The sequence below is a fragment of the Ornithorhynchus anatinus genome, chromosome 4 (genome assembly GCF_004115215.2).
Source record: "Ornithorhynchus anatinus isolate Pmale09 chromosome 4, mOrnAna1.pri.v4, whole genome shotgun sequence".
NCBI lineage: Eukaryota > Metazoa > Chordata > Mammalia > Monotremata > Ornithorhynchidae > Ornithorhynchus > Ornithorhynchus anatinus.
Genome location: NC_041731.1, coordinates 78364528 through 78606331, shown reverse-complemented (window position 1 = coordinate 78606331; position 241804 = coordinate 78364528). Strand labels below are relative to the sequence as shown.

General features: G+C 47.7%; 2 protein-coding genes and 1 non-coding gene across 4 annotated transcripts; 1 reads left to right on the top strand and 2 right to left on the bottom strand.

Moving 5' to 3' along the window:
- Window positions 1-10158: 10158 nt before the first annotated feature.
- Window positions 10159-32531, top strand: LOC114811240 (complement factor H-related protein 1-like). The gene is made up of 10 exons (XM_029063459.1): window positions 10159-10433; window positions 12780-12953; window positions 18661-18849; window positions 20961-21152; window positions 23644-23844; window positions 25862-26050; window positions 27175-27357; window positions 29982-30173; window positions 30932-31171; window positions 32140-32531. Coding segments are annotated over exons 1-10 (1617 nt in total). The 5' UTR covers window positions 10159-10378; the 3' UTR covers window positions 32142-32531.
- LOC114811406 lies at window positions 16136-16273 on the bottom strand. The gene has a single exon (XR_003759110.1). It is a non-coding gene; the product is annotated as a small nucleolar RNA SNORA7 (small nucleolar RNA).
- A 6601-nt stretch (window positions 32532-39132) lies between the features above and the next one.
- COL14A1 (collagen type XIV alpha 1 chain) lies at window positions 39133-230091 on the bottom strand. Of its 2 annotated transcripts, none has more exons than XM_029063526.2 (48): window positions 229943-230091; window positions 215940-216063; window positions 202877-202993; window positions 196262-196405; window positions 195697-195789; window positions 185850-186005; window positions 183541-183660; window positions 179511-179675; window positions 174775-174936; window positions 171617-171768; window positions 169638-169767; window positions 168953-169098; window positions 166010-166139; window positions 164435-164574; window positions 159942-160068; window positions 157066-157205; window positions 156016-156148; window positions 147143-147211; window positions 145807-145946; window positions 138251-138380; window positions 135436-135558; window positions 133534-133683; window positions 132074-132190; window positions 123800-123946; window positions 121320-121391; window positions 115364-115503; window positions 113878-114001; window positions 111423-111566; window positions 110289-110453; window positions 109445-109483; window positions 109134-109272; window positions 105310-105452; window positions 104171-104280; window positions 97301-97459; window positions 85542-85619; window positions 84581-84667; window positions 80345-80398; window positions 76792-76887; window positions 75713-75766; window positions 74468-74521; window positions 68999-69052; window positions 68133-68204; window positions 60916-60951; window positions 60187-60253; window positions 58356-58544; window positions 47363-47440; window positions 45577-45732; window positions 39133-39755 (listed from the first exon to the last, which is right to left on the bottom strand). In XM_029063526.2, the coding sequence occupies exons 2-48, from the start codon at window positions 216028-216030 to the stop codon at window positions 39724-39726; spliced, it is 5364 nt and encodes a 1787-aa protein (XP_028919359.1). In that variant the 5' UTR covers window positions 216031-216063; window positions 229943-230091; the 3' UTR covers window positions 39133-39723. The 2 variants fall into 2 exon arrangements, with proteins under 2 accessions (XP_028919359.1, XP_028919358.1); XM_029063525.2 differs by lacking the exon at window positions 229943-230091 and adding an exon at window positions 225680-225758.
- Window positions 230092-241804: the final 11713 nt, after the last annotated feature.

Sequence of the window (241804 nt, the reverse complement as noted above, 5' to 3'; positions counted from 1 at the left end):
CTTTAAATGATTGGTTGAGAATTTGGATGCCGCCTTTTGGTATATTGTTGTACTGACAGATGGAGTTTAGAACATGTCAACCAATAGTCAGGCCAAAACATGATTGCGGTTATCTTGATCAAGTCTTGTTTAAGGATGATAGAGTGTGTGAGATGCCCTTGTTTAGACGTTGAGTGCAAACCATAATGAGGAGAATCATGGCCCAGGGAAAAGAGCACGGGCCTGAGCTAGTCCCGGCTCCGCCACCTACTTGCTTTGTGACAGGTCACTTAACTTCTCTGTGCCTCAGTTTTCTCCTCTGTAAACTGGGGATTCAATCCCTGTTCTCGGTTAGATTGTGAGCTCCGCCTGGCAGTCGGTTACCTTCTATCTACCCAGCACTTAGTAAAGTTTTTTCCCAGTAGTAAGTGCTTAACAAATACCACGATTATTGTCATCATCATCGTCATTATTATCTTTCACTTAATTGAGAAGCGGAGGATGGTAGTGACAATTACAAGCTGATTCTTGGCACATTCACCCAACAAAAGTAGCCACAGCTATTTAGCTTTCCAATCCTGTGGTGTCTAGTGACTTACTACCACTTTCTACTCTTGAATTGGCATATCTCATGATTATCAGCTTGCCAGCTTTGGAGGTCAAAATGACTTTAAAACTATCTGCTCTTTTCTCCCGTTCTTTTTATTTCTCCCAAAATAACCTTCTACCTTGATTTCTGTTCCGTTGCTCATACTGTTTCCCCAACTGAAATCTTTCCCTCCCCACAACAGACAGACAATAGCTCTCCCCACAATCAAATCCTTTCTTAAATCCCACCTCCCCCAACGAGCTTTCCCTGATCAATTTTCCGGCATCCCGAACTGTATCGTGCCTTAGATCAGCTCTAGCACTTATGAATTTATATGCATTCTCCTTAGCATTCGTGTATAAGGCCCCTTTATTTATTTTGGATCTCCCTGCTTGTATTTATCTATATGTCTGTCTCCCTTTTGGGAGTGTAAATTCCTTGTGGGCAGGGATTGTGTCACTTGGTTATTCTGTATTTGTCATTTGCCTAGTGCAGTGTTCTGAACCAAGTAGGTTCTCAAAAAAAATATGTAAAGTCTAGAGGGAGAGAAATACATTAAAATGCAATACATGTAGGAGAAACAGTAGGTGTAAAGATATGTACATAAGTGCTGGAATTGACTTTAAACTCCTTTTGGGCTGAGACCATATTTGTTTATTGTTACATCATACTGTCCCAAGCATTTAGTACAGTGCCCTGTACATAGTAAGCACATGATAAATGCGAATGACTGACTCACCAGCTGATTTTTTTGTGGTATTTAAGCGCTTATTTTGTGTCAAGCACTGTTCTAAGCCCTGGGGTAGATGCAAATCAATCAGACTGGATACAGTCCCCAAGGCTCATAGTCTAAATTGGAAAGAGAACAGCCTATACGTCTTCAGAAATGTTTAGATATGTTTAATTTTAGACTCTAAAATTATATACTTTCTTCTCCCATTCTTTTTTTTTTCCTCTCAAGATAAAGTTTTAGCTGTACCTTGTTCTCTGTCCCCTTATCCCACCTCCTCCAACAAGCTTTCCCTGATTATTTCCCCAGCATCCTGAGCCATAAGATAATAGTATTCGTTAAGCGCTTATAATGTGCCGAGCACTGTTCTTAGCGCTAGGGTAGATACAGGATAATCATATTGTCCCACGTGGGGCTCACAGTCTTCATCCCCATTTTACAGATGAGGTAACTGAGGCACAGAGAAGTTAAGGGACTTGCCCAAAGTCACACAGCTGAGAGGTGGAGGAGCTGGGATTAGAACCCACGACCTCTGACTCCTAAGCCCGTGCTCTTTCCACTAAGCCACGCTGCTTCTATGATTCACACCTTCGATTCACTCTAGCACTTGTGTATTTTTAGCCACTCTCCTTAACATTCATGCATATGTGGCCTTTCAATTTATTTATTTTTGATCTCTTTATTTGTAAATATTTTTATGTTTGTCTCCCCTTTCTAGAGTGTAAATTTCTAGAGTGTAAATTCCTTGTGGGCAGGGATTGTGTCATTTGATTATTCTGTACTTCCCAACTATCTAGTACAAAGCTCCACACCAAGTAGGTCCTCAAAAAATACTGCTAATAGTAGTGGTATTTCATTCAATAGTATTTACCGAGTGCTTACTCTGTGCAGAGCACTGTACTAAGCGCTTGGAGTGGACAATTCGGCAACAGATAGAGACAATCCCTGCCCAATGATGGGCTCCCAGTCTAATCGACTGTGTTTAGTCTGGTATTTGTTAAGTGCTTACTATGTGACAGGCACTGTTCTAAGCACTGGGGTAGAGACAATATATTCGGGTTAGACACAGTCCCAGTGCCACATAATAATAATGTTATACTATGTGCAGAGCACTGTTCTAAGCGCTGGGGTAGATACAGGGTAATCAGGTTGTCCCACGTGAGGCTCACAGTTAATCCCCATTTTCCTAATGAGGTAACTGAGGCACAGAGAAGTTAAGTGACTTGCCCTCAGTCACACAGCTGACAAGTGGCAGAGCGGGGAGTCGAACCCATGACCTCTGGCTCCGAAGCCCGGGCTCTTTCCACTGAGCCACGCTGCTTCCCCAAGGGTTCAGAGTCTTAATCCTCATTTTACAGATGAGGGAAATGAGACACGGAGAAGTTAAATTCACCAGGCTCTTCAGCAGACAAGTGGCAGAATTGGGATTAGAACCCAGGTCCTTCTGCCTCCCAGTCCCATGGTCTATCCACTACACCACACTGCTTCTCACAGTATTACTCCTGCTACTCCTACATTAAAGAACTTTTATTGCCTTTCATGGATATTTTCCACTCTTGGGATTTTACTTAAAGATGGTTACAACACACTTTGGCTTTCGAGGCAGGCTTAGGGACGTCAGTCAATCACTTTAATCTCAGGGTAGATTTGGGAAACCAGAGACAAAGGATGACCTGACTGCAGATCTGGTCCTTTAGTGGTGTCGTTCTAAGGGGTGGCATCCTCTCCAATCCATCATTCAATCGATCAATCGTATTTATTTAGCACTTACTGTGTGCAGAACACTGTTCTAAGCACTTGGGAGAGTAAAAGTAACTTGGGAGAGTAGAAGCAGCGTGGTCTAGTGGAAAGAGCACAGGCTTGGGAGTCGGAGGTCGTGGGTTCTAATCCCGGCTCCGCCAGTCGTCTGCTTTGGGACTTTGGGCAAGTCGCTTTACTTCTCGGTGCCTCAGTTATCTCATCAATGGGGCTGAAGACCGTGAGCCCCATGTGGGACAACCTGATAACCTTGTATCTACCAGTGCTTAGAACAGTGATTGGCACATAGTAAGCGCTTCACAAATACGATCATTATTATAATTACAACACAGCAATAAAACACATTCCCTTCCCACAACGACTTTACAGCCTAGAGATAAGCTTGCAGTCTAGAGATCTCCAGAGGATGATATCCCCTGCATCTCCCTCTGTGAAATGTATTTCCTCAGGTCATCTGTTTTTTCTCAACGAGGGGACGAAATTAATGTGTCTGAACAGCTCGAGAATAACAAGCACCTTCCATTAGACTAGACTGGAAGCTACTCGTGGGTGGGGATCATGTCTAGCACCTCTATGGTATTGAACTTTCCCAAGTGCTTAGGATAGTGCTCTGCACATAGTAAGTGTTCAATAAATACCACTGATTGATTGATCCATGGTGGGGGTGATTACTGTTACCATGAGTAGCAATATGGCCTAATGGAAAGATCACAGGCCTGGAAAGCAGAGGACCTGGGTTCTAAGCCCAACTGGGCCAATTTTTTTTCTATTTGTTAAAGTGCTTATAACGTGCCAGACACTGTAGGGAGCACTGGGATAGATTCATTCATTCATTCATTCAATAGTATTTATTGAGCGCTTACTATGTGCAGAGCACTGTACTAAGCGCTTGGAATGGACAATCCGGCAACAGATAGAGACGATCCCTGCCAATTGACGGGCTTACGGTCTAATCGGGAGAGACAGACAAAAACAACAGCAGTGAATAGAATCAAGGGGATGTACATCTCATTAAAACAATGACAATAAATAGAATGAAGGGGATGTACATCTCCTTAACAAAATAAATAGGGTAATGAAAATATATATAAATGAGCGGACGAGCACAGTGCTGAGGGGAGGGGAACGGAGAGGGGGAGAAGCAGAGGGAAAAATGGGGGAAAAGGGGGCTGAGTTGAGAGGAGTTGAAGAGGGGGGCAGAGAGGCAGCAGAGGGAGCAGAGGGAAAAGGGGAAGCTCAGTCTGGGAAGGCCTCTTGGAGGAGGTGAGAGCCAATCGGGTTCGACACAGTTCACATTCCAAGTGGGACTCACAATCTTAATCCCCATTTTACAGATGAGGTAACTGAGGCACAGAGAAGTTAAGTAACTTGCCCAAGGTCACATCAGATGAGTGGTGAAGCCCGGATTAGTCCTTCTGACTCCCAGGCCCATACTCTATCTACTAGGCCATGTTGTTTCTCACTTGCTTGCTGTGTGACCTTGGGTAAATCACTTGCCTGTGCCTCAACTGTAAAATGGGGATTAAGTTCCTGTTCTTCCTCCTTTTTTGACTAGGAGTCCCATGGGACTCACAGTCTTAATCTCCATTTGGCAGATGAGGTAACTGAGGCATACAGAAGTGAAGTGACTTGCTCAAGGTCACCCAGGAGACAAGTGGCACAGCTGAGATTAGAACCCATATCTTTCCGACTTCCAGGCCCATGATCTATCCTCTGGGCCACACTGCTCTCGTTATGCTACTTCTGTGACAACTAGAGAAGACACATCCAGTTCCATGAGCAATTTCACCGGGAAAGATTATCCAAAATCCAGTCTTGGAATGTGGTCAGCCACCAACGATGAAAAGACGCTCACGGCAAAAATGTCCGTCAGGACTTGTGAGGAGAACAGATGATAGAAGGATACCCAGGTAACTGCTGTTGGGTGAACAGAACGAGACCACACGCAATGGAAGGCAGAATAAAGATTCATTTATTCATTCAATCACATTTATTGAGTGCTTACTGAGTGCAGAGCACATACGAATAATAATGTTGGTATTTGTTAAGCGCTTACTATGTGCAGAGCACTGTTCTAAGCGCTGGGGTGGATACAGGGTAATCAGGTTGTCCCATGTGAGGCTCACAGTTAATCCCCATTTTACAGATGAGGTAACTGAGGCACAGAGAAGTTAAGAAGCGCTTGGGAGAGCAAAATTCAACAATAAACGGACACATTCCTGAGGCTTAGCTTCAAATAGTGCAATAGAGTAATGGATCACTGGGGCACCCTGCTCAGACATGCCAGCCTCGTGGGCAGGAATCGGGATTGAGGGTTGTTCTCCTTCAGCGAAGTTTTCATGAAGATCAAGATAGAGATTGGTGGGAAACCAGAGACAGGCCCTGTCTTTTATTTGTTTATTTTAATGGTATTTATTAAGCCTTTACTATGTCCCAGGCACTGTACCGAGTACCGGGGTAGATACAAGCTAATCAGGTTGGACACAGTTCAGGTCATTCATTCATTCATTCATTCATTCATTCAATAGTATTTATTGAGCGCTTACTATGTGCAGAGCACTGTACTAAGCGCTTGGGATGAACAAGTCGGCAACAGATAGAGACGGTCCCTGCTGTTTGACGGGCTTACGGTCTAATCGGGGGAGACGGACGGACAAGAACAATGGCAATAAACAGAGTCAGGGGGAAGAACATCTCGTAAAAACCGATGGCAACTAAATAGAATCGAGGTGATGTACAATTCATTAACAAAATAAATAGGGTAACGAAAATATATACAGTTGAGCGGACAAGTACAGTGCCGTGGGGATGGGAAGGGAGAGGGGGAGGAGCAGAGGGAAAAGGGGAAAATGAGGGTTTAGCTGCGGAGAGGTAAAGGGGGGGTGGCAGAGGGAGTAGAGGGAGAAGAGGAGCTCAGTCTGGGAAGGCCTCTTGGAGGAGGTGAGTTTTAAGTAGGGTTTTGAAGAGGGGAAGAGAATCAGTTTGGCGGAGGTGAGGAGGGAGGGCGTTCCGGGACCGCGGGAGGACGCGGCCCGGGGGTCGACGGCGGGATGGGCGAGACCGAGGGACGGTGAGGAGGCGGTGAAGAGGTGACGGTGAAGAGCCACGCTGCTTCTCTAACTTAAATACCAACACTATTCTTTCGTGCCCGGAGTGCAGAGAGGAGATTCAGTTGATCCTTTCGGCCACACGTGCAAATGTGGGTAAGATCTCACCTGCAGTAAACCATCTTCAAAATGAAACGATCCATCAGTCAATCAATCAATTGTATTTATTGAGGGCTTACCATGTGCAGAGCACTGTACTAAGCGACTGAGTACAATAGTCATTCATTCAATAGTATTTATTGAGCGCTTACTATGTGCAGAGCACTGTACTAAGCGCTCGGAAAGTACAAATCGGTAACAGATAGAGACAGTCCCTGCCCTTTGACGGGCTTACGGTCTAATCGGGGGAGACGGACAGACGAGAACAACAGCAATAACAGGCATATTCCCTTCCCACAATGAGCCGACAGCCTAGAGGGGGAGACAGACATCAATATAAACACACACCCACAAATTTTATTACCCTTCCCTTCCAAATAACAATGTGATCACTCTCAAAAGTTCGATCTCTCTGCTGGGAGGTAGTGGGTCCTGGTGGGAAGCACATGTGGCTGGGAGCCAGGAGATCTGGTTTCTAATCCTGCCTCTGCCACTTATCTCTTGGGTGACCTTGGACAAGTCGCTTAAATCTCTTCAGGCTTCATTTCGGAAATGGATTTTAAATACCTGTTCTCCCTTCCTTTTGAAATGCGAGCTCCATATGAGCCAGGGACTGAATCCAGATGATTATCTCTTAACGACCCTAGCACTTGGCATAATGCTCCGAAGCGTTTAGTACTTTCATCATCATCACCATTATATTAAGGCAGGTAAGCAAATTTTATATAAAAATAGGTTTATTATGCATTCTGCTCTTCACTACATATCTAGAATTCACTCTTTCCTCTCCACCCAAACTGCTACGACGCTGTTTCATCATTTCCCACCTTGGCTACTGCACCAACCTCCTCGCTGACCTCCCTGCCTCCTGTTTCGGCTCTTTTTTCAGTCCATATTTCATTTAGTTGCATGGATCATTTTTCTGAATATGCGCTCAGTTCATAACTCCCCACACCTCAAAAATCTCCAGTGGTTACCCATCCACCTCCACACCAAACAGAAACTCCTTACCACAGGCTTTAAAGGAAGTAAGTCAGCTCTCTCCCTTCTACCTCACCTCACTGTTCTCCTACTCCAACCCAGTCCACACAATCTACTCCTCTAACTCCAACCTACTTTCTGTACCTCGATTTCATCTATCCCACCACCAACTCTTTGTTCAACTCTGTTATAATAATAATAATGTTGGTATTTGTTAAGCGCTTACTATGTGCAGAGCACTGTTCTAAGCGCTGGGGTAGACACAGGGGAATTGTCCCTCGTGGGGCTCACAGTCTTAATCCCCATTTCACAGATGAGGTAACTGAGGCCCAGAGAAGTTAAGTGACTTGCCCACAGTCCCACAGCTAAGTGGCAAAGCCAGGATTCGAAAGCATGACCTCTGACTCCAAAGCCCGTGCTCTTTCCACTGAGCCACGCTGCTTCTGCACTAAGCACTTGGAATGGACAAATCGGCAACAGATAGAGACAGTCCCTGCCCTTTGACGCGCTTACGGTCTAATCGGGGGAGACGGGCAGACAAGAATAATGGCAATAAATAGAGTCAAGGGGAAGAACATCTCGTGAAAAAAATAGCAAATAAATAGAATCAGGGTGATGTACATCTCATTAAACAAAATAAATAAGGTGATGAAGACATATACAGTTGAGTGGACGAGTACACGAGTACACGAGTGGGACGGGAGAGGGGGAGGGGAGGGAAAGGGGGGAGAAGAGGGTTTAGCTGCGGAGAGGTAAAGGGGGTGTAGAGGGAGCAGAGGGAAAAAAGCAGAAAGCTCAGTGTGGGAAGGCCTCTTGGAGGAGGTGAGCTTTATGTAGGGTTTTGAAGAGGGGAAGAGAATGAGTTTGGCGGAGGTGAGGAGGGAGGGCGTTCCGGGACCGCTGGAGGACGTGACCCAGGGGTCGACGGCGGGATAGGCGAGACCGGGGGACGGCGAGGAGGTGGGCGGCGGAGGAGCGGAGCGTGTGGGGTGGGCGGTGGAAAGAGAGAAGGGAGGAGAGGTAGGAAGGGGCAAAGTGATGTAGAGCCTTGAAGCCTAGAGTGAGGAGTTTTTGTTTCGAGCGGAGGTCGATAGGCTACCACTGGAAGTTTTTAAGAAGGGGAGTGACATGCCCAGTGTGTTTCTGCAGGACTGGAGGTTTTTAAGAAGGGGAGTGACATGCCCAGAGCGTTTCTGCAGGAAGATGAGCCGGTCAGCGGAGTGAAGAATAGACTCGAGCGGAGCGAGAGAGGAGGAAGGGAGATGAGAGAGAAGGCTGACACGGTAGTCTAGCCGGGATATAACGAGAGCCCGTAGCAGTAAGGTAGCCGTTTGGGTGGAGAGGAAAGGGCGGATCTTGGCGATACTGTAAAGGTGAAACCGGCAGGTCTAGGTAACGGATACGATGCGTGGGGTGAACGAGAGAGACGAGTCAAAAATGACACCGAGGTTGTGGCCCGAGAGACGGGAAGGATGGTCGTACCGTCCAGATAAGGAAGTCTGGGAGAGGACCGGTCTTGGGAGGGAAGATGAGGAGCTCAGTTTTGATCATGTTGAGTTTTAGATGGCGGGCAGACATCCAGGTGGAGACATCCCGGAGGCAGGAGGAGATATGAGCCTGGAGGGAGGGGGAGAGGACAGGGGCGGAGATGTAGATCTGCGTGTCATCTGTGTAGAGATGGTAGTCAAAGCCGTGAGTGCGAATGAGTTCATCGAGGGAGTGAGTGTAAATGGAGAACAGAAGAGGGCCAAGAACTGATCCCTGAGGAACTCCAACAGTTAAAGGATGGGAGGGGGAGGAGACGCCTGCGAAGGAGACCGAGAATGAACTGCCAGAGAGATAAGAGGAGAACCAGGAGAGGATGGAGTCCGTGAGGCCAAGGTGAGATAAGGTGAGATTTAGCTTTCGCCATCTGTTAACTTGTCTCCTCCATCACAACTTCAGCTCTTCAGGGAATGGATCCCTTTGGCCTAGCTGTAATAATAATAATAATAATGTTGGTATTTGTTTAGTACTTAATAAGTGCAGAGCACTGTTCTAAGCGCTGGGGTAGATACAGAGTAATCAGGTTGCCCCAAGTGAGGCTCCCAGTTAATCCCCATTTTACAGATGAGGTAATTGAGGCCCAGAGAAATGAAGTGACTTGCCCACAGTCACCCAGCTGACAAGTGGCAGATTCGAACCCATGACCTCTGACTCCCAAGCCCGGGCTCTTTCCACTGAGCCACTCTGCTTCTCTGGTACCCACAGAGTAGCTTTGGGCTCAAACTCCCATCAGGAACAAGAATAGAACCCAAAACGGGGTAGAGTGGAATGGCATTTCTAACGTGGTGACATGATCTCTAGACTGTAAGCTCACCGTGGGCAGGGAATATGCCGGCTATATTGTTTTATTGTACTCTCCCAAGCGCTTAGTACAGTGGTCTGCACACGGTCAGCACTCAATAAATATGATTGAATGAATATGAGCTCTGCCTTCTTGGAGTTTACAATTTAGCAGAGGAGACGGATACTAGAATAAATAGTTACTACCGGAAACAAGGAGTAAGTCATTTACTTCTTCGTACCTCTGTTTCCTCGTGATGAAACAGTTGATAATTTGGAGACGCCAGAGTTGACTTCAAATACAAATCCTAGGAATTATTTCCCAAGTACTTGACACTTTCAGTACAAACTGAGGGTTGACATTCATCTTGCCACTGGAGCGAGTGAGACTAAATTCTCCAGGGGGCAGGGAGGGACCTGGGGTGGGTGGCTGCGGTTTGGGAAAGGGATGGAATCATGTGAGTGAGAGAAAGGGCGGAGCAAGGGGAGGCGGTGTCATTTTAGGAGAGTAATCCAACCCCTTGGCTTTGAGGTTGATAGAGTTAGAATGCCCAGGCAACCTCACAAGTCAACAAGGTTGTCATGCAAATTACAACTCTGTGGCAACACTCTCGAAAAATACCATTTGGAGCATTCCATTGCTGATCTCTGCTGCCTTAAGAAATCGAGCAAAAGCTTTGACGGTGTTGGAGTGAGGTCCAACTCCTGGCTCGGAAAGGAATTCTTTTGCAAAAGTAAATAGACGGGAGAGCTGAGGTGGAAATAGAACTATTAAATATCCTGGTTCACCTTTGCTTGTCCAATAGAGAGATGAGACGTTTTCTGTTTTCACTCCTGTGGTGTTTCTCTGGCTTTGCAGGAAAAGGTAAGAATACATTTTTCGGGGCTGTTAATCTGTTTGAATGGGGTGACGGCTGAGAATAGATCACCGTAGATGATCCAACTAACTTCAGTTTATTTTTAAATTTCACAATTGATTTTTGCTCTCAAACAGTTAATGAGAATGTGCCTCCCTGAGTACCCTCTGCTAGATTTAGGGAGAAGAAAGTTTGAGGTAAATAGCTGCCCGGGATCCATGGACCACCTTTTTTAGTCTTTCTTTCCTCTCACACGCACACTTGGTAAGCCGGTCTTGTATTCCAGTCCTCCCGATTGCATTACGCCGCCACCTCCGTCTCCGTCAGACTAGAACTTTACTGCAATCGTGAGGGCCCCTGTGGGACTCAGTGCCTGTGTGAAATCCCCGCAAAACACAGTTGGAAGAAGATGCAAAATTTGGAAGGAGGCATGAGCTTGGTGATAAGACCCTGCATCTCCGGCTCAAACCTGCGTTTTTATTCTCCGCGCGCCGGTTTTCTCGCCAAACATGCTCAGACTTTCCAGAGAGATCGTTTTTAAGTCTACCATCATCAGGCAGAGGGGTGGTGCTTTTCGGCCTCGTCTGGCATTAGGTTGGGTTGGCAGGACGGAGCCCTTGGCCTGCCAGGGAGGAGGTGGTGGCAGAAGGGGTGGCTCGGCCACCCCGTCGTCGCTAGCTGAGCTGGATTCGTTCACTCATTCGATCATATTTATTGAGCGCTTACTGTGTGCAGAGCACCGGATCTGCTAGGCTGGGGAGAAGGGACTTCCGGACAGCCAGAAATGCCTCCTGCTGTTGTGAGGGTTCTATTCCACATCTAAAAAGGCCAGATTTGGTGGGAGCAGGACACTGGGTTTATTTCTTGGCCACCCTAATTCACAGTTGCCTGTAATTCATTCAATAGTATTTATTGAGCGCTTACTATGTGCAGAGCACTGTACTAAGCGCTTGGAATGTACAAATCGGTAACAGAGACAGTCCCTGCCCTGTGACGGGCTTACAGTCTATGAACTGTGTTACTTCTTGAGGGCTTAGTGCAGAACACTGAACTAAGAGCTTGAGAGAGTACAGTCTCAAGTACACGGGAAGCAGCGTGGCTCGGTGGAAAGAGCCTGGGCTTCGGAGTCAGAGGTCATGGGTTCGACTCCCGGCTCTGCCACTTGTCAGCTGTGTGACCGTGGGCAAGTCACTTCACTTCTCTGTGCCTCAATTACCTCATCCGTAAAATGTGGATTAACTGTGAGCCTCACGTGGGACGACCTGATTACCCTGTATCTCCCCCAGCGCTTAGAACAGTGCTCGGCACGTAGTAAGCGCTTAACAAATACCAACGTTATTATTACAGTCTAACAGTGAACAGACACATACCCTGCCCACAGCAGCTACCTGGGTGAGTGAGTGAGTGACTGTGAACCCGTCAAACGGCAGGGACTGTTTCTATCTGTTGCCGACTTGTTCATTCCAAGCGCTTAGTACAGTGCTCTGCACATAGTAAGCGCTCAATAAATACTACTGAATGAATGAATGAGGCATAAGAACTGGAATCGAGCAGTAGAAGCTAGGGGAAACAGAACTCCCCCATTTTTCTCTCTGTCTGTCTCTCTGCCTCAGTGTGCCTCTCTAAGTTCAACCTTTCCCACACAACTTTTTCCCCTTTCCTTTTTCTCCTCTCACTGTTCCACCCCTTTACAGTTCTATCTTAGAGCATCCAACACCCAAGATGACAAGGTGAGCCCATTCCAACCCCAAACTTGTTGCTTTTGTAGTTCTGGGACCTATTTGATAGAATAAATGTACTTTACAGTACTCTAGAGAAGCAGCAGGGCTTAGTGGAAAGAGCCTGGGCTTGGGACTCAGAGGTCATGAGTTCGAATCCCAGCTCTGCCACTTGTCAGCTGTGTGACTGTGGGCAAGTCACTTAACCTCTCTGTGCCTCAGTTCCCTCATCTGTAAAATGGGGATTAACTGTGAGCCTCAAGTGCGACAACCTGATGACCCTGTATCTCCCCCAGCACTTAGAACAGTGCTCTGCACATAGTAAGCGCTTAACAAATAGGTCATGGGTTCTAACCCCGGCTCCGCCACTTGTCTGCTGTGTGTCTTTAGACAAGCCACTTCACTCTTTTGTGCCTCGGTTACCCCATCTGTAAAATGGGGATTGAGACTGTGAGCCCCATGTGGGGCAGGCACTGTGTCGAACCCGATTTGCTGGTATTCATCCCAGCACTTAGAACAGTGTCTGGCACCAAGTAGCGCTAAACGAATACCACAATTATTATTATTCGTGGTAGTAATAAATTGGATTTGAAATTTTTAATGGAACTCAATAACAGCAGAATGTTTTTTTTTAAGGCGTTTCAGAATGTGTGGATCCACCTGAGATAGACTTTGGAGAGATCATAAGTGATTCGGAGCACAAATATGGCGATAAAGTGCAATATGGATGTGACCTGGCCTATACCTTGTCTGGTTCAGAGTGGATTACCTGCACTGGAAGCAAGTGGACACCACCCCCAAAATGCTTAGGTAAAATGACATTTTTTTCATGGACTGCAACTCCCAGGTTTTGATCCCATTAATTCATTCGATCTTATTTATTGAGCATTTACTCTGGGCAGTGCACTGTACTAAGTAATGATATTTCATTCATTCATTCAATAGTATTTATTGAGTGCTTACTATGTGCAGAGCACTGTACTAGGCGCTTGGAATGTACAATTCAGCAACAGATAGAGACAATCCCTGCCCAACAACGGGCTCACAGTCTAATCGGGGAAGACAGATGGACAAAAACAATAATAGTAAATAGAATCAAGGGGATGTACATCTCATTAAAACAGTAGCAATAAATAGAATCAAGGGGATGGACACCTCATTAAAACAATAGCAATAAATAGAATCAAGGGGATGCACATCTCATTAAAACAGTAGCAATAAATAGAATCCAGGGGATGTACACCTCATTAAAACAATAGCAATAAATATTGGTATTTGTTAAGCACTTACTATATGCCAAGCACTGTTCTAAGCACTGGGGTGGATCCAGGGTAATCAGGTTGTCCCACATAAAACTCACACTTTTAATCCCATTTTACAGATGAGGGAACTGAGGCACAGAGAAGTTAAGTGACTTGCCTAAGGTCACACAGCAGACGAGTGTCGGAGCTGGGATTAGAACCCATGTCCTCTGACTCCCAAGCCTGGGCTCTTTCCATTAAGCCACACTGCATCTCTGTGTTAAGTGCTTGGGAGAGTAGAGTAGAACAATAAACAGACACATTCTCTGATAATAAAATACACAGAGAATTCCATATTAAATCTCAGATGTCAGAGTGCAAACTAAAAGTGACTTAGTGCTGGGGGAAAATGATTGTTGAGTTGGTAGAAACTCAGAGAGTGGAAACTTTATTGTTTAGGGGGATGTGTCGATTGGGCCCTACTTAGCGCAGTGATAATAACAACTATGGTATTTGTTAAGCGCTTACTCTGTTCCAGGCACTGTACTAAGCGCTGGGGTGGGTGCAAGCAAATCACGTTGGACACAGTACTTGTACCCTCTGGGGCTCACAGCCTCAATTCCCATTTTACAGATGAGGGAACTGAGGTCCAGAGACAGGAAAGTGACTTGATCAAAGTGACAAGCACAGGAAATGGCAGAGGCCACATTAAAGGTTGATTTTCTCGTGAATAAAGGGAGGAAGGGGTGTATTAGAGAGCAAGAGACTGACTCAAAATGGACTCTTCTCTCCCCCTTCAGTAGTTCCCGCCCATCCCGCCCCTCTTGATGCGGTCATTTGGGACCTTCTGGGAGGCGACTGTCTTTCAGCCAACAGGGAGAAATGCTCCACCCCTGGGCAGAGCTGAGCTCTCTTCCAGGTTCAGCTGGGGAAGGGTTTGTTTATGGTATTTTTAAGGGCTTGCTACACGCCAGGGACTGTACTAAGCGCTGGGATATATACAATCTACTCAAGGTGGATCCAGTCCCAGCCCCACTTGGGACTCGAAGTCTTAATCCCTGTTTATAGATGAGCTAAATGAGGCATAGAGAAGTGAAGTGACTTACCCAAGGTCACACAGCAGACAGATGGCAGAGCCAGGATTAGAACCCAGGTCCTCTAACTCCCAGGTCTGCACTCTTCCCACTGGGCCACGGTGCGTCTCTCTAGGTCACATTACTTCTCAGCGTGGCTAGAAGGGTGTGGTAGGCCTGCGTCCTGTTCCTGAAATCCAGTCAGGATGATCGGCATGACCTAATTCATTTCTCTCAAACCGAGACATACTTGGGGTAAAAGGGGAATTTGTTTGGGAGCAGAATCCGTGAGTCTAAACAGACTTTATCCATGTTCCTGCCAAGCAGGGTCTCAGTTTGTGCCTGGTAGAACCACAGGGCATGATAATCAGTCCTCCAGTTAAGCTGGCCACCTAAGCCTCCAAGAACTCTAAGAGGAGCAGCGAGGCCTAGTGGAAGGAGCACGGGCCTGGGATTTGGAGGTTCTGGGTTCTAATCCTTCCTCTGAGAGTTGCCTTCCTCAAGTCACTTAACTTCTCCGTGCCTCAGGTTCCTCATCCGTAAAATAGCGTTTCAGTGCCTGGTGGAAAGAGCACGGGCCTGGGGTTTGGAGGTTCTGGGTTCTAATCCTTGCTCTGAGAGTTGCCTTCCTCAAGCCACTGAAATTCTCTGTGCCTCAGGTTCCTCATCCATAAAATGGGGATTCAGTGCCTAGTGGAAAGAGCACGGGCCTGGAGTTAGGAGGTTCTGGGTTCTAATCCTTGCTCTGAGAGTTGCCTTCCTCAAGTCACTGAAATTCTCTGTGCCTCAGGTTCCTCATCCGTAAAATGGGGATTCAGTGCCTGGTGGAAAGAGCACGGGTCTGGGGTTCGCAGGTTCTGGGTTGTAATCTTTGCTCTGAGAGTTGCCTTCCTCAAGTCATTTAACTTCTCCGTGCCTCAGGTTCCTCATCTGTAAAATGGGGATTCAGTGCCTGGTGGAAAGAGCACGGGCCTGGGGTTCGGAGGTTCTGGGTTCTAATCTTTTTTCTGAGAGTTGCCTTCCTCAAGTCACTTAACTTCTCCGTGCCTCAGGTTCCTCATCCGTAAAATGGGGATTCAGTGCCTGGTGGAAAGAGCACGGGCCTGGGGTTCGGAGGTCTGGGTTCTAATCCTTGCTCTGAGTTGCCTTCCTCAAGTCACTTAACTTCTCCGTGCCTCAGGTTCCTCATCTGTAAAATGGGGATTCAGTGCCTAGTGGAAAGAGCACGGGCCTGGGAGTCAGAGGGCCAGGGTTCTCATCCCTGCTCCGCCACATGCCTGCTGTGTGACCTTGGCAAGTCACGTAACTTCTCAGGGCCTCGGCTACCTCATCTGTAAAATGGGGGTTAAGACCGTGAGACCCCTGTGGAACAGGTTCTGTGTCCAACCTGATTACCTCGTCTCTACCCCAGTGCTTAGAATGGTGCTTGGCACATAGTAAGCGCTTAACAAGTCTTGTCTTATGCTGTCGAGTCGTTTCCGACCCTTAGCAACTCCATGGACGCATCTCTCCCAGAAATGCCCCACTTCCATCTGCAATTGTTCTGGTAATGGATCCATAGACTTTTCTTGGTAAAAATCCGTAAGCGGTTTACCGTTGCCTCCTTCCGCGCAGTCAACTTGAGTCTCCGCCCTCGATTCTCTCCCATGCTGTTGCTGCCCAGCACAGGTGAGTTTTGACTTACAGCAGTTGGCCTTCCACTCGCTAGCCACTGGCCAAGCTAGGAATGGAATGCGTAGGCCTCTGCCTGACTCTCCCTCCCATAGCCGAGACTGGTAAAGTATTGGAAACTCACCAGGTCCGATCCTGAGAAGTGAAATTTGATCCAGTGTGGCAGAAAAACTTCCCTGGATTTTAGCAAGGTAGTTTGTCGTGTCTCAGCGTATTCCATACTGTCTGGGTAGGTGAATGGGTCACCACTACGACAGCCCTAATTGCCAAGCGGGCAACCCGGGGGAGACAGGCTGGAGAGGCTGGGGTGGATCTCTTTTAGGGGCACCACCCCTCTGGTTACTTGGAAGAACAGCCACAGATCAATCAGTCGATCAGTGTATTTATTGAGCTTCCCCTTTTCCCTCTGCTCCCTCTGCTCCCTCTCTGCCCCCCCTTCACCTCCCCTCAGCTAAGCCCTCTTTTCCCTCCTTTCCCTCTGCTCTCCCCCACTCCCTTCTCCTCCCCTCAGCACTGTGCTCGTCCGCTCAACTGTATGTATCTTCATTACCCTATTTATTGTGTTAATGAGATGTACATCACCTTGATTCTATTTATTGCTATTGTTTTTGTCCGTCTGTCTCCCCCGATTGGACCGTGACCCCGTCAAAGGGCAGGGACTCTCTCTATCTGTTGCCGATTTGTACATTCCAAGTGCTTAGTCCAGTGCTCTGCACATAGTAAGCACTCAATAAATACTATTGAATGAATTGAGTGCCGACTGTGTGCAGAGCACTGGACTAAGCACTTGGGAGAGTGCAGTACAACAAACCGAGTTGGTAGACATGTTCCCTGCCCACCCCCAGCTAACAGTCAAGAGGACGAGAAGACCTGAGGGCCGGTTTCCGGGGCCACCCCCACTTTCCTGCAGAAATGGGACTTCTGGCTTTTGGGGACATGTTTCTATAAAGAGGTTGAGAGGCTTGGGAATTTCTTTTCCAGCTCCAGGAACCCCTACCTAAATTATCTGTAGCATTAAGTTTAAAGTATTTAAATGTCTTTGTCTCCCTGTAGACTGTTAGCTTCTTGTGGGCAGTGATCACGTCTACCAACTCGGTTGTATGGTGCTTTCCCCAGCTCTCTGTACATATCAGTGAGCTCTCCAGAAATGCCACTGATTTCTTTAAAAATGTTTATTGTTAAGAGCTTACTATGTGCCAGGGACTGTTCTAAGTGCTGGGTTAGATACAAGCAAATCAGGATGGGCACAGTCCCTGCCCCAAATAAGGCTCACAGTCTTAATCCCCATTTTAGAGCTGAGGTAGCTGAGTTATAGGGACGTGAATTGATTTGCCTAAGGTCACGCGGCAGACAAGTGGTGGAGCTGGGATTAGAACCCAAGTTTGATTGATTGATTGATCGATTCTAATAGTTGTCTTGTGGGCAGGGAGCATGTCTACCAACTCTTTTCAATCAGTGACATTTACTGTGTGCAGAACACTATACTAAGTGCTTAGGTGAGTACAACAGAATTATTCATTCAATAGTATTTATTGTGCGCTTACTATGTGCAGAGCACTGTAGTAAGCGCTTGGAATGTACAATTCGGCAACAGATAGAGACAGTCCTTGTTCATTGACGGGCTCACAGGCTAATCGGGGGAGACAGACGAAGAAAAACAAGGCAACTTAATCACAATAAATAGAATCAAGGGGGTGTACACCTCATTAACAAAATAAATAGGGTAATAAAATGAGCAGATGTGTTCCCTGTCTACGGTGTACTCTCCCAAAGACTTACCACAGTGCTCTGAACATTATAAGGGCTCAATAAATAGGATTGGTTGATTGATTTCAGTTCATCTATTTATTTGTGTTTCTGACTCAGGAAAGAAACAAGTCAGTCCACAAAACTGATGGAATACACACTGGATGAAGGGTGCTGTGACTCTCCTGAATGTGGAGATTCACAAAGGAATACCTGCTCCATCAGTTGCTTGCTTTGTGACCTTGGGCAAGTCACTTAACTTCTCTGGGCTTCAGTTTCCTCACCTGAAAAATAGGGATTAAGTACCTGTTCCCCTTCCTACATAAACTGTGAGCCCTGTGTTAGGACAGGGACTGTGTCCAATCTAATTATCTTGTATCTACCCCTGTGCTTAATACAGTGCCTGGCACATAGTAAGGACTTAACACCTATAAATCGATCAATCCTGTTTATTGAGTGATTGCTATGTGCAGGGCGCTGTACTAAACCCTTGGGGGAGGATAATATAACAATATAACAGACATATTCCTCGCCCACAACGAGTTTACAGCCTAGAGGAGGAGACAGACATTAACATAAATAGATATGTACATAAGTGCTGAGGGGCTGGGGTGGGCAGTGAATATATTTTTCAAAAGTGAATTTAAAAAAAAAGAGAAAAAAGCAAGACATGGACTGGCTGGGAATTTGGAGTTGCAAGGTAGAAGCAATATGATTTGGCTTATGCTTTCTAATTTCTGCATTTTTCATTTTAAATTGATCTGTAAGAATGCTCTTTTTCTCTAGCCCCTTGTAGAATCACAAAGCAGGAGCTGGATGAGAGAAAACTACTTTTGTCCAATAACCGAAGTCGCACTGTATCAGTTCCTCACGGTGAAAGCCTGAAATTCAGATGCAAGCAAACATATACAATAAAACAGCCTTTGATCGGGATGTGTGTTGATGGACACATGGATTTCCCATTATGTATCCTCGGTAAGTAGTTTTTCAATCAATCAATCAACTATTGCGCACTTAAGGTGTGAGAGCGCTTAGGAGAGTACGATACAACAGAGCTGAAAGACACATTCCCTGCCCACTAGAAGCTTACAAACTAGGGAAGAGCTCACTTCAGATCTCAAATGATTTTCGTTTTTCATTTGCAAAAGAGAGATCCCAAAATGCAAGAGACTAGAGGAAGAAAGCAGTAAAGGAAATAAGGAAAACTTTCAAGGCAGTAAAATCTTTGAAGATTGACATTATTGGATTAGAGGAGAGTAGCCTGTGATGAAGCTGGAAGCCAGGGGTGGCATGTAATAATAATAATAATAGTAATGTAATAATAGTAATAGTAATTCATTAAGCACTTACTATGTGACAGACACTGTACTAAGCACTAGGGTAGATACAAGGCAATCAGGTTGGACATAGTCCCTGTCCCACATTGGACTCTCAGGCTTAATCCCCATTTTGCAGATGAGATACCTGAGGTACAGAGAAGTGAAGTGACTTGCTCAAGGTCACACAGACGACGCATGACAGAGCTGGGATTAAAACCCAGGTTCTTCTGACTCCCAGGCCTGGGCTCTATCCACTAGGCCATGCTGCTTCTAGATACAGTCATTCCCATGACTCTAGCAGTGACTCCCTTTGTGAAAGTGGTGGACAGATTTTACTGTTGCCGAACTGTATATTCCAAGCGCTTAGTACAGTGCTCTGCACATAGTAAGCACTCAATAAATGCTATTGAATGAATGAACTTATTAGCCAGTAAAGCTGCCTCCTTGTTTTAAGAAATAGTCTTGTTGTTCAACGTAGAGTTTGCCAAGGCGACGGACACAGACTGCAATATAGATATATTTTACTATGGCTCGTCAACTTTGGAAACACTTTCCATACCTCCTCCCCCTCTCAGTGAGTTTCATGGATACTTGGTGTCTCCTATGGACCAGATGTCGTCTAAAATCATGTCCCCCCCCCGGCTCTGGAAATTGCTGAAATAAACTCTCATTTGGGATCAGGGGAGGAGGGTAGGGGAAGCCAACATTATTCATGCATAAAAATTAGATCTTAACCACATATTTCAGAATCTCCGGCCTGAGGGACTGGTGGAAAAAGGATACCCCCATCCCTGGTGCTGTTGCAGGCTTTGGGAGGTTCTAAGTGAGCAAGGATGCCCACAAGAATTCCACTGCTAAAAGAAACTCAGGTTTCTGGCACATCAGATTCCATGGGCCGGGTTAAGAGCACCATGGGAAGCTTTGGGAAAAGCCACTTCTTTTTTCCCATATTTGATTCTAGCATCTAGATAAAATGTCATAACTCATTCATTTTGTTTGATTTTATTTAGCAAGAGGAGAGCACTGTGGTCCTGCTCCTGGTATTCTAAATGGAGACATTCTTTCTTTAAATGAAGAGGTGTTCCCTGCTGGGGCCTTTGTAGAGTACAGATGCCAAAAGTCGTATACTTTGGATGGTGGAAACAGGTCTTTCTGTTCTGACGGACAATGGACGGCAGCGCCCAAGTGTTTAAGGAAACTAATTTATCTGGGAAGCAATTCTGTCGAGCACCGGTGTGGTAGTCTCACAACAGGGATTTAAGTCCCCTCCAAGAAGCTCCTGCCATGGTGAGGAAGAGGCCTCCATGAGCATTTTTGCCTCTTCCCACCTGTACGCTCACTCTCTGGTTCTGCACGTGCTTTCTCCACCTCAGTGCTTTTTTTGGACCACCATTGGCCAGTGGGGTCACTAGAATTGGTGGGAAGGAAGGAAGCAGTGGAGGAAAAGAGGAAGAAGGAGATTCGAGTGGGCAGAAGACAATTACTGTGGGTTTCCTTGTTGACCCTCGACAACTCATGGTCTATGCAGATCACTCGCAAGGTTAGTTAGAAGGTACTCAAGAAGATTGAGTTGTGGTTTAGAGATGAAAGACGGTGGGAAATTTTTCTCTATCCTTTTTTCTGGTAAGGCTGTGTTGGAATGAAGAATCTTTCTTTCAAAAATTGATCCTTAAATTCAGATTTCCTTAAACCAACAGAGACTTTTATAACTGTAACCTGTGCCTCTCTAGAAGGATAAAATGAGTAAACATTGAATTCTGCTTTCAGGACCCTGTTTTTTCACAGAAGAAGACTTGGCAACCAGGAACATGGTGATGGCAACTGGGTCACGTGTACCTCAATACATACAAGTTGGTGCCTCCTTTGAAATCATGTGTAAATCAGGATATATTCTTGAATCCGAATGGAATTTTGTGGTACAATGCAAAAAAGACCAAACTGTTTATCCTAAATGCATCGGTAGGTACTTCCTTTGTCTTTCAGGTAGGCGGGCGCTGGTAAACAGCTCCTATACTAATTTGGGAATCGTGGCAGAGGGGCTGGGGGGTGAGCCGGCTTGAGGCCAGCTGAGGGATTCTCGATTTGCTAAACTTCGTTTGATCATTCTGTGGATGTCCGCGGAAGCCCTTCTTTGATCGGTCTCCACCCTGTTGAAGAGGTTGATTTTGGGCTCTCTCACAGGGGTCTCTTCTGATTGGTTCTTGGAGAGGGATGATGATGATGATAATTATAATAGTACTTGATGAGTGCTGAGCACTCTTCTAAGCACTGGAGTAGGTAACAAGTTAATCAGGTTGGACACAGTCCCTGTCCCTTGAGGCTCACAATCAGTCAGTCAAACGTATTTATTGAGCACTTACTCTGTTCAGAGCATTGTAATAAGCTCTTGGCAGAGTACAATATAACAATATAACAGACACAGTCCCTGCCCACAATGAGCTTAGTGTCTACAAGCTTAGAGTCTACACTCTAAGTAGGAGGGAGCAGGATTGAGTCCCCATTTGACATGAGGGAACTAAGGCCCAGAGATGTTAAGTGACTTGCCCAAGGTTACACAGCAGACACGTGGCAGTGCCAAAGTTAGAACCCAGGTCCTCTGACTCCGAGGCCCATGCGCTTTCCACTAGGCCATGATGCTGTCCCTTTCCCTTTTCCATCCCAAATACCCATAAACCTGCACTCTCTGGCCTCCTCCCGCTCACCCCACCACGAGTGAGTATAGAGGAAACAGTGGGAGTCGCTAAAGCTTCAGCTGTGTCAGCCAGTCCTTGCAGCATCCAAAGTTCATGATTCAGTCTGGTCTCAGTTTCAGGAAAGATCTGGCTGTGTAGCCTGTAGCCAAATCAGGGATGATTTGAGCCACTCTTATAGTCCCAGCCCAGCCTGGATTTGCTGTGTGACTGTGGACAAGATACTTGATCTGTCTCTACCCCAGTTTTTCTACATGTACGATGAGGTCACTAGTTGCCCCTTCCTCGCTCACACGTTCATTAAATTGTGGTATTCATTCAGCACTTCCTATGTGACGATCACTGGACTAATCCGTGGGATAGATACAATACAATCAGAATGGACCGAGTCTCACATGGGGCTCACAGTCTAAGTGGGAAGAAGAGCAGGAAATGAATCCCTATTTTACAGGTGACAAAATAGAGTTACAGAGAAGTTAGGTGGCTTGCCCAAGATCACACAGCAGACGAGTGGTGGAGCCAGGGTTTGAAACCGTGTCCTCTGAATCCCATTTCTGTGCTGTTTTCAATACACCTTTTGCTTCTCTAACATGCATCTCACATTTTATAAAGATGTACACTCCTCCTCTAGATTATATGTTCCTTCTGGGTAGGGAATGTGTCAAACAACTCTGTTGTACTCCCCAAGCGCTTAGTACAGTGTTCTGTATTCAGTAAATGGTCAAAAATACCATTGATTGATCAACAAGAATATTTTTTGAGCAGTGAACTAAGTGAACTAAGTTCTTGTGAGAGAACACCCTGTTCTTGAGTCATTATATACCTAATAATAATAATAATAATGTTGGTATTTGTTAAGCGCTTACTATGTGCCGAGCACTGTTCTAAGCGCTGGGGTAGACACAAGGGAATCAGGTTGTCCCACGTGGGGCTCACAGTCTTAATCCCCATTTTACAGATGAGGGAACTGAGGCACAGAGAAGTTAAGTGACTTACCCACAGTCACACAGCCGACAAGTGGCAGAGCTGGGATTCGAACTCATGAGCCCTGACTCCAAAGCCCGTGCTCTTTCCACTGAGCCATGCTGCTTCAGACCTAAGACATGATTCTAGATGGTAGCATTTGCAATCTATTGATCTATTCATCAATCTCCCCAAAATATCCCCCTTACCTTCATCTTTTGATTCATTCATTCAATGGTATTTATTGAACGCTTACTGTGTGCAGAGCACTTTACTAAGCGCTTGGAAAGTACAATATGGCAAGATAGAGACAATCCCTTCCCAACAACGGGCTCACAGTCTAGAAGGGGAGAGACTGACAACAAAACAAAACAAGTAGACAGGCATCAATAGCATCAAAATAAATAGAATATTTCTTTTTTATTCTCTAGGTTTATAATGATTATGGTATTTGTTAAGTGCTTTGTATGTGCCAGGTATTGTACTAAGCCCTTGGGTGAATAAAAAGAAATCGAGTTGGACACAGTCCCTGCTTTATGTGGAGCTCACAGTCTCAATCCCCATTTTACAGATGAGGTAACCTAGGCACAGATAAGTGAAGTGACTTGCCCAAGGTCATAGAGCAGACCAGTGGAGGATCTGGGATTAGAACCCATGACCTTCTGACTCCCAGGCCCAAGCTCTATCCACTATCCCATGCTGCTTCTCAGTCTATGCAATCTGTATAACTTTCTAGTCATTTGTTAAAACTCTTTTGGATTTTGAATTCTTTTGCATTCTTAATTTTATTTTTACAGAACTTTGCGTATTATCAGATGCCAAAATGGAGGAAAACAACATACAATTATTCTGGGCCACTTCCATCAGGCATGTGTTTAGTCATTTAGCTGTTCTTGATTTCGTATGTAGAAGCGGCTATACGGCAGATCCTAATTCGTCGCCTTTCCAAGTCCGGTGTTTAAAAGGAAAAATGCAATATCCCAAATGTGCTACTTCAGGTAAGTGTCCTTAGGAGAGTCTGGGGCTTTGGTGGTTTATCGGGAAAGCTCCCCTTGCCCACCCTCCATACCCATGCTCCCTTTCCCTCTGCCCCTCCTCCCCTCCCCATTCCCCTACTCCTTCCCTCGGCTCTACCCCCTTCCCCTCTCCACAGCACTTGTGTATATTTGTATATATTATATATTGCTCTATTTTATTAATGATGTGTATATATCTATTTTTGATGGTATTGATGCCTGATTACTTGTTTTGTTTTGCTGTCGGTCTCCCCGTTTCAGACTTTGAGCCCATTGTTGGGCAGGGATTGTCTCTATCTGTTGCCGAATTGTACATTCCAAGCGCTTAGCACAGTGGTCTGCACACAGTAAGAGCTCAGTAAATATGACTGAATGAATACGCTCTCCATCCCCATGCTCCAAGTGGAAAAGGCTTCCATTCTTGCCCCTGGATCCTCACCACTGTTAGCGAATACGTTAATCAATGGTATTTATTAAGCACTTACTGGGAGTGAAGCTTGAGAGTACAATAAAGTAGGTGTTGTTTCTGCCCTCAAGAAGCTTATGATCTCCAATACCTTCCAAGATAGACTAATCGACTGAGCAGAATTTGAGACTAATCTTAAGCACCGTTTGGAAGTGGCAGTCAAGGCCAAGGGTTGGTTCTACCCAGCCACATCTGGAAGCAGAATTTTATGTTTGTAATGTCTGGGATCTGACTAGTAAGGGCCACTGCTTTTCAAGCTGTGACGTACATAATGTTGGGGACATTTTTAAAGCATAAAATGACACATGGCCACCTGTCGTGTGAAGAGAGCCATCTTTCTATGGATAATTCCACCTGAGGGCAATCACTACTGGACATATCCTCTTGACATAAGGGCTGAGAAGGAAGCTGGGAAACAGCTGAAGGGAAACTCCGGTGTGTGGTAACATGGCAGGTGGCATTGGTCACTTGAGACATGGACCCATTACTCCCTGTCCTGCCCTACGTCCTCTCAACTGTGTCTTTTGGCTGGTGGAATGTGGAGGAGGCCAGCGTTCCCCCAAAACAGGTGTGACACACACACATCACCTGTTGCGTTCCGTGCCAAAGGGACTTTGTCTGAACAGAGTTGCAGTTTCATGCACAAACTCACCTCAGTAGCCTGGTCCACCCAGACTAGCAAAGCCGTTTTATCAATCAATGGCATTTACTGAGCGCTTACTCTGTGCAGAGCCCAGGACTAAGCACTAAGAAGAGTGCAGTATAACAGTGTTGGTAGACACATTCCCTGCCGACAGTGAGCTCACAGTCTAGAGGGGGAGACGGATATGAATATAAATCATTTATGGGTATTTACACAAGTGTGGTGGGGTGAAAGGGCACAGTTCCAAGATGTATAGATGATGCAGAAAGGAGAGGAGTAGGGGAAGAGAGGACTTAACCGGGGAAGGCCTCTTAGAGGATCTGTGACCTTAGGTTTTGAAGAGTGTTAGTCCGGCGTATAGGGAGGAGGAGGGAATTCAAGGCCAGAGAGAGGAAAAGGGTTGGTGGTGGGAAAGATTAGATTTGCTAATCTATTTATTCATTTATATTAATGTCTGTCTCCCCATCTGGACTGTGAGCTTATTGTGGGCAGGGAATGTATCTATTTACTGTTATATTACACTCTTTCAAGTGCTTAGTACAGTGCTCTGCACACCATAAATGTGACTGAAGGAATGAATGTAGGCACAGTGAACACGCAGACTCTAGAAGAGTGAAGTATGCAGACTGGGTTGTAGTAGTAGATCAGTGCGTGGCTTAGTGGAAAGAGCACGGGCTTGGGAGTCAGAGGACATGGGTTCTAATCCCAGCTCCGCCACTTGTCTGCTGGGTGACCTCAGGCAAGCCACTTGACTTCTCTGTGCCTCGGTTATCTCATCGGTAAAATGGGGATCAAGACTGAGAGTTGGAACACAGTGCTTAGAACAGTTGCTTTATCATTTCTAAATTTATCATTTTGAATCGATGTGTAAGAATGAACTTTTTCTCCAGTCTCATGTCGAATCACAGAGCGAGACCTGAATGTTGGAAGACTACTTTTAACCAATAACCAAAGTCTCCCTCTAGCAATTCCTCATGGTGGAAACCTGGAATTCAGATGCGAACAGAACTACACCCTTATACAGCCTTCAGTCAGAAAGTGCGTTAATGGAACCATGGACTTCCCCTTATGTGTCTTCAGTAAGTGTGATTTTTCATTTTCTCTTTCAAGAGAGTCAAGGGGGACTTTGAAGTTTGGTATTACTGGGTTAGTTGGGATTTCTCCTTAACTACTGACAAGAAGTGGCTGAGAATAGAAACTGAGCTGTCATATTCCCTCTCCGGAGCCACCTTCTGATGTTCCCAAACCCCAAGTGTTTCCTCTGGGGACAAAAGTCAGAGCAGGAGTTCGTGGGATGACATTAGAGACAGTGGCGGCACATGGACACAGTCAGTCCCATGGCTCGAGCAGTTCCTTCCTGTGTGCAAAGAGAAGAGAGATTTTACTTCTTAGCAAGCAAGAACTACCTCCTCGCTTTTAGAAACATTCTTACCGATTAACAGGGTCGTTGACACACTGAACTGCACATCCTGTGCTTTGCGGTGCCTCCTCGTTATTGAAATTGTTTCCATATTGGCCGTCGCCCTGCAAAATGTGTAAACACTTGGTGTCCTGCAAGGATTGGCTCTCATCTTAAAGAGTAGGTGTTGTCTGTTGTTTGTGGATTGCTTGAAACAAACTTTCAATTGGAAAAAGGCAAACATCTATCATGCTTGAAAGTGAGATATTCTCCACATCATCATCATCATCAGTGGTATTTACTGAGTGCACTTACTGTGTGCAGAGCACTGTGCTAAGCACTTGGGAGAGTATAATACAACAATCAATCATATCTATTGAGCACTCGTGTGCAGAGCACTGTACTAAACGCTTGGGAGAGAACACTATAACTGAATTGATAGACACGTTCCCTTCTAATAAGTTCACAGTCTAAAGACAAGCTTACAGTCGAGAGGTGAGAGTTGGTAGACACATTCCCCTACCCACAACGAGCTTATACATTTTTCACAGTCTGGTCTGTGGGAATGGTGGAAGAGGATTCCCTTTGCCTTACTGAGGGCTTTGGAAAATCCTAAATGGGCAAAAATACCCAGAAGAATTCTATTATTGAAAGAAACTCTTCCAGGCTCATGGATTTAAGTGAGTTAAAAGTGCCCTATTCCTCGGGAAACTTTAGGAAAGCCATTTCTTTTTTACTGAGTTTGATTCTACTAGCATCTAGGTAAAATGTCATAACACATTAATCTTCTTTGCTCTTATTTAGCAAGTGGAAAGAATTGTAGTACTGCTCCCGGAATTCCAAATGGAGATATTGTTTCTTTAAATAAAGCGGCGTACCCAGCTGGAGCCTTTGTAGAGTACAGATGCCAAAATTTATATACGCTGGATGGTCTAAACAAGTCTTTCTGTTCTGATGGACGATGGACAGCTGCACCCAAGTGTTTAAGTAAGAAAACTAATTTATCTGGGAAGGAATTCTGTCGAGCACCGGTGTGGTAGTCTCACAAGATGGACATTAAATCCCCTCCAGAAGCTCCTGATTTAGTGGGATCTATGAAGGAAGATGTCTCTATGAGCATTTTTGCCTTTTCCCACCTGCACACTCACACTTTAGTTCTGCACATGCTCTCTCCATCTCAAGTACATTTTTAGGGCCCCTCGCCGCTTCCATCTCCGATATGGCACCAAATTTTTCAGGGAGTTGTCAGGAGGGGAAATCCGGAGCCGAAAGAGATAGTAGGGGAAAAGCATCTGCTTTTTCTTATTTTTTTCTCATTTTTCATATTTTCATGTGGGCAGATTATCTCAGAGTGGAGCAAAGTGTGTGGGCTGGGTTGTAGTAGGAAATCAGAGAGGTCAAGTAAGGAGGGGGGAAGGTGATTGAGTGCTTTAAAGCTAATGGTAAAGAGTTTCTGTTTAATGGTAATGAGGTGCTTGGGCAACCACTGGAGGTTCTTGTGGAGTGGGGAAACGTGAACTGAATGTTTTTGTAGAAAAATGATCCAGGCAGCAGCGTGAAGTGTGGACTGGAGTGGGGAGAGACAGGAGGCAGGGAGGTCGGCAAGGAGGCTGATGCAGTAATCAAGGCGGGATAGGATAGGATGAGAAGCAGTGTGGCTCAGTGGAAAGAGCACGGGCTTTGGAGTCAGAGGTCATGAGTTCGAATCTCAGCTCTGCCACTTGTCAGCTGTGTGACTGTGGGCAAGTCGCTTAACTTCTCTGTGCCTCAGTTACCTCATCTGTAAAATGGGGATTAAGACTGTGAGCCCCACGTGGGACAATCTGATTCCCCTGTGTCTACCCCAGCGCTTAGAACAGTGCTCTGCACATAGTAAGCACTTAACAAATACCAACATTATTATTATTATAAGTGCTTGAATTAACATGATAACAGGTGGAATGGAGAGGAAAGGGTAGATTTTAGTGATGTTGTGAATACTGAACTGATAGGATTTGGTGACGGATTGAATGAGAGATGAGTCAAGGATAATGCCAAGGTTATGAGCTTGTCAGATGGGGAGGATGGTGGTGCTGCCTATAGTGATAGGAAGTTTGAGAGTTTGAGGTGTTGGCTACAGAGAAGGAGAGAGATCAGGGCTGGAGATGAAGATTGGGGAATAATCTGCATAAAGATGGTAGTTGAAGCCATGGGAGAGAAATATGGTCTAGTGGACAGAGCACGGGCCTGGGAGTCAGAAGGGCATGGGTTCTAATCCTGGTGTCCGCTGTGTGACACCAGGTCACTTCACTTCTCTGTGCCTCAGTGCCCTCATCTGTAAAATGGGGATTAAGACTGTGAGTCCCATGGGGGACAGGGACTGTGTCCAACCCAATTATCTTGTATCTACCCCCAGCACGTACAACAGTGTCTACAACATAGTGAGCACTAAACAAATACCATAGATATTATTATTAGACTAGTTGTCCTAGGGAGTGGGTGTAGATGGAGAAGAAAAGGGGAACCAGAATTTAACCTTGAGGGATTCTAACAGTTAGGGAGTGGAAGGCAGAGGAAGAGCCAATGAAAGAAACCGAAAATATAATGTACTCTCCCAAGCATTTAGTACAGTGCTATGCACACAGTAAGCACTCAATAAATACGATTGATTGATTGACTGATAGAGCAAATGGCCAAAGAGATAGGAGGAGAACCAGGAGAGATCAATGTCGATAATGTTTCCAGGAGAAAGGGGATGGTTGCCAGTTTTGAACGAAGCTGAGAGATTGAAGAGGATTAGGATGGAGTAGAGGCCTTTGGATTTGGCAAGGAGGACGTCACTCGTAACCTTTAAGAGGGCAGTTTCTGTGGAGTGAAGGGGGTGGAAACCAGATTGGAAGGGTTCAAGGAAAGAATTGGAGGAGAGGAAGTAGAGACAGTGGGTGTAAACAACTAGTTCAAAGAGTTTGGAGAGGAAAGGTAGGAGGGAGATGGGGCTATAACTGGAAGGAGTTGTGGAGTCAAGGAAAGGATTTTTTTAGGATGGGGATACATGAGCAGGTATGAAAGCAGTGAGGATTCCCATCTTTGGAGAATGAACAGTTGAACATGGTGATCAGGGAGGGGAAAAGAGAGGGGGAACGCGTTTTGATAAGGAGCTAAGGGATGGGGTCAGAGGCCTAGGCAGAGGTCGTGGATTTTAGGAAAAGCGGGGAGATCTTTCTTGGACTATGAGCGCTATGCCCCACAAAGGGAGCTCAGTCTAAGAAAGAGTTATTGTCTAGAAATGAAAGGTAACAGGAAGCTGTGGGCTCTGGCCTTCTAACAAGGCTGTATAAAGTTGGAAAGAAGTATCTTTCAAGAATAAGTCAAAGATTCCTAAGTTTAACCTTCTTTAAACTGCAATGCAAACTTCCATAGCATGTAGCATGCCACCCTAAAACCATAAAATAATTAAACATTGATTTCCATTTTCAGGGCCGTGTTGCTGTTTTTTAACACAGGAAAGCTTGCATCCTTAGACAAAGATCCTTAAATTCAGACTTCCTAAGACTACAGTACAGACTTTCATAACACGTAACCTGTACCACCCGAGAAGGATAAAACAATTAAACACCGGATTCTGTTTTCAGGGCCTTGTTTCTTCACGGAGGAACTCTTGGCAAAATGGAACATGACAGTAGCAACTGGGTCACGTGTACCTCGATACATAAAAATTGGTGCCTCCTTCAGAATCAAATGTAACTCAGGTTACGTACTTGAATCCCACTCTAATGATATGATACAGTGCAAAAGGGACCAGATTATTTATCCTAAGTGCACAGGTATGTGTTTCATTTGTCCAACTAGTCTTTCACATAGGTGGGTGCCGGAAGGCTACTAACGGGAAGAATGTTGGGTGGATAGCAGAAAGCCCTGTGTCTGTGCCCCGCGTTTCTCATCGATTACATCCATAATGAGACAGTGTAGGAGAAGAAGCATGGCCTTGGGAATCAGGGAACCTGATCTCAAATCTGAGCTCTGCCACTTGCCTGCCGTGTGACCTCGGGCAAACCATTTAACTCCTCTGTGCCTTCCGTTTCCTTATCTGTAAAATTGGGATAAAATCCCTCTTCTCCCTCCCCCTTAGGCTGTGACCCCCATGGGGGACCGAGACTGTATCCCACCCCCTTATCTTTGATCTACCAGGTGCTTAGTACAGTGCTTGTCAAATAGTAAGTGTTTAACAAATACCGCCACTTATTGTTACTCCTATTGAAGGAGCAGAAGAACTTGGTGATAAAGTCAGTAAAAACCTTGAGTTGCCAAGAACAGAGGAAATTGAAGGCATATTTCTCAATTGAACTGTCAATGCAAGTTTAGCATTTCTTTCATTAGATGATTTGATTTAGAGTTTTCATTTCTACAAGGCTAACTTTTCTGAAAACATCAGCTAAAGCAAAAAGTAATTTTCTACATGATTTGCCTTAGATTTTCTCTTTTAGAAACATTCAAGCCTTATAACTGCCTCAGTTAACTCTGAACAGTGTGGTGGCTATATTTGGGATGAAATATCTAATGGGAAATCCAATTTTTTTTCCAGAGAAATGTGTGCTCAATTCAACAAAAATGGAGATGAATAATTTACAGAGGTCACAGACATTTTTCCAGAATGTAAGGAGGCCATTGAGATTTTTCCAGAAGTTACTTCCCATTTATTTAGTTAATTCAAATTTTTTTGAATTTGAATGTAAAAGAGGCTATACGAAAGACCCTGTATCTTCTCCGTTCAAAGTGAGATGCTTGGATGGAACAATAGAATACCCCAAGTGCATTGCATTATGTGAGTATCCCTGGGCTGTACAAAATTATGGTGAATTAATCTTTATGGGGGTATTTCTGAATTTGTTGTCTGAAGTTGTACTGGGCGAAATGTGGACAGGAACTCTCTTTTCTGTGGCTGTCTACAGGGGTGATCGTCTAGGGATGACTTTGCCGAGAAAGACCAAGCCCCAACAGGGCTCTGATGCCTAGCAATAAAAGATCTCTTGTCTATCAACTCTTTTATATTATACTCTCCCAATCAATCAGTGAGCATTTACTATGTGCAGAACAATGCATTAAGCACTTGGGAGAGTTCAGTACAGTAGAATTAGCAGACAAGCTCCCTGCCCATAACAGGCATACAGTCTAGAGGAGGAGACTGATATTAATATGAATAAATAATTTATAACATATAATTTAAAGGTAAAATATGTAAGTACTGGGGGCTGGAGTGAATAACAAATATATCCCAAACTCTTAGTACAGTGTTCTGTACACAATAAGATCTCAATAAATACGATTGATTGATTCGGTTTTTGTGGAGAGTGAAAAAGCACGAGGCGGGGCCCATCACACATGTCCATCCATTTAAGTTAGCCCAAATATGGGTGGGATTTTGGTGGTGACCTCCCCTTTCACTGACTTTCTGCCCATGCTCACACTACCCAAGGACCAAAAGGGGCAGGCCAAAAGGGGTAAGTTAAAGGATCTTTGATCCCAAAGAATTCCGGGATAGATCCCCCTCAAAATTTGAGATGCTTCAGTTCACTCTTTTACAATTATATAGCCTTCCTCTTGTATGAGCTGTGGATGAAAATTGCTTTCTTACACCTTAAATCTCCCTCCACTACTAACACAGATCCAATTTAAGACTAATATTGTTGCTCAATTTTGTACTATCTTTTGGGATATATTTATAATGAAGTGAAATCTCTAAAGTGTAGTGACTGATGGGGTGCTAATTAAATTACCTTCTTGCTTTTGCAGAGTTACGCACAACGACTCCAGAAAAATATGAAGAAAAATATACAGTTGACATAATCTTCTCATAGTAAGCGCTTAACAAATACCACGGTTAAAAAAAGAAAATGCTTTCCAGGCCTGTAACCGATTTGGATTTGAATGTAAAAGTAGTTAGACGAATGTTTCAGGTGTTCTATTCATCAGTAGAATTTACTGAGCACCTACTGCGTGCCAAGCTCTGTACTAAGCACTTGGGAACGATTTGAGGTTGAGGAGCTTACAATCCAGTGGGGTGATAGATGTTAAAAAATAATTTATAAATTGGAGCCACAAAGAGACTGAAAATTTAGTTGTATGAATAGATGATATGGAGGAAAGTGCTGTGACATTTTCGTAAGTGCTGAGGTGATGGAAAAGTGTTGAGTGCTCATTGGTATGCTATGATCTAAGGAGAATACAAGTTTCTTGGAGAAGGTGGGATTTCAGAAGGACTTTAAAGTTGGGGACAATTCAATTCCATTAAAGGAGGGGAGGATTTGAAGTTCAAGGCAGGAGAGTAAGAAGAAGAGATCTGAGATGGGAGAGTCAGGCAAAAGGCATAGTGAGGAGATGAGCTTGCAAGGAACTAGCAGAGCAAGGTGATGGAGCGTCTTAAAGTTAACGGTCAGGAAATTCTGCTTGATGGGGAGAGAAATGGGGAACCAGGGAAGGTTTTGAGGTGTGTGCTGATCTAAATCAGCAAAGTGAAGTTTGGACTGGATCAGAGATTTATTAATCAATCCATCAAACATATTTACTGAGTGCTTACTGTGTGCAGAGAACTGTACTATGTGCTTGGGAGAGTACAATGTAACAGAGTTCGTAGACACATTCCCTGTCTACAATGAGCTTACAGTCTGGAGGGGGAGACAGACATGAATATCAATAAATTACAGGTATATACATAAGTGCTGTAAAAGAGAGGTAGGAAAACCAAGGAAGAGGCTGATCCAGAAATCTAGCTGGGCTAGTAACAGCCCTGTACTAGGGTGGAGGCAGAAAGGGAGTCGGCAGAACCAGAAAGATTGTGGAGGAAAAAATGACAAACTGGCTATGCAAGCTGAAGGGGAGGCAAGAATCAAGGATAATAACAGAATCGTGGGCTTCGGAGCCAGGGAAGTGGGTGGTGCCGAATGTAATGGGCAAGTTAAGTGGAGGGACGGATTTGGGAGGGAAGTTGAGGAGTTACTCTTCAGATGGAATGTATTTAAGGGGGCGGCAGGATCTCCACTTGGAAATGTCCCAAAGACAAGAAGAAATGCAGGATTGCAGAGGAGATGGAAAGTGGGGCTTGAAAAGGTGGACTGGGGAAATATCTTCCCAGAGGTGGTTGCTGAATCATGTCAGCAGATGAGCTTCTCGAGGGGTCAGACGTAAAGGAAGAGGATTAGCGGTAGCCCTCTACTTAAAATACTTCACTTTCTGACCCTCCAGCACTTAGGTTTCTAAATTGATTCCCTGTTTCGTCATTCCGAGTCGGTTTAGACTTTTTACCGTCACCTCTCTTGCATCACTAGATTCAGTTGGAATTCTTAAAACGGCATCCTTTTCGGGATCCAGCTTGAGTACCATTGAGATACATGCCCATGCCTCCCCTAGCCTAAAAAAACCCTCCCTTGACCCCTTAGTTTTTGCCCCATCTCCCTCCTACCATCCTTCTCCAAATTCTTTGAGACAGTTGTCTACTTTTGCCGTCTCCATTTCCTCTCCTCCAACTCTCTTTTTGATCCACTCCAATCTGACTTCCACCCTCTTCACTCCCCACAAACTACACTCTCTAAGGTCACCAATGACCTACTTGCCGAATTCAGTGGTCACTACTCCATCCTAATTCTCCTTGAACGCTCAGCTACCTTTGACACTATGGACCACTCCCTTCTAATCTTGGTTTAACCGACATTGTCCGCACCTGGCTTTCCTCCTAACTCTCCGGCCACTTATCCTCCATCTCTTTTGCAGGCTCCTCCTCTGCATCCCTCTCCCTAACTGTGAGAGTCCCTCAAGGCTCTGGATCCCCACTCCCTTGAAGGACTCATTTGCTCTCAAATCTCCAGCCCTGATCTCTCTCCCTCTCTGCAGTCTTGCATTTCCTCCTGCCTTCAGGACATCTCTACTCGCTTGTCCTGCCTACACCTCGAACTTAACGTGTTCAGAGCAAAACTCCTCATCTTCCCACCCCCAACCCTGTCCTCCCCGCGACTTTACCGTCACTGTAGACAGCACCACCTTCCTCCCTGTCGCACCTGCCCATAACCTTGGCAATATCCTTGACTCATCTCTCTCATTCAACCCACATATTCAATCTGTCATGAAATCCTGGCATTTCAACCTTCACAACATCACTAAATTTCACCCTTTCCTCTCCATCCAAGCTACCACATTAATCCAAGTGCTTATCCTATCCCGCCTTGACTACTGTATCAGCCCCCTCGATACCTTCCCTAGCTTCTATCCCTTCCCATTCCAGTCCATACTTCACTCTGCTACCCAGATCAGTTTTCTAAAACTAAATTCATCCATGATACCACACTTCTCAAGAACCTCCGGTGGTTGCCCATCCACCTTCTCATAAACGGAGAAGCGGCGTGGCTTAGTGGAAACAGCACGGGTCTGAGGGTCTGGATTTTAATCCCAGCTCCACAACCTTTCTGCTGTATGAACTTCAGCAAGTCGCTTAACTTCTCTGTGCCTCAGTTGCTTCATCTGTCAAATGGGCTTCAAGACAGTGCATCCCATGTGGGACAGGGACTGTGACCAACCCGATTTTCTTGTATCTACACAGCACTTAGTACAATTCCGAGCACATAGTGTTTAACACATACCATTAAACAAAACAAACAAAAAATTCCTTTAATAGCTTTAAAGCACTCGGTCACTTTAGCTCCTTCTTATCTCATCTCAGTGACATCTTACTACAACCCAGTACACTCTCTTTTCTGCCAACCTACTCACTGTACCTAGATTTCACCCGTCTCAAAGCTGATCCCTCACCCAATTCTTGCCTCTGCCCTGGAACTTTCTCTCCCTTCATATTCTACAGACCATCAGTATCCCCATCTTTAAAGCCTTACTGAAGGCACATGTCCTCTAGAAGTCCTTCCCCAATTAAGTCCTCATCTTCTGTAGCCTCTCTCCCTGTCGTTTCATCCTCGGCACATGGATTTCCCCTCGACCCACGGATTTCCATCCTCCTCAGCCCCACGGCACTTATGTTCATAATCAGAATTTATTCAATTATATTCATGTCTGCCTCCCCCTCTAGGCTGTAACCCCCTTCCGATCAGGGAGCGTGTTAAACAACTCTGTTGTGTTGCATTCTCCCAAGCACTTAGTATAGTAGTTTAGCACACAGTAAGCGCTCAATAAATTCTATTGATTGACGGGACATCCTACTCATGGTTACACCAGCCATTTTCGAGCACAACTCAGTGAGATATTAGGAATTGCCATTGGGTGTCAGCAGAGGGTAAATGCTAGAAAACCTACACATTTGCTGCAAAATGAACGTAGAATGGAAAATGGATTCAAAGACAAAGTGGTAAAGAAATGAGGACTTTCACTGGCACAGTTGTAACAATAATCCATTCTGGTACTGTACCTGGAAAAACAGACTCACAGTGCCTCAGTCTCGTGTTTCTTGGGGCAGACCTTGTGCCTGCCTCCTCCGTCTGGCCCGGAGCCTTCCGCCCCCCTTTTTATCGGAGGGAGTCGCAGCTCTTCTCGTCTTCAAAGTCAGTCAGATGTATTTACTGAGCGCTTACTGTGAGCAGAGCACTGTACCAAACGGTTGGGAGAGTCTGATATAACAATAAACAGAAACACTCCCGGTCCACAAGGAGACTACAGTCTAGAGGATGAGCCCATAGCCTGGAGGAAGCCCTAACCAGGGCTGTCTCTCTTCCAGGAGGCCTTCCCTGATTTGTCCCTCAATTCCCCCATTCATCCTCCCGTCTGTGTTGCCCCTGCCTTTGATATTCACTCCATACCGAGTGCATACAGCACATACACGCATTTCCACCTGTAACTTATTTGATTCCTACCTCCCGCTCTAATCTTAAACCCATTTTGGGCAGGGATTATGTCTACCCACTCTACTGTATTGTATTTTCCCAAGTACTTAGTACAGTGCTCTGCACACAGTGAGCACTCATGTCTCTGCATTTCTCACAAGGCGAAACTGTTTGGCCTAGTGGATAGAGCATGGGCTCGGCAGTCAGAAAATCTGGGTGGTAATCCCAGCTCCTCCACTTGTCTGCTGTATGACCATGGGAAAGTCACTTAACTTCTCTGTGCCTCAGTTACCTCATCTATAAGATGGGGCTTAAGACGGTGAACCCCCTATGGGACATGGAATGTGTCCAACCGGATTGTCTTGTATCTACCCTAGTGCCTGGCGCGTGGTAAGTGCTTAACGAGTACCATAAAAAATTCCAAAACAAAACTAAAAAACCCCGCAAAAAACCCCTCCAATGTTGGCCAATTCCTCTCCACATCAAGCAGAAACTCCTGACCACTTGCTTTAAGAAATTCAATCTGCTCTCTTCCTCCTATTTAAACTTGCTCTTCTCCAATTCCACTCCAGCTCCCTCACTTTGCTCTTCTCAAACCAAACTATTCACTGTGCCCATCTTTTCTCTCTCTTGCTCATGCTCTCCTTCTCAGCTGGAACGCCTTCCCCTCCAGTGTACCACCGCTCTCCCCATCTTCAAAACCTCCTGAAATCCACTTCCTCTAGGAGGCTTTTGTCGATTAATCCCTCCTCTCTCCACTCTGTTCCTACCCTATCAGTTCAGCCCTTACTACCACCTGTAAGCTGTAAGATCCTCTAGACTTCAAGCTCCTGTGGGCAAGGAACATGTCTACCAACTCCATACCCTCCCAATCTCTTAGTGAAGTGCTCTGCATACAGTAAGTGCTCAATAAAGAGAAACAGCATGGTGGAGTGGATAGAGCACAGATCTGGGAGTCAGAAGGTCATGGGTTCTAATACCAGCTCCACAACTTATCTGCTGTGTAACCTTGAGCAAGTCAGTTTACTTCTCTGTGCCTCAGTTACCTCATCTGTACAATGGGGATTGAGACTGTGAGTCCCACGTTGGACAGGGGCTGTGTCCCATCCAATTTGCTTGTATCCACCCCAGTACGTAGTACAGTGCCTGGCACATAGAAAGCACTTAACCAAAACCATTATTATTATTATCATTACTATACCACTAATTGATTGATTCAGCACTTCTGCTAAGCACTTGGGTATTCACATAAGCACTTAGTACAGTGCTTTGCACACAGTAAGCATTCAATAAATATGAATAAATGAATCCCTTAACCTACATAACTCCAAAGCATATATATATATACACACGCACATATATATATATATATACTCACTTGTCTTATGCCATCGAGTCATCTCCAACCCATAGCAATGCCATGGACACGTCTCTCCCAGAGTGACCCACCTCCATCTGCAGTCATTCTGGTAGTGTAACTATAGAGTTTTCTTGGTAAAAATTCAGAAAAATTCAAAGGTTTACCATTGCCTCCTTCCGTACAGTCAACTTGAGTCTCCACCCTCGACTCTCTCCCGTGCCGCTGCTGCCCAGCACGGGTGAGTTTTGCCTTATAGCAGATTGCCTTCCACTCTTTGCCCAAGATAGGAATGGAATGGGTAGGCCTCTGCTCGACTTTCCCTCCTGTTGTCGAGACTGGTGGAGTACCGGAAACTCTCCAGGTGAGACCCTGAGAGGGGATATATAAACGCACGCACATACATATATATGTATATATGTTCTTTAAAATTGCTTGCTTGCGTCCCCTTACCTGTAATTTAGTACCTCTCTCCTTTGCTAGAGCGCAAGATCCTTGAGAGAAGGAATTGTGTCTTAAATCTACGGCACTCTCCCAAGTACTTAGTACAGTGCTCTACACAGAGCAGATGCTCAATCCATACTATTGCTCGCAGAATAGAAAGATCTATATCTCTGCATTTAGGACAGTGTGCTTCAGACAGTAGATGGTCAACACAAACCACTGCTTGCTTGAGAGTTCCAATTCAGCTGTAGAATCCCCAACCCCCGAGGGAGGACCCTGCCCAAGAACATACCTGTTCTGGTTCCCGCCTCCCCGAGGCTCTCCTCGGTTGTTGGCGGGGAGCCCTCTCCAGGGTGGGGTCTCTCGTGCCCCTCGGAAGCCGGACCTCCGTGCTCCCCGAAAGGCCGATCCAGGTGAACGGGCCAGGATCCCACAGAGAGCATCCTCCAAGGACCCGCACTGAGACCCGTCCGCCATGGAGCGAAAAGCCAAGAGGCGAGTCGCTCTTCAGCGTCGGCGCGGCCGGTAGGGAGTGAGCGCTCCTTGGTCTTGCTCTTTCTCCCAATGCTTGAGCCTGGGAGCATTTTCCCAGCTGGCGGGTGGGGCCGCCCGGACAGAGGACGATTTACCAACTCCCGGGACATTTGAACAGCCGAGAACAACCTCCCACTCCAAGAGTCCTGTGGGAGACACCGGACGAGTCTCTCGAGGTGCTGATCACTCTGCACTTCCTTCCACCAGCTTCCTCACCAACTGCCCGATTCCCGGGCTTCTTGGTTCCTTGGCATCCATTCGGCCGAGGGCAGGGGGGAGCTCCGGTTTGATTAACTGCTCGATGGACCGTGCAGACTGTAAGCTTCTTGTGGGCAGGGGGTCCCATTTACCGACTCACTTGTATTGTACTCTCCCAAGCTTAGTACAGTGCTCTGCACACAGGAAGCGCTCAATAAATATCACCGATTGCTTAACTGATTGATCCCTGTCCTCTAGCTCTCGGGGCCATAGACACGGGTCGGGTAGGTAACAATTGCACCGAGGGGCTGCCTCGATGGGCTTGATCTCCAGGCCCACCCTTCACCCACCGCCCGCAGCGAGTGTCTCCACACAGCGAGTACGAGAGGAGTTGAGCAGGAAATCAAAACAGACGTTGAGATACCCGAGTCAAACATCTTTGAAAAATATCATACCTTTTATTTCCAAAAAGGTCCATGAGAATTTTCAGCAGAATTACAAAAGCAATAAAGGCTGGACTGTTTTTTGGTTGTTTTTTTTTTTTTTTTTTTTTTACAAAGACCCAAAATGTAACCGGATGAGCCGAGTTAGAGGACACCCATCAGCGGGTCCAGCCCGGCCCGCCAACGCCACTCTCGTGAGCGGGACAGGAAGGATGGCAGAATCCAGCATCACCACAGGGCCTCGGGAGGATTGTGGGGAGGAGGGGAGGAGGGACGGGTGACCTGTTTCAGCTTCTTGGAAAGACTCTGCTCCCGTTTCTTTCCTCGGCCGGGATCCGCCCGTGACATACTGGCCAATTTCAAGATTCCCATTACTTTGTTTGAAATCACGGCGGAGGGCCAGGGGGTGGTTGGGGGAAGGGGAGGCGGCGGCACGCTGAATCACAAACAAAGCGAGGGGTGGCGGGAAGCGGTCGGTGATGGTGGTGTTGGGGTCTTTGGTGGAGAGTGCGGAAGGGTGGTGGTGGGAGGGGGGTGGTTCCAGAGCCCGGGCCCGACGAGTCTGGAGGGAAGGTCCTGCCCTTCAGTGCTCGTAGCCGTTGTAGGGGATGAGGTCTTCCGACAGCGGCAAGGGGAGGGGACAGACGCACGGGGAGAAGAGCACACATCAGTCAAAGACAGATTAAACCCGACTTCTCACGCCCCACCAATCACCCAACTCTTTGTACGGGTGAACTTTCGCCCCTCTGTGCTGTGTGGAGGACAGCTGCTGGGCTGCAGCAGGCAGGAGAGGAGAGAGACTCAGAGGTGGATACTCCTCCTCCCCCGTGGCCAGCACACCTCCAACCTCTGCAGCCAGCCTGGTTCCTGGGCTCGAAGAGCCGGTATTACAACGCTGCCTGTCAGGGTCTGATTCCTAACAGCGACGCTCCGCAAAGGAACCTTGGAAAACGGGCCCCGGTCCCAGCCCTGGACCCAGCCGCGGCAGGAGCCCGTCCAGCCTGAAGAAGGAAGGGGTGGGTGACCTCAACTTCGTCTCTCCGTCCGTCCCTCTGGCTGCTCGTGGCTGGCGGGAGTGACATCTGTGTCTCCGTGGGAGTGTGTCAACTGCTTGAGGGTCTAAAGTATGTGTGTTTCATGTGGCGGCGGGGGCGGTGAAGTATATCGAGTATCTAAAGTGAGTGTGTGAGTGGAGTGTGCGTGCGTGTGTTTCATGTGGTGGGGAGGTGAAGTATATCGAGAATCTAAAGTGTGTGTGTGAGTGGAGTGTGCGTGCGTGTGTTTCATGTGGTGGGGAGGTGAAGTATATCAAGTATCTAAAGTGTGTCTGTGAGTGGAGTGTGCGTACGTGTGTTTCATGTGGTGGGGAGGTGAAGTATATCGAGTATCTAAAGTGTGTGTGTGAGTGGAGTGTGCGTACGTGTGTTTCATGTGGTGGGGAGGTGAAGTATATCGGGTATCTAAAGTGTGTCTGTGAGTGAAGTGCGCGTACGTGTGTTTCATGTGGTGGGGAGGTGAAGTATATCGAGTATCTAAAGTGTGTCTGTGAGTGGAGTGTGCGTGCGTGTGTTTCATGTGGTGGGGAGGTGAAGTATATCGAGTATCTAAAGTGTGTCTGTGAGTGGAGTGTGCGTGTGTGTGTTTCATGTGGTGGGGAGGTGAAGTATATCGAGTATCTAAAGTGTGTGTATGAGTGGAGTGTGCGTGAAGTGAGGGTGAGTCTGTGAAACTGTATGTATGAGTGTATGACGTATGGGTGTGTAATAGGGGAAGAGTTTGTGCTGTGAACAAATGAGTGTGATGTGTGTGCGTTTGAAATGTATGGGTGAAGTGTTTGCGTTTCAGGTGTATATGAGCGTGTTCTGTATGTGTGTGATTGTGTTCCAGGTGTGTGTGTAGTCCATATGTTTTCCGTGTATATGTGTTCCAATCAGAGAAGCAGCATGGCTCAGTGGAAAGAGCACGGGCTTGGGAGTCAGAGGTCATGGGTTCGAATCCCAGCTCTGGCACCTGTCAGCTGTGTGACTATGGGCAAGTCAGTTCACTCTCTGTGCCTCAGTTACCTCATCTATAAAATGGAGATTAAGACTGTGAGCCTCATGTGGGACAACCCGATTACCCTGTATCTACCCCAGAGCTTAGAACAGTGCTCGGCACATAGTAAGCGCTTAACAAATACCAACATTATTATTATCATCATTATTATTATTATGTGCATATTCTGGGCATGTGTTGGGCGTATGTGTGAGGGTGTTCTGTGTTTTACTGCATTCTGTGTGTGGGTAACTGCGTGTGAGTGTGTGTTCCTTGTGTGTGTGAAGGATATGTGTTTTGTAGGTTCCAGGCGTGTATGCGTGTGTGTGTGTGGCGGGGGGAGGGGAACTGGGTGTGTAAATGGATAAACTCTGGGTTTGCGTGATTATGCGCCACCTGAGTGGATTTGTAAAGTGTCTGTATTCCATGTGTCTGAGTTTATGAAGCGGATGTGTGTGAAATAGATGCAAGAACCCATGTGTGTTTCGTGGGTTCAGTGTGTGAGAAGTGTGAGTATTCCATCCGTATATTCTAGTGTGAAGTGTGTGTGGGTGTGTAGTGTGTCTCTGGATAAAACACATAGGCGACTGTATATGTTTTGTGCCTGTGTGACTGTGAAGTGTATGACACTATAAGTTTTGTGTCTGTGAAAAGACAGAAGGTGAATGTGAGTCCATGTGAGCAAGGGGTGTTTGAAAAGGTCTATGTGGTGGTGTGACTGTGAGAAGGTTTTGGGAGGGGTGGGTTGGGTGTCTGCCACAATCTCTCTCCCTTTCCCATCTTTCCCCCCTAGGTAACTTGGAGCAATAATAATAACAATCATTATAATCATCATCATCATTATCAGAGGTGTTCGTGAAGTGCCTATCGTGAGCCAAGAAGGAGACTAAACGCTAGAGCAGATAAGCAAACAAAACAATCAAGCCGGGCACAATAATAATAATAATCTTGGTATTTGTTAAGCGCTTACTATGTGCAGAGCACTGTTCTAAGCGCTGGGGAAGATACAGCGTAATCAGGATGTCCCAGGTCCCTATCCCACATTGGGGTTCACGCTTGAAGTAGGAGGGAGAACAAGAATTGAAACTCTCTTTCACAGATGAGGAAGCTGAGGCCTAGAGAAGTTAAGTGACTTGTCCAGGGTCACACAGCAGGCAAGTGGCAGCACGGGGATTAGAACCGCGTCCTCTGGCACCCGGGCCTGTGCTCTATCCACTAAGCCACACTGCTTCTCTGCCCTGCCATCACCTCTGTGAAGCTCCCGCCTTCTAACACTTTATCTGTAAAACAGGAGCAGAGCTAGCTTGTCTCACTTGTGTTCTGGCAACAACGGCGACAGTGTATTACTGTTAATCGATGAGACTGTAAGTCCATCAGTGGGCAGGGATTGTCTCTATCTGTTGCCGAACTGTACATTCCAAGCGCTTAGTACAGTGCCCTGCACATGTACTCCTCTCTCTCCCCGCTCCAGTCTATTCTTCACTCCGCTGCCCGGCTCATCTTCCTGCAGAAACGCTCTGGGCCTGTCACTCCCCTTCTTAAAAACCTCCTGCGGTTGCCTATCGACCTCCGCGCGAAACAAAAACTTCTCACTCTAGGCTTCAAGGCTGTCCATCCCCTTGCCCCCTCCTACTTCTCCTCCCTTGTCTCTTTCCACCGCCCACCCCGCACGCTCCGCTCCTCTGCCTCCCACCTCCTCGCCGTCCCCCGTTCTCGCCTATCCCGCCGTCAACCCCTAGGCCACGTCCTCCCGCGGTCCCGGAACGCCCTCTCTCCTCACTTCCGCCAAACTAATTCTCTTCCCCTCTTCAAAACCCTACTTAGAGCTCACCTCCTCCAAGAGGCCTTGCCAGACTGAGCGTCCCCTTCTCCCTCTGCTCCCTCTACACCCCCTTCACCTCTCCGCAGCTAAACCCTCTTCTTCCCCCTCTCCCTCTGCTCCTCCCCTTCTCCCGACCCATCCCCTCGGCACTGTACCCGTCCGCTCAACTGTATATATCTTCATTACCCTATTTATTTTGTTAATGAGATGTACATCGCCCGGATTCTATTTATTTGCTATTGTTTTAATGAGATGTTCTTCCCCCAGATATTCTTCAGTCCGCTGCCCGGCTCATCTTCCTGCAGAAACGCTCTGGGCCTGTCACTCCCCTTCTTAAACACCTCCAGGGGTTGCCTATCGACCTCCGCTCCAAACAAAAACTCCTCACTCTAGGCTCTGAGGCTCCACATCCCCTTGCCCCTTCCTCCCTCTCCTCCCTTCTCTCTTTCTACCGCCCACCCCGCACGCTCCGCTCCTCCGCCGCCCGCCTCCTCGCCGTCCCTCGGTCTCGCCCGTCCCGCCGTCGACCCCCGGGCCGCGTCCTCCCGCGGTCCCGGAACGCCCTCCCTCCTCACCTCCGCCAAACTGATTCTCTTCCCCTCTTCGAAACCCTACTTAAAACTCACCTCCTCCAAGAGGCCTTCCCAGACTGAGCTCCCCTTCTCCCTCTATTCCCTCTACCGCCCCCCCTCACCTCTCCGCAGCTTAACCCTCTTTTCCCCCCCTTTCCCTCTGCTCCTCCCCCTCTCCCTTGCCATCCCCTCGGCACTGTACTCGTCCGCTCAGCTGTATATATTTTCATTACCCTATTTATTTTGTTAATGAAATGTACATCGCCTCGATTCTATTTAGTCGCCATCGTTTTTATGAGACGTTCTTCCCCTCGACTCTATTTATCGCCATCGTTCTCGTCCGTCCGTCTCCCCCGATTAGACCGTGAGCCCGTCAAAGGGCAGGGACCGTCTCTATCTGTTGCCGACTTGTTCATTCCAAGCGCTTAGTACAGTGCTCTGCACATAGTAAGCGCTCAATAAATACTATTGAATGAATATTTATTGCCATTGTTCTTGTCTGTCTCCCCCAATTAGACCGTAAGGCTGTCAGAGGGCAGGGACTGTCTCTGTTACCGATTTGTACATTCCAAGCACTGAGTACAGTGCTCTGCACATAGTAAGCTCTCAATACTATTGAATGAATGAATGAACATAGTAAGCGCTCAATATATACTACTGAATGAATTGTTTCACGGAGAATCCGTTAGTGATTTGCGGCAGCGGAATGCCTGATCACGTGGCGGTCGCCCGGCCGAGGGGCTGGGTTGGGGGGGGGGGGGTACTACCTTGAGGGGTCCCGTGCCCTTCGAGCTCAGTAACCTGCCAGGATGCCCCCGTTGGCCCCCCAGCACAGGAAGCTCCTGACCCCAAAGGGACCGAATTTTCCTTGCTATTGGGAGTCCACGGTTACTCCCTTGCATAGACCTCTGGATGCCTTTCCTAGATGATGCTTCCCTGTTTTAGGGGGTGTGGGGGGTTTCATGGTATTTGTTAAGCGCATACTATGTGCCAGGCACTGTATCGAGCACTGAGGTAGACCCGAGCTAATCAGCTTATAATTTCTGTTCCTCTCTAGACTGTAAATTCACCGTGGGCAGGGAATGTATCTATTTATTATAATAACAACAATAATGTTGGTATTCGTTAAGTGCTTACTATGTGCCGAGCACTGTTCTAAGCGCTGGGATTGATACGGGGTAATCGGGTTGTCCCACGTGAGGCTCGCAGTCTTAATCCCCATCTTCCAGATGAGGGAACTGAGGCACCGAGAAGTCAAGCGACTTGCCCGAAGTCACATAGCTGACGGGAGGCGGAGCTGGGATTAGAACCCGTGACCTCTGACTCCTAAGCCCGGGCTCTTTCCACTGAGCCACGCTGCTTCCCCTATTCCCCTATTATTACACTGGACTCTCCCAAGTGCTTAGTACAGTGCCTTGCACACAGTAAGCACTCAATAAATACGATTGAATGAATGAATGAGAGGTTGGACACAGTCCACATCCCACATAGGGCTCCCAGTCTTCATCCCCCTTTTACAGATGAGGTAACTGAGGCACTGAGAAGCGAAATGACTTGCCCAGGGTCACACACAGCAGACAAGTGGCCGAGTCAGGATTAGAACCCAAGTCCTTCTGGCTCTGAGGCCTGTGCTCTAACTACTAGGCCACGCTGCTCCCCTCCATTCCCTGAAACCCCTAGAAATGGCCTAGAGAGGGAGGGGGTGTCAAGCTAACTCTCCTGCTCGGCTCTGCCCTGCATTATTCAATAGTATTTATTGAGCGCTTGCTATGTGCAGAGCACTGTACTAAGCACTTGGAATGTACAATTCGGCAACAGATAGAGACAATCCGTGCCCAATGACGGACTCACGGTCTAATCGCTATCCGAGAGCCCGACGGCTCATTCTTAGCCGTCGTCGACGTTGGTCGGGGATGATGAGCTCCCAACCGACGTCCTCCCCACGGCCCGTCGAGGCCCCGGCCAGACGTTCACCTCCCCCCACCCCACCGCGGAGATTCGCACTCACCTCCGGTGCCGTAGCTGCCGCAGGAGGAAGGATCACAGTAGCCCGGAGGTCCGGGGCGACCCTGGGGTCCGGGCGCCCCCACGTGTCCAGTGGGACCTCGGGATCCGGGGGAGCCTGAGGGTCCAGGGCTCCCCGTCCGGCTCTCCCCCGGTGGTCCTGCAAATGCAAACGCCCCCGGCATCAGAGGGAGAACGCGCCCCACACTTCTCCCCGTCAGCCCCGGGGTGGGCATTTCCCCAGATGTGAACCGAAGCTGCCAAAAGTCCCCTACCCTGCAGGCCCCGACTTGACTCCCCCGGCGAGTACTCTTAATTGCTTCCATGAAAATAGAGTGCTAAACACAAAGAGGCCAAAAATTTCGGTTCCTCCTGGGAAATGATGGAAGTGCATTAACCCATAAAGTTTTGTGGGTTTGTTTTTTTTAATGGCATTTGTTAAGCACTTGCTATGTGCCAGGCACAGTATTAAGTGCTCGGATAGATAGAAGCTAATCCGGTCCATGTCCCACAAGAGGCTCACAGTCTTAATCCCCATTTTACCGATGAGGAAACTGAAGCACAGAGAAGTGAAGTGACTTTCACAAGGTCACACAGCAAAACAAGTGGCGGAACTGGGGTTAGATTAGCTGGCATTAAAGTTGTTCCAAACTATACCAGTATTGATAGAAACACAAAACCTCTAGCCAATAACCAAAAAGCAAGGTCAGTACATACCAATAATAAAAGATTATTCATTCTATTTTAGGTCTTTCTATGCTCATTCTTAATTTTCAAACAGATGCCTCTCACTGCTTTAGCAAAAGAGGCATCTTGGGTTATGAACTAGAAATCTGTCATTTTCTAATGCTCAGTAGAGAACAGACGACCATTGAAATGGTCTTTAGTCTTTATTCCGAGCAATCGAAGCAGTTCAGAGGTTGAGGAGGAGGGGAAGGGAGGTGTTTTAAGCCAAGGTCCACAGCCTGAGAAGCCAGCGTACTTTCTCAGTGAGCGCGCGCGCTGTGAGAAATGCCAGCATTTAAATCCTGGGCACTGTTTTGAAAGAGCACTCTAAGAAGAACAAACAAAAACATGGCAGCCGGTGATCCAGAGGCTCCAGTCAATTTCCTTGTGGACAAGAGCCACGGCTTCAGAGCCAGCTCTGTGGCTACTAACAGCCCAGCGTACAGGCACTGGCCACTGGCTCCGGGGACTGGAGCGTTGTCCTGAAACAGATCAGGTGTGGCGAATGTACATTTCTAATAACATTCTGCATCCCTTGGCTGAAAATTATTCCCCTCCAGGCGTCGCTTGTGGGTTTATTTCAGCCTGAAGATGGCTCAGAAAGCAAGAGCCTTTTACAAAAGATATAGCCTTGATTCCCCATTCAGCAGGATCGATTTTGCAACTGAGGTTTGGAGTTACAACGGTAGATCTAGACTGGAGGCTCGTTGTGGGCAGGGAATGTGTCTGTTGTTATATTGTACTCTCCCAAGAGCTTCATACAGTGCTCTGCACCCAGTAAGCGCTCAATAAATACAATTGAATGAACAAATGAAGCGCTGACTTCAGTGTACTAGTACTTTGACAGCTCCGTGTCGGTGAGGATGAGAACAATAGGAGTCCAGACGGCCAACCTAGGAGAAATGAACCAGCCTGGGGAGTTTCCCTGTTGGAGCATCGGGGAGACCTGGCTACCCTAGTGACTCCACAAGGGATGGGATCGCTTGCCCCGCCACCTGATTCTCCGCTTGGTCCGGTGGCCCGGCCCGACCCCTAAAGCCTCCAAGGCAGGTGCCATCTCTTACCTGCAGGCCCAGGGGGACCCCTGGGACCCTGGCTGGTAGCACCTGGATTTCCTCGTTCTCCCTTGTCCCCGGACAGGCCTGTGAAGAAAGTCATCATCAGGGCAGTTCAGAACGGTGCTTGGGAAGGGCTGATGGGTTACGATCTTAATAACAAGGATTAGAATCACTGTGGTATTTGTTAAGCACTTACTATGTGCCGAGCACGTTTCCAAGCTCTGAGGTAGATAGAGGATGATCAGTTTGGGTACGGTCCCTCTCCCTCACGGGGCTCACAGTCTCAGTAAGAGGGGCAACAGGTCTTGAATCCTCATTTGACAAAGGAAGCAACTGAGGCACCGAGAAGTTAAGCGACTTGGCCAAGGTCCCACGGCAGGAAATTGGACAGAGCCAGAATTAGAACCCAGGTCCTCCGACTCCCGGGAACGTGGTCTTTCCGCTAGGCCGTGCTGTTCTAGGCCTCGGCCCATGTCTTTTCCACGGAGGACGAGGGAGAAGGGCAAAGCACGGAAAGCTCTGGGGTCAAAAAGATCAGTCCAGCTGTTGGAAATATGTCGTGAGGGCATCTGACCCTTGACTGTTTTATGATGAGCATATGGCAGTATAATCCAGGGGCCATTCAAACAGGCATTATTTCCCAGAATACAGCGCACACACACACATCAAAAATGCCCCATGTTAGTAAACCTCAGGCAATATTTAAGAAATGGAAATCGTCACACACGGCATCTCCTAGGGATCCGCGAGTACTTATCTCATAATGATAATAATGATGGCATTTAAGTGCTTCCTATGTACCAGGTACTATAAACCTCAGGCAATATTCAAGAAATGGAAATTGTCACACACGGGGTCTCCTAGGGATCTGTGAGTGCTTACCTCATAATAATAATAATAATTATGTTTTTAAGTGCTTACTATGTACCAGGAACTATAGTTAGTAACCTCAGGTAATATTTAAGAAATGGAAATTGTCACACACGGGGTCTCCTAGGGATCCGTGAGTGCTTACCTCATAATAATAATAATAATAATAATAATGGTATTTAAGTGCTTACTATGTACCAGGAACTATAGTTAGTAACCTCAGGTAATATTTAAGAAATGGAAATTGTCACACACAGGGTCTCCTAGGGATCCGTGAGTGCTTACCTCATAATAATAATAATAATAATAATGGTATTTAAGTGCTTACTATGTACCAGGAACTATAGTTAGTAACCTCAGGTAATATTTAAGAAATGGAAATTGTCACACACGGGGTCTCCTAGGGATCCGTGAGTGCTTACCCCATAATAACAATAATAATAATAATAATAATGATGGTATTTAAGTGCTTACTATGTACCAGGAACTATAGTTAGTAACCTCAGGTAATATTTAAGAAATGGAAATTGTCACACACGGGGTCTCCTAGGGATCTGAGTACTTACCTCATAATAATAATAATAATGGTATTTAAGTGCTTACTATGTACCAGGTACTATACTAAGGGCTGGGGTGGACACAAGCTCCAGGGCAGACAATGGCACTGGCAGAAGCCTGACATAGCGGGGCTAATGGAGACCCCCCATTTCAATCCTGGGAAACAAGGTGAGAATTCTACGTTCCTCGCACCATCCCTTAGATATTCCCCATCAGAGCCGTCGTGGAAGAGATCGCCGCCCTTTCCCCTTACACCTCAGCATGGCTATGTCTGTGGGTCTCCTCTGTGACACCCCCTGAGGGTAGGGGTCATTGTACTCTCCCAAGGGTTTAGTGCAGGGCTCTGCACTCAGTAGACATTCAGTTGAAGGACTGGCTGACTTTGCACAATGTGTTCTGAGTGGAATCCCCTACCCTTCTTCGTGTGGCAAAGAGAAGCAGCGGTCCTAGGCCTAGGTCCCACGAGTCCTAGGACAAAGGTCAGTAGGGAGGACAGGGAAACCTTCATTCATAGAGGGAAAACAGTTTCCCAGATGCAGAGGGACAGGAATGATGATGAGAGACATTTTTTCCAGAGCGACTTCTCCGGTGTCCTTCCCTTCTTCAGAGTGTCCATTATTTTAGCATTGCACCACTAATTTCTCACTGGGCCCACACGCGTTTCCCGTAAAGGTCACGGTAACGTGAAAATCCGTTCTGTCTGGACACCATGTGTGACGGTCCAACACGCTAGCCCGGCCCGTAAATTAGGATGAAAGGTTCAGAGATTCCTAGAACAGGGAATCTGCTCACTCCTCAGAACTTCTCTGTTGGGTGGGGGGGGGGGGCTCTTTGTCATAGGATGCTAATCAATCACTCACCTGATGACATCAGTTGGGGCCCAGCCGATCACAGGGGAATATCTGAGGAAGGAGGAATGGGCTAAGGAAATGGGAGCAAGAAGCCCCAAGGGCTATGAGGAGAGAGACCAATCCAGGTTAGGAGACGGAAGGGAAGATGCGTTTGCCAGGAAGTTTGCGGGTCGGCAGAGCAAACTTCCAGGGAAGGGTCTCTGGATTGGGAGGCCCTCGGAAGAGTGGTGTTCCCTGGGGTTTCCAGATCGGGACCTAGTTTAAGAATCTTTTGTACCGTACAGTGGCTGTCGAAATCCTTACGCTAATACCGGTTATGCCTGCATAAGAAAAGAGGTCCCTGAGCACAGTGTGTGAGTGAGTGAAGACTCACTACCACAGAGGGAGTGAGCCTTGGCGCTTCTCCAAACCTGATCTGCGAGCTCCTCAGCAAGCAGAACTGGCTAACCGATCCCTAGATGCTTCTCACGCCTCTCAGAGATTCCAAGTCTAGGAGGGATGGGATGGTGACAACTCCTGGGACCATTCTGGGGAGCGCTTGTGTGGGTCCACAAGAAGACCCCTACCCCACTATAAATAGCTGCGGGCATTAGGCCCCTGGAAGCCCGTCAAAGGGCAGGGACCGTCTCTACCTGTCACCGATTTGTACATTCCAAGCGCTTAGTTTAGTGCTCTGCACATAGGGAGCGCTCAATAAATACTATTGAATGAAATAAATACTACTGAATGAATCCCAGCTTTGGGCCTGACCCCCAGCCACTGGAGACGTCAGTGTACAGGCTGTAGTTGCCCCTGAATTGGTTCGTTTAGCCTTCCCCTCCTCCTTTCAAGATGGCCTCTTGTTTGTACCCGGAAGGATATAAGGGAGCGCGTGGCCAACACGCAAGGGGAGAGATGGGTCTTGGTTCCCCTAAAACGCACACCTCTCTCTCATTGAAAATCACAGGGATAAGAATCAGGTCAAAGGAATATAAAATGTCGCAACAGTCTGACTTTTCATTGGAAACTTGGAGACGCTGGGAGAGACTGTGTTTAATTTGGATGATTCAGGCCCACAACAATCCAAGCCGATTCATGTTTTATTTCCCTTCCAATTCCAGTTCCCGAAACCAGCAATTTCACTCGTTACTTTAGCATCCCCTCTGTTTTCCTAGGCAAAAGCCAGTAGTTCTGCTGCCTTCATCCGTGCAAGTGAGTGCTTCAAACCAAGCCCGAAGAGCGGCTGGAACCACTCGGGCCCAGTCTGACTGTGAGAAGCAGCGTGGCTCGGTGGAAAGAGCACGGGCTGGGGAGTCAGAGATCGTGAGTTCAAATCCCGGCTCAGCCACCTGTCAGCTGTGTGACTTTGGGCAAGTCACTTAACATCTCTGTGCCTCAGTTCCCTCATCTGTAAAATGGGGATTAAGACTGTGAGCCCCACGTGGGACAACCTGATCCTTGTATCCTCCCCAGCGCTTAGAACAGTGCTTTGCACATAGTAAGTGCTTAACAAATGCCAACATTATTATCATCTTGCTCCTCTTGCCCTTAAAGGAAGGAAAACAGGAACTGGCCCCTTTGACTGTAAGCTTCCCGAGGGCAGGGACCACCTCTCAATGTTCCAACCGCTCAGCACAAGGCTCAGCACACAGTAGGCACCTAGTACAGTGCTCTCCAAACAGCACATGTTTAAGAAGGATTTACTGATTTATTGATCATCAAACTGAGCTCAATAATTTTTAAATTGGAAAAGAAAAGGAAAGATCCCATTAAACAGTACTCAAACTGCAAGCTTCAACCAAGAGATGCTGAAATCTTGTTTTCAACATTCCAGGCTTGGACAAGCAAATCTCTAGAGAAACAGCGTGGCTCATTGGAAAGAGCCCGGGCATGGGAGTCAGAGGTCGTGGGTTCGAATCCCTGTTCTGCCACTTGTCAGCTGTGTGAATGTGGGCAAGTCACTTCACTTCTCTGTGCCTCAGTTACCTCATCTGTAAAATGGGGATTAACTGTGAGCCTCACGTGGGACAACCTGATTACCCTGTATCTCCCCCAGTGCTTAGAACAGTGCTCTGCACATAGTAAGCGCTTAACAAATACCAACATTATTATTAGCCAAGGGAAAGAAGAAATGGCTCTATACTGGTGCTTTGACCCTACTGGAGGGCATTGTTAATAATTCACTTTGTAGGTTTTTATGATATTTATTAATCAATCGATGGTATTTATTAGGCACTTACTAGGTGCGGAGCAATTAATCATATTCATTGAGCACTTACACTATTCAGAGCACTGTACTAAGCACTTGGAAGAGTACAGTATAACAGAGATGGCATTCAGGTCCCCCTAATAAGCTTACAGTCTAGAGGATTGTACTGAGCTCTTGGCAGAGCATTAGGGTAGATATAAACTGATCAGGTTGAACACAATCCATTTCCTACATGGGGCTCCCACTCTTGAGCCCCATTTTACAGACGAGGGAATTGAGGCCCAGAGAGGTGAAGCGACTTGCCTAAGGTCACATAGCAGACAAGTGGTGCAGCTGAGATTACAACCCAGATTCTTCTGACTCCGAGGTCTCTGGTCTATCCACCAGGCCATGCTGTTCTTTATGTTTGCATGAGGAAAATCTATCTATATCTAGAAAAATGTCCTGGGATGAGCTGGGGGAGGAGGGGAAGGATGCAGGGAGGGAGAGAGAGCACTCTTGCTCTTGTGCTGAATCAATTAATAAATTGCATTTATTTAGTGCTTACTATGTGCAGCAGCCACATTCCCTGTCCTTAAGCCCAGATGACAAGTTGATCAAAACAGTTTCTTTGTTCCAATTTAATATAGGCAGCCTCAGGAAGCAGCTGTCATGGCTAAAATCCCGTGTGTACTCACTCTCTTCAAGGCCCTTCAGCTGTACTATCTCTTCTCTGCCCCAACTAAAGCCCCTCAGGGTGTAGAAAAGGTGAAGATGTCAAACTTAGCATGGGGAGCTGAGCTCGAGATGCCCAAGCCAAGACGGAGGTGGAACTGACAGCTTGCAGCTCCACCACCCCGATCCCACTGGCATCGGATTCCAGGTTTGGCAGCTGCAAATTTACAGACTTCTACCTTATTCCAGATGAGAGGACGAAAGAGAAGAAATGCCATCAAGAGAGGCCGTTTCATATTTGCAGCCTTTGAGTGTCTACTCTAAGCACAGCACGGTGCTCGAGACCAACTGAGCACTGAGTCCTGATAGCTGACTCTCTGCTGAGCACTAAACTAGTGAAAGCAAAAGATCGGGTCCCTGTCAGGAGGAACTTACCATCCTCTCGGTGATGCGAAGTGAAAAATAACGACCATCCGGAGGGCATAAGAACTGGATGTGGAGAGAAATCAACCTTCGCCCGAAACAGAAACTCCTCACTCTTGGCTTCAGAGCTCTCCATCCCCTCGCCCCCTCCTACCTCACCTCCCTTCTCTCTTTCTACCGCCCACCCCGTACGCTCCGCTCCTCTGCCTCTTACCTCCTCACCGTCTCCAATTCGCGCCCGTCCCGCCGATCCCCGGGCCACGTCCTCCCGCTGTCCCGGAACGCCCTCCCTCCTCACCTCCGCCAAACTAACTCTCTTCCCCTCTTCAAAGCCCTACTGAGAGCTCACCTCCTCCAGGAGGCCTTCCCAGACGGAGCCTCCCCTTTCCCTCCGCTCCTCCTCCCCTCCTCTTCCTCCCTCTCTCGCCCTCTGCTCTTCCCTCTTCCCCTCCCCTCAGCACTGTGCATATTTGTATATATTAATTACCCTATTTATTTTGTTAATGAGGTGTATATCTCCATGATTCTATTTATCTTGATGATGCTTTGTTTTGTTTTGCTTTGCTTCTGTCTCCCACGTTTAGACTGTGAGCCCGTCACTGGGCAGGGATTTTCTCTATCTGTTGCCGAATTGTCCATTCCAAGCGCTTAGTACAGTGCTCTGCACATAGTAAGTGCTCAATAAATACTATTGGATGAATGAATGAATGAAATGCAACCGCAAGGAGGAAAATCTGCAGGGATAGCACTACCCAGGACTGTCTTCCCTGCGCTAGATCCAATATCCCCAGTGGGAATTTAGTCAGAGGAGAGACTCTGCCAGGAAGCTATGAATTCTCTGGCGGTCGTCCCTCGGGGGCTGCCAGAAACATTTACTCAGATTTTAAGATTGTCCTCCAGCTGCTGGATCCAGCGAGTCGCGTCGACTGCCCAGTCTCTGCTCTGCTGCTCCTTGTCACCATTCATCCATCCAATCGTATTTAAGAAGCGCTTACTGTGTACAGAGCACTGTACTAAGCGCTTGGGAAAGTACAATGCAACAATAAACGGTGACAATCCCTGCCCACGACGGATTGGAGTCTGCCGAGGTGAGAGACTCCGTTTCTTCGTTCAGAGGCCGCTGTGGAAGCCTCGGAGCTATTCGGGCCCATCGGTTGATGGTATCTGAGCGCTGACTGTGTGCAGAGCACTGTGATTTGGAGAGTACAATACAGCAGAGTGGCTTGGCATGATCCCTGCCCTTTAGAAGGTTACAGTCTTGATCATAGACCGTGCCCTCTGGCCCTGCCAGCTGTCTCTCAGCAAAAATGTCCCCAAGCACATGTCCCGCTGCTGTCGGATCTACTTTCCTCTCCCTAGGCGTTGGTGTCGGAACAATGCTCACCCTGAATGGCCACGGGGACCAGAAAAGGTGTGCTGCTGGATTTCTTGGGTACAGGCTGCAAGACAGAAACCCTCTGATACAATCTCCCTGAGCAGCGCGGCTTAATGGAAAGAGCACGGGCTTGGGAGTCAAGAGGAGGTGGGTTCTAACCCCGGCTCCGTCACTTGTCTGCTGTGTGACCTGGAGTGAGTCACTTACCTTCTCTGTGCCTCAGTTACTTCATCTGTAAAATGGGGATTAAAAGTGTGAGCCCCATATGGGACAACCTAATTAACCTGTATCTACCCCAGCAGCTTAGAACAGTGGTTGGAACATAGTAAGCGCTTACCAAATACCGTTGTTATTATTATTATTACTACCATCGGCATTATTGCCTAGGGAAGCTAGTGTTGGGAAACCTCTTCGGTCTTGGGGTCCATTTCCGACCTTGGCCTCACCAGGACATGAACTTTGGGGAAAGTGGTAGAACCAGCTCCACTCCCCACTCTCAACCTTCAAAGCGTTTGGGCCAACGCTTGATGATTTTTGCTTCAGTATCCGCCGGTGTGGCACGATCCCGGGGTTGTTCTACCTCCTCCAGCAGGCCCCCTTCCCCCTCTCAGGGTCTGGAGCCATGGCCCATTGTACCACGTTCCCATGATGCCCTGCTTAGGTCTGCCCTCCTCCTATTCTCTCTCCCGGCTTCTCTCGGCAGCCTCTGTTTCTATTGCGCAGAACCTACTGCGTCACTTCTCCACTTCAGTTATGGTCAGAGGACACGTGAGGAGCTCCAATTTCCCCGATGATTTGTCTGTCAGGGTAGTTAACAAGCATGATGATGATGTGACAAGTGATTGAATACCAACGATGGTGGGATTGCCCCATCTGCAACTCAGCCCGGCTAGTCATCGGCGCATCATACAACGTATGGGAAATCCAAAATGGGAAAAATTCAACCCACTCCGTGGTCCTAAACACACTCAAAATTTGAGATTTCCTTTCCATTTTACTTCTTGAAGGGACCAGATCACAAAGTCTCCTGGAAATCCACTGCCTCAGGAGGCCTTTCCCAACCGATTTCAATGACCCCTGGTCTTGTCAACCCAACAGCCGTCCTTAGCACTTGTGAATGGACATAACTGGAGCTACGCCATCAATCCCTTCGTTCGGTCATTTTGTCACCTATTACCGTCACCACTTGTATCTAGGTTTTCGCTCCTGCTCCCCCTGGGGACATACATTTTGTGGTCACCCATCTCTCTTTTTTTATGGTATTTGTTAAGCGCCTTCTATGGTCCAGGTATAGCTCTGAGCACTGGGGTAGATACAAGGTAATCGGGTTGGACACAGTCCACGTCCTACATGGACCTCACAGTCTTAATCCCCATTTTACAGATGAGGTAACAGGTCCAGAGAAGTGAAGTGACTTGCCCAAGATCACACAGCAGACAAGTGGCAGAACTGGGTTTAGAACCCAGGTCCTTCTGCCTCCCAGGACCATGCTCTATCCACTAGGCAACACTGTTTCCCTTCTCTCTCTTTGGGTCGAAGCTCCCTAAGGACTGCAGAGCATACCCGGGACATCTTCTGGATTGAGATCAGAGCGAACCTCTGACTTCTGCTGAACTCTTTCAAGTAGAACACTCCGCACTCATCAGGGGCCCAGCCCAGTGCCCTGCACACAGCAGGGAACCAAAAAGTATCGAGAATGAACGTGTCTTTTCGAAGTAGTTTCCTCTAAAACTGCAACTTGGGTCCTTCCCTATGTATCAGTGGAGCAAGAGATTGTGGACAAATCAGCAGAACAAAACCCCAAATGCAGCAATTAGTTAACTGGCTGAGAGCCAGTCTCTTCTGAATGAATACAGTTTTGATCGCATTATTTTAGGACTCGGTCCCCAGTTCCTCACCCCCAGGCCCAGGCTTGACAAAATTCCAGACAGATCAATTTCTTAGATCTGAACCTACTCACCGCATAGACAAATGAAGAGGGGGGTGGAAAAAACAGATTTCCTGTCAAAGCCTTGCAGCGACCCATCCGTGCCAGAAAAGGAAACCCAAATTCACCAGGAGGGTTCTCTCTGAAAGACCTCACTCAATAAGCCTTGAGATGGGGATCAATCTCTTGGACTATGCCAGTCGAGATACCCAGAGACCCTACGAAGAATCGCGCCGCCTTTCTTTCCCTGCAGTTCAGGGGGCCGGGATGGAGAGGAGAGGGAGCAGTTCCAGAAAACCCAGGCAGCTGCGAGAAGGGAGGTGGGTCCCTCAGCCAGTGCACGGTTGGGAGACAAATATCTGCAGACGTTTTGGGTTGATCAGAAATGCTTACTGAAGCCCCGTCTCCTAACTCCACTCCTAGCAACCATAGGGAGGGAGAGAAGCCACGCAAACAGAGCTGGGCGAGGAAGGAGACGAGCGGAAAAATGATAGGTGGAGTTTGGTACAGACGTCTGTTGCTGGCAGGACATTTCTGGTATTTTCAGCTCAGAGCTCCCGAACGAAGAGATGGCTAGCTAAAGGCAGCTGGCTTCCGCCACCAAAATTAGGAATGAGACATCCTTAATTCTGGAGCCCTTCTCTCCTTCTTGCCCTGAGCCGGTCTGGGGTCAAGATGGTTCACTCTAGAGTTCCTACAGACCCATGGCAGTCACGAAGGCCTTCTTCAGGTCAAATGAGCTCTACGTCCGCCTAGTCCCTCGTGACATGACCGGGCTTCTCCGAGAACATTTCTTCTTTTTGCCTGTTCTCTGGTTTGTTTTCTGAGGGTCCGCCATTTCAGTCAATCAGGCAAACAAGGAATGGTACTTATGGCGCATCTGCGGTGTATAGTGCTCTGTACTGAGCACTTCAGTCTATCCGTCATCTCACCTGGTCTTCCCATCCTCTTCCCTTCCCTGAGTCCCCTCTTTCAATTTCCCCCGACAAAGCTGACCCAGCCTGCTAAAGCCTTCAGCCTGGACTACCTAGAGAAGCAGCGTGGCTCAGTGGAACGAGCCCGGGCTTTGGAGTCAGAGGTCATGGGTTCGAATCCCGGCTCCACCACTTGGCAGCTGTGTGACTGTGGGCAAGTCACTTCACTTCTCTGGGCCTCAGTTACCTCATCTGTAAAATGGGGGTTAAGACTGCGAGCCCCACAACCTGATTCCCTTGTGTCTACCCCAGCGCTCAGAACAGTGCTCTGCACATAGTAAGCGCTTCACAAATACCGACTTTATTACCTCAGACCAGAGGAGTCTGCCAGGACCAGGGTCACATGCTGGTGTCAGCCCAGCACCAACCTGGGTCTGGGAGCGTATGTAGTCTTTGGTCTCATTCATTCTCTGCCCCTAATGCCCTCAAGCTCTCGGAAGGCCCTAGCAGAGACCGAGTCCTGTTAGCGGCTGGCAAGCCCAGGCCCGGGTAGCAGATGTAAATCCTGGGTCACCAGCGCTGCCCAGAATGCGTGACTCTCCATCATGTACAAGCATTGACTTGTACTCTCCCAAGTGCTTAGTACAGCGCTCTGCACACACAGTAAGCGCTCAGTAAGTATGACTGATTGACTGACTCAAGGAGACCCCTCAGCGTGTGAACAAATATGGTCCCCTGCCGTGTCTCTGATTGAAAATCCCACTCGACCAACATCCCCCCGTCCACCCAAGCCAGGAACTCAGGGTTGGGGAAACCCACACAATCGCGCTCACCTTCTGGGGAAACCATAACCACTCTTGACCTAATGCCATCCTTTCAGAGACGGAACAGTAACCACCACCACCACCACAAGAATCACAACAGTGATAATCCTTTGAATGCGCAGCACTCGACAGCATTTTCCACCCACGATCTCATTCTATCCTCCCGGCCTCAGAGGCGGGGATTATTATCCCCATTTCACAGATGAGGAAACTGAGACCTCGTAGAAGTCAAGTGACTCATCGAAGGCCTCCCGGAGGCTCAGAGAAGAGTCGGGAAGGGTCAGAGGACCGCCGGCCCTGTTTCTGTCTTTCCTCAAGGCCACGCCATCCCGGGAGAGGTCCGGAACCAGGAGGTCCAAAAGGAGGCGTGATGCTGGACTGTTTAGTCCCAGAGAGGTCCTTCGAGCAAACTCACCTCTCTCACCCGGCGTGCCCGGTGTCCCTTGGTTTCCTGGGAATCCCGGCGGCCCCGGGGGTCCCTGCTCCCCGGGGGGACCAGGAGAACCCTGTCTCCCCGGCTCCCCGGGAGGCCCTGGAACAGCCCGGCCTGACTCAGATGGACTTGGAATCTGGTTCAGGAGAGAGCTGTATCTGGCCATGTGACCTGCATTAAAAAAGACGGAAAAGTCACCCAATCTGTTAGCAATTGGCAAAGGAAAGGCATTTTCAGACTAAAATGTTGGCGATGAACGCTCGGGCCTGTCCAAGTTGTCCAGGGAGGCAAAAATGGGAAGCCTCTGAGACTTTCCTCCGGCTTATGAGCAGTGTGGGCTTTGGGTCTTTAACCCTAGAGTTCCTGGAGTCCACCCTGACCGAGGCCAACTTGGTGCTCACCATCCCAACGGACACGACCGAACGGAAGGCTTTCCACAGTCACAGAGCAGCTGGCACCTGAACCTCAGCCCCCGGAGCCCGTCTTCAGATGGCTCGAGTCTCCTTCCGCCGCCCCACGATTCCCAGGGTTACGCCACTTCTCCTGAAGACCCCGTTCCAGCCGTCCTGCCACGGCCCCTCCCCTCCAGAGGTCCGAGAGCGGGATCCGTGGCTCGACGGGGCGGCAGCCATTCTTCCACCACCCAGGACCACCCAATCTGGTTACCTCTGAAGAGCGATTAGACTGGAAACGGTCCGTGCTCAGAGTTCCCGTCTCCTCCCATTCCGCAGAAGGATTGATGATCTGCTTCATCAATTCCTCCTCTCAAGCTAAGTGGCAAAGAGAGGTGTATTGCCCTGTCTCTTAGGGCACCCAAAGTCACTGGGTTCCTGTGTCAGCACCCTGAGATTTTCAGCATCCTCTAAGCACTTCAGCAAAAATTTAAGCTGCATTCTTTGGGCTGGGGGGGCAGGGAATGTATTCTGAATACCAAAGCCACCGTACTACCTTGGTCTTCCACCCTTACATGTTCCAGGATCGATGTACAACATCACCTTGGATCTGTTCAGAACTTTTGTTTTTCCAAAGCGCTTTCGCCACAGCATGAGATCATTTTGTCCTCAGAACCTCCCATGAGGTAGGGAGAGGCAGGAATCATAATTCCTGTTTAGCAGATGAGGAAACTGAGGCCAGAGAGGTTAAGTACCCTCTCTGAAGTCATTTAGTAGGTCAGAGGTAGACCTGAGACAAAAATACGGGTCTCCCAACTCCCAGATCACTGCTCTTGCCACTAGTTTAAGATGAAGTTTGTTGAGGGCAGGGAACCAAGCACTTAGTAGTAATAATAATAATGATGGTATTTCTTAAGTGCTCACTATGTGCCAGGCACTGTACTAAGCGCTGGAGTGGATAGAAGCAGATCAGGTTGGACAGAGTCCCTGTCCCATGTGAGGCTCGCAGTCTCAATCTCCATTTTCCTGAGGAGGTGACTGAGGGAAGTGAAACGACTCGGCCAAGGTCACACAGCAGACAAGTGGCGGATCCGAGATTAGAACGCACGACTTTCCGACTCCCAGGCCAGTGTTCTATCCACTAAGCCCCTCTGCTTCTCGGTAATCTGTGCTCAGTGCTCTGCACACAGTAAGTGCTCAATAAATACAATTGATTGATTGATGAAACGCAGCTGGCCCATCCCGGAGGCACCGTGCCAGAGCAAGATGACTACGCTTGGGAGAGACGAGCCCATTGAGCCGGATCCCAACACCGCACGAGTTTCTTGGGAAAATATCTCCCAGAAGTATTGTTCTTCCAGGAAGCGGTCCCCGAACTCCCAGCCAAAACAGGAACATAATCCCCGATTCTCAGGACTTACTCTGGATGAGCTGTTCGCACACTTGTCGAGCTACTGCCCGGACCATGGCTTGAGACTGCAGGTCCCCCTGCAGGAGAGGAAACCGTTCAGCTGTCATTTAACGCAGACCCTAGGCTCCCTTATCCCTTCCCCGAGATAGGTTCTCAGCAGAAAGTTCTTATGACTTGTCCTCACTTCTTCCTTCTACCATAGAACAGCTTCACATCGATTGGGAGAGGTGGGTAGGGTCAGGGGTGGGGAAGAGATATCTGACCCGGGAACATCCCGTGTTTAAAATGTCCCGACAGCTACGCTCAGCCCCCAACGTCCACCTAGGAGAAAAACCTGACCCTCCTCCTCCTTCCCCACCCCTTCTCAGGGTTCGGGCGTCCGAGTTTGACTGTCTCCATTCTGGCCGGTTGTAGCACTTACAAAAAAGATGGCATCTGAAACCGTTCCTCTCAGAAGAAGGTCAGAAGAGGCTTTAATTCAAACACAAAATTGGTGGACCATTTCCTGGGCCTGGGCCAGAGCCACAGCCCGCTCCTGTCCCTTTCTGGGATGGAGAAAACCCAAAAGGACAAGGAGTCTGAGCTTCCCTCTGTCAGAGGAAGTGTTGGGAGATGTTATCACGCATAAAAAGATGTTGGAACAGTTGGGGCTTCCTTAGCCAACTAGGAAATCAGGATCACGGGGACTTTAATGACCCTTCCCTCCACCTCCAAACAAAAATGGTTGATGGCTACTTACTCGCTCGCCTCTTTCTCCCTTTGCTCCAGGAAGGCCCTGCAGTAAGAGAAAAATTCCCAGCTGGATTCCTTCATGGTCATGTCACCGTAACACCCTGCTGCCTCCACTTCCCTTCCCCACTCTCCCCTTAGTCTCTGACACCTTGAAATTTAGCTCAGGGCTCGCCCCAGGAACAGTGCTGCCAAGGACGGCAATCGACGCTCTTTGTTCTAGACAAAATACACCGTCTTCTCTCTGGTCCCAGACTAGCTAGGACCTTGAGGATGTCCAGAATTAGCAGGTCTGGAGAAAGAAGGGAACCAACCGAGGGAACAGGGGAGGAGTTGCCAGAACTTTAGACCAGACCCCTGATGATGGTGGTGTTTAAGCGCTTAATCTGTGTCAAGCACTAAGTGCTGGGGTAGATATGAGCTAATCAGGTCGGACGTAGTTCCTGTCCCACAAGGGGCTCACTGTCTTAATCCCCATTTTCCAGATGAGGGAACTGAGGCGCAGAGAAGTTAAGTTCACACAGCACTTAAGGTCACACAGCAGACAAGTGGCAGAGCCGGAAATAGACACATCTCCTCCAAGAGGCCTTCCCCAGTTAAGCCCCTTTTTCCCCTGCTGGTTCTCCCTTCTGCATCGTCTATGCCCTTCGGACATTTGGCATTCAACCCCACAGCATTTATGCATATCTTTAAGTATATATTATAAATTACTTATTTATTCGTATTAATGTCTGTCTCCCTTTCTGGACCGTAAGCCAGTGGTGGGCGCGGTGTGTCTGCTAATGCCGCTGTATTGTTCTGTTAAGTGAAAGAGCGTTAAATGAAGTATAAATTTCCGAAGAAAATACTGTAGGGCCTAATGTGCTTGCCAGATCCCCCAGATTGACCAAATATCAAAAATATATTTTAAGGTTATTAAGAACACAATAAATTTGGTTGATGATGATCTAATAGTTATGTAACTAGGTACCAATAATAGAATGAGCAAAATTAGTTTTTTTCATGCCTCTGTAATAATAATAATAATATTGATGAAGTGTTAAGTAGGTGCTAATGTACTTCCCTGAGGGCTGGGGTAGTTACAAAGAAAATCAGACTGGACAGGAACATGTCTGTTCAGCCAAAGAAGGTACTTGTGTTAAAAAAAAAAATGGAAAAACAACTATGCTAAATAGATCTGCCATTATGTAATGCTAAGTTGAAAGGAGCTTTTCTTACTCTATTCAAATCAGGGGAAATGCTTCAAAGGTTGAAGGAGGAGAGCAAAGGAGTTTTTAAGACAAGGTAAATTTTCAGTGGAATCTAAAAGAGAGCACTGGAAAAACTACTAAAGTATTAAGGCAAAGAAGCCTTAAAAATAGATGTTATGACTGGGATTGACTGTTTATCATTGTTTTCTCATTACGCCCCTTAGCTAAGCCATGTATGCAGAGGGGATGTGACTGATTTACTTATCTTGAATTCTATCGTATTCAGTCCGGCATTTAGCACAGCACAAGCAGTGACCCACATTAAACCCTTAATGAAGCTTATAACTAAGGGGCTCCGAAGCTAGGACAGTGTTTACGTTAGAGGATGTTCAGCAGAGTAGAACACAGCAAAGAGGCTCAGAAGTTACAACGGCAAAATCTCCAAATGAGCCATTTTTCAAGTCCTGATGATAGAAACATCTTCATCGCAGGCCAATCTTCATCACAGGCAAGAGCAGCGTCCAGCTGGCGGAGACCACTGATCTTATCCGGATCAAATTTTCCCTTGGGTCCTTAACGTCCCACAACCCACTGACACACGTGCACATGTTCCTTTTGCCGTAGGCAAGCAGTCACCAACTGTGCCTCTGCTTCCCTCCTGCTCACACTGTACGTGCAATTTATGCCCGCTGGTCTCCTCCTGCCGAAAAGCCGTACATCCCTAAAGGCCGGGAACCTTCTACTTCATGTTCTCGACCGCCCAAATGCAACCATCTGCATGCAGGAGGTGCTGCAAGCTTGTTGCGGGCAGGGAATGTGTCTGTTATTGTTATATTGCACTCTGCCAAGCTCTTAGTACAGTGGACTACACACAGTAAGAGCTCAATAAATACTACTAACTGAATGACGGGCTTATTTCTAATTCTCTTGCCTAATTTTTCATTTTTTTAATAGTATCTGTTAAGCGCTTATTGTGTGCCAAACACTGTTTTAAGCACTGAGGTAGAAACTAGATACTCAGGTTGGACACAGTCACTGTCCCACAGAGGGCTCAAGTAGGAGGGAGTGGAATTTATTGCCCGTTTTATAGATGAGGAAACTGAGGCCCAAGAGAATAATAATAATGATGATGGTAATTGTTAAGCGCTTACTATTAAAGGCACTGTTAAAAGTGCCGGTTAAGTGATATGCCCAAGGTCACACAAGCAGACGAGCGGCAGAGCTGGGATTAGAACCCAGGTCCTCTGATTCCTAACCCTGTGCTCTATCCACTAGGGCAAGCTGCTTCTCCTTTTCATCGCCTGAGTTACTGAGGAGCGTGAACGAGGTGGATGGAAATGACGCCGAACTGAGAAAATCTGCCATCATTTCCACATCCGGTCAGGAGGGCATTGGGCCGGGCCAGCTCCAGGCAACTTCCAGCCCAGAAAGGGCAACGCTTTTCATCCACTCGGGAAATCCAGAGGAGGGTCACTGTGCTGCGCTTCGGGGACGTGGAAATGTCTCTCTCCGCGTGGCAGTGGGGCAAGGAAGGAAAGGTCAACAAGAGATCGATCGCCCAGTGCAGTTGCTGGGCCCCATGAGGAATCCATCCTCCCTTCACCATCCCCCTGTCCACCACCCTACCCCACCACTGGCCCTGGCCCAGTTCCTTTGATGCTGTGGAATGAAACAAAATAAACAATTCCTCCACAGCGAGGTGATTATGCGCAGCCCCTCCAAAGGGTGCTTTAAGGAAAACACTCGTATTTCTGGCAGCTGCCTAGCAGGCCGGGGAAAGGGGCCTCATCCCCTTTGATTTTTATTTTCATTTTTTTTTTAAAAAAAAAAAGAAAAATTGGCCGACTGAAGGCGAGAAAAAGGTTTCATTTAAACGGGGCATCTGCAGGACTGACCGCTCCTGACTGCACTCCCAACACGGGGGCCCACGGGGAGGTGGGGGTGGCCGCGGTCGGCCGGTAGGGGCTCAGGAAGGGCGCGTGCCACTGTGACTTCCCGCCTCTTTCCCACTTCACTTCCGAGACGGGATGTCGAGGGTAATCTGAGACGGGGTTTTGGAAGCCGACTGGGAGACGTAAAAATGATGATGGCGTTTGTTAAGCTCGTTGTGGCCAGGGAATGTGTCTGCTAATTGTTGTACGGCACTCTCCCGAGAGCTCAGTACAGTGCTCTGCACACAGTAAGTGCTCAATAAGTACGATTGAATGAATGAAGTGCTTACTATGTGTCAAACACTGTTCTAAGTGCTGTTCCGTTGAAGCAGCATGACATAATGGATAGAGCACAGGCTGGGAGTCAGAAGGTTGTGGGTTCTAATCCAGACTCTGCCACTTGACTGCTGTGGGACCTTGATCAAATCACTTCACTTTGCTGTGCTTCAGTTTCCTCATCTGTAAAATGGGGATTAAGACTGTAAGCCCCAAGTGGGACAGGGTCTGTGACCAACCCGATTTGTTCGTATTCACCCCAGCGTTTAGTACAGTGCCTGGCATGTAGTAAGCGCTTAACAAATACCACAATCATTATTATTATTACTAAATACTAGGTAGATACAAGCTAACTAGGTTGGACAGAGGGCTTGTTCCACCTGGGGTTCACAGTCTTCATCCCCATTCGACAGATGAAGTAACTGAGCCCCAGAGAAGTGAAGTCAGTCAGTCGTATTTATTGAGCGCTTACTGTGTGCAGAGCACTGTACTAAGCGCTTGGAATGGACAATTCGGCGACAGACAGAGACAGTCCCTGCCCAACAACGGGCTCACAGTCAACCGGGGAGATAGGCAACAAAACAAAACACTGACTGAATTTTAGGGTTTACCAAAGCTCCAGCGCTTAGAACAGTGTTTGGCACATAGTAAGGGCTTAAGAAATAGCATCATTATTATTAAAACTTCATAAGATTCCCTCATATGAAATGGAATTATCCAATTAAAGAGGCTTTATGTTCCCTCTAGAACTAGAACATGATTCAAGCAGAAACCGAAGCTGCCTTTTCTCATCAATAACATACGCACACATAACACAAACACATACATACAATATACATATGTACGTGTCATTGATCAGAAAAATCAGTAGGCTGATTTTTTCTTCAAGTTACTGAACTAAGTTCTTTAAGATTATGTTTCAAAGAAGCTGATGTAGAGACTTGTTCTTTAATAGCTCTAGCAATCCTCCCAGAAGTTGGGGGTGCAGAGAGCCATTCCCAACATTTTGAGAACGAATACTTCCAAATTGGTACGCACAAACATACACCCACCCACACTAAGCTTGAGCTACACTTGGAAGTGATTGGCCCATGGCCACACGGCAGACAAATGGCAGAGACGGGATTAGAACCTAGGTCCTTCTGACTCCCAGGCCCATGCTTTTCCCACTAGGATCCAGGATCCACTGGCCAGTCCCTGCCAGTCAAGGAAGGCACTAGAGCCCCGGGCACAGTGGAAGCTGGAAGAGCCGCGGCGGGCTGCTGGGACGCTGCACGGTATGGCCGTCACTGTCCCTGTCCCACCCCCCGGCAGCTGCTCCGTCACTAGCTCTGTCTCACCCTTTGGCCTTCGGGGCCAGCGCACCCCATCGCATCTGCTCCGCTTTCCCAGGCTCTCTCACCCTCCCCTTCTCTCCTGCCTTCTCGGTGGTTATCGGATCTCCTCGGTGACCACTCCAACCTGCTTCCCATTGGATTCTCCTCCTCTGTGGCCAGTTTCCAACTACCCAGTCAAGTTGGCAACAGTGGCGCCAGGAAAGCTTTTATTTGACTCCCCTGGCCCTCCTTCCGAGCAGCAATGGGGCAGATGAAGCCTGCTAGGCACAGTAGTGGTACCATGCAACGGGGTGTTGGGTGAGGGCTCCCCCATAGTTAGCCGGAGCCACAGGGTGGTGGGTTTTAATTGCCTCATCCCCTCCCACCGGCCACATTTCATTCCAAGAATAGCCAGGCTCCCAGCCACAAGTTGAAGCCCCTTGCTTTAATATTATAAATTATTTATTTATTCCTACTAAAGTCTGTCTCCCCGTTTAGACTGAAAGCTCATTATGAGCAAGGAACGTGCCTGCTAATTCTGTTGTATTGGAGAAGCAGCGTGACTTAGGGGACAGAGCATGGGCCTAGTAACTTCGCTTCTCTGGGCCTCAGTTACCTCATCTGGAAAATGGGGATTAATAATAATAATAATGTTGGTATTTGTTAAGCGCTTACTATGTGCCGAGCTACCCGAGCACTAAGCGCTGGGGTAGACACAGGGGAATCAGGTTGTCCCATGTGGGGCTCACAGTCTTAATCCCCGTTTTACAGATGAGGTAACTGAGGCACCGAGAAGTGAAGTGACTTGCCCAAAGTCACACAGCTGACAAGTGGCCGAGCCCGGCATTCGAACCCATGACCTCTGACTCCAAAGCCCGGGCTCTTTCCACTGAGCCACGATTAAGAGTGACAGCCCCATGTGGGACAGGAACTGTATCTAACCTGATTACCTCGCATCTACCCCAGCGCTTAGTACAGTGCCTGGCACAAAGTAAGCACTTAACAAATACCACAATTATTATTATTATTCTCCTCCTCCATTCAATCATAGTTATTGAACGCTATGTGCGGAGCACTGTACTAAGCACTTGTACGATACAGCAATAAACAGCCACACTCCTTGCCTTACCGTCTAGAGTGGGGAGGCAGACATCAACGCAGATAAAGAAAATGACAGATATATACAAAAATATGGAACGCTTCACGGATTTGCTTGTTCCTCTGCTTCTCTACTGTATTAAGGCAGCAAAAGTCTGCTGGGCTATAGGGAGACGTCTGTGTATGTGTCAAGAGTTTCCAACAGTCATCATTCGCTACTCTGCTCCACCCACACTGGAGTGTCAGGAGGTCTGGGAGGAGAGGACCAGCCCCAGGCACTTTGGGAAGGAAAGGAGAGCGGGTCTGGAGAGAGGCCCTCTGAATCTGACTCCCTCTCTGTTAGAGCCCTTCCCTGCCCTCCTGACTCCTTCCCTCCTCCTCAAACCTGCCTCAGCATCCCCCCCCCCCGTGCCTTCGTAAGATTTCCTTAATTTACTCCAGCACCGGGTACATCGGTGGTGACAGTAATAATGAGCACGAGAGGGAGAACTGAGCATGACACTTCTCCGTGCCTCGGTTACCTCAAAATGGGGATTGAGACTGTGAGCCCCACACGGGCATGTGGCAAATGGACTGTGTCCAAACTGATTACCGCGTAGATAGTAATAATGTTGGTATTCGTTAAGCGCTTACTACGTGCAGAGCACTGTTCTAAGCGCTGGCGGAGAGACAGGGTCATCAGGTTGGCCCACGTGAGGCTCACAGTCTTCATGCCCGTTTTTACAGATGAGGGAACTGAGGCACAGAGAAGTGAAGTGACTTGCCCGCAGTCACACAGCTGACAAGTGTCAAAGCCGGGATGTGAACTCATGACCTGTGACTCCCAAGCCCGGGCTCTTTCCACTGAGCCACGGTGCTTAGAACAGTGCCTGGCTCATAGTAAATGATGAGAAGCAGCCTGGCCTAGTGGATAGAGCTTGGGCCTGGGAGGCAGAAGGACCTGGGTTCTAATCCCAGCTCTGCCACTTGTCTGTTGCTGTATGTGTGACCCTGAGCAACTCACTTCATTACTCTGTGACTCGGTGACTTCATGTGTAAAATGGGGATTAAGACTGCGAACCCCATGTGGGGCAAGGACTGTTTCCAATCTGATTAGCTTTGTCTCCACCCCAGCGCTTAGTACAGTGCCTGGCAAATACCATAACAAATACCTAAAATAGTAAAAATAAGCACTTAAATACCACAAAAAATAGGGCCCTTAAGCTCACACAGATAGTTTTGTGTAGGTTCTCTCCTCGCTGTTGTTAGGTTGGAATCTCTTCAAGGGCAGGGGCTGCACACTTCCTGGCCCCTCCGGCACTTTCCGAAGCCTCTAGCCCAGGACTCATCAGCCCGTGGCTGAGAATCCGTGCTGACATCGGGGTGCATAGTCAATGGCTGGAAATGCACTGGTACTGATATCAGCTCCATACTTACGGGGAGTCCAAGGCCACCTTGGGGACCAATGCTTCCTGTGACTCCTGGCATTCCTGGGGCTCCGGGGACACCCTAAAGCACGGACACAGATGGATAAAGAGAGAGTGAGTATCGCACGCAGCGACTCATTAGACCCGACCCCTTTCCGGAACCGAAGCGGGGAAGCTTAATCTTCTAGTGGCCGCTGGAATTCTACCCGATCCCTTAAACCTGGGCAAGACAGGATTTCAGGATTGCCTTTGGAAACAAACCTTGGACACCTAATTAAATGAGACCCGCATGACCCTTCCCGATTTGATTCTACAGCACACGCAGTGAAAAGTCAGCCAGATTGGACTGGCAGCCAAAGAGCCAAAATGACAGTCAGATGAGCAATTGCTACTCTGACAGGCAACACCCCCACCCGGGTGATGACTGTCATTGGCTTCTCCCCACCGCATCTGGTTTGGCCAATCCGGTAACCAAGATTATTCCATTCCCATCACATCTGGTTTAGGCGATCTGGTAACGAAGGTTATTCCAAACGAGATAAGTCCGATCTGCAAATTCCATGATCTCAACCTGAATTACTCATCGTTGTTGGATGTAAATTTGTGTTGGGATCGGCAGTTGGTCTGTGCCGTGAGCTGACCCTCCTCCCCGGGCAGAGAGAAGTCCCTCGGCAAGCGAGAACAGGGGAAGCGGACAGGTCACGGCCGGCCACACGACCGACCTCTCGTGTTTCAGGCAGTGGCCACCACCAACACGGTTGCCAACTGGCTCTTGGACGCTCACACCCGAGGCTGCTTAAACTGCCAATCTGGAGAGGAAATCCTTTTCCCAAGAAATGCATCACCAGCACCCCGGCGGACACTGGAAAAACTTACAATCGGTCCCGGGGGTCCCGGAGGGCCATTAGATCCATCCTTTCCAGGCCAACCCTGCACAACAGGAACACAAAGCATGTTCACTTTTCTGCCACAAACGAGGTCACCATATTGGGTATCTTGTAGACCTTCCCCGATTAAAGCCCTCTTTCCCCCGACTCCCTTTCCCTTTGGGCATCATCTTTGGCATCATCATCTGTATCCTTTGGGCACTTGGTATTCACCCAATGCATTCACGCTTATGTACATATCTTGTCATTTATCTATATAAATGTCTGTCTCTCCCTCTAAACCGTAAGCTTCATGTGTGTCTACCAACTCTGTTGTATTACACTAGTCCAAGTGCTTAGTACAGTTCTCTGTACACAGAAAGCACTCGTAAATACCACACTGACAATGAGAAAGTGCTCAGTAAATCTCACTGATTGATTGATGGTTAACTGCTGCCCTCAGTCCATTTATAAATTAGCCACAGAACACATTTCCAATTCAGTAGGTCCTGGGAAACCCAGTCTTCTTTCCCAGTCTTCCCTGCAGAGAGATCACATCTGCTTTAGTACACCTACTCTCCTTCCTGTCTTCCAGTGGTTTTCCATCTCTATCACTTGAGGTTCAAGCTCCTGACTGTGGGAGGATTGGTTCTCCCTGACTCTGGAGTAGCCTCCTCTCTCCACAGCAGCAATGAAACCTCGAGCAGTGAAGAGGCAGTGGAGAAGCAGCATGGCTTACTGGACAGAGCACGGGCCTGGGAGTCAGAAGGTCATGGGTTCTAATCCCGGCTCCCTCGCATGTCTGCTGGGTGACCCTGGGCAAGTCACTTCACTTCCCTGGGCCTCAGTTACCCCATCTGTAAAATGGGGATTAAGACTGAGAGCCCCATGTGGGACGGGGACTGTGTCCAACCTGACTACTTTATATCTACCCCAGTGCTTAGAACAGTGATTGGCACATAGTAAGTGCTTATTATTATTATTATGAAGAGGCAATACAGTCTCCTGGGTGACCACACTGGGAGTGGGATCTGCCTAAGGCAAGATCCAACAGGAAGGGGATGACCAAGGCACCTTCAGTCCAACCCACACCAATAACAGGGACTCCTTCCCACCCACTCCAAACCCTGCAACCAGCGCTGTCATTCATTCAGTCATATTTATTGAGCGCTTCCTCAGAAATTCAATGGAAGCTCTATTTAGGGCAGAATTGGAGGTGTTCCGGGGCACCCTGGGAATAACCCTTCTAGACTGTAAAACCGCTGTGGGCAGGGAACATGTCTGTTATAGTGTTATATTGTACTCTCCCAAGTGCTTAGCAAAGTGCATTGCACACAGGAAGGGCTCAATAAATCTGATTGATTGATTGATTGATTGATCTGCTTTGAACTCAAAGAGCCAGCCTAACTGGCATTGAAGGTAAACAGCTGTACCATCAGCTGTACATTCCTCTGTCTTTCCCCATCTGGACTGCGAGCTCCTCAAGGGCAGGGCTCATATCTGCAACTCTCTCTTCAACCCTCCCTTCAAGCCCCCAGTGCTCAGAATGCCAGATGACCCCTCTACTAATAATAATGTTGGTATTTGTTAAGCGCTTACTACGTGCAGAGCACTGTTCTAAGTGCTGGGGTAGATACAGGGTCATCAGATTGTCCCACATGAGGCTCACACTCTTAATGCCCATTTTACAGATGAGGTAACTGAGGACCAGAGGAGTTAAGTGACTTGCCCACAGTCACACAGCTGACAAGTGGCAGAGCCGGGATTCGAACCCATGACCTCTGACTCCCAAGCCCGTGGTCATTCCACTGAGCCATGATGCTCAGTGAGGATGAAGAAGGATTCTTGGAATGAATCATTTTCCCTTTTGCCTCTGGAGGAATGATTCCATTTGATAGCAATTTCTTTTTTTCTGCTTTAATCTTACACCTTGTGATTGTTTCATTTGCACCACGTAAAAAGTAGAAAAGTACTGCTTTTGGCTCCACTTCAACCTGACATCTTAGACATAGGGATGGGACCACCAGGCTTGGAAATTCAGAAGAGATTTTCCCAAGAAAACTTGAGAGAGGAACATTACGATCTCAGGCATCTTTGTCAAACATGCAATTAAACACATTACTCTCAGATTTGACGCTGTTGAAAGGTGCCCCCTCCCTAGAGGAATAATCAGTGACACTAGAAACCTGAGCCTCATTCGGCCTTTCCTGAGCAGTGAACCAAGAACTGGCTTCTTCATCCCGAAGGCCGTAACTTTAATGCAACCTCGTGCTTCCCCAGTCAGCTCTGTCAGTTAACTCTGGGCCGTGGCTCCTTTCGGGATGTCATTAGGCACAGAATAATTTGCCCTCCCACTCTACGTTTTCCCTTCATACTGCAGTTCCTGCTACTAGGCTCTTGAGTGTAATTTTAGACATAGTTCCTGCCCTCAAAAAAGGTCTAGTTTCCATCTTCCCCTCTTGGGTTGTGAATCCTGTGAAGAGAGAGGGTCCTGTCTAATTTCTGCCTCTGTATGCTCTCCCAGTGCTTATTATGTGCTGAACTCTGCACATAATAAGGATTTTAATAAATACTATAACTACTTCTTATTTCAGGTATTCTCCCAAGCTCCCGGTTGGCACTGGGTTTGTTCCCCCATGAATAGCACCCAATGAATCCCTCCCAATTGCCATTTCCCCTCAACCTCCTATCACAACCCAGTCTTCACACTTCACTCCTCTGACGCCAACCTACTCACTGTACCTTGATCTTGTCGCCAAAACCTCACCCACATCTTCCCTCTGGCCTGGAACTCTCTCCAGCTTCATATTCAATAGCGCATCCCTTTCCTAACCCTCCAAACCCTCCTAAAATCACATCTGGTCCAAGGGGACTTCCTGAAGCCCTCGTTTCCTCTGTTCCCTCTCCCTTTGCGTCACCCTGACTTGTTCCCTTTGCTCACCACCCCAGCCCTCAGTCCCACAGCACTTATGTATATATCCCTAATTAATTTATTCATATTAAGGTCCGTTTCCCCTCTGGACTGTAAGCTCCTTGCGGGCAGGGAACATGTCTACCAACTCTGTTGCATTGTACTCTCCCAAGTGCTTAATGCGATGCTCTGCTCACAGTCAACGCTCAGTACATATACCACGGATTTATTCTTTAAACAAACCTCTAGGACTATCCTCTAGCCTTTCCAAAACCACTCAGAACACTGTAGGAGAACATTTAAAAACATAAAGAGGTAATAATAAGGCATAGTCTGAGGCACTGAACTTTGGCGTTAATCTACAATGAGGAAAAAAAACAGCATCACCTCATTTCTCACCACTTTAGTGCCATTCCAAGCCTTTTATGCTGGCAAAAAAGAACCAGGCTCAGAGCCAGAAGCACAACTAAAGCCTAAGCTGAAAAAGATCTGGGAGGGAATTTCCCAACCAAGTGTAAAATGATCCGACGGCCAATCTAACAGGTAACACAAGTGGCTTCCTGATTAGAAAACTTCCATAAGGAGTTTAGGTTTGCATCATGTGACCATCAACTAGTGTGATGCTCTCACTTTAAGAGCCCACCAACGAGTTTTTCCTTTAAATACAATTTCTAATGCTCCAGAAAAGAGGAAACGAGGCTTCGGGAAGGCCCCTTGGACAAGCAGTTTCATACTACTTATCCGATTTTATGCTGTGATTTGGGGCTACAGATCTAAATGTATATCCCGATTTTACAACTGAAGAAACTGAGGCCCAGAGAGGTTAAATGGCTTGTCTGAGGTCTCACTGCAGGCCAGGAACGGAACCCGGGTTTCATTCCCTTCCTTTCCCTTTGACCAGACATGGTAAGTCTCTGATTTCACTCCCAGAGTGGCAAGAATAACCAAGCTTTCCTACTCATTCTCTCCAGGCTGCAAGTAGCAGTCGAAATTAAGGTGGCAGAAATAACAGAAGTTGTAAAAGTAAAGTAGTAATAGAAGTAATAATAGTAGAATAGTAGCAGTAACAATCATAATAATAATAATAATGATGGTATTTGTTAAGTGCTTACTCTGTGCAAAGCACTGTTCTAAGCACTGGGGGCGGGGGGGATGCAAGGTGATCAGGTGAGCCATGTGGGGTTCACAGTCTTCATTCCCATTTTACAGATGCACAGAGAAGTGAAGTGACTTGCCCAAAGTCACACAGCTGACAAGCGGCAGAGCTGGGATAAGAACCCATGACTGAAAAGTGGTAGAATAATAACAGCAGCAGCATTTAGTGAAGGCTCACTTGGAGTGGTACGCTTTAGGAAGCACGTGGGAAGTGCAGAATAAGGAAGTGACGGGTTCCCTGTCCACTAGAAACTTACATCCTAATACGTAAGACAAACGCTAAAAATATTTACAGCTAGAGAGATGAAAAATCACAATAAATAATATGATCGTATAGAGGTACACATGGACATTCACAATCCAGACTGTCGCCTGGAAGTGGAGGAATGATGCCTCCAGCCTCCCTTTTTTGACGGTTCAGTCAGTCGCATTTATTGAGCACTTACTCTCTGTCAGCTGCTGTTCTAAGGTCCAGGGTAGATACAAGCTAAGGTATCTGCCCCAGATAGGGCTTTCACAGTCTTAATCGCTATTTTATGAGGTAACTGAGGCAGAGAAGCGAAGTGACTTTCCCAAGGTCACACAGCCGACAAGCGGCAGAGCCGGGATTAGAACCCACGTCCTCTGATTCCCAGGCTCATGCTCCATCCATTAGGCCCCACCGTTTCTCAGGGTGGCCAACACCAGCCAACCACACTCTTTGCCTGTAAACATGGAAGATGGACTCTCCTTAAGATGGTTCTGGAGTTTCCTCTCCACTTTCCTAATTCTCCTTCTCCTTGTCCAACATCTCCCCTCTAATTGTCTAAGCTCTTGCTGGTGTGAATACGTGAATGATAAAGGTCTTTTGTAAATGAGCCTTCCCTCTGGAAGGGGTCCTGAGGGGTGAGCCATTTCCCTACTGGGAAATTGATATGCAGGATGAGCTTAACTCAAGACTATCACACCACCTGCATAAGCCCCAGTGCTAAATCTGGGGCAAATCCACTCCCCAAGAGATGCAAAACATCACAACTCCTCCTCCGCATTCTTGTTGAAATCACTTGGCCTGCTGGGCATCCATCAGCTTATGAAAGGGGGGAAGAAGAGGGGAAGAGAGAGTTGGGGGAGGAAAAGGAGAAGTAGAAAGATGATGAGTCTGGGAGTCAGAGGACCTGGGTTCTAATCCCGGTCACTTGTCTACTGTGTGACCTTGGGAAAGTCACTCAACTTCTCTGTGCCTCAGTTCCTCATCTATGAGCTCTATTTGGGACAGGGACCGTTAGTTTGTATTTACTCCAGTGCTTAGAACAGTGCCTGGCATATAATAAGCGCTTACCTAATACCATAATTTTTTTTTTGAAGCATAAGGAGAAGTCACAGTACCCAAAGCAAGTCTGAGAGGAATAGCTATAATGACTGAAAACGTCTTACCCTCTGGCCTTGTGTCCCATCACGTCCTGGTGATCCGGATCCTCCTGGGATGCCCTGTGCGTGGCAAGAGGAGAGCAAGTCTGCATGAGTGATGCCCATCATTCACCCCGTGGGTGCCCGCTTCTCGGTTAGAACACAGGGTTGACCTTAATTTGAAGCCTTAAATGGGAGAGATTTGAGTGGGGGAGCTTGTGATTGGCGAGGGATAGGGAAACTGAGGGACACCAAAGAAAGAGACTGTCAGGAGATGGGGATGAGACACACACACAAACACACACACAGAGACAGGGAGAAGAGAGACACAGACAGGAAGACAGGAATAGAGAAAAGAGAAACACATACACACAGAGAGAAGAGAGGCACAGGCAGGAAGACAGAGATAGAGGAGAGAGAGAAACACGCCCAGAGACAGACAGGGAGAAGAAAGACACAGGCAGGAAGACAGGGAGATAGAGAAGAGCGAGCGAGCAAGAAACAGGCAGGAAGATAGGGAGAAGAGACAGTCAGGAGACAGAGAAGAGATAAAGACACACAGAGACAGGGAGATAGGGATAAAAGAGACACAGACAGGGAGATGGGGTGAGGGGAGAGGTGGAGAGAAGGAGAGGGAAGGAGAGGGAGACTAGGAAGGAACGGTTTCAGCAGAAACGAGACAGTTATCAGTGTGACAAGCCCCCTCCAAATCCTGGAATCCAAAGAGGGCAAGCAAAGTCCTGGTCCAGGAGGGAAGGAGAGAGGGAAAATTCCCTAACCCCCTTCTTCAGCCCAGTAGAGGTGACCAGAGGCCACAGTGGGAGAGAGGAGAGGGATTTTCAAAGTACAACTTTCATTCTAGCAGCTCCGGTTCCAACCGCCCCCTCCAAACATGGCTTTGAAGGGTGGGGTGGCCGCACGCCCTGCCCCACAAAATGACTGACTCCAGGTCTTGGGGAATGAGGTTGTCATCCCCTTCCCTACACAGCATTAGTGTCTATCACATCCCATATCTGTTTCCATGAAACGGGCTATGGGTACTGCAAACTCAAAATGGGGCTGTGGCACTGTTCAAGAAACTTGGACCAGGGAACATGAGGTTGATCCCTCCCCCAGCTCGACCGAGGGTCGGGAAGGAAGGGGTCTTGAATGATAATCTCACCACTTTAGAGGACCGTTTGGATGTAACATCTCCTCAAACCATCCCTAGTCGCATCCTCAGAACCTCTGGTGTAAATGACAGTTAATGAAATGATCAGTATTGGTAAATACCTGCTGTCCAGGAAGCCCATGTTCCCCTTTCTCTCCTTTTTCACCTGGCATTCCCTGAGGACACAGAAAGAAAACAAGAAGAAAAAACCAAAACCACGGCGTTACCCAAGTCGGTTGGACAGCTGCCGTTACCCAAGTCGGTTACTGTTATCTTCACCAACGATTCTGCCACGCACCAGGACCACCAGTTTCCGTTTAGAATGTCGGGAAGGTGGGGGTGGGGGGTGGGCTCAGGCGGGGCACCTGGGCAATGAGGTACCCAAGACCTGACCCTTCCGCGGACCATTATTTTGCTGTACTTTGAGCGTCGATACTTTTTCTTGTCGAAGTTGAACTTGTTTTCAGAGCAGAGCTGGGGGGGGGCAAGGAGCCAGCTGGGGTTCTTCTGAGATCCAACGAAAGCCCTCAAGTAGCCTCGGAAAGTCCACTCTCTGAGTCTCCTGGGCCCCCCGAGCTGATGGATCTGCCTCGCTACCCTCCCGCCCATCCCCTCCTCCTCGGCCTTAAAATGCGTTGGATGGAGGGTTAATTCACTCAGTGCATTCAGTGGTGTTTATTGAGCGCTCACTACGTGCGATGGAAAAGCTGGGAACTCCAGAGAGATGGTGGAGGCTGAGAGACAGTACCAGGGGAGGAAGATGTTTAAGTTACCCCTTCCACGGACCCAAATCCACCCTCAACCGCTTATGTGGCTTGTGGCTCTCCAACATCTGATAATCACCCTTTTCCCTTCCAGGTCCCGAGAGGCTGGCCACCCCCACTAGAGACTACAGATCCAGCCCTCTCATGAGAACACAGACCGTTTCCTGTGGGAAGCGAGTGGAAACAGAACAGACCATTTTCTAAGCAAATGAGGCCCACCTCAACAGAGCCGACTAATTTGGCAACGCCACAGAGGGGATTGCTTTGGGCACTGTGGGTGGCTGCAGGACGGGTGGCCCCAAGCCACGCCCACATCCGAAAGAAGAACGGATACGGGGCATGCCTCTCCCAGTGTGCGGGGGTGGGCGTTTCAGAAAACTGAAGAGGAAGATGGGAGGGAGAAAGAGAAGGGGTGGGGGGCGCACGTCACAACTCACCGGCGACCCTTGGATGGAGAGTCCACTTGGTCCTTGAGGGCCGGGTGGCCCCTGGGGTCCCGGGGACCCAGCTTGCCCACGAGGGCCATCGGGTCCCTGTATGAGGGAGGGAAATCCAGAGAGTAAGCAAGCTTGACAAACACAAAACATTTCTCTTTGCCGCCTTCTCTGGCATCTGCTTCCAGGACTCGACAGTGGTCCCAGAACAGTTGGCAGGGCAGCAAGGCTCCTGTTTGCGGCAGTCCGATATGCTGGACCCTTACAACCCTTCCCTTCCGCAGACAGAACCGACGGTCGGATAACTGGAGGAATGAGACTGACCCCCTAGTCTATCACTGACGTAAGGGATCCCTGGCATCGTTGCATTTCTGAGGCATCCACACCCTGGGAAAGAGGCTCGGGGATAAAACTCAGGGTAAAGCAAATCCATCTCTGATTGCTGTCCCAGTCCCAACCCTACCGTTGGGGCACGTTTAGACGGTAAGCGAGGGAAACGGTCCCCTCTCTTCGGGTGGTCTGCAGCAAGGGGGCAGAGCATTTCCTGATACACTCAAAATGGCTAAGTTTAGGGATTTTCAAGATGGCTGCAGATCCGAAGCCCTCACCAAGATGTCACCGCGCATGGCCAGAATCCAGCCTACCCTCCACTGCCCACCCCCATCTCTTTTTCTTTCTCTCTCTCACACAGGCACAACACACACAAACACACACACATCTATGTGATGATCATCTCTGTTTCATTTTTCCGTGATTTTTCCCTCTCCAAACATCTCTGCTGGCATAAAAATCTTCCCCACAAGATGCCACGAGATTCAGGCAAGGGGAAGCAGGTTAGTGGCATTTAGGCCGAGGAGCAGCGGTGCAGTTTAGTGTGACCTCAGCCTGTCAAACCCAAGCATCAGGCTCAGTTCTGTCCCTGGATCCAGGAACCAAGCGGGCATGGAGACGGGTGGGGAAAGGTCATCATGAAGCCCAGCAGAGGCCCGAGGCCGAGGGGGCATGGAGCCCAGTGGAGGCCCTGGAACTAGGCCAGGTGCAAGATGGCCGGTGGGTTTCTATGACTTGGGACGCTAAAATCAGGGAAGGGTTGTTGGAAGAGGTGGACTTTCAGGAAGCCTTTAAATGTGGGGAAGGTCTGAGGGATTTGTCAAAGGAGGCAGTTACGGGTCAGTGGAACCCAGTGAGTGAGGTAAGTGACAGAAGCCAGAGAGTGAGGTTCAGTTTAGGAGGTTGGCTTGGAAGAATGAAGAGAACCATCTGGGAAGCAGTGGGTGAAGAGGGCTGAGAGGTAAGATGGGGCAAACTGGTGAAGAGCTCTGAAGTTGATCAGTTGATCAATTAATGGAATTTATTGAGAACTCACTATGTTCAGAGCACTGTACTGAGCTCTGGGGAGCGTACCATACAACAGAATCACTAGACAAGATCCCTTTATTGTAACGGGCGTTACTGAGGTTGTAGGGCTCTGGGACAGGGAGAATGGTGGCTTCGCCTGAAATGGGTTAATGAGGAGGAGTAAATTAGGGAGGAAAGGTGAGAACATGTAAAGTTTGAGGTGCCAGTGGGACATGCAAGGGAAGATCTCCTACAGGCAAGCGGAGATGTGAGATTGCTACTAAGAAGCAGCGTGGCCTACCACAAAGAGCATGGGTCTGGGAGTCGGAGGACGTGAGTTCTATTCCCAGCTCTGCCGACTGTCTGCTGTGTGACCTTGGGCAAGTCGCTTAACTTCTCTGGGCCTCAGTTTCCTCATTACTAAAATGGGGATTCAATACCTGTTTCTTCCTCCTACTCAACCTGTGAACTACATGTGGGACAAGGATTGCGTCCAACCCGATTAACTTGTATCTACCCAGGAGCTTAGAACAGCGTTCGGCACCTAGTAGGTGCTTAACGCGTACCATAATTATCATTATTTATTACTGCATCTAAGACAAACAGTCCCGGGGCCATAGAGGTAGATTGGGATTTGTCCTCATAGAGGTGGCATCTGAAACCATGTTAGTTGCTGTGGGGCAGGAGGAGAGGAAGAGGACTGTGGGGGTGACCCAGCCGTGGGGATTGGGAGGGCAAGGGTGAGGAAGGGTAAGGAGAGTGCCAGGGGTTGAGGATGGTGGGAGAGGGCAGAGGTGAGGGTCGGGTGGAAGGGGAGGGAGTTTAGAAGCGGGTGTGATAGTCTGGGACAAGAAGATGGGTCTTGAGTTCAGAAGTCACAGCAGTAGGGGATGAGGGCTGAGCTTGGAGGTGATGGGATGTGGGTGGGGTGGTAGACTGAGGGATCCGTTCAGATACCGGTTAGTCAGAGCCAGCGAGGTTAGAGATGGTGCTGTTTGGAGATACTGGATCTAGTGTGTGTCCGCAGTGATGTGTGGCTGAGTAGGGGAAGAGCTCGATTGAGCGGCACGACTGAGAGGTAAAGCAAATGGATGGCTGGGAGGCCAGAGGGATCATCAACATGGAGGTTGGAATCTCCTAGGAAAAGAGACAAAGGAATGAGAGAAGGAAAGTGTGGGAGGCATCAGTCCTCTAGACTGTAAGGTCGTTGTGGGCAGGGAATGTGTCCATTTATTGTTGTATTATACTCTCTCAAGGATTTAGTACCGTGCTCTGCACACAGTAAGCGCTCAATAAATTCATTCATTCAATAGTATTTATTGAGCGCTTACTATGTGCAGAGCACTGTACTAAGCATCTGGAATGTACAACTCGGTAACAGAGACAGTCCCTGCCCTTTGATTGATTGATAGGTGTGACCAAGAGGGTGGTGGATAATGGTCACTAACAGCCGTAGAAGTTGGGAAAGATGGATGTTGTAGGAGTTCAAAGGAAGAAAGAAGAGGGAGCGGGATAGAGCAAGCGGGACATTGGGAGGCGAAGAGCAGCCCGACTTTGGAAGGCTCTAAAGACCACAGTGAAATGGACTTGTAGGAGGGTAGGGTGGTGGGTGAGGAGGATGGGGCGGGGGGGGGGGGAATGCAATGGAGAGGGGTGAGGTGCCTGATGATGTTTTAGCAGGTGGGAGGGGAGAGCAGGAATGTGAAAAAAGGAGGGGAGGAAGGGAGAGGGCACGGGGATGGAACGTCCAGGGCGAGAGCCTCCTCCTCCCCCGGACAGTTCGGTGGCCAACGTCCACAGCCACCTTTGGGGTTTGCAAGTTGCAAAACTAGCTTTCCATCTGCTGACGTGAAAGAATGCGGAGCCTCTTGGAAGGGAATGGATGGAGGCCGCCTACTTCTCACCCTGCCAGGAGAGGAGAGCTGGGTTATTTCGGGGGATCCTGGGGGAGGCCAATGCTGGAAAGAGCAAGGACAGGGTCATGGAAGAAGTTCCCCCCGCCACCCCCTTGCCTTTCGCCTTCCTCCCCCACCCCTCCACCGAGAACGTTCTGCTCCTTTGCCCCGTTAACCTTTCTCATCCCCAGCCAAGACCTCGTGGCTGTGGGTAAGCAGCAACCAGCTCTGGGGCATCAGCTTTGGGCAAAACCCTTCTTAGGCCACGGAGCCAAGCAGACGGAGAAGCAGAACCGCCCCAGAGAGATGGAAACACCACCTACCACTGGCCCCTGGTCACCGCGTTGGCCCTTCGGTCCTCGGAGTCCTGGACCACCCTGGAAAACATGTGTTTGGCATTAGCTCAGAGACATACCTCAGATAGCACACCAACGTTCATTCTGCTTATGTAGGGATGATCACATCCTCCACCACCCAGAGTTCAGGTTTCTTATCCCAGGCCTATCCCTCTCCCTTGATGATTTCAATGCCTACGGGGTCTTCTCCACCAAAGCCTTCTCAACCTTTTGCATATTTCCAAACATATTCAGAAATTATTCATTGTTATAACCTAAATATAGGGCCTCATTTAACAACATCGATTCACTCATCTGTATTTACTGAGCGCCTACAGTGTGGAAAGTACTCTGTTGATTGTCTTACATCTATCGGAGCTCTTAAAACTGTTTGCCACAGTAAACGTTTAACAAATACCATGATTGAGTACGTAAAGACCAGAAACTGACACGCAGGGAACAGCAGGCTTCACAAATACCCAGATCTAGCAATTATTATTATTACCATAATAATTATGGTACTTGTTAAGTGCTTATACTATGTGTCGAGCACTGTTCTAAGCACTGGGGTAGGTACAAGGTAGTTAGGTTGGCCACAGTCCCTGTCCCACATTGGGCTCACACTCATAATCCCCATTTTACAGATGAGGAACTGAGGCACAGAGAAGCAAAGTGACTTGCCCAAGGTCACACAGACATAGGGCAGTGTGGGATTAGAACTCATGACCTTCTGACTCCCAGGCTCGTACTCTGTTCACTGAGCAATGCTGTTTTTCCAAGAAAAACCTCTTCCTCTGGCCACACCAGGCACGTATCCCCATTCTGTCCTCTGTCATGATCAGTACCCCACAGCCAAGGTGACTTTCTGCTCAGGTAAAAATGCAGAAAAGCAGAGTCGTCTAGTGGATAGAGCACGAGTCTGGGAGCCGGAGGACCTGGGTTCTAATCCCAGTTCCATCACTTGCCTGCCGTGTTCCCTTGAGCAAGTCACAACTTCTCCGTGCCTCAGTTTTCTTAGCTGTAACACGGGGATTCAATACCTGTTCTCCCTCCTACTTAGACCTGGAGTACCTTGTGGGTCAGGGACTATCTATGTCCTACCTGATTAACTTGCATCTCCCCAGCACATATAGTAAGTGCTTAACAAATAATGTATATATATATTATATTTATTTTAAAAGGTAGGACATTCCCTCCCCCTGTACCCCGCCCAACCAGGGCGTTCAGTTTCTATAGAATCCACCCCAAACTTCCTCCCTTCCACTTATCCCCACTAGGACCCTTAGCTTTTGCCCGTTCCTCAGCCTATCCCTCAGGAGTCAGTTAATATATTTTTATTACTCTATTTATTTTGTTAATGAGGTGTACAACCCCTTGAGTCTATTTATTGCTATTAGGTTGTCTTGTTTTTGTCCGTCTGGCTCCCCCGATTAGACTGTGAGCCCATCAATGGGCAGGGATTGTCTCTATCTGTTGCCGAACCGTACATTCCAAGTGCTTAGTACAGTGCTCTGCACACAGTAAGCGCTCAATAAATACTATCGAATGAATGAACACCTATGAATGTGTTTCTCAGCCTTCCCACCTCATTCCTCCCCACCGCCTCCCAATCAGCCTCTCCTCTCCCTCCCCTCAGGCTAAACAAAGAGAGTTTTTAGAGTTTTCCCTCTCTCAACTAGCTGGAAATCTTGCGTTTTTCCTGGGGAAACGCCTTTCTTCCGCTGTAGCTGAGAGAAAAAGTCTGAGAACTAGGAAATGATCCCTGACCATATTCAGTGCTGTAAGAAGAAAAAGAAAAGACTACTCTCTGATCTATAGTAGAAATTCCACTGCTGAAAAGCAAGTAGTTTCAGGGCTGAAATTGGCTTAGGATAAGGAATCTTAAAATACTCAAACAAATAAGCACGGTCTAATAAAGGACACATTTTGCCCATAGTTTGTATAGGACACTTGCTTTCCAAAGCGCTTCCACACCAATTTTATCCTCACAACATCCCCATAAGGCAGAAATCATTCTCCTCATTTTACAGAGGAGGAAACTGAGGCCGGGAGAAGTTAAGTGACTCACCCAAGGTCACACAGCAGGGCAGGCCAAGCTGTGGCCTAGTGGATAGAGCAGGGGGTTGGGAGTCAGAAGGACCTGGGTTCTAATCCCAGCTCCACCACTTGTCTGCTGTGTGACTTTGGGCAAGTCACCTCTCTGGGCCTCAGTTACCTCATCTGTAAAAGGGGGTTAAGACTTTTAGCCCTATGTGGGCCAGGGATTGTGACCAATCTGATTAGTTTGCATTTACCCTGGAACATACTAAGTGCTTTACAACTACTGTAAAGAAAAAAACAGCACCCAGAATTACCGCCTCCCAGCCTACTGCTTTCCCCCTAGATCATACTGTACTTTGTCTTCTCTGGGGGGGTTTACACAGTGCTCCAGAAAATGATAGAAAATTACTTCTTAAGCGTCTTAAGCACTCCAATATTTTCGTTCAGTCGTATTTATTGATTGCTTACTGTGTGCAGAGCATTGAACTAAGCTCTCAGGGTTACTGTTAGTCTAGTGGAGAGAGTTTGGGCACCTCTGCCCCTGTGGGAGAGAACTTGGGCAAGTCACTTACTCTCTCTGGGCCTCAGTGTCCTCAACTGTAAAATGAAGATAATATCATCTGCCTGTCCATTCTCCCAGGCACGGTGGGAGGCGAAAACGACGGAAAAGTGCTTCGGAAAAGCAAAAGCATCCTTCAAATTCAGGGTGCTTTATGCAATGATGAACGGGATGCCTGTCAGGGTGGACGACGAGATTGGAATGTACATTCCTAGTGCTTAGTACAGTGCTCTGCACATAGTAAGCACTCAAATACTACTGAATGAATTGGAATGTCAGGAGTCATTCCAAAGGAGTGTCGCCAGAGAGTCTTAATGCGTGACCCAGACGTGCCCCTCTGGAAGGGGCAGGAAAGCTGTGTGAGCGAGCTTCCCTTCTGCTCGCCAAATGTCAGTGGGGGTTATCGCCTGCGTTAATATCTCACCCCAACACCCTGCCTGCTCGCCATTCCAGCAGGCACAGGCAGGTCTTGGAAAATATTTGCCCTGGGATAATTTAGTTTTCTTTGCTTGCTGGTGCATTTTCTCCCCACTTTCCCCTCCTACCTCTCGCCCGCCGGCCAGAGAGTTTTCATTTGTCTCATAAAATCACATCCTGGCGAGTGGCAGTTTGGGGAGTCAGAATGGGGGCAAGTTACAGCGAGCTCTTGACAGGGAGGAAACCAAATCCTGGATCTACTGACATAGAGGAAACTGCACCAAATCCTGGATCATTCGGGTGACCGAAAGTCCCCGCTGCTCCTTTGGAGAGATGGGGCCACAGCCTCAGGCAGCCCGGGGGTAGGCCCAGGGGATCCCAGGGGATGCCCGACCCCAGACCGACAGGATGGTGCTCTGTGGATCCAGAATTCATTCATTTATTCATTCATTCATTCAATAGTATTTATCGAGCGCTTACTATGTGCAGAGCACTGTACTAAGCGCTTGGAATGTACAAATCGGTGACAGATAGAGACAGTCCCTGCCCTTGAATGGCTTACAGTCTAGTCGGGGGAGACAGACAGACAAGAACAATGGCAATAGAATCGAGGGGAAGAACATCTCATTTAAACAATAGCAAATAAATAGAATCAGGGTGATGTACATCTCATTAACAAAATAAATAGGATGATGAAGATATATACAGTGAGCGGACGGGTACAGTGCCGAGGGGATGGGACGGGAGAGGGGGAGGAGCAGAGGGAAAGGGGGGAGAAGGGGGTTTAGCTGCGGAGAGGTGAAGGCGGGGGTAGAGGGAGCAGAGGGAAAAGGGGAGCTCAGTCTGGGAAGGCCTCTTGGAGGAAGGGGCGAGGGAAGGGATGGAAAGTTCATCAGGGGCATTTGGGGTCCTGGCTCGGGTATGCGGCCTGGGGGCCAGTCCTGCAGGGGATGGAGACAGGGGAGAAAGCTCCAGGTGTTGGCTGGACCTCGGGCTAAAGGAGCCCCCACATCCCTGATCAGCGCGAGGGTGGGTGGGTTTAACACATAAAGCAATGTGTTAGGTGGGAGATCCCCTCCTGAATCCTCCTTCACCCCTTCCGCTAGCCACCAAGGAGATCTCTCGGTCTCCCACCCACAATCACCTCTAAATTGGCCTCCGCTTCCTCCCACCAGGTCTGGGGGGACCCAAAACCAGGGCAAACTCACCGGCGGGCCAGCAGGCCCCAAGGGACCTTTCCCGTTCTCTGAGCAGGAACAGGAATGCGGCAGGGCTGGACAGTTCTCCTCGTCTCTCTGTCAGGAAAGAAATTACCCAGTCGTTAATAAATCAGCGGACACCGACCGCCCCCCCCCCCCAGCAATCGGGTACGTGAAATCTGGCAGACTTAAGTGGACGATGATGCCCCGGGGGGAAAGGACAAAGGGGAAAAGGACAAATCGCTACTGCTAGATTTTATCGTGGGAAGGGAGGGCAGCTGGGCCGGCATCCCGCCCGGGGTGACATGCAGCGTGGCCTAGTGGAAAGTGCACAGGCCTGGGAGTCAGAAGGCTCTGGGTGCTAATTCCGGCTCCACCACTTGTCTGCTGTGTGACCTGGGGCAAGTCGCTTCACTTCTCTGGGCCTCAGTTACCTCATCTGTAAGATGGGGATTATGACTGTGAGCCCTATCTGGGACAAGGACTGTGTCCAATCCGATTATCTTGTATTTATGTCAGCACTTAGAACAGTGCTTGGCACATAGCAAGCACTTAAATACCACAGTTATTATTCTTCTCTGGGCCTCAGTTCCTTCATCTGTAAAACGGGGATTAAGACAGTGAGCCCTACGTGGGAAAGGGACTGTGTCCAATCTATTCTGTAGCTCGTTACGGGCCGGGAACACGTCTGCTAATTCTGTTGAATCGGACTCTCCCAACTGCTTAGTACAGTGCCCTGCGTGTAGTAATCGCTCAATAAATATCATTGTTTGATTGATTATCCCAGCTGTGAGAGGGCAGAGAAAATACCCTCCCGACCTTTGCCCTGCCCGGCTGTTAAACAACAACTGACCTCAAACATGCCAGAAGGAAGGGAGGCAGACTGTATTTTCCTCAGGACAATTAGAAACACACGATCGGCCTCGACCACTATAAAAAGGAAACGGTGAGACCGAGAAGGAATTCTTACCAACGCCGGCAGCTCGCAGCATCGATCCCTATTGGCCCAGGAGGTAGCACACACAATGTCGAACATCTGTAGCTGGAACTGGACGGGGGGAAGAAGAAGAAGAAATTCATGCATCCACTGACAAGTCCCACTGATTCTCATGCTCTAGTAATAATGCTAATTAATAACAAGGTTGAGTGGTACTTGCTAGCTGCCTACCATATGCCAAACACTGTGCTAACCACCGGCATAGAGAGAGTTCATTTAGATCAGACACACTTCCCGTCCCACAGTCAGATGGGGGGAGGGGAACAGGTATTGAATCCCCATTTTACAGATGAGGAATTGAGGCACAGAGAAGTTGTGACTTGCCCAAGATCAAACAGCAGGTAAGGGACGGAACCCAAGTTTCTTGATTCCCAATCCTGTGCCCTTCCCACTAGGCCACACTGCTTTTCACTGCTCTAAAACAGCACAGGGAAGAAGGAAACTATGATTTTCCTTCCCTCTTTTATTCAAACCGTGAGATCATGCCACAACAACTTTGACAACCCATCTCTCCCCCACGTCCAACCCATCCGCACTCCAGGTAGAAGCGTGTGCTTCACGGATGTCTCTGGAAATGAATGACACCCTCTCTTTCCTTCTCCCCTCATTTCGTGACACTGATTGAGGCAGCAGGCCTCGAAACAACAATCCCTCGTACGCTTTCTGTTTTCTTTCTTACGGGGAATCAGGGTAGTGAAATCGAAATGTCAGAAAGGCAATTTGTCCTGTCTCTGCCACTGACTTGCTGTTTGAACTTAAACCATTCACTGAACCGCTGTGCCTTTCGTTCCCCCTGCAGAAAATGGGGAAGTAGAAGGACTTCACGTTGGAAGGTAGATAATAAAAGTGAGGGGCAGGGAATGTATCTGTTACAGTGTGCTCTCCCGAGCGCTTAGTGCAGTACTCCGCACACACTAAGTGCTCAATAAATAGGACCGATTAGAGGTCAACTCAGCCCTCTAGATAAGAATGCTGAGGCCACCGGCCGTCGGGGTTCCAGCAGAGCAAAATGAGTGAATCATTCCACCAATCAATGGTATTTATTGAGCATTTATTTTATGCAGAGCCCTCTACTAAGTGCTCGGGAGAGGACAATACAGCTGCTGGTAGACAGCTTCCCTGCCCACAAGGAGCTTACAGTCTAGAGGAGGAGAGCGAAGCAGTCTTCCCCTCCTCTCACCCGCCACACATGGGGAACAGGCAAGTGCCAACTTGGTTGTGGGGCTGATTTAATATTCAAAACCCTCCTCCCGTTAGATCCACTCAATTGAATTCAGCCCATCCTAGGGCTAAATTGTCTTGCTGGGGAATGTGCTGGGCTCCAGGAGAGTTTTTCTGCTTGTCCTTTCTCCTGGGTGGGTTAATGGTTTCCCAAAAGGCAAACTGGATATGTTGCTTTGCCAAACACCTCCAGAATAAAGATCTCTGCCAGTCATTTTTCAACTACACCCAGCTAGATCCGGAGCTTGGGGAAGGACGTTTCCTTGGCGTTCGAGTCCCTGCCAAAAGAAAAATCACGCACTGATGGTGATTTTTGGCCAAACGCAAATCCCAAAGTGAACCACACCCACTGACCCGGCCATGGGGAGCTCGCTGGCCAAGTGACCGTGGGGGAAGCGGATTGAGCCAACGTGAGGATTCTGTTTAAATGAAAAGAGAAGGAAACTCAAGCCCGGAGTCATGAACTAACATGTCGATTGTCTGGTCCCGGTGCAGTGTGGTGTAGTGGATAGAGCCGGGGCCTGGGAGTCAGAAGGACCTGGGTTCTAATCCCGGCTCCGCCACCGGCCTGTGTGACCTTGGGCAAGTCACTTCACCTCTCTGTGCCTCAGTTACCTTATCTGTAAAATGGGGATTAAGACTGTGAGCCCCATACGGGACAAGGATTGCATCCAACCTGGCAACCTTGTATCTATCCCAGCTCTTAGTACAGTACCTGGCACATAAAAGCACTTAACGGATATCATAAAAGAGTAAACACTCAATAAATGAGAAGCATAGCGTAGTGGATAGAACATAGGCCTGGGAGTGAGAAGGAAGGATTGTAATCCTCTCTCCACCGCACGTCTGCTCTTTGACCTTGGGGAAGTCACTTAACTTCTCTGTGCCTCAGTTACCTTATCTATGAAATGGGGATTAAGAGTGTGAGCCCCAAGTGGGACATGGACAGTGCCCAATCTGATTATCTTGTATCCACCCTAGCACTTAGTACAGTGCCTGGCACATAGTAGGCACTTAACCTATACCTTAAAAAATAATGGAAAAAATAAATAAATACAGTTGATATAGCCATAGTAGTAATTACATTTACTGAGCACCAGTTGTGGGCAATATACTGTTCCTAGGAGTTGGGAAGAACAAAACTAGCAAGTCACACACTTCCTGCCCACGGGAGGTTATGCTCCAATGGGAGAGAGGTTCTGTTGATGGAAACCAAATCCAGATCCCCTAGACCAGATCTGCTAATCCCAAAAGGATTAACTCAATATTTTTTGTTCTTTCTTTTCCCTGGAAATTTGATCTTTTGGCTTAAATAGCAATCTTTAGGCTTCAGTCTAACCGTAGGATGCTACTTTGTCAGGGGCCAGGGGCCATGTTATAAATGGGGTCCAATATAAAAAGATTCATTCATTCATCACAAGGACTCGGTTCAGCACGTGAAAATTTCAGCTACCAAGAGGCCACATCTCAGAATAGAGCACTCAGCGTATAGGCATTTGGGGGATTGAATGGTTTACTTTGAAATTGAGCACTTTCAGTCGTTCATGCTTCCTTGATGTTTTCGTCCGTGTAAAATAAGCAACGGGCCAGTTAAGCACTCAACCCAGAGGAAAGATGGCCGTGCAAGTAAGAAAACGAACAAAAAAATCTCTCCTCAAGTAATAGCATCGATCAGTCCATCAGTGGTATTTATGCCTATTATGTGCAGAGCACTGTATTAAGTTCTTAGGAGAGTACAGTACAATAGAGTTAGTAGGCATGTTCCCCGCCCACAGTGAGCTTAGGGTCTCGTAGTAGTATTTATTACATAGCTACTGTGTGCAGAGCACTGTATTAAGCACTGGGAGACAATATCCAGGTGGGAATTAAATATGGTCCCTGTCCCTCGTGGGGCTCCCAATCTAAAAATTCAAAAGGGGAGAAGGAATTGGGCGATGATGATGACGATGATGGTATTTGTTAAGCACCTATTATATGTCGAGCACTGTTCTAAGCACTGGGATAGATACAAACGAATCAGCTTGGATACAGCCCCTGTCCCACATGGGGTTCACGATCTTAATCCCCATTTTACACATGAGGTAACTGAGGCACGGAGAAGTTAACAGGCTCCACCGAGGTCACCCAACGGACAAGTGGTAGAGCCAGGATTAAAACTCGGGTCCTTTTGATTCCCAGGCCCGCGGTCTATCCACTAGGCCATGCTCCTCTTGGAGATAGACACATCAGGAGTGATGAAACATGAAAACAGAGAGCCTGTGAAGCTCCAACCGGACTCACATCTGAATCGCTGTATTATATTCTTTAGAGGAGCTCAACGGAGTCAACCCTGTCATCTGAAAAATGCAATGTGAGCGGCCTTTGCCGCTGTGTTTCAGACGGACCGAACAACAATGTCTTTGTAATCCCTGCACCCCGATGGGAGGTGGTCCACATTCAGAGAATTTCCGATATTCTCCGGCATCTCGTCAGGGGCCCTTCTCCTCCAGCGAGCCTGGCCTGCTCATTGCCGGGAGCTACGATCTAATGTTTTCGTTCTCAACTGGGTGGAATGAATGCATTCCCGTCGGTGTAGGAGGCTGCACGATGAATGAAGGGAGGCACGCAGTTTGGACGGCTGAACCTAGTGCCTGGAGATCTTTGGGTCTCTTTTTGTTTGTTTTCCCTGCTAGGAAAGCATCGGAAATCAGGCTTCCACTGCTTCGCTGTTTGAGGGTGAGGCCCCTTCCTTATTTAACCCTTCAACATCCTCCTAAAATCACAACTCCTCCAAGAGGCCTTTCCAGGCTAAGTCCTATATTCTCCCACCCACCCTCCCCTAAGCGTCGTCTATTCACTTAGCTGTGTACCCCTTAAATATTTTGATATTCACCCCAGTCATGCAATAACTATCCTGAATCCACTATCCTGAATCTACTTTAATGTCAATCCTCCCACTGTAGACTGTAAACTCCCTATGAAGAGGGATTGTGTCTAAAGACTGCTGTAAAATGGGGGTTAAGACTGTGAATCCCATGTGGGACAACCTGATTGCCTTGCATCTACCCCAGTGCTTAGAATAGTGTTTGGCACATAGTGAGCACTTAAAAACCATCATCATTATTAACGTATTGTACTTTCCCAAGTGCTTAGTACAGGGTTCTGCACACAGTAAGCGCTCAATAAATAAATTGATTAATTGACTGCTATTAACACTGTCAGGATTTTCCATTTATAGACTCTGAGCTGTGCATGTCACTCCCTTCCTGAAAAAATCTCCAGTGGTTGCTTATCATCCTTCGTAGCGAGCAAAAACCCCTCACTCTCGGCTTCAAAGCTCTCCATCACCTTGCCCCCTCCTACCTCACCACCCTTCTCTCCTTCTACGGTCCAGCCTGCACACTCCGCTCCTCTGCTGCTATCCTTCTACTGTGCCTCCTGCTTGCTTGTCCCACCATCGGCCCCTGGCCCACGTCCCACCTCTGTCCTGAAATGCCCTCCCTCCTCACATCTGCCAAACTAGCACATTTCCCCCCTTCAAAGCCCTACCGAAAGCTCACCTCCTCCAGGAGGCCTTCCCAGACCGAGCCCCGCTTTTCCCCTGCTCCTTCTTCCCTCCCCATCGCCCCGACTCCCTCCTTTTGCTCTACCCCCGTCCCTGCCCCACAGCACTTATGTATATATGTACTTATTTATTATTCTATTTATTTTATTAATGATGTGGTTATATCCATAATTCTATTTATATTGAGGCTATTGATGCCTGTTTACTTGTTTTGTTTTGTTGTCTGTCTCCCTCCTTCTAGACTATGAGCCCGTTGTTGGGTAGGAATTGCCTCTATTTGTTACTGAATTGTACTTTCCAAGTACTTAGTACAGTGCTCTGCACACGGTAAGCACTCAATAAATATGACTGAATGAATGAATAAGCTCGTTATGGGAAGGAAACATGTCTGCTAATTTTGTTATATTATACCCTCTCGAGCACTGCTCTGCACATAGTAAGCACTCAATAAATACCACCGAGTAATTGACCGGTTGATTATTGGGCCAACGATGGACCATTAACCCTCTCCCCCAAACCCAACTTTGGGATTCCTTTACAAGAGAACCCTTAGTCATACACTGTGGTTTCCTGACATCTTCAAAGACTTTCTGAAACCTCCTCCAGGAGGTCTTCCTGGTTCTTCAATCCTTCTGCATCACTTAAGTACCCCATAGCATCCATGTCCATATCTTTATACTCCACTGTTTCATCCTACCTATAATCTCTTTTAGTGTTGGTCTTGCCCCCCAAGAGGCTACCTCCCCTTATTGCCCTGCCCCAGGTTCCTCCCTAGACTGAAAATGAAAATTTGGCAATCCCATCAACCACCATCAGTACAGTTACCTACAGACTGATTGGTATTTCGGTCTCTGGATGGGGACTGTCAAAGCCCACAAAGTCACGTGCCTTGGGATTCAGTCCTCCTAATCAGTGTGTATGAGGAGTCAATCAGTGAGTGATATTTATTGACTGTTACTGTGTGAAGAACACTGTTCTAAGCACCTGGGAGAGTACGATACAATGGAATTAGCTGATAGGTTCTGTCTACAACGTCCTTACAGACTAGAGATGAGTTTACAGTCTAGGGAGTCATATGTCCTGCCCCGTCCTGTGTCCTGAGGGTCATCTATGCTCTGCTGAAATACCTTGGGATGAGTTTGGTCTTTGTTGAAAGAACAAACCTAGGGAGAGAACAACCATCAGCTAATTGGAGAGAGTCATTTCAACTTGTCCAGGTCCTTAGAGTCAAAGATAGGTCACCTACTGGACTCTCCCAGAACAACTCTGAAATGACAACCCATCATCCTTTCACCCTCGAATTTGGAGGCAGAAAGCAGAGAGAAACGAGCCAACAAAGACGTGACATTTCAACACTCACCTCCGGCCTCAACGCCTCCATCAGTGAAGCCTGACTGCTGACGGTCGGGGCTTCCCCATGCTCTGACCTCATCTCAAAACAACTTAATGGTCACAACACGAAGAGTCTCCACACCCATTCGCCTGCTTCACAACAATCAAATTTTTCCAAGAGTGGGCAACCAGAAAACTTTTTACTAATCTCTAGACTTCAACGTTTGGACAAAAGACAACATTTCTTTCTTTTGCTCTTGACAAAGATCTCTTTTAATTTCTGACTTCTGAAAGTTCCTTTTTGTCCATTCTTGCTGGAATTCGACCACAGAGGATGCCCTGTTTAATTACTTTTCGGTCAAGGCTGGGTTAAAGGATTTATCGTCCATAGCTCAAAAGCTTTATTTGTTCCCTGGAATCTCTTCCTGGGGGAATGTATTTGATTGGTCAGCGATTAAGTCCATTTCCTACTCATCCCACATGATTTGGAGAGTCCAGCGCATCTTATGATACCATTGAGTAAAAGATTCGATCAATCAATGCTATTTATTGAACGCTTACTCTGTGCAGAGCACTGTACTAAGCCCTTGGGAGCGTGTAATCCAACAGATTTGCCTGCCCACAAGGAGCTCCTAATCTAGAGGTTGTTCGTCAATGCAGTTTAATGTTAAAAACCGGCAGCATAAAATTCCAAATGATTCTCTGGTCTCACGGAATCAGGTAAATATACCTATCTGAGGAAAGGCAGCACGGTCTAGTGGAAAGAGCACGGGGCTCAGAATCAAAGGGCTTGGTTCCAATCCCAGGCTGGACAATTTTGAGGGCCTCATTTATCCTCTCTGTGCCTCAGTTTCCTCACCGGTCTAAGAACACCCTGTCTCTCCCACCTCACAAGGAAGTTATAAGACCCAAACAAAATAAGTAATGTGAAAAAGTTTAGAGACAATAATAGGTCTCTGCATAAATTCGAGTAAAAAACTCAAATGAGAAAAATTGAGAAGTTATTGCCACAGTAGAAGGCTTGTTCCCCAAATGTGTCACATCTGTTTCTGTCCTCCGAGCCCTGAGCTAAGAAAGTTAGGAGTCCTTGGAAAGTAATAAACAACAAATATTAGCCTTATCTTTTTTTTTTTTTCAAAAAAAGGAATTTGTTAAGTGCTTACTATATGCCAGGCACTGATCTAAGCCCTGGGTAGATACAAGGTAATCATTCATTCACTCCTATTTATCAAGCACTTACTGTATGCAGAGCACTGTACTAAATGCTTGGAAAGTACAATTCAGCAACAGAGAGAGAAAATCCCTGCCCACAACGGGCTCACAGTCTAGAAGCAGGGGGACAGACATCAAAACAAGTAAACAAGCATCAGTAGCATCAATATAAATAGAATTTTATATATACACACATATATATATATATATACACACACACACACACACCCCCGCATCAGAACAAGTAAAATAGGCATTAATATAAATAATCAGGTTGGACACAGTCCCTGTCCCACATGGGACTCAGAGTCCTAATCTCCATTTTACAGATGAGGTGACTGAGGCCCAGAGAAGTGAAGTGATTTGCCCAAGGTCACACAGCAGACAAGTGGGGGAGCCGGGATAAGAAACCAGGACTTTCTGACTCCCGGGCCTGTGGTCTCTCCACTAGGTCATGCTGCTTTCTTCCCCCAACTTGGCCTCAGATGTTCCAAAACAATTTGAAAACCAAAATCCTTTCGAAGAGAGATATGTCAGAATGGATTTTAAAGCAAATTCCTCCTCTTCAGAAAGCTGAAAGCCGTGATATTTTCTGTCACACCACACCTGTGGACCTCACAACTATGAAAGAATTTACGTGAGTCAATATGTGAAAGTATCATTTAGAAGTGTAGAAACTTCAGAGAGGAGCTGAGCTCTCTACATAATGGGTGCCGTTCTCTCGAGGAAATGCCTTCCGGGGAGGTTTGGATGGTTAACTCTAAATTACAGAATCTCCCTAATTAGTCGTGAGTGTTGGCACAGAAACAGAGAAGCTGTGTACATGCGGTCTCCCACAGAGGTAGTGAAAGGAATGTGACTTCCTAGCCAGCTGGCAGGCTTTAAGTTTGAAATTCCAAATCTTCCAATAAAAGGCACTTTTTCCTCATAAGATTTCGTTGCTCCAACACACTTTCATTCATTCATTCCATAGTATTTATTAAGCGCTTACTTAATCTGCAGAGCACTGTACTGAGCGCTTGGAATGAACAAGTCGGCAACAGATAGAGACGGTCCCTGCCGTCTGACGGGCTCACGGTCTAATCGGGGGAGACGGACAGACGAGAACGATGGCGATAAATAGAGTCGAGGGGAAGAATATCTCGTAAAAACAATGGCAACTAAATAGAATCGAGGCGATGTACATTTCATTAACAAAATTAACAGAATAAATAGGGTAATGAAAATATATACAGTTGAGCAGACGAGTACAGTGCCGAGGGGATGGCAAGGGAGAGGGGGAGGAGCAGAGGGAGATGGGGGGAAAAGAGGGTTAAGCTGCGGAGAGTTGAAGGGGAGGCGGTAGAGGGAGTAGAGGGAGAAGGGGAGCAGTCTGGGAAGGCCTCTTGGAGGAGGTGAGCTTTAAGTAGGGTTTCGAAGAGGGGAAGAGAATCAGTTTGGCGGAGGTGAGGAGGGAGGGCGATCCGGGACCGCGGGAGGACGTGGCCCGGGGGGTCGACGGCAAGGAGGTGGGCGGCGGAGGAGCGGAGCGTGCGGGGTGGGCAGGAGAAAGAGAGAAGGGAGGAGAGGTAGGAAGGGGCAAGGGGACGGAGAGCCTCGAAGCCTAGAGTGAGGAGTTTTTGTTTGGAGCGGAGGTCGATAGGCAACCACTGGAGGTGTTTAAGAAGGGGAGTGACAGGCCCAGATCGTTTCTGCAGGAAGATGAGCCGGGCAGCGGAGTGAAGAATAGACCGGAGCGGGGCGAGAGAGGAGGAAGGGAGATCAGAGAGAAGCGGGGTAGTCTAGCCGGGATATGACGAGAGCCCGCAACAGTAAGGTAGCCGTTTGGGTGGAGAGGAAAGGGTGGATCTTGGCAATATCGTAAAGGTGAGACCGGCAGGTCTCGGTAACGGATAGGATGCGTGGGGTGAACGAGAGAGACGAGTCAAGGACGACACCGAGATCGCGGGCCCGAGAGACGGGAAGGACGGTCGTGCCATCCACGGTGATAGGGAAGTCTGGGAGAGGACCGGGTTCGGGAGGGAAGATGAGGAGCTCTGTCTAGCTCATGTTGAGTTTTAGGTGGCGGGCCGACATCGAGGTGGAGACGTCCCGGAGGTGGGAGGAGATGTGAGCCTGAAGGGAGGGGGAGAGGACAGGGGCGGAGGTGTAGATCTGCGTGTCATCTGCGGAGAGATGGTAGTCAAAGCCGTTTGCTTTGGCCCAGCAGATATTAACGATGCTCATTTTAGATCTTGTAAAATAAAGGATCTGGGTTCTCGTCCCAGCTCTGCCACTTGTCTGCTGTGAGACCTTGGGCAATTCACTTCTCTGGGCCTCAATTTCCTCCTCTGTAAAATGGGGATTACGACTGAGAGCCCCATGTGGGACACGGACTGTGTCCAAACTGATTAGCTTGTATCTACCCCAGTGCTTAGAACAGTGCTTGACACACAGTAAGGGCTTAACAAATATCATCCTTATCATTATTAACCTGAATTCTATCACGGGTCCACATTTCAAGATTTGGGATTAGGACGTGCTGATGCATACTTCAGATACAGCAACTACTCATAATTTAAGTGCTAATGCAGGGTGTGGGGAGTCCGGGATAGCAGACATCAAAGCACCGTGGCCTAGTGGGAAGAGCAAAGGCCTGGGAGGCAGAGAACCTGGGTTCTTCTAATCCCGGCTCTGAATCAAGAGGGACCATTCCGTTATACTTCTCTCCCATTTTTAGTGGACTTTCACTGGGTCACACAACTGATAGCCACCATAGGTGACCACACCACAGCTGAGATCCACTGGGTCACACATCTGAGATCCCTTGGACTGCCTTAATAAATTTAATCGATGGTATTTTACTGCACACTTACTGTGCAGAACATTGCACTGAGTGCTTGGAAGAGCACCACAGAATAAGTAGACACTTTCTCCGCCCTCGAGGAAGCAGCATGGCCTAGTGGAACGAAACTGGACCTGGGAGTCAGAGGACTGGGTTCTGATCCTGGCTCTGCCAATTACCTGCTGTGCGACCTTAGGCAAATCCCTTCACTTCTCTGGGCCTCTGTTGCCTCATCTGTAAAACTGGGATTCAATACCTGTTATCCCTCCTGCTTAGAACCGTGAGGCCCTTGTGGAACAGGGAGTGGGTCCAACTTGTATCTTGTATTTACCCCAGTGTTCAGTACAGTGTGGGGCACCTAGTAAGCACTTCACAAATACCATAAAATTAAAAGAAAATAAATAAGAAATAAAAGGAGATCGCAGTTTAGACAAGGAGACGGATATTAACTTAAATAAAAGAATAAAACGCAAGTCAGGGCATAAGTGTTGTGGGACTGAGGGGCGGGTGAATATCAAGTTCATTCCTTTGACAACACAGAAGGGAGAGGGAGTAGGGTCGGAAGGCCTTTCTGAGCCCTCCCTTTCCCTCTGCCCCTCCTCCCCATTCCCCCTTCTCCCTCCCTCTGCTGTGCCCTCTTCCCCTCCCCACAGCACTTGTGTATATCTGTAAATATAATTATTACTCTATTTTATTAATGAAGTGTATATATCTATGATTCTATTCATCTATTTTGATGGTATCGATGCCTGACTACTTGTTTAGTTTTGCTGTCCGTCTCCCCCTTTCAGACCGTGAGCCCGTCACTGGGCAGGGATTGTCTCTATCTGTGGCCGAATTGTAGTGCTCTGCACACAGTAAGCGCTCAATATGAATGAATGAAAAGAAGGTTTAATTGGGGAAAGCATCTTGGAGGAGACGTAAACCCAGTTCCTCAAGGAAACGATGCCACAAAACCCACCAAGTGCAAGGGTAACACGGAAGGCAGAGGGAGTAAGGAAAAAGAGGGCTTATTTAGGGAAAGCATCTTTTGGAGGAGATATGAACTTAATTTCTCACGGAAGTGATTCATTCATTCGTTCATTCAGTAGTATTTATTGAGCGCTTACTATGTGCAGAGCACTGTACTAAGCGCTTGGAATGCACAAATCGGTAACAGATAGAGACGGTCCCTGCCCTTTGACGGGCTCACGGTCTAATCGGGGGAGACGGACGGACAAGAACGATGGCGATAAATAGAGGAAACCATCGGGCCGGCCGGAGCCGCCGGGTTGAATCCTCCGGGTGGACTGTGATGCCAAAAAATAGACCTTATCCATTGACACCGTTTCACTGCCAGCTCAGTTTTCTGTTCAGGGGTCAGATAGTTCGGTCAATACACTACCGTCATTGCTCAAGGTGAGCCTGTCCATCAACACACCTGAGGCAGATTCCCAGGGTGGAGAAGAAAGTTCACGTTGGAGCTCGATCCCCGAGGGGGGCCCTTGGCTTTGGGATTGCTCATCCTCCGTCTGACGGCCGATAGCTCCCACCCAGTGGGTTCTTCGAACGGCCGAGGGGAGGATCCCCTCTCCCCCGCCCCCCCGGCCCACACCTTACCGGAGCAGAGCTGTCCTGCAGGCCTCTGGATCTGACCATTCGGCCCAGGACTTCGATGCCGTCGGAGGTGATGTTGCCCGAAGCGTTGATTGGCTTCTCTCCAACTTGCTGGCAGTCGATGATGACTTTGGCCAACGTCTTGCTGATGACAATGTGCAGCTGGGGAAAAGGGAAGGGATTTTAGGAGGCAAAAAAAACCCATCTTGCAACTTTTTAGGCGCTATTGGGAAGGCTTCAGAGGTAAGAGGAGAGAGAAGGCATACTATTTGATCAGAGATGTAGTTGGAGGAGAGAGAGGAGGCCTGGAAACCTGTCAGACACCAGCCCCTTCCCCAGCTTTTACACCAGGCGGGGGCCCCACCAGATATTAACTGGTGATTAGTAATTACTAATCTGTGTACAGGTTTAAGAGGAACTGATTCTCTTCCCCTCTTCAAAACCCTACTAGTGATCAGTGGTAAGCTGATTAGGGGGAGACCCTCGCCCACAGTTGGAGGGGCATTTAGGATTACCAGCCCTGGTTAGAGGAATGGTTTAGTTCTTGGAGTCGTGACTTCTGCTCTATTGCACTGAGAATTCATTCATTCATTTGATCTTATTTATCGAGTGCTTACTGTGTGCAGAGCAATGTACTAAGCGCTTGGAAAGTACAATTCAGCAATAAAGAGACACAGTGCCCAGGCAGCGTGGTCTAATGGATTGAACGTTGACCTTGGAGCCAGAAGAACTTGGGTTCTAATCCCAGCTCTGCCACTTGTCTGCTGTGTGATCTTGGGCAATTCACTTCACTTCTCTGGGCCTCAGTTACCTCATCTGGAAAATGGGGATTAAGACTGTGTCCAAACTGATTATCTTGTCTCTACCCCGGTGCCTAGAACAGTGCTTGACACAGAGTAAGTGCTTTACAAATATCATCCTTATTATTACTATTATTATTATTAATCCGGATGCTGTCATGGGTCCACATTTCAGGTTCTAGGACTATGATGTGCTGACACAAGCTTCAGATACTGCAACTACTCATAATTTGAGAGCTCATGCAGGGTGTGGGGAGTGCGGGATTCCACACATAAAAATCTTGTCTTATCAAAGCACCGTGGCCTAGCGGGAAGAACACGGACCTGGGAGCCAGAGGACCTGGGTTCTTCTAATCTGGGCTCCTCCACTTGTCTGCTGTGTGAATTTGGGCAAGTCATTTAGCTTCCCTGTGACTCAGTTACCTCATCTCTAAAAACAGGGATTAAGATTTAAAATTTGGGACATGAACTGTGTCCAATCTGATTAGGTTGTATTTACCCCAGCGCTTAGTACAGTGCCTGGCACAAAGTAAGTGATTAACAAATGCCATAAAAAAAATTAAAGGGCAAAAATCCACTTCATTTCCCTGAAATAATGAAAGCAACAGATAATTGACACCCTCTTGGAAATGAAGGACAAGCTCTAAGTACTGTCTTAGGGATTCTTAGGGAGTTTCTAGATCTCTCTTCTCCCCCCTCCCGACTCACAACTAAACCCTCCCTTCCTTAATCCTATCAATCAAGCAATTGCATTTATTTAGCACCTAGCTGTAAATATTTTTGTCTTTCTGTGCTCTGCACAAAGAAAACGCTCAATAAATGCTATGAATTGATTGTCTCCTTTCACAGTGGATGGAAAGGTCAGGGGCCAGCTGTCCTCCTCTCCTTCTGAGGAATAGAAAGAGGAACCTAATTTGAATTTGGCATTCAAATTCGAGAATTAGAGACTCTGAACCTAAAAAAAGATTTCTTGACTAACAGGGGATAAAGACTGAGAAATACTGTGACCTAATGGAAAGAGCTCAGGCCTGGGAGTCGGAGGAGCTGGATTCTTATCCCGCCCCCACCATTTGTCTGCCGTGTGTCCTTGGGAAAGTCACTTCACTTCTTTGTGCCTCAGTTACCTCATCTGTGAAGTGGGGATTAAGACTGGGAGCCTTATGTGGGACAGGGACTGCATCCAATCCTATTAGTTTGTATCTACGCCAGCGCTGAGTACAGAACCTGGCATCAAGTAAACGTTTTAAAAATACTACTAAAAAAAGAGACTGGATTTCACTGGTGGGTGAAAGAGATTAGAATCTCTACTGTCCGTCCTGGGTGGCTTAGGTGGTCATCTGCCTTTTGGCAGGGGACTGAATCAGGTGATCCTTTGCAGCTCTGTGAGCCTACGATTCCATATTTTCTTTCATCATCAACAATGCAAGCTATAATAATAATAATGTTAGTATTTGTTAAAATAATGTGCACAGCACTGTTCTAAGGACTGGAGTAGATACAGGGTAATCAGGTTGTCCCACGTGAGGCTCACAGTTAATCCCCATTTTACAGATGAGGGATCTGAGGCACGGAGAAGTGAAGCGACTTGCCTACAGTCACACAGCTGACGAGTGGCAGAGTAGGGATTCGAACCCATGACCTCTGACTCCCAAGCCCGGGCTCTTTCCACTGAGCCACGCTGCTGAAGTTATGGATGTCTGTCTCCCCTGCTAGATTATAAATTCCTTGAAGGTAAGGATCACATCTATTAATTCTATTGCTTTCTCCCACACGCCAAGTAGAGTGCTCTACCCTCAGTAATAGTAATATAAGCCCGTCTCGAACTCCCACTTGGTACACTCTGGGCAATGTGTTAGGCACTTGGGAACTACAGACCCTTGGATCTACCCCAGTGCTTAGAACAGCGCTTGGCACATAGTAAGTGCTTAACAAGTGTCTCCCCCAATTAGACTGTAAGCCCATTAATGGGCAGGGATTGTCTCGATCTGTTGCTGAATTGTCTCTATCTGTCGCTTGGCACATAAGAGCTTAACAAATACCATCATTTTATTATTATTATTAGCATTAAGAGGAGAGGGTGAGTTGGGACTGGGCCAGTTCAGGAAAAAATATATTTAAAGACTCTTCTAGGTGACAGCTATGTTGACAGCTACCTCAGCTGACCCTTGTATCTGCCCCAGTGCTTAGAACGGTGCTTGGCACATAGTAAGTGCTTAACAAGTGTCTCCCCCGATTAGACTGTAAACCCATCAGTGGGCAGGGATCGTCTCTATCTGTTGCTGAATTGTACATTCCAAGCGTTTAGTACAGTGCTCCGCACATAGTAAGCGCTCGTTAAATACTATTGAATGAATAAATGAAAGTACCGTCATTATTATTAGAGAACGACAGAGTGACACATACCACGCCCTCAAGAAGCTTACAGCCTAATGGGAAGGACAATCATCCCCTGAGAGTCAAGAAATCCTTTTTTAGGTTCAAAGCCTCTCATTCTTGAATTTGAAACCTTTTCCTCTTTCCGTTCCTCAGAAAGAGAGAAGGACAACTGGCTCCTGACCCTCCCATCCAGCCCAACCTGACTGCGGGTATTAAGTGACCGTTCTGCCTCCTTTGTCTTCAGGCTAAGCAACTCCAGCTCCTCTGCCCTTCTCTCATAGGGCTTCTATTTTTGATTCCTTTTGTCATTTTTGTCGTTCCTCCCTGGATTTGCCCAGGCGCAAGGGCCTGGGAGTGGTCCATTCAGAGGGAAGTTTCAAAAAGCCCCTGGGGTGGGTTGAGGGTTTCGGAGCCAGCACGGCTGGGGGTAGGAGGGCAGAAAGTTACGGGAGGGTGGGGTGAGTGGATAAGGTGAACAGAGAGGACTGGGGGGGAGGGAAGAGGGGGTGGCTAATGGGGACAGGAGAAACGAGGGCACCCGAAGAGAAACAGCATGGCTTAGCGGAAAGAGCACGGGCTCGGGAGTCAGAGGATGTGGGTTCTAATCCTAGCTCTTCCATCTGTCTGCTGTGTGACCTTGGGCAAGCCACTTAACTTCTCTGTACCTCAGTTACCTCCTCTGTAAAATGAGGATTAAGACTTTGAACCCCGTAAGGAACAACCTGATTACCTTGTATCTACCCCAGTGCTTAGAACAGTGCTTGGCACAAAGGAGCTTAACAGATACCATCATTTTATTATTAACATTAAGAGGAGAGGGTGAGTTGGGACTGGGCCAGTTCAGGGAAGAAAAAAAAATTAAAGATTCTTCTAAGTGACAGCTATGTTGACAACTAACAAAAGGCTCCCAGGGGTCAGAGAGCCATAACTCCCATCTTGGGATCAGGTGGATTGCAACTAATAATAATAATTATGGTACCTGTTAAGCGCTTACAATGTGCCTAGAACTTTCTAAGCACTGGGGTAGGTACAAGGTAATCAGGTTGGACACAGTCCCCGTCCCACATGGGGCTCACACTATTAATCCCCATTTTACAGATGAGGTAACTGAGGCCCAGAGAAGTTAAACGACCTGCACAAGGTAACAGAGCAGACATGCGGTGGAGCCGGGATTAAAAGCCAGGTCCCTCTGACTGCCAGGCCCGTGTTCTATCCACTGAGCCACACTGTTTCTCTTCACTAAAGTGCTTCACTAAAGTGTCCAGGAATCCTAGCCCACATCAGTCTAATTTCCTCCTTCCCGGCACCTGGTTACAAATAGCACCTGGAAGAGGCCGCTGGGCTAGGCAACAATTCTAATCCCACTGCTTGCTTGGGCCATGGAGCAGCTGTCATTATTCCTTCTTTACTCCCGGAGCTGGGGTTAGGGACAGGGAAGGAGGGGGATGCTTTTATTCAGTGATGTAGTTCATACTCACAAGCCCACAAGCATGGCTGGTGGAGTACAGGGAAAATACAATTTCCCTAAGGTTGTGGAAGGAATTTGGTGGGGAAGGGAAGAGAGGAAAGGCCGAGTTCAAATTCATCACTGTCCCAAAGCTTCACGTAGGCAGTTCTTTTCATCTCTGTTTACTACCTTCTCAGACTTCCCTTCCACATCACCTTCACGTTTGGATACGTTCCATTTATTCACCCCTTCCTCAGCCCCACAGTTACGTACATATCTGTAATTCATTTATTTATATTAATGCCTGAGACAGTAAACTCACTGTGGGCAGGGAACGTGTCTATCAACTTTATTATACTGTTATATTGTACTCTCCTAAATTCTTAGTACAGTGCAGGTAGTAAGTGCTCAGTAAATATGACTGATTGATTGATTGAGTGCTGTCTAGCCAGGGGGGATTTTGTACAAAAATGATTGGAGGGTGGGGGGCAAAGGGAGCAAAGAGCACCGAGCTCCAGCCTCGGACTAGGGGATCAATCGATCAATCGTTTTTTTTGAGCACTTATCGTGTGTAGGGCACCGTACTCAGCTCTTGAGAGAGTACAAGCTCGAGAAGCAGCATGGTCTAGCGGAAAGTGCAGGGGCCTGGGAGTCAGAGGACCTGGGTTCGAATCCCTGCCCTGCTTCGTGACCCTGGGCAACTCACTTCACTTCTCTGTGCCTCTGTTGTCTCGTTTGTAAAATAGGGATTAATTCATTCTTACTCCTTCTTAGACTGTGAACCCCAAGTGAGACAGGAACTGGATCCAACCTGCTTAGGACCAGTGCTCAGTCCATAACAAGTGCTCAGCACTGAACAAGTATCGTATTTATTCATTATTATCATTGCAGTACAACGGAGTTGGTAGACGCATTCCCCGTCCCGGATTCGTTCATTCATTCATTCGTCTTTATTAAGCGCTTATTGCATGCAGAGCACTGTAGTAAGCACTCGGGAAAGTACAATAAAACAATAAAGAGTGACAAACCCTGCGCACAACGAGCTAACAGTCTAGGGGGTCTGTGGCTGATTGGGTGACAGCCCCTTGCAAGAGACTGTTCCGTACAGTTTGAGCATAATTTTACCCCTGATTTCCTAATGCCAGAGGCGCAAAATATAATCCACGAACGACACGCTCCGGAGATGAATTTCCAGCCAATGTCAGGACCCTGAACCACACGGACTCCGGAACCGACCGGAGATTGAACGGTGTCATCAGAGGTTGGTCTGGTGCACGGTTCAAGTCTTTGGCGTTATCCCCAGGAAGCCCCTGCCCCCATCAGCAGTCAAGATCCCTCCTGGCGAGGCCGTATGCAGGGGAGAAGAGTCGGGGGGGGGGAAAGGGAAGCAAAAAAAGGACCGCCATATTGTCAGCCTCAAGTGCCCTTTTGACTCCTTTTCCAGGAGGGATGGTGAGTTGTGAGCGCTGTGACGTGCTCTCTCTCACGCACGCACATACACGCACCTACACCTCCCCTCCTGCCCCTGCTCTGATCACCCAGGATGCGGGGTTGGCATCACTCGAGACTGCTCTGAACTTGGAGCAGGCAGGGACTGTGTCTTCCAATGCTGCTATACGGTTAAATACCATCATTATTATTATACTGTGCTCTCCCGACACTCAGTACAGTGCCCTGCACCCAGGAAACACTCAATAAATACCATCGATTGATTGACTGAAGGAGCCCATCAGAGGTGATGAGGAGAACAGTGGGACAATCTCAAGATGATCCACCCAACAGCCTCTTTCCCATCCGTTCCTTTGCCCGCCATCTTCTCCCGACTGACGTCCCGGAGCTGACGAAGGAGCCAGTCCCGCCTCCCACCCAGAACCTTCCTCAGGCACTCGTGCAAAAACACACGTTCAAACACACTTGCACGAGAACGCCCATCAACACACACGGGCATGGGCGCGGGCGAGTGCATCGCTGCCTTCCGTGCTCCAAATGAACGGCCCCGACGAGTCTCCGTTTGTGAGTGACCGGTGACTCAACGCGTTTCCTCTGCCCAACAGGGACGCGAATCGCCCGCCCTCTGGCCTGAGGCTGCAGCCGTTATTTTCATATTTTCCAGGGTTTCCGTTATTGGAAACCCTTGCGGTTGCCAAGACTACGGCTCCCTTCTCTGCCAAATAATTCCCACCCATTCCAAAGTTGGAGTCCCCAGCCTCCAGATCCGGAGCAGGGACTGGAGTGGCAGGAGCTACGCACCTTGTGGAAGCTCCCATAGAAGACTTTCTTGATCTCGGGCCCGTCGAAGGTGATGGTCTGAAATTCTCCTCTGTAGTCATAGTTAAAGTACGTTAGTGTTTTGCCAGCATCTGGACAAGGGGGTAGAAGAAGCAACGGAAGGTTGATGAGACAAATTCACCCTTTGTGCTTCCGGATTTATCCCGGCCGGCTTCGATCAGATCGCTATATTGGAATCCAACGAGCAGAGACCCCCTGCGAAATCTTTCCTGGGGGCAGTGGCACAGCCTAGTGGAAAGAGCACGACCCTTGGGGTCAAAGGATCTGGGTTCTAATCTCGGCTCCACCACTTGCCTCCTGATTGACCTTGGGCAAATCGCTTCGATTCTCTGGGCATCCTCATCTGTAAAATGGGGATGAAGACTGTGAGCCTCACATGGGACAACCTGGTCACCCTGTATCTACCCCAGCGCTTAGAACAGTGCTCTGCACATAGTCAGCGCTTAACAAATACCAACATTAAAATGGGGATTCGATACCTGTTCTCCCTCTAAGACTGTGAGCCCCATGTGGGACAAGGGCTGGGACTTACCTGATTGACTTGTGTCTACTCCAGCACTTAGAACAGTGTCTGGAATGTAGTAAATACTTTAAGCATCACAGTCCGATGGATAAAACCCTGGCTTGGGAGTCAGAAGCCCTGGGTTCTAATCCTGGTTCTTCCACTTGTCTGCTGTGGGATCATGGGCAAGTCATTTAGCTTCTCTGTGCCTCAGTTACCTCATCTATAAAATGGGCCTTAAGACTGTGAGCCCCACATGGGGCGTGGACTGTCTCCAATCTATTTTGTATCTAACCCAATGTATAGTATAGTGCTCGGCACAGAATAAGAGCTTAACAAATACCACCAAAAAATGATACAAGCACTTGTGGCCAACACTTCCAACGGCCAGATCTGTCATGCCCATAGCCCGTGGCCAGAGACTGAACTAGGAAGGCCTGAGCTCCAGTGGCTTCTGTTAATTCAGGATGGCAGACAACCCACGTGTGCTAGGCACTGCACAGAACCTGTCCACAGCCTGCTCCTTGACATTGAAAAACGTACATGGGGATCACATACGTGTCATTAGGGAGTTGTCGTGCCCCCACAACATACGTACTGTCTAAAATAACCCCGACCAGGGGGTCCGAGTCTTTATTTAAGATCTCCCAGAGAGCAAACGGTTCCTGAGGTGTGTCGTGCAGGATTCGGAAGAGAAACGAGATGGTGTAGTCAGAAGGCAGTCCCTCAGGGTGCAAATACCTAAGAGAGGAGAGACAGCACCGCTCTGAGCAACTGCAAAACAGAGGGGGATTTTAAACCAAAATCTGGATACAGAATTTTTATCTGAAAGTGTGAACCAAATTCTCACTTTTAGAGAAGTAGCCTGGCTTAATGGATAGAGCAGGAGCCTGGGAGTCAGAAGGTCATGGGTTCTAATCCCGGCTCCACCATTTATCTGCTATGTGACCTTGAGCAAGTCACTTCACTTCTCTGGGCCTCAGTTACCTCATCTGGAAAATGGGGATTGAGACTGTGAGCCCCGCAGTGGACAGGGACTGTGTCCAACCCGATTTCTTTGTATCCACTCCAGTGCCTAGCAGAGAGTAAATGCTTAACAAATACCATTATTATTATTAAGAATATTAATCTGCTCATACGAAAGGCTTTGATTTCTTTCAGACAGGTGTCATTTTGCCCAGAAGCGATCCTCAAAAATCCACAACGCTTATCGATACTTTAAATTTAGCTAGAGGAGCTGCAGATTTCATTTATCAATCCACAGTATTCATTACGGGTCTCCTCTTTGCCGAGCTCGGTTCTAAGATCTATGGAGGGTGTGTAGAATAGATTGACATAGTTCCTGCCCTCAAGGAGTTTACAATCTGGCAGAAGAGACAGACATGAAAATAAATGACAGAGGAGGTAAGAGGTTTAAAGATATTTATGTAATTGCCACGGGTACCATGGTGCAAATATGCTGAAGTGGTAGCTCGGAGAACCTTGGGCGGGTATGTGAGATTAAAAATTGGGGAAATCCTCTTGGAAGAAATGTAATTTTAGAAGGGCTTTGAATAATAATAACAACACTGGTATTTATTAAGAACCTACTACGTGCCAGGCACTGCTCTAAGCCCCGGGTTAGATCCAAGAATACAAGATAATCGGGTTGGACACAGTCCCTGTACCACAAAGGGCTCACAGCCTTAACCCCCATTGTACAGATGAGGGAACTGAGGTCCAGAGAAGTTAAGTGACTTGCCCAAGGTCATTCAGCAGACAAATGGAAGCGCTGGGATTAGAACCCCAGTCCTTCTGACTCCCAGGCCCAAACCCATTAAGCCACACTGCTTTTCGAAGATAGGGAAAGCAGTGATTTGCCCAATGTGAAGGGGAAGACAGTTCCAAATAGAAGGGAAGGAGTGACCAAAGGGTCAGAGGTGGGAGAGACGTGCAGGGAGGGATTGTGTCTACCGACTCTGTTTTAACTGTACTCTCCCAAGCGCTTAGTACAGTGCTCTGCACACAGTAAATGGTCAATAAATGAGACATTGTTTGAGAGATGAGAATGAGGCGCAATGAGTAGAGAGGAACAAAACATCTGAGCAGGAGGGTAGTGGAGAAGAGAGTGGATAAGTAGGAGGGAGACAGTGGGCTGACGCTTCAAGCTGATAAGCAGGGTTCCATGATGAAACATTTTGCATTTTGGTGCATTTTGGGTTATGGAATACTAATAAGATGAAAGCCTTTAAGATGATATGACAAACGAGCAGTTTCTAATAATAATGTTGGTATTGGTTAAGCGCTTACTATGTGCAGAGTACTGTTCTAAGCGCTGGGGGAGATACAGGGTCATCAGGTTGTCCCACGTGGGGCTCACACACTTTTAATCCCCATTTTACAGATGAGGGAACTGAGGCACAGAGAAGTGAAGTGACTTGCCCACAGTCACACAGCTGACAAGTGGCAGAGCCGGGAGTCGAACTCATGACCTCTGACTCCGAAGCCCGGGCTCTTTCCACTGAGCCTTGCTGCTTCTACTGACTACTGATCCATCGTCTATAATAATAACTGTGGCATTTGTTAAGCACTTACTATGTGCCGGGCATTAGAGAAGCAGCGTGGCTCAGTGGCAAGAGCTCGGGCTTGGGAGTCAGAGGTCATGGATTTGAATCCCGGCTCTGCCACTTGTCAGCCGTGTGACTGTGGGCAAGTCACTTCACTTCTCTGTGACTCAGCGACCTCATCTGTAAAATGGGGATTATCTGTGAGCCTCACATGGAGCAACCTGATGACCCTGTATCTCCCCCAGCGCTTAGAACGGTGCTCTGCACATAGTAAGTGCTTAACAAATACCAACATTATTATTATTATTGTACTGAGTGCTGGGGTGGATACAAGGTAAATCAGGTTGGACACAGTCAATGTCCCACATAGGCTGCCCAGTCTCAACCTCCATTTTACAGATGAAGTAACTGAGGCCTGGAAAAGTGAAGTGACTTGCCCAAAGTCACACAGCAGACAAGTGGCGGAGCCGGGATTAGAACCCGTGACCTCTGACCCCCAAGCCCGTGCTCCTTCCGCTGAGCCAAGCTGCTTGGGAGAGTACATTATAAAAGAGTATAGTTGAAGAGATGGAGAGGTCAGGCAAAATGAAGTAGGCTTAAAAGTAGGGATAGATAGATAGATAGATAGATAGATAGATAGATAGATAGATAGATAGATAGATAGATAGATAGATAGATAGATAGATAGAGATAGATAGAGATAGATAGAGAGATAGATAGATAGAGATATAGATAGAGATAGATAGAGATAGATGATAGATAGATGATAGATAGAAGATAGATAGATAGATAGATAGATAGATAGATAGATAATAATGTTGGTATTTGTTAAGCGCTTACTATGTGCAGAGCACTGTTCTAAGCGCTGGGGTAGACACAGGGGAATCGGGTTGTCCCACGTGGGGCTCACAGTCTTCATCCCCATTTTACAGATGAGGTAACTGAGGCCCAGAGAAGTGAAGTGACTTGCCCACAGTCACACAGCTGACAAGTGGCAGAGCCGGGATTCGAATCCATGACCTCTGACTCCAAAGCCCGTGCTCTTTCCACTGAGGATAGATAGGTAGATAGGTAGGTAGGTAGATATAGGTAGATAGAGAGAGAGAGAGAGAGAGAGAGAGAGAGAGAGATCCTTGGCATTAATCGAGCATTTACTCTGTGCAAAACAATGTACAACGGGCTTGGGAGAGAAGAGTAAACAGAATTAGCTCTCGAGGGCAGGCGTAGTGTTTCTCAATTCTGAATGTTGAGTTGTTCTCTCCCATGCACTTAGTACAGTGTTCTGCCCACAGTAATTGCTCAATTTATAAATGCCATTGACTGATTGATTACACGATGCAGCTAAGCCTCCGGGGGCCCAGAGCTTCAGGTAGAACTTTTTAGAAAGGGGACTGTCACAACGTCTTTGGGCTTGGTAGGATTCTGGCTCCAGCACACTTCAGCGTTCTTGGCTCTTGAGGATAAATCCGTTCCGTAGAAACGGTATTTGTTAAACTGTTACTTCCTTGCAGGCCGATAGGCTTAAGGGTCAGATTCTTCTGAGATGGTAAACAAACTATGTCTGGTTTTATTTTGATACACAGATAGCTTTGTTTTTCTCAGCTAGACTCCCCACCACTTGTCTGTTGCGTGACCTCGGGCAAGTCACTTCACTTCTCTGTGCCTCGGTCACCTCATCTGTAAAATGAGGATTGAGACTGTGCGTTCCACGTGTCCACCGCAATTTGCTTGTATTCACCCAAGCGCTTAGTAAAGTGCCTGGCACGTAAGCGCTTAACACACACCACAATCTCTGTTATTATTGTTATTAATTAGCAGACGTGTTCCCTGTCCATAAATAGAACAAATGCCAGAATGCTTTGAACTTCACACCTACTTGGTAGGCTGGGAAACCAGGGCATCCTTATGCAGCCGGTAGCACGGATAGAGGTTGAAGGTGCCTGGCTCCATGGAAACCCCATCCACTGCTGAAAAATCCTTTTCCACCAAACCGAACATTTCCATCATCTTAAAACCTGTAAAGCCCAAAACGATGGACCCGGTTAAAGTGGACAGGTGGGTAGTGGGAAATGGAAGATATTAGGTTGGCAGATTGCAGCCGTCGGCTTCCAAAGGGGAATCTGTCACCTCGAGGATTCCCTCTCGGGGTTGCAGTCACCCGCTCCCCGAACACCCGCGGAATGGTACCTGAGAGGCTGCTGCCATCCTTATGGACCAGTGGACAGGCTGGAAAACATTAAAAGCAATGTTTGAGACGATTCCCGGCAAACAGATCAAAGGGGAAGTCGAAGGCATCGCTTGGGCAGGTGGCCTGGTCAACAGCCAAGAGTGGGGCTACGGGGCTCCCAGGTTGCCAAAAGCAGAAAGTCGTAGCCATGGAGACTTTGATCCCCATGTTGTCCTCCCACTTTCTCCCCTCCCTCTGACGCCGGGGGACTGCCCCACCCCTGAAAAATCAATGATGACCATTTGAGGGCGTGGACAGAAGAGTCCGGTTGCAAATAGAAAAAAGGAGAAGCAGTGCATAGCACCTGGGCCTGGGAGTCAGGAGGACCTGGGTTCTAATCCCGGTTCCGCCACGTCTACTATGTGACCTTGGGCAAATCAGTTCACTAATCCGGGCCTCAGTTACCGCATCTTTTAAATGGGGACGAAGACTGTGAGCCCCACGTGGGACAGGGACTGTGTCCAACTTGATGAACTTATATCTACCTTAGCACTTAGAACGGTGCTTGGCACACAGTAAACACTTAACGAGTACTACAATTATTATTAAAAGTGTCACCCCGGATGAAGCAGCTTTAATACGGTTGTTATTTAGGCTGTAGATGACTGCCTCTAACACCAGATTCAACGGGAACCCAGTGGCTTCACAAGCTCCGCACCCAAACTTCGAAAGGATGCACTCAAATCCCCCTAAAGGCCTGGAATCCCACAAAGAAGACCATCATCAAGGCGGGGGTTATTTCAGCAAAATCTTCCACATTCCCAATTAAGCCCGTGGAGAGAAAGGGAATTTCGAAGGTCTCACTGGCCGAGGCCGTTTCACAGACAAAAGTGATCAGCTCATCTTCGATCTTCTGGAAGGCGTCGAAGTCGTCCACGAAGAAGACGTGTCTGGCACTGGGCTTGCTGCCGATGTTCACCAACTCTGCGTAATCTGCGTCGGCCACCCCGATTGCAAAAATGCTGAACCCTGGGGAGGGAGAGGAGTGGATTTATGATACCTTTGCCCGGAAGCGGAACACCAGAACACCATACTGCTTAGTACTGTGCCCGGCACATCGTAAGGGCTAACACTTGAAAAAAACCCCAAAAAACAAAAGAACACCACTAGCGTAGCAATAATATCGGTCAAAGCTGAACCCAACTCCTCCCTAACCTTCCAACGTACTTACAGGGTCTTCCCTGGATCAGGGTCGCTCCTCAAAGATGCCCAGAGAACCACCCGACCTCAGCCTCACTAGAGTCTGCTCTCCCTCTCCTCAGGAGAGCCAAGTGGCTCAGTGTTCAAATCTGCTGCAGGATTTGGCCTTGAGTTTGAAGCTCTGTCTTGGAAGATCTATTTTTAATCTTGTCCAATCATCATCAGGAGTATTTATTGAGTGCTGAATACGTGCAGAGTCTTGTGCTTGCTTCCAACTCTGGGGAAAGCACCGTGCTGAGTGCTAACTATGTATGGGAAGACCACCATTTTGAGTGCCGACTCTGGGCACAGCAACATGCTAACTCTGGGTAGAGCACCATATTGGGTGCTAACTCAGGGCAAAGCACCACGTTGGGCACCAGCTCTGGGCAGGGCACACAGCTGAGTGCCAACTCTGAACTCCCTCGAGGAGCTTACCCTTTCCCAGAAGAAGGCCCGGAGACCGAGAATGGATCACGAGTCCCGGGAAATATTCCTCAAAATTACCCTGAGGGCTAAAGCACTTCCCAGCTTTCAGCAGAGCTCATTAAGGAGGAATACCGAAGTAGTATATATTCCAGGACTTTCTGAGCAGACTCTGCTCAGTAGAGTCTTCTTCCAGGAAGAACAAACCCCAGAGAAATCCACGGCTACAAAAACAAGGCGGCAATATTTGAAATCGTCCTACAAAGGCTGCGCCCGTGAGACTCCGATTTACAAAAGAACAAGCCTTGCTCTATGGAATGCTGCAAGCATTACCATCTAGCTGCATCTCTCTGGAAATTTTGTCCACATCGTCCTGGGACCGCCCGTCGGTAATCACCACGATCACCCTCGGGATGCCTCTTCTCATTCCTGACTCCACAGTAAACAACATATCCCGAGCATGCTTAATTGCTCTGCCTGAAAGAGAAGAAGTCAATCGGTCAATCGATCACGCTGATTGAGCGCTTCATTCATTCATTCAATAGTATTTATTGAGTGCTCACCATTCATGCATTCAATAGTATTTATTGAGCGCTTACTATGTGCAGAGCGCTGTACTAAGCGCTTGGAATGGACAAATCGGTATCAGATAGAGACAGTCCCTGCCCTTTGATGAGCTTACGGTCTAATCGGGGGAGACGGGCAGACAAGATGTGCAGAGCACTGTACTAAGTGCCTGGAATGTACAATTGGGCAACAGATAAAGACTTAATGTGGGCAGAACACTGTACAAAGTGCTTGGGAGAGTACAAAATAACAGAGTTGGTAGACACGTTCCCTGCCCGCAACAAGCTTACAGTCTAGAGGGGGAAACGGTCGTTAATAATAAATTATGGATAGAATAATAATGTTGGTATTTGTTAAGCGCTTACTATGTGCAGAGCACTGTTCTAAGCGCTGGGGGAGATACGGGGTCGTCAGGTCGTCCCACGTGAGGCTCACAGCTAATCCCCATTTTACAGATGAGGGAACTGAGGCCCAGAGAAGTGAAGTGACTCGCCCACAGTCACACAGCTGACAAGTGGCAGAGCTGGGAGTCGAACCCATGACCTCTGACTCCGAAGCCCAGGCTCTTGTGGGGCTGAGGTGAATAAAGGGTGAAAATCCAACTGCAAGGATGACACAGAAGGGAGCGGGAGAAGAGGAAGTGAGGGCTTAGTCAGGAAGGCCTCTTGGGGGAGATGGGCCTTCAGTAAGGCTTCAAAGGTGGGGAGAGTGATCACCTTTAGGATATGAAAAGGGAGGGCGTTCCGGGACAGAGGCCAGTCTGTGGGTGAGAAGTCAGTGACGAGACAGACGAAAATATCGTGAGGTATAGTGAGTAGGTTGGTAGTCGAGATGTGTGGGCTGAGTTTTAGTAGGAAATCAGGGAGGTGAGGTAAGGGAGCAACGCGATTGAGAGCTTTCAAGTCTAAGGTAAGGAGTTCCTCTTTGATGTTGAGGTGGATGGGAAGCCGCTGGTTCTTGAGGAGCGGAAAGATGTGGACCGAACAAAGCAACGCGGCTTAGTGGAAAGAGCCCGGGCTTGGGAGTCAGAGGCCGGGGGTTCTAATCCCGGCTCCGCCACTTGTCTGCTGTGTGACCTTGGGCAAGTCACTTAACTCAGTGGAAAGAGCCCGGGCTTGGGAGTCAACAGTCATGGGTTGGAACGCGGCTCTGCCACTTGTCACAGCTGCGTGACTGTGGGCAAGTCACTTAACTTCTCTGTGGCTCAGTTACCTCATCTGTAAAATGGGGATCAACTGTGAGCCTCACGTGGGACAACCTGATCACCCTGTATCTACCCCAGTGCTTAGAACAGTGCTCTGCACATAGTAAGCGCTTAACAAATACCAACATTATCATTATTATTCTCTGTGCCTCAGTTACCTCATCTGTAAAAATGGGGATTAAACAATGTGAGCCCCACATGGGACAATCTGATTGCCTGTATCTACCCCAGCGCTTAGAACGGTGCTCAGCACATATAAGCGCCTAACAAATACCATAGTTATTATTATTTTTGGTAGGGAAAATGATACCGGCGGCACGGAATGGAGTAGGAAGAGGCAGGCGACAGTAAGGTCAGTAAAGAAGCCGATGCAGTAATTAACTTAGCAGTTTGGATGGAGAGGGAAGGGTGGATTTTAGCGATGCTGTGAAGGTTGAACCGACAGGATTTCGTGAGACCGAATAGGTCGGTTAGGTGAAAGAGAAGGTCAAGGGTTTGCCTTCAGGGTTGCCTCACCAAACGCAAGGCCGGACCCAGCGGACATTTCCTGACTCATTATCAAAGAACATTTCTTCTTCCTCCTTGGGACTGTGAGCCCCATGTGGAACCCGATTATCTTGTATCTACCCCAGTGGTTAGTACACTGCTTGGCACATAGTAATCACTTTCCAAATACCACTATCATTATTATCATCATCATCATTATCATTAACCTCTGAGACAGGAGAAATTCAGAACACCCCTCTCCCAGAAGCAGCGTGGCTCAGTAACAAGAACCCGGGCTTGGGAGTCAGAGCAAATGAGTTCGAATCCCGGCTCCACCACTTGTCAGCTGGGTGACGGTGGGCAAGTCACGTCACTTCTCTGTGCCTCACTTACCTCATCTGTAAAATGGGGATCAACTGCGAGCCTCACGTGGGACAACGTGATCACCCTGTATCCCCCCCAGCGCTTAGAACAGTGCTCGGCACATAGTAAGCGCTCAACAAATACCAACATTATTATTATTATTCTCACCTGTTTGTGTATTGCCCCCTTTGTAGGCAATATTCTTAATGGCCTCCAGAAGCGTCTCCTTGGTTTTGTAGGAATTGAGTTTGAATTCTGTCCTGGGATCATCAGTGAATTGAACAATCGCCACCTGAAGACAAAAGGTGCCGGTTACCCTGAGCTTGTCCTTAGCTAGCGGGACCTGGTGTGCCTCTTGTCTATGAGTTTCGCCGGAGTGCCTTTTTCACTCTTTAGTGTCAACTGAATCCAATCCATTTCAGTTTGAAAATTGGGGACGAATTATTTTTAGAACACCTGGAATCCTGAGCCCGCCACCAGAATCGAAGTACCTAGTGATTCTCTGAATTCTTCGCAGAGATTCTGATTGGATTGTCACAGTCTCGTAGGGGAGTTGGCAAAACCACCGTGGGCCTGGGAGACCTATAAGTTCCCACTTCACAGATGGGGAAGGTGATGCTAAGGGAGATGAAGTGTCTAATGGGTGTTCCCGAATGGTTGGGAGAAAAACTGACAACGCCCCGGTCTCTGAATCCCCGTCAAATACTCCACCTATCAGATTTAGATAAGCAGCGCGGCTCAGTGGAAAGAGCCCGGGTTTTGGAGTCAGAGGTCATGGGTTCGAATCCCGGCTCGGCCACTTGGCAGCTGTGTGACTGTGGGCAAGACACTTCACTTCTCTGTGCCTCAGTTCCCTCATCTGGAAAATGGGGATTAAGACTGTGAGCCCCACGTGGGACAACTTGATTCCCCTGTGTCTACCCCAGCGCAGTACCCCAGAACAGTGCTCGGCACATAGTAAGCGCTTAACAGATACCAACATTATTATCATTATTATTATTTAGCTGAATCTTCTAACTCCGTGGTTTCCATTAGACCACAGGAACCAGGAGAAGCAGTAGGAAATGGAATGGAATTTAAAACAATAAACCTATCCCAAAGGGCAGCCACCTGGAGTCTCTGAGCGGCACGGGGTGGTCGAGCCATGATATTTAAGGGGTTCCTGTCAGGGACACCAAGAGTTCCAGACCACTGCTCCACTCCAAACTCTGATTTTCCTGAACAGACCCACTTGCACACTCAGGATGCCTATTGGTGTCACAGCGTAAGGTAAGAGCACCGCCTCCGGGCCTAGGGGGTTCAGGATGAGTGGTCTGGGTACACACCATCTACCCCTTAGTCCTACATGCTGCAGGTGTTATGGGGGGCAAGAAGAGGACTGAGGCCCAGGCTTGGGACTGAGTGCTAAACAAGATGGCAGAGCACAGGCCCGCAACCCATTGTTCATCCGTCTGGATCTTGTCGTATAGTGTGCCCAAATCTTTTGAGTTGCCCTCGGGACTCTCCCTGCCCTGTGTCCTTTGTCCTGAAATATCCGAGTTCTCTGCAGGTTTACAATTTGGCCACGGTGAAGAAAACTGGTTTCTTTTCCAGTTCTCACGAGGGAGGGCCAGCTTCCAGATGAGGCAGCTCCTACCCTGAGGAGGGGCCTTACCTGCGTTCCGTCCGCGCCGATCTTGTCCAGGGCTCCCACCGTGTTGTACAGAAACGTAGTGATCTTATTGAAGTTGTCATCCCCGATGCTCCAAGACCCGTCCACCATGAACACCAGGTCGGCTTTGGCAGCTTTGCAAACTGCAAACGGGAAACCACAGTGAGTGGATAAATAATAATGATGATGGTATTCGTTAAGCGCTTACTACACGGCAAGCACTGTTCTAAGCACTGGTATAGATATAAAGTAATCAGGTTGGCCCTCGTGGGGCTCACAGTCTTAATCTCCATTTTACAGATGAGGTAACTGAGGCACAGAGAAGTTGTGATTTGCCCAAAGTCACCCACTGACAAATGGGATTAGAGTCGGGATTAGAATCCATGACCTTTGACTCCCAAGCCCGGGCTCTCCAGTATTTCAGAGTTCATAGGGTTCTTAGGCTTCACGGATTGGTAGCCTTAGACAGTGAGCCCCTTGTGGAACAGAAACTGGGTCCCACCTGGTTACCTTGTAACTATCCCAGTGCTCAGTACAGTGCTCATTCAACCGTACTTATTGAGCTCTTACTGTGTGCAAATAATTCTCTTTGCCTCAGTTACCTTATTATTATTAAATAATAATAATTATGGTATTTGTTAAGCACTTACTATATGCCAAGCGCTGTTCTAAGTGCTAGGGGAGATATAATGTAATCAGGTTGTCCCACGTGAGGCTCACAGGCTTAATCGCCATTTTACAGATGAGGTAACTGAGGCACAGAGAAGCAAAGTGACTGGCACAAGGTCACACAGCAGACAAGTGACAGAGCCAGGATTAGAACCTACATCCTCTGAGTCTTAAGCCCGTGCTGTTTCCACTGAGCCACACTGCTTCTCTAGCCACGTTGCTTCCATACTAAGCGCTTGGGACAATGCAAAATAATAATAAACAGACACATTCCCCGCCCACAGTGTGTTTACACGAGAAGAGAGAGGCAGCAGAGGAGGGAGCGGTGGTTCGAGGGTGACCTCTGTCCATTTCACCACTCTCTAGGGTCTGACCTTCTAATCAATCGATCGATTGTATTTATTGAGCACCTACCGCGTGCAGGGCACTGTACTAATCTCTTGGCAGAGCACAATATGACAATATAGCAAAGTTGGTAGACACATTCCCTGTCCACAATAAGCTCACAGTCTAGAGCCAGCAGATAAACCAAAAGCAACTGGGCTCCATTTGCTGGGAAACAAGGGAGGGAGGAAAGGAAGGAAGGAGAGAAAGAGGAAAGCAGACGGAGGGGGTGGGAAGGAAGGAGGGAGAAAAGGAGAGGAGGAGGGGATGAGGGAGGATGAGTAAAGCAAGTATGTGTGAGAAGAGGAAGGAGAAGATGGAAACTGGGTCTGATCGAGTAGGGCAAAAGCGGGTAAGCAGCTGCTTGGGAAAAGGAGAGGCCTAGATACTATGCTCTCTCTAGTCACTGAACAACCTCTAGAGATTAGAGATTGTTGCATCTCAGCATGGTATAGTGGATAGAGCACTGGCCTGGAAGTCAGAAGGTCATGGGTTCTAATCCTGGCTCCGCCACTTGACTACTGTGCGACCTTGGGCTAATCACTTTATTTCTCCACGCCTCACTTATCTCATCTGTAAAATGGGGATTGGGACTGTGAGCCCTGCGTGGGACAGGGACTGTGTCCAATCTGATTTGTTTTCATCCAGCCCAGTGCTTAGTACAGTGCCTGACATATAGTAAGCTTTTAACAAATACCATATCATTAATCTCTACCCTCAACGATTCTGAAATCCCTCTGTGTGACAACAACCTCCACACCTGCCTTCTGTCCCGAACACCTCCTCCCCGCAAATCTGTGTTCTCTCACAGAGACCTCCGATCTTTGGACCCCACCCTATTTTTTTCATCATGCCCCATTTAGCCCCCAAACTACCTTCCTTGATGACCAAATTGTCACCCTCGACACCACCCTCTCTACTGAACTCAACCCTCTTGCTCCCCTATCTCTTCACTGATCTCATACCACTAACCCACAGCCCTGGATCACCTCCATTTCCTTCAATCCTGTGCATGAGCGGCAGAGAGGTGCTGGTGGCAATCTGGATATCAGGCCAACCTTGTCCACCTCAAGTTCATTCTTGGATGCTTTAACTTTCCTCTGCCTGGCAAAATTATCTTAACATCCTTTTTGACTCCCATGCCCATTGTCCTTACCAGTTGTTCCAGATGTTTAACTCCCTCCTCAAACACCCTGTCCCCCCTCCTCCCCTATCCCTCGTCCCTAATGATCTCACCACATACTTTACTGAAAATTGTGAAACTATCAGGCATGATCTCCCTAAAATCTCACCTGCTTCTCTCCAGTCCCTCCCTCCTCCTGTCCCTTCTTCAACTCTCCCATCCTTTCCAGAAGTATCTCAAGAGAAGATCAGGAGATCTTCTCTTAAAATCCACACCCTCCACCTACACATGACCCCATTCTTTCCACCTTAACAAAACACTTGCCCCCTCCCTTCTTCCTCCCTGGCCACCATCTTCAACTATTCATGTTCCAGTGGCTTCTTATCCACTGTTTGCAAACATGCTCATGTCTCCCCTATTCTTAAAAAACACTCCCTTGACCCCATGGCTCCCTCCAGTTATCACCCCATCTCCCTCCTATCATTCCTCTCCAAACTCCTTGAGAGAGTTCTTACATCTCCTGTTTCAAGTTCCAATTCTCTCCTTGATCTCCTCCAATCCACTTTCCGTCTGCCTCACTCCAAAGAAACCACCTTCTCGAAGATCACAAATGATCTCCTTCTTGCCAAATCCAATGGCCTCTTCTCCATCCTTATCCTCTCAGCTGCCTTCTACACTGCTGACCACCCTCTTTCTCCCTGAAAACATTATCCATCCTTGGCTTCGCTGATACGGTCCTCTACTGGTTCTCCTCCTGTCTCTCTGGCCGCTCATCCTCAATGTCTTTCGCAGGTTCCTCCTCTGCCTCCTATATCCTAACTGTGGGTGTCCTCAAAATACAATTCTGGGTTCCCTTCAATTTTCCATCTACACCCATCACCTCGGAAAACTCCAGTGGCTTAGCTACCACCTCTATGTGGATGATTCCCAAATCTACATCTCCAGCCCTGATCAATCTCCCTCTCTGCAGTCTCACATTTCCCTCTGCCTTCATCTCTGCTTGGATGTCCTGCCGTCACCTCCAATTTAACACTTCCGAAACAGAACTCCTCATCATCCCATGCAAACCCTGTCATCCCCCTGACTTTCCCATCACTGTAGTCAGCAGCACCATCACTGTAAACAGTTCCACCATCCTTCCTGCCTCCTAAGCCTGTGACCTTGGCGTTATCCTCGACTCCTTGCTCTTATTCAACCCACATATTCAGTCCATCACTAAATCTAATCGGTTCCATCTTCACAACATCACTAAAATCTGCCCTTTCCTCTCCATCCAAAGCGCTACCACATTGATCCAATCACTTATCCTGTGCCACCTGGATTACTTTATCGGCCTCCTTTCTGAGCTCCCTACCTCCTATCTCTCCCCACTCCAGTCCACACTTCACTCTGCTGCCCAGATCATTTTTCTACAAAAATGTTCAGGCCACGTTTCCCCACTCCTCAAGACCCTCCGGTGGTTGCCCATCCACCTCTGCATCTAAGAAAAACTCCTCACCATTGTTTTTAAAGCACTCAATCACCTTGCTACTCTCCTACTACATCCCAGCCCGGACACTTTGTCCCAGTAATGCAAGCGTTCTCACTGTACTTCGATCTCATCTATCTTGCCACTGACCTCTTGACCATGTCCTGCCTCAGGCCTGGAACACCCTCCCTCCTCATATCCAACGGACGATTACTCTCTCCACCTTCAAAACCTAAATGAAGAACGAAGGCGCTTCTCCTCCAAGAGGTCTTCCCTGACTAAGCCCGCCTTTCCTCTTCTCCCACTCCCTTCTGCGTCATCCTGACTTGCTCCCTTGATTCATCCCCCTTCCCAGCCCCACGGCACTTATGTACATATTTTACTCACTGTACTTCGATCCCATTTACCTTTTCCTCATCCTTCCTCTGGCCTTGAACTCTCATCCCTTCCAAACACATCAGACCATCGCCCTCTCCATCTTCAAAGTCTTATTAAGGTCACATCTTCACAAGGCCTTCCTTGATTGAGGCACTTACGTACATATCTGTAATTCATTTATTTATACTGATGGTTGTCTCTCGCTCTAGACTGTAAGCTCACTGTGGGCAAAGGAAAATATCTACCAGCTCTGTTGTATTATACTTTCCTAAACACTTAGTACAGTGTTCTGCACTCAATAAATACCACTGATTGACGGCAAGCAGAATGCACTCAGACATCCCTCAAACCATAAAACAGACATATTGCTGGAAAATCGACGGTAAGGCAAAATTCTTTATAAGGGGCCTTGTTTCCTAACTGGCTTACAGTACTTAATGATATAAATAATTGTTATCACTGTCATTCATGAAGCACCTCAGTGAGTAAAAGCAAACGTGGCTCAGAGGAAGGAGCACGGGCTTGGGAGTCAGAGGTCATGGGTTCAAATCCTGACTCTGCCACCTGGCAGCTGTGTGACTGTGGGCAAGTCACTTCACTTCTCTGTGCCTCAGTTACCTCATCTGTAAAATGGGGATTAAAACTGTGAGCCTCATGTGGGACAACCTGATTACCCTGTATCTACCCCAGCAGTTAGAACAGTGCTCTGCACATAGTAAGCGCTTAACAAATACCAACATTATTAATAAAGACCAAGTGTGTAGCTTCATAGGGGGTTCACACATACACACAAAGATTTTCCAGCTCTCCCCGGCCTGGCCATCCCAGTAGGGAATAGGTTATAGCTGCTTGCCAGAAGAGGGTATTCTCCCCTAAAAGACACACACACACACACACACACACACACATTTTTTGCTTGTTTTTCCTCACCCTTTCTTTTTGCAATCTACTAGCCACATCCTAATTAGAACAAGAGAGTAGATGTCCGACCAAGTTCCTGTTGAGCCATTCCCTTCTGCACAGCGGCGGTTCTCGCCGATCCAAAATTGCACTAAGGTTAGTCTGAGGGGCTCAAATCAATCTGTGCCCTGGTTTATCCACCTCACTGGAGCATTCTTCCCTCTTGTGAGTCCCGACACAGCCAGGGATGCCCGGACAGAGATCACATCGGGATTGAGCCCTTGACAAACCTAGGGCTAAGGAAAAGTGGCTGACACCATGGGACTGCGCAAAAAGCTTCTTCCAATATGACGGCACAGTTTATCCAGGCCATAGTGAGTTGCCAGAAAGGCATCCCTAATTTGTCAACAGCATTTTATCCAAAGTGCAGAGTGAAAATTTATCAGTCAAGAGTATGTACTGGCACGGGGTCGGTACAGAGTATTGTACTCAGCGCTTGGGAGAGTACAAAATGAGTTTAGTATAAACTATCTAGGAGTTTACAGTCTAGCACGGGAGACAGATGCTAAAATAAATTTCAAGTAGGAAGAAATAACGGAGTATAAAGACATGGACATAAATACCAGAGGGGGAGGGACTAGGCGGGGAGTATCCAAATGCTTAGGTGATGCAAAAGCGTTGAAGCAGCAGTTGAGGGGGTACAGGACAGGGATTAACTGTGCAAAGCCTCGTGGAGGAGATGTGATTTCAGAAGAGTTTTAAAGATGGAGAGAACAGCTATCAGCTAGATTTGAAGGCCTCTTCAGGCAAACACACATACGCATGGGCAAATTTTACTGTCGGTGGTATCGTCTGAACAAGGCTGACAGAACTACATATAAACTTGAATTCTTTAACTGGCATTTCTATTTCCAGTTCCAGGCAGCATTTCGGCAGAACTGACTGTTCCGTTTATGCCAAATGGTTAACTTTTAAATTAAACGAAACCATAATAAAAACCCTAAATCCATCAAATTCTGTTTTCTCGCTCTTCTTACCTTCTTTTGCCGGAGGAATCGTAGGAGAAGGGCTGGTTGACGAGATAGCCGGAGGTTGTGTTGGGAATGGAACTGGAAAGAAGAGAAGATGAGAAAGAATACTTTACCATGGTGACACTTCCATTGTATAGGTTCAGCAGCCATTCACTCGACACTATGTCTTCATTTTCAAAATTCAAGGACTCTGAGCAGCAATAGTCTAAGAAGCCTGGATCCCTGAGTTCCTCAAATTGAGGTGAAGACTGGATGGCTAGCTCTCAGTAAATTGAGTTTAACAGCTATGCCTTTGGAGAAATCTCAGCTCCAAAGTGATTTGAGCACTGATGGAAATCCCAGAAGAGTGGATTTCTGTTTTACTCTTAACTCACCCAAGACATAGGAAGTTTGACTAACAGAACAACATTCAACCCTGCTTCAACTGCCCCTGTTTCCCTGTTCCCAAATTAATCATCCAAAGCCATCAGAAATTAACTCAGCTAAAAGTCAGTAGCCTGACCCTCTGGGAAAAAAAAAAAAGTCATTCTCTCCAGGTGCTTCAGAACAAGTGGGTACAAACACCCTTCCTGGCCCTCTGGAAAAAAAACACAAAACAGTCATTCTCCTCAGGTCACTGATATTTACTGAGTGCCCTTGCTGACTAATATGAGTTGGCCAGGGTTTCAAATGCAGCATCAAAAAAATCAGCATCATTATTAGCAGCAGCATTTACAGAGTCCTTACTTGGTGCCAGGCCCGCAGCCTGATGGAGTAAATGAATGGACACAAACTACCAAAATACAATAGGAAGAAGACTAATTGCGCCGATATAAATGATCAAAACTTGACTAAGCAATGAAAGAGAAATAGACATACACACACACTCGCACACACACTCAAGTGCCGAAGTTGCTACATGGATTGGCATCACTAGAAATCAGGTGGTTAACAGGAAAACAATGTGTGGAGAACAGAGGTTTGTTAATTCACAGAAAGCTGGGTTTATCTGGCACTTTTATCATCCATCATGGATTTTTGTACTAAACCCCGCTGTTGTGCCCCAAACCAGGACAATCATGACCAACCGATCCTTTGTGGAGACAGGGTTAACAATGTTTCTTCAGGCTTGGGAGATTTGCATAAACTCTCTAATTGGATTAGTCTTAGTTCTGCTTCAGCTGTTTTTCATCAGTGAATTCTCTCTCTCCCTTTCTTTCCTTCTTTCTCCCCCCTTTCTCCCCCACAAAATCTAGCTTCAAGCTATCTGTTCCTCAGGAGTGTTTTGCACACGCTCTCCCTGATGGCTTCATGAAACACAAGGTTATTTCAAGTTCACAGGCCCTCTTGGAGCTTCCAGAGAGACTGAATTTGAGCCACTGTTGGCCAACCGTGCATTTAGGTTATTGGAATTGCTTTTTAACCCTAACAACTGCTCTATTCCAAGCTGAAACTAGGATATGGAGAGCAAGGAGGGTAGGGGAAACTTTGGGGGGCTTGATGAAACAAAACCTCAGACAATGCTGTATCCCAGCTAAAACTGGGACTCATTTGTTGAGGACAGACAAGCCCGGCACAATGCTATCAAGAAAAGAGTAGCTCTCTTAGACCAAAAGCTTTGTAAAGAACAAGAGACATGGAAGCAGAAAAGAAAACGGCACCGGACACTGCAAACATTAAGCATGACAACACAACAGGAGACAACCTATTTGTGTTCAAATTTGGCAAATCTCTCATTGGCCTCTTTGCCACACACTCTTTCTCTCATGAGTGAATTTTATCATCAGTGGTGTCTCTTCTGAATATAAACTGGAATTATTTAACTAAGTGGCAGCTCCATTTCCCAAGCAGACCAGGTAACAGAACCTTCAGCATATTTTGAAAAACAGCTGCGATCTTTAAATCAAGAAATAGGGAGTAAGAGGAACTGTTTCCAGATACTGATCCCCTTCAGAAGCCCTTGAATAAAGGGCGTGGAGAAAAGTCTTATTGTCTTCAGGGAAGCATTTCTGGAACCAACTCAGAAGAGTCACACCATTTACGCTAGCAGCAATAACCAGGGTCAGAGAATGGGCTTGACTTGAGTCCAACAGAATTAGAAGCAGCCCCCACAACCCCTCCCCTCATCTCCCACTCCATGGCTCTGGTAATGTGCCCTCGCTTTGAAGTCAAGTCCTGGTGAATAAAACTCTCCAACACATCCTGCAAAAGTTTTCTCAACGGTCACCAGTCCCAGAAAAAGCCATCGCGTTGGACTCTTTTTCCATCTTGGGGACTTGCGGTTCGTAATGGAGCACTGCCCGAGAATGAGCAAAGGATGCTAATGAGGACCAGAGGAGAACTCCTTGTTAGAAGACAGTTGATAGTGCTGGAACCCAATGGTTCTATTCTCTCTAAATGAAATGGGACGGATGAGCAGCAAAATAGGGTAACTAAAACAAAAGCAAAATATCCTCCCTTCCTCCTTCCTGCGCAAATGAGAGTCTGAGGGAACAAACTTCACTTACGAGTTTTTTCCATCATGCTGACGCCGGGCCCCTCGATGTCCTGGAGCTGGGAATAGACACTGATTTTATACTCTGTATTGGGCTGAAGTTCGAAGAAGCAGTGCCTGGCTGTGCCTCCACCCAAGACCGTTTCTTGCTTTTGTCTGTCTGCAGGAAGACAAAACAGTTCCGATAATTAAAAAGTTGATTGGTAACTTTAAAAACTGGGTCAAATTCAACCCCCACCCACTACACAAAAGGTACCCGTGCCACTAGTTCACCAATTCCAGCTTTCCATTTCCCTCCGCACCTAGCAAATAAATTCCTCATAATCCACTTCCAGGCTCTTCACCGCCTCTCCCCATGGTAACTGATGAATATCTGCTCTCTTCAGCTGCCTCTCCCCTAGCTTGTTCTCTTTGACCGTCTAAACTATTCTTTCCTTTTGATTCTTCCACTTCCATGAACAGGAAGTCCTGCCCTGAAATTTCCTCTCCCCACACATCAGCAAATCTAGCAGTGTCAAAGCCCACCTAAAATCACCCTTCCTCCAAGAAGCCTTCTCCATTTACCTCTAAACACCCCAAATCATGCCAACCCACTGGCCATCTCTCACACTTTTGTATGTATTTATACTCATCCTTCATACTTGCATTTAATCACTTATTCTGATTATTTATAAAAGTGTTGAAGGGCAGGGAATGGATCTCTTCTTTATGTTGTATTTTCTCAAGTGCCTAATGTGGTGCATTTGGGTGCTCAGTAAATTGCTGCTGCTTCTGGCAAGCTCCAAGGCAATAACCTGCAAATCCTGCAGGGTCAAGTCAAACGTTCTTGCGCCTCCGTTGTTCAAGTCCTGAAGGTGCCCCGATGACCGGATCTCCCGTCGGAAAGGTCGTCACCCAGATTGGAGGGCTGGGGGTGAAGGATCCCCCCCGCCATCCTTGCTAAACTGATTACGTTCTCTACCCGGCATGCATGGAGCCACACAGGGGAAGTGGAGATTCAGGTGGTATTTAAGTGTTTACTATGTGCCAGACATTATACTATACGCTGGGGTGGAGACAAGCAAATCGGGTTGGACACGGTCCCTGCCCCACGTGGGGCTCACAGTCTCGAACCCCATTTCACAGATGAGGTAGCTGAAGCCCAGAGAAGTGAAGCGACCTGCCCAAGGTCACACAGCAGACAAGTGGCAGAGTCAGAATTAGAACCCAGGAGCTTCTGACTCCCAGGCCTGTGCTCTAGCCACTACACCACGCTGCTTCTCGGAGCAGGTGGGTACTAGCTCTGCCAGGGGCAGAACCCTGTAAGTTTCTCATCACCACCCATCCTCTGCCACGCCAAACACACAACAACCAGGCAAGGGTGCTCGTCCCATCTGCTAGGGAATAGCCTCTTCATCCTGAAGTATTCAGAAAATCAAGCATTCCTTGGCCCTCTTTCCCATTTTTGCGGAACTTTATTGAGGCATCCAGCATTCCTGCTTCTTCATCCAGAAGTATCCAGAAGACCAAGCATTCCTTGGCCCCGTTTCCCATTCCCGCTGAACTTTATTTCCAGGATCCAGCATTCCTGCTTCCAGCACTCTTTTAACACCACATCCTACTTCAGAAACCTGGGATGATACCGGAAGGAGACGGAGGGAGGGGAGAACTGGGAGCTGGCACCTTCGGGGTTTTTTCTCCAGTGGGAACTTATCTACGGGTTGTTTGTTCAAGGGTTTCTTAGCCTGGAACGAGCTCACCCCAGTCCTGGAACCCAGGCCGGAGCGGGTTTGTCATCGTGTCACTTCTGCCATGGAGATTGGGATTACAACTGACCGAGTTTTTCGAAAGTTGTCTCCCCACTTATTTGACCCCACGGCTCTTGGGCCGGTTCCATCAGGGATACTGACAGGTGGGTTGTCGTGTTGCAAAGCCCTCATATCATTTGCAGGACACAGAGTGCGCTAGGAAAAAAATTTGGATGGCAATCTTGGATGGTTAATATAAGCGTTTTTAGATTTTTCTATTTGGAAAAATTGGCCCTTTCCATCCTCCAAGATGGCTGCTCCGGGCCGGAGGACCTAAGGCCGAGTGGGACGCCTGCCCCTGACCGACTGTGATCGGCTCCTCCTTTCTCTCCCGCAGCTCCGCATCTATGGCTCGCACCCCTTTGTCCTTCTTACAGGATGGCTGCTATTGGGCACCCCAAGGGAATAATGAGAGTGTCTCTCCCTAGTCCTTCCAGATACTTGGGGTTTCCCCAGAGCCTCCAAGAGCATCTGCGGGGCTAGATGGGACATGAAGTGGCTCTCAGATGGGCAATTTTCCTGGTCAGCTGGAACACTTCTGCCCTTGGCAAAAAAAAAAGTGAGCTGCACTGTGCTTAAAATGCATCTGAAACCAATACAAGATGGGGGATTGGGACAGGAAGACACTCACAAAACAGATTCTGGATGCTGTCCAAGCCAAACAATGAGGGATTACATAAACTAGTATGGTATCCGTCTAGTCTTTGGCTCATCTGATCCAGCCCTAATGATTCCGTCTTAAAGCACAAAGCATCTGAGTTGATTGACCTAAAACTAATCCCCTTTCTCCACGCGACAGCAACCTTGTGTCCAAGATGGGTGGGACCGGAGCTGTTTCATGGAAGGAAGAGGATAGTTTCAGGACTCAGATGGAAGATTAAAACCTACACAGTTTCAAGGAACTGGAAGCCCTCTCTTCAGCATCTCCAGTTCCCACAAAGGTCAACTTAATAATAATGTTGGTATTTGTTAAACGCTTACTATGTGCAGAGCACTGTTCTAAGCGCTGGGGGAGATACAGGGTCATCAGGTTGTCCCACGTGAGGCTCACAGTTAATCCCCATTTTACAGATGAGGGACCTGAGGCACAGAGAAGTGAAGTGACTTGCCCACAGTGACCCTGCTGACCAGTGGCAGAGCAGGGATTCGAACCCATGACCTCTGGCTCCCTCAGTGAACTCATCTGCTCTCACGGCTTTGACTACCATCTCTACGCAGATGACACGCAGATCTACATCTCCGCCCCGTCCTCTCCCCCTCCCTTCAGGCTCGCATCTCCTCCCGCCTCCGGGACGTCTCCACCTGGATGTCGGCCCGCCACCTAAAACTCAACATGAGCGAGACTGAGCTCCTCATCTTCCCTCCCGAACCCGGTCCTCTCCCAGACTTCTCTATCACCGTGGATGGCACGACCATCCTTCCCGTCTCTCGGGCCCGCGATCTCGGTGTCATCCTTGACTCGTCCCTCTCGTTCACCCCACGCATCCTATCCGTTACCGAGACCTGCCGGTTTCACCTCTATGATATCGCCAAGATCCGCCCTTTCCTCTCCACCCAGACGGCTACCTTACTGTTACGGGCTCTCGTTATATCCCGGCTAGACTACTGTGTCAGCCTTCTCTCTGACCTCCCTTCCTCCTCTCTCGCCCCGCTCCGGTCTATTCTTCACTCCGCTGCCCGGCTCATCTTCCCGCAGAAACGATCTGGGCATGTCACTCCCCTTCTTAAACAACTCCAGTGGTTGCCTATCGACCTCCGCTCCAAACAAAAACTCCTCACTCTAGGCTTCGAGGCTCTACCTCACCTTGCCCCTTCCTACCTCTCCTCCCTTCTCTCTTTCTACCGCCCACCCCGCACGCTCCGCTCCTCCGCCGCCCGCCTCCTCGCCGTCCCTCGGTCTCGCCCATCCCGCCGTCGACCCCCGGGCCGCGTCCTCCCGCGGTCCCGGAACGCCCTCCCTCCTCACCTCCGCCAAACTGATTCTCTTTCCCTCTTCAAAACCCTACTTAAAAATCACCTCCTCCAAGAGGCGTTCCCAGACTGAGCTCCTCTTCCCCCTCTACTCCCTCTGCCATCCCCCCTTTACCTCTCCGCAGCTAAAGCCTCATTTTCCCCTTTTCCCTCTGCTCCTCCACCTCTCCCCTCCCATCCCCACAGCACTGTACTCGTCCGCTCAACTGTATATATTTTCGTTACCCTATTTGTTTTGTTAATGAATTGTACATCGCCTCGATTCTATTTAGTTGCCATCGGTTTTTACGAGATGCTCTACCCCTTGATGCTGTTTATTGCCATCGTTCTCGTCTGTCCGTCTCCCCCGATTAGACTGTAAGCCCGTCAAATGGCAGGGACTGTCTCTATCTGTTGCCGACTTGTTCATCCCAAGAGCTTAGTACAGTGCTCTGCACATAGTAAGTGCTCAATAAATACTATTGAATGAAAGCCCGGGCTCTTTCCACTGAGCCATGCTGCTTCTCTAATCAACATCCTGCCTCCAGGAGGTGAACATCTAATTGACCTAGGACAGATTGAGGGGTGAAGCAGAAAAAGGAGGCCTTATTGTATTACACTTGATACTTGCTCCTTCTTTTCACCCTTCCCTCAGCCCCACAGCACATATATATATATCTGTGATTGATTTATTTATGGTAATGATTGTTTCCCATGCTAGACTGAAAGCTCATTCTGAGCAGGGAACGTGTCTACCAACTCCGCTATAGTGAACCCTCCCAAGCGTTTAGTCCAATGCTCTGTATGGAGTAAGCACTCAATAAACGAGATGGATTGATTGCTACTCTTTTTCATGATCTGCGATTTCTCAATCCCCTCAGGAGTTAGAATCTACTTCAGTCCAAGTTCTTTGTTAGGTTTTATCGAACCCTCTTGGCGTCATTTATGCGGGTTTCTTCTTGTCCACATTTCTGTGAAAATGGAGACTAGGTGATCAGGGTCTTATTCATTCATTCATTTAGTAGGACGTCTTGACTCTGTTTATTGCCATTATTCTCGTCTGTCCGTCTCCCCCGATTAGACCGTAAGCCTGTTGAACGGCAGGGACTGTATCTGTTGCCGACTTGTTCATTCCAAGCGCTTAGTACAGTGCTCTGCACATAGTAAGCGCTCAATAAATACTATTGAATGAAAGAATGAGTGCCAACTGGGTGCTGAATGCTTTTTTTAGTAATTTGGCAGACTCAATCTCCCCTTTGGAAAGGCAGCTTTGATGCTGTTGACTGGACAACGGCAAACAAACGCTGGTTAGATTATAGGCTTCAATATTCCACTTTAATTATGGTATTTGTTAAGCACTGTGTGTCAAGCACCGTTCTAAGCTCTGGGGTAGATCAAAATTAATCAAGTCAGATGTACTTCCATTCATCTTTAGTTGGCTTTCCATCAGTGACTAGACGTTAAAGAATTTGGAGTTTGGTTTCAGTCCATAGTGCCCGGATCCTTAATGGTACAAGTCTGTAAACCCCTTCTGAGAGTGGAATCCTATTGGGTACTATCTCAACAGAAGAGGAGGAACGACATGCATGTTGAGCGCTCTCAGTCATCTGCCTTGCAGATTACTTGGAAAACACATCTGATGGGGAATTTTCTCCCAACTTCCAGTCTATTGCAGATTGGAGAGTCATTTGAGGCCACAGGAAAAGGCCGCAGAAAGCAGCAGGAGGCTAGTTTTCTTCTTGAGCATGATAAAGTGGTCATAGACTGGGAAGACCCAATACACACACGCATGTATACACATACACACACTTAATTTCTCAGTGCCTCAGTTACCTCATCTGTAAAATGGGGATCATGACTGTGAGCCCCATGTGGGACACGGGCTGTGTCCAACCTGATTGCCTTGTATCTACCCCAGTGATTAGAACAGTACCTGGCACATAGTAAGCATTTAACAAATAGCATTAAAAAAAAAAAGGTTGGCCACAATCCTTGTCCCACATGAAACGCGCAGTCTAAGTGGGAGGGAAGAAATGTTTACAAATGAAGAAGCTGAGGTACAGAGAAATTAACTGACTTGCCCAAGGTCACACAGCAGACAAGTGGAATTAGAACTCAGATCCCTTGATTCTCAGGCCTGCGATCTTTTCACGAGGTCAGGTTGCTTCTCAAGTGCACAAAGCAGTTTCAGTCTCAGGCTTTCAGAGGGGAGGTAAACAGCTGTTATCTTCATCTGTAAACAAAGTCACACATCCCGCCGTGTGCTTAGGCTAAGCAGACCACTCTTCAGCGCGGCTCAGTGGAAAGAGCACGGGCTTTGGAGTCAGAGGTCATGGGTTCGAGTCCCGGCTCGGCCACTTGGCAGCTGTGTGACTTTGGGCAAGTCGCTTCACTTCTCTGTGCCTCAGTTACCTCATCTGTAAAATGGGGATGAAGACTGTGAGCCCCACGAGGGACAACCTGATTCCCTTGTGTCTACTCCAGCGCTTAGAACAGTGCTCGGCACATAATAAGCGCTTAACAATACCAGCGTTATTATTATCTTCCATCAGTTTAAAATACCCATTTCCCTCCCTGGATGGTTTCGCTTGCAAACAAGCTCCCAGCTGTTTATCAAGTTGACTGACAATAGTAAGATCACTGGAGGCTGCTTGAATGAGATGCAGATCAACAGGATGAAAAAATTATCTCCTAATAAATGTTAGCAGGAAACAAACTGAATCGTTCATTTGTTCACTCTCAGCCAATTGAGCCATCCACAGATCAGGCACACAAATTTCTGGCCATTCCAACAGTCGGAAGAAAGAGGAATTGTGACCTCCTAACTCTCGCCAGAAGGGATCTGCAGAAACAATCGATCCATCCAGCCAGGACAGCGTGGCTCGGTGGAAAGAGCCCGGGCTTGGGAGTCGGAGTTCATGGGTTCGAATCCCGGCTCTGCCACTCGGCAGCTGTGTGACCGTGGGCAAGTCACTTAACTTCTCTGGGCCTCAGTTCCCTCATCTGTAAAATGAGGATTAACTGTGAGCCTCATGTGGGACAACCTGATTACCCTGTATCTCCCCCAGCGCTTAGAACAGTGCTCTGCACATAGTAAGCGCTTAACAAATACCAACATTATTATTTATCGAGCATTTACTGCATGCAAGGCACTTAAATCGGTTGCCTTGGCTGCAGATCTCCAAGCCAAGGGCATCTGCCCCAGCAGCTGCAGGGCACGTAGAGAAGCAAACTGCTATTGTACTTTCCACGCGACAGTTAACTGAATTTCAGTAGTTCGCACCCATTGCAATGGCTACGTCAATTTAGCAAATCTTCCATGACCATCTGTCTGAGCGTTACCTGACACTGAAATTCCTTTTAAAGGCAAAGTATGCCTGTGTAAGCCCGTTCCTCTTCATTTTACAGTTAAAATATGCAAGATATGGGTTTTTTCAATCCCCTCACAAAATTCACCAATCAAGCCCTTCTGTCTGTAGGAATCAGAATGAATATCATAGGAGTCCAAAGGTAAAGCATGCATGAATCAACGGTCTCCCCTGTGAACAACATTCCGCAAGGTTCTATCCCTCAGGGTACTTAGAGTGGGTTGATTGCTGGAGTTTAAACATCCTACGGATCATCCTTTATACAGACGTAAATCTGTACATTCCACTTAAGCCTCTGCAGGAAAAATCAACCCCCTCTCGTCCGCCAACGCACACAAACGCGACAGACACAGACACGCACCCTCTTCTCCCACCCATTCATCACCAGTTGTTGCACTCTGCTCCCAAAAGGTTCACCCGGAATGAGGGCAGCGGGGAATCGCCCGCCCCTCGGAACTTTGGAAAAGGCAGAACGAGTAGCATCCTTCCTGCTGCTGGCTTTGTCAAGAACCTGACAAAATCACAATCATACCTGGGAACCAAGTTCTCAAACCCGGGATGGAATGGCTCGAAGCCAACTCCCCTTTCTGGAAACAACCCCTTAAAGGACAAGTAATGTGGGCCTATTGGATTCATTCATTCAATTGTATTTACTGAGCACCGATCGTACGCGGAGCACTGTATTAAGCACTTGGGAGAGTACATTGCAAGAGTAGATACATTCCCTGCCCACAGTGAGTTTAGAGAATAGAGGGATAGTGAATAGAGCAGGGGCCTGGGAGTCAGAAGGACCCGGATTCTAATCCCAGCTCTGCCACTTGTCTGCTGCGTGACCTTGGAAAAGTCACTTCTCTTCTCTGTCGGCTACCTCAACCGTAAAATGGGGATTAAGACTGTGAGCCCCATGCAGGACAGGGACTGGATCCGACTTGACTATCTTGTATCTACCCCGTCGCTTAGTACACTGCCTGGTGGTACATAGGAAGCCCTTAACAAATACAATTTAAAAAAAAAAATTTAAAAAAGCTCCAAACTCTGGCAGGAAGCCAAGCACCGTGGACTTGTAGAAGAATCCCAAAAGGGGAAATCAGCTCCTGGATCTTCTTAGCCGTAACCTTCCCTCCTCAGGGCACAGGCAAATAGAGGACAGAGCACCGAGCCACAAGCCGAGCGAGGTCTTACCCTGGAGAGATTCAATCACCACCCTGTAAGCTGTAGCGTGGTTGTGAAGCTTCCAGTGGGCACATAGGCTCGTGGCTTGGGCCTGGTAAGTATCAAGATCAGTCACTCCCAAGAGCCCTGCAAGGAACAAGAATAATAATAATAATGAATCCAGAGTAGTCACCCCTTCTTCACCCCTTTGGAAATAAAGTCAGGAAATTCACTTCAGCGATGAAAATTTAGCACGCCCTTTGGGGAGCTAAATCGATGCCATTTCAATATGTGTGCAGGGAATGGGTCTGTTATGCCGCTATGTCGTACTCTCTCAAGACCCTAGTACAGTGTCCTGCACACAGTAAGTGCTCTATAAGTATGACTGCTTGGCTGATGAATTCTTAGATGAATCCTGTTGAATGAAAGCTCTCCAAGGAAGAGTCATGAAGGTTTGTATGAGTTTTCCAAATTAATATAAGGCTCTCCCCAGTAGGAAGCCATCATCATTAGCATCATCAGTATTTATGGAACACTGACAGTGGCACTGTGCTGGATGGCTAATGCGTGCAGGGCATTGAAATGGGCATCTGCTGTGTGCACAGTGCTGTACTGGACATTTGGATGTGCTCAATAAAAGTACAGAGTCTTTACCCTGGGAGAGCTTAATGGGGAAAATCAGGCAGGCACAAATGTGGATAAATATTTTCACACGGTAGGACCAGAAGGAAATTTACTTAAGACTATTTTGATTATATACTGAGATACTCATTTATTTGCTATTTCACTGATATATTTATACTACTTTCTTCATTAGTCTTACTTTTCCTACTCCTTTTACCGTCCAATAATCATTTTCATCTGTCTCCTTTATTGAATAGGCATCTCCTTGAGGGTATGAAATATGTGTCTAGCTACTGTTTTTATTCTCCACAGGGCTCAGTGCAGTGCTCAGTACTCGGCAGATGTCCAATACAGATACTGATTGATTGAGGAAAAATAAAAGTTAAAAAATGAATAGATAAATGAAAATACACACGAGGGCCAAGGGAGGCTGATGGATTGACATGACCAGAGAAGTTGGGATTAATCAGGGAATGCTTCCTGGAGGAGGTGGAGTTTCAGAAGACCTTTTAACATGCTTGCAATCGGGATAGAGACGGGTGAACAGGAAGATGGGGAGCAGGAGGAAATCGGGGGAAGCTGTGGAAGGAAGCAGCCTCCTACCACTCCCAGTGCCTGTGAACTATTCCATCTCAGCTCTGATACGCCAAGAAATAACAAACTACCTTCTTGAATTACAAAAACTTGCTCTTTTCCAGCACGCACAACCAGAAAGGTTAAAACCGAGGCCACTTGAAAAAAAATAATTCATCAGCCAACTTAGCAAAGGGGAAGATTCTTGGGAGAGGAGATGCGGGGAGCGGGAAAGAGGTGGTGGGGTTTGGGGAGGGTGCTTTATTAGATTTCAGGCAACACTGCATACTTACAAGTCTGGGCCACACCGGTCAGAGCATCGCTGAAGTCAGGGGAGTACGAGGCAAACACTTGGACATTGTATTCCGTCCCCATGGCCAGGTTTTGGAGAAGAATGGTGTGAACGTAATCTCTCACAAAAATTTCGAGTGCTGGGTCAGTACCTGAATGGGAGGGAGGGAAGGAGGTAAAGGTTTTTATTTATAAAGATATCGGCAAAGAATTAAATTTATAGAACACTGATGACCATCATTCCCTCTCCTAGCTCCTTGCAGAATTTACATGCTCAAGAAAGAGAGGATTGGTTTCACAGCCTGGGAGCCTTTGCTCCTGTCTCTTAACCAAATTCTGCAGGTCTGCTCCCTCTGACCTCTTCGACGAAGCCAAAATCTCAAACATGGACGTCAAGAGAAAGGCTGCGTCTCTAATCTAGCCAACAAGGACAGAAGAGAGATCCACCCGGCCTCGACTGACTTGCCAGAACTCGCAAAGACCTGCGGCATAGCTGTAGTTCAGCTGGTTGGAGTGGGACGCGGGGTGAGTTAGGTGCAGGAAGAGTGGACATTGATTCTGTGCTAAATTGCAGCCAAGATCTAAGTGTGATCTTTCTCAGCTAAAGAAAAACAATAAGGAACCAAGGGTGGAGCAGACTGTTCTTTCCCGGAGAGAGGATTTAATGAGACCTAGGAACTGCTTTGGGGCCATCCTATCTCCACGGCACGGGAACCCTGTGGCCACCACAGAAGCATGAGCGGAGAGGTCAGTTAGGCTTTCTTTGCCCAGGAGCAACATGCAGTGGAGTTGTAGGTCTCTGCCGGCCAAGAAAAGTGGTTGCCTAGTCCAGGATGGAGGAGAAGAGATATATATATACATATCTATAATTATATTTACTTATATTAATGCTTGTTTACTTGTTTTGATGTGTATTTCTCTATAATTCTATTTATTTTGATGCTACTGATGCTAGTTTACTTGTTTCGATGTCCGTCTCCCCTGGGCAGGGATTGTCTCAATTGCTGAATTGTTCTTTCCAAGCGCTTAGTACAGTGCTCTGCACATAGTAAGCGCTCAATAAATATGACCGAATGAATGAATGACTCCTCTTTGCCCCCCTTCCCTTCTTGGGTTGCCCATCATAGTGGGCAGAGAACGGGCCCGAGAGACGGAAGGACCTGGGTTCTAATCCCGCCTCTACCATATCTGCTGTGGGTTCTATTCCTGGCTCTACCACTTATCTGCTGTGGGATCTTGGGTAAGTCACTTCACTTCTCTATGCCTTAGTTATCTCATCCATAAAATGGGGATTAAGACTGGGAGCACCGTGTAGGGCAGGATCTTTGTCCAACCTGATTAAATTGAATCTACCCCAGCACTTAATAAAGTGTTTGGCCCAGAGTAAGGGCTTAACAAGCACCATTAAAAAAAAAATCTTCCACCTCTGCTCTCTCTTGGGACAGTAGACTGAGCATGCTTTGAATCCCAGTATGGTAGTGAACACTACATCCATCAGAGAACTTGTTCTGCCATCAGCATGGGAATTGGACCGCCAATAGTAAAGTGAATCTTGTGAGGCTCTGAACCCTCTACAATGGCTCAGATCCCGATTCCCAAAAGCCAGGACTGCAGTTATGAACCAGGCAGCAGTGAGAACAGTGGTGTGTCAAGGGTCACTGGGAAAGGAATCTGGGAGAAGTTCCTAGAATCTTCAGAAATACCCTAAAAAATCAGAGCTGAAGCAGAGCAATTTAGTCTAATGCTCAGGGGAAAGGGGAAAAACTAAACCAGATCCAAATGCTTATACATACCTAGATAATCACAAAAGCTACTCTAAGTACACAGGCAATGTGCCGGTAAATGGGGTAGTCTTTAAAAAAGAAAGGGGGCCTACAGGAAGGGACTCACTAATATTTTCTTACTATTTGTAGGTTTGTAGACAACTTTGTAGCCTGTCGTCGGTGTTGGCGGAGGGTCCCAGGTGACGCGGAAACGGTTGTACCATTCTTCCGAGATTTGTAAATTTCCGGGAGCAAAGAGTGACACTGGAAAGAAATTTGAAAGCACAATTGTAATAAGACTTCTGTAGCCACTTCTGGAATAGGCACCAAAGGCGCTCCTTAATTCACCCCACCTTTGGCCCCACAGCACTTATGTACACATCCGTAGTTGATTTTAATGTCTGTCTCACTTTCGAGACTGTAAACCTGTTGTGGGCGGGGAACGTCTGCTAATTCTGCTGAATTGTACTCTCCCGACCACTTAATACAGTGCTTGGCACATAGTAAGTGCTCAAAAAATACGACTGATGATATCAATTCACTACGTATGATATATAGATGTACTCCATGATACAGCCATGATGTATTTCTTAAAAAGTGGGATGAAACTTGAATGGCTGTACCATGGGGTACGCTTTCCCACAGATTTACAGATCATTTATTAAGTTCTTTTCCAGTACTCGCCCAAGGAGATGACCACACCCTACAGGTTAGGAGCTATATCACTATAAATGTCTCCCCACCTGGCTTATTACCCTCTCTTGTTCCCTGAATATTTTAATAATAATAATAATTATGGTATTTGTTAAATGCTTACTATGTGCCAAGCATGGTTCTAAGCGCTGGCATAAATACAAGGTAATTAGGTGGGGCTCACAGTCTTAATCCCCATTTTACAGATGAGGTAACTGAGGCACAGAGAAGTTAAGTGGCTTGCCCAAGCTCACACAGCAGACAAGTGGCAGAGCTGGGATTAGAACCCACATCCTCTGACTCCCAAGCCCGGGCTCTTTCCACTAAGCCACACTGTTTCTCTACTCTGCTTTTCTGCTTCCTTGCATCCCAAACTCAGCTTCCTCTCCACACCCCCATCTCCCCACCTCCAATCTCCACTATTAGAAATAACAAAGGTTTAGAGCATACTTACTGAATATATATGCACGTGTATAGATTTATGACTTACATTAATTATTTGTAATTAAGGTAGAGGTAGAGAGTTGCACATGTCGGGCACGTACTCTGATGAGGACTCAAGGTGGAAAAGTAGCCCTAGCCAGTATTGGAGAGCCCGCAACACCTCTCCCTATTCATTCATTCAATTGTATTCACTGAGCACTTACTGTGTGCAGAGCACTGTACTGAGTGCTCGGGAGAGTACGATGTAACAGATACGTTGGTCTCCCACAATGAGATTACAGTCTGGACAGGGAAGACAGTCAATATTCTCCATCACTTAGTCCAGAATAGAGTGGCTGGGTGGTGGAGTCTGTGTTTTGGGGGTATAATTAATTACATTAATCAATTAAGGTACTTGTTAAGCAATTACTATGTGCCAAGCACTGTTCTAAGTCCTGGGGTAGATTCAAATTAATCAGGTTGACCACAGTCCCGCTTAACAAATACCAACATTATTATCATCAAGTGCTTAAAGGATACAAATCCAAGTGCCAGGGTGATGCAGAAATGAAAGGGAGTAACTATCGGTCTAAATTGAACATAACCTGCCTTTCTTTCTAATCTCTGTTATTTGCCTTTCGAGGCAGTACCTAAAGGCTGTTATGAGATGCACAGTCCCCATCCTACACTGGGCTCACACTTCCTACTAGGCCACTCTGTCTCCATGGAAGCTCATTCTGACTCTGGCTTCCAGGTGAATCGTTTCGGCTCAAGCATGGCAGCAGAGAACTGGTTCAGGGCTCCTTCGGCCACGTTCATCTATCAGTCAATCAATTAATCAATTGTATGTATTGAGTACTTCCTGGGTGCGGAGCACTGGATTAAGCACTTGGGAGAGTACAATGCCAGAGAGTTTACAGACACATTCCCTGCCCATGAGGAGCTTACAGGCTGGAGGGGGAGACCGACATTAAAATACATGAGTTACGATTACAGTCACATAAAAGGCGGGGAGAAGCAGCGTGGCTCAGTGGAAAGAGCCCGGGCTTGGAAGTCAGTGGTCATGTCAGCTGTGTGACTGTGGGCGAGTCACTTCATTTCTCTGTGCCTCAGTTACCTCATCTGTAAAATGGGGATTAACTGTGAGCCTCACGTGGGACAACCCGATTACCCTGTATCCACCCCAGCGCTTAGAACAGTGCTCGGCACATAGTAAGCGCTTAACAAATACCAACATTATTATCATCAAGTGCTTAAAGGATACAAATCCAAGTGCCAGGGTGATGCAGAAAGGAAAGGGAGTAACAATCGGTCTAAATTGAACATAACCTGCTTTTCTTTCTAATCTCTGTAATTTGCCTTTCGAGGCAGTACATAAAGGCCGCTATGAGATGCTTAAATTATTTAGCCTACTGACTTGGAGGGAAGTAGGAGTCAGGGATGTGAGAAAGAGGTGAATAGGTGAGCAGAGATCAGGCATCGGGGCCTGGTTGTATGTCATAATAATAATAATAATGTTGGTATTTGTTAAGCGCTTACTATGTGCAGAGCACTGTTCTAAGCGCTGGGGTAGACACAGGGGAATCAGGTTGCCCCACGTGGGGCTCACAGCCTTCATCCCCATTTTACAGATGAGGTAACTGAGGCACAGAGAGGTGAAGTGATTTGCCCACAGTCACACAGCTGACAAGTGGCGGAGCCAGGATTCGAACCCATGACCTCCGACTCCAAAGCCCGTGTTCTTTCCACTGGGCCACGCTGCTTCTCCGTCACAGGCAGAATTTCACATGCTTCTACAAAGTAGTCTGCTGCTACTCACGGACAAATGGTTTGAACTTACAAGTTTTTCCAGGGGCGGAGACACTGACTCCCTCTCCATCTGAATAAACTGGAGTCACGGTGACTTTATATTCTGTATCTGAGAGCAGAGACTGGAGGAGGAGAGTGTTCTGTCTTCCAGGCACCATTACCTAGACGGTTAGAAAATTAAAATCCAACAACATTTATAAGGTTTGTGGTCCCTTCTATTCTATTCAGCTCATATTTAATGCCCGAGCCCCTAGACACCATCGTAATTAAAAACACATATCTGTTTTGTACGCATAGACACATAAAATGGAAGTGGTTGGGTGAAAAGAGGAAAAGATACAACATATCCTCTCCCCAGAGTTCATGCTCCCCTTTTATTTAAAAATAATTATCCAGAAGGTTTAAATTTTAGGTTCTTTCATGATACTCTCCATGGCATAATATCCCTCTCTCTACCAACCATCTGCAAATGATCTACAACTCGTACTAATATCTTTGCCCCCAAACCCGCATGCTTATGAAACGTGGAGAATCTCATTCATAATGAAGTCCTGCATCCTCAGAACACAAAAGCAGCGTTCCCTCGAAAGCCCAGTCTTCCATTTCCCCTCTCAAGCAACAATTCCCACGGAAAAATGGTGAAAATGACAGGGGAGAATCCCAAGGACCAGAATCGGACAAGAGGTAGAGAGTTGCACATGTCGGGCACGTACTCTGATGAGGACTCAAGGTGGAAAAGTAGCCCTAGCCAGTATCGGAGAGCCCGCAACACCTCTCCCTATTCATTCATTCAATTGTATTTATTGAGCACTTACTGTGTGCAGAGCACTGTACTGAGTGCTCGGGAGAGTACGATGTAACAGATACGTTCGCCTCCCACAATGAGATGACAGTCTGGACTGGGGAGACAGTCAATATTCTCCATCACTTACTCCAGAATAGAGTGGGTGGGTGGTGGAGCCTGTGTTTTGGGGGTATAATCCCCTACTGGGTTAAGCAACCCAACGCCAAGGAACCAGAGTGGCAGAGGACAGACCTCAAAGTGTAAAACCAGAAAATATTCCAGCTCACCAGCCGTTAGGAGGGTTGACGAGAAGGGGTTAAGGAAGCCAGCAGACTGCAACAGCTGCAGCTGCTCTGCAGTCGAGGACTGGGGGCAAAGCCAGCAGTCTCAAATGGAGGATTTGGCTGGGGGGGGGGGGGCATCCGGGCCAATAAATCAAGGACCGAACCCCGGCCAGCCTCTTGTTGAACCCCGGACTAGCTGTTACTTGGTCTGAAGTCCCACGGGCTCCGAGACATTTTTGGGAGATGACCACTGAGAGGCCAACTCGGGTGATGTGGATGCAAGTTTTCATGAAGTCCCAGGGTGGAATCGTTACCTGGCCGTACTCGATCGTATTTTTTGAGTGGCTACTGTGTGCAGAGTACTGTACTAAGCATTTGGGAAAGTACGCATTCTGTCAAAGGTACAGTCCATGCTGGAATTTCTGAGAAAAACGGAGCGGAGGCAGCTGGGGAAGAAAATGGGAGCGGGTTGTCGTGGTTGGGTTGGAATATCTGGGTAGCTGGGGTGGATGAGAAGGACCTCGGTGCCCCTAGCTTTCTCTCTAACTCCCATCCCTCCACAGTTCACATTTCCAAAAGAAACTAGGGCAATTGTCCAGATCATTGTTCTTGCAAACCACGGTTAAAGGGAGGACCAGGCCTTTATTGGCCCCCAGATAGAGGCGAGAGGACTGCAGCTTGGAGCCTCCACGTCAGTGGTGCTGCAAGGAGCCGACAGGAGCCCAGACCAGCTTCCCCTCCACCCTCTCTGGTTGGGCTTCACTCATTCATTCAGTCACATTTAATAAGCACTTACTGTGTGCACAGCACTGTACTAAGCGCTTGGAAGGTACAAATTAGCAATAGAGATAACCCCTACCCACCAACAGGATTACAGTCTAGAAGGGGGGAGACAGACATCAAAACAAGTAAACAGGTGTCAATAGCATCAATATAAATAGAATTCTAGATATATACACATTAATAAAATAAATAGAATAATAAATATGTACACATATATACAAGTGCTGTGGTGCAGGGAAGGGGGTAGAGCAGAGACCGGGAGTTGGGTGATGGGGAGGGTAAGAGGAGCAGAGGAAAAGGGGGGCTCAGTCTGGGAAGGCCTCCTGGAGGAGGTGAACTTTCAGTAGGGCTTTGAAGGGGGGAAGTTTGGAGGATGTGAGGAGGGAGGGCATTCCAGGCCAGAGGTGGGATGTGGGCCAGAGGTCAACAGTGGGACAGGCGAGAGCGAGGCACAGTGAGAAGGTTAGCGACACCAGAGGAGCGGAGTGTGCGGGCTGGACCGCAGAAGGAGAGAAGGGAGATGAGGTAGGAGGGGGCAAGGTGATGAAGAGATCTGAAGCCAATAGTGAGGAGTTTTTGTTCGTGCAAAGGTTGATAGACAACCACTGAGATTTTTGAGGAGGGGGGAGGCATGCCCAGAGCGTTTCTGTAGAAAGATAATCCATGAGCGTCAAGCTCCTCCACTCTCCCCCTCACAGGAGCACTGGGAAGACTGCGAGAACTTCGGTGATCTCCTGGCTGTTTTTCACCAGGGCTTGGTCAACTGTTATTACCGGCACGGAAGATACTGTGTGAATGCTGCCACAAAATCAAGAAAATCGATAAAGTCACAATCTCCCACTCAAAGGGGTGGATCACAGGCCGGGGAGACCGACATAAAAAAACAAAAGAACCCCTTGGAAACACAATGAACACAAGTCGATGATATTCAGCGATGAAAATACTGACAGGGTTAAATATCCTCAATCCAACCAAGATATAGTCCGTTCCCTCCCCTTGCCCTTTCCCGGACCACTGAGAGTGCATCTTGGCCATTCTACCTGCCTCTGCTAGCGGCCTCTTCCCATTCACTGAGAAAGTAGTTACCAATCCCAGCTTCATCTAAACCCCAACTACCCAACAACCCAAGGAGAAGTCTCCAGGATAGAATGCTTATTCTTCATCACGTCTGCTGTTGCACGAGTCCTGCGGGTCAGAACCCACAGAGGCCTCACGGACCCGAGAGCGAGCCCGCTTAGCGTAGAATGGGATGGAAATCCAGCCCACTGCATCCAGAAATGCTTCCAGGAACAAGTTGGCTTCGATTCTGCCGTCACTCTGGCAGGAGGCCGTTCCAAGCAACGGCTCCAGCCTGCTGCCATTCTCTGCTCCTTCGGGAGAGTAACTGGACTTTGGTGCTGACCATGCGGGTTGCGAAGAAAGTCTGGAAACTTTGAGTGAGGAGGCTATAAATCCATCAGAAATCAAGGATCTTGCTGTCCTGTTATTAGAAAGTGCTAAAGATGGGGATTACATCCAACCTCTGTCGGTGTGAAGAATCCTGGGCTAAAGAGGCAACTGCAGATTAAAGCAATCAGTTGCGACAAAGAGACAGTGCAGGAAAGTTAATAAAAAGTTACTGTCGCTGGAGATGACCACACAGGGAAAGGGCCCATAGCTTCTCTTCCTCATGGCCTCTTCACTGGAAATGGTAGGTAATCGTTGGAGGCTGTAAACTCTTTAGGGGTAGGGAACGTGTCTGTCTACCAACTCCGTTTTAATGTAGTGTCCCAAGTATTTAGAACATTCCTCCACATGCAGTAAGCTTTCAATACAATTGATTGATCGATTGAATTGCTTTACTGGGGGGATTTGAGTGGCAACATGGCTCACCAAACCTTCCATGCATATAAACTTGCCCTGACTCCTTTTCTGAGCCGACGGGGCATTAACATCGCTTCAGGCGACGAATCCAATTCTCAGCCAACTCACCCAATCCCCTTTTCCAGATGGATTTTCAATAGTCTTTCCATTTTCCTTTTAACTATGGTAAGACTTCACTAATTTGGGTGATCAATAAATCAATTAATGATATTTATTGAGTACTTACTGTGTGCAGAGTGCTGTACTAAGTGCTTGGGAGAGTAAAATATAGAATACAGCAGAGTTGGTAGACACATTTCCTGCCCACAACGTTACAGTCTAGAGGGAGAGTTCGGAGACTCATTCAGTGCTCACAGTGAGCTTATGTGAAGGAAAATCTCATCTGAATTGGGGAAAAGCTCTGAATTGTAAAAATATGTGTTTTTTTGTTGGTTTTATGGGCTATTTGACTACAGTCTGATCACTTGGTACGTTTTAAGCTCTGGTTTGGCTCCCTGGAGTCTGTGCTGACCAGACATTCTCTGTCTACTGCAACCTGCCAGGGGCAGCTGGATCTTCACATTACTCTCTCTCACTCCCACCCTCCTCCACACTTCCTCTCACCCTGCCACATTTCCCTACTTTCTTCCACATCCTGCTTAGCCAAAGCCTTGTTGATTCCAGAGCAGCCCCACTGCCTGCCTTCTTTAGGTCAAAGCTTGCCTTTTTGCTCTTCTTCAAAGAGCGCAAAAGGTGGATGCAGGGAGTTGAACGATTCTGGCTTAATGGAGTCTGAAATAAAGAGGTTTAGTGATACGAAATTGTGAATCATTTGAAGTCGAGTCACTAATGATGATGATGGTATTTGTTAAGCGCTTATTATGTGCCAAGTACTGTACCAAGCACTTGGGTGAGTACAAGCAAATAGGGTTGGACGCAGTCCCCGTCCCACTTGCGGCTCACAGTCTCAATCCCCATTTTACAGGTGAGGTAACAGGCACAGAGAAGTGAATTTACTTGCCCCAAATCACACAGCAGTCATGTGGCAGAGCCAGGATTAAGCCTATGACCTTCTGATCCCAGGCCCATGCTCTATCCACTAGGCCATGCTGCTTCTTCATATTCTATCTGGTCTAGGCTTTCACTAACTGAAAAAGCAGGCCTCAGGGTGCTCCCATATCCATGTGACAAATGGGAGGCTCCCGTCACTTTTAGCTGAACATTCCTTGAGAAGCAGCACGGTCCAGTGGAAAGCGCACAGCCCTGGGAGTCAGCGGACCTGGTCCCAATCCCGCTCTGCCGCTTACCTGCCGTGTGACCTTGGGCAAGACACGTTACTTCTCTGGGCCTCAATTCTCTCATCTGCAAAATGGGGATTCATTACCTGTTCTCCCTTCTGCTTAGACTGTGAGCCTCCTGTGGGACCGGATGATTTTGGATCTTCCCAGGGCTTAGTGCTTTGGTTGGCTTATAGTAAGTTCTTCACAAATAACACATTTATTATTTCTTGGTGCCCATATTCTGCTTCTGGCAGACTGGAGGTTTGGAAGAGGGTGCAAATTCATCCCTCAGTAGGTATGATCAATGGAGGGCTCTCCAACTTCATCCGCTGATATTTATTGAGTGTCTGTGCCGCACAGAGTAGCGTACGGGACCTCTGCTTTGTGCCAGGGAGTTCACTGGCTATTTGGGAGAAACAAATGTAGAAGACAAAGGATCTGCTCTTAAGCAGCTTGCAGTCTCAAGGAGACTATGGGGCAGGGAATGTGTCCGTTTGTTGGTGCACCGTACTCCCCCAAACGCTTAGTGTGATTCTCTGCGCACAGCAAGCGCTCAACAAATACACCTGAATGAATGAACAGGAAGTCCCGCATTGTAAACCTACAGTGGGAGCAGAAATCAAAATAGAGATACAGCTGGTAAGAGGAGGAAAAAATGAATAAACGAATAGACTTGGATTGGGTAAACTGACGTATGTATAAGTGCTCAGGATAGCTAGAGGAGCATAAGTGCTAAAGGAGCCTCGTAGGCATAAATGCAAGGGGGTACGACTGCGTTCTCCAGGGCCAGAAAGGAACAATTGTGGTCACCATTGGTGGCGAGAGCTTTATCCCATATTTATTCAGTCAATGGCTCACGTCCCGCCTCTGGTCTGGAACACCTTCCCTCCTCAAAACCGACAGACAATTACTCTCCCCTCCTTCCAAGCCTCATTGAAGGCACACCTCCTCCAAGAAACCTTCCCAGATTAAGCCCCCCCTTTCCACATCCCCCACCCCCTTCTGCTTCCCCCCAACTCCCAGTGCCACAGCGCTTAAATACGTATCTGTAATTTATTTATTGGTATCGATGTCTGTCTCCCTCCTGTAAGCGGTAACCTTGTTGTGGGCAGGGATTGCATATGTTTATTGTTGAATTTTGTTCATAATACAGTGCTCTGCATAAAGTGCTCAATAAATAGAATTGAATGAATGAATGAGTGCATAGTAGTCGGTGAAACCCCGATGATACAGTTCACCTAAGGATGCTTTTGTGGCTGGAAAGCCCCTTGCGGCATCATAATCCCAACCAAACTATGTGCGCACACCATCCTTCACATGTCTTGCTTGTTATTTGCTGCACCCGATGTGGGTTTTGCTTTTGACTCTGTCTCACACGTCTCAGAGCTCCTGTACACAAAAAGCCCCCAGAGGGACAGGGGCCGTGTCTAACTCTCACCTGCGTATTCTCTCCCAGTGCTTACCACGGCTCTGGGCACACAGTAAACTCTCGATGAATTCCGATACCGCTAAAGACTCGCTCTACTCTGGACCGCCCCATGTCGTGCTACACCTTTGTGGGTGACCTGACTTTGAAACATGCTTTTGGTCAAGGAGAAAGCAGCACAACCTTGAATGGGCTCATTCTCAAATCATGGTTTTGGAGGAGAAAACACCACCTCAAAAAAGACTTCCTCCCCAGGACTTCATAAAAAGCCCCCCCAAAACTAAGGAGCAAATCAAATAAGTATAGCCTGTAGCCACCTTGACACACAAAAAGAGAGAGGGGTTTTTTGGGCTGGTTTTTAAATGGATAATCTTGAAAAGAAACCACTAAGCAGTCACAGGTGGCTGCAAGCTATTGAAAGACTTTTTAGTTGCTTCCCAGAAGTATTACTCACACTTTTGCCACCAGGAAAGAGAACAGCTAACGCTTCTTTGAAAACATCGTTTAAGGGCATAAAGTTAAAATCCTTGGACCAGAAAGGGAAGAAGGAGTTCTGGTGAACAGAATGGGAGTCTGGAGTGTAGCGACTCCTGAGTTATATTTTGGAGTCTGCTCTCAGCGTCTGGTGACAAGAGTCTGTCACCAATGCTTTCTTAGTTTCCTCAGCTGCTGGACACTTTTTCAGGCATTTTTTTATGGTGTTTATTAAGCGCTTACTATGTTTCGAGCACTAAGTGCTGCATAGATACAAATTTATCGGCTTGGACACAGATTGTGAGCACCATGTGGGACAGGGACTAAGTTGGAGAGAGGAGGATTTAATCTCCATTTTACAGATGAGTTAACAGAGGCACAGAGAAGTTAGGTGACTTACCCAAGATCACGCAGCAAGCGATTAGCATAGCTGGAATTAGAACCCAGGTCCTCTGACTCCTAGGGACACTCTTCCTCTAGGCCATACTGGCTCTCTCTTTCAAATCCATGTCTACTACCATACTACTTTATCACAAACAGAAAAGGAGGGAGTGAAGCAAGGCCAAACAGGGCAGCGGAAATAAAAACGAACAGGTTTTGAAGCACAAAATTACGGTCACACATAAGAAGCCAAGGCTGGCGTTCCTTAACCGGCACCGGGCTAAACAACGGAACTCTGCAGAGTTTCAGTTAAGAAGCTGAAATGACACTGACCGTTTCCACCACTTCCTCAGCATGGTCCCCTCCCGTCGTGACGTAGGTCACCCTGAACTGCCGCACGCCGCTGTCCGAGATGTCCCAGGTCACCCTCAGGCTGGACGAGGACTCGGGGACCACGACCAGGTTCCTGATTCCTGTACGATACACTGTGGTCAACACGATCCCGCCTTAAAGGACTCCCAGACTTCAAGTTCAAACCTTGGTGGGAAACACCGACTTGAAGACGACGAGATCTCTCAAGACAGATGAAAGGGAGGTGTGCTTTGGGGGGCGGTGGAGCGAGCTATCACACATTGAGATGCTGTGGCTCATAAGGCTGGATACCGGACATGCCTTGGAGCCATTCTGTGGGGTAGATATCTGCTCTTCTTCCTCCCACCAACACAGAGGATATTGTTACCAGCTGATGCCCTGATTCTCATTCCTGGACTTTTGTGGTTGATTCATAACGGGTCATTGGTGGAAATTTGGAAACGCTTAAGGTGAAAGGTAGGAGAGTATTGAGGAGGCCAGTTTATTGAGACAGCTCTTGCTACAATTCCTAAAATCCTTCGACTTCGCCCTTAGACCAGAGGGTCTCCGTGGGGAAGGGCTCCCCATAAGGCGAGCCCTAGTTGGGATTGCGCCTGGGGGCCTGTGAAGCTTCCAGCATCCTGTGGATTCACCCAATCAGGGGGACACGGGCAGGCAAAGTCACAGGGCCTCAGTGGGCTTCTTTCACCTCAATGCCCACCTGAGGGGAGGGCCTTTACAGAGGTTGGAAAAGGGAGTGAGGGGAGAAAAGGCAAAAGAGTGTTTGGAGATATATAATAATTACGGTATTTGTTGAGCACTTATATGCCAGGTGCTGTACTAAGCACTGGGGTGGTTACAGGCAAATCGGGTTGGACCCAGTCCCCGGCCCACATGGGGCTCACGGTCTCAATCCCCATCTCACAGATGAGGTCACTGAGGCCCAGAGAAGTGAAGTGACTTGCCCACGGTCACCCAGCAGACAAGTGACAGAGCCAGGATGAGAACCTGTGAGCTTCTGACTCCTGGGAGAAGGTGTAGAACTCAAGAGAGAGTCCTAAAGAGGGAAGGAGCCAGGAAAGAAAGAGACAAAATACCAGGGGGTTGGAAAATCTGGCTGGTGGAGAAAGATGGATGGGACAAGATGGATGAGACTGGGACTGGGGGTGAGGATGGGTGTGGAGGCGAGGATAGGGTTGGGGTTGGGATGGAGGGTGTGGGTGGAGGTGGTGTGGGGGTAAAGATAGGGTGGAGGTGAGGGCGGGGATGGAGATCCATCTCTATTTTCCTAAGAAAAAGGCCCAGAATAACTCTTTACCTGAAGTGACAGGTCCTGAAGGAGCAAGAGTGGTCACAGGGACGGTAGGCTCTACAGTAGCGTCATCGACTGGAACAGAAAACATGTGCGGGATTAGATTTCCAAAAAGTGAGCAGATGTCAGCAACCGTCTTCCTGCAAGTGTTCGTACAAAATCAGTTCATTCCTTAAGCCTCGCTGCCATCAGCAGTCACTGAGTGGCTGTGAGTACAGCTGGGTCCTGGGTGCTTGTTTGGGGCAGAGAAGCCTTCAATGTGCAGAGCACTGTACTAGGCATGTAGGAGCATACAATAAAATAATAATAATAATAATGTTGGAATTTGTTAAGCGCTTACTATGTTCCAAGCACTGTTCTAAGCACTGGGGGAGATACAAGGTAATCAAGTAGGGCTCTCAGTCTTCATCCCCATTTTACAGATGAGGTAACTGAAGCACAGAGAAGTAAGTGACTTGCCCATGGTCACACAGCTGACGATCGGCGGAGCAGGATTAGAGCCCATGACCTCTGACTCCCAAGCCCAGGTTCTTTCCACTAAGCCACACTGCTTCTCTGCTTTAATTTTAGTATTTGTTAAGCGCGTACTATGTGCCAAGCATTGTTCTAAGCGCTGGGTAGATACAAGGTGATCAGGTTGTCCCACATGGGGCTCACAGTCTTAATTCCCATTTTACAGATGAGGTAACTGAGGCACAGAAAAGTTGTCACTTGCCCAAAGTCACACAGCTGATAAGCGGCAGAGCCGGGATTAGAACCCACGACCTCTGACTCGCAAGCCCGGGCTCTTTCCACTGAGCCACGCTACTTCTGTGAATATCTTTGATTAGAGAAGCCTACAAGGGAGTCAGGGACACCTTGATTGTTTATAGTGAAAACTAGAGAAAAAGAAAAATGCAGCACAACTGAAAAGTAAGCAAACCATGAGTAAATAGAATAAATAGAGCAATATTCACACGAGATTTCACTCCTTCATTCAATCGTATTTATTGAGTGCTTGCTGTTTGCAGAGCACTGTACTAAGCACTTGGGAGAGTACAAAATAACAGTAAACAGACACATTCCCTGCCCACGATGAATTTACATTCTAGAGGGAGTTTATTTAGAGGTGGCTGTTGGGATGACATGATCAAGAGGTGGGAATTAATCAGGGAATGTCTCTTGGAGGAGGTGGTTTTTTGGGGAGGGGGTCATTTGTTAAGCACTTACTATGTGCCAGGCACTGTACTAAGCACTGGGGTATTCATTCATTCATTCAGTAGTATTTATTGAGCGCTTACTATGTGCAGAGCACTGTACTAAGTGCTTGGAATGTACAGATCGGCAACAGATGGAGATAGTCCCTGCCCTTTGACGGGCTTACGGTCTAATCGGGGGAGACGGACAGACAAAAACAATAACAATAGATACAAGATAATCGGTTTGGACACAGTCCCCGTCCCACATAGCATTCACAGTCTTAATCCCCATTTTACCCCAGAGGAGGTAGCTGAGGCTTGAAGCAATTAAGTGACTTGCCCAGTTCACACAGCAGCCAAGTGGTGGTTCCGGGATTAGAACCTAGATCCTCCTGACTCCCAGGCTTGCGATCTACCCACTAGGCCACGCTGCTTTTCAGGAGGGTTTCGGAGATGGGATGGGACACCGTTTGATCGAGGGGGAAGTGGAGATGGGGGAGTCAAGGAAGTTAGCAAAGAATACCATCAGTCAGTCAGTCAATGATATTTATGGAGCACGTACTGTGTGCAGAGCCCTGTACTAAGCACTCAGGAGAATACACTATAACAATATAACAGTCACATTCCCCGCCCGCAGTGAGCTTACAGTCTAGAGGGGGAGACAAACATTCATATAAATAAATAAAAAATAAAAACTCCTCACTCTTGGCTTCAGAGCTCTCCATCACCTTGCTCCTTCTTACCTCACCTCCCTTCTCTCCTTCTACAGCCCAGCCCGCACACTCCGCTCCTCTGGTGCTACCCTTCTCACTGGGCCTCGCTCTCGCCTGTCCCGCTGTCGACCTCTGGCCCACGTCCCACCTCTGGCCTGGAACGCCCTCCCTCCTCACATCCGCCAAACTAGCACACTTCCCCCTTCAAAGCCCTACTGAAAGCTCACCTCCTCCAGGAGGCCTTCCCAGACTGAGCCCCCCTTTTCCTCTGCTCCTCCTTCCGTCTCCATCGCCCCGACTCCCTCCTTCTGCTCTACCCCGCCGCCCCACAGCACTTGTGCATACATATACATATTTATTATTCTATTTATTTTATTAATGATGTGCATATATCTATAATTCTATTTATATTGATGCCTGTCTCCTTGTTTTGTTGTCTGTCTTCCCCCTTCTAGACTGTGAGCCCGTTGTTGGGTAGTGATTGTCTCTATTTGTTGCCAAATTCTACTTTCCAAGCGCTTAATACAGTGCTCTACACACAGTAAACCCTCGATAAATATGATCGAATGAATGAATGAAATAAATGACAGTTAAAAAAATAAATGCTGTGGGGCTGGGAGGGGGGACAGGGAACCGACTGGTCAAGAACCATAGTTAAACATTTTCCAGGAGGATTATGGATGCATTGATTCCCTTCCAGTCAGTTTGACTTTCAGGTGTGGTGTGAGAAGAGGAGTTGGTAGACCTGGGCTCTAATCCCAGATCTGCCACTGGCCTGCTGTGTGAACTCGGGCAAATCACTTAATTTCTCGGGCCCCGAGTTTCTTCATCTACCAAAAATGGGGATGAGACCTGTTCTCCCTACCTCTAGGATTGTCAGCCCCATGTGGGACAGGGTCTGTGGCTGACCCGAGGACCTTGTATCTGCCCCAGTGCTTGGTAGCACTATTAAGCACTAATACCATAATAATAATCCTTATTATTCTTCAGATTCTTTCACTGGGAACCAGTGGGGGTTTTCCTCACTGGATGAGGATACTCTTCATAGGGAAGCTGGATAACTCTCTCAGAAGGTTTCAGCCTGGAAATTCTGAACCCTGGGGTCAAAACGACCAAATTGGAGGGTTAACCGGACAACAGGATAGCATCACTGAGCAAAGCTACAGTGGGAAGAGCTAAGAAAAGATTAGTTTTGAGGGACAGGCAGAGACTTGGGGAATGTGGCTTTTCCCAGGACGCTACACTTCACTTTTATTTAATGGGGAGAGCTCACGCAGGCCCCTGCGGCTAACGACTGATAAAAATCAAAGCTCGTCTTGGCAATCCAAAGTATGTTCCTCTGCTTCCAGGCACCACTTGAGCCACTTCTGGGAGGGCTTCAATTCTTTTTGAAAAACTCTTTTACCTTCATCTTACAAGCAAAAAGCATTTCAAAGGAGCAACTATCATGGTGAACGAACACCGGGAATGCTCCAGAAAGACTGACTTGTCTGAAGAATCGTTCGGGGAAGGACTAGTTCCTCAAATGCAATCTGTTCTAATAAATTAACTTCATGTTTCAAGTCCCCTTTTCCAAGGCAAAAGACGATCCATCTCATATTCCTGGACATTGCCGCGCACGATAAATAATACTCTATTTTGAGGAAAATGGAAAACTCTTTGGTAAAGGATAATACATTTATTGACATGAGTTTTAGAATCATGCCAGATGCTTCAAGCCAATGGAATGTCTTCATAATCAAAGAAACCTATCTGTCCCCGAGGAAAATATTTCAGATTTCATGAACTTAGACACAAACACACTGCTGATTGAAGATCATTTTCACATTCTTTCCCTTTAGGAGAGGATTTCTGATGGATGGTCAGCCATCTGTACTGTTTTCTGGGCCGGCTCGCTAAAGGGCACAGCAGAATGCTAGGTCCTCGGTTAGGAAAATAGGCCCCTTCTCCTCCGACCACTCGGCCCCATTGTCAATCTCAAGGCCAAAGAGAGACGGAGAACAACAGCTGGGGAAAAAGCAACAAGTCTGAGGAGATCAGCGATACGACGATATTGATCTTTTCTTCCTGCCCAGGATAAATTAGAGCTCTGATTGCCAGCTCTGAAATGACTGAAAAGTAGACGACAATGAAATGGGACTCAATCAATCAGTGGTATTTATTGAGTGCTTACTGTTGGCAGAGCAAGAATGTTGGTATTTGTTAAGCGCTTACTATGTGCCGAGCACTGTTCTAAGCGCTGGGGTAGACACAGGGGAATCAGGCTGTCCCACGTGGGGCTCACGGTCTTAATCCCCATTTTACAGATGAGGTAACTGAGGCACAGAGAAGTGAAGTGACTTGCCCACAGTCACACAGCTGACAAGGGGCAGAGCCGGGATTTGAACCCATGACCACTGACTCCAAAGCCCGTGCTCTTTCCACTGAACCACGCTGCTTCTCCACTATACTATACTATACTAGAGCACTATACTAAGCGACTGGGAGAGTACGATATAACAGAGTCAGTAGACACCTTCCCTGCCCACAAAGAGTTTACAGTCTAGAAGGGGAGACAGACGCTAAAATAAATTACAGCTATGTACTTAAGTGCTGTGGGACTAAGGGGAATGGTGAATATCCCGGCTCTGCCACTTGTCAGCTGTGCGACTGTGGGCAAGTCACTTCACTTCTCTGTGCCTCAGTTCCCTCATCTGTAAAATGGGGATGAAGACTGTGAGCCTCACCTGGGACAACCTGATGACCCTGTATCTCCCCCAGCGCTTAGAACAGTGCTCTGCACATAGTAAGCGCTTAACAAATACCAACATGATTATTATATCAAGTCCTTTACTCTCTCCAAGTACTCTTTTGGGTTTTATTTTCTTTTAAGGTATTTCTTAAGCACTTACTATGTGCCAGGCACTGTACTAAGCACCGGGGTAGATGCAAGTTAATCAAGTTGGACAGTCCATGTCCCACAAGGGGCTCACAGTCCCCATTTGACAGAGGAGGTGATCTAGGTGCATAGGCGACCCTCTAGACTGTAGGTTCTTTGCGGGCAGGGAATGTGTCTACCAACATCATTGTATTTGCTCTACCAACCAACACTGTCGTATCATAATAATAATAATAATAATAATAATAATAATGTTGGTATTTGTTAAGCGCTTACTATGTGCCGAGCACTGTTCTAAGCGCTGGGGTAGACACAGGGGAACCAGGATGTCCCACGTGGGGCTCACAGTCTTCATCCCCATTTTCCAGATGAGGTAACTGAGGCCCAGAGAAGTGAAGTGACTTGCCCACAGTCACACAGCTGACAAGTGGCAGAGCTGGGATTCGAACTCATGACCTCTGACTCCAAAGCCCAGGCTCTTTCCACTGAGCCATGCTGCTCCTCAATTCCACCAAACAATTAATACAGGGCTCTGCACATAGTAAGCGTTGAATAAATATCATCGATTGATGCAGAAGGGGTAGGGAGCAGGGGAAATGAAGACTTAATTGGGGAAAATTGGGAGAAAGGCGCTTTCGCCTACTTTTTTCTGCCTGATATAGAGCTAAGGAGAATGTCAATGTTTTGCAGGTGCACTTTGTTTTTGTCTGGGAAACTGTTTCCTCTCTGATCACGTATGGCAATCGCCTGTCCACTGGCTGTGATGAAAATAAGCCTCAAGGAGGCCGAGGGATTTGCCTGTTGGGAGTCCCGGAGCACTGCTACAGGCCCTGCTCACAGTAAAAATGTTCAGTAAATATCATTGATTGATTGATGACTCCAAGACTTTCATCAACCACTCATGAAGAGCAAAATTTACTACTGAATTCTGCTTGAGAAGCAGCGTGGCTCAGTGGAAAGAGCCCGGGCTTGGGAGTCAGAGGTCATGGGTTCAAATCCCAGCTCTGCCACTTGTCAGCTTGTGACTCTGGGCAAGTCACTTAACTTCTCTGTACCTCAGTTCCCTCATCTGTAAAGTGGGGATTAAGACTGTGAGCCTCAGGTGGGACAACCTGATTACCCTGTATCTACCCCGGCGCTTAGAACAGTGCTCTGCACATAGTAAGCGCTTAACAAATACCAACATTATTACCTAAGCAGAACACTTTGCACTGGCGGGCAAAGAATGAAAGAATACAAAACAGGAAGGCCAGCGTGCTCTTCGGGAGAGGCAGCATGGCCTAGTGGATAGAGCACAGCCCTGGGAGTCAGGAGGACCTGGGATCTAATCCTGGCTCTGCGACTTGTCTGCCATGTGACCTTGGGCAAGTCCCTTCACCTGTATCCAACCTGACTAGTGTGTATTTACCCCAACGCTTAGAACAGTGCCTGGCACATGTAAGTCCTTAACTAATACCATAAACAAAATAGCAGAGAATGGTACCAGGTTGACATCAACCTTCAAACAAAATTCAAGATAATAATAATAATAATGATGATGATGATGATGACGGGATTTGTTAAGCACTTACTATGTGCCAAGCAATGTTCTAAGGGCTGGGGTAGATACAAGTTAATCAGGTTGGACACAGTCCCTGTCCCACATGGGGCTCACATTCTTAACTGAGGTAACTGAGGCCCAGAGAAGTAACATGACTTGCCCAAGGTCACACAGCAGACGTCACGGAGGCGCGATTAGAACACAGGTACATCTGACTCCCAGACCCATGCTCTATCTACTAGGCCATGCTGCTTCTCTGATCAAGATTAGCAACTGTCTGTAAATTCATGTAGTTGTGGGTTTCAGCCTCAAGTCTCCCCACCAACTCATCCTACCTTACCTATCTGCTCTTCGTTATTATTAATAATGTTGGTATTTGTTAAGGGCTTACTGTGTGCAGAGCACTGTTCTAAGCACTGGGGGAGATACAGGGTGACCAGGTTGTCCCACGTTGGGCTCACAGTTTTAATCCCATTTTACAGATGAGGTAACTGAGGCCCAGTGAAGTCAAGTGACTTGCCCACAGTCACACAGCTGACAAGTGGTGGAGCTGGGATTCGAACCCATGACCTCCGACTCCCAAGCCCTTGCTCTTCCCACTGAGTCGTCACTCCAGCTCTCAGTTCCTTTCAAATTGACCTCTAATTGTATCTGGTTCTCGACTGTCTCTCTCTCTCTGTGTCCACTCACTCACACCCTTGCCCCAGCTTGTAACTTCCTCCATCTCCAAATATGACAGACTGCAATTCACTCCTTCAAAACTCTTCTAAAATCCCATCTCCTCCATCAAGGCTTCCCTGATTGATCCCCAAGCACCTTCAATTGAACAAACCCATCAGCCATCTCTAGCACTTGTGAATTTATTTACGCCAGTCCTCAGCACTTTGCATATACATTTCATTGTACATTCGGTAATTTCTTTTGATTTCTCTATTGGTAAATATTTTTTTATAGCTGAATCCCCTATTCAAGGGTAAGCAGGGATTGCATCACTAACTTGTGAGAAGCAGCGTGGCTCAGTGGAAAGAGCATGGGCTTGGGAGTCAGAGGTCATGGGTTCAAATCCCGGCTCTGCCACTTGTCAGCTGTGTGACTGTGGGCAAGTCACTTAACTACTCTGTGCCTCAGTTACCTCATCTGTAAAATGAGGATTAAGACTGTGAGCCTCACGTGGGACAATCTGATTACCCTGTATCTACTCCAGCGCTTAGAACAGTGCTCGGCACATAGTAAGCGCTTAACAAATACCAACATTATTATATTATTATTACTTCGAACTTTCCCAGTGCTTACTGTATCGTATCTAGTGAGAGCTCAGTAAATATTGTTACTACCCCTTGTGCCCACGACAGCAGCTGCCAAAAGAGCCAGAGCAGTAGCACCCTGAAATCCCACAATGTAATATTTCCATATATCAAAATATCGGTGGGGGGGTGGGGGACTTTCAAAAATGAGCAATTTTAGATCATTTTTATGGACAGGTTGCACATTTACAGCCCTTTGGATAGCAGTTGCGGCAGTGGGAACATTTGTGGTAATTTATGGATGGCTGGCAACCCTAACCAGAAGAATGCCCATCACGGAGCAAACAATAATAATAATACTAACTGTGGTATTTGTTAAGCACTATGTGCCTGACACGGAACGCTGTACTGTACTGAGGTGGGTAAAGCAAATCAGGTTTTACCCGTCCCACTTGGGGCTCTCAGTCTTAAACCCCATTTTATAGATGAGGTAACTAAGGCACAAGGAAGTGACTTGCCCAAGAACAACACAGCGGACAAGTGGCAGAGCAAGGATTAGAACCCAGGTCCTTCTGACTCCCAGGCCTAAGCTCTATCGACGAAGCCATGCTGCTTCTCTATCACCGTGAGGTGATATAAGGTGAATAGATAGCCGCGGGATATGTAAGCAGTTGCCTCCTGGTAACCATTCTTACCATCAATATTTATGTATCCACTTTCTTTGCTCAGACCACTCTACTGACGATTAGGGAAACATGAATAAGAGATATGATGGTCCCTTAGTTTGTCTGTGCCTCAGTTATCTCATCTCTAAAATGGAGATTAAAACTGAGCCCCACGTGGGACACGGACTGTGTTCAACCTCACTCACTTGTATCTACCCCAGCACTTAGTAGTAAGCGTTTAACAGATACCATGAAAAATGCCCTTCCAGCCCTTCAGAAAGTGAAAAATGGGAAATGCTTCAATAAAGTTAAAAAAGTCTAAATATTTTAACTCTCTTACTCATTTCTGCAGGAAAAATCTTTGAGATTCCAATTTGGAATTCTGCCTCAAGCTGACTGGCAACAAATCCAAGATGGAAAAAGATCCAAACAGCATAGGCCATGGGTCAAAGACAGTCTAGTACCAGTTCCCCACTCTGGTAGCCAACTCCTTATTCTTGGGCTCTGGTAATCGGGCCCCGTGTTGGAAACGTTTGTCCAGTTGCTTGGTAACCGGTCAGTAAAATATTCAGAATTAAAAAGGAGCCCAATATAAGGAGTCCATCTGAAGCATATGTTTAACCATTTAGCCATTAAGGCCGCGACGAAAATCATGACTTACGCGTCGTGCCGATGCCAACTGCCACACTGCTCTCCCTGTCGTCACTGAAGACGGCCAGCAGTGACACTTGATACTCCGTATTGGGTAGCAGGCCGTCAATCACGTGCACATTCGTCTGTCCCTTCAAAATCACCTGAAACGCAGTTCATCACCAGTTAAGGACGGCATTACACCTTCGACACCACCCACCCGAACTGGAACAAAAAGCAACGAGCGCATGCCAATCTGATGGCCAGTTCAGCAGCTATCAAGCCCTAGGCCAGGAAGAAATCGGGAACATAGACTACCCACTGTAGAGAAGTGAGTCTCTCCAGTCTCAAGATCCCCACAGAATCCTGAAGACCTTTCAAACGGAATGAAATGTTGCTCTTCCTAAAAATGACAGCAATTGCCTCGCCTCCCTGGGGAATCTATCAATCAAATGCATTTATCGAGCACTTACAGTGTGTAGAGAATTGTACCAAGTGCTTGGGAGACTACAATTTAACAGATTTGTTAGACAGGTTCCCTGTCCACAAGGAGATTGGGAAAAACAAAAACAAAACCAGAGCCAGAAACTGTCCAAATTATGCCCAGATTTGTTTAATCATTCAGTAGGATTTCTTGAGCATTTACTACATGCACAACACTGTACTAAGCACTTGGGAGAGTATGATACAACAAAATTAGTGGACACATTCTCCGCCCATGATGAGCTTACAGTCCGGGGGCGGGGAGATGGACATTAATATAAGTAAATTTATAATGTATAATTTTAAGATACGTACAGAAGTGCTGTGGGGTTGTCGGTGGGGCGAAACAAAACGCCCAAAGGTCACCGAACCAAATGCCCAGATGATGCAAAAGGAAGAGTAAACTGGGGCAAGGAGGGCTTCATCAGGAAAGACAAGGAAAGGCTTAATGTCCATGTTCCCCACATAACCCCTCCATTCAGTTCCACAAGCCTAAAGCTGCTTCAGGGGAAGACCAACATGGGCCCGAAATGGGCAGAGACAAAAAGAAACTGGTTTGTCCACAAACGCAGTCTGGAGAGGGTTAACATCCGCTCACCTCCTCGGCCTCTCCCCCAGCCAACGGGACCCACATCAGCCTTTGCCGCGCCACATCCGGAGACAAGGGCCTCCAACGCACCCTCAAGCTGCTGGGTGACATCGCATCGATTTTCAAGGGCCGGAGGGCTGGAGTTTGCTCTGCAAAGCAATCATCGTCATCAGTAGTAGTGTTTATTGAGCTCTTACGGTGTGCAGAGAACCGTACTGAACGCTTGGGAGAGTTTATCCCCCAACAAGCTGACGGTCTAGAGGGATTGGGATTTGTTTTAAGGCAAAAATACAACAGAGACAGCAGCGGTAGCAGGTCAGGTGCAGACAATTATGCCATGATTGTTGAAGGGTTCAAAAGGCTAAACGGTCTGGGGAGATGATCTCCATTTCCTCTCCGGCATTTTCCAGAATCGTTCGGACGACTCTGTTCAAGTCGAAGTCACTTCTGAACTGGAAGTGTGTGCTGGCTGAATGGTAAATGGCCCCTGGAGCTTCCCGGCCCACCCACATTCTTCGTTATGTGCTTACTATGTGCCAGATACTGTATTAAATGCTGAGGTTGAAACGAGCTAATCAGGTTGGACACCATCCATGTCCCACATAGGGCTCACAGTCTTAATTCCCGTTTTACAAATGAGATAACTGAGGCATCGTGAAGTTAAATAACTCGTCCGAGGTCACAGAGCAGACAAGTGGCGAAGCTGGAATTAGGACCCAGGTCCTCTGACACCCAGGCCTGTGCTCTTTCCACTAGATTAATGCTGCTTCTGGGAGTCGTAGTATCAGGAGCCCAAGAGACGATACCAGGAAGAATGATCACCCATGCACAGCGGCCCAACCTGATAACCTCTAAAAGTGAGAGGCTCTGGTTATTGGACGCTCATGTTCTGGTCTAATCTTCCTTCCAATCGGGCAGATTCCCAGCTGCTGGAGCCTGTTCCCCTCGGAACCCATAAGGAGGAGCGGGAAGGGATTGAAGGTCACCAGAAGAGCATCGGAACCTATTCCCAGTTAGTCTTCATTATTATTAGTATTACCGTATTTGTTAAGCACGTATTATTTGGCAAGCACTGTACTATACTAAGTACAGGGGAAGATATAAATTAAACAGGTTGGACACAGACCCTGTCCCACATGGGGCTCACAGTCTAAATTGGGAGGAGGAGGATTAAATCCTTTTACAGATGAGGTAACTCAGGCCCAGAGATGATCCGGGCAAGGTCACAGTTGAGAAGCAGCATAGCATAGTGAATTGAGCATGGGCCTGGGAGTCAGAAGATCATGGGTTCTAATTCTGGCTCTGCCACTAGTCTGTTGTGGGACCTTGGGCTAGTCACTTCCCTTCCTGGGCCTCAGTTATCTCATCTGTAAAATGGGGATTGAGACTGTGAGCCCCATGTGGGACAGGAACTGTGTCCAACCAGATTTGTTTGTATCCACCCCAGCACTTAGTACAGTGCCTGGAACATAGTAAGCATTTAATATCATCATTATTATTAATAATTGCCAGAGCAGGGTTTAGAACCCAGGTTCTCTGACACTCAGGCCCATGCTCTTTCTGCTAGGCCATGCTGGTTCAGTCTGTGTGTCAAACCCCAGCAACAAGGAACCTGAGGGACCCATGAGCCGGACATGAGCCTGTCAAAGGCTTTGCTAAAACATCTCCTTAATGGACTCACTTCTTCCTGGATCTCAGGTCATTTGCAGAGAACTATCTTCCCCAAGCACTTGACCCCTCCGGCACAACATCCCCAGAGAGGTATGGAGAGGAAGGAATCATTGTCTCCACTTTACTGATGAGGAAACTGAGGTTTAGAGATGAACACCATAGGAGAAAACACCAAGTCAGAAAGAGAGAGAGTCTAGCTTACCTTCATTCAGTAGTATTTAGTGAGTGCTTACGTAGTGCAGAGCACTGTACTAAGCACTTGGGAGACTACAATATAACAGTAAACAGACATATTCCCTGCCCAACACAAGCTCACACTCTGGAGCGGGGAGACAGGCAGGGATTGTCTCTATTTGTTGCTGAATTGTACTTCCCAAGCATTTAGTACAGTGCTCAGCACAAAGTAAGCGCTGAATCAATATGACTGAATGAAATTACAGATATGTACATAAAGGCTGTGGGGCTGAATAAAGGGAGCAAGTCAGGGCAAAGCGAAGGGAGAGGAAAGGAGGGTTTAGTCAGAGAAGGCTACTTGGAGGAGAAAGGCCTCTTGGAGGACAGATTGTGTTTAGGGAGCACAAGGAGGGAAAATAGGAAAGAGAACCAAGGATGATAGAAGGTGGGATCAAAGGCCGGGAGGCGGAGTGGGAAGGGGCCACGTTCTCACCTCCCTGCTCTGAGAGAAGTGATGGCAGACAATCAGGAAAGCTCTGCCTGCAGGAGGCAGAAGGAGAAAAGGAAGAGCCTAAATGCATAATACATCCCACAGGATGGAATGCTCCAGTCTTGAGAGAGAAAGGACAGAAGAGGCCTTCTGGGAATCAGAAGGACCTGGGATCTAATCCCGGCTCTGCCACTTGTCTGCTGTGTGATCTTGGACAAATCACTTCACATCTCTAGGCTCGGTAACCTCAACTGTAAAATGGGGATTCAGACTGTGAGCCCCATATAGGACATGGATTGTATCTAACCTGATCAGCTTGTATCTACCCAAGAGCTTAGTACAGCACTTAAAGGGAAAACTGTCCATTTCCAAAGAATCTCCCCACCTTGGCCCTTCACACCCTGCAAAAGTCAAAGGACACAGGAAACGTTTCCATTTGGACTTTCCCGGCTTGGAGAGACCCTAGCTGTGCCCCTGGCCCTGAATCCCAAGAGGAGGAAGGTACGTCACAGCGGTACCTGGGGGCCCCGGGATATGAACGAGGACTTACTTGTGGTAAACCGGCCAATCAGTGGCTCCAACTCTCCTTCATCGTCAAGGGAGAAAACAACGATGCTATATTCAGTGAGGGGGTCCAGTTCTTCCAAAACGTAGGTCGAAACGAGGTCGACATCCACCTGCAGAGACCAGAATCAATCCATCAGTGGTATTTATTGAGCACTGACTGTGTGCAGAGCACGGTGGCAAGCACTTGGGAGGGTGCAATACAGCAGAGTCGGTAGCGGAGCAGCATTGAACGGAGCAACGGAAAGCGCCTGGGCGTCAGAGGACCTGGGTTTTTTCATCCCGACTCTGCCATTTGCCCGCTGTGTGACCTTGGGCAAATCATTTAACTTCTCTGTCTCTATTTCCTCATCCATAAAATGGAATTCAATACCTGTTCTCCCCCCTACTTAGACTGTGAGCCCCATGTGGGACAGGTACTATGCCGACCTGATTAACTTATATCTACCCCTGCACTTGGAAAAGTGTTTGATACATAGTAAACACTTCACAAATACCATAATAATTACTATAATTAGACATGTTCCCTACCCACAAGAAGCTTACAGTTTACAGGATGTCACAGTATTTTGTTTCCCCAAAACGCAGGAAACCACACCTGGGTCCTAATTTTCTGAAGCCTTGTTGGCTGACAGGTGATGCTATAATCGAGCAATCGGTGGAATTCATTTGAGTGATTAGTTAGTGCAGAGAACCGTTCTAAGCCTTTGGAAGAGTACAATACACCAGAATTAGCAGACACGATCCATTCAAATTTGAGTGACAACTGTGTGCAAAGCACTATACTAAACGCTTGGGAGAGTGCAAAATAACAACAGACACCTTCCCTGCCCACAAGGAGTTCACAGTCTAGAGGATCCCCCATATTCCTGCCCATAATGAGTTTATAGTCTACGGGGGAACTAGAAATACAACTACAACTCGAAAAGACCGATCATTGATTAAAGTGGTCATTTATATTCATTTGGGACTTAATAATGACAACTCTGGTATTTGTAAAGTGCTTACTATGTGCCAGACACTACACTAAGCACTGAGGTAGATATAAGGCAATTGGGTTGGACACAGTCCCAGTCCTACATATGGCTCCCAGCTTTAATCCCCAGGTAACTGAGGCACAGAGAAGTGACGTGACTTGCTCAAGGTCACAGCAGGCACGAGGTCAGACGCACAAAGTCACAAGGTCACAGAGCAGACAAGTGGCAGAGTTGGGATGAGAATCCAGGGCCTCCTGACCCCCTGGCTCATGCTCTATCCTCTAGGCCACTGGTCCAAGCGCAGAGAAGGCAGAAGAGCTATTAGGAACTGGGGAGGGAGCAGACAAGTGGAAGAGCCAGGTTTAATTAATCAATCAGTACTATTAAGTTCTTTGTGTGGGACACTGTACTAGGCGCTTGGGAAATTGCAATAGAGTCGATAGACGATCCCTGCCCATAAAGACCTACAGTGCAGAGGAGAAGCCTATAGTCTTATCTTATAATAATAATAGCAATAATGTGGTTTCTGTTAAGCACTTACTATATGCCAAGCACTGTTCTAAGCGCTGGGCGGGGGGGATACAAGGTGATCAGGTTGACCCACGTGGGACTCACAGTCTTAATCCCCATTTTACAGATGAGGTAAATGAAGCTCAGAGAAGTTAAGTGATTTGCCCAAAGTCACATAGCTGACTTGCGGCATTCTGCTTTCGAGGCTCCAATCCATAGCGACTCCATGACAAAAAACTCATCCGCGGTGGGCATCAGCGGCACGGGAGAGAGTCGAGGGCAGAGACTCAAGTTTACTGTGCAGAAGGAGGCGATGGTAACCCACTTCTGGATTTTTCCCAAGAAAACTCTATGGATACACTACTAGAAAGACTGCAGATAAAGGCGGGGTGTTCTGGGAGAGACGAGTCTCTGGCGTCGCTATGGGTTGGAGACGACTCGACGGCATAAGACAAATGGATAGAGCAAGGACCTGGTAGTCAGAAGGACCTGGGTTCTAATCCCAGCTCGACCACTTGTCTGCTCTGTGGCCTTGGTCAGGACACTTCACTTCCCTGTGCCTCGGTTACCTCATCTGTAAAATGGGTAATGAGACTACGAGCTCTTTGAGGAACAGAGTCAGTGTCCAACCTGATTTGCTTGTATCCACCCCAGCTCTTAGTACAGTGCCTGGCATATAGTAAGCACTTAAATACCAAAATTATTATTATTTGGGGGGGGGGGGCACAACGAGGATCCGATTTGCATAATAGACATTTGTTTAGATTACGAATTTGACTAGACGTCCTATCGGAGCTACCGATCCCTAGTAGACAGGGTTGAATTGCGACCCAACATGGCATCGCACCCTTACGATAGCTATCTGCCAGTCGTATGATGCCACCTGGTACCGCGTACCCCCACCCGCATCCCCAGTGGTCGACCCGCTCCCCAGCCGTGCTAGACACTCCGTCCCCCTGCCCCTGCTGGAGCAGCTTCTCTGGTGAAGGGCTGGCAGCCCCAGGGGCTGGGGGATTCAGTCAGTCAGTCAATTAATCGTACTTATTGAGCACTTACCGTGTACAGAGCACTGTACTAAGTGCTTGGGAGAATCCAATACAACAACAAATTCCCTGCCCACAACTAGCTTACAGTCTAGTACTGGGAAGCAATGGATCTTCTCAGACTAAGCCTCGCTTTTCCTCATGTCCCACTCCCTCTTGCATCACCCTGACTTGCTCCCTTTGCTCTTCCCCCAGGCCCCAACTCCACAGCACTTATGTATATATCTGTCGTTTTATTTATTTATATTGATGTTTGTTTATTTGTACTGATGTCTGTCTCCCTTCCCAGCCTGAGAACTTGTTGAGGGCAGGGATTGTTTCTCCTATATCGTACTTTCCCAAGCTTTTAGTACAGTACTCTGCACTCAGTGAGGGCTCAATAGGAATGAACGAATGAATGAATGGACACCTCCTGACTGTCCCTCGTTCACAATTGACTTTCGCTCGTCCGACACCTTGCTCCCAGCCTCCCCCCTTCCTCGCCCCCAACATGGGACTCCCTCCCAGTTCAGATCCACCGGACACACCTAGAAAACCATCTGAAAAGCCACCTTCTGCCAGAGGCATAGCTTGGGTCCTGAGTCACTTCCATGTACAAAGCACTCACTGGGTGCTTGGGAATATAAAATAAGAATACAAGATCTGATCCCTGCCCTCCGGGAGTTTATAGTCTGATAGACTATAGACATATAATCAATCTATACAATAGATTCATGGATAGAGGTTCAGGGAAAGGAGACGCAATGTGGCTCAGTGGAAAGAGCACGGGCTTGGGAGTCAAAGGACACGGGTTCTAATCCCCTTTTGGCCATTTGTCTGCCGCGTGGCCTTCGGCAAGTCACTTAACTTCCCTGTGCCTCAGTTACCTCATCTGCAAAATGGGGATTAAAAGTGTGAGCCCCACGTGAGACAACCTGATTACTCTGTGTCTAACCCCGGCACTTAGAACAGTACTTAGCACATAGTAAGCGCTCATCAGATACCATAATTATCAATAACTTTCTTTCCAAGGCATATAATGGTAGCAGAGGAAAACTATAGTCCTTTCGGTAAGTGATTTTTGATCCCAATCAACCACGTTTAAAATTAAAAGCTGATTGAGCCAACTTGCGCCTGTTTAGTTTTCCCACGTGGCAGGTTTTGCTGCCATATGTGGATTTGGCAGTATTTATTAAGCAACTTCTCAGGGACTTTATGGACCAGGGTTTCTTTATCGTCACTTAAAACAAAATGAGGGTTTGGATACCCATCCCGTTTTAAAAGATTCCCAGGAAAGGAGATCCGTAACCACCGGGGGTTAAGCAATCCTAACTGTCAGATGGTTCTCTCTAATTCCATCGACCTGCAAAGTGGCAGAGAGATAGATTAGATAGCAGTACTATCTTTCCGGGACCGATCAATCCATCGATGGTACTTACTGAACGCTGCGTGCCGAGCACCGGGCTAAGCGTTCGGGAGAGTACAATAGTATAAGTAGAGAAGATCCCTGCCGTCGGAGAGTTTATAGTCAGGCTCCGACTCTGTAAAGCGCTTCATTTCCCCAAGGCAGTCTTCACCTAACCAATCAAATTTTGTTCTCCCAACAGCACTGTGAGGTAGGGAGAGGCGGGCATCATCCCCCGATTAGACCGTGAGCCCGTCAATGGGCAGGGATCGTCTATCTGTTGCCGAATTGTACATTCCAAGCGCTTAGTACAATGCTCTGCACATAGTAAGCGCTCAATAAATACTACTGAATGACTGAATCCCCATTTTACAGACGAGACAGACCAAGAGACATTAAGTGACTTGCGTGGGGTCACCCAGGAAGGCAGGTACGGAGCCGGGATAAGAACCAGATCTCCGGATTCCCATTCCCATGCTCTTCCCACTACACCAGGCCGCCTCCCTGAAAGTATATCTGCCCACCAAATCCTCGTTATGCTCTTATTTTTTCTTTCACCGCTTACCTCGTTGGTCTCTGTCCCATCAGGCTTGCCGTACTTAATTCGGTAGCCATTAGTTGCTTCGGGATCAGGGTCCCACGTTACTCGAGCACTGTTGTGGCCGATGTCCGAAAGCCTCAAGCTCCTTGCTGCACTTAGAGGCACTGCAGAGGACAGGGTGGGAACAGTCGGGTCAATAACAATATCTTTGAGTTCCTTTTTAAGCCCAGCGTGTTCTGACCCTCTGACTCTTCTCTTGGTTGGAAATATGCCGCGAGGAGATCTGATTCCTACCCCATGGATAGAGGTTTAGGGGAAGGTTTCATCAATAACTTGAATGAGAAGCAGCATGTCTCAGTGGAAAGAGCCCGGGCTTGGGAGTCAGAGGTCTTGGGTTCTAATCCCGACTCCGCCACTTGTCAGCTGTGTGACTTGGGGCAAGTCACTTCACTTCTCGATGCCTCAGTAACCTCCTCTGTAAAATGGGGATTAAGACTGTGAGCCCCACGTGGGACAACCTGATTACCCTGTAATTACCCCAGCGCTTAGCACATAGTAAGCACTTAATACCAACATTATTATTATTGTATTTCCCCCCCCCCAGCACTTAGAACAGTGCTTTGCACATAAGCGCTTAAACACCATCATCATTAACTCTCTTTCCAAGACATACACTGGTAGTGGAGAAAAACTATAGTCCTCTGTGTAAGGGATTATTGATTCCAATCAGCCACTTTAAAAATTAAAAGCTGATTGAGCTAACTTGGGCCTATTTAAGCTTTCCCAGGCAACCGGTTTTGTCTCGATAACTGTGACATGGAAATGTGAAGTGGAAAGAGTCAGAGGTCATGGGTTCAAATCCTGGCTCTGCCGCTTGTCAGCTGTGTGACTTTGGGCAAGTCACTTAACTTCTCTGTGCCTCAGTTATCTCATCCGTAAAATGGGCATTAAGACTGTGAGCCCCACATGGGACAACCTGATCACCTTGTATCCTTCCCAGCGCTTAAAACAGTGCTTTGCACATAGTAAGCGCTTAACAAATGCCATCATTATTATTATTATTACTCTGGATGCTCTGTTAGCAAAGAGAATATCAGCATTCTAATTAAGCCAGCCCCTGCAAGCCTGCTGCTGCGTCTTTTAGGAGGAAAATCTCTCTGTCCCCTTATCAGTCATCTTCTGATATTAATTATGGCAGAGAAGCAGCTTGGCCCAGTAGACAGAGCACAGGCCTGGGAGTCAGAAGGACCTGGGTTCTAATGCGGCTCCGGCACTTGTCCGCTGTGTGACCTTGGGCAAATACTTTACTTCTCAGAGCCTCAGTTACTACATCTGTAAAACAGGGATGAAGACTGTGAGCCTCACGTGGGATGGGGACTGTGTCCAACCTGATTAGCTTGTATTTACTTCAGTGCTTAGCACATACCAAGGGTTTAACAGATACAAAAGAAAAAAAATTGAAAAATAACACTTGGAGATTAGAGACATGTTGTGTAAGTGATTATGTACTAACAATCCATCAGTGGCATTTATTAGGTGCTTACTGGATACAGAACACTGAGCTAAGTGGTTGGGAGAGTACCATATCGTATTACTTACATGTTGTTTCTTGTCCTGTGACTGGGTCACTTGCCTCTTCACCAAACATGGCATAAACTGTGACTGTATATTCCGTATCGGGCAATAATCCCGTCAATTCAATATCTGTAATGGTCTCTCCAATTTTCATCTGAAAAGAAAAGCGTTAGTAAAGCACAGCCCACTACTATATTAAGGCTGAATAATAGGCAAAGCAGAAATAAACATCCTTTTTTACTTATGGGGATGGAGCAGGCAAGTGGAACTTGAACTCTGGCCTTACCTCTGCCCCTGATGACAGAACCTTTGGCAAGACGGGCCTACCTGTATCTCTCCTGTAGAATGGCACTGACATTGCCAATCTACCTCATAGGGATGTTTGGGAAAATCAACTCACTCGGGAGGAGAGGAAGAGAGGGAAGGGGTGAGGAAGAGAGTAGAGAGAGGGAAGGGGAGGAGGAGAGAGAGGAGGGGGGAAGGGGAGAATGGCGGGGGGGGGGAGAGGAATGGAGTGAGGGGAAAGAGGGAAGGGGAGATGAGGGAAGGGAGAGGGGGAGAGGGAGGAAATGGAGAGGGAAGAGCAAGGGGAAAGCAAAAGAAGGGAGAGAGAAATAGAGAAAGGTGGGAGAGAGGGGAGGGAGAGGAGAAGGGAGAGGGAATGAAGGAGGGGAAAAGAGGGAGGGGAAAAGAGGGAGGGGAAGGGGGAGAAAGCGGGAGAAGAGGGGAGAAGGGATAGGGGATGTGGAAGGGAGGAGAAGGAGAAGAAAGAGAAATCACGGATGAACAAAATCCCCCCAAATCAGGAGAAGCAGTGTAGCTTAGTGGAAAGAGCACAGGCTTGGAAATCAGAGGACCTGGGTTTTAATCCCAGCTCTGCCACATGTCTGCTGGGTGACCTTGGGTAAGGCACTTAACTTCTCTGGGCCTCAGTTATCTCATCTTGAAAACGGAGATTGGGACTGTGAGCCCCACATGGGACAACCTGATTACCTTGTATCTATTCCAACGCTTAGAACAGCACTTGGCACATAGTAAGCACTTAACAAATGCCATAATCATCATCACCATCAGATCCCAGAGCCTAGCTTGAACCTCTTCCTTCTTGACAGGGGAAGGCTGCCAAAATGTGCAAATGCCATTTAAACTATAAGAAGGAGGAATAGATTGGAGCTGCAGATAACCCTTATACCGGTTAATCATCCCCTGCCCCTATTAATATTCCAATTCACTTGATTTTATAGTAATGCCTCACAGGGAATTTAATCATCACCATATCAAGTTAGATAAGGGTGTAGAGGACAGAGCTGAAGGAAAGGAAAGGCTGATCCGGGTGGGGCTGGAGGGCTGATTACCGACCGCTGAAACCCTCATGGGGCCAGAGCCGGGGAACCATCATCATGGCTCTAGAATCATGGGGAGGATTCAGCGTGAGGCAGATAATTAATAATTATGGTACTTAAGTGCTTACTAGTTGCCAAGCACTGTCCTAAACTCTGACGTAGATTCAAGATAAGCAAGTTGAACACTGTCCATGTCCCACAGGGGGTTCACCCTCTTAATCTCCATTTTACAGATGAGGTCGCTGAGGCCCAGAGAAGTAAAGTGACTTGCCCAAGGTGGCAGCAGACAGATGAGCTTGTTGTCTCTAGATTGTGAGCGCCTTGTGGGCAGGGAATGTCACCGTTTATTGTTGTATCAGCTTCCCAAACAGGGCTCTGTGCACAGAAAGTGCTCAATAAATACAATTGAATGAATGAATGTGGCAGAGCGAGGATTAGAACCCAGGTCCTTCTGACTCCCAGGCCCATGCTTTGAGCCACTAAGCCGTGCTGCTTCTCTTTTAAGGGCAGGGAAAGAAGGAACAGTTCCAGCCCTCCAGATCTCCAGCCGTCCAAGCGTCCAGCTGGAAGCCTGATGCCATGGGCCTTCCACCACGTGCTCTCTGCAGTTTCCGCTAAGCAGAGACCGTCAGGGCTCCCAGCTGTCGCTCTAACCCCAAGCCTCCCAACCATCCTGGCCAACAGACCTGCCAACCTTCAACTTTAAAATAAGGGAACCCAAGTCACGATTCCCTATCCCTTCCTGAGCGTGTGGGACCCTGGAATCGGACACCTCAATCCATGAAAATATATTTTTGAGAAGCAGCATGGCGTAGTGGATAGAGTACAGGCCTGGGAGTCAGAAGGTCATAGGTGCTACACCTAGTTCCACCGCTTGTCCGCCGTGTGACCTTGGGCAAGTCACATCACTTCTCTGGGCCTCAGTTACCTCATCTTTAAAATGGGAATTGAGACCGAGAGCCCCAAAACGGGACAGAGACTGCATCCCACTGAATTTGCTTGTATTCGCCTCAGAGTTTAGTTCAGTGTCTGGCACATAGTAAGGGCTTAACTAATACAATTATCATTATTATAATAATAATGTTGGTATTTGTTAAGCGCTTACTATGTGCAGAGCACTGTTCTAAGCGCTGGGGTAGATACAGGGGAATCAGGTTGTCCCACGTGAGGCTCACAGTCTTCATCCCCATTTTACAGATGAGGGAACTGAGGCCCAGAGCAGTGAAGTGACTTGCCCATAGTCACACGGCTGACAAGTGGCGGAGCCAGGATTCGAACCCATGACCTCTGACTTCAAAGCCCGGGCTCTTTTCACTGAGCCACGCTGCTTCTCTAACTGCTTAACGTTATGCTTAACAAATACCACAGTTATTATCATCAGTGATATTATTCAGAACAGGCCTGCTGAGGCTCCACTGGAGAGCTTGTTTACTCGTTACTAGCCGCCACTTCCGGCAGTGAAGTCCTGTGGCTTCGCACCCGGACCCTAAACCTGTTCTCCACGTTGGTCGCCATGGAGCCGACCCTCAACCACAGAGTCGCAGCGAGCGGCAGGGGACGGGTGGGGGAGGGGGACGATCCCGGGTTCCCCGCACCCCGGGAATCGGGCTTCCGACGGCCTCACCTCTTTCTCGTCCCCAGCCAGGCCTTGGGTGAGAGGGGCGTACAGGACCAAGTAGCCGGAGGCCCCGGGAACCTGGCTCCACTTGGCCCGGAGGCTGTTCTGCGTCACCTCGTACAGCGTGAGGTGGGACACCAGGGGCAAGGAAACTGAGGTGAAAACAGATGTCAAGCGGTTTAGCTCATCCGTCCAACCAGCCATCCACAGACCACCTCAAGCGGGCTGGAGACTATACTCTATCATCGTCTGCCTCCCCTTCTAGACTGTTAGCTCGCTGTGGGCAGGGAACGTATCTACCAACTCTCCCAGTACAGTGCTCCGCACGGAGGAAGTGCTCAATCATTCATTCCGTTGCATTTATCGAGCACTTACTGTGTGCAAAGTGCTCAATAAATACCATTGATTGATAAGCCAACCTGCTAATCTCCTATCCCAGCGCTTAGTACAGACACAAATGCCACAGTTATTATTCTTTTTAATTCTATTATTATGAGCTTTACGGTTACAATATTAAAAAATCTATTCTCTTCCTACCGCTATCAACTCCCTATTCCGTCACACACACATACATCCCCTCCACACAGATCTAGTACACGACGAGATAACGTCTCAGAGGTCAGTATAAAGTCCTCTGAAATGACGGAAGCGAATGGTGCTACGAGGGTGAGAGGAGGAATGAAATACGTACGTGTGGTTTCAGACCCACGCAGACCTTCACTGGCAGAATTGTTATAGATGGCAAACACTGCTATCTGGTATTCGGTGAGAGACATCAAGTTTTTCAACACGGCAGTGGATTCGGTTCCATCCACAACCACCTGTTTCGAGGACGGCATGGAGAAAAAGGCCTTAATCAAGCGAGAACTGATTTCTTTGACCATGATCTAATATTTAATGCAGCAGATCAATGCAACCTCACCTACGGTGAATTAAAAAGAAAACACCCTTAGACCGCTTTACTGAAAAAGATTGATCTTCCCCCGCCATGAAAGCTAGACTGCCTTAGATGTGGGGCTCCCTTTAAATATTTCCCCTGAAAAGATACAGGCAATAAGGCAATTCCAAGCCATCATTCCAGCTCTGTTGTGATCCACATGGAGGGGAAAGAAAAGCGAGAGCATAGCGTAGTGGATAGCGCACGGGCCTGGGAGTCAGAAGGTCGTGGGTTCTAATCCCCGATCCACCACTTGTCTGCGGTGTGACCTTGGTCAAGTCACTTCACTTCTCTGGGCCTCAGTTACCTCGTCTTTAAAATGTGGATTGAATCTGTGAGCCCCACATGGGACAAGGACCGTGTTCAACATGATTGGCTTGTATCCACTCCAGGGCTTAGTACAGTGCCTGGCACATACTAAGTGCTTAACAAATACCATAATTATTATTATTACTGGGCACTTGGAAGAGTTCAACAGAAGTGGAAGATATAGTCCTCTAGACTGTCAGTGCCCTGCTCACAGGGAACCTTGTCTACCACCTCTGTTCTATTAAACTCTATCAAGCATTAGGTACAGTGCCCTGCACACAGTAAGTGCTCAATAAATACCACTGATTGATTAAATGTTTTTACCCATCTCTGAAGGGGGAACTGGGAAGTAAGTTTTGACTCTGAAATTTCAAAGTGGAACAAAAATCTTCATCAGTGCGCGGGAGACTCGGCTGCCAGCAGTCTCTTCGTTCCTTCCCCATTAAACCCTCCTCCAGGCAAGTTTAGGCAATTCCACATCCTGGACTGTGTCCAATGGAGTGGCAGAAGAATTTGGAGCATCCAGATTCTATTACAGAAGCTCCCAAAAGCATCAAATCCATCCGCTGAATCTGATCACTGGTTAGGAATAAGGGAGCAGCATAGTGTAGTGGATAAAGCACGGGCCTGGAAGTCAGCAGGTCATGGGTTCTAATCCCTCCTCCACCACTTGTCTTCTGTGTGACTTTGGGCAAGTCTCTTCACTTCTCTGGGCCTGTTACCTCATCTGTAAAATAGGGATCGAGACTGTGTCCAACCCAATTTGCTTGCATTCAACCCAGCGGTTAGTACAGCGCTTAACAGATACCACAGTTATCATTATTATTATAAGGGGAAATTGTTTATTTGGTGTAGAGAAGATTCTTCTCCCTTAGAGGATTCATTACCTTAAGAGAAAGCCGTCCCCTCAAAAAGGACAAGGCCTAACACCTATAATAGCCAGTGGTATTTTTTAAGTACTTTCTAGATGCTAAGCAACGAACTAAGTGCTGGTGTAAATATAGTGTTAATCAGGTTGGACACGATCCCATTTCCACCCTGCGTTCTCAGTGTAAGTAGGAGGGAGTAGGATTTAATCCCCATTTTACAGATGAGGAAACTGAGGCCTTTGGAAGCAGAAGTGACTAGTCAAGGTCACACAATGGGCAAGTGGCCGAGCCTAGATTAGAAAGCAGGTCCTCTGAATTCCAGGCCTGGGCTCTTTCCGCTAGGCCGCACGCTGCTTCTCTACAAGAAATCGAGCTCGGCCATACTCCGGTCAGGGATCCTGATCTCAAAGGAACCACCGCGTCACCCCCCTCCCTTCCCATCCTACCAAGCTGGCCGGCACGTTGGCTTCAAGAGTTTGAAAATCTCCAGAATCTACAAAGTCGAGGCCGTCGGCTTCCACCCAGCCTTCCCATCTGTCCGTCCGTCCCCATTACCTCCTCCGGTTTCCCGCCCCTGGTGGGGTAATAGACGACTTGGTATTTTTCCACTCTTCCTGGGGCCTGAGTCCAGTCCACCCGAAATCCCCTGGCGGTTACTTCCGACGTGACCAAATCCGTAGGAGCTTCGACGTTGGCAACGAAGGATGCTGAATGAAAGGAAATACGAACAGGAAGAAGGAGATTTCCTCAGCATAAGCACTTCCTGGATCACTCTTGGAATGAAAGCCCAATGCGATGGTTTTCCCACACGACTCTTCTTAGGAGTTGTTTCAATCCGCATCAGGCCCGATCTGACTCCGTCTTGACTTCGGGCCAGACTGCCACTGACGCCGCGGTCCTTTGCCAAGCCTTTGACCTAAAGTGAGTTCCCCTGACCTCCCAGCAAAGATCTACCTTTGGCTTAACCGATTGTCACTGAATTCGCTGTCACTAGAGCACGTGGAAAGAGCTCCAATCTGCGAGTTACTAAATCCAGGTTCTTGTCCCGAGTCGGCCACCGCCCCACTGGGTGACCTCAGGCAAGTGACTTAACCTCTCTGAGCTTGTTTCCTCAAAATGGGATAATGATACCTGCCTCTCACTGCCTCATAGGTACTGTTAGAGAAGTAGCGTGGCTCAGTGGAAAGATCACGGGCTTAGGCGTCAAAGGTCGTGGGTTCTAATCCCGGCTCTGCCACCTGTCGGCTGTGTGACTTTGGGCAAGTCACTTCACTTCTCTCTGCCTCAGTTACCTCATCTGCAAAATGGAGATTAAGATTGCGAGCCTCACGTGGGACAACCTGATTGCCCCGTATCTACCCCAGCGCTTAGAACCGTGCTCGGCACATAGGAAGCGCTTAACAAATGCCAACATTATTATTATTATTGTGAGGATAAAATGAAAGCATTGATGTGAAAGGGCTTTGGCAAATAATAGGCTAGGTAAATTCAAGATTTTTAAATCTCCCTACTGCCTCATTCACAACTATCCTGCCTCTGACCTCTTGTTCACCCCTTGTCCTGACTTCCCTTTACCCTATTCCCTAAGCAATAAACTACCTCATCTTAAAAGCAGTTATAAAGATGGTATTTGTTGAGCACTTGCTATGTGTCAACCACTGTTCTAAATTCTGGGGTGGAGTGGATACGAATTTATCGGTTTGGAGATAAGACCTTGTCCCGCATGGGGCTCACAGTCTCAGTAGGAGAGAGATCAAGTACTGAAGCCCCATTTTACAGATAAGAAAATTGAGGCACAGAGAAGTGAAGTGACTTGCGCAAAGTCACATAGCAGACAAGTGGTAGGCAGGATTAGAACCCAGGCCCTCTGGCTCCCAGACTGGTGCTTTTTCCATTAGACCAAGCTCTTTCCCCAGTTACAATGATGTGATATAACATCTCCTCCAGGATGCCTTCCTAATTCATTTTAAAACTACCCACCTTCTATAACCCATAAAGGTCACATCAGTACTTCTGTACCACCTTAGAACTTGGTTACTCAGGCCCTCTAGCATTTGTATTCTTTATCCTCTATTATTTCCTCTGATTTACAGATAGGAGGAAATAATAGAGGATAAAGATACGAATACAAATGCAGGAGGGCAGGAACCATGTCTACCTACACTATAGTATTCTCCCAAGCACTTAGTACAATGCTCTGTACTCAGTAAGTGCTCAATAAATACGACTGAACGATTGATTGGGGTGGGTGGAAGAAGGGAGAGAAGAGAGTTTTGCAACAAGATTCTGCTTGTGATGTTTGTACTTTCATCTGCGTTTGTGGTCTTCTCCCTCAATTGTGAGCTCCAGGAAGACAGGGATTGTTTTCCCTATCTCTTATTTGCCCTTTTTAAGTGTTTAATTAATGGTAGGAATTATTATCGCTGTACATGTTAAGTGCTTACATGTTAAGTGCTTGCTACGTCCTAAGCACTGTACTAAGCGTGAGGGTAAATACAAATGAATCAGGTTGGATGCAGTTCCTGACCCATTAGGGGCTCACAGTCTAAGTAGGAGGGAGTAGCATTTAATCCCTATTTTACAGATGACATAACTGAGGCACAGATAATTTAAGTGAGTTGCCCAGTGTCACGCAGCAGACATATGCAGAGCAGGGATTAGAACCCAGGTTCCCTGACTCCCTGGCCATTGCTCTTTCCACTAAGTAATGGGAGGGAGGGAGAGAGGGAGGGAAGGGAGGGAAGGGAAGGGAGGGAAGGGAGGAAAAGGAGGAAAGGGAAGGAAAGGGAAGGAAAGGGAAGGAAAGGGAAGGAAAGGGAAGGAAGGAAAGGGAAAGGAGGGAAGGGAAAGGAGGGAAGGGAAAGGAGGGAAGGGAAAGGAGGGAAGGGAAAGGAGGGAAGGGAAAGGAGGGAAGGGAAAGGAGAGAGGGAAGGGAGGGAGAGAGGGAAGGGAGGGAGAGGTGGGATGGAGGGGGGAGGGAGGGAAGGGGAAAGGAAAGGGAGAGAGGGAGGGAGGGAAAGATGGATGGAGAAAAGAAGGAAAACTCTAAGGAAAGTAGAGTTGTTGTGGAAGGGACAGGGGTAAGAATTAGGGTAATTCTAGGGAGGTCTCAGGATACCTCCCCAGCTTCTCTTCTCCCAGCCTTCGCTCAAATATTCTGTTGCTGTCATCCTCACAGGACATGTGTTCTCATTTCAGTATGAAATGGTGTCGATTCTCTGTCCCAGTGCCACCCACCAAGTTAGTGCTTTGGCAAGAACAACAAAAGAGAACTGGCTTTAGGAATCCACCGGGGCGGAGCAGGAAAATAAAGCCAACTGGGGAATTTGGGGTCGGATTTGAGAACTGGCTTTATTTCTGCATCTCAAATGATAATAGGGAGGCAGCTGCAGAAGCGAGACCAGTGTGACACCCTACGCGATCCAGAAAGGAACATCTTTTCAAGTAGAAGCCTGGAAAAGCTCGTGGGACAGAGACGAAAATGAAAACAGCAACGGGCACCGCAAACGGCAAATTTGACCGCACGACCAAGTCAATCCGTGAATGTGTGCGCACAGTGTGGGAGGAATGGGGTCCACTTGGGCCTTCCCAGCTACACCCCCACTCACGGGGGGGTCCTCACCACCGGAAGAGTTGCCCCGTAGGAGAGAGGTAGGCCAGATATAAATCACCCCCTGGCACACCGATCCCCAATCCTCTGCCCCCTCATTTACCTTTTATTTCTTTTTCCTGTTCTTCCACCCTGGTGCACACTGTCTGCGTGAGGCCTTCCACAATCGTGTGCATGAGATTGAAGTCAGCAACATTGTAGACGTGAGTGCTGTCGGGCTTGGAAGCAATTTCTTGAAGTTCAGGCAAGTCGGCGTTTTTCACACCTTGGGCAGAGAGAGGAAACAGGAAGATAAGAACTCAAGTTCAGGCCCCCATTGTTCAGTTCCCCCTGCTCTGCCACAGTCATTGTGGGCAGGGAACGTGTCTACCAACTCTGTTATATTGTACTCTCCCAAGTGCTTAGCACAGTGCTCTGCACACAGTAAGTGCTCAATAAATACCGTTGACTAAAGGGAGCGAATATTTCAGGCAGTTTATCTGCTGCCAAATTGTGCTTTCCAAGTGCTCAGTACAGTGCTCTGCACACAGTAAGCACTCAATAAATGCGATTGAATGAATGAATGAAAATGATGTGGGTGATATACAGCTCGCCCTGAACTTCCCGCCTTCAAAACAACGATCTTTACAATGACTGGATCTTACTTCTAAGCTAGTTCAGTGCTGTCAAGTGGTCTTGAACTGGTTGCTGAAAGCAACAGAAAGACACCAAAAATTCTTACTTTCAGAGGAATATATCCAAGTACAGTTAGCATTCCATGGTTGTAAAACAACTTCTAAAAAGACTAATTCTGTCAAGTCCAGTTATATTCAACTGAGATTTCTGCCAAGACCCATGCAGTGAAAGGATTTTGCTTAAAAATGTGTCCCCCACGTTGAACAAGACCAAAAACGGTAGAAACAGTCCCAAATCAACCCTTGTCCCTCTATAACTACTCAAAAACAACTCCTTTCTATGACAAAGTCAAAAGGACGAAAGATCCTTAAATCAATCCAATCTAGCTACAGCCCCGAGGCACAATTTTACTTGCTAATAACATTCCAAATCATTAATAACCATTTTGAGATTAGCAGTTCCCACTTTGAACATGTATTTTCTTCTGCATGAATAATGAGAACAAAGTACTTTCTTTAATGGATTTAAATGCTAGCTGCAATATCAAGTTGAGATTAGATGACAGTCCGGTGAAATTCACGTTCATCGAGGCTGAGTGGTTATGGACAAATTAAGTGTTTTAACAAAATCGGCACCGAAAATGTAGACAACGCTTCTCCTCCTCCAAATAAAATACTTGGTTTTTTGAAATGTAGGCACGGGCCTGAATTATATGTAACAAATCCAAGCACGACCAATTTCAAGAATTTAGCTTCCAAAGATTGAAGTTACTACTAAGGATCGTTCAGTGGATACAAAGGGTAAACCAGCCATAAAAGAATTAGGTAGCATGAGAAACCAAAATGAAAACTTAAACCTCACTGCACTCTTCGTTATTTTGACTTTTCTTTTGTGCTCTCAACTATGAACAAAGGTCTTTAGTAGATTATTTCTAAAAATGTTGTTTTCTTTTGCATTTTAAACAATACTGTCACAGTGGGAGCTGGCAGAACTCATGAGAACCTTTGCTTTTATAGTCAAATCTGAAAGTCCTTAAAGCTCACCTCTTCCAAGAGGCCTTCCCAGACTAAGCTCCCCTTTTCCCTCTGCTCCCTCTACCCTCCCTTCACCTCTCCACAACTAAACCCTCTTCTCCCCCCTTTCCCTCTGCTCCTCCCTCTCTCCCGTCCCATCCCCTCAGCACTTTACTCGTCCGCTCAACTGTATACATCTTCATCACCCTATTTATTTTGTTAATGAGATATACATCACCTTGATTCTATTTATGTGCTAGTGTTTTAATGAGATGTTCTTCCCCTTGATTCTATTTATCGCCATTGTTCTTGTCTATCTCCCCCGATTAGACTGTAAGCCTGTCAAACGGCAGGGACTGTCTCTATCTGTGGCATATTTGTACATTCCAAGCGCTTAGTACGGTGCTCTGCACATAGTAAGCGCTCAATAAATATTATTGAATGAATGAATCGAAAGTCCTTGACAAATTCTTATTTAGCTTTCCCGCAAACTGGTGATGGTAGGTGTGAAAAGCAATGCGGAATAGAAGAGAGCACCAGGCACCTTGAAGAGCAACACCGCAACCTGGCGAAGGGGATCTTTATAAATGCTCAGTGGGCTGGGCATTGGTTTGACACTGACGTGGACGAAAGCCCAGTGTTTGGGCAACAGTGCCAACTTTTCATTTCAGAGCAGAGCGCATATTGTAAGTAACAATTTCAAACCCTAAGAAATTCAACCCCTATCAATCCCTAAGGTGGTATAGGTTGGTGTTTTTTTTATGTATTCTTTAAATGCTTACTAAGTGCCAGACCCTGTATTAAGCTCTAGGGTAGATGCAAGCTAATCAGGTTGGACACAGTCCACGTCCCTCATGGAGTTCACCATCTTCATCACCATTTTACAGATGAGGTAACTGAGGCACAGAGAAGGTAAATAACTTGTCCAAGGTCACACAAAAGGCCAGAGGCAGAGCCAGGATTAGAACCAAGGTCCTTCTGATTCCCAGGGCTGTGCTCTAACCAACTGGCCACTCTGCTTTTCACGGAGGTTCTACCTGCCTCCATGGGCACCCACAAGCCCACAGATTGGCCCACTCATGCACGTACACACACACACACGCAGTCAACCAGTCAAGTAGAAAGATTCCATTGGGGGAATGCAGCGTGGGAGGCAGCGTGGCTCAGTGGAAAGAGCTCGGGCTTGAGAGGCAGAGGTCATGGGTTTGAATCCCAGCTCTGCCACTTTGCCAGCTGTGTGACTGTGTATCACTTCACTTCTCTGGGCCTCAGTTACCTCATCTGTAAAATGGGGATGAAGACTGTGAGCCTCATGTGGGTCAATCTGATGACCCTGTATCTACCCCAGCGCTTAGAACAGTGCTCTGCACATAGTAAGCGCTTAACTATTACCAACATTATTATTATTATTAATCTGCTGGTCTTCAGGGTTCAGTATTATTACTATTATTGCTATTATTATTGTATTTGTTAAGCACTTACTACGTGCCAGACACTATGCTAAACACTGGGATGGATACAAGCAAATCAGGTTGGACAGCCTCCGTCCCACGTGGGGTTCACCATCTCAATGCCCATTTTTCAGGTGAGGTGTCTGAGGCGCAGAGAAGTGAAGTGGCTTGCCCAAGGTCACACAGACAAGTGGTGGAGGCAGGATTAGAACCCATGACCTCCTGACTCCCAGGCCCATGCTCTATCCATTGTGCCACGCTGCTTCAGTGTAGCAGCCTGACATCTGTTTAAGTGCTAACCAGAATGCAGCCTTTGCCATTTGGAAAGGCTAAAAGTTTCCATCGATGGGAAGCCATCCGCATTAAGAAAAGCTGCTGAAGGTCCCAGCGTTTGGGCTCTGCAGGAACTCGTCGACTCATCTCTCTCGTTCACCCCGCATATTCAGTCTGCCTTCAGATCTCGTCAGTTTTACCTTCCCAACATCTCTAGAATCCATCCATCGCCCTCCCAACTGCTCCTATGCTGATCCAGGCACTTATATAATAACAATGTTGGTATTTGTTAAGCGCTTACTATGTGCAGAGCACTGTTCTAAGCGCTGGGGTAGACACAGGGTAATCAGATTGTCCCATACGAGGCTCACGGTCTTCATCCCCATTTTACAGATGAGGGAACTGAGGCCCCGAGAAGTGAAGTGACTTGCCCACGGTCACACAGCTGACAAGGGGCGGAGCTGGAAGTCGAACCCATGACCTGGGACTCCCAAGCCCGGGCTCTTTCCATTGAGCCATATCCCACCTCGACTACAGCATTGCTGACCTCCCTGCCTCCCCTCTGCAGTCCGTACTTCGCTGCTCAAATCATTTCTCCAAAATAGCTCTGAATCCACGTCTCCCCACACCTCCAAACCCTCCCAAACAGAAACTCCTTACCAGCTGCTTTAAGGCATTCAATCATCCCTCCCCCTCCTACCTCATCTTGAAAATCTACTGCAACCCAGCCCGCACACTTCACTCCTCTAACACCGATGTACTCACTCTACTTCGATCTCATCTATTTTGCCATCATCCCCTTGCCCACATTCTCCCTCTGCCCTAGAAACTCCTTCTCCCTTCACATCCAACAGGTTGCCGCTCTCCCCACCTTCAAAGCCTTAAATCGAATCTCCTCCAAGAGGCGCTCACTGAGTCACCCCAAATCCCCCCACCCTATTTACGGTCCCTTTGGTGTAATCTATGCTCTTGGGTGGGTACCCCTTAAGCACTTTGATATTCACCCCACCCCCGGGCCTATAGCAATTATGTACGGATCGTTATACTCTGCTGATTCTCTTAATTTATTTTAATAACCCTGTCCCTCTCTGAACCATAAGCTTCTTGTGAGCAGAGATCCAGCCTCTATATAATTTTGTACTCTCCCTAGTGGTTAGTACAGTGCTCTTTCCACAGTAAGTGCTCAATAAATAATAATAATGTCGGTATCTGTCAAGCGCTTACTATGTGCAGAGCGCTGTTCTAAGCGCTGGGGGAGATACAGGATCATCAGGTTGTCCCACGCGAGGCTCACAGTTAATCCTCATTTTACAGATGAGGTAACTGAGGCACAGAGAAGTGAAGTGACTTGCCCACAGTCACACAGCTGACAAATGGCCGAGCCGGGATTCAAACCCATGACCTCTGACTCCCAAGCCCGGGCTCTTTCCACTGAGCCATGCTGCTTCTCTAATACCTGGATTGATTGACAGTAAAAGATTACATACCGATAGCGAAAAGTTCAACACCCGTATCCCGTAGCTTTCTAGCTGGTGGAATGACATCATCTTGGGATTTTCCATCTGTGATCAAAATACCGATTTTGGATACCCCAGACCTGGCTCCGGCTTCTGACTTGAAGCTATTTTCAAAAATGTACGTTAAAGCAAGTCCTGAAAAAGAAAAAAGGAAAAGGTGATCTTACTAAAACTTCATTTTTTTTTTTTTATAGCCTCAAGTGGACTAGTTGATAGTAAGAGTAGTAATGGCAGTCGTTTAATGTTGGCATTTGTTAAGCGCTTACTATGTGCCGAGCACTGTTCTAAGCGCTGGGGTAGACACAGGGGAATCAGGTTGTCCCACGTGGGGCTCACAGTCTTAATCCCCATTTTACAGATGAGGTAACTGAGGCACCGAGAAGTGAAGTGACTTGCCCAAAGTCACCCAGCTGACAAGTGGCCGAGCCGGGATTCGAACCCATGACCTCTGACTCCAAAGCCCGTGCTCTTTCCACTGAGCCACGCTGCTTCTCTATAATGTTGGTATTTGTTAAGCGCTTACTACGTGCCGAGCACTGTTCTAGGCGCTGGGGTAGATACAGGGTAATCAGGTTGTCCCACGTGAGGCTCACAGTCTTAATCCCCATTTTACAGATGAGGGAACTGAGGCACAGAGAAATTAAATGACTTGCCCACAGTCACACAGCTGACAAGTGGCAGAGCCAGGAGTCGAACCCATGACCTCTGACTCTGAAGCCCAGGCTCTTTCCACTAGGCCACTGTGAGCCCATTACTGGGCAGGGATTGTCTCTATCTGTTGCCGAATTGTACATTCCAAGCGCTTAGTAAAGTGCTCTGCACATAGTGAGCGCTCAGTAAATACGATTGAATGAATTTATTAAGCAGGGCACCGAGGGTTAGGAAAATACTACACGACTGAAAATTAGAGGCAGTCCCCGGCCCTCGAAGGACTCACGGTCTGAGAAGAAAGGGAAGGGAGAGGGATTAGGCGACGGATATATGAAGAAGGATACAGCAATAGAAACACAAACGCAAAACACAGGACAGGAAAAATGATATATTTAATGCCTACGATGAGCAATAAGAACATTTAGTTCAGTTCTCCGCCCACAGCCGTTCTCTAGGATTAGACAGTAAGCCCGTCAAAGGGCAGGGACTTTCCCTCTGTACATTCCAAGCCCTCGGTACAGTGCTCTGCACATAGTAAGCGCTCAATACTATTGAATGAATGCTCTGCTCAAGACAGTCATCTGTACTCTATAGGGGCCCAGGACAGTGCTCTGCACCCAATAGGCATCCAAGACAGTGCCCTGCACCTTGTAGGCACCCAAGACGGCGCTCTGCACCCCAGAGATGCCCAAGGCAGTGCTTTACACCCTTTAGGTGTCCAAGACTGCACTCTGTACCCCATAGGGGCCCAGGACCATGCTCACGGATTGATTTTCTAGTAACGATCCTTATTTTTAAAAGCTCCCCAATCTTCTCAAACGCTGGAAAGGCTGTTACAGAATGGCAAAAAAAATCAAAATAATGAAAAAAAAAAAAACTGAATGATTTGAGGGATTGGCATTTATAAAGGGCTCAGTCTGTGCCCTAGAGGGGCACCTCCTAAGCACAACGAGAAACTGGGCTTGGAGAAAAGGGATGGAACAGGAAGTAGAGTTACGTATGTGTAGTCAAGGGTGAGAACAGAACTGGTGTCCTTGGGATGACCTGACGAAGCTCACCCTAAAAGTGCCTACTTGGAGGCTCATAGCAATTTTGGGGCATGTGCCCAGAGAGGGTTGAGTTGGTTGTGCAGATAACTGGCCCTCTGCTTCCATTTGTTTTTTTAAATGGTATTTATTAAGGGTTTACTGTGTGCCGGGTGCTGTGTTAAGTGCTGAGGTAGATACAAGACAATCAAGTTAGACTCAGTCCTCGTCTCCCACTGGGTGTACAGTTTTTAATCCCCATTTTACATATGAGGTAACTGAGTCACAGAGAAGTTAAGTGATTTGTCTAAGGTCACACAGAAGACAAGTGGCAGAATTGACTAGAACCCAGGTCTTCTGACTCCCAAGCCCTTCCTCTTTCTACGAGCCACACTGCTGTGTCTGTTTCACTCTTGTGATTTTATTGCCATTGTTCTCGTCTGTCCGTCTCCCCCGATTAGACCGTAAGCCCGTCAAACGGCAGGGACCGTCTCTATCTGTTGGCGACTTGTTCATCCCAAGCGCTTAGTACAGTGCTCTGCACATAGTAAGCGCTCAATAAATACTATTGAATTGAATGAATGAATATTCTCTCAGCCCGCTGTGACGAGCCACTCTAGGGAGGAGACTGGAGGACAAGAGCACGGAACCTTATGCTTAAGCAATGATTTTTTGCTTCAAGCAGGTGCCTTCCGCACTTCGCTGCAGTTCCACTGTGCCCTGGGTGCCTCAGCTAGAAGGACCTCATTGCTAGTGTTCCTGGCAATCGGGATGACTGGCAAAATACTTGTGGTATTAGTTAAGAAGCTCTTACTATGTGTCAAACCCTATACTAAGCACTGGGGTAGAGACAAGATACTCGGGTCCCCCTTGGGACTGACTGCATAGGAAGGAGAACAAGTATTGAATCCCCACTTTGCAGATGAGGGAACTGAGGCACAGAGAAGTGAAGTGACTTGCCCAGGGTCACGCAGCAGACAAGTGGTGGAGCCGGGATTAGAACCCAGGTCCTCTGACTCCCAGGCTCACGCTCTTTCCTGTAGGCCACAGTGCTTTTCGAAAATTATACCAACAGAAGCAACAGCTTACTGAGAAATGTTCTGTGATGCAGCCATGATCTTCTACCTCTCCTAATAGAACATTGTGGAGAAAAAAAATCCACAAAATGATTTTATAACCATTTGGTGGACATTCTTTGAGTTGACTGGTCTCCACCCAGGATAATCTCTCCGAAGGAACGTTCCGTGACTCATGCTGAAATAATCTTTTCCCACTCTGCTAATGAAAATTCTCCCAGCATCCGTTCCCCACTCCCATTCACAGGACCTCTGTAATTATCTCAATAATCAAATAAATCAGTAGTATTTATTGAATGCTTACTGGGTACAGAACACTATACTAAGGCTGGGAGAATACAACGGAGTTAATAGATCTGATTACTCACTGCCCTCAAGGGAATTACAAGCTAATGGAGGAGATAGACACTAAACTACAGATAGGAAGAAACACTACAGAGGCATATAAGCAAAGCAAGTGCTACAGAATTGGGAAAGGGATTGTGCTGACAGAAGCACACATGGTGATGCGGAGGGTTGGAGACACAGTTGTGAGGAATATAGGAAGGGGTGATGAGTCAGGGAAGGCCTTCCATAGGAGATCCACCTCAGAAAACTTTGATGAAAGAGCAGAGGTCTTTTGGAAATAAATGGAGAGGGAGTTCCAAGCAGAAGAGAAGGTGTGAGCAAAAGATCAGTGGAAAAGAAAAGAAAGCACAGCCTGGAAAGAAGCTTAGCTTGAGTGGAGCAAAACGCATCAGCTGGGATGTAGTGAAAGAGGAGTGAGGATAATTAGGAAGGAGAGAACTGTTTGAGTGCCTTAAAGTCAATGCTTGAGGTGGAGGGGAATGGGAAACCATTGGAGGATGAGGAGTAGGGAGACTTGAACAAAACAATGTATTAAATAATCAGAGCAGAAGTGTGAAATATGAACTGGGGGGAATGGAGGCTGGCGTCAGGAAGGTCAGAGAGGAGGCTGACGCATTAGTCAAGGCGGGATATAACAAGTGCCTGGACCAGCGTTGGTGGTGTTTGGCTAGAGAGGAGGGTCCTGATTCTGGAAATAGTGTGAGGGAAAACTAACAGGATTTGGCAATAGTCTGAATATAGGGGTTGAAAGATGGTGAAGAGTTCAGTGTACAGGGAAGGAGTGGTCCTGGGTCAAGCTGGCCCCTTCAGAAGGGCCGGTCCGTGGGGGATGGAGGACGCATAAGAGAGGATTCTGGCCCCTCCGCGGACCCGGCCGGTGGGCCCCGGGGCCGGGGATACCTGTTAGCGTGTTTCCGCCCTTGTACGGCAGGTTCCGCACCGCGTCGATCACTTCCTCCTTGGTGCTGTAGCTGTTCAGGTGCCATTCGATCCGGGGGTCCCCGCTGAACTGGGCAAGGCCTAGAGAAAAATAGGGATCGGTATATGGAGGGCTGGCTAGGGACCCACAGTTCTTCATTCACTCAGTCGTATTTACTGAGCGGAGAACACTTGGGAGAGTCAAACGATGAACAGACACATTCCGTGCCCACAGTGAGCTTACAGTCTAGACAGGGAGACAGAGATTAATATTAATACATGACAGATATGTACATAAGTGCTGAGGGGATGAGAGGGGGGATGAATAAAGGGAGCAAGTCAGGGTGACACAGAAGGGAGAGGGAGAAGAGGAAAGGAGGGCTTGGTCAGAGAAGCCTCTTGGAGGAGATGGGCCTTAATAAGGCTTCGAAGGGGGTGGATTATGGCCACAGCACCAGGGTGGGCACTGGATGGACTTGTCTGGGCCTTGCTCCCAAGCCCTGTCTCTGGGGAGGAGATGAGGAAAGGAGGAAGGAGGAAGAGGTACCTCCAGGAGGTGCTAATAACAACAATAATGGTAATTCTCAAGTGCTTACTATGTGCCAAGCACTGTTGTAAACTCTGGGGACAGATACAGGTTAACCAGGACGGACACGAGACTCATACTTGATCTCCACTTTACAAAAGGGGGAACTGAGACCCAGTGAAGTGGTAATGCCCAAGGTCACATAGCAGACATGTGGTGGAGGTAGGATTAGAAGTCTCTCAAGCACTTAATAAGTGCTCTCAATCAACATGATTGAATGAACAGAACCAGGTCCTTCTGACTCTCAGGCCTGTGCTCTAACCACTGAGCCTTGCTGCTTAGTGGAAGGAAAAGGTGACAGCCCCCTCCCCCACCAGCCCGGCACGACCATTGCTCCTCAGCCGGGAGCGTGACACGGGAGGAAGGGAACAGGGTCTAAGAGGTCCCTCTTTTTCCCCTCCTTTTCTGTCCCCAGTTCTGTTCAGATGGGAAATAGTGGAGGAAAGGGCCGGAGTGGGATGTGGGGGGTCAGGCGGGAGAGAAGGTTTACGCCACGTGTACAGCAACGCCCAGCACCGCCCTACTGGAGACACGAATTCTGCTGAAGCTCTGAAGAGCCGTCTGTTTTCTCTTTAAATTGATTCCTTGGGGTCAAATTCTGGAACTCGGCAGACTCACGCATGTACAGGAAAATGCTAATCATTTTTGAGTCTCTTTCAATGGGAGGGGAGGACGAGCAATTAAAACCCTGGGAATATCATTTAAATTCCTGTTCTAAGGGAGATAACTAGAAGGTATTTTTTTCCGTTTTTGAGGGTATCTGTTTTAAGAAAAAGCTTAACCACAAGCCCTTAAATAAGAAAACCAATAAATTGTTCGTATTTTCCTAAGGGCTCGTACACTTCTTGGCTTGTATGAATTTGGCAAAGTTCTCCTCGTCTGAGGAACGTCATCCAATTTTCACGGGGGCTCTGACCGGGTCCGGCAACCTCAGAGATCAATGCTTTCAGGAGAAATGGTTTAACCGTCATCGTGCAAATATGAGCAAACCCATCCAATGTCTTGTTTTTCTGCATTTGAGTTTCACGCCCTGGAGGAAATGGAGACGCGCTTTCCGAAGGCGCTTCATTCACCAAGGGGTCTCAGCGGTCCCAGGAAAACAAGCGGGACGACCAGTCGAAGCTTCCGACGTTCCTCCGAAAACCCGACGATCGACGCTCCCCGAATAACTGTGGTATTTGTTAAGCGTTTATTATATGCCAAGTGCTATTTTATACATTGGGGTAGATACGAGGTAATCAAGCTGGACACAGTCTCCATCCCAGATGGAGCTCCCAGTCTTAATTAGAGAAGCAGCGTGGCTGAGCGGAAAGAGCACAGGTTTTGGAGTCAGAGATCATGGGTTCGAATCCCAGCTCTGCCACTTGTCAGCTGTGTGACTGTGGGCAAGTCACTTAACTTCTCTGTGCCTCAGTTCCCTCATCTGTAAAATGGGGATTAACACTGTGAGCCCCACGTGGGACAACCTGATTCCCCTGTGTCTACCCCAGCGCTTAGAACAGTGCTCTGCACATAGTAAGCGCTTAACAAATACCAAAAAAAAAAAATCCCCATTTTTACAGATGACCTGAGACCCGGAGAAGTGAAGTGGCTTGCCCAAGGTCACGCAGCAGACACGTGGCAGAGCCAGGATTAGAACCCAAGTCCTCCGACTCCGAGGGCCCAGGCTTTAGACCACGCTGCCTCCCTCGTGCCCCAGCCTTACCTATTCTGGTTTTGTTGGCTCCCACGTCGAATGCTGTCACCAGGTTTTCCAGGAAGAGCCGAACCAGCCTGAAGTTGAATCTCCCGATGCTCCACGACCCGTCGATTAGTATCACGATATCGGCGATGGCGGGGGACCTACAGATGAACTGATTCTCTGCAAACCACAAACAGGAGAAGCGCCGTCTTTAGTCCACGGATAAGAAGAAGAAGAAGCGGCGAGGCCTCTTGGGGAGAACGTGGCCTGAGTCAGAAGGACCTGGTTCTAATCTCGGCTCCGCCACCTGTCTGCTGGGTGACCTTGGGCGAGTCACTTCATTTCTCTGGGCCTCATTTCTCTCCCCCGATTAAACTGTAAACCCGTCAATGGGCAGGGATCGTCTCTATCTGTTGCCGAATTGTACATTCCAAGCACTTAGTATAGTGCTCTGCACATAGTAAGCGCTCAATAAATACTACTACTAATAATAATAATGTTGGTATTTGTTAAGCACTTACTATGTGCCGAGCACTGTTCTAAGTGCTGGGGAAGACACAGGGGAATCAGGTTGTCCCACGTGGGGCTCACGGTCTTAATCCCCATTTTACAGATGAGGTAACTGAGGCACCGAGAAGTTAAGTGACTTGCCCACAGTCACACAGCTGACAAGTGGCCGAGCAGGGATTTGAACCCATGACCTCTGACTCCAAAGCCCGTGCTCTTACCACTGAGCCACGCTGCTATTGAATGAATGAATAAAATGGGGATTAAGACTGTGAGCACCAGGTGGGAATTGGCCTGTATCCACTCTGATTAGCTTATTATAAAGTAATAATAATAATGTTGGTATCTGTTAAGTGCTTATTATGTGCTAGGCAGTGTTTTAAGCACTGGGGTAGATACAGAGTAATCTGGTTGCCCTGCTTGAGGCTCACAGTCTTAATCTCCATTTTACAGATGAGGTAACTGAGGCACAGAGAAGTTACGTGACTTGCCCAAAGTAGAGACACATTAATCAGGGTGGACGCATGGAGCTCCCAGTCTAAGTAGCACCATTTACACTCCACTGTGGGAGCTTTCATTTCATTTGTTTCCCTTTTTTGTGTGGTATTTGTTAAGTGCTTACTATGTGCCAGGCCCTGTTCTAAATGCTGGGGTAGATAAAAAGTAATCAGGTTGGACACAGTCCATGTCCCACAGTAAGCACTCAGTAAATATGATTGAATGAATAGAGCTCACAGCCTTCATCTCCATTTTACAGATGAGGTAGCCGAGGCACAGGGATGTTATGTTACTTGCCCAAGGTCACACAATGGAGGTGGGATTAGAACAGTCTGCTGTGTGACTTTGGGCAAATCACTTCACTTCTCTATGCCTCAGTTCCCTCATCTATAAAATGGGGATTAAGTCTGTGACCTCCATGTGGGACATGGACTGTGTCCAACCTGATTCTCTTGTATCTGCCCCAGCCATTTGTACAGTGCCTGGCACATAGTAAGTGCTTAACAAGTGCTTTATTTAAAAAAAAAATAGTTGGAACAAATTTCTATTGGAATTTAATTTCTAAATCCACATACACTGATGTTGTGACTTCATATGCAGTCCTCCCAGCATACAGATTTTCTCTGAGTTTTGAGTAGGATGCTGCTGAGGAGCCAGAGGACGTTCTTCCGACAGTGTGTGTCCACTTGGCTAGGGCATGATGTGATTTGGGAAGAACTGGGTGGGGGCCCACCAGCCGTGTCGGTCAAAGAATGAAGAGCACAGTGACAGTTTTCCTGAACGTGGGCTCCTTCACGAACACAACCCCCTTCTATTCGGAGCACCGGCTAGATCGTATGTTGTCAATATGGAGAATTTATCAAAACAATTTAAACGTTTATCACATCAGTAATTATAACTGTGGCATTTTCTAAACATTTATGTGCCAAAACAATGTTCTAAGTACTGAGAAGCAGTGCGGTCTAGTGGATAGAGCATGGGCCTGGGAGCCAGAAGATTCTGGGTTCTAATCCCTGCTCCACCGCTTGTCTGCTGTGTGACCTTGGGCAAGTCAATTGGCTTCTCTGTGCCTCAGTTCCCTCATTTGTAAAATGCGGATTAAGACTGTGAGCTTCATGTGGGATAGGAACTGTGTCCAATCTGCTTTGTATCTATCCCAGCGCTTAGAAGAGTGCTGGGCACATAGTAAGCACGTAATGAATACCACAGGAAAAAAAGTACTAGATAATCAGCTCCAAGTCCATTATTATTATTAACAGTAGTAATATTATATTTGTCAAGCCCTTACTACATGTCAAGCACTATTCTAAGCACTGGGGTGGATAAAATTAGGTTGGACAGTCCCTGTCTCACATGGGGCTCATGATACAAGTAGCACAGAGAAGTCAAGTGACTTGTCCAAAGTAACATAGCAAACAATTGGCAGAATCGGGATTAGAACCCAGTGCCTCCGACTCCCTTCTTTCCACTAAGCCATACTGCTTCTCATTTTTATCTCATATAGGGCTGTCTAAATAAGAGGAGAACAAGTATTGACCCGCCCCCTTTTTTTTTTTTTTTTTAAACAGAAGAGGAAACTGAGGACCAAAGATATTAAGTGACTTTCTCACAGTCAACCAGGAGTCGAGTGGCGGGGCCAGGTTTAGAAACCAGGTCCTCATCTTCCCGGGTCTATGTTCTTTTCACTATTACTCTCCTTCCCTTCAAAGCCTTAATGAAGGCACATCTCCTTCAGAGGCCTTCCCAGACTAAGCCCTCTTTTCCGCTTCTCCCACTCCCTTCTGAGTTGCCCCGACTTTCTCCCTTTATTCATCCCCCCACCGACCCCACAGCACTTTATGTCCATATTTATAATTTTATTTATTTAATGTCTGTCTCCCCCTCTAGGCTGTAAAGTCATCGTGGGCAGGTAACGCATCTGTTTACTGTTGTTTTGAACTCTTCCAACCTCTTAGTGCAGTGTTCTGCACACAGCAAGCGCTCAGTAAATACAATTGACGGACTATAATAGTCGTTCTGCTTCTCAACATCAGGTCATCCATCGGTTTTGGAGCACCTGGGTTGAGAAAGCTCTGTTGAGAACCTGCCACGTGTGCAGAGGGCTCTACATGGCCACCCACCATGAGCACCACGAAGAGCTGAATTGGGCACCTTCCCTGTGTGCAGAATCTTGTCCTGGGAACCTACTGTGAGAAAAGTGCTGCATTGCGTGCCTGATCGCCTTCAGATTTGGCTGCCCTGGAAAGAAGGCCCAGAGTGGAGCACTGTCAGACAATACACAGGGCAGCCCCCTGCCTCAACCGCCAAAGGACAGGCGTCACCATCCAGGCCACGCCGGCTCCTACGTCGGGCAGACTTCCAGTATTGTGTTCCTGAGCATGGCACCTAGTGGAGGAGTCTTTTCCCCCATTTGACCCACTGGCCTCCACGCTTACGAGGGAGGAGGAAATCAGGAGAGTCACTCCATGGTGCCCCTTCCTGAGAGAAGTATAAATATCTAGCTGGGCCAATCAGAGGGAAGGATTGCAGGGGGATGTAGGGGGACCAGGTAGTTGGAGGAGACCGTCGGCCATCTTAGAGGTAGCGACCAGTGTATCTGGCAGAGCAGGACTCAGGGAGAGCTCATGCTGTGACCCTGGACTATACGGGGCACAGGGAGGGAATGGCAATAATCCCCGGTGAGGGTCTTAGCGGATAGAGCACAGGCCTGGGAGTCAGAAGGTCATAGCTTCTAATCCCAGTTCCTCCACTTGTCTGTTGCGTGACCTTGGGTAAGTCACTTCACTTCTCTGGGTCTCAATTACTTCATCTGTAAACTGGGGATTGAGACTGTGAGCCCCAAATGGGACACGGACTGTGTCCAACCCAATTTGCTTGTATCCATCCCAGCACTTGGTACGGTGCCTGGCACATAGTAAGAGTTGAACAAATATCATAATTATTAGTATTACCCTAAGAGCTCAGGGGTCCGGTGGCTAGGACTCCGGAGGAGTGAGGAGAAAGGACGGAAAGGTTGAGACTGGAACTTGAGACACCCTGAGAGAAGAGGGGGAAGGACCAGAGGAGTGTGAGCCCAGGGACATCTCCAGGAAATTACAGCGGGTCCTGGAGGGGAAAGTATTAGATCTAGGGAAAGGCGGTTTGAATTAGAATTGCTTTCATTGTTGCAGAATGAAGAAACCGGTAAACAATATTGAGATCCCAGATCTCGATGTCTGCTGGCAGTCGGACTGGGAGAGAAGCTCCGGGTGTCCGGGAGACCCTGGGAATTGGGGTGCCGTGGGATGGGGAGGGAAAGCTTTTTCTGAAAACTCCCTACAGCCAAGCCTAGGATGGGCATGTTTCACTAGCGTTTTGGCCCTCTTTGATTCAACCCAAAGTATTTCTCCAAAGGCAAAGGGTGAAAGCAGCAATAGGGGTGCAGGGACTATTTCTTTTTATAGTATTTGTTAAGCACTTACTATGGGCCAGGCACTGTGCTAAGCACCGTATTAAAACTGCTCTCCCCCAGGATAACACATTTAATAATACTAATAATAATTATAATACTTGTTAAGCACTTACTATGTGCCAAGCACTATTCTAAGCCCTGGGGTAGACAAGTTAATCGGGTTGGACACAGTCCCTGTCCCACATAAGGCTCACAGTCTTAATCCTCTCTTGGCTGATGAGGCAACTGAGGCACAGAGAATTTGAATGACTTGCCCAAAGTCACACAGGAGACAAGTGGCAACGTGTCCCTGGGGAGAACTTTTAGAATGAGGGGAAGAACCTGATGGTAATTGATTCATTCATTCAACAGTATTTACTGAGCTCTTACTATGTGCAGAGCACTGTACTAAGAGCTTGGAATGTACAATTCGGCAACAGATAGAGACAATCTCTGCCCATTGATGGGCTTACAGTCTAATTGGGGGAGACGGACAGACAAAAACAAGACAACTTAATCACGATAAGTAGAATCAAGGGGATGTACATCTCATTAACAAAATAAATAGAGTAATAAAAATATATACAAATGAGCACAGTGCTGAGGGGAGGGGAAGGGAGAGGGGGAGGAGCAGAGGGAAAGGGGGGAAAAGGGGCTTAGCTGAGGGGAGGTGAAGAGGGGAAGGGGGAGGGGGCAAAGGGGGAGGAGAGGGAAAAGGGGAAGCTCAGTCTGGGAAGGCCTCTTGGAAGAGGTGAGTTCTCAGTAGGGCTTTGAAGAGGGGAAGAGAGTTAGTTTGGCAGATGTGAGGAAGGAGGGCATTCCGGGACAGCGGGAGGACGTGGGCCAGAGGTCGACGGCGGGATAGGAGTGAATGGGGGACGGAGAGAAGGTGAGTGGCAGAGGACCGGAGTGTGCAGGGTGGGCAGTAGAAAGAGAAGGGAGGAGAGGTAGGAAGGGGCAAGGTGATGGACAGCCTTGAAGCCCAGAGTGAGAAGTTTTTGTTTCGTGCGGAGGTTGATGGGCAACCACTGGAGGATTTTAAGGAGGGGAGTGACATGCCCAGGGCGTTTCTGCAGGAAGATGAGCCGGGCAGAGGAATGAAGAATAGACTGGAGCGGAGAAGACGGGAGGAAGGGAGATCAGAGAGAAGGCTGACAATAATCCAGCCGGGATATTATGAGAGCTTGTACCAGTAAGATAGCCATTTGGGTGGAGAGGAAAGGGCGGATCTTGGCGGTATTGTAAAGGAGAGACCGGCAGGCATTGGTGATGGATTGGATGTGTGGGGTGAACGAGACCCGAGTCAAGGATGACACCAAGGTTGTGGGCTTGAGAGATGGGAAGGATGGTCGTACCATCCACAGTGATAGGAGTTCCTCAAGGGTCAGTTCTTGTCCCTCTTCTGTTCTCCATTTACACTCACTCCCTCGGTGAACTCATTCGCTCTCACGGCTTTGACTACCATCTCTACGCAGATCTACATCTCTGCCCCTGTCCTCTCCCCCTCCCTTCAGGCTCGCATCTCCTCCCACCTCCAGTATGTCTCCACCTGGATGTCGGCCCGCCACCTAAAACTCAACATGAGCGAGACTGAGCTCCTCATCTTCCCTCCCAAACCCGGTCCTCTCCCAGGCTTCCCTATCACCGTGGATGGCACGACCATCCTTCCCGTCTCTCGGGCCCGCGATCTCGGTGTCAACCTTGACTCGTCTCTCTCGTTCACCCCACGCATCCTATCCGTCACCGAGACCTCGCCGAGATCAGCCCTTTCCTCTCCACCCAAACGGCTACCTTACTATTACGGGCTCTCGTTATATCCCGGCTAGACTACTGTGTCAGCCTTCTCTCTGACCTCCCTTCCTCCTCTCTCGCCCCGCTCCGGTCTATTCTTCACTCCGCTGCCCGGCTCATCTTCCTGCAGAAACGATCTGGGCATGTCACTCCCCTTCTTAAACAACTCCAGTGGTTGCCTATCGACCTCCGCTCCAAACAAAAACTCCTCACTCTAGGCTTCGAGGCTCCACATCACCTTGCCCCTTCCTCCCTCTCCTCCCTTCTCTCTTTCCACCGCCCACCCCGCACGCTCCTCTCCTCCGCCGCCCAACCTCCTCGCCGTCCCCCGGTCTCGCCCGTCCCGCCGACGACCCCCGGGCCGCGTCCTCCCGCGGTCCCGGAACGCCCTCCCTCCTCACCTCCGCCAAACTGATTCTCTTACCCTCTTCGAAACCCTACTTAAAACTCACCTCCTCCAAGAGGCCTTCCCAGACTGAGCTCCCCTTCTCCCTCTACCACCCCCTCTTCACCTCTCCGCAGCTTAACCCTCTTTTCCCCCCATTTCCCTCTGCTCCTCCCCCTTGCCATCCCCTCAGCACTGTACTCGTCTGCTCAACTGTATATATTTTCATTACCCTATTTATTTTGTTAATGAAATGTACATAGCCTCGATTCTATTTAGTTGCCATTGTTTTTACGAGATATTCTTCCCCTCGACTCTATTTATTACCATTGTTCTCGTCTGTCCGTCTCCCCCGATTAGACCGTAAGCCCGTCAAACGGCAGGGACTGTCTCTATCTGTTGCCGACTTGCTCATTCCAAGCGCTTAGTACAGTGCTCTGCACATAGTAAGCGCTCAATAAATACTATCGAATGAATGAATAGGGAAGTCAGGAAGAGGACAGGGCTTGAGAGGGAAGATAAGGAGCTCAGTTTTGGACATGTTGAGTTTTAGGTGGTGGGAAGACATGCAGGTGGAGACGTCCTGGAGGTAGGAGGAGATACGAGCCCGAAGGGAGGGGGAGAGAACAGGGAAGGAGATGTAGATCTGGGTGTCATCTGCATAGAGATGATAGTAGAAGCCATGGGAGTGAATGAGTTCACCAAGGGAGTGAGTGTATATGGAGAACAGAAGAGGGCCAAGCACTGACCCCTGAGGAACCCCAACAGTTAGAGGATGGGAGGAGGAGCCCGCGAAGGAGACCGAGAATGAGCGTCCAGAGAGATAAGAGGAGAACCGGGAGAGGACGGAGTCTGTGAAGCCAAGATGACATAAGGTGTGGAGGAGAAGGGAATAGTCAACAGTGTCAAAGGCAGCTGAGAGGTCGAGGAGGATTAGGATAGAACAGCAGCCATTGGATTTGGCAAGAAGAAGGTTACGCGTGACCTTTGAGAGAGCGGTCTCGGTAGAGTGGAGGGGACGGAAGCCAGATCGGAGGGGGTCCAGAAGAGAGTTGAAGTTGAGGAATTCAAGGCAGCGAGTGTAGATGACTCATTCTAGGAGTTTGGGAAGGAAGGGTAGGAGGGAGACAGGACGATAACCGGAAGGGGAAGTGGGGTCGAGAGAGGGTTTTTTTAGGATGGGGGAGACGTGGGCATGTTTGAAGGCAGAGGGCAAGAAGCCATTGGAGAGTGAGTGGTTGAAGATAGAAGTTCAGGAGGGGAGGAGAGAAGGGGCGATGGTTTTTATAAGGTGAGCGGGAATGGGGTCCGAAGGACAGGTGGAGGGGGTGGCACTTGCGAGGAGGGAGGAGATCTCTTCTGAGGATACTGCAGGGAAGGATGGGAAAGTAGGGGAGAGGGTTGGTGGGTGGGGGGGTAATCCCACATAGGGGAGAGACTAGAGCTAATAATAGTAATAATAATAACTGGGATATTTGTTAAGCACTTACCATGTTGACGTGCACTGTATTAAGTTCTGGGGTGGATACAAGCAAATCAGGTTGGACACAGTCCACGTCCCCACTTGGGGCTCCCAGCCTTAATCCCCATTTTACAGAAGAGGGAACTGAGGCCCAGAGCAGCAAAGCGACTCACCCACAATCACGCATTAGTAGAAAGGTGGTGGAACTGGGATTAGAACCCAGGTCCTTCCGACACCCAAGCTCGTGCTCTGTACGTTAGGCCACCCCTACTTCTCTAAAGGGATCCAGAAATCACTTGAAGAATACAACCGCCCCTACACAGCTGAGAAACTCTTGCATTCTTGGCCTCTCAAGGGAGATACATTCTGACAGCACCTTGTCGCCTCTAAACAGCGGGTGAACCCAGGCCACTAGAGCCAGGAGCAGAGTGGAGGCCCAGGTAGGAAGAAACAGAAAAAGCCCAGTTTGGGCTAGTAACAACCCCATTGTGGCTTTATGCCTCTGAGCACACCACAAGCCCTCTGCCACAACTTCAAAATGATACACCAAACAACGCCAGCTTCAAAGACATACAATTCCTAATTTGTTTCTACCGATTCAAACATTCTCCCTCTCTCCAAGCTCCCAGCATGAGAAGGGAATCTTTCTAATGATCAAAGCCCCAAAATAAACATTTTTGAACCAAGCCCTGAATCCTTAACATAAAAACAATAGTATCTGCATGTATTAAGTGCTTACTTGACACCAAGCATTGTGCCAAACACTGGGGAAAGAGATGAGATAATCAGCTCAGACGTAGTTCTCTGCCCCACACAGGGCTTGCGATCTAAGAGGCAAGGAGAGCGGGCATTTTATCCCCATTTTACAGGTGAGGAAACCGAGATCCAGAGAGATTAAGTGACTTCGTCCAAGGTCACACAGCGAGGCAGTGGCAGAGCTGGGATTTGAACCTGGCTCTCGGTCCCACTCTATCACTACCTCCCGCTAGCTATGGGCTAGCGTGCAACTGGTGGAGCAAGTCGACGCCATCAAAAATCATCAATTTTTAATGAGCACCTATTGTGCTCAAGGCACTGTCCCGGGTGCCTACTCTACGCCTGGGCATTTGGGAGAATTCAAAGGCCGATGTCCATTCTGGGAAAGCAGCCTGATCCAGTGGGTAGAACAAGGGCCTGGAAACCGGAGGGTCCGAGTTCTAATCCCAGCTCCACTATTTGTCTGGCCAAGTCAGTTCACTTCTCTGTGCCTCCGTTTCCTCATCTGTAAAATGGGGATTCAGTAGCTGTTTTCCCTCCTACATAGACGGCGAGCCCTGAATGGGATAGGGACTAGGTCCAACTTGATTATCTTACATTTACCCTGGAGCTTGTAATGCAGTGCTTGGCACAGAGTAAGCACTTAAATATCACTATTGTTATTATTGCTATTATACGGTAATAATAATGCTATTTGTTAAGCACTTATTCTGTGCCAAGCACTGTTCTGAGCACTAGGCTAGATACAAGGTTATCAGGTTGAACACTGTCCCACGTGGTGCTCCCAGTCCTAATCTGCATTTTACAGATGAGGTAACCGAGGCACAGAGCTGTGCAATGACTTGCCCGAGGTCACACGGCAGACGGGTGGCCGAGATAGGATGAGAACCCACATCCTTCTGGCTCCCAGGTCCGTGCTCTATCCACTACACCACACTGCTTCTCAGCGTGGACCACTGCAGTGGACCACTGAGGGGGTTGCGTGTGGGAATGATCAAACCTGGGGGCCCCGAGCAAAGAGAGTGACCGAACGGGATCTGACCTGCTGCAGGGTGTGTTGGCCTGCTCCCGTTGGTCTTTTCTGAGGTCTTGACCTTAGGCTTGCTGGGATCCTTCTTCTTCTCTATGTCTTTAACTGAAAGGGAAGAAAAGAAACAGGTCAGAGATGTGAGAAAGCCAAATCCCGACACCTCATTCTCATGACTTTCATCAGTCATTGCCCTCCCCGGCGGGGAGCCCTAAAGCTTTCGAGAAAGCCAGCTCCTTCACCCCAAATTAGAGGCAGAAAACCCTGTTTAGAGGAATCCCCCTGGCAGGGGAGCAAAGGTACCCAGAACTGCCTCACTGGTAGAGAGAAGCAGAAATGGTTGAAAGAGCGCGCGAGAGAGAAAATGGATAGTTTAAGACTCTATACGCTATGACCTTTAACCTGAGGGTGGAATGAGCCCAAATTCCATGTCTCTCCTATACCCCAGTTAGGCTCTCAGGAAATTCCCACATATATCCAATGTATCCCCATCACCCAACATCGCCCAGGGTATAACCCACTTCTTTTCCACAAAAAAACAGCCACTTAAAGCTGCCCTTTTCAACATCTGGATACATACTTCTGAACTGGCCCTGAGCTGGCTTGCTCTCTTTATCTTTAAAGTAAGCGATAATTTGGACCGTATAGTTCTGTTCTGGAAGGAGGCCTTGAATGATTGCTTTGGTGGCACTGCTTTGAAGAGTCAGTTGGTTGGTTTTCCCTCCTGCAATGAAACAGAAAAAATGCTCAGTTCTAAAACTCAGAATGAGAGTTTGACGTTGACAGTTCCGGTAAAGAGCCGTTACAATTAACCCCCATTTCAGATCACTGAAGGGCAGATTTGAAAATCATATAACAATACACATGCATTTCACTCTTTAATGTAGCTTTTTTTTTTTTATCCTAGAGTCCTAGACAAGCGTGCTGTTTAGGGAAGTCCTACCACCAGAATGATGCTCCAAAATGCAATCCATTGCCAAGAGGGGAGGCAGAGACGGTTTTAAAGGCTGCCTGGGAAGTTTGGTTTGGAGCAGAAACTGAATGTCTTCTAGAAAGATCCAGTGCAATTACCCACTCTGGATTTCCTCTCAGATGTTGCCTCAGGAGCTGGGGTGTCCCCTAGATCTGGAAATTTATCTTTCCATATTTTAGTCTCCATTTCCATCCCCTGACATACAGTAGAAGCGGTTTTTGGATTACATCCTGAATGGCCCATCAAATGAATATAATAATGTTGGTATTTGTTAAGCGCTATGTGCCGAGCACTGTTCTAAGCGCTGGGGTAGATACAGGGTAATCAGGTTGTCCCACGTGAGGCTCACAGTTAATCCCCATTTTACAGATGAGGTAACTGAGGCACAGAGAAGTTAAGTGACTTGTCCACAGTCACACAGCTGACAAGTGGCAGAGCCGGGATTCGAAATGTGTCAGCACCAGGTGTGCTCAAGCCCTTAACATGTTCCCAAACCTTTGACAGGCAATAACAATGGTATTTGTTAAGCACTTACCAAGTGCCAAGTACTGTTCTAAACTCTGGGGTAGATACAAGGTAATAAGCTTGTCCCACGTGGGGCGCTCGGTCAATCCCCATTTTACAGATGAGGTAACGGGCACAGAGAAGTTAAGTAACTTGCCCAAAGTCACAAAGCTGACAAGTGGCGGACCCGGGATTAGAATTCACAACCTCTGACTCCCAAGCCCGTGCTCTTTCCACTGCTTCCCAGCATTTCTGTTTTATTTGTTCAACAGCATTTTTTAAGTGTCTACTATGTGCCAGGCACCGTATGAAGCACCGGGGTGGATCCAAGCTAATCGGATTGGACACAGTCCATGTCCCATGTGGGGCTCGCAGTCTTAATCCCCATTTTAAGATGAGGTCACTGAGGCCCGGAAGGGTGAAGTGACTTGCCCAAGGTCACAGTGCAGACAAGTGACAGAAACGGGATTAGAATCCAGGTCCTCTGACTCCCAGGTCCATGCTCTTTCCACTAGGCTATGCTTCTTCTCCACTTGGGGCTTACTGTCTAGGAAGGAGGGAGAACAGACACCTCATGCTCTTTTTAAAGATGAGGAAACTGAGGCCCAGAGCAGTTAAGTGACTGTCCCAAGTCACACAGGATTTAAAAGGCGGAGTCAGGACTAGAACCTGGGTCTCCTGACTCCCAATCTCGTGCTCTTGGCGCTAGGCTGCGCGGCTTAATATATTTGAGCAATATACGTGAGCTGTGTGGGATCTGATGCCAAATTCCAATTAGATCTTGGGGGTAACCCTATCTGGCAGACCAATAGCCAAGCAAAATGATATCGATTTAAAAGTCTGGACTCCTGGCCCATGATGAAAAGCAAAGATTCCCAAAAGAGCAGACCAGCAAGTCAAAACAGATTTCAAGTAAAAATGTAAGCAACTTTCTCACAGGTTCCTTTTGCTGCCCTGTTTGTTCATGAATGATGATGATTTAAGTCCAGAAGCAGAATGGTCTAGTGGATAGAGCAAGGGCCTGGGAGTCAGAAGGACCTGGGTTCCAATCCTGACTCCACCGGTTGTCTGCCCTGTGACTTTGAGCAAGTCACTTAACTTCTCCGGGCCTCAGTTACCTCATCTATAAAATGGGGATCGATTGGGAGTCAGTCCCACATGAGACATGGACTGTGTCCAACGTGATTAGCTGCTATCTGTTCCAACGCTTAGTACAGTGCCTGTGGTTCAGTGGAAAGAGCCGGGGCTTGGGAGTCAGAGGTCATGGGTTCGAATCCCGGCTCTGCCACTTGTCAGCTGTGTGACTGTGGGCAAGTCACTTCACTTCTCTGGGCCTCAGTTCCCTCATCTGTAAAATGGGGATTAACTGTGAGCCTCACGTGGGACAACCTGATGACCCTGTATCTCCCCCAGCGCTTAGAACGGTGCTCTGCACATAATAAGCGCTTAACAAATACCAACATTAGAGAAGCAGCGTGACTCAGTGGAAAGAGCCTGGGCTTGGGAGTCAGAGGTCATGGGTTCGATTCCCACCTCTGCCACTTGTCAGCTGTGTGACTGTGGGCAAGTCACTTCACTTCTCTGGGCCTCGGTTACCTCATCTGTAAAATGGGGATTAACTGTGAGCCTCACATGGGACAACCTGATTAATCTGTATCTCCCCCAGCACTTAGAACAGTGCTCTGCACATAATAAGAGCTTAACAAATACCAACATTATTATCATTACATAGTAAATGCTTAACAAATACCATTAAAAAAGTCTGTTACCGATTTGTCCATTCCAAGCGCTTAGTCCAGTGTTCTGCACATAGTAAGCGCTCAATAAATACTATTGAATGAATGAATGAATTCCTATGCTCCTCCCTATCGCTTCTCTATGATTTCTGGCCTACTCCCCTCTCTCTCAATCACTTGAAGTGAATTAGGAGATCTTTAGCACACCTCCTGCCAAAAGGTGATCTTTAGACTTTAGACTCGTTAGACTGATCTTTAGACTCGTTCCTGCCAAAAAGCCTGGCAGAACATCAATCCTCTGGTGGGATTGGACAGCTTTTCATTGAGTTTGTAAGTCACCTGTCTTCTTGACGGGAAAATCCAAGACCGCTAAGGCCAGTGTATAAGCAACATGGCTTAGTGGATAGAGACCGGGCCTGGGAGTCAGAAGGACCTGGGTTCTAATCCCGGCTCCACCACATGCCTACTGTGTGATCTTGGACAAGTCACTTCACTTCTCTGTACCTCAGTTAACTCATCTGTAAAATAGGGATTAAGACTGTGAGCCCCATGTGGGGCAGGGACTGTGTCCAACCTGATTAACTTGTATCTACCCCAGTGCTTAAAACGGTGCCTGGCACATACTAAACACTTAAATACCACAATTATTATTATTATTGTGACCAACTGTGGAACTTCAAACAACCTCTCTAGCCCCACCACAGCCACGACCAGAATAATAACGTTGGTATTTGTTAAGTTCTTACTATGTGCAGAGCACTGTTCTAGCGCTGGGGTAGACACAGGGGAATCAGGTTGTCCCCCGTGGGGCTCACAGTCTTAATCCCCATTTTACAGATGAGGTAACTGAGGCAGCGAGAAGTGAAGTGACTTGCCCAAAGTCACACAGCTGCCAGGTGGCGGGGCTGGGATTCGAACCCATGACCTCTGACTCCAAAGCCCGTGCTCTTTTCCACCGAGCCACGCTGCTTCTCAATGACTTCACCATTAGTCGCCTTGACACACAGTAAGCACTTAAGTCGCATCATCATCGTCTCCTCTTTTTCTTCCCTTCCTCCTCAAGTTTGGGAAAGTTCATCCTGCCAAAGCTCACCTCCTGCCCCAACCAGCCTGAACTTTACAAACCCTGGGGACAATTATGACCAAGGACTGCCTTCCTCTAGACTGTAAGGTCTTTTTCTTATGGTATGTGTTAAGCGTTTACTATGTGTCTGACGCTGTTCTACGTACTGGGGTAGATACAAGCTAATCAGGCTGGATCAAGTCCTTGTTCCACATGAGGCTCACGGTCAAGTAGGAGGGAGAACAGGTACTGGATCCCCATTTTGAGGTTGAGGCAGAGAAGGTAAGTGGGTAGGTAATGTGTCTATCAATTCTGTTATATTTTACTCTCCCAAGCGCTTAGTACCAATTAGACTGTAAGCCCGTCAAACGGCAGGGACTGTCTCTATCTGTTGCCGACTTGTTCATCCCAAGCGCTTAGTACAGTGCTCTGCACATAGTAAGCGCTCAATAAATACTATTGAATGAATGAATACAGTGCTCTGCACACAGAAATTGCTCAATAAATGTCACTGATTGACTGAAGTTGTGAAAAACTCTTGGGCTGTCCCCTCATGACTATCTAATTGGTCTCTTTTTTACTGAAGGTGTTTTCACTGTATTTGTATTTTCTTCAGATCAGTCCTCGCGTACCTAGATTACGAAACCCTAATAGGTCAGGGATCGGGTGATCTATTGATTTTCTATTCGTTATCCCACTGCTTGCTACTTTACCTTACATATTGTAATCAATAATAACAACAGTAAGAAAAAATGGATTTTATTAAGCGCTTATGTGACAAGCATCATGTTCTAAGCCCTGTAGTAGGTACAATATACTAAGATCTGGCAGAGGCTCTATTCCGTATGGGGTTTACTGTCTAAGAAGAAGGCAGAGCAGGCCCCTTTATCCCCATTTACAAATGAGAAAACTGAGGCCCGGAGCAGTTAAGTGATTGACCAAGGTGACACAGGACTCAAGCGGTGGAGCTGCGACTAGAACATGGGTCTCCTGACTTCCGATCCTGTGCTCTTCATGCTAGGTCGTGCGGCTTAAAATACGCGAGCGATAATGAAGACAACTTAATAGGGGTCATCACCATAACCACTCCAAGGCATCAGTGTAAAGGCCGGTCCCATCACCCACCGCCCACAACTTGAGTTTAGCCCCCCCCAGCCCCATCATCTTCTCCTTCTTTCCTCCCCTACTTCTCACCACACTACCCAGTAAATGCTACCGGTAGACTGGGAGCTCTCCATGGGCAGGGAGCTTGTCTAAAGGCTCTGTCCTACTGTACTTTCCCCGAGGGGCGTAGTACAGTGCTCTGCACACAGTGAGTACTCAATACGTGCCTTTTATGGACTGATTGCCACCCCCTCGGCTAGAGCACTGAACCTGAACTTGTCCAGGGCAGGTACAAGCCCAGGCGCGGACAAATGGACTTTTCCACCGAAAATGAAGTAAACGGGGAGGCAGCATGGCCTAGCAGAAAGACCACAGGCCTGGGAGTCAGAGGACCTGGTTCTAGTCCTGGGTCGGCCACTTGTCTGCTGTATGACCTCGGACAAGTCATTTAACTTCTCTGTGCTTTAGTTTCCTCATCTGTAAAATGGGGATTAAATCATACTCCTTCCGGCTTAGACTGAGCCCCATGTGGGTCGGGGACTGTGTCCAATAGTACAGTGCCTGATGCATAGTAAGTGCTTAAGAGAAGCAATGTGGGTCAGTGGAAAGACCCCAGGCTTGGGAGTCGGAGGTCATGAGTTCGAATCCCAGTTCTGCCACTTGGCAGCTGTGTGACTGTGGGCGAGTCACTTCACTTCTCTGTGCCTCAGTGACCTCATCTGTAAAATGGGGATTAACTGTGAGCCTCACGTGGGACAACCTGATGACCCTGTATCTCCCCCAGCGCTTAGAACAGTGCTCTGCACGTAATAAGCGCTTAACAAATACCAAGATTATTACTATTAACAAGTTCCACAAAAAAGTCAAATTCTTGATCTATTGGCAATCTGTTCAGAGATGAAATATTAAAACATGGCTGGCTTCAGTGGTAGAAGCAGACGAAGGCTACTTATCCTGGGGGGATAGCACAGCTCGGACAGGAAGCTAAGTTTTTGAGCTTGGGGGACACAAAGCTTAAAGTCAATCAATCGTATTTATTGAACACTTACCATATGCAGAGCACTGTACTAAGCGCTTGGAAAAGTACACTACAATAGAATTAGCAGACACATTCCCTACTGATAGCAAGCTTACAGTCTATAGAGGGAGACAGACATTAATATAAGTAATTTAGAATATGTAATTTAAAGATGTGCTCATATGTGTTGAAGGGTTGGGGTGAAAAAAATCGACTGTCCAGAGGTCATAGATTGAAGTGCATCGTGAAGCTGCGGGGCTTAGTGGAAAGAACACGGCTTAAGAGTCAGAGGTAGTGGGTTCTAATCCCACCTCTGCCTCCTGTCTGCTGGGTGAACTTGGGCAAACCACTTAACTTCTCTGTGCCTCACTTACCTCGTCTGTAAAATGGGAATTGAGGCTGCGAGCCCCACATGGAACAACCTGATTCTTTTGTATCTATCCCAGTGCTTAGGACAGTGCTTGACACATAGTAAGTGCTTAACCAATACCATAATTATTATTATTATGTGCCTAAACAACGCAGAAGGGAGAGAGAGCCAGGGAAAACAGGGAAGGCCTCTTGGAGTAGATGTGACCTCAGTAATGTTTTAAAGGTGGAGAGAGTGGTAGGCTGGCATATAGGGAGTGGGAGGGAGTTCCAGGCTTGGGGAAAGATTGTGGGAATGTTTTCTTGTTTAAAATGAACCCGTGATACCATCAAAGATTCCTCCCTGTTAACACTTAACTGTCCCCAAAAGTAAGAAAAGACCCATTTTAGAGAAAAGGAGAAGAGAGCCAAACTTTCTCTTTTTTTACCTGAATTTGGAGTAACAAGAAGTTTATATCCAGTAAATTTCCCCTTTGGAGCTTTCCATGATATCTGTATGCTGTCATGTGTCAACACACTGTATCTTAGTCTTGTTGGTGGTGCCACTGAAAAAGATTTTTTAAAAAATATTTAAATCAGGTGATTTTAATAAGTCGAAAGGCAAAGCAACAGAGACATACTGACACTTAAAACATTTCAACAGCTCAGGAGATGTGAATTCTTCCCAAAGACCAATTAATTACTTGAATGGCTTGAAAAAATACTTCTCCAAAGACTTCCTGTCTTATCTTATGTCGTCGAGTCGTTTCCGACCCATAGTAACACCTTGGACACATCTCTCCCAAGAAGCCCCACCTACATCTGCAATTGTTCTGGTAGTGGATTCATAGAGTTTCCTAGGTAAAAAAAAAAATATTGAAGTGGTTTACCACTGCCTCCTTCCACTCAGTTAACTCAAGTCTCCGCCCTCGACTCTCTCCCATGCCGCTGCCGCCCAGCATAGGTGAGTTTTGACTTGTAGCCGATTGCCTTCCATTCGCCAGCCACTGGCCAAGCCAGGAATGGAATGGACAGGCCTCTGCTGGACTCTCCCTCCCATAACCGAGACTGGTAGAGGACTGGAAACTGAGGAAATGCCAAAGGATCTCAAAGATGCCTCCATCATCACCCTCTTCAAGAGGACAGGCAACAGATTAGTTTGTTGTAATTATCGAAGGGGTTCATTACTTTCTACTGTTGGCAAGATTCTCGCCATGGTACAGCCGGTTTGGCTGAACACATCCAAAAATCACCATTTTTGGCATCACCATCTCCAAAAACCTGAGAAGGGCCCAAAGACTTCACTCAATAGTATTTATTGAGCCTTCGCTCTGTGCAGAGCGCTGTACTAAGCTCTTGGTAGAGTATAATTAGAGCAGAGAACACAATCCCAGTCTGCAAGAGGTTTATAATCTTGTGGGGGAAACAGATCCTAAAACAAACCGCAGGCGAGTAGAAGCAACAGAGTCTAAAGATGTGAACCTAACTTGTGTCCCTGAGTTTTTCAGTGATGCAAAAATGTTCAAGTGACAATTGCCACAAAAATCCCGACGTACATCGGAGTTAGGATCGGGTCTCTAGTTCAGTATGTGAAATAAGTCAGAAAATATGCTCTATTGTTGAGTTATGGAAATAAATCTCTCTGTGCTGGGACATGCCTTTCTGTCTACATCTGTTAGGAAATCCTTCGTTTGGTTTTCATTACTTTTCTAATTAGAGGCTGTTAGATATAATATTCTTAATATACTGCTGAAATATGGTTTTCATTGTAATTATTATACTATTAATTCTGACCTCTGAGGCTTACAATAGCAGCAGTAGTAACAGTATTTATTAAGCACTGTGGCCAGAGCACTGCACTAAGCACTGGGAAAGAGTATTCAGGTGGGAATTAGACACGGACTCTGTCCCTGAGGGACTCACAATCTATGGATATAGGTGGGGGGCAGGGGAGACTGGAACAGAAACATCTGAGCACAGGTTTGGGAGTCAGAGAACATGGGTTCTAATCCCAGCTCTGCCACTTGTCTGCTGTGTGACCTTGGGCAAGCCACCTAACTTCTCTGTGCCTCAGTTACCTCATCTGTCAAATGGGGATTAAGACTGTGAGCCCCACGTGGGACAACCTGATGATCTTATATCTACCCCAGTGCTTGGCACATAGTAAGCACTTAAATACCATAATTGTTATCATTATTATCTGGAGCAATGAAACAAAACATTAAAACGACAAAAACAGACAAGGACAAATACATAATAAGCAAAACTGTGCAAACTAGAGAAGCAGTGTGACTTAGTCAGGAGAGTAGAGAACTGGAAGTCAGAAGGACCTGAGTTCTAATCCCTGCTCTGCTATTTGCCTGCTGTGTGACCTTGGGCAAATCACTTAGCTTCTCTGGGCCTCAGTTAACTCATCTGTAAAATGGGGATTAAGACTGTGAGCCCCATGTGGGACAAACTGATGACCTTATATCTACCCCAGTGTTTGGTACATAGTAAGCGCTTAAAAACCACAATTGTTATTATCTGGAGCAATGAAACAAAATATTAAAATGGACAAGGATAAATACAGTATGCAAAACTCTGCGAACTAGAGAAGCAGTGTGACTTAGTCGGGAGAGTACGGAACTGGAAGTCAGAAGGACCTGAGTTCTAATCCCGGCTCTGCCATTTGTCTGTTGTGTGACCTTGGGCAAATCACTTAGCTTCTCTGGGCCTCAGTTCCTCAATTGGAAAATGGGGATTGAGACTGGAAGCCCTATGTGGGACAGAGACTGTGTACAACCCAATTATCTTATATCTATCCCAACTCTTAGTACAGTAATTAGCATGTAGTAAGCACTTAGATACCACAGTTATTGTTAGCTTTTGTTTTTATTTTTATCATATCATATAATAAAATAATAATAATAATAAAAAGGAAAAACAAAAGCCATTAGGGAATCGTGGATAGAGGAGCAGAATTTCAGGCTCCTCATGCTTCGGAGTCCACAACAGACCCACGGTCACAGAACTAGCTACTGTAGCCACTGGCCTTCCAAGGGTTATAAGGGGACTCTCACTGCTGATGCTCTTCTAATACTGTTAGTAATAATGTTGGTATTTGTTAAGCGCTTACTATGTGCAGAGCACTGTTCTAAGCGCTGGGCTAGACACAGGGGAATCAGGTTGTCCCACATGGGGCTCACAGTCTTAATCCCCATTTTACAGATGAGGTAACTGAGGCACAGAGAAGTGAAGTGACTTGTCCACAGTCACACAGCTGACAAGTGGCAGAGCCAGGATTCGAACCCATGACCTCTGACTCCAAATCCTACACTCTCCACTGAGCCACGCTGCTTCTCTTTCCTACACCACACCAGGGCTGAAAGTTCACTCAACTAAGGTTGGGGAAGGGCAGGAGGGGAAGCCTGAGAGCATGCAGAGAAATGAGGCTGCAACTGCTGGATGCTTCAGTTGGCCACAGAATACCATGCCTCGTGCTGGGGAAACAATCAAAGACCTTCCCCTACATATGGGCCACTGAGGAAATGCCAAAGGATCTCAAAGAGGCCTCCATCATCACCCTCTTCAAGAAGAAAGGCAACAGATTAGTTTGTTGTAATTATCGAAGGGGTTCATTACTTTCTGCTGTTGGCAAGAGTCTAGCCACGGTACACCCGGTTTGGCTGAACGCATCCAATATCACCATATGGCTTTGGTTCAAAGTGTGGTGTGAAAGACATGTTCTTTGCTGCCGGGCACCAGATGTAGTATTCAGTATTCACAGACCACATGAAAATATTTGGTACCATCAGTAGATCTGGTCTCTGGAAATTATTTAGCAAATTCAACTATCCTGGAAACTTGATCAAGGGTCTGAGATTACTTCACGATGGCATTGCTATAAGAAGGAGCATGTCCTAATGGCTTGAACAAAGGCCTGGGAGTCAAAAAGACCTGGGTTCTAATCTAGGCCCCACCATTTGTCTGCGGGGGGCCCTTGGCAAGTCGCTTCACTTCTTTGGGCCTTGGTTACCTCATCTGTAAAATGGGTATTGAGACCGTGAGCCCTGTGTAGGACAGGGACTGCATCCAACCTGATTATCTTGTATCTACCTCAGCGCTTTGTACAGCGCTTGGCATATAGTAAGTGCTTAAATACCACAATTATTACCATTATCATCATCATCATTATTATTATTACCGGCCAGATCAGAGTCGAGCATTCTCTTACTGTTGCGTTCCCCATTGCTAATCAGGGATGTGTCATGGGCCTGGTTCTATTCAACTTACTCTATACAGCCATGGTAGAAAATGCAAAAAGAGACCTGGATGTAGGTGTTAGAATCAATCTGTGATATTTATTGAGCACTTACTATGTGCAGAGCACTGTACTACCTGCTTGGGAGAGAATTAGCAGCCACATTCCCCCACCCATAACAAATTTACGATCTAGAAGAATGTGCTTCTGCATCTCTAGGCAGCTCTGCCAACTCTTCAGAGACTTTGAGCATCATTCAAAGTCCTCAGGACGGTTCCTCAAGAATCGCTGCCTGCAGATGACAGCACCCTAGAAGCCCACACCCAAGGAGGCCTGCAAATAATTGTAAACTGTTTCACCGAGCGCTTAGTACAGTGCTCTGCACATCGTGAGTGCTCAATAAATACCACTGATTGATTGAATCAGTTGTGGGCTGACAATCAGTCAATGGCATTATTATTATAACATAATATTATTAAAAAAGAATTCTGGTATTTGTTGATTTTAATAATGATGATGGTGTTTGTTAAGCACTTACGTTGTGTCAGGCATTGGGGGACATGCAAGGTAATCAGGTCGGATACAGTCCCTGTCCCACGTGGGGCTCACAATCTTAATCCCCATTTTAGTAGATGATTTAACCGAGGCACAGAGAAGTGAAATGACTTGCCAAAGGTCACATAGCAGAGAAGCGGAGGAGCTGGGATCAGAGCTCCAGTCCTTCGGACACCCAGGTCTGTGCTCTACCCACTAGGCTATACTGCTATTCTATTTATGAAGCATTTACTGTGGGCGGAGCACAGTACTAGACTGTCTCGTTATATCCCGGCTAGACTACTGTGTCAGCCTTCTCTCTGACCTCCCTTCCTCCTCTCTCGCCCCGCTCCGGTCTATTCTTCACTCCGCTGCCTGGCTCATCTTCCTGCAGAAACGATCTGGGCATGTCACTCCCCTTCTTAAACAACTCCAGTGGTTGCCTATCGACCTCCGCTCCAAACAAAAACTCCTCACTCTAGGCTTCGAGGCTCTGCATCACCTTGCCCCTTCCTACCTCTCCTCCCTTCTCTCTTTCTACCGCCCACCCCGCACGCTCCGCTCCTCCGCCGCCCACCTCCTCGCCGTCCCTCGGTCTCGCCCATCCCGCCGTCGACCCCCGGGTCACGTCCTCCCGCGGTCCCGGAACGCCCTCCCTCCTCACCTCCGCCAAACTGATTCTCTTTCCCTCTTCAAAACCTTACTTAAAAATCACCTCCTCCAAGAGGCCTTCCCAGACTGAGCTCCTCTTCCCCCTCTACTCCCTCTGCCATCCCCCCTTTACCTCTCCGCAGCTAAAGCCTCATTTTCCCCTTTTCCCTCTGCTCCTCCACCTCTCCCTTCCCATCCCCACGGCACTGTACCCGTCCGCTCAACTGTATATATTTTCGTTACCCTATTTATTTTGTTAATGAATTGTACATCGCCTTGATTCTATTTAGTTGCCATCGGTTTTTATGAGATGTTCTTCCCCTTGACGCTGTTTAGTGCCATCGTTCTCGTCTGTCCGTCTCCCCCGATTAGACTGTAAGCCCGTCAAACGGCAGGGACTGTCTCTATCTGTTGCCGACTTGTTCATCCCAAGCGCTTAGTACAGTGCTCTGCACATAGTAAGCGCTCAATAAATACTATTGAATGAATGAATGAATGAACTGTCTAGTCTTTCTAAACTTTGAGCCTGCTGTGGGCAGGGATTGTCTTTCTGTTACTGTATTGTACTTTCCAAGCGCTTAGTACAGTGCTCTGCACACCGTAAGCGCTCAATATATATGATTGAATGAAAGTACTAAGCACTTGATAACGCAACGGAGTTGGTAGACATGTCCCATGCAGATGTAACAGGCAGCATCAGAAAAGTCATAACCTCACCGGAAATTTACGTTGCCAAGAAAGAGCTAAGCACTATCAAAGAATTCCGTTACGAGGAAGCACACTGATCAACAGTACAATTATAGACAAGGAAGTAAAAAACGAATCCTCTTTTCCTCAGCTGTTCCTCCCCTCTCCATTGCCCCGACGCGTTCCCTTTGCTCTACCTCCCTTCCTGCCCCCCAGCACTTGTCTATATGTACATTTCTGTAATTCTATTTATTTATATTAATGCCTGTTGATTTGATACGTACGTGTCTCTATTATTCTACTCATTTATATTGATGCTACTGATGCCTGTTTACTTCTTTTGATGTCTGTCTCTCCCATTTTAGACTGTGAACCCGTGGGCAGGGATTCTCTCTCTTTGTTGCTGAATTATACTTTCCAAGCGCTTAGTACAGTGCTCTGCACACAGTAAGCACTCAATAAATACGATTGAATGAATGAATAAATGAATAAATCAAGAAGACTAGCAAATCCTTTGGGAGCCCGTTCAAGAGACTGTAGCAGTGTTGTTGTTGTTAATAGCATTTTTTAAGCACTTTACTGTGTGCTAGGCACTGTTCTAAGCACTAGGGTAGATCAAGGTAATCAATCAAGTTGGATATAGTCCCTGTCCCATGTAAGGCTCACAGTCTCAATCCCCATTCTGCAGATGAGGGAACTGAGGCCCAGAGAAGTGAAGTGATTTGCCCAAGGTCAACAGCAGACAAATGGTGGAGTCCTTCTGACTCCAGGTCCGTGCTCTATCCACTAGGTCAGCGGTGTGGTACAAAACCACAGTCCAAGGGAAAAAGCTACAGAGCTGTAGTATAGTTCAAACTTCTTTACAGCCATGAGAACCAAATCTCACACATAGAAGGCCTTGGGTTCTAATCCCAATTCTGCCATTCGTCTGCTGTGTGACCTTAGGCAAGTCACTTTTCTGTGCAACATTTACCTCATTCGGAAAATGGGGACAGACTGTGAGCCCCATGGGGGGACAGGGACTGTGTCCAACCCAATTGGTCTGTATCCACCCCAGTGCTTAGTACAGTGCCTGGCACATATCAAGTGCTTAACAAATACCATAATAACTATTATTAGACACCACATCCAGGTCCATGATCAGTTCTATCATTATAATTTATGGATCATCTTCAATAGCTAATGGCAAGACAAGATGATAAAACCATGAAGTTCTGAGACACTGTCAGTCTCCTAGCATCGACGCTGTGTTTATCTCAACACAGCCCCGCTGGGAGAATGGATGACATCAGGACACCCAAGCAACTGTTACTTAGATGAAACTGGAAAACCATAACGTTTTATGAACGCAATTAAACAAAGCCTCTGACGATCCTGCATCACAACTAAAACTAGGAGTCAGTTGCTGAGAAGAAACTAGCGTGGCCTACTGCCATCAAGAATGTTATGGCTCTTTATGGGCAAGGCTTTGTAAAGAATGAGACACAAAAAGACAAATGACAAAACGGTACCAGGCAGCGCAAATGTCAAACATGACAGCACACAAGGAACACCCTTTTTAAGTGCACAATGTGGATAGGCCTGTGAGTTTTGCATTGGTTTTTACAGTCACACAGACGTTCGTAGCTGAAATTTACGGTCCCAAGACAATGAATTGGACATGGTTCAAAGTAGGCTGACAGTCTAGGGAGAAGAGGGGGTGAAATTAACAACAGACAGGGAAGGAAGGAAGGAAGGAACATGAACACACTACAATAACAATCAATTAACAAGAACAAGAAGGGGAGCGGCGTCCCTCCTTGCTGGAGGAAACAGTCTTCTGGGTCCTCCTTGTTCCCAGCAGGGGCTAGCCTGATCGAAACGCTCGGAACCTTCACAAGGGGTGGAACGCCCTGCTTCTCCAGGACAGGACTCGCAACCAACACCCTACTCCTGCAGGAGAGGATTTGGAGCCCCTCACTCCCCTAAAACAGGGCCTGGACCCTCTTGACCCCCCAAGTCAGAGTTTGGACCTCCCCCCCCCCAACCCCACTCCCCCAGGACAGGACTTGGAACCCTCTGCTCCCCGAGAACAGGTCTTGGAACCCCCTGCTCCCTCAGACAGGGCTATTCCCTGTAAATGACAGTTGGGAAGGGACACCCCAATCTAGGGACCCCAAGCCCCTTCTCAGGGAGAGGAGACTTACATTTCCCAGTTTACAAAAAAAGTGGGTTAAAATTTGTTTTAGAAAGTCCACAAAAAGGTTTGATCCAGTCTTAGAGTCCTGGTTTGGATTCCTATCCCGTTCAGGGGATGGTTGTTGAGTGCTCATTGTACCTAAAGCACTTAATGTTAAGGGCTTGTGGAAATGGATGATTCTAAATTCCCTTTTCTGAAGCACTAGAAGTAGTTTTAAAACGTTTTTGGAAAACTTGAGGCAGTGTAAGACTTCTGACATTTCCTCAGGAATGCAGTTAGTAGGCGCAGCGTTATCAAAAATATCTGAATGCTGAAAAAATGTTTGGTATGAACTCACTGCTGAACTCTGAGCTTTGGACCCAAAACTCACAGTGGTAAACCACAATTCTAGTCCAGAACGGCAATCACTATCCAAGGGGTATTCAGCAAGTGCTGCCCTACCAGGATTATTGGACCGGGAAGAAACGTAGTTCAAACGCTGAAAATAAGCTCCCTTATTTTGTACTCTCCCAAGTGTTCATTACAGTGCTCTGCACACAGTAAGCGCTTAATAAATGCATGTGATGGATTGATTCCTACTTAGACTGAGAGCCCCATGTGGGACAGGGATTGGGTTAGGCATGATTATCTTCTATCTGCCCCAGTGCTGAGTAGAGAGTCCGGCACATAGTAAGCCCCTAGAAAATACCACACATTATTAATATTAAATGACCAGGGAGAGAGAGGAAAGTTAAACCAGATTCAAATATCTACAGACTCCTAGATTAGAGATTTGAGATTCAGATACAGACACCTAGAGATGAGAAGCAGTGTGGCCTTGTGGAAAGAGCACGGGCCAGGTTGTCAGAGGGCCTGGGTTCTAATCTCAGCACTGTCATTGTCTGCTCTGTGACCTTGGGCAAGTCACTTCACTTCTAAGTGCCTCTGTTACTTCATCTGTGAAGTGAAGATTAAGACTGAGCACTATGTGGGACATGAACTGTGTCCAACTTGATTATCTTGTGCCAGTATAGTGCCTGGCACATAATAATAATTATGGCATTTATTAAATGCTTTCTATGTGCCAAGTACTATACTAAACAACTGGACGAATGCAGTCCTTGTCCCACTTGAGGCTCACAGTCTTGATCCTCATTTTACAGATGAGATAACTGAGGCACAGAGGAGTTAAGTGACCTGTCCAAGGTCACACAGGGGACAAGTGGCACAACAGTTCCTTCTGACTCCCAGGCCCATGCTCTCTCTAGTAGGTCATGCTGCTTCTCTAAGTAAGCACTTAAATACCATTATACATATATATATACATATATATATATATATATAATATTGGTATTTGTTAAGCGCTTACTGTGAGCAGAGCACTGTTCTAAGCATTGGGGGAGATACAGGGTAATCAGTTCGTCCCATGTGAGGCTCACAGTTAATCACCATTTTACAGATGAGGTAACAGACACAGAGAAGGGAAGTGACTTGCCCACAGTCACACAGCTGACGAGTGGCAGAGCCGGGAGTCGAACCCATGACCTCTGACTCTGAAGCCCAGGCTCTTTCCACTGAGCCACGCTGCTTCCCTGTATACATATATACAGGGAAGCATGTATATATATGCATATTAGCATCCGTGAGATATGAGATAGACAGAGTTCTGAAATCTCCCCAGCTGGCCCTCTCCAAGAAAAGCTCCAGCAAGAAGGTGAAACCACAGCAGGAGTCTTGGCTGTGCTTCTTTCCCAACCTGTACCTCAGCAGGGATAGGGCTTCCCTCAAAACATACTGCTTCACCTCTCCTTTTTGAATAATAATAATAATGGTACTTGTTAAGCACTTACTATAATAATAATGTTGGTATTTGTTAAGTGCTTACTATGTGCAGAGCACTGTTCTAAGCGTTGGGGTAGACACAGGGGAATCAGGTTGTCCCACGTGGGACTCACAGTCTTAATCCCCATTTTACAGACGAGGTAACTGAGGCACCGAGAAGTGAAACGACTTGCCCAAAGTCACACAGCTGACAAGTGGCCGAGCTGGGATTCAAACCCATGACCTCTGACTCCAAAGCCCGTGCTCTTTCCACTGAGCCACGCTGCTTCTCCGTGCCAAGCACTGTACTAAACACTGGGAAAGATTCAAATTAATCAGGTAGGACACAGTCCCTGTCCCACTTGAGGGTCACATTCTTATCCCCATTTTATAGATGAGGTAACGGAGGCATCAGCAGCAGATCAGTGGCAGAGCTGGGATTAGAACCCAGATCCTTCTGCCTCTCAGGCCCATGCTCTATCCACTAGGCCACACTGCTTCTCTATCTGTGTTTCTGCCACCCGAACCATGTGTGTGGATGAGTGTGCATAGGTGAGCCTGTGAGGACGATAGCCCGTCATTGGGCAGGGATTGTCTCTATCTGTTGCAGAATTGTGCATTCCAAGTGCTTAGTACAGTGCTCTGCACATAGTAAGTACTCAATAAATACTATGGAATGAATGAAAGTGTATGTGTTGTGGCTGGGGGGTGGGGGGACCTAAGGAGAGGGTGCGTGTGTGTGGAAGTTGGTGCGGCGGACAACTGTTTGTGTGTGTGCGTTTGCGTGAGGATGAGTGAGGGTTGGGGGGGGAGGAAGAATGTGCAGGTGCGTGGACAACTGTGCCTGTGTGCCTGGGGGAGGGGAGGGGCGTGCACAGACAAGGGAGGGTGTGCATGTGAGTATACCAGTGTGCACTCACCTCTCTGGCTCCAGGTGTGACTTGTCTCCCATTTTTCCCAGACTCACCTTCTGGAAACACCTCTCTCGCCCACAGAGCTCCCCTCAAAAAGAAATATGTTATCCTATTTCATCCTCACCATACCCCTGTGACCTAGGGAGAGACAGGAATTATTGCCCCCAACATATAGATGTCAAAACTGAAGCCCAGAGAGGTTCAGTGACAACAGGCCACTGGCAGAATGGGACTAGAAGCCGGGCCTCTCGATGCTCAGCTGTGTATTCTTTCCACCAGACCACACTCATTTGCTGCACAGCTGGCTGGTTCTCGGGAATCTGGTTAGGTAAGAGCCGGGTGCTTGCCAGAAATGTGCATGCCACATCACCTGCAGGGGCCTCTGGCTCTCTAGTGAGACAGAATGTTTGAGAAATTCTTCCATGGAGCCTCTCACTAACACCCCAGAGTCCTGTTTCCCCATTTAGCAGTTCTTCCATTGAGCCTTTCAGTAAAACCCCACCATCTTGTTTCCCCATTTAGCAATTCTTCCACTGAACCTTTCAGTAAAACCCCACAGTCTTGTTTCCCCATTTTCTGATCCTAACCCAACTGTCCTCTTGAGGCCTAGGTCTTCTATTGATTTCACTGGCTTCGACCAGTATCCGTTGGCAGAGTTACCAGGCTAAGGCCAGTCTTGGTTCTAAAGCTTGCAATAACTTGCTTGATGCACATAAGTAGAACTTATCTTATTCTGCCTTGATTACTGTATCAGCCACCTTTCTGACCTCCCTGCCTCCTGTCTCTCCCCACTCCAGTCTATACGTCTCCCTGCTGCCCGGATCCTATTTCTACTCCTCAAGAACCTCCACTGGTCGCCCACCCACCTCCGTATCAAACAGAAACTCCTTAAAGCATTCAATCTCCTTGCTCCCCCACCCCCCGATCTTGCCTCCCTAACTGCTACAACACAGTACGCACATTTCATTCTTTCAATGCCAACTTACTCACTGTACCTTGATCTCGCCTATCTTGCTACCAACCTCTCATCCACATCCTGTCTCTGGCCCGGAACGCTCTCCCTCTTCATATCCTAAAGACGATCACTCTCCACACCTTCAAAGCCTTACTAGAAACACATCTCCTCCAAGAGGTCTTTCCCTACGAAGCCCTCCCTTCCTCTTCTCCCACTCCCTTTGCATCACCCTTGCACTCGTTCCCTTTATTCACCCCTCCCTCAGTCCCACAGCATTTATGTATATGCAAGTTACTAATTATATTAATCTCTGTCTCCCCCTCTAGACTGTAATCTCGTGTCTACCAAGTCTGTTACACTGTATTCTCCCAAGTGTTTAGTACAGTGCTCTGCACACAATAAATGTGATTGATTAGTAGGCCTAGCTAAGGTGCGTTTATAGGCTGGGGACGGGGACCGGTGTGATCTTGTAGCACTTTAAGATAGCGCGGCCTAACAAATTAGCCTCCAAATCACAGGCTTTGTGCCAGCCTAAGATTCCCGACAAGGAACTAATTCTCTCCTCATTTCCAGCACAAATCAACACAACCCGAGTTCAAACAAGACCCTTCTTCAGTACCATAACATAACCCAGATGGCCTCAGCTCTTTCTTCCAAGAACATCCAGCCTTTAGTACAGGGTCTCGCACATAGTAAGCCTTTAACGAGTAACCCCCAAAAGTGGGTTTACTGATTCCTGTTGTACTAAGTGCTGGGGTAGAAGCAGCACTGGGTAGTGGATAGAGAATGGGCTTGGGAGTCAGAAGGTCATGGGTTCTAATCCCGACTCTGCCACTTGTCAGCTGTGTGACTGTGGGCAAGTCACTTCACTTCTCTGTGCCTCAGTTACCTCATCTGTAAAAATGGGGATTAACTGTGAGCCTCAAGTGGGACGACCTGATTACCCTGTATCTATCCCAGCACTTAGAACAGTGCTTGGCACATAGTAAGCGCTTAACAAATATCAACATTATTATTGTCTGCTGGGTGATTCAGGCAAGTCATTTTACTTCTCTGTGCCTCAGTTACCTCATCTGTAAAATGGGGATTGAGACTGTGAGCTCACTTGGGACAGGGACTGTATCCACCCCAGTGCTTAGTACGGTGCTTGGCACATAGTAAGCGCTTAACAAATACCATAATAAAAATAATAGAATCAAGATAATCAGGTTGGACATAGTCCCTGTCCCATCTGAAGCTCACAGACAAAATCAGAGGGAGGAGGATTTGGTTTCCATTTTACAGATGAGGTAACTAAGGCCCAGAGAAGTAAACTAACTTGCCCAAGGTCACATAGCAGACATTTAGCAGAGCCGGGATTAGAACCCAGGTTCTCTTGCTCCCAGGGCCATCCTCTTGCCATTAGGCCATGCTGCTGCTTCCCTGTCACCTTCCTACCAAGTGACTACAAACATGGAGAGCAGGGATTCCAAGAAACGGCCCAAGGCCATAATCCAGTGAGACATAGCTCAGGCAGTTTGCCCCCGTATCGTGTAGCCCTCTCGACTACCTTGACCCTGGACCCAGCCGGCGAAGTGAACCGTGATTGTCAGGAGAGCCAGAAGGAGCCTGGACTGGATCTTGCTTGGAGAAAACTTCATCTTTGGAACTCTTTACATGAGGAATCAGCCAATCTGGGGACAGAGAACACGAAAACATATGAGGGACAAATAACACACTGCAAACTCTCAGCCCTACGGTCAGGTCAGCTGAACCAACACGGCACCTTAGCTAGATGTGAAACGTTTCTTTGAAGGATTCTGCATTTCGTCTCTGTGAACGCAGCGTGATCAAAGGACTGGGATGAAAAAGCAACCGGGAGGTTTCGTCAGGTGTGAGATATTTCGGGGGACAAGGCCAGAATCGGTGTCGGTTGGCTCGCCTCGTTGAGGTAAGAGTGAAAGGTGCCTATTCATTGTCCGGATGCTTCCAAGAACCGGGAAATTCCAGGAACTGAGCTACCGATTAAGCAAAGCCAAACTTTGTTACGGTTTTCCTTTACCCTTCTCCTTAGGCAGTGTGCTCCGAAGCTAGAGGAAGGTGAAAATAGGGGGCTGCCCTTTGGCTCTGTCTGGCTGCCCCCTTTGCTACTGTGGGAGCCTTAATTGAAGGGTGGGGATACAACCCAAGGCCACCAGCCCTGACCTCTGATCTGTCACTTCCTGCCACCTATTCACACTGTAGGCAGCCAGAGGACTGGGAAGAACTGGAAAGTAGTGAGAGAGGAATCATGAAGCTGTTTTTCCTGCCCAGACCTTGACCAACCTAGTTTCCTCCCTTTCTTCAGTCTATCACATCTATTGAATGCTTACTGTGTGCAAATCAAGCAGCGTGGCTCAGTGGAAAGCGCTCGGGCTTGGGAGTCAGAGATGATGAGTTCGAATCCCAACTCTGCCACTTGTCAGCTGTGTGACCGTGGGCAAGTCACTTAACTTCTCTGGGCCTCAGTTCCCTCATCTGTAAATGGGGATTAACTGTGAGCCTCCCGTGGGACAACCTGATGATCCTGTATCTCCCCCAGCGCTTAGAACAGTGCTCGGCACATAGTAAGCGCTGAACAAATACCAACATTTATTTATTTATTTTACTAAGTGCTCGCTTATCCCTCAAACCCCTTATTCCGAACAAGGAGGAAACGAACTGAGTGAGAGAGCGGATAACTGGGCCACGAGGGAGTAGAGTCAATGTGATGGTTGTCTATGGGCTGAAAGTGGAAAAAAAAAGACCCGTCTTTTCTTTTTTTCGTGCCCCGGTGGTCCTCAGCTCCATACCCCCAAACCTGGTACTGCTTCACCTGTTGGAATTCTTGACTGAAAGCCAAATCTGCAATAATCCCCCTGTTAGAACCCTTTCCACTGAATGAGTTTGCTTCCCAGTAAGCGTACAGAAACATCTCCCTGTTGATGAATTCACTATCTGAATTTTGTAGACAAGAACACCACAGAAGCTGTACTGGTTGCCTAGTGTGGGTACAGCTAGGTCCTGGCCATCAGCGTGAAAAACACTAGACTAGTATCTTGGGAACATACAGTAATAGAAGACATGGTCTCTGTCTTTCAGAACCTTATAATCTAAAGGAGTATTCATTCATTCAATCATATTATTGAGCACTTACTATGTGCAGAACACTATAACAATAATAATAATAATGTTGGTATTTGTTAAGTGCTTACTATGTGCCGAGCACTGTTCTAAGCGCTGGGGTAGACACAGGGGAATCAGGTTGTCCCACGTGGGGCTCACGGTCTTAATCCCTATTTTACGGCTTAGGTATCTGAGGCACCGAGAAGTTAAGTGACTTGCCCAAAGTTTCACAGCTGACAAGTGGCCGATCCGGGATTCGAACCCATGACCTCTGACTCCAAAGCCCGTGCTCTTGCCACTGAGCCACGCTGCTTCTCTAAGCACTTAATAATTGTGGTGTTTGTTAAGCACTTACTGTGTGCCAGGCACTGTACTAAGTGAACACAATCCCTGTCCCACTTTGGGCTCACAGTCTCAATCCCCATTTTACAGATGAGGTAACTGAGGCCCAGAGGAAGTGAAACGACTTGCCCAAGGTCACGTGGCAGACAAGTGGCAGAGCCGGGATTAGAACCCATGACCCTCTGACTCCCAGGCCCATGATCTATCCACCATATCACGCTGCTTCTCTAGGCAGGCAGAAACAGGCACCTTTTATTCATTCATCGTATTTATTGAGTGCTTACTGTGTGCACAGCACTGTATTAAGCACTTGGGAGAGTACAAAATATCAGTAAAGGGACACATTCGCTGCCCACAACGAGCTTACAGTCTAAAGACTGTAAGCGCCATACAAAGACATCAAGAGAGAAAATAGATACAAGTGTTAACAAAAAATGTAAGAAAAAAATGAATGAATGTAAAATGAACAAATAAATGAATGATAAAATGACTACTCTAAGAGAAGTGGAGGGGGAGGCTTACTTTAAGTGTGCCCTTGGTCCTGTCACATCAACTTCTCATAGGCCCCAGGAGTGGTCTCTCTGTCCAGTGTTTAGTACAGTGCCCTAGCACTTAGTAAAGTCCCTGGCATTCATTCATTCAATAGTATTCATTGAGCGCTTACTATGTGCAGAGCATTGTACTAAGCTAAGCACTGTACTAAGCACTATACCGGCATATAGCAAGAGCTTCACAGATGCCATCATCATCGACTGGCGAGCACAGGGCAAAGGGTGGAATGAGGAAACAGAGGTGTGTCTAGCCCGCCTAAAGCCAGGATCATTCATTCATTCAATAGTATTTATTGAGCGCTTACTATGTGCAGAGCACTGTACCAAGAGGTCTCTCTGGAAATTGTTTTTCCATTAAAACTAAAACGCTCCTCCTCCTGTTAGGTAATTACAGGAAGCAGTTCCATCTCTGCCTCGATGAAACTGGGCCTGCCCATACCATCTCCAGTCAAGTCTCAAGCACTTGGACGTTCGAGAGGGCTCAGGCTTCTTGGCGGGACTGACGATAAGCTTGAAGAGAACCAAGAGAACTAAGCTGCGCTGGGGAACGTTTCAATCTGACCAAGTTTTCCATTTATGGTTTGGTAGCTGAAGAAAAAGAATCACCAAGCTCTGCTACCTAGGCAGCTCAGACAAAACAGACAGATAAAGCAGAAGATGGAATTACAAGCATCCGGCCGTGTCCGAGACATAATGTTGGTATTCGTTAAGCGCTTACTATGTGCAGAGCACTGTTCTAAGCGCTGGGGTAGACCCAAGGGAATCAGGTTGTCCAACGTGGGGCTCACAGTCTTAATCCCCATTTTACAGATGAGGGAACTGAGGCACAGAGAAGTTAAGGGACTTGCCCAAAGTCACACAGCTGACAAGTGGCAGAGCTGGGATTTGACAAAGAAGCCGAATGGGAATCCAGATTGCGCGGTTGGCAAGTGAGATCATTTGTGAAGTTTCCTCAAACTCAGATCCGAGTGGGAACAGAGCTGGGAAACGGTGGGAGGTAATGCTTTTTTCGGTCCTGGAACTGTATTGGGACGATTTATCGGTTCCCATCCCGCAACATTTCAGTCAAGGAGATAGAGGGCTTCCAAAACCACACTACAACTAGGCACCTTCTCTGCTTCCAGGATGCAACTGGACGCAGCTTCCTCTCCAAGATGTCAGAGAAATAATAAACACAGAGAGCTCCTTTTCCCTCCGCGAACATCAACTCAAATAAGTCAGTCAAACAGCGCCAGACCAGTGGGGTTTGTCAGCTCTTCCCGAGGCCGAGTGTTATTATACCCGAAATGTTTGTGGCCTTAGCCGATGTTTTCTTAAACTATTTTTATTAGGGTGACGAATCACCTATTAGGAGAAGCAGAGATCTCAGTTTTCCCAAGGTTTTCTGCCAAGACCTGGTATTTTGGAAGGTCCAGCAGGGTGAATCCGTGTACTTATTTAAAAGGGCTGTGGGACTTTGGATCACAAACTGAGTCAACAATTGTCTGGGGACTTAGCCAAATACCCTACAGAAGGCCTTCACTTTGAGAGGCACCCTCCTCTCCCCTCCATGCCCACTTGCGCTCACGGACCGGAGCCGTGCGTCTGTTTAAAACAAGCATGGAAGCAGAGTAGCCTAATGGATAGAGCGCAGGCCTGGAAGTCCGAAGCACCTGGGTTCTACCCCTGGCTCCCCTACGTATCTGCTCGTGACTGTGGGCAAGTCACTTCACTTCTCTGGGCCTTAGTTACCTCATCTGTAAAATGGGGATGAAGATTGTGAGCCCTCTGTGAGACAGGGACTTTGTCCAACCTGATTAACTTGTAGCTACCCAGCACACAGTACACTACGTGGAGCATAGTAAGCACTTTACCATAAATAATAAAATAATAAAGGATTTGAAAGGTAAGAGTCAACTCAGCCTTTGACCAAGTGATCCTTTGGGTTGAAAAACTGCATGGCCTAGCGGAAAGAATACAGGCCTGGGAGTCAGCGGATCTTAGTACAGTGCTCTGCACATAGTAAGCACTCAATAAATACTACTGAATGAAATGAATGCATCTGGGTTCTAATACCTGCTCTTCCAACTGTTTGCTGTATGATTTGGATACATAATAATATGTAATAATATAATGATAAATGTTGTGTTTACTATTTCCCAGGCACTGTACTAAGCGCTGAGTCACTGTATTAACTTCTCTGAGCCTCAGTTCTCCTGTTCTCCCACCTATTGAGACTGTGAGCCCCATCTGGGACTGGGACTATGTCCAACCTAATTAACCTGTATCTACCCCAGAGCTTAAAAACAATGTTTGACACAGTAAGCACTTAAATACCACCAAAAAAAAAAAAAAATGGATTTCTTCCAAGCCAGTGTCAAGATTTTACCACCCATCATTTTAAAGCCTCGTGCACTTGTGCTTTTATGTACTTCTGATTCGGAATATTTGTTTAAGTCCATTGACTTTAATACAGCACTTCTTGGAGGCTGAGCAAGGGGCTTGCAAGTGGCTGACAGATCATCTTTCCCCCAAGAAACACCAGCAGTTCAGCAGGCAGAAATTACTGTCAATAAACCTCCAGAGCTTTCTGTTTGCCGACAGCAGTGCTCTCGAAACACTCTTGATGTTCAAGAGGGCTTAGTCGGCTTGGCGGGATTGATGACGAGCTTGGAGAAAACCAAGGTTGTGGACTAACCCGCGCTAGGGAACGTCTCATTTTGGCCAGGGATAATAATAATAATGTTGGTATTTGTTAAGCGCTTACTATGTGCAGAGCACTGTTCTAAGTGCTGGGGTAGATGCAGGGTAATGAGGTTGTCCCACGTGAGGGTCACATGTAATCCCCATTTTACAGATGAGGGAACTGAGGCACAGAGAAGTAAAGTGACTTGCCCACAGTCACACAGCTGACAAGTGGCAGAGCCGAGAGTCGAACCCATGACCTCTGACTCCCAAGCCCAGGCTTGGGTCAGGTAGCTAACAATAATAATAATTAAAAAATCATTAAGCTCTACCACCTATGCAGCACACCGTACCACATGGAGCAGATGGACAAAGCAGAAGATGGAATTACAAGGCCAACGTGCCTAACGGGAGACTGGCAAATGGACTGGGGTACCCACCATCATCCTCATCATCAGCATTTACTGAACATCTCTTATGCAGAGCACTGTCTTAGACACCTACTAGGCACAACATTTGATGCCGAATGGCTGCAGAGCACTGAACTAGCCACTTGAGAGAATACGATAAAAATAGCGGTTGTGGTTCCTGCCCTCAAGAAGTTTATAATCTAGCGGGGCCGTGGATGGGGGAGTGTGTTCCTCCCAAGTTTCAGCACTGATCTTTGCTCTAGTACAGGAACTACCCGATTTAGAGTCTTTGGTTCCACTGCCAGTTGCATTCCCGATTTAATCAAGCCTGTCTGGCAAATAACGATAATGTTGGTATTTGTTAGCGCTTACTATGTGCAGAGCACTGTTCTAAGCGCTGGAGTAGATACAGGGTGATCAGGTTGTCCCACGTGGGGCTCACAGTTTTAATCCCCATTTTAAAGATGAGATAACCGAGGCACAGAGAAGTTAAGTGACTTGCCCACAGTCACACAGCTGACAAATGGCAGAGCGGGGACTCGAACCCATGACCTCTTACTCCCAAGCCCGTGCTCTTTCCACTGAGCCACACTGCTTTCATTTAACCCTTCTGGGCTTCTGTTTCCTAATCTGTAAAACGGGTAGGTGACCTGGTCCCACTTTCCTCACAGTGACACCATCACGATTAACGGGTTGGTAGGTCGTGCCTACTTAGAGAATTACGAATAGCCCTTTCTCAAAAGGAACAGAGACCAGAAACCAAGAAGGGCTTTCAATCTCAAACTCTCATCAGCCCCCATCCACCACCGGCCCCCATCCTCGGAACTAAGGGAATCCTTTATTACTGTGGACCCTGCCCTTGAGAGGGTGGAGAAAATGTCTGGAGTGTTCTTCCTCAACCTCAAATCCACTTCTTACATATTGGACGCACAAAGCGGCACCGCTTACATTCTCCGCATTTGTCAGCGCCATGTGCCCCACCTGGAGGCTGCAGCCTGTCTTGTTCCGAGAAGGAATATTTCAGAAAAGCCATCGGGCCCTCTCCCTTTCTCCAGTGGGATCCCGAGATCCTCCACTAGCACCTGAGTAGCCTTCAGCTCTGCCAGGAAAAACTCATCTAATCTCTCGGGGCAGTACTCCGCACCTGCACACTTGCACACTGCCGCTCTACTCGCTCCGCATCAAGTGGACAGAGGACAGACTCCGGGGCTGGGCCGCTAAGCTCCTGCCCCTCGGCTTTATTCAGCTCCCGGTGCCCTGAATCTGGGGCCCCCTTCTCCCCTCCACTCCCAACAGATGGGGTCTAGCCCCGAGCTATGGCCCTGGGCTCCACAGGTCCCCTTTTTAGGGAGGCCTTGAGGGACGAAGCAGTTTCACTCCAGATCTTACAGAGAGAAAACGGGATAACGGGGATGGAGAGGGAAACCACCTCCTACCCTCAAACTCCCCTCCCCCCCAATAAGCCCCCCATCAGTGGCCATTTGGGAAATCCCGGCTGCCCTTCTCTCCAAAGGCCAAGGACAGCTACCCTGGGGTTTGCTGGATGTGGGGGGAGGAGAGTTGGTGGTCCTGCTCAGAAACTCCTGGAAAATCTGATCCTAGGTGGGCCCCAGTCACGGAGCCGGGACTCTCCGGAGTCCAGGGGCCCAGTGGAGCCCTCAGGAAAGCTGCTTTCTCCGGAAGGCGGCTCCTGACCTACCCCTCCTCACCCCGTGGACGCCGCACTCCCCCAGATTTCCAATGACCCTTCTTCTGCTCCAATCCAATGACTCTTTTATTCATTCATTCAATTGTATCTACTGAGTGTTTGCTGTGTGCCAAGTCTAAGCCCCCTTGGCCTCTGCCCCTTTGACAAATGACCTCCCGGAAACAATCTCCGGCCTTAGGAGAGACCCAGCCCTAATTTTAATGTAGAACAGGTCCAAGGGGGTGCAAGATAAACTCCCCCACCCCTATGGTCTTGTCACCCTCAGTCACACCCAGCACCTATGTGCACACCTAATTCATTCCATCCCGGAACTATTTTTGTTTTTATCATCTGAATCGGCAGTTTCAACCTAGCTCTCACGTTATCAATCGTTCACTGGGATTTACTGAGTCCTTGCTTTGGGCAGCGCACTACAGTAACCGATTGAGAGAGGACAGTCCAGTAGCGGACGTGATCTCTTCCCCTGAGGAGCTTGCGGTGTAGTTGGGGAGACCCCCCCCCCCCCCGTATGACAGACACCACTCTCCCCTCCTTCAAAGCATTATTAAAAATCACATCTCCAAGAGGTCTTTCCCAATCACTCTTTTCCCCAACTCCCTCTCACTTCTGCATCACCTAGGCACTTGGAGCTGAACCTATAAGCATTTGTGTGCATTAATATAAATTATAAATGGACATGTCTACCATCTGCTGTACTGTACTCTAAGCACTCAGTACAGTACTCTGCATAGAGTAAGCGCTCAATAAATACCACTGATTAAGAGAAACAACAGAGGATCTAGAATCTGGGGTGAGTATGGAAGGAAAAAAAGGTCGATAGGAGGACGAGAGCTTAGTCCAGGAAGGCTTGCGGGAGGCGATATGATTTCAAAAGAGCCTTGAAGAGGCCGGAAGAGTGCTGTGTCTGCCCGATGTGAAGAGGGGAGGGAGGGATCTGCCCGATGTGAAGAGGGGAGGGAGGGAAAAGGACCAGGCAGGAGAGAGGGTATGAAGAAGGGGTTGACAGTGGGTGAGGCAAAAGCAGAGTTGGTACTGGAGGATCCGCATGTGCGGGCTGGGTTGTAGTGAGACAAGAGCGAGGAAAAGTAAGGCAGACAGCGCTGGACCCTTCAACCTATGTCTCACTCAAATTATAAGATTCTGGAGGCTACGAACTCTATTCTCCAAGTTTTAACTCTGCCCTGTTCAGTCAGTGCCCAGTCTATGACACGGACAATAGTGATAGATCTCTGTGATCGGACTGGACATTGGCCCTAGACTGAAGCCCAGCACACCTGAAGAGGAGCAGGGACAACCTTCAGCTCAGAATTGCCACACTCCAATCCATTTTTCACCATCCACCTTCTCCCCTGTGCCCAGAACTGACCCAACTAGACCAGAGGGTGTAGTTGTCATCCCTCTGCAGGGCACGATGCCTTAGCTGGCTACGAGAAACAGCACGGCTTAGTGGAAAGAGCCCGGGCTTGGGAGTCAGAGGTCGTGGGTTCTACTCCCAGCTCTGCCATTTGTCTGCTGTGACCTTGGACAAGTCACTTAACTTCTCTGGGCTTCAGTTACCTCATCTGTAAAATGGGGATTTAGACCTTGAGCCCCTCGTGGGACAAACTGATGACCTTTTATCTACCACAGTGCTTAAAACAGTGCTTGGCACATAGTAAGCACTTAAATACCATCATTATTATTAGGGGGCCAGGGCCTGCCTGCCCTGAACCCCCGGGGGGGAGGGATGTGGATAAAGCAGAGGGAGGCTTGGCAACCCTCCAGCACCAAATAGTCCCCTAAACTTAAATCCTCTAGATGCCCCAGCAAGGACCCAGGCAGCCTGTTTTACCCAGCCTGAGGGAAAGGGAGGTCGCTCCAGTTGAGTGACTCCCTGCCCCTCTCGGTGAGCCCCAGCCCAGTCCAGAGAGCCCTAGCCCAGCCCAATGAGTCCCAACCCCAGAGTAGCCTCAATCCAGCCCAGCCAAGCCAGCGCCGCTCCAGTCCAGGACCCAGAGGATACCACAGCTGAGAGAAGGCTGGGAGGGAAGAGATCCAAATTCCCCACCCTCCCACCCCCCACAGGGTCACAGTCCTCTCTGGGCTCCCAACCTGGATGACCCATTGTCACCTCCTTTCCCAGCCCCACACCCCTGCCCTCCCAAAGGGTTGTCTACAGGGGGTGTGGGGGCGAGGATGGGGGCAGATGCAGCCCCCTCCCCCCGTCCCATTATCACCCACCTCCTCCCAGTCCCGGGGTCGCAATCAGCAAACGCCCCCCTCCCATCCCAATCCTCAATCCCCTTCCAACCCCTTTCCTGGAACCTCCTCACCCACCCCCAAGCCTGGGAACCTCCAGAGATCACCCGGACCGGGCAGTGGGAAATGGGGAGGGGGGAAAAAGGATCTGGAGGAGGGGGAGAAGGGAAGAGGGATAGGAGAAGGTGTGGGGAGGGAAGAAGGGGTGTCTTTGAGGTATTAGATATTAGAGGAGACGAGAAACCCAACTGACCTGCATGCAGTCTCTGGAGGGGGCGGGAAAGGGGGTCCGGATCTTGGAAAGTCAAACTTTGCTGAGAACCTTGGCTGAAGTTTCTCCCTCCTCCCTCCCTCCCTCCTTCCTCCTCCTCCTCCCACTCTCTCCCTCCCTCCCTCCTCTGCAGCTGAGCAAGATTTGATCAATGGGGAGAGGGAGCGCAGCAGCCGCTCCAAGTGGGGCAGGGGGAATTAGTCATTATTTTTATTAATCGTATTTATTGAGCATTTACTGTGAGCAAACCACTGTAATAAGTGCTTGGGAGAGGACAGTAGAACATCATCGCCTTCCCTGCCCATGACGAGCTTGCAGGGAATGGGGAGGGGGCGAGACTCTATGCCAAGCCGGCGAGACCCTCTCCCAACCGCCAGGATGTCCCCTCTAATTATGGCATATAATAATAATTGTGGTATTTGTAAAGCGCTTTCTGGGTGTCGGGGACTGTACAAAGCACTGGGGTGGATGCAAGCAAATCGGGTTGGACACAGCTCCTGTCTCAAGTGGGGCTCACAGTCTCAATCCCCATTTTACAGATGAGAGAACTGAAGCCCAGAGAAGTGAAGTGACTTGCCTAAGGTTACACAGCAGATAAGTGGCAGAGCCGGGAATAGAATCCATGAGCTTAATACAATTGATTGAATGAATGAATGCACTAAGGGTTGGGGCAGAGATTGGGTAATCAGACCCCACATGGGGCTCAAAGTTTAAGTAGGAAGGAGAACAGGTGAAGCAGCTGGGTGTAGTGAAGCCTGGGAGTCAGAAGGTCATGAGTTCTAATCCTGCTCCACCACTTCTCTGTTGTCATTTCACTGGGTCTCAGTTACCTCATCTGTAAAATGGGGATTGAGACTTTGAGCCCCACATGGGTCAGGGACTCTGTCCAGACTGATTTGCTTGTACCTACCCCAGCGCCTGGCCCACGATAAAGCACTTAATAATAATTTTGGTATTTCATTCCTTCATTCAGTAGCATTTATTCAGCGCTTACTATGTGCAGAGCACTGGACTAAGCACTTGGAATGTGCAAATCGGCAACAGAGACAGTCCCTGCCCCTTGATGGTATTTGATGATGTAGGTATTTAAGCGCTTACTATGTGCAGAGCACTGTTCTAAGCGCTGGGGGAGATACAGGGTCATCAGGTTGTCCCTCATAAGGCTCACAGTCTTCATCCCCATTTGACAGATGAGGGAACTGAGGCACAGAGAAGTGAAATGACTTGCCCACAGTCACACAGCTGACAAGTGGCCGATCCGGGACTCGAACCCGTGACCTCTGACTCCCAAGCCCGGGCTCTTTCCACTGAGCCACGCTGCTTCCCTGTTATGGTATTAACAAATTTCATAATTATTAATCATTAGCAGGCATCACTCCCCACTGTACAGATGAGGGAACTGAGGCCCAGAGAAGTTGGGGAAGCAGCGTGGCTCAGTGGAAAGAGCCTGGGCTTCGGAGTCAGAGGTCATGAGTTCGACTCCCCGCTCTGCCACTTGTCAGCTGTGTGACTGTGGGCAAGTCACTTCACTTCTCTGTGCCTCAGTTACCTCATCTGTAAAATGAGGATTAAGACTGTGAGCCTCACGTGGGACCACCTGATGACCCTGTATCTCCCCCAGCGCTTAGAACAGTGCTCTGCACGTAGTAAGCCCTTAACAAATACCAACATTGTGATTATTAAGTGAGCTTTCCAAAAATCACAAGTGGAGGAGCAGGGATTAGAACCCGGGTCCTCTGGTCTCCCAGACCCCAGCTCTTACCAGTGGGTCACGCTGCTTCCCCACTGCAGGCAGGGCCCGGAGGAAGGAAGGTCCAGCAGGGCAGAATGGGGGGGGGAGGTTTAGGGGTTCCCTCTTTTTCCCCCGTGACCCCCTTTCTTCGACTCCCTCTTTCACCTCCCCCTTTCGACCGCCTGCGTCGATCGATTGTGCAGGCTGCGCGCGCCCCCTCGTGTCTGCAGCAGAAATGACTATTAGTAATCAGCCGAATCAATATTCATTCAATAGTATTTATTGAGCGCTTACTAGGTGCAGAGCACTGGACTAAGCGCTTGGAATGAACAAGTCGGCAACAGAGAGAGACGGTCCCTGCCGTTTGACGGGCTTACAGTCTAATCGATAAGTCAATCGATCGACCTAGGACATCTTTTAATAATAATGTTGGTATTTGTTAAGCGCTTACTATGTGTCAAGCACTGTTCTAAGCGCTGGGGGAGATGCACGGTAACCAGGTTGTCCCACGTGGGGCTCACAGCCTTAATCCCCATTTTACAGATGGGGTAACTGAGGCCCAGAGAAGTTAAGTGACTTGCCCAAGGTCACACAGCTGGCAAGTAGCTGAGGCGGGATGTCAACCCATGACCTCTGGATCCCCAAGCCCGGGCTCTTTCCACTGAGTGAGCGTGGAGCACAGCCCTAAGCTTTTAGGACAGATTTAGTAGATGTGAGCCCTTCCCTCAAGAAGTTGGCAATCTAGTCTGGGAGACTGACCCTAAATTAATAATGTTGGTATTTGTTAAGCACTTACTATGTGCAGAGCACCGTTGTAAGCGCTGGGGTAGATACAGGGTAATCAGGTTGTCCCACGTGGGGCTCACAGTCTTAACCCCCATTTTACAGATGAGGTAACTGAGGCACAGGGAAGTGAAATGAATTGCCCAAAGTCACACAGCTGACAAGTGGCAGAGCCGGGATTCAAACCCATGACCTCTGACTCCCAAGCCCGTGCTCTTTCCAATGAGCCACGCTAAAATCAATTCTAGAGAAGATAAGGGAACAGAGTAGGACTCTTAAGAACACAGGTGATGGGAGTTTAAGTGCTTAAGCGGTGGAGAGTCTGAAATGGAAGGTAGGGATAGGTGGGGAGGTAAGAAATCAATCTGGGAAGGCTTTTAGATTGTAAACTCCTTGAGTAATGGACTCATGTCTCCCCTCTACTGTTCTGTGCTTCCCTAAAACACGGATTAATCTACCCTGCACATGACAAGTGTTCAGTCAATACCAATGACTGATGACACAAATTCATGAAGAGTTCCATATTTGTAGCCCCCTTTTTCCTCTGCTCCTCCCTCCCTCTGCAGCCCTTGCCTATGTACATATTTATTATTTTTTTATTAATGATGTATATATACCTAATTCTATCTACTTTAATGCTACTGATGCCTGTCTACTTGTTTTGTTGTCTGTCTCCAGGATTGACTCTATTTGTTGCCAAATTGTACTTTCCAAGCACTTAGTACAGTGCTCTGCACACAGCAAGCACTCAATACAATTGAATGAATGGATGGATAAGGCCTCCTGGAGGAAATGTGATTTCAGAAGGACTTTTAAGAAAAGCAGCATGGCTTAGTGGAAAGAGCACAGCTTTGGAAGTCAGAGGTCATGAGTTCTAATCCCACTCTGCCACTTGTCAGCTGTGTGACTTTGGGCAAGTCACTTAAATTCTCTGTGCCCTCATCTGTAAAATGGGGATTTAAACTGTAAGCCTCACATGGGATAGCCTGATTACCTTGCATCTCCCCCAGCACTTAGAACAGTGCTTGGCACATAATAAGCACTTAACAAATACCGTCATTATTACTAGAGGGGGAAAAGTAGTGATAACGATGATATTTACCAAGTACTTACTATATGCCCCACCCTGGGACAATTACAAGAGTTAAACAGAGTTCATTTCCCACATGAAGCTAGCAATCTAAGATTGGGAGAGGCAAGATTTTATTCCCCATTTTAGTGATGAGGGAACTATAACTTGCCCAGGGTCACACAGCAGGTAAGTGGGGAGGCAGGGACAAGAACTCAAGTCTCTTGCCTCCTACTCAAGTGCTCTCTCCACTGAGCCACACTCTCTTGAGCCCCCGCCTCAGACCACCCAGGACCAGGGGAGCCTCGGTGACATGTAGTAGAGTCAGACCACATTCATTCAATAGTATTTATTGAGTGCTTACTATGTGCAGAGCACTGTACTAAGCACTTGGAATGTACAGTTCAGCAACAGATAGAGACAATCCCTGCCCATTGACGGACTCACAGTCTAATCGGGGGAGACAGACAAAAACAATAGCAATAAACAGAATCAAGGGACTATACACCTCATTAACAAAATAAATAGGATAATAAAAATATAAGTGAGAAAAATATGGAACTTCACAAATTTGCATGTCATCACTGACCACCATGGTTACTCTGGAAAGTTTTTTACTTAGTTCTACCAATGTGCAAGGGAGTGACACAAACACACTCACCAAGGGTCCGATACCCACATGCTGGTCAAGGGAGCCCTTTTGGCTAATACTTCTTGCTGCTTCCAAGTGGTGCTGCCTTCTGCATCAGTGCTTTTTGCTCCACAGGTCTCTGCTCCACGTGCTTTCAGATGAAGCAAAGCAACTGCCTTTTATCTGTCTTAGACGTCACAGCTGTGTCCCTACGTAGCAGTCACTGACTGGTCCAGGCCCGTTGCAGGGTAGAGCAGGGAGAGAAGGCCACACCTCCCTCCATGCCCTTCCCCTACAGGCCAGGAATCACCTGTTCCAGGTAGAGCCCATCAGCACCTTCCCCGGTCTTTTCCTTCTTGGTATTTGCGGGATCACAGAACAGCCACTAATAAAGCTCACCACACACACTGCCTCTGATGGATGTGAACAGGAAGGGAGTCCCAGGCAGGAGGGAGGCAATAGGAGCTAGACAGTGGAACAAACAAGAACAAGGCACTGTAACTAGGTTAGCTAGACAGGAATAAAGAGTGTGAGCTGGAGTGTAGTGGGAGAAGAGAGTGGGTAAGTAGGATGTCCAGAAAGAACTCCTTATCTTCCTACCCAAATCCTTAATCCCCTGTGATTTTCCCACCTCTGTAGAAGGTACCACCATCCTTCCTGTCTCATAAACCCATAACCTTGGCGTTATCCTTGACTCCTCTCACTCATTCAATCCACATATTCAATCCATCACTAAATCCTGTCAGTCCGAACTTCACGACACCATTAAAATCCATCCTTTCCTCTCCATCCAAACTGCTACCAGTTAATACAACCACTTATCCTATCCCCTCTGGATTACTGCTTTAGTCTCCTTGCTGACCTCCCAGCCTCCTGTCTCTCCCCACTCCAGTCCATTCTTCACTCTGCTGCCCAGATCATTTTTCTACAAAAAAGTTCAGGACAACATTTCTCCAAACCTCAAACACCTCCAGTGGTTGCCCATCCACCTCTGCATGAAACAAAAACTTCTCACCATTGACTTTAAAGCACTCCATCGCCTTGCCCCCTCCTACCTCATCTCACTTCTCTCCTAATACAACCCAGCCCGCACACTTTGCTCCACTAATTTTAACCCTCTCACTGTGCCTCAATCTCGTCTATCTCACTGCCGACCCCTCTCCCACGTCCTGCTTCCGGCCTGGAATACCTTCCCTCCTCAAATCCTCAAATCAAATTACTCTCCCCTCCTTCAAGTCCTTATTGAAGGTTACATTTCCTCCAAGAGCCCTTCCCTGACTAAGGCCCTCTTCCTTTTCTCCCACTCCCTTCTGTGTCACCCTGCTTTGCTCCCTTCGTTCATCCCCTCTCCCAGTCCCACGGCACTTATGTACAGAACTGTAATTTATTTATTTACGTTAGTGTCTGTCTCCCCTCCCCTAGACTGTAAACTCGTGGTGGGCAGGTAATGTATCCATTTATTGTTGTATCGTACTCTCCCTAGCACTTAGTACAGTGCTCTGCACACAGTAAGTGCTCAATAAATATGATTGAATGAATGAATGTAGACAGCACCACCATCCTTCCTCTTTCGCAAGCCCGTATCTTTGGCCTTATCCTTGACTCATCTCTCTCATTCAACTTATTAAATCTATCATTAAATCCTGTCAGTTCATCTGTCAGGTCACTGACGGCAGGGACTGTCTCTATCTGTTGCCGACTTGTTCATTCCAAGCGCTTAGTACAGTGCTCTGCACATAGTAAGCGCTCGATAAATACTATTGAATGAATAAAATCCACCATTTCCTCTCCATCCAAACTGCTACAACTTTAATCCAAGCACTTATCCTATCCGGCTTTGATTATTTTCTCAACCTCCTTGCTGACCTCCCTGCCTCCTCTCTCTCCCCACTTCAGTCCATACTTCATTCTGCTGCCCATATCATTTTTCTACAAAAACTTTCAGACCAGGTTTCCCCACTCCTCAAGGCCCACCAGTGGTTGCCCATCCACTTCTGCATCAACCAGAAACTCCTTACCAGAGCTTAGAACAGTGCTTGGCAAATAGTAAGCACTTAACAGATACCACCATGATTTAAAGCAGTCAATCACCTTAACCTCTCCTACCTCACCTCACTATACTCCTATTACAGCCCAGCCCGCACACTTCACCCCTCTAATGCCAACTTTCTCACTGTACCTCGGTCTCATCTATCTCACAGCCGATCTCTCCCTAATGCCCTGCCTCTGGCCTGGAACGTCTTCCCTCTTCATATCCGACAGACAATTACCCTCGCCGCCCTCAAAGCCTTATTGAAGACTCCTCTCCTCCAGGAGGCCTTCCCGACTAAGTCCTCCTGTCCTCTTCTCCCACTCCCTGCTGTTTTGCCTTGACTTGACCTTTTCTTCATTCCCCCCACCTCCCGCCAAGCTCCACAACACTTATGTACATATCTATTATTTTATTCATTCATATTAATGTCTGTTTCCCCCCTTCAGACTGTAAGCTCGTGGTAGACAGGGAATGTGTCTGATTATTGTTGTATTGTGCTCTCCCAAGCACTTAGTACAGTGTTCTGCACACAGTAAGTGCTCAATCAATATGATTGACTGATTGACTGACCGACTGACTTGGCCCTCCAATTTCTTCCGTGGGTTCCTGCCCAGTTGTGCACTCAGTGTGATGCTATGGAAGAAATGTCTTATATTCCTCATGGTCTCCATACGATTTCTTTTTAATGGTATTTATTAAGGGCTTACTGTATGACAAGCACCATAATCAGCGCTGGGTAGATACAAGCTAATAAGGTTGCACACTGTCTCTGTCCCATATGGGGCTTTCCGTCTTAATCTGTAATTTATTTATTTTATCTGTAATTGATTTATTATAGCCCTAATTTATTATATCTGTAATTGATTTATTATAACTGTAATTTATTTATTTATATTACGTCTACCTCCCCCTTTAGACTGTAAGCTCATCGTGGGCAGGGAGTGTGTTATATTGTATTGTTATTGTAATAATAATGACGGTATTTAAGTGATTACTATTCACCAAGCACTGTTCTAAGCCCTTGGGGAAATACAAGGTAATCAGGTTATAATAATAATAATAATAATGTTGGTATTTGTTAAGCGCTTACTATGTGCCGAGCACTGTTCTAAGCGCTGGGGTAGACACAGGGGAATCAGGTTGTCCCACGTGGGGCTCACAGTCTTAATCCCCATTTTACAGAGGAGGTAACTGAGGCACCGAGAAGTTAAGTGACTTGCCCAAAGTCACAAAGCTGACAAGTGGCCGAGCCGGGATTTGAACCCATGACCTCTGACTGCAAAGCCCGCGCTCTTTCCACTGAGCCACGCTGCTTATCCCATGTGGGGCTCACAGTCTTAATCCCCATTTTACAGATGAGGTAACTGAGGCACAGAAAAATTAAGTGAAGTGACTTGCCTAAAGTCACACAGCAGACAAGTGGCGGAGGCGGAATTAGAACCCACGTCTTCTGACTCCCAAGCCCCTGCTCTTTCCACTGAGCCATGGAAGCACTTAGTACGGGCTCTGTACACGGAAAGTGCTCAGTAAACATGATTGATTGATGGATTGATTAATCCACATTTTACAAATGGGGTCATTGAGGCCCAGAGACATGAAGTGACTTTCCCAAGGTAACACTGCAGACAAGTGGCGGAGTCGGGTTTAGAACCCATCCGGAAATGCAGCATCCCGAGCCAGATTCATGGACCATCGCTGTTTTAGCGAGGTAGTCGGTGTTCAAATTCTTTGCCACTGAAACTGTATGAAAGGACTGAGAAAATACCCAGCTTAGGGGAGTGCAAGAAAGTGGATATATTCTTTGAGGAAGCAACTGCTGCCTGGAAGTCTGCAAGGAATTAGATTGTATCCAGTCCGATTATCTCCCTCTCCTCCTCTAGACTGTAAGCTCACTGTGGGCAGGGGACATGTCTGCTTATTGTTGTATTGCATTCTCCCAAATGTTTAGTACAGCGCTCTGTACACAATATGCACTCAATAAATACGATTGAATGAACAAATGAATTTATTGAGCACTTACTGTATGCAGACAGAAATTATAGAAATAAATCAATTACAGATAGGGACATATATGGTGTGGGGCAGGGACGGGGGATTGAATACCCCAGCTCTCCCCAACCCCTCCTGCTTCTACCGCAGCATTCAGATTTCAGCTGACAAGCTAGTTGGCTGCATAGCTCAAGGAAAATGAAAGCAAAACCCCCAAACTGTCTTTTTTTTAATGGCATTCATGAAGTACTTACTATGTGTCCATTCATTCATTCAATCGTATTTAATGAGCATTTACTTTGTGCAGAGCACTGTACTAAGCACTTGGAATGTACAATTTGGCAACAGATAGAGACAATCCCTGCCCAACAGTGGGCTCACAGTCTAAACGGGGGAGACAGACAACAAAACAAAACAAGACAAAACAAGCAGCATGGCTCAGTGAAAAGAGCCCGGGCTTGGGAGTCAGAGGTCATGGGTTCGTATCCGGGCTCTGCCACTTGGCAGCTGTGTGACTGTGGGCAAGTCACTTCACTTCTCCAGGCCTCAGTTCCCTCATCTGGAAAATGGGGATGAAGACTGTGAGCCTCACGTGGGACAATCTGATTCCCCTGTGTCTACCCCAGCGCTTAGAACAATGCTCTGCACATAGTAAGCGCTTAACAAATACCAGCATTATTAAGTAGTCTGACATCAGTATCATCAAGATAAGTAGAATCATAGAGATATATACACCATTAACAAAATAGAGTAATAATTAATATACACAAATATGCACAACTGCTGTGGGGAGGGGAAGGGGGTAGAGCAGAGGGAGGGAGTAGGGGGAAAGGGGAGGGGAGGAGGAGCAGAGGGAAAAGGGGGGCTCAGTCTGGGAAGGCCTCCTGGAGGAGGGGAGCTCTCAGTAGGGCTTTGAAGGGAGGAAGAGAGTTAGTTTGGCAGATGTGAGGAGGGAGGGCGTTCCGGGTCAGCCGTAGGACGTGCGCCAGGGGTCTACAGCGGGACAGGTGAGAACGAGGCACAGTGAGGAGGTGAGTGGCAGAGGAGCGGAGCGGATGGGGCGGACAGTAGAAAGAGAGAGGGAGGTGAAGTAGGAGGGGGCGAGGGGATGGAGAGCTTTGAAGCCAAGAGCGAGAAGTTTTTGCTTCGTGCAAAGGTTGATAAGCAACCACTGGAGATTTTTGAGGAGGGGAGTGACATGCCCACAGCGTTTCTGTGGAAAGATGATCCGGGCAGCGGAGCGAAGAATACACTGGAGCGGGGAGAGACAGGAGGATGGGAGATCAGAGAGGAGGCTGATGCAATAATCCAGTGTTCTACGTGCTTGGCTAGTTAGTTCAGACACATTCATTCATTAATTCATTCAATCATATTTATTAAGCGCTCACTGCGTGCAGAGCACTGTACAGCTTGGGAAAGTATAATAAAACAATGAAGAGTGACAATCCCTGTCCACAACAAGTTCACCATCTAGTGGGGGGAGGCAGATGTCAATACATATAAACAGACCTCGATATAAATAAATACAATTACAGACATAAACCTAAGTTCTGTGAGGCTGGGGGAGAGGGGAAGAGCAAAGGGAGCAAGTCAGGGAGACGCAGGAGGGAGTGGCAGGTGAGGAAAAGTGGGGCTTCGTCTGGGAAGGCCTCTTGGAGGAGACGGGCCTTCGGTAAGGCTTTGAAGAGGGGGAGAGCAATTGTCCGTGGGATTTGAGGAGGGCCTTCTAAGCCAGAGGCAGGACGTGGGCCAGGGGTCAGCGGCGAGACAGGCGAGATGCAGGCGCAGTGAGGTTAGCACCGGAGAAGCTAAGTGTACGGGCTGGGTTGTAGAAGGAGAGAAGGGAGGTGAGGTAAGAGGGGGAGAGGTGATGGAGAGCTTTAAAGCCAATGGTGAAGAGTTTTAGTTTGATATCCAAGCAGATAGGCAACTACTGGAGATTTTTGAGGAGAGGAGTGACATGCCCTGAACGTTTCTGTAGAAAGGTGATCTGGGCAGCGGAGTGAATAATAATAATAACGTTTGTATTTGTTAAGCGCTGACTATGTGCAGAGCTGAGGTAGATACAGCGTAAGCAGGTTGTCCCACGTGAGGCTCACGGTTAATCCCCATTTTACAGATGAGGTCACTGAGGCACAGAGAAGCGACTTGCCCAGTCACCCAGCTGACAGGTGGCAGAGCCGGGATTCGAACCCTTGACCTCTGACTCCCAAGCGCGGGCTCTTTCCACTGAGCCACGCTGCTTCTCCAGTGAAGTACGTGCTGGAGTGGGGAGAGGCAGGAGGTTGGGAGGTCAGAAAGGAGGCCGTTGCAGTAATAGAGGCGGGATAGGATGAGTGATTGTGTTGAAGTGGTAACCTTTTGGATGGAGAGGAAAGGGCGGATTTTAGCGATGTCGCGAAGGTGGGACCGACAGGATTTGGTGAAGGGTTGAATACGTGGGTTGAATGAGAGAGAGGATAAGGACAAGGTTATGGGCTTGTGAGACAGGAAGGACGGTGGTGCTGTCTACAGTGAGGGGAAGGTCAGGGGGAGGACAGGGTTTGGGTGGGAAGATAGGCAGCACTGTTTTGGACATGTTACGTTCGAGGTGACGGGAGGACATCCAAGTAGAGATGTCACAGTCCCTGTCCCACATGGAACTTGACAGTCGAAGTAGGAGGGAAGGGTCGACACTGCTATTGAAGCAGCGTGGCTTAGTGGAAAGAGCCCGGGCTTGGGAGTCAGAGGTCATGGGTTCGAATCCCGGCTCTGCCACTGGTCAGCTGTGTGACTGTGGCGAGTCACTTCACTTCTCTGGGCTTCAGTTACCTCATCTGTAAAATGGGGATGAAGACTGTGAGCCTCACGTGGGGCAATCTGATTACCTTGTATCTCTCCCAGCGCTTAGAACAGTGCTCGGCACATAGTAAGCGCTTAACAAATACCACCATTATTATTATTATTATTGATGACACCGTGTGTGGGTATCTTTAATCGGTTATGGTATGTCTTACCGTGTGTTAAGCGCTATGTGCTAAGCACTGGGGCAGGTACAAAATAATCAGATCGAACCTGAGAGATTCTGTCTGATGTGCGTTTTGGCTTTGCTGAAACACTCCCTCTTTCCCTCTCCCTTTTTCTGTCTCTCCGCTTTACGTCTCTCTTTGGTTCCGATTCCAACTGGCTTCCTGGTGGGCTCCAGGCCTTCCGACCTTATTGTTTATTATTTGTTTTCTGTATTTGTGAAGCAATTACTAAGTGTCAAACGCTGTTCTAACCACAGCCACAAGTCAATTAGGGCTGACACAGTCCCTGTCCCACATGGGGCTCACAGTCTGCGTAGGAGGGAAAACAGAACCCAGGCACAGAGAAGTGAAGTGACTTGACCGAGGTCTCACGGCAAGCGTTTGGCAGAATCGGGATTAGAACCCAGGTCCTAATGTGCTGGGAGGGGATCGGAAGCAGGGATTGGGGAAGCAGCGTGGCTCAGTGGAAAGAGCTTGGGCTTGGGAGTCAGAGGGCATGGATTCGACTCCCAGCTCTGCCACTTGTCAGCTGGGTGACTGTGGGCAAGTCACTTCATTTCTCTGGGCCTCAGTTACCTCATCTGTAAAATGGGAATTAACTGTGAGCCTCACCTGGGACGACCTGATGATCCTGTATCTCCCCCAGCGCTTAGAACGGTGCTCTGCACATAGTAACTGCTTAACAAATACCAACATTATTATCGGGAGGTGATGGAGCTGTGATCAAAGGGGGACACACACACATGCACACACACGGCAGGTGAAGGTTTTTTTTAAATATTTGTTTTTTATGGTATTTGTTCAGAGCTTGCCATGCATCAAACACTGTTCTAAGCGCTGGGGTAGGTACAAGTTAATTAGGTGGGACACAGTCCCTGTTCCACATGGGATTCACAATCTAAATAGGAGGGAGAGCAGATATCTCCATTTTACAGTTGGAGAAACTAAGGCACAGAGAAGTTATGTGAATTGCCCAAGGTCACACAGCAGGCACTTGGCATTACGAGGTTTAGAACCCAGGTCCTTCTGACTTGCAGGCCCGTGCTCTGAGGGTTTCGGTGGGCTCCAGCAGGTAAGAGATCCTGTCTAAAACCTAAAAGTGCGCGGGTCAGTCGGAGCAGGGGCGGGGATCAGGTGAGACTGCTGGAGTCTCCTATAATAATCCCGACTCTGGCACTTGTCAGCTGTGTGACGTTGGGCAAGTCACTTAACTTCTCTGGGCCTCATTTACCTCATCTGTAATACTGGGGATTAAAAAACGTGAGCCCCACGTGGGACAATCTGATTACCCTGTATCTACCCCAGCGTTTAGAAGAGTGCTTGCCACATAGTAAGCGCTTAATAAATACCACTATTATGATTATTATTACTAAAACCACAGAGACCTCAGTAATTAATCTAGAAACCCAATCCAACCTAGCAGCAGCAGAGAATCACAAGAGGGCAGCAGAAGCCAATCCAAAAGAAAGTCCTGGCCGCATTTTAGGTGGCAAATACCAAGCACATTGGAATTCAGTCGATTGTATTTATTGAGCGTTCACTGCGTGCAGAGCACTGTACTTAACGCTTGGGAGAGTACAATATAACAATAAACAGACACATTCGCTATCCACAGTGAGTTTACAGTCTGTAGAGGGAGACAGACATGAATGTAAATAAATAAATTAGCCGTAAGAGGAACTGAAAGGGGAACCACAGGCACCGGGTAGGGTCAGAATAAATGTTGATAATGATGATGATGATAAAAGCAGTGTTGTCTAGGGGATAGAGCACGGGTCTGAGAGTCAGAAGGACCTGGGTTCTAATTCAGGTTCTGCCACTTTTCCGCTCTGTGGCCTTGGGGAAGTCACTTCACTTCTCCGTGCCTCAGTTCCCTCATCTGTAAAATAAGGGTTAAGACTGTGAGCCCCATGTGGGACAAGGAGAAGCAGCACGGCTCAGTGGAAAGAGCCCGGGCTTGGGAGTCAGAGGTCGTGGGTTCTAACCCCGGATCTGCCACTTGGCAGCTGTGTGACTTTGGGCAAGTCACTTAGCTTCTCTGTACCTCAGTTACCCCATCTGTAAAACGGGGTTTAAGACTGTGAGCCCCATGTGGGACAACCTGATCACCTTGTATCCGCCCCCCCAGCTCTTAGACCAGAGCTTTGCACAAAGTAAGCGCTTAACAAACACCATCGTTATTATTATCCAATCCAATTACCTTGTATCTACCCCATTGCTTAGTACATTGCCCGGCATGTAGTAAAAGCCATTAAAATTTTAGTTTCAAATAGGGAAAGAAATATTGCATAAAAGAGGGAGTTGCTTTCCTTTGAAAATGTGTCCTGGTGACATGACTTAGGGAAAGAAAGTATTATTTGTGAAAGGAAAAGAAAGTACACCCCATGGTACTTATGTACATATCTGTAATTTATTTTTATTCATTTCTGTCTCCCCCTCTAGACTATAAGCTTGTTGTTGTGGGCAGGAACTATGCTTACCAACTCAGTTGTATTATACTCTCCCAAGTATTCTCAAAGCAGGATGGCCTAGTGGATAGAGCACTGGCCTGGGAGGCAGAAGGAACTGTGTTCTAATCCCAACTCCACCATCTGTCTGCTGTATGACTTTGTACAAGTCACTTCACTTCTCCGTGCCTCAGCTACCTCATCTGCAAAATGGGCATTGATGATTAGACTGTGAGGCCGTCATTGGGCAGGGATTGTCTCTATCTGTTGCCGAATTGTACATTCCAAGCGCTTAGAACAGTGCTCTGCACATAGTAAGCGCTCAATAAATACTATCGAATGAATGAATGGCAAGCCCCTTGTGTTCAGCCTAATTAACTTGTACCTACCCCATTGCTTAGTAGTAATAATAGTAATAATGTTGGTATTTGTTAAGCGCTTACTATGTGCACAGCACTGTTCTAAGCACTGGGGTGGATACAGGGTAAGCAGCTTGTCCCATGTGAGGCTCACAGTCTTAATCCCCATTTTCCAGATGAGGTCACTGAGGCACAGAGAAGTTAAGTGACTCTACCACAGTCACACAGCTGACAAGTGGCAGAGCCGGTAGTCGAACTCATGACCTCTGACTCCCAAGTCTGTGCTCTTTCCACTGAGCCACGCTGCTTCTCTAGCACAGTGTCTGGCAGAGACTAAGTGCTTAACAAATACCATTTTTTAAAAGTGCTTAGTACAGTGCCCTGCATACAGTAAGCACTCAGTAAATACCACTAATTGAGCATCATCCAAGGCTCTGTAGTGCTGAGGCTACCAAGAGGTAGGTTCGAAGATAGACTTAGGCCCTCGGTGTAGGGCGAGCTTGCCGGGATGTCTTCCCCTTCCCGGGGGCCGGAGAGAGGGGTGCTTACCTGCACCGGCCTTCCGGGACACGATTTCCCACACGGAGAGGATCTCACAGTCCTTGGCCACGTCTCAGAACACGAAAGACAGCTAGATGTACGCGGGACCGTAAACTGTCTGAATCGGCCCCGGTGACCGTAGGCCCCAGGCCGTGATTTTGGGGCGAGTGGCCCGGCCGGAGACCCACCGGGAGCCGAGCTCGTCGACCCTCATCCGCTGGAGGCGAAACTTCAGATCTGTCCGGCAGCCCAGGAGAGACTGGAGCCGTATTTTGGGCTGAGGGTCCCCCGGTGACCAGACTGGATCGGCCCAAGTTGGTTATCCCGGGGAACAGAGGCCTCTCTCCCACACTGAGAGCCCAGGCCAGCCACAGATCAGAGAGAAATTCCTGGGGGAGGAATTCCCTCCGTCCCCTGATCGCCGGTGTTCCCCGGCTGTCTCCAAGGCTTAGTGGAAGGAGCACGGGCTTTGGAGTCGGAGGACATGGGTTCTAATCCCGGCTCCGTCACTTGTCTGCTATGTGACTTTGGGCAAGTCACTTAACTTCTCGGTGGCTCAGTTCCCTCATCTGTAAAATGGGGATTAAGACTGTGAGCCCCACGTGGGAGAACCTGATTCCCGTGTCTACCTCAGCGCTTAGAATAGTGCTCGGCACATAGTAAGTGCTTAACAAATACCAACATTATTATTATTATGTGACCTTGGGCAAGCCACTTAACTTCTCTGTGCCTCAGTGACCTCATCTGTCAGATGGGGATTAAAACTGTGAGCCCTCTGTGGGACAAACTGATTACCTTGCATCTACCCCAGTGCATAGAACAGTGCTCAGCGCATACTAAGCTCTTAACAAATGCCATAACTGTGGCTCGGTGGAAAGAGCCCGGGTTTGTGAGTCAGAGGTCATGGGTTCGAATCCCGGCTCTGCCACTTGTCAGCTGTGTGACTGTGGGCAAGTCACTTCATTTCTCTGGGCCTCAGTTCCCTCATCTGGAAAATGGGGATTAACTGTGAGCCTCACGTGGGACAACCTGATTACTGTATCTCCCCCAGCACTTAGAACAGCGCTCTGCACATAGTCAGCGCTTAATAAATACCAACATTACTATTATTATTATTAGATAACGGCCCGACCCTGTTTCTGCGGGAAAACACACGACCTACCTGTCCACGCGACCTCACGGACTTCGGCGGGAGAGAAGACCACCTGCTGGAGGGTGAAAGATGTTCCGTCTACCATAAGGAGGCTGACAAACCCGGGATGGCTCAGGTGAACAGAGGGGAGACATCTTATCTCATTTACCCGAAGTGGCAGGGAAAACCCCTCTCTCTCTCTTCACTGCCACTTCATCACCCAAACCTTTCGTCTTTTTCCAGCCCTTGGGACCGGAAGAGAGATTTATACTGTGATAAATCACTACGGACTACTAGCGGCAGGGCTCCTTCTTGGCATTTCCCATCCATCCTTTTTAGCAGGGGATAAAGGAGCAGACGTTGTAACGGATGGACGTCTGGCTCT

Bases quoted from the DNA above. Each gene is read 5' to 3' on its own strand.
- LOC114811240 (XM_029063459.1), top strand. From the start codon at position 10,379: ATGAGACGTTTTCTGTTTTCACTCCTGTGGTGTTTCTCTGGCTTTGCA. The intron at 21,153-23,643 runs GTAGGTACTTCC...TTATTTTTACAG, and splicing joins TGTTTATCCTAAATGCATCG to AACTTTGCGTATTATCAGAT. The intron at 27,358-29,981 runs GTAAGAAAACTA...TTCTGTTTTCAG, and splicing joins AGCTGCACCCAAGTGTTTAA to GGCCTTGTTTCTTCACGGAG.
- COL14A1 (XM_029063526.2), bottom strand. From the start codon at position 216,030: ATGAAGTTTTCTCCAAGCAAGATCCAGTCCAGGCTCCTTCTGGCTCTC. The intron at 196,406-202,876 runs GTAAAAAAAGAG...GTTTCATTGCAG, and splicing joins TCTTGTTACTCCAAATTCAG to GAGGGAAAACCAACCAACTG. The intron at 97,460-104,170 runs GTGCGTAGCTCC...CCTTTTCCCCAG, and splicing joins TCTATGGGAGCTTCCACAAG to CTGCACATTGTCATCAGCAA.